This window comes from Hemiscyllium ocellatum, chromosome 22, assembly GCF_020745735.1.
Source record: "Hemiscyllium ocellatum isolate sHemOce1 chromosome 22, sHemOce1.pat.X.cur, whole genome shotgun sequence".
In the NCBI taxonomy this organism is placed as follows: Eukaryota; Metazoa; Chordata; class Chondrichthyes; order Orectolobiformes; family Hemiscylliidae; genus Hemiscyllium; species Hemiscyllium ocellatum.
In genome coordinates, this window is record NC_083422.1 from 57,433,651 (window position 1) to 57,673,402 (window position 239,752).

Sequence of the window (239,752 nt, forward strand, 5' to 3'; positions counted from 1 at the left end):
TTATCCTGGAGATTGCCTTGTTTAGGTCGTTCTTCTACAACGCGCATTTCGTTAATGCAAATTCACTGTAACACGATTCACGAATTGGGGACACTGTTTCTATTGCGCAAACTTTTCAAATCTGTATTGGTTATAATGTGATTCGGGCCCCATTAGTTCAAATGGTGCTGCTATTACACGATTTTCTTATAACGCGGAGTGGCACGAAAACGGAACTACCCCGTTACAGCAGAATTGCCTGCACCTGCTTCCTCAGCAGCAGAGAGAGATGGAGACTCTGTCGGATTTCTGACTCCTTTACCTTGCCTGGGTACAGGTGGAGAGTCTACCCTATACCCATCAGGGACGCAAGCACTGAGATAGAAACACAAAAAAAAGGAACGAGTGAAGGCCATTCCTCATGAGAACATTAACCTCTTTGTGTGTTTGTTGTTGAATTGGCTGAATTGTTCAACTGAGGCACTCAAGAGGGCATTACATGGATTCGTTTGAATAGAAACTGTCATATAGCATGGAAACAGACCCTTCAGCCCATCTTGTCCATGCCAACCCAATTTCCTAAACTGAACGAATCCAATTTCCCTGCAGTTGGCCTAAATCCCTCTAAACCTTCCTTATCCATTTACCTGTCCAAATGTCTTTTAAATACTGCAATTATACCAGCCTCTCCCACTTCCTCTGGCAGTTCATTCCATACACGCACCACCCTCTGCATGAAGACGTTGCCCCTCAGGTCCCTTTTAAATGTTCCCCTCTCACCTTAGACCTATGCCTTCTAGTTCTGGACTCCCCTACCCTGGGGAAAAGACTTTGTCTTCACACTCGATGTGACATTTCAAGTTCAGTGACTCTGAATATCTCTCCGCAGGTGCTACCAGACCTGCTGAGTTTCCCCAGCACTTTCTCCTTTTACTGCAGATTTCAAGCATCTGCAGGATTTTGTTTTTATTAGGAAAGTGCTCATTGTTTGTTAAAACTACCTGGATTCATAAAAGGATAGAATGGTTTGGCTTGAAAGAATTGTGGGAGTTTGGGTGTCAACTTCCAAGCACAAAGGTCACATGACACCAGGTTATAGTCAAACTGATTTATTATCGAGCTGGAGAGGGTTCAGAAGAGATTTATCAGGATGTTGCTCGGTATGAAAAGTTTGAGTTATAAAGAAATTTTTTCACTGAAGGAGGTTGAGCGGTGACCTGATAGAAGTTTATAGAATAATGAGGGGTACAGGTGGAGTTAATGGGAGCTGCCTTTACCCTAGGATGGGGAATTTCAAAACTAGGGGACGTGTTTTTAAGGTGAGAGGAGAAAGATTTTAAAAAGACATGTATTGAATTGTTTGTACATAGGGAGGTTTGCGTGTGGAATGTTTGTACAATTACAACCTTTAAAAGACATTTGCATAAGTGCACGAAGAGGAAAGGTTTGGAGAGATAATGGCCAGGAGCAGGCAGGTGGAATGAGTCTAGGATTGTGACTAGTTGGCCCAAAGGGTCTGTTTCTGTTCGATATGACTCTCTGAAATCACAAGCTTTCGGAGTGCTGCTCCTTCATCGGTGAAAGTGGTCCCGGTCCGTCCCAGTCTCACACCAGCACCTCCCACATTGCAACTTTCAAGGAGCTGGAGAAAGAAAGGACAGGTATTGAGCACATCACGGGGACTGGTTTCTCATTGAGTCAAGTCATTCAATTATTCAGCTCAAATCTCAGTGTCAGGCATGTGTCAGTCTCATCGCTGAGTCACAAAACGTTGACTTTGAGCTCCCTGCCAGAGACCTGAGACCATGAGGCATTTCAATCCAGTATAGAGCTGGCAGAGATGCCATCTTTCAATGGTACATTAAGCTGAGGCCCCCTGGAAGGACATGAGTAGAGACCTCCCTGTCCCCCTGTGCCCTGGTCAATGTGTATCCCTCACATCATCTCACTGGAGAGGTGATCTGATCAAAGCACAGAAAATAGGAGCTGAAGTAGGCCAATCGGCTGGTACAACAATAACATTTAAAAGGCATCTGGATGGATATATGAATAGGGAGGGTTTGGAGGGATATGGGCCAAGTGCTGGCAAATGGAACTACACTACACTACACTAATTTAGGATATCTGGATGAGTTGGACTGAGTCTGTGCACCTCTATGACTCTATGATTCTAGTGCACTCCGACAGGCTCCGTTGTATCCCTGGCAGAAATCAGTGACCACAACAAGAATGCAATCTCCTGTGAAAAAGTGTCAGATCCTTCACACAATGTAGCAAGTAAAATGAATAAATCAATCCTGGCGTTGGAACACAGAGTGCTGACTGCACCTTCCCCACCCCTCCTACTCCTCGTGTTAGCTTCATTGTCACTACACACCATGACAGGGGCTCAAGAATCTCCCCTCCCCCAAGTGACAACTCAAATCTTGTCCTTTCTATGAAAGCAAGTGTTTAGAACAGATAGGCCATTAATAAATATTCAAATAAATAATTCGCCACATGTTATAATTAACTGGCTTGTTGCATAATAAGTTCATTTTGTGTTCCAATGGTTTCTGAGGGTGGGGGGAGATCCCACAGAGCAGATTAACCCAGGAGGAAACAAAGACCTCTGTTAGAAGTGGATGTGTTTCTTCACTCGTTTCCAGACTTGCCAACTCTTATTGTCCCCATGGTGTGGTGCTGCCGGGGTGGACAAAGTCAGGGTGACTTCACCCAACAAAGGGACAGTGCACCGAAAGCTTGTGATTCCATAGAAGCCTGTTGGGCTAGAAGATGGTGTCATGTGACTTCTGAACTTGTCCGCCCCAGTCCAACACCAGCACCTCCACATAACAACCCTCCAAGCAGTCAATCTCCAGAGGTCACAAGTCAAGGTGTTGCCAATGTCCGGTATCTTCACGTCTTGTGTTGTTGTGGAGGAGTTCTGGATACCCAGGAAGTGTCCACTCAGTCGTCAGCTCACCCTAGAGCAGGTCTTTGAGTGCACAGTTGTCATTCAGATGAGCCAGCACAGATATCATTGACTGAGACAATGGACATAGGCAGATGTAACTCTTAGGCTCCTGTACCTCTTAGCTGGTGACCTTTTCTGTGAGGGGATACCTAGGACATGGCTGAGAGAATAAAGGAGGAAACTGTTCATTAAATTTCAGACCTGCTGAGTTTCTCCAGCATTCACAATGCATGTTTCAGAATTTTCTGCCAGATCTCCCTGCTGTTGAGAGCATATTGACTTGATAGGTCACTGCATGGTGTTCTTAGCTTTTGCAATGCTTGTGTTGACTTCAGCGTCAAGTGACAGATTGCCGGTGATTGTGGAGCTTAGATACGTGATATCAATAAACTCTAGTGTCACATTATCAACGCGGATAGTTAGTGGCATGGTGACATCCTGGGTCATCGTGTTTGTCTTCCTGATGTTGACTGTCAAAGTAATCTCTCTGTAGAGGACTTGACACACCTTTATCTTCAGTCTCAAGTTCACCTGAACAACTTTCCAGCACTTCTGGTATTTTTCTTTTTTATTCATTAACAGGACGTGGGAGTCACTGGCTGGGCCCAGCATTTATTGCCCTGTCCCTAGTTTCCCCTTGAGAAGGTGGGGGTGAGCTGCCTTCTTGAACCACTGCAGTCCATGACCCTGTAGGTTGACCCACAATGCCCTTAAGGAGGGAATACCAGGAATTTGTTCCAATGACAGTGAAGGAATGCCAACATATTTCCAAGTCAGGATGGTGAGTGGCTTGGAGGGGAACTTGCAGGGAGTTGTGTTTCCATGCACAGTATCTGCCGCCCTTGTCCTTCTGGATGGGAATGGCTGTGGATTTGGAAGGTCTGAAGAGGTTTGGTGAATCTGCAGTACATCTTGTAGATAGTATACACTGCTACTACTGAGCATTGGTGGTGGAGGGAATGGATGTTTGTGGGGATGTGGTGCCAATCAAGTGGACTCCATTGAGTTTCTTGAGTGTTGTTGGAGCTGCACCCATCCAGGCTAGTGGGAGTATTCCATCACACTCCTGACTTGTGCCTTGTAGATGGTGGACAGGCCGTGGGGAGTCAGGAGGTGAGTTACTCACTGTGGGGTTCCTAGCCTCTGACCTGCCCTTGCAGCCGGTGTGTTTATGTGGTGAGGCCAGTTGAGTTTCTGATCAATAGTAATGCCCAGGATGTTGATAGTGGAAATGGATGTAGATAATCTTTGTAGATGACCTGAAGTATTTGGTTAATGAGGTTATGACTGAGCCAAAGGTAGATTTCATTTCAGTATCAGGCACTATTTGACTGAATGAAGGAAGAGATTTGTGGAATTAATAGTCAACCTCCAATTTCCCCCACCTTGCCTTCAAACCTCCTCGAAACCCGCCCCTTTGACCAAATGTTCGGCCATTCCCCTTTTCACCTGATTCCGTGGGACTTGTCTGAGATGCCTCGGGAACTGAAGGCGCTGTATAAATGCAGGGAGACATTGTTGCTGTCCCTCTGCCCTGTGACATCACCTCCCAACCTTTTGCCCAGTGGGGATTTGAGAAGTGAAGACATTTTGGCTGCCATAAATAAATCCGATAATCTAATTCCCACCACCACCACCTCAGGGATAATTCCTGATCATTTCAGTTCAACATCTCGCCGCTGCGGGGAGAAGCAGACAGTTATGGGTCAGTCTGTTCGGGCCTTTTAGGGAAGAAGCTGAAATGAATTTGTTCACGAAAAGAGTTGTTGGAAAAGGTGAGCATCTGCTGTCAGACTTGCTGAACTTTTTCAGCAAATTCTGGACTTGTTTCTGACTTATAGCATCCGCATTCCTTTTGGGTTTTTTAAAAAAAAATGAAATGTATTTATTTATTGTTTGAAAAGAATTATGTAACTCCCACCTCCGTTTCACAACGCAGACAACAGTCTTTCTTTTTAAAATGTTTCCCAATGTGGGAATTCTTCAACGCTGAGGGGGCCCAGACTTAAAACTGAAACAGAGGATTCAACAACTGAGCCAAAGCAGAGCGGTTTTACCGATTTCAGGGCTCCAGCAGTTTTAAGGATACCCAGATTGCAGAGAAGTTTGAATTTCTCAAGGCAACAGCTGTTGGGTTTCTCCAAATATCCTTCCCCCTTCTAGAGAGGGTTGGACTTTGACAGAGAAATCCTGTTACTGACAGCTGCGAGAGGAACTTGTACGCGTTTATCCTCGGCCCCCCCCTTTTTTTCCCCGTCCCTCTGTGTGCAGAGATATATCTGTATCAAACAGGAATATACTGGGCTGGAGTTAAGTATACAGGGGTACAGAGAGGGGAACACGGCAGAGAGAGAGAGGAATTTCAGCTGATTCCCAGCTCCTCCTCGTATCGCAGCCCGAAGTGGGCGGGAGGGGGAGAGTGAGAACACAGACCGGTGAGTGTGGCTGAAGTCCGGGTCGATATTGCTTTTTGTTTTGTCTGTATTGTGAAACTGTGCAGCTCTCCCTCGAGGCCCTGAAATGTGTGTGTGAGAGACAGAGAGATTGACAATTATTCTGGACCTGGGAGGAACAGCTGTTTAACAAACCATGTGCATTAGTCAAACTTACTCATCTTGCTGGACAGACGTAGATTGCTCTCTCTCTGTGTGTGTGTAAAAGCTGAGTTTATTTCTGTCGGGATGGAGTCTGTAATTGCTGAGTGTGTAATCTGAGGGGCAGCTTTGCTTGTAGATCATACCTCAGGCCCCATGGTACATGGTGCTGCGTAGGTCCTTAACCTCAGAGAGAGAGGAATTTCCAGAGGTACGGAATAAACTCCTCGTTAGGTTGGTTTAAACAAAAAGGAAACATATTTTTCTCTCTGTCTGTCGGGAGTTTCTGCTGGGTTGGATTCAGCGGTTTTTATTCCAGCTACAAGTGTTTTGTTTTTGCTGGTCATCACTTAATATATAAAACACGAAGCCAGCGAGTAAATGGGATCTTCGTTATTAATGATGTTTGGCACGACCCAGGGGTAAAGGGAAAGGCCTTGCTTTACATTTCTGGGTGATGTTTCCTATAAAAGTGGACATGGACGGATCTGTTCTGATGTCAGTTTCGATAAAACGCCACCTTTTTATTGGCCTTTGGTCCGGGGGGTGGGAGAGCTGTATTTAAGGTGGTCTGACCCGCCCATTCTGACGGTTTGCAAACATTGTCAATTGCTGCATCCCTCCTTTAAGTCAGTGAGAGATTTGTTTATTGCTGAGATGTTTGCAGGTTGGGAGGTGCTGGTTAATATTCAACATATCCGCAGAGATCGGTTGGAGTTGACTGCCTCTCCTACACGTGTGTGCCTCAGCTGGGGCACAGTGGGTGACTCTCTCACTCCTGAGTCATGAAATTGTGGGTTCAAGTATCTCTGCAGGACGTCAACGTCGAAACCCAGGTGCCAAGGCACTGTCAGGGGGACCGACGTTTGCGTGAGACATATTGAACTGTATTACTGCCTGCCCTCCCAGACAGACTGGAGAAACTATGGCAGGTTTCAACAGGAACGAGGGAGTTTTCCCTAAAGTCCTGGTGATCAGATTATCTGGTCATTATCACATTGCCATTTGGGTGCAACGTTACCTCAATACAACAGTTAAAAATCACACAACACTGGGTCATAGTGGTTAAGGAGCAGCACTCTGAAAGCTAGTGCTTCCAAATAAACCTGTTGGACTATAACCTGGTGTTGTGATTTTTAACTTTGTCCATCTCAGTCCAACATCAGCTCCTCCACATCATCAATACAAGGGGAGTACTTAACTGCTCTCAGAATGCCCTTTGGTTATGAAAGGTGCTCTACAGGTGAAATATATATAAATAGCAGCCGACCACATGTGCCCGGAGTCTGTATGGCCAATAAGATACTTATAGAATGTCCACAACAACTCCACTTAGATATCTGTCCTGTGTCTGCCATGCCTCTTTACCCCTGAATGCACACATCCCAAAGTCTCTACCATTCAGCTGAGCATTCACAGCTTTTAGGTTCGAACCTGGGTGCCTGGTGTTATGATGCAGTAGTGCTAACCACTGAGCCATCGTCCCTCCCCTTTGGTGGGCCGAATGGCCTGCTTCCTTACTGTAGGGATTGTATGATTACATTCCAACCCCTATGCAGTGGAGGCACTTCTCTTAAAGCTTGTGATTTCAAATAAACCTGTTGTACTATGACCTGGTGTCATGTGACTTTGCCTTTAGTAATACATTCTAAAATTGTTCCTCCTCCTGATCTTGGGATGTCTGGACTGCAGTTCTCCATTTTCTGTCTTAATCCTTTCCTGTATTTTTGACATGCCCTAGTGTAATGGGGATGGGCTAATAGTTTAATTAGCAGTTAATCTAAACTGGGAATTTGGAAATAGTAATTCCTGAAAGCAAGCCTGCATGTTTCCGTGGTTCAGGCTGACATTAGTGATCCCAGAGCACCAATCAGAAAAGGAAAGTTTAATTCTTCCAACGTTCCTCATTAAAATATTGCTGCTGAAAGCGATTAACTGATCATTCAATGCATTGCTGCTTGTGGTTTCTTTGTGTAGAATAGCTACTATGCTTGTCTACATAATAATTGTTTTAAGATGTTTTGAGATGAGATCATGCATAATCAGTATAAGTACCTCCTCCTGGTGTTCAGTGTTATGTTGCTGTTAAAGTGTCCCTCTTTAAAGTGACAAAGTTTCCTTATCATTAAGTAATCACAGTCCTTACAGAAGGAAGTTTAACTGCACGTAGACACGTTGGCTCTGATTATGAGTTGGTTTATAAATACTTTTGAAGTTCAACACCAATTTTGAGTGTGACAGAACCGAAACAGGAGTAGACCTTTCAGTCCATTGTGCCAATTCTGTCAGTCAATTAGTTTATAGCTGAGCTGAATCATGTTGTCGAGAAAAGTTGATTTTATTTGTTCGTTAGAAATATACCAGTCTTGTCAGGTCTACACAGAGTTCGACTTTGTAGGAAGCGCCAGAAGCCTTTTCGGCTGAATGCTAAACACCGGCTGTATTTTCATATACTTGTCCACATTCCATGCCCAATTTTTTCATCAATTTGTTTCCTCTACTGAAGCCTGGGGAAAACAAAAGAACAAGACTTTTACCCATGGCTAACTCCATTTAGGATGTGGAGGTCCCGTGTTGGACTGGGGTGGACAAAGTTAAAAATCACACAGCACCAGGTTACAGTCCAAGTGCAAGCCTCCTGATGAAGGAGCAATACTCCAAAATCTTGGACTTCCACATAAACCTGTTGGATTGTAATCTGGTGTTGTATGATTTTTAATGTAACCCCATTTAGCCTGCAGACTACAGGACAATGTTTTCTAAGCTTGACTAATCCACCTAAACTCCACAACTCTGGATATTATGGGAAATTTAGCATGGCCAATCCACCTAACCTACATGTCTTTGGAATGTGGGAGGAAACCCACACAGACACAGGGAGAATGTACAAACCCCACACAGACAGTCACCCAAGGGTGGAATCAAACCCGGATCCCTGGCGTTATGAGACAGAAGTGCTAACCACTGTGCCACCCTGATGCCTATGCTTTGGAATATATGTCATCAGGCCTCATGGAGTTAATGGTAATTAAGAAGGAAATGATGGATGAAATGAACAAATATTTTGCTTCTGCCTTTCTGACAGAAGAAACCATTTTTAGTAATAGCTGTAAAACAGGAGCTGGGAGGGAGGGAAGAACTTGATGAAGTTACTGTCAATGAGGAAGTGGGGGCAATTTGGTGACAGAGACTTGATGGGCCAAAGAGTCTCTCCTGTCCAATATGTTCCTGTCTGAGTTATAAGGACAGGCTGGGACTATTTTTTTTCCCTGGAGTGTAGGAGGCTGAGAGGTGACCTTTTGTAGAGATTAATAAAATCATGAGGGACATGGATAGGGTAAATAGCCAAGGACTTTTCCCCTGGGTAGCGGAGTCCAAAACTAGAGGGCATAGGTTTAAGGTGAGAGGGGAAAGGCTGGTGCAATGACAACATTTAAAATATATTTGATAGTTACATGAATAATAAAGGTTTAGAAGGATATGGGTCAAATACAGGTAAATGGGACTAGTTCAGTTCAGGAAACTTGGTCAACTTGGAGGAGGTGGGCCAGTTTCCTGCTGTCTGACTCTATAAGCTCCACCAGCCCTGATTACTGATCGATTGGCGCAAGTCAGGAGTTTGATGGAATACTCCCCACTTGCCCGGATGGGTGCAGCTCCAACACTCAAAGTTTGACACCATCCCGGAGAAAGCAGCCCACTTGATTGGTGCCACATCCACTCCCTCCATCACCGATGCTCACCAGAATGGCAGGTCAGTCCATGCATGCACCACTCTCTGTGTAAAACAAAGTTGCCCCTAAGGTCCCTTTTAAAACTTTCCCCTCTCACCTTAAACCTATGCCTTCTAGTTTTGGACTCCTCTACCCTGGGGAAAAGCCCTTGTCTATTTACCCTATCCATGCCCCTCACGATTTTATAAACCTCTACAAAGGTGTGTACTATCTACAAGATGCACTGCAGAGATTCACCAAAGATCCTCAGACAGCACCTTCTAAACCCGTGGCTACTTCCACCTAGAAGGACAATGGCAGCAAATATAGAGGAAACCCACCCCCTGCAAGCTACTCACCATCCCAACTTGGAAATATATTGCCGTTCCTTCACTTGGGCCATCGCCCTGGAATTTCCTCCCTAAGGGCATTGTGGGTCAACGCACAGCACATGGACTGCAGCGGTTCAAGAAGGCAGCTCACCCCCCACCTTCCGAAGGGTTAACTAGGGTCCGCCAATAAATGCTGGGCCCAGCCAGAGACACCCATGTCCCATAAATGAATAAAAATTAAGAAACACGGTGCCATGTTATGGTGACGAGTGCTGCACATTGTCAATGGGGTTGCATTCATCACACACGTCTGGGATGGAGTGACGAGCGTTTCACACTCGAGCTGGGCATCACGTCTGGTAATGTCGGTAGGTACACGGGTTTTCTCTCTATTGAACAGGGCGTTTCATCCGATAATCTCTTGCAACCTCCTGCACAACCTGACCGATTCAGTGTGTTGGCAAGTAAACATTGAGGCGAATGAGCCTTTCAGACAATAAACTGCCCATGTTAAGAAAACAGCAGTGTTTTTATTGAATGTTTTGCCAAAGATTTGCAAGAGAATTTTATTTGACTTTCCCACACATTAAGAGATGATAAACCTGATACTTACAGATTAACATTGATCTGGCACTTGCTCAGTTGTTGCTCTCCCTTTTATAATCCCATCAACAGAAACACATGGCCAACATGTACAATTTTTTTTGCTGTTGCCAATTTTCTAGCCATGTACCATATTGCAGTGCCAGTAATTTGTGCTGTGGAGCTGGGTGGAACCACCTTGTTTGCCCACACATCAGGAACGCAAATGAGCCAGAGACCCTGCACGTGGAATCTTTGTTTGAAAGTGAATACAAGGATGGTGTTTGGTTTCCTCAATGCCCCGTGATTTACCAATGACGCTTCTACCCTGCAGTTCCCAGCTAGAGTTCAACCAATGGTTCACAAATTTAAATGAGGAAAGATGGGGGTGACATGGTGGCTCAGTGGTTAGCACTGCTGCCTCACAGTCCCAGGGACCCGGGTTCAATTCCCGCTTCGGGCAACTGACTGTGTGGAGTTTGCTTGTTCTCCCCGTGTCTGCGTGGGTTTCCTCTGGGTGCTCTGGTTTCCTCCCACAATCCAAAGATGTGCGGGTTAGGGTGGATTGGCCATGCTATGTCGCCCATAGTGTTCAGGGATATGTAGGTTAGGTGCATGACTCGGGGAATGGGTTTGGGTGAGATACTCTTTGGAGGGTTGGCATGGACTTGTTGGGCTGAAAGGCCTGTTTCCATACAGTAGGGATTCTAATTACTTGACTATATTGCTGGGAGACAGGAAGGACTGCAGATGCTGGAAGCCAAATTCAATAGACGTAGTTGCTCTTAACAATTAGCGATAGGCAGTAACCAGTGATACCCACATCCTGTGAATGAATTAATTAAAAAAAATTGGTCCCTGTACCTTCAGGTCTGAAACTCTGCAAGTCCCACCTGAAATCTCACTGCATCTCTTTTCTCTTCACTCTCTTTCTCCTCCTCCTTACGATCTATTGCTTTCACTGAGCAGTTGGTCACCTGTCCACATATCCCCTTGTGTGACCTGGTGTCAAAACTGTGAAACTCTCAGGGGACATTCTGTGATGTTAACAGTGCTGCATTTGGATATGTTGATTTGGATGTGTTTGCATGTGCGTTAACATGCAAATACAGAGATGGATACATAAAGAGGAGGCAAATCCTCCAGTTAGGGGATGGGGTTTGGTATTGAGATGGATTCAGACTTCGCAACACTCTGAGGTTGCTACCTTGCTGTCAAAACGTATAATTCACTTAGAGGAATCATAGAGTTATAGAGATGTACAGCATGGAAACAGACCCTTCAGTCCAACCTGTCCATGCCGATCAGATATCCCAACCCAATCTAGTCCCACCTGTCAGCACCTGGCCCATATCCCTCCAAATTCACTAGATTAGATTCCCTACAGTATGGAAACAGGCCCTTTGGCCCAACAAGTCCGCACTGACCCTCCAAAGAGTAACCCAGCCAGACTCATTCCCCTGCCCTGTATTTAACTCCAACTAATGCACCTAATACTATAGGCAATTTAGGATGGCTTATTCACCTGACCTGCACATCTTTGGATTGTGGGAGGAAACCAGAGCACCCGGAGGAAACCAACGCAGACACGGGGAGAATGTGCAAACTCCACACAGACAGTCACCCGAGTCTGGAATCGAACCTGGATCTCTGGCGCTGTGAGGCAGCAATGCTAACCACTGAGCCACCGTGCTGCCCACTTATACCCATCCCAATGCCTTTTGAATGTTGGAATTGTAGTAGCCTCCACCACTTCCTCTAGCAGCTCATCCCATCCTCTGCGTGAAAAAGCTGTCCATTAGGTCTCTTTTATATCTTTCCCCTCTCACCCTAAATCTATGCCCTCTAGTTCTGGACTCCCCGACCCCAGGGAAAATACTTTGTCTATTTACCCTATCCATGCCCCTCATGGTTTTATAAACCTCTATAAGGTCACCCCTCAGCCTCCGACGCTGCAGGGAACACAGCACTGGCCTGTTCAGCCTCTCCCTGTAGCTCAAATCCTCCAACCCTGGCAACATCCTTGTAAATCTTTTCTGAACCCTTTCAAGTTTCACAATATCTTTCCGATAGGAAGGAGACCAGAATTGCACGCAATATTCCAACAGTGGCCTAACCAATGTCCTGTACAGCCGCAACATGACCTCCCAACTCCTGTACTCAATACTCTGACCAATAAAGGAAAGCATACCAAACAACTTCTTAATACTTCTTTTCATAGAGTCATAGAGCACGGAAATAGACCCTTCGGCCCAACCAGTCCGTGCTGAACATAATCCCGAACTAAACTAGTCCCACCTGCCTGCACCTGGCCCATATTCCTCTAAATCTTTCCTATTGATGTATCAAGCCAATTGTATTTTAAACATTGTATTGTACCCACATCCACCAACTTCCTTGGGAAATTCATTCCTTCCGCGAACCACCCTCTGTGTAAAAACTTTGCCTCTTATGTGTGTTTTAAATCTCTCTCCTCCCACCTTTTAAAAATGTGCCCCCTACTCTCAAAATCCCCCTTCCTTGGGAAAAGACCACTACCATCAACGCTATCTACACCTCTCATTATTTTATAAACTTCTAACAAGTTGCCTCTCAGCCTCCTACACTCCAACGAAAACAGTCCCAACCTAACCAGCCTTTCTTTATAACTCAACCTTCCATACCCTGCAACATCCTGATAAGTCTCTTCTGAACCCTCTCCAGCATAATAATATCCTTCCTGTAACTGGGTGACCAGAACTGGACACAGTATTCCAGAAGAGGCCTCACCAATGTCCTGTACTACCTCAGTATGACGTCCCGACTCTTGTACTCAAAGGACTGAGCGTTTTATTTTATTTCACAAAAAGCAGAATGCTGCAAATGCCACTTTTAATGGATGATGGCAGAATGCCTGTTTGTTTTTGTTTTACAATTGAAATTATTGACTGGCAAAACTGCAGCAGTGAGTGGCTTTGGAATCCGCGATCGCAGACAATGTGATTTTGTTCTCCGGCTGTGAAAACAGACTTTCTACTCTTTTCCAAACGCAGGGGAAGTTGACCTTGCTGAATTATGATGAAGCATTACTTTATTTTCTGTAAGAACGGTGTGTGTTGACAATATGACAGATTCAGTAATAATATGTTTTTGAACAGGGACTGATGTATATTTGCAGGAAGAGTTTGCGGGATAGTGGAGGGAGGTGGTGAGGAAGGACGAGACTGTGGGAGAACTGTGTATTACTTTATCTGAGAGCTGGTACTGGTTTACTGAAGAAGTGATGAGGAGGGGTTTGTGAATTTGACTGTGGGGCAATGGGATCACAGTGACTATACCCAGGTTTGTGAACTGTCAAACTGTCTCCGCATTGAGTGGGCAAGAAGGAGGTATCACATCACAGGAAGTTAAATCCTAACATTTTATTTTAGCCAGCGTAGCAAGGTATTAATTTCTTCTGGTAAACATGGTTAACTTGACTAAGATAGTGCTGAAAATGTGTTGCTGGTCAAAGCACAGAAGGCCAGGCAGCATCTCAGGAATAGGGAATTCAACGGTTCGAGCATAAGCCCTTCATCAGGAAACGTCGAATTCCCTATTCCTGAGATGCTGCCTGGCCTGCTGTGCTTTGACCAGCAACACATTTTCAGCTGTGATCTCCAGCATCTGCAGACCTCATTTTTTACTTGACTAAGATAGTGCACAACAAAACCTGGTTCATGTTTTTGCATTTACATAGAACATAGAACATAGAAAAATACAGCGCAGTACAGGCCCTTCGGCCCTCGATGTTGCGCTGACCAAAGTCTACCTAATCTACACTAGCCCAATAACCTCCATATGCTTCTCCAATGCCCGCTTAAATGACCATAAAGAGGGAGAGTCCACCACTGCTACTGGCGGGGCATTCCATGAACTCACAACCCGCTGAGTAAAGAATCTACCCCTAACATCTGTCCTATACCTACCACCCCTTAATTTAAAACTGTGTCCCCTAGTAACAGCTGACTCCATTAACAGAAAATGGTTCTCAGTGTCTACCCTATCTAAACCCCTAATCATCTTGTACACCTCTATCAAATCTCCCCTAAACCTCCTTTTCTCCAATGAGAACAGCCCCAAGTGCCTCAGCCTTTCCTGTCATTTGTCAGGCAAAATGACAATCCCATTTTAAGAACATAGAAAATAGGAGGCCGTTCAGCCCTTTGAGCCTGTTCTCCCATTCAGTAGGATCATGGCTGATCTTCAAACTCAGTCTCCCGTTTCCTCCCAGGCCGTTTGATCTCTTTAGCGCTGAGAACTATATCTAACTCCTTCCGGAAAACATTCAATGTTTTGGTCTCAACCACTTTCTGTGACGGAGACTTCCACAGACTCCCTTCTCTCTGGGTGGAGACATTTCTTATCGTCCAGTCCTCAATGGCCTCTTCTGGCTCCTTAAACCAAACCCCTTGTTTCTGGACTCCCCAGTCAGTGGGAACATCTTTCTTGTGTTTATCTTGTCTGTTCTTGTTTCGTTACAATTGTTAACATTGAAAGACTTGGATAAATCACCTTTTATAGTTTTTATGGCAGCTGTTATCTTTGTTTGAAGTGTGTTACATTTGGTGACCTGATTCCACTCCAGGATAATTGTGAAGAGAGGGAAAGTAATTATCCAGATGATAACGGTGCTTCAATTCATTTGTGTCTCATTGTTAGTTCATGCAATCAGATCTGACACATCATTTGTAACGCTTCACTTTGAGACCAGCATGTTGGAGAGGTGTGACTGTGACCATTGGGCATTATCCCACCTCGTCCTTCTCTCGACACAATGATAGCCCTCTTCCCCATCCATTAGCCAAATACCTGGGCCTCTGTAAACTGGATTCACTCTTTGCTATCCAACTGTAGCAAGGGAATCTCCTGTAAGGCATTCTCTTTCCACTCCATACGCCATCTCCCCTCCCCCGGGACCCCCATGACTTTAACCCTTAACCCTCTTACTTCACAGGAGCTCCACTTTTTCGGCTGTGGAGAGAGAAAAACAGAACTCATGTTTTGAGTCCAGTGATTAGATTAGATTCCCTTCGGCCCAACAAGTCCACACTGACTCTCCGAAGAGTAACCCACCCAAACCCGTTTCTCTCTGACTAATGCACCGAACACTATGGGCAATTTAGCATGGCCAAATCACTTGACCTATGGACTGTGACAGGAAACCGGAGCACCGAGAGGAAACCCACGCAGACACAGGGAGAATGTGCAAACTCCACACGGATAGTCGTCTGAGGCTGGAGTCGAACCTGGGTCCCTGGTGCTGTGAGGCAGCAGTGCTAACCACTGAGCCACCGTGCAGCCATAATCTGCCATGATCCTTCCTTCAGAACTGCATTTGAATTTGAGAGTCCACCAATCACAAAAAGCTAGCATCCAAGTTAAGCAGCTAATAGAGAGAGCAAGTGGCCTTTATTTCAAAGGGACTGGTGTATTACAATAGAAAGGTTTCGCTGAAACTGTGCAAAGCTCTCATCAGAGCACAGCTGGAATACTGCGAACATCTTGGGTCCCATTATCTGAGGGAAGCTGTCCTGGTACGGGAAGCAATCCAGAGAAGGTTCACTCGGCAAATCCCTGGTATGGAGGGACCGTGTAAACGCTTATTGTGTTTAGCAGACTGGGTCCCACACTTGTTGGAGTACAGGAAAATAAGAAATGACCTTAAAACACACAAACTTCTTGGGGGTCAAAATCCTTGATGTGGTAAAGTTGGTTCCTGTTTAGGTCCAGAGTCTAGGACCAGAGGGTATCATCTCAGAATAAGAGTCACACATTGTAAGACAGGGGTGAGACATTTCTTCTCCACCCTCACAGCGCTAGGGACCCGGGTTCAATTCCAGCCTCGGGCCACTCCACTGTTTGTGTGGAGTTTGCACATTCTCCCCGTGTCTGCGTGGGTTTCCTCTCGGTGTTTCAGTTTTCTCCCAGAGTTGTGCAGATTAGGATGGATTGGTCATGGAAAATTTCCCCATTGTGTCTAAGGCTAGATGGATTAGCCATGGTAAATGCAGGATTATGGGGTGGGTCAGGGTGGGGTGCTTTTCAGAAGGTTGCTGTGGACGAAATGGGCCGAATGGCCTGCTTCCAATGGCAGGGATTCTGTGCTTCTATTTAGCAATGCTTGAAATTTGAACCCAATCAGCAATTTTCTTTAAAGCCGATAGTTGGCACTGGATTCATCTCAGGGATAAGGGGTACAAAAGAGAAACAAAACGAGATAAAAGGTTTGGAATTAGGAAAGGATATTCCAGGTAGTGGATGAAGGTACAGATCAGATATAACAGAACAGGTCTAAGGGGCAGAATGGCCTAGTCCCATTCCTTGAATAAATGGAAAACAGATCAGAGAGAAAGTAGCCTGGAAAATCTGAAACTGAGAAATTAAAGCCATAGTATTTAAAGTCACCATATTCCTTTCAGACCATAGTCCTCTTCCCTCATTACTGAGAGATGACCGGTGGTGGTTTAACCTGAGGGTCACCGTGCCTCAGGTGAGGGGAGATGTTGAAAAAGAGAGTCTTTCATGGTAACCTCAGCCGATGTGGGAATTGAACCCACGCTGTTGGCATCAGTCTGCACCACAAACCAGCCATCCAGCCAACTGATCTCTCTCCTCTCCACCTTAAAAATGTGCCCCCTAGTCTTGAAATCTCCCATCCTATGGAAAAAAACGACTCCTATTCACTCTATCTATCCCTCTCATTATTTTATAAACCTCAATCAAGTCACCTCTCCACCTCCTACGCACCAGAAATCCTCAACTGCACTCTCCTCCCTTTTCCCCTTAACCCTTGTTTCCCTAAAATGAAACAGAGAGCTGCAGACATTGGAAATCTGAAATAAATTGCTGGGGAAACTTAGCAGGTCCGGCGGTATCTGTGGAGAAAACAGAGCTAACGTTTCAAGTCCACAACTCTTCATCAGAACTGATAGCAGCAAGGAGGAAATGTGATCGCTTCCTTTACTGTATAAACATGTGCCTACCTCAACCTTCAATAACTTTAATGACCCAGCCCCAACAGCCCCCTGGTTTGCCCCTCCCCTCTGAGCCACCCTCAAACAAGAAGTTGAAGTTACTTGTCGCTGTATTCACCAGAACTTGTGCTAACTTAGAGGTTCCCTCTGTGCATCTTGTGCGATGACAGATAGAGGAAATCAGGATGGAGAGAATGGATTAATTTCCACAGCGTAATCCTCGTGGTTAGGTGCTGGACTCTTGGGGCTGCTGTGTAAAGACATCCCCTCCAACACTGTAGCACCGGCTTGGATTACGACATCTCTGTGGAGGGAGCTGAACTCCCAAACAGGAGTCTGAGCTACTCAGTTGGTGACAATTGCACTCAAACCCATGAGCTTGAGAAAGCTGGCACAGCTGTGAAGGGTTGAATGGCCTGCCGTGCCATATTGATTCTGTGGATTACTGGCAGAGTTCCACATGGCGTACATTGGCAGCCAATGCTCTTAATGCTGATTGAAACCACCAGTTATTAGACTCCAGAGGCCACTGTTTGGTTTAGACGATGGATTATTCAACTGCCAACTTTCCTTCGTTGATGTTGATTTTGTTTTTAAACAAAATACCCAGCTCCCCGAACCTGTTTGGCAGGGGCTGGGATATGATAAGCTGGCCCTCCCAGAGCTCTGTTGCCATGGTAACGATCAGTTTGTAGGAGGTGGCGAAAGCTGGTGTTTTGGGGCCACACTCTGACATTGTAAAGTGAGGCCGGGACAGGCTGCATTCAGGTGGCGCCCTCCTCCATAGCTCTGGAAACTTCCAGATATTTTCTAATCCATCCATTCAGAGAAATCATTGAATGCATTTATGGCAGCATGGGTGGCACAGTGGTTAGCACTGTTGCCTCACAGTGCTAGGGACCCAGGTTCGATTCCAGCCTCGGGTGACTGTCTGTGTGGAGTTTGCACGTTCTCCCAGTGTCTGCGTGGGTTACCTCTGGGTGCTCCCACAGTCTAAAGATGTGTAGTTCAGGTGAATTACCCATAGCGTTAGGTGCATCATTCGGGGGGGAAATGGGTCTGGGTGGGTTCTCTTCAGAGGGTTGGTGTGGACTTGTTGGGCCGAAGGGCCTGTTTCCATAATCTATATTTAAAAAAACTTCTGGAGCGGGTAGGTCTTGACCTCAGGCCTCCTGATTTCGAGGTAGGGACATTACTGCAGCACTACAAGATTCATTTTGCACTTTTTTTCGTTTGTTCTTTCCACTTACAAATTTTAAAATGTTCAAAACAAATGTCCTGATAAGGTCCTGCTGGAAATCTGAAGTGAGATTGAAAATGGTGGACCCATCATCGTCACCATCAGCGGTCCCTCATAGATGAGGATGACTCTCTTCCCCCTCGCAGGGTCAGTCTGTAGGATGCCAGACAGACCAATCGGGTTACCACAGGCTCTGTTACACTGGGGGCAGGGGGTGGTCACGGGAAGGGGGTGGGTGGTACATGCTGGACATATGAGGTCAATCAGCTTCTGGAAGGGGCTCACTCAATGAGAGAGGATAGGCTAGTCAGGCCACTGAGCTTTTATCCATCGGAGTGTAGAAAACTCCGAGGTGATTTTATTGAAACATACAAGATTCTGAGGGGAATACTAAATAAAAACTGAAAGAACTGTGGATACTGTAAATCAGAGACAAGAAGGTGCTGGATAAGCTCAGCAGGTCCGGCAGCACCTGTGGAGAGAAATCAGAGTTAACATTCTGGTGACCCTTCCTGAGGGGCCTTGAAGGGTTAGATGTTTATGGCATGTCACCCTTTTGTGAGAGGCATTAGAATTAGGTGACGAAGTCTCTATTGAATTGTATAACTGACCACATTCTGTCTGTTCTCCATTTTCCTTAGATTCTCTGACCCTCACAGCCTTGTCTTGTTTACTTTGCTCTGAGTAGAGAGTTCCCATTCTCACTATTTCACTCCTTAATTTACACCTATTTTATATTTCTTTATCTCTTTCACTATCATTAACAACTCGTTTATGTTTTACACTGGGCCTGTCCATGTGGACATCACTGAGGAGACCAACATTGCTTCCTAACTGCCGTATGTACAATCAATGCTGTGGGTCTGGAGTCACTCTCTACCATATACTGCCTTGCTCCTCCTTCACTGTTTCTGTCAAAAGTATATTTTAAAAAAATGATTTTTCAAACACCTTTCAGTTCTGTAGAGTTCTACTGCACTTGAAACGTTAACTCTGTTTCTTTCTGCACCGATGCCTTTGGACCTACTGAGTTTCTCCAGCACTTTGTGCGTTTGTTTTAGAATCCTTACAGTGTGGAAACAGGCCCTTCGGCCCAACAAGTCCACACCAACCCTCCGAAGCGTGACCCTCCCCTCCCCTATTACTCTACATTTACCCCTGACTAATGCACATAGCCTACACATCCCTGAACACGATGGACAATTTAGCATGGCCAATCCACCTAACCTGCACATCTTTTGATATTTGTTTTGGAATTAGGGGACGCAGTTTAAAAATAAGGGAGTCTTCCATTTCAGACAGCGATGGGGAGAAGTGTTCTCTGTCTCTCAAGGTTGAGAGTCTGTAGAACACGGGAGACAAGATCATTGGATCTAGTTAAGACTGAGGCAGGTAGATTCTTGACCAAGAAAGGAGGTGGAGGACATCAGCATGAGTGAAATAGATTTGAAGCCAGAATCGAACCGGCCATATCAAATGGTGAAACAGGATTGAGAAAGCAAATGGTCTATTTCTGCTCCTAGTATGCAGACTGGTAGCAGAAAAGACGAGTTAATGTCTTAAATTTAACCTGTCATCTAGCATTGCCTGTTAGGTTTAGAGCAAAAAATCAACTCATCTTTCAGTCAGGTGATACTTTTTACCAAAACCCTGCCTGCCCCGTCAGGTGTGTGGGAGAGGTTCCAGAGCACTGTTTGGGAAAGGGGTGGGGAGTGACCCGCCTCACTCAGTTTCAAAGAAATTCGTGATCTGATCAATGTCACATTGCTATCTGTGGGATTTAACTGGTCATAAACTGCAGCCACACTTCCTACACCACAACAACAAGTATGCAACTTATTTTTTACACATATGAGGGTGCTTTCAGAAGAACCAGGAGGTCTGAAAGGTGGACACGAAGAGCAATCGTTTGTTGTTCTTTAGCTGATATTTTTCCAACACTACTTCTATTTATAGCCATGATGTGGAGGAGCCGGTGTTGGACTGGGGTGAACAAAGTTACAAATCACACAACAGTAGGTTATAGTCCAACCGGTTTATTTGGAAGCACTAGCTTTTTGGAGCGCTACTCCTTTGTCAGGTAGTTACTGTTGGACGACGATAAACCTGTTGAACTATAACCTGGTGTTGTGTGATTTTTAACTTTGTACACTTCAAATTTCAAATCTCTTATACAGTCATAGAGTCATCCAGCACAGAAACAGACCCTTCGGTCCAACCAGTCCATGCCGAACATAATCCCAAGCTAAATCAGTCTCACCTGCCTGCTCCTGGCCCATATCCCACCAAACCTTTCCTATCCATGGATTTATCCAAATGTCTTTTAAATGATGTAATTGTACCTTCACCCCCCACTTTCTCTGGCAGTTCATTCCATACGAAAACCATTCTCTGTGTAAGAAATGAAGTTGCCCCTCATGGTCTTTTTAAATCTTTCTCCTGCTTAGTTGCTGCTTGGTGTTTTCCCCAGGGTAGGGGAGTTCAAAACTATGTCTATTTACCCCATCCATGCACCTCATGATTTTATGAACTTCCATAAGGTCACCCCTCGGCCTCCTATGCTCCAGTGACAAAGTCCCAACCTTTCCAGCCTATTTGTTTTGCTTCTATAACCAATAAGGTAGTATAACAGGAATGGACAATAGACAATAGGTACAGGAGTAGGCCATTTGGCCCTTCGAGCCAGCACAGCCGTTCATTGTGATCATGGCTGATCATCCTCAATCAGTATCCTGTTCCTACCTTATCCCCATAACCCTCGATTCCACTATCCTTAAGAGCTCTATCCATCTCTTTCTTGAAAGTATCCAGAGACTGGGCCTCCACTGCCCTCTGGGGCAGAGCATTCCATATATCCACCACTCTCTGGGTGAAGAAGGTTCTCCTCAACTCTGTTCTAAGTGGCCTTCCCCTTATTTTTAAACTGTGTCCTCTGGTTCTGGACTCACCTATCAGTGGAACCATGCTTCCTGCCTCCAGATTGTCCAATCCTTTCATAATCTTATATGTCTCAATCATATTCCCTCTCATTCTTCTAAACTCAAGGGTATACAAGCCCAGTCGCTCCAATCTTTCAACATATGGTAGTCCCGCCATTCCGGGAATTGACCTCGCGAACCTACGCTGCACTCCCTCAATAGCCAGAATATCCTTCTAATTGAGAAGCAGCAAGAGAAAGTTGATATTTATTATCATTTTATGACAAAGTTTGATGTTCTTAAACTGGTGTTAAGTTGCCCGGGTTCCAGCATACACTCCCTTCGTTGCCATCTCTGTCTTCAGCGGGCACAAGGCCTCATGAGTTTAGATAAAACATAATGCTGGAAATCTGAAATGTTCCAGAAAACTGTTCCGGAAAAACGCAGCAGGGTCTGGCACCATCTCTCGTGAGAGAAACAGAGGTAACATTTTGAATCTGGTATGACTCTTCTTCAGAATTGAGTTGAGACTCTGTCCTGGTCTTTCAGAGTCTTCGAGATGTTCAGCAGGGAATCAGACTCTTCGGTCCAATTCAACAGCTAACCAGATCTGCAAAATTAATCTAGCCCCATTTGCCAGCGTTCGGTCGCTATCTCTCTAAGCCCTTCATATTCATATACCCATCCAGATGCCTGATGCTGTAATTGTAACAACCTCCACCATTTCCTCTGGCAGCTCATTCCATACACGTACCACCCTCTGTGTGAAGAAGTTGCTCCTTAGGTCCCTTTTATATCTTTCCCCTCTCACCCTAAACCTATGCCCTCTAGTTCTGCACTCCCCCACTCTGGTGAAAAGACATTGTCTATCTATCCTATCCATGCCCCTCATGATTTTATGAACCTCTATAAAGTCACCCCTCAGCCTCCAATGCTTCAGAGAAAACAGCCCCAGCTTGTTCAGCCTCTCCCTGTAGCTCAAATCCTGGCAACATCCTTGTAACTCTTTTCTGAGCCCTTTCAAGGCTAGCAACATCCTTCCTGTAGCAGGGAGACCAGAAATGCACTCAATATTCCAACTGTGGCCTAACCAATGTCCTGTACAGCTGCAACATGACCTCCCAACTCCTGGACTCAACACTCTGACCAATAAAGGAAAGTGTTCCAAACATCTGCAGAAACAGTCTGTACTTCCAAAACAAAAACTGCAGATGCTGGAAATCAAACAAAATCAGACATTTCTGGGAAATCTCAGCAGCATCTGTGGAGAGAAAGCAGAGCTAACATTTCGGGTCCAGTGACTCTTGTTCAGAACAGTGCAACTGCTTTCTACTGAGACCCTATTAGTCTTAGAGTTGACTATTCTGATGGTCTGCTAACTGGTTGTGACCCTCCCCCCACTGTAACCTGGAGAATATTAAATACTGTAAGGTAGACCGAATTCTGTTTGCCATCATTTTGTATTCACTGACCTGCAGTGACTCAGGGTTCAAGTGTACCTCCACATGATCAACGCTGACTGTGTGACCCAGACCCACACGTTAAACACCAGAGGGTGTCTTACAAACGTGCACCTAGCAACAATGTGTCATGTATTCGAAATAAATCTCAACAAGGTCAGCAGGGCCAAGAGAAATATAATTTCTCTTGGCCCTGCTGGATGAACTGCGGATCATTCGGGAGGCAGAGGAGGTCATAGATCGGAGCTTTAGGCAAGTAGTTACTCCGAAAGTTCAAGATAGATGGGTGACAGTGAGGGGGAGTGGGAGGAGGAAGCCAGTGCAGGGACCCCCTGCGGTCATTCCCCTCAAGAACAAGTATACCGTTTTGGATACTTGTGGGGGGGATGACTTACCAGGGGCAAGCAACGAGGTTCAGGCCTCTGGCACGGAGCCTGGCCCCGTTGCTCAGAAGGGTAGGGTGGAGAAAGGTAGAGCAATTGTTCTTGGGGACTCAATAGTGAGGGGTACAGACAGACGGTTTTGTGGGGGCGACAGGGACTCACGTTTGGTATGTTGCCTCCCAGGTGCAAGGGTACGTGATGTCGCTGATCGTGTTTTCCGGGTCCTTAAGGGGGAGGGGGAGCAGCCCCAGATCGTGGTCCACGTTGGCACCAACGATATAGGTAGGAAGAAGGGTGAGGATGTCAGACAGGCTTTCAGGGAGCTAGGTTGGAAGCTCCGAGTTAGAACAAACAGAGTTGTAGTCTCTGGTTTGTTACCCGTGCCACGTGATAGAGAGTCGAGGAATAGGGAGAGAGAGCAGTTAAATGCGTGGCTACAGGGATGGTGCAGGAGGGAGGGATTCCGGTTTCTGGACAACTGGGGTCCTTTCTGGGGAAGGTGGGACCTCTATAAAAAGGATGGGCTACACCTGAACCTGAGGGGCACCAGTATCCTTGGGGGGAGGTTTGCTAGTGCTCTTTGGGAGGGTTTAAACTAACTCCGCGGGGGCATGGGAACCAGGACTGTAGCTTTAGGGTACAGGACCTTGAGTGTAGGGAGGTTAGGAATAATGCAGCGATCTCTAAGGAGGGTGCCTGTAACCAGAAAGGTGGATTGAAGTGTGTATACTTCAATGCCAGAAGTATAAGGAATAAGGTAGGTGAACTTGCAGCGTGGGTTGGTACCTGGGACTTCGATGTTGTGGCCATTACAGAGACGTGGGTAGAACAGGGACAAGAATGGCTGTTGCACGTTCCAGGGTTCAAATGTTTTAGTAGGATCAGACATGGGGGTAAAAAAGGGGGAGGCGTGGCATTACTTGTCAAAGACAGTATCACAGCAGTGGAATGGACGATGGAAGAGGACTTGCCATCTGAGGTAGTTTGGGCTGAGGTTAGAAATAGGAAAGGTGAGGTCACCCTGTTAGGTGTTTTCTACAGGCCTCCTAATAGTCCTAGAGAAGTAGAGGATAATATTGCGTGGATGATTCAGGAAAAGAGTGAAGGTAGCAGGGTGGTTGTTATGGGGGACTTTAACTTCCCAGATATTGACTGGGAGAGCTATAGCTCGAGTTCATTAGATGGGTCGGTGTTTGTACAATGTGTGCAGGAGGGTTTCCTGACACAATATGTCGACAGGCCAACAAGAGGGGAGGCTATATTGGATTTGGTTCTAGGTAATGAACCAGGCCAGGTGTTAGACTTGGAGGTAGGTGAGCACTTCGGGGACAGTGACCACAACTCGGTGACTTTTACTTTAGTGATGGAGAGGGATAATCGTGCGCCGCAGGGCAAGAGCTATAGCTGGGGGCAGGGAAATTATGATGCAGTGAGGCATGACTTAGGATGTGTGGATTGGAAAAACAGGCTTCAAGAGAAGAACACTAATGAGATGTGGGGATTGTTCAAGGAGCAGCTACTGCGTGTCCTCGATAGGTATGTACCAGTCAGGCATGGTGTAAAGGGCCTTGTGAGGCAGCCGTGGTTTAGTAAGGAATTGGAGTCCCTTGTGAAAGGGAAGAAGGCGGCATATGTAAAGATGAGGCGTGAAGGTTCAGTTGGGGCGATTGAGAGTTATAAGGTAGCCAGGAAGGAGCTAAAGAGGGAGCTAAGAGAAGCGAGAAGGGGACATGAAAAGTCTTTAGCTGGTAGGATTAGGGAAAACCCAAAGGCTTTCTATAGGTATGTCAAGAATAAAAGGATGACTAGGGTAGGTATCGGTCCAGTCAAGGATAGTAGTGGGAAGTTGTGTGTGGAGGCGGAGGAGATTGGAGAGACATTAAATCAGTACTTTTCATCAGTATTCACTCAGGAACAGGACACTGTTGCTGATGTGAATATGGAATCACAAATAATTAGAATGGATGCCCTGGAAATATGCAGGGAGGAGGTTTTGGGAATATTGGAAAGGATGAATATAGATAAGTCTCCTGGGCCTGATGGCATTTACCCCAGGATCCTATGGGAAGCTAGGGAGGAGATAGCAGAGCCATTGGCCTGGATTTTTATGTCGTCATTGTCTACGGGAATAGTACCAGAGGACTGGAGGATAGCGAATGTGGTCCCATTGTTCAAGAAAGGGAGTAGGGATAGCCCTAGTAACTATAGGCCAGTGAGTCTGACTTCAGTGGTGGGCAAAGTCTTAGAGAGAATGGTAAGGGATAAGATTTATGAACATCTGTGTAGGAACAACGTGATCAGGGATAGCCAGCATGGTTTTGTGAAGGGCAGGTCGTGCCTCACAAACCTTATTGAGTTCTTTGAGAAGGTGACTAAGGAAGTGGATGAGGGTAAAGCAGTAGATGTTGTGTATATGGATTTTAGTAAGGCGTTCGATAAGGTTCCCCATGGTAGGCTAATGCTAAAACTTCGGAGGTATGGCATTGAGGATACATTAGAGGTTTGGATTAGGAATTGGCTGGCTGGAAGGAGACAGAGGGTAGTAGTTGATGGATTATGTTCATCTTGGAGCGCAGTTACTAGCGGTGTACCACAAGGATCTGTTTTGGGACCATTGCTTTTTGTTATCTTTATAAATGATCTAGAGGAAGGACTTGAAAGCTGGGTGAGCAAGTTTGCGGATGACACAAAAGTCGGTGGAGTTGTGGATAGTGAGGAAGGAAGTGGTAGGTTACAGCGGGATATAGATAAGTTGCAGAGCTGGGCGGAAATGTGGCAAATGGAATTCAATGTAGCTAAGTGCGAAGTCGTTCACTTTGGTAGGAATAACAAGATGATGGATTACTGGGCTAATGGTAGGCTACTTGGTAGTGTGGATGAGCAGAGGGATCTTGGTGTCTATGTACACAGATCTCTGAAAGTTGCCACCCAGGTAAATAGTGCTGTGAGGAAGGCATATGGTGTACTGGGCTTTATTGGCAGAGGAATTGAGTTCCGGAGTCCTGAGGTCATGTTGCAGTTGTATAGGACTCTGGTGAGGCCTCATCTGGAGTATTGTGTGCAGTTTTGGTCGCCATACTATAGGAAGGATGTGGAAGCTTTAGAACGAGTGCAGAGGAGGTTTACCAGGATGTTGCCTGGAATGGTAGGAAAATCTTATGAGGAAAGGCTGAGGCACTTGGGGCTGTTCTCATTGGAGAAGAGAAGGTTTAGGGGAGATCTGATAGAAGTGTATAAGATGATTAGGGGTTTAGATAGGGTAGATACTAAGAACCTTTTACCGCTAATGGAGTCAGGTGTTACTAGGGGACATAGCTTTAAATTAAGGGGTGGTAGGTATAGGACAGATGTTAGGGGTAGATTCTTCACACAGCGGGTTGTGAGTTCATGGAATGCCCTGCCTGTATCAGTGGTGAACTCTCCTTCTTTATGGTCATTTAAGCGGGCATTGGATAGGCATTTGGAAGTTATTGGGCTAGTATAGGTTAGGTAGGATTCGGTCGGCGCAACATCGAGGGCCGAAGGGCCTGTACTGCGCTGTATCCTTCTATGTTCTATGTAATTGTATTTGAGAGGAGCCCCTTGACAGTTGCCTTCAAAGTGCTGACAGTGTTTGGAGTTTTGTACAAATCTCTGTCTCTCATGTTTTAATAAACTCTTTGTACTTTACTGTCCCTTGGCTGATTCTGATCTTTTCAGGATTGTCATAGAGATGTGTAGCACGGAAACAGACCCTTCGGTCCAACTCATCCATGCTGGCCAGATATCCCCAACCCAATCTAGTCCCATTTGCCAGCACCCCTCAAAACCCTTCCTGTCCATATACCCATCCACATGCCTTTTAAATGTAATTGTACCAGCCTCCACCATTTCCTCTGGCAACTCATTCCCTAACTTTCTGTCCCTCGTGTGTACACCCAATCTCAGCGCTGTCTTTTACAACTTTCTGGCAGAAGGCTATTTTTAGTCAAAATCTGCCTGACTACTCTAATTAGATTAGATTAGATTACTTACAGTATGGAAACAGGCCCTTCGGCCCAACAAGTCCACACCGACCCGCCGAAGCGCAACCCACCCATACCCCTACACTTACCCCTTACCTAACACTACGGGCAATTTAGCATGGCCAATTCACCTGACCCGCACATCTTTGGACTGTGGTAGGAGACCGGAGCACCCGGAGGAAACCCACGCAGACACGGGGAGAATGTGCAAACTCCACACAGACAGTCGCCTGAGTCGGGAATTGAACCCCGGTCTCTGGCGCTGTGAGGCAGCAGTGCTAACCACCGTGCCACCCACTAATAATGAACTGAGTCACCAGCTTTTCAGAAATGACAGCCTTTCTTTTCCTTTACTCATTCATGGGATGTGGGCATCACTGGCTGGGTCAGCATTTATTGTCCATCCCTAATTACCCAGAGGGCAGTTGAGAGTCAATCACATTGATGTGGGTCTGGAGTCACATGTAGCCAGACCAGGTGAGGATGACAGTTTCCTTCCCTGAAGGACATTAATGACCCAGATGGGATTTCCCCAACAATCAGCAATGGATTCATGGTCATCATTAGATTCTTAATTCTGGATTTTTATCGAATTCAAATTCCACCATCTGCCGTGGTGGGAATTGAACCCTGGTTCTCAGAATATTACTTGGGTCTCTGGATTAACACTCCCATGACAATACCACTAGGCTATTGCCTCCCCATAACTAAACATGTTAAGCAGCAAAGGCAGGGGTTTGTGGTTTGTAACTGTTTCAAGGTCCATCAAGAAGGGGTATAGGCTGTTGTTCACTAATTGCATTGCCCTGGGTAGGACTGCACGTGTTCAGATAAATCACGACATTGCCCTATGTCCTGCTGTGGGAGCACACTCTCTCCATTTTATTAATTCATTATCCGGTTTCCCAATCCTTCTCGAGTAGTTGAGTGGTTAGCATTGTTGCCTTAACAGTGCTAGGGAGCCAGGTTTGATTCCACCCTCGGGTGACTGGGCAAACACCACACAGACATTCTCTCCACCCCCCCACCCCCCCGCCACCGTCATGTCTACATGAGTGCTATAGTCCTCCCACAGTCCAAAGATGTGCAGGTTAAGGTGGATTGGCCAAGGGAAATTGCCCCATAGTATCCAGGGAGGTGCAGGGTGGATGGGTTAGCCATGGGAAATGCAGGGTCACAAGTGTAGGGCAGTGGGCTGGGTCTGAGTGGGGTGTTCTTTGGAGGGCTGGTGTGAACTCGATGGGCCCAATGGGCTGCTCCCACGCGGTCAGGATTTTCCAATCTCCTGCGACTCTGCACCTCTCCTCACCTGTCCATGGTGGCCAGCTGCTAGGTCCCTGAACTCTGACATCCCCTCCTTTTTTAAAAACCTCTCCATCTTTTTAAGACTTTTTTTAAAATCAGTAAACTCTTTTGACAAAACGTTTTATAAACTATCCACAAGTGGGCTGCTGTCAATTGTTGCCTCAGGAGGTTGTGTCAATCCGAGTGCACGCGATATTAATGTTGATTCAGCTCCATTGGCTCAATGATCAGGAGGGAGAGTAAAGCCATCTGTGTGGTCAAATCCCGTGCTGGCTGTGGGGGCTTCTGCAGGTAATGTCAATATTGTCTCATACAAGTAAGTGATGTCTTTGTTCTGTTTGTTGGATAGAGTCAGGTTCCGGTGCTTGCTTGCTTCACATGGAACTGTAATACAGAATGGAACTGTGTTAGTGACTCTGTATGTGTAGAAAGATATTTTTATCAATAAAGTATATGTTTGAAATGATGAAGTAGTTGCTGCCCCCCCACCTGAGCCCATGTTTGTGAAACAGTCTCTCTCAAACCACACAACCATTTCTGTCTGTCTGTCTCTCTCTCTCTCTCAATGGTCCTTTATGGACTCTGGTTCCTCATTACTATTCTGTAAATGCACTATGTAAATGTCAGGGGTCTACACTTACCATTTCATCCACTTTATGGGGTTAATAATTCTGGAAACGTGCAACATCCCACTTGCTGCTTTTAGCTGTGTTGGCTTTTGCTTCGACCAGAAGGTTGAGTCTTTTTTTCTGCAGCTCCCCCCGCCCCCCACCAGGTCCATGAGCTACGATAAAAGGGACTACATCTACAGTCTCTGCTGGTGATTTTTATTACTCCATTGACCTGGGGGCTATGTTAGTGTTTATCACCATTTGTTCGTTCAAACCACAGCACGTTCTGAGACTAGCCTCTGGGAACTCGAAGCTAAATATATTGGTTCACAGCTGCTGCTAATAATCCCACTTGGCCCAGACCCATTTGCTGGAGACCTTGTGGCACAGTGGTAGTGTCCCTACCTCAGAGTCTGGAGGCCTATCTGTTCCAGAGGCGTGTAGTAACATCTCTGAACAAGTTGATTAGAAACCATATAAGCACCTGCAATGAGGAGCTCTGGATAGTGTTACCATCCCTGAAGAGAACAGTAACCTTTAAAAATAAATTGTGCTGCAGTTAATAGTTGAAAGGATGGCAAGATTTGTGATTTGGGAACTTCTAATGATGCAGTCATAATGTCCCACATGCCTTTAAAATGTATAATTACATCTCTGAACAGGTTGATTAGAAAAATAGGTTAAATTTAAAAAGCACTAACCCATTTGCTGTTCGTCCTGACAATACAGGTTGGATTAAACACCGAGGGACCCAAGTTTAGGTTTGTTTTTATTGCTTCTTTAAGCACAAAGTCAGGATGATACTGGAAAATTGTTGTAGAAAAGGATAAGCAGCATCGTGCAGTGAGGATAATTTTTTTGGGGACAGCCAACTTCAGTGGGATAAGACTGGGACTGACGCTGGTAAATTAGAATCAAAGATTAGTGAAACTGTAACAGTTTTTAAGGAACAGAGAGTTCAAATACCAAGAACCAAGATATGTTCCCTCAAAAGGGAAAGAGGACAAACCGAGAGAGAGAGGGAAGCAAGCCTTGGATGAATTGGACCAAAGGGTTCCGCGCTGTGTCACTCTATGACCTGTTTGCGATGGATGGAATGATGGATAATCCAAATGAGAAGCAAGCTGAATAAAGATCGAGTTCAGAGGGAATTTGAGAAAAAGCAAATGATACAAGCAAAGGGAGTATGAAAGAGACTAGCAGCTAACATCAAAGAGAATCCAAAATCTGGGTGATAAGAGGAAGAAGCAGCTGATAAGCAGCCACAGAGTGAATTTGTACCTGAGTTTTAAGGACATGCCTTTGTAAACCTTTGTTTCTGCAGTTGTGGATTTTACTCTCAGGAATATATGTCCACATCTGCCCTCTCCCAAAACCGTCTGCCCTTCCTTTCATTCCTTGCTGTGTGCAATGCCACTGATTTGTTCCGGGATTTTTCAGTCAGCCCTCAGTGCCGAGACTTTGTTTCCTACCTGGGTGGACTGAATCAGATATGTCAGTCATCTGTGTTGTGCAGCCAAATTTGGAAAAAATAGTAAGGAGGCTTTGTTAAAACTCCACAAAGCACTGGCCACAGCACAGCCGGAATGCAACAAGGAGCAGGACAGCACAGGAACAGGCCATTCGGCCCTCTGTGCCCACACATGATTCCTTTCCAAACTAAAAACCTCTTCCCTCTATGCAGTCCGTATCGCTCTGTTTCCGGCCTATTCATATACATGTCACAATGCCTGTCAAATGTATGTCACTTACCACCCTCTCTGTCTTTCACGCCTCCTTTTAACTTATCCCCTTTTACCTTAAACCCATGTCCCCTGGTAACTAACATTTCTACCCTGGGTAAAAAGACTCTGACTATCCACTCTATCCATGCCTCTCAGCATTTTACAAACTTCTATCAGGTCGCTCCCCCTCATCCTTTGATGTTCAAGTGAAAACAAGCCAAGTTTGTCCAAACTCCCCTTGTAGCTAATACTTTCCAAACCAGGCAACATCTCGGTGAACTGTTTCTGTACCCTCTCCAAAGCCCCTACATCCTTCTGATAGTGTGGGGACCAGAACTGCGCACACTATTCCAAATGTGGCCTGACTAAAGTTCTATACAGCTGCAAAATGCCTTGCCAATTTTTATACTCTCTACCCTGATAAGTTTGCCATATGCCTTCTTGATCACTTTATCCACTTGCGTTTCCACTCTCAGGGAACTGTGGACCTGTACACCCAGATCCCTCTGTCGGTTGATGCTATTAAGAGTTCTGCCATTTACTGTATACTTCTCTCTTGTGTTAGATCTCCCAAAATGCATTTGACTGGATTAAACACCATCTGCCATTTCTCTGCCCAAGAATCTAGCCTATCCGACTGCATTCTCTGGCAATCCTCTTCATTATCAGCAGCTCCCCCAATTCTTGTGTCATCCGCAAACTTACTAACCAGCCCATCTCCATTCTACTCCAAATCGCTTATACTGTGAGCAGTTTTGAGCCCATTATCGAAGGAAAGAAATAGTGGCATTGAGGACAGTTCAGAGAAAGTTCTTTTGATTGATTCCGGGTATGGAGGGATTGTCTTCTGAGGAGAGGGTGAGTAGGCTGGGCCCATACTCATTACAGTGGAGAAGAATAAGAGGTGATCTTACTGAAATATACAAGGCTGTTGGAAGCCATGGAGTCATACAGTATGGAAGCAGACCCTTCGATCCAACTCATCCATGCTGACCAAGTTTCTCAAACTAAAGTATTCCACTTACCTGTGATTGGCCCATATCCCCCTAAAAGAAAGTGAGGACTGCAGATGCTGGAGATCAGAGCTGAAAATGTGTTGCTGGAAAAGCGCAGCAGGTCAGGCAGCATCCAAGGAGCAAAAGAATCGACGTTTCGGGCATGAGCCCTTCTTCAGGAATCATTTTCTGAAGAATTCCTGAAGAAGGGCTCATGCCCAGAACATCGATTCTCCTGCTCCTTGGATGCTGCCTGACCTGCTGCGCTTTTCCAGCAACACATTTTCAGCCCATATCCCTCTAACCCTTTCCTATTCACGTTCCTGTCCAAATGTCTTTTAAATGCTGTAACTGTATCTGCAACCACCACTTCCTCTGGAAGCTCATTCCACATGCAATCCATCCTTTGCGTGAAAAGGTTGCCCCTCAGTTCCCTTCTAAATCTTTCTCCTTATACTTTAAAGATAAGACCTCTAATTTTGAACTGCCCTACCCTGGAGAAAAGACCTTGCTGGTCACCTTATCAATGACAGAGAGTCATAGAGATGTACAGCACATAAACAGACACTTCAGTCCAACTCGTCCATCCCGATCAGATACCCCAACCCAATCTAGTCCCACCTGCCAGCACCCGGCCCATATCCCTCCAAACCCTTCCTATTCATATACCCAACCAAATGCCTTTTTAAATGTTGCAATTGTACCAGAATCCACCACATCCTCTGTCAGCTCATTCCATACACGTACCACCCTCTGTGTGAAAAGGTTGCCCCTTAGGTCTCTCTTATATCTTTCCCCTTTCACTCTAAACCTATGCCCTAATTCTGGACTCCCCCACCCAGGGAAGAGACTTTGTCTATTTATCTTATCCATGCCCCTCCAGATTTGATAAAACTCTATAAGGTCACCCCTCAGCCTCCCACACTCCAGGGAAAACAGCCCCAGCCTGTTCAGCCTCTCCCTGTAGCTCAAATCCTCCAACTCTGGCAACATCCTTGTAAATCTTTTCTGAACGCTTTCAAGTTTCACAACAAGGTCCCTCATGATTTTATGAACTTCTTTAAGATCACCCCTCAACATGCAACGCTCCAAGGACAAGCCTATCCAGCCTCTCCATTTTAACATAAACCCTCCATGCCTGGCAACATTTTGGTCAATCTTTTCTGGACCCTTTCCAGTTTAATTAGATGCCTCCTATAATGGGACGACCCAATCTGTACACTGTATTCCAGAAGAGGTCTCACCAACGTCCTGTACAACCTCAACATAGCATCCCAACTCCTGAACTCAATGGTCTGAGCAATGCCTTCTTAACTACCCTGAATACCTGTGACACAAATTTCCAAGAACTAGGTGCCTGAACTCCTCGGTCTTTCTGTTTGACAATAGTACCCAGGGCGATAGTCAGGACTGCAGCTGCTAGATAGTCAGGTTTGATAAAGTGTGGCGCTGGAAAAAACACAGTAGGTCAGGCAGCATCTGAGGAGCGAGAGAGTCGACGTGTTGAGCATAAGCCCTTCATTGGGGCTAGGGAGAGGGAAGGAGACTGAGAGATAAATAGTAGGGAGGGGGATGGTGATAGCTGGATGCACATGGGAGGTGATGGGGATAGGTCAGGGGGGAGGGTGGTGTGAATAGTTGGAAAGGAAGAAGGACAAGTAGGTCAGGTCAAGGGGGCCTGAGTTGGATGGTTGGACTGGGATGGGGAGAGGGTAGGGGAGGTTTGGAAGCTGGTGAATTCGATGATCATGCCGTGTGGTTATGGGCTCCCGAGGCAGAGGATGCGGTGTTCCTCCTTCAGTTTCTCAGCTCTCTTGTCCCCTCCCCAGTACTGATGAAATGTCCTGCCTGAAGTGTCAACTCTCCTGCTCCCCTGATACTGCCTGACCGTTAATACCATCCAGGGCCCTTTCATAAACTGTGTAAGTCCTGCCCTTATTCGATGTACCAAAATGCAATACCTCATTTATTATTTATTCTTTCATGGGATGTGGGTATCACTGGTTAGACAGTATTTATGACCCATCCCTAATTGCCCAGGGAGCAATTCAGAGTCAACCACATTGCTGTGGGTCTGGAGTCACATGTAGGCCAGACCAGGTAAGGATGGCAGTTTCCTTCCCTGAAGGACATTAGATGGGTTTTTCCAACAATCTACATTGGATTCATGGCCATCATTAGACTTTTAATTCCAAATTCCTTTTTTATTAAATTAATTTATCCAAGTTGGACTCCGTCTGACAGGGTGAATGTTGAAAGATTGTTTTCCCTTGTGGGAGAGTCTCAGACAAGAGGGCATCATCACAGAATAAGGGCTGACAGAGATGGGGAGAAATTTCCTCTCTCTGAGGAGAGAGAATCTGTGGGATTCTTTACCACAGAGGCCTGTCCAGATGGGTCAGCCAGTAGCTGCAAGACTCGGATAGTCAGAGTTTTCATCTGTAAGGGAATTCGGGTTTTGGGGAAAAGGCAACAAAATAAAATTGGGGATTATCACATCAGCTCTGATCTCACCGAATGACTTGATGGGCTGAATGGCCTACCCCTCCTCCTGTGTTTTACAGTTTTAAGCACACACTATCTTCATTGTGTTGTCTAACTTGGACTTTGGTCATCTGGTAAGAGATTAGTAGTGTGCTGGGAGCACCGTGTACCTGATTGACCAGCAACATCAACCCTCCAACCACAAGGTATGAATTCAGATTTCTCCAGCTTCCTCATTTCCCCTCCCCCCACCTTGTCTCAGTCGGTTCCCTCAACTCAGCACCGCCCTCCTAACCTGCAATCCTCTTCCTGACCTCTCCGCCCCCACCCCCACTCCAGCCTATCACCCTCACCTTGACCTCCTTCCACCTATCCCACCTCCATCGCCCCTCCCCCTAGTCCCTCCTCCCTACCTTTTATCTCAGCCGGCTTGGCTCTCTCTCTCTTATTCCTGATGAAGGGCTTATGCTCGAAACGTCGAATTCTCTATTCCTGAGATGCTGCCTAACCTGCTGTGCTTTGACCAGCAACACATTTGCAGCTGTGATCTCCAGCATCTGCAGACCTCATTTTTTACAGCAACATCAGTCACTGTGTTCTGCACTGTTAGTGCAGGGACACTCGGACTCCCCATCTCCAGTGATATTCTCTTTTATCACTCCCTCCCCCTACTCTTTGGGAAAGTTGGCCTGAACTAACATCAAACTGTCTGCCCTGATGTGTTCTGTTGTGTTCATTGTCGTTTAAAGCTGCAGCCTCGTGCTGCCAAGACCAGGGAATTAATTCTGATGAAGGGCTTTTGCCTGGAACATCGATTTTCCTGCTCCTTGGATGCTGTCTGAACTGCTGTACTTTTCTAGCACCAGTCTAATCCAGGGGATTATCACTCATCCACCATGGAAGCTCTCTCCCCGAACAGCTCTGTCCCCGTGGCCTCGGCAAACCGTCCCCCTAATCTGGGCATCCAACCCCGTGCTCCTGCAATACTCTGTTTCTGTGCTCACACTGACCTCACTGTCACTGTCTGTGTGGCCACTCGCAGAGGGTGAGTGATGGGCTATTCAACTGTGGAAGGCACCACACAGCTCCTCCTGCACATTTGGTGCATTTATGGTTTTATTCCAATTGTCTCTGGAATGACTTGATTGAGTCTCCCTCTCTGCCCCAGAAACCTGTGCTGTCTAGTTCTGGACTTCCCCCACCCTGGGGAAAAGACATTGGCTGTTCACCCTATCCTTTCCTTCATGATTTTATAAGCCTTTAAAAACCTCAACCTCCTACATTGCCGGGAAAAAAGTCACAGTCTATACACAGTCTCCTGGTAAATCTCTTCTGCACCCTTTCCAGTTTAATAACTAGAACATAGAACAGCACAGCACAGTACAGGCCCTTCAGCCCTTGGTGTTGTGCTGATCTTTTATCCTACTCTAAAATCAGACTAACTTTATCTTCCATGTGCTTATCCGAGTGTTGTTTAAATCTCCCTGATGCCTCTGACTCTGCTCCCACCACTGGCAGTGCATTCCCCCGCCCCCACCACTCTCTGGGTAAAGAACCTACCTCTGACATCTTCCCTAAAGTTTCCTCCAGTCACCTTAACATTATGCCCCTCGTGATAGACATTTCCGCCCTGGGAAAAAGTCTCTTGCTATCCACTCTATCTATGCCTCTCATCATCTTGTACACCTCTATCAAATCACCTCTCATCCCTCATCGCTCCAATGAAAAAAGCCCTAGCTCCCTCAACCTTTCTTCATAAGACACACCCTCTGGTCCTGGTAAATCCCCTCAGCACCCGCTCTAAAGCTTCCACGTCCTTCCTATAACATCCTTCCTATAGCAGGGGGACCAGCACTGTACACAGTACTGCAAAAGTAGCCTCACCTATGTCCTGTACAGCTGTAATAAAATCTTTGGGATGTCTCCCCCTGTGTGTTTGTTAATAATGGGGGGAGGTGTTTACTGTATTCTCTGCATTCTGCAAGAGGATTACTGATGGGGAACAAGTTGCTCCATTCACTGTGAACATCTGAAAAGTCAAGTGTCTCAACTCCAGAAATTTAGAACTCTTACACGTCCAACAAGCAAAGGGGAAAATAAAACATTTTGCTCAAATTTAAATAGAGACAAAGGTTTCTTTCTCTGCCTTGATGAGCTGTACTGACAGTTTCTCGGCTTCAGTGTAAAGAGCCATGATTTACTCTGCATGCTCAATTCCATTAATATGATAAATTGAAGGCACAGCAACAACCCAGAGCTCAGGGATCATTAACCACGGAGGTGTTTAGATCCCAAGGTGGGTGACATGTCCTTCACCCCTGCAGCAATGGATCTGATTAAAAACCAGTTCACGTGGCCCGCTGTCATAGTGGCCTATTTAAAACAATCAGCACAAACATTGCACGGAGTCCTGTGTCCACCTCAACGCTGCTCCACGTACTGAAATCTGGTTCAGCTCCTTCCCCTCAGTCCCTCCTGTCCCTGTTAGAGAACTCCCCGCTTGTGCTTTCCAACCCACTCATTCTCCCCCTCCGCTCCATATAAATAAAGTCACCATTGTCCCAGAAGACCATAGGCCTGCTCTCTCATGGGAGAGGGAGAGGGAGAGGGAGGACTGGTGGTGAGGTTGAGTTTTAGAACATAAGAGCAAGGGGTAAGTCATGGTAGAGTCACTGTGGTCTTGCCAAACCATCAGTCTAATAAGAGAGAAGAGTTGTGGTGGTTTAACCTGAGGGCCATTATTCCTCAGTTGAGGGGAGGAGTTCAGAAGGACACCCCTTCGTGGTAACCCCAGCCAGTGTGGGGAGTGAACCCACATTGTTGGCATTCTGATGCATTGCAGTTGTTGTGAAGAATATACTGTATGTGCATATGGGCGAGGTGGGGGGCTTGGGGAGAGGTGCGTGACTTGGAGGGGAACCTGATGGAGTGGGAACCCCGCCCCCCCCTCCCCCCCCACACCCTCCCCGCCATCACACTGAGCAGAAATGACCTCTTTGGTTTTCAGCGGAGTCTTCCTGACCGTGCCTGGTCTCTGGCTGTGGGTGCAGTAATGGAGTAGATATCACATGATGCATGTACACCTGACACACACACACACACACACACACACACACGCTGTACACACGTGACACACACACTTCACACACCATACATACGCAACACGCACCGCACACGCCATGTATGCACAATGCGCACCACACACGCTATGCGCACACAATACGCACCACACATGCCATATATGCACAACACGCACCGCACACGCCACAGAGCAGAATGGAGAACAGAACATGGAGCAGAACACTCCTGGGGCAGACAGTGTTCCGTACGGAGCAGTGTGAACACTCCTGGGGCAGACAGTGTTCCGTACGGAGCAGTGTGAACACTCCTGGGGCAGACAGTGTTCCGTACGGAGCTGTGTGAATGTGAACTATCCTCACTATTGGCTGATCCTCTGGTTCCCAGGCCTGAACAAACAGAGCTTCAAACACAGACTTGAACCAATGTCAGCCCAAACTCTGCCTGCGTGTGTACCCTTCACAAACACTCCCTGCTGCTTATTGCTTGAACAATTTTATTTGGAACTTCCAAACATTTTGAAAATTTGCATCCACTGGTTCGCCTCATGGACAGTGCAGTGGCCCACTTTCTCCGCAGTCGCCTTGTGTACTTTGGGAGGTCTCTTCGGCCCAGTTTTTATTACCCTCTCATCCATCCACACTCGGCTGCTTCTCGCTACGTCTCTGTATCTCTGGTTACCTTCCCGCCCGGGTTGCCAACTCCGTTTGGACATGATCCTGGAGAATTCAGTTTTTGCTTTCTCCATTCATCACTCGTTCCCATCCCCCTAGCTCATCCCAAAAGCCCAGAAGTAATACTGTTGGAAGAATCACAAGGAAATCACAGTTTGTTTTTGTCTTGTGATTATTTTTATTCCTCCCCACCACTTGCAAGCAGCAGTGTCAGCAGGGACTAACCTTCACTTCCTAGTCATTCCTGCAGAATTAGCAGCCCTTGGCCTGTCTCTGGGAAACCGTTCTGTCTACACAGAGGGATACAAATGGGTTCTTGTGTTGCTGTGATCTGGTTTCTGCATGAACTGCCTTTGTCTGTCTGTCTGTCTACCTCTCTCTCTGTCGGTCTCTCTCTCTCTCTCTCTGTCTCTCTGTCTGTCTCTCTCTCTCTCTCTGTCTGTGTCTCTCTCTCTCTCTCTCTTTCTCTAGCTGTCTTTCTCTCTTCCTGTCTGTCTGTCGATGTGTCTGTCTCTGTCTTTTTCTGTCTCTCTGGTGTCTCTCTCTCTGTGTATCGCTCTCTCTGTTTGTCTATCTGTCTCTTTTTCAGTGTCTGTCTCTCTCTGTGTCTCTCTCTCCGTCTCTCTCTCTCTCTCTCTGTGTCTATCTCTCTGTCGATCTCTGTCACTCTCTCTCTCTATGTATCTTTCTATCTGTTTCTTTTTCTCTCTCTGCGTCTCTCTCTCTGTCTAAATGTCTCTATCACTCTTTATCTCTCTCTCTCTCTCTCTCTCTCTCCTCTGTCTATCTATATCTCTGTCTGTCTCTGTCTATCTGTCTCTTTCTGTGTGTGTGTGTGTGTCTCTCTCTCTCTGTGTCTTGCTCACTGTGTGTCTCTCTCTCTCTCTCTCTCTCTCCAATTCCCTCCTCCCAAAGACTCCTCTGAAAGTGACTCCCAGTGAAGCAGAGACTCACAGTAATTGCTGAATCTTTCCCAATCAGAAGCAGAGGTCCCACCTCTCCCTGCCCCAACATGCCCCCAGGCCTCTTTCCTGGGATTTTCGGGTCTGGGATTACTCCTGTTTACACAGCAGCAGGTACTGCATACTGAGAGTACAGAGAGCAGCAAGTTTAAACAGTACAATGTGCGATACAGGGAGCTGCTGACCACCAACGTGGACTGGCTGTTGTGTATACAGCTTCTGCAATGTGTTCCCATCACACCGCACGTCCACTGTCACTACCTACCACTGTCTGTCCACTGTTATGAGACTCTCAGTGAGATAGACTGAGTCTTGGCCTGGGGTTCCTGGAGCAGTAATTTCATAGAATCAAACAGGCCCAACAAGTCCACACTGACCCACTGAAGAATATCCAACGCAAACCCACTCCCTTACCTGATCACTTCAGATTTCTCCTGAGTAATACACCTTAACCTACACATCCTGAACAGTAGGGGCAGTTTAATATGGCCGATCCACCACAACCTGCACATCTTTGGATTGTGGGAAGAAACCAGAGCACCGAGAGGAAACCCACGCAGACACGGGGAGAACATGCAAACATCCTGTGAAGCAGTTAGTCATGGGCCATTTACCCAATGACTGATTGTTCTCTTGAGTTGTCAGCACTTATCCAGCCTTATTTACGTTGTAGCCACTCCTCAGTTTTTCTGAGATTGTTGTCTGTGTCTGTGAATCAGTCCCTGCCTCAGCGCTGCTCTGGGAGATTGAGGGTAGAGGAACTGAGAAACTCTGCACTCTGGATGGACATAATGGGCCAAAGGGCCTTTTACTGTGCTGTGGATCTCTCTCTCTGATCTCCTCCGTAACTACTTCCCTATCACAATCCCGATTGGCCAATACCAACACAATTCTGTGGATGCTGGAGATCTGAAACAAAAACCGAGATTGCTGGAGAAACTCAGCAGGTTCTTTCTGTGGGGAAACAGAGGTCTGGTGACCCTTCCTCAGACCTGGGACTGTTAACTCTGTCTCTTCCTTCACAGATGCTGCCAGACCTGCTGAGCTTCTCATAGGGACAGGAGTGGGCCAGGTAAAAACAAGGACTGCAGATGCTGGAAACCAGATTCTGGAATAGAGTGGTGCTGGAAAAGCACAGCAGTTCAGGCAGCGTCCGAGGAGCAGGAAAATCTATGGTTCGGGCCAGATCCCTGCATCAGGATTGAGGCTGGGGGACCTCAGGGGTGGAGAGAGAAATGGGAGGGGGTGTGGCTGGAGAGAAGGTAGCTGAGAGTGCGATAGGTGGATGGAGGAATGGTTAAAGGTGATAGGTCAGAGAGGAGGGTGGAGTGGATAGGTGGGAAGGGAGGACAGGTCATGAGGATGGTGCTGAGCTGAAAGGTTGGAACTGGGGTAAAGTGGGGGGGAGGGCAAATGAGGAAACTGGTCAAGTTCACATTGATGCCCTGGGGGTGAAATGTTCTGAGGCAGAAGATGAAGCGTTCTTCCTTCAGGCGTCAGGTGGCAAGGGAGTGGTGATGGAGGAGGCCCAGGATCTGCCGGTCCTTGGCAGAGTGGGAGGGGGAGTTGAAATGTTCGGTCACAGGGCGGTGGGGATGATTGGTGCGAGTGTCCCGGGGATGTTCCCTAAAGGTGAGCCTGTTCCATCATTCAATGGGTTCATTGAGGGCAATACCCTAATCCCGCCCTCCCCTATACGGAGGAACCTTGGTTATCCAAAGGGCGTGGGAAGGGAGTATTTCATCCGGATTATCGAATGTTGGATAACATGGTTAGCCATGCATCGGGACTTTGCGATCTTGTCAGATAATCCGAAATTTGGTTAATCGAATGTCAGTCTCTCTTTCTTTCTTTCTCTCTTTCTTTCTCTCTCTCTCTCTCTCTCTCTCTCTCTCTCTCTCTCTCTCTCTCTCTCTCTCTCTCTCTCTCTCTCTCTCTCTCTCTCTGTCCCTCACATAGGAGCTATATTCACCTCCTCCTTGAAAACAGGATCTTTGGGTCTTTCTTTCACTAACTTTCTCAAACTCGGCTGATTGGACTAAAGTTGTGGTGTTGATTTTTACACTGTGTGAGGGTAATTAGCATCATTAATTAGTTGGGTCTCCAGGATTACTCAGTGGGATCTTGTATTCCTGCACCAAAACAGTTTTTGCTGTTTCATTACTGAGAGGATTATGGTTGCTGAGGTTTTAAAGGTCATGGCAATTATTTTGATGTAACACACCCCACATCAGGAAACTCCAGAGAAAAAAACATTCCTCTCACACACGCATGCGTACACATATACACACACACTCCCCTCTCTCTCTCTCTCTCTCTCTCTCTCTCTCTCTCTCTCTCTCTCTCTCACACATTCACTCATTCACTCACACTCTCGCATACATTCTCTCACATACACACTCTGTCCCACCCACCCACACACACACAGTCACACATACACTCTCTCACACACACTCTCTCTGTCTCTCTCTCTCTCACACACAGACTCTGTCACACACACATTCACACTCTCTTGCACATACACGCGCACACTCTCTCTGACACACACACACACTCACTTACACACACTTATTTTGATGTAACACACCCCACATCAGGAAACTCCAGAAAAAAAATTCTTCTCACACACGCATGCGTAGACACACTCTCTCTCTCTCTCTCTCTCTCTCTTTCCCCCCCCTCCCACATACACACACTCACACATACACACACTCACACATACACTCTCTCGCACGCACCCACACTCACACATACACTCTCTCGCACGCACCCACACCCAAAGATGTGCAGGTCAGGTGAATTGGCCATGCTAAATTGTCCGTAGTGTTAGGTAATAGGGGTATGGGTGGGTTGCGCTTCGGCGGGTCGGTGTGGACTTGTTGGGCCGAAGGGCCTGTTTCCACACTGTAAGTAATCTAAAAAAAAACACTCTCTCACACATACACACACACACTCTCTGTCCCACACACATACACTTCACACTCACACATACACTCTCTCTCTCACACGCACATTCACACTCTCTTGCACATACACACACTCACTCTCTCACGCGCACACACACTTGCACTTTCACACACTTTCACACACCAATGCAGACAGACACACATGCAGATACACACAGCAGACAGACATATGTATACACACACATGCAGATGCACACATACTCACATACACATGCAGACACGTGTACACACACATGTGCACATACACACACGCAGGTACACACACCTGTCCACAACATGTGCAGATACATATGTGCAAGACACATGCATGCAGATGTGCCCGCACATAGACACATGTGCACATACAGACACAAACACACAGACCTGGTCCATTTAGAGTAGATTCTCTGTGTGGCTAACACTAAGTTGGTTTATAAAATCATGAGTGTTATGGATAAGATAAATAGTCAAGGTCTTTTTTCTGGGGTGGGCAAGTTGAGAACTAGAGGGCATAGGTTCAGGGTGAGAGGGGAAAGATATAAAAGAGACCTCAGGGGGCAACGTTTTCACTGAGTGTGGTGTGTGTATGGAATGAGCTGCTACAACTACTGTATTTAAAAGGCATCTGGAATGGATATATGAATAGTAAGATTTCAGAGGGATGTGGGCTAAGTGCTGGCAAATGGGATTAGATTAGGTTAGGATATCTGGTTGGAGAAAGTGAGGACTGCAGATGCTGGAGACCAGAGTTGAAACATGTGGTGCTAGAAAAACACAGCAGGCCAGGCAGCATCCGAGGAGCAGGAGAATCGACGTTTCCGGCATAATCCCTTCTTATGCTTATGCCTGAAACGTCGATTCTCCTGCTCCTCGGATGCTGCCTGGCCTGCCGTGTTTTTCCAGCACCGCATTTTTCAACTAGGAATCTGGTTGGCATGGACGAGTTGGACCGAAGGGTCTGTTTCCGTGCTATACATCTCTATGACTCTAGTTCAGAGACTTGAGACAAGAGTTGGGCAATTGTTTTGAGGTGGTGTTACACTGTCACTCTGGGATAGGGGATCATTTGCACTGTTTCAGCTTCTGTACCTTCCATCTCCCAGAGCAACTCTCAGACACGAGCCAATTCACGGACACAGACACACGATAACCTCCGAAAAGCTGAAGAGTGGTTTCAATGTAAAAAAAACCCCGCCCCAATTGTCCTCACACATTGTAGAGCACAGTTTTGAATCAACCACATTCCGTTATGAAGACCACTACCGAAGCAGAGCGATAAATACAAAAAATTAAAAATAAGGTGGTGCTGCAGACAAACTAAATGGCTGGAATAACATGAGTCACACGCTGAGGGTCTTGCTAAAGTAATAAGTAATCCAAAACGGTACAAACTAAGGTAGAAAAATCATAATGAGATATCAAAGTGAGGGTGCCAAACCAGGGTAGTGAGGAAGATGTTACAGACACTAGACAGTGTGGTGGGCTCACATGTAGCGTGACATCAACCCAAGATCACTGTTGAGGCTGTCGTCATGGATACAGAACTTGGCTATCAGCTTCTGCTCAGCCCCAGGGTGAGTCAGTAAAGTGCAGCTAGGGTAAGATTTGAAGCCAGGTTCACCAGCGCATTAACCTGAACCTTAGAATAGTTGGACCCAACTTTCCCCGAAGTGGATAGCCTTATTGCTGCTTATAAAATCATAAGGTGAATGGCAGGTACCTTTTCTCCTGGGTGGGGAGGAATTTCAAAACCAGGCGGCATATTTTAAAATGAGAAGAGCAAAGATTTTAAAAAGACATGAGGGGCAACTTTTTTTCACATACAGTGGTTTGTGGAACGAACCTCCAGAGGAGGTGAAGGAGGTGGGTACAGTTAAGAGACATTTCGATAAGTACGTGAACAGGAAAGATTTGGAGGGATATGGACCGGGAGCAGGCAGGTGGGACTGGTTTATTTTGGGGACATGGTCAGTGTGGACTGGTCAGACCAAAGGGTCTGTTTCTATGCTGTTACACCTTGATGTCCTATTGCTTTCTGGGGTGGCTGTGAAAGATTATAAGGCAGAATTTGAAGGAGATCCGTGTCCTTCCTGATTATTTATATCAACCAGTCTCTGAAACCTGATTATCTGGTCAGTGTCACATTGTGGGAACCTGCTGTGTTTAAATTTGATATGCATTACAGCAATGACTGCGCTCAAACAGAAAGTATTTCATTGGCTGTCAAGCTATTTGGAAAATTCTGCAATCCCAAAAGGTGCTATACAAATGAACGTCCTTTTTTTGTTTGGCTCTGGCATTTGCGATCTGTTTTTTTTTAACTGGGGGATTTTTAGTTGTAACCTGTCAGAAAGTTATTGATTAAAGTCTGGAACCCATACCCTCGCAGTTTAATCTGTCAGCAAAAACATTTGTTCAATCTCCCCCTTCACTCGGTTAATGTGGAGAAAGAAGTTTTTTTTTGCAAAAAGTAACAAAAGAAGCACATGTTTTTTTTTCCTCTTTTTGTCCTTAAATTGTGAGGAGCTTTAAATTAGCCCGTGTCCCCTCCCCGAGCCTGTGGTGCAGTTAAGAAGGGGTTCCCAAAATGTGACTTCCCAAGATTTACTCTGAGGGGCAGAAGGTACAGGGTTGAATCTGACTGTGAGGATTTTTAAATTTGCAAATACTGGTTTCTGGTGCGAGAGAGAGAGAGAGAGAAAGAAAGAGAAAGAGAGAGGGGGAAAGAGAGAGTGTGTGTGTGTGAGAGAGAGAGAGACAGTGATTGAAGTGGACGCTGAGGGATCAGAGCTGTGCCTGTTGAATGCTGACCTCCCGGTATGTCCAGAAGCTGACAGGAGGTCTGTCACTCACAGGCCGATATAAAGTTCACCTATTTCTTCCCAGCTCCTGGTTTTCCCACTTTCCAGAAAGCTCTCCTCTCAGGCTATCTGACTGAGGTCAGGGGCTATAGTCTTGAGTCACCCTGCCTTGATTAACTGCCTGCATTCACTTGCTCGGCTGGGTAAATCATTTCCCCTAATTTTTTTTTCTTTTGAAGGTGGGCAGCCTGTGTCAATCTCCCCGCCCCCCCCCCCCCCCCCCCCCCCCCCCCCCCCCCACAGAACCGCACAGGGGTGTAAGGGAGGGGAAAGGGAGTCGGGGGTATGGGTAGGAAGGTTATTTGACATTGGAGCACTCAGTGGTGAATCCTCCAGGCTGTAGGCTGACCACATATTCCCCCTCCCGTGACCTCGAACTCCCTGAGACCGAGCGGTGTCCCTTAGTAAAGGGCTCACGTTCATGCCCCTCTGCTTCCACCTCAACAAAGTCCAAAACCCACCCCCCCCCCGCCCCCCCCACACCAAGGTGGAACTCTTCTTCCGCCATAGGCTCTGACTGGTCACCCAGGAGACTTAGTTGAGTCTCTAGGGATGGAGGTTCAAATCCCAACACAGCCTCTGGCAGAATTTTAATCACTTTAAAAATCTGGAACTAGAAACGAGTCCCCGTGATCGTCAATTGTACCAGAAACCCCTCTGGTTCACTAATGCCCCTTCAGGACAGGAAATGGACAGTCCTTCTGTTCTCTCACCTACATGTGACTCCAGACTGTAATTTAATTGCCCTGGAGAGCAGGGAAGTGTTAATAAACATCACCTCCTGTGATAGAATAATTTTCAAAAGTTGGGCCCATTTCTCCAGATTGTGCTGTTAAGACAGGATTTTGTGTAATTGCTTTGTTGTCACTAAGCCATTACTGTAAGAACTGTCACTGTGTTAACAATGTGAATGAAAATACTGGTCTGGTTTTCAGCTTATAGGTTTATGCAGGTGGTTTTGAAAGGGAGATATCGGGTATATTTTAAAGTCGAGCTCTGATTGCAGGGGCCTAGTGAGACATGATGAGCCTGACGATGCAGCCTGCGCTCCCCACCCCAGAGCAGAAAGCAACACACACACACTCAGGGCATGGACACACACGCCACAGACACACACTCAGGACACAAACAGACACTATAGACACAGACACACCGCAGACACGAGTTTTATTTTGCTCTGGCTGCTATTTTTAGTGCGCTATTGGAGAGTGTTCCCATTACATTCTTGTTTTCTTTGGAACAGAACTTGTTAAACTTGTTTATTACATTTCCAACATTGTGCAAAAACATTTCTGTGATGCATCACTCAAACTGAGATGTGATTCTCCGTCCTGTGTTAAACACCAGCATCTGTCTGGACACTAACTGCTCGGCCTTCTCTGGTAGACAGCTCCTTACTGGGGGGATGTTGGGGTGGGTGCGGGGGGGTGGGTGGGCAGTGGCTATAAGGAGCAAATTGGGAAACAGCTGCTAGCAAAGCTCCCACTCTGTCAGGTTCACTGGGTCCACGTGGTGAGTCTGTGTTTTACAAACATACAGGCCTACTCCAAGTAGAAATAGGCCATTCGGCCCCTCGGACCTGCTGTACCACTTGTTTCTGCTACTCAACTAACCTTAGTTTCTTGTTAGGCAAGGAATCAAACAATCTGTGCGTTAAAAATATTTCATGACACTGCCTTCAGTGCCTTCTGAGGCAGAATTGTGCAGTCATTCTCCATTTATGAGTGAACCTTGCCTTGTATGTTCCTCTTGACATCTCATCCGCCAGATTTTTGCTCAATTTATCTGTATCCATTTGCATCATCTTTTACATCCTCTTTATAAAATACTTTCCTAATTATCCTCACTGGTGTCTACAATTTAGCCATCATGCCTTGGCTCTCCCCATCAGAACAAAGGGACTAAGAGCAGGAGGAGGCCATTCAGCTCCTCAGGCCTCTTCCACCACTTGATACAATTGTGGCAGATCTGATCTCGGCCCCAATCCCACCTTCTTGCCCACTCTCTCCATAGCCCTTCACCCGGTTACTCTCTACAAACCTGACATTGACGTAAATGGTAAGAACCTGAGGCTGTTACGCTGTGGGACTCCACTGTTTTTACTGCAAGTTTGTTAATAACATTTTTTTTTAAAAAAGAGAGTCCAAATGGAAAGGTGAACTTAGTGTCTGTGGTATGGAATTTTCAAATAGAGTCATAGAGATGTGCAGCATGGAAACAGACCCTTCGGTCCAACCCGTCCATGCCGACCAGATATCCCAACCCAATCTAGTCCCACCTGCCAGCGCCCAACCCATATCCCTCCAAACCCTTCCTATTCATATACCCATCCAAATGCCTCTTAAATGTTGCAATTGTACCAGCCTCCATCACATCCTCTGACAGCTCATTCCATACACGTACCACCCTCTGTGTGAAAAGGTTGCCCCTCAGATCCCTTTTAAAACTTTTCCCTCTCCCCTTAAACCTATACCCTCTAGTTCTGAACTCCCCTACCCTGAGGAAAAGACCTTGACTATTCACCCTATCAATGCCCTTCACGATGTTATAAACCTCTCAAAGGTCACCCCTCAGACCGGGACCGGTCTCTGAACTTGCTGCTGTACGTGTTCAGGGATCTCGCTGTGCAATAACACCAGAGAATGCTGCTTTTTTTAGCCAGTGCGGCTGAAAGCTATCGAGTGTTCAAGGGATATAAGGCAGACCTGGAAAACCATGAGGGCTTTCTGAGAAACGGGACAGTGTTCCCTTTGTACGGGGAAATCAGACTCTTCATCTCGGATGGTCAGCCTGATTTGGGAACCTAAACTTCACTGATGCTCATGAGGAGAAAGTGAGGAGTGCGGATGCTGGAGATCAGAGTCGAGAGTGTGGTGCTGGAAAAGCACAGCAGGTCAGGCAGTATCCGAGGAACCTCATTTCTGATGAAGGGCTTATGCCTGAAAGGATGAATCTCCTGTTCCTTGAATACTGCCGAGCTGGTGTGCTTTTCCAGAACCACATTCTTCGACTCTAATGCTCATTAGATCCTGCTGGTGTGCACTATATTTTACGCCCCTGGGAAGCGGTTTTAAAGAGACAGATTAAAAAAATATAAATTCAGCCTTTTCACTGTGGGCTTCAATGATTGGGAGCTGTATCACATGGATTTGTTTTCAGATATGCCTTTTATTTTACCCCTACATAGAAATATTACGGTGCCAATCTCATCAGCCTCCCTCCCTTTTATCTTAGCCTGCTGGACACACTCTCCTCATTCCTGAAGAAGGGCTCATGCCCGAAACGTCGACTCTCCTGCTCCTTGGATGCTGCCTGACCTGCTGCCCTTTTCCAGCAACACACTTTCAGCTCATGGCTCAACAGTTGAGTCTGTGAATCATGTCCACGTAAAAAAAAATTAATGACTTTGAGAATGAAAACTTGCAGTTGGATTCCCCAGGACAAAGGGGTCTTTTTAAGAACTAATTAAGGTGCTAAAGCAAAGACAGGAGCTGTATTTTTGTTTAAAGTTAAGACCAGCAGGACCATTAATAGTGAGTCAATGTGAGGAGCCTGTGTTTGTTTAGTTTTAATTGAGTCCTGTTATTGATGAGTTGGGAACAGGTTAGCTACTTGCGCCGATCAGAGTGAGCTCATGGGCTGCCCTGAGACCTAACTCCGCAGACTTGTCCTTGCCTCCTATCCTGTTACAGCTTTTAGTTAGAAAGATCTGTCAGTCTCCAGCTTACAATTAACATTTGTTGTAGCTTAAAAAACACCTGAGGAAGGGAGCCTCAAACTTCAACCAGCTTTTGCCACTGACCACTCTGACTTGGACATATATCATCGTTCCTTCAGTGTCGCTGGGTCAAAAGCCTGCAATTCCCTCCCTAAGGGCATTGTGGGTCAACCCACAGCACATGGACTGCAGCGGTTCAGGAAGGCAGCTCACTCCCACTTTCTCAAGGGGCAATTAGGGACGGCAATTGACCCAACCAGCAACATCTGCAATCTATGAGTCAATGAACAATAATGTTTCCTTATTTTTCTGCAAACTTTATTGTGCTTTTATTTTCCATTGAAGGTTATAACACATACCTGTAGAAGAAGTCAGTGGCACTCTGACACTCCGCCTCGGGCGACTGTCCGTGTGGAGTTTGTACCTTCTCCCCCTGTCTGCGTGGGTTTCCTCCCATAGGTTAGCTGGATTAGGGTTATAGGAGGAAGTGAGGACTGCAGATGTTGGAGATCAGAGTCGAAGAGTGTGCAGCTGGAAAAGCACAGCAGGTCAGGCAGCATCCGAGGAGCAGGAGAATCGACATTTCGAGGAGAGAAGGGAGGTGGGTCTGGTTGGTGTTTTTTGGAGGTTGGGTGTGGACTTAATGGGCCGAATGGCCTGCTTCCCACTGTGGGGAATTCTAAAGACCTAGTTGTAGAAAAGAATCACAAGTTATTAAGATTGAACAGGGGAGTCTCCTGAAATTAAAACCGAAGCCAATTACATCACTAGCACTAAGTCAGAAATAAACACTTAAATTACCCTCAAGAATGTAAGTAAATATTTTTTCTGTTACGATTCCTATTAACTCCCTAATCCCGCCCCCTGCCCCTCCAGTCCTTCTGCAGAAGTGTCAGCCATTGTATCCTGGTAGAATATAATTCTTTAGCAGGTTTTCCAAATCACTGTGGTTTCTGCTCTCTCTCCATTGCCCAGGGTAAGGGAATGATCCAACAAGATCTGGATTTGAAAGTAAAACTATTTCATGACACTTAGACATCACCGGCTGGGCCAGCATTTATTACCCGTCCCTGAATCTGCAAACTTCATGACCACATGGGGCTGGGTCATTGATGTATATTCATGGCTACGGTAGACTGGTTTTACTTAGTAAGGGAATGGACGGTAATAGGGACAAGTCAGGAAAGTGGAGTTGAGGATTATCAGGTTGACTTGTTGAATGGTGAGACAGGCAAGATGGACTGAACGGCCTACTTTTGCTCATGGGGTCTTATGGCCACATATGGTTGCCTCAGTCAGTGGGGAGAAAGTGAGGACTGCAGACGCTGGAGAATCAGATTTGAGAGTGTGGTGCTGGGAAAGCACAGCCAGTCAGGCAGCGTCCGAGGGGCAGGAGAATTGACATTTTGAGCATAAGCCCTTCATCAGAAACGAAGGCCTGAAATGTCGATTCTCCTGCTCCTTGGATGCTGCCTGAATGGCTGTGCTTTTCCAGCACCACACTGTTTGATTCAGTCAGTGTGGGGTCTTGGCAGACACTGCTGGCTCAGGAAATGGCTCACTTTCCCCATCTTGGTGTTTGACATTAACTTGCTGCTCGCAGAGGTCTCAAAAAATTTACACTTTTCATCTCCTTCTAATCTATTTCTGTCAAGCACTTCCTCTTTTTATTACCATATATATGATTACGTAGTAGATATAAGTTAACGTTCAGGTTGGGTGGGCTCCCAAGCCCCTCTGCTAAACTTCAACACAGTGAAAACCCATTAATTTTAAATATTGATCAACAATTACATGGCACTTTACAGAGAAGGGCTGATGATTGAAGTGGGTTATTTGCGAGACTCATTTGTTCAAGGATGAAGTAATTGCAGGTCAAGCTTTTAACCTTCCTGTTCCTTCATTATACCTCATTTTCCACAGTTTGTGCCATCTCTTACACAAAGTAATTAATATCAGAATAAGCTCTGCATTAGACGCATAATGCCTTTCTGTGGTTTCGTATATTAGACTTGGGGGGGAGGGCGGAATGACTGTAGTGGCATTTTCATATGAATGTCTAATGTATTTAAATAATGTCTCCCTCTGGAATCCTTTCGACTTGCTTTCTTTTCAATAGATTGTGGGCTTCAGTTAAGTAGCTGAGAGGGAAAATTGCAGAGAGGTTCTGGTAGAAATTAACCTTTAAAATTTACTTCAAACCTCAGCAAAGGTAAAATAAAGCAAAACTGTCCATCGTCTTTCCTGACCTCAGTGTCGCAAAGCACTTTACACTTAATTAAGCATTTTTGAAACACACTTCGAACAAATTTTGTATGTAGCAAGCTCCCAAGTATCAATGTGAGAATAACTGGGTGATTTGAGTTTAGTGATGATGTTGGAGGGTAATATATCTGCCACAGTATTAAAGAGATCTTCCCTGCTCTATTGTGAGATAGTACCCTGGGATCTTCTTCATCCACCTGAGAGAGTGACATACTTATCTAGTGCAGAACTGAGGATATTTGGATAGGAAATTACCTGGCTCTACACTCATCCCTGGAAGAAGGGCTCATGCCCGAAACGTCGATTCTCCTGCTCCTTGGATGCTGCCTGACCTGATGCGCTTTTCCAGCAACACATTTTCAGCTCTGATCTCCAGCATCTGCAGTCCTCACTTATTCATCCCTGGAACACCTGGATAGCAAAGACACCTGCATCAGGCTCCCACTTATTGACTACAGTTTCGCCTTTAACAGTATAATGCCAAATAAACTCATCTTTAAACTCCAAGACCTAGGTCTCTGTTCCCCATTCTATAACTGGGTCCTTGACCTCCTGACCCACAGATCACAATCAGTAAGGACAGGCAACAACATCTTCTTCAGCATAATCCTCAACATCAGGGCCCCGCAAGGCTGTGTACTCAGCGCCTTACTATACTCCTTATATACTCAAGACCGTGTCACCAAATTTCTCCCCAACGCCATTTACAAATTTGCTGAATCACTGTTGTAGGTCACATCTCAAACAACGGTGAGACAATATACAGGGAAGAGATTGAGTGCTTAGCAGCACGGTGTAAATACAACACTCTCTCCATCCACGTTAGCAAAATGAAGGAGCTGGTCATTGACTTCAGGAAGCAGAGTGGACAGCACGCCCCTGTCTGTATCAATGGGGCTGAGGGGGAGAGGGTCGAGAGAGTCAGGGAGTGACGATCCCCAACAATCTGTCCTAGCCCACCCAAGTTGACACAATGGTCAAGAAAGCACTACAACATCTATACTTCCTCAGGAGGCTAAGGAAATTCAGCACGTCCACAAAGACTTTCACCAGTTATTCATTACAGCATGGTATGGAAACTGGTCTTCCCAAGACCGCAAGAAACTAGAGAGAGTCGTGAACACAGCCCAGTCCATCACATAAACCAGCCTTCCATTCACTGACTGCATCTATACTTCCCACTGCCTGGGGAATGCAACCAACATCATTAAAACCCCCTCCCACTCCGGTTAGACTCTTTCCACCCTCTTCCATCAGCTAGAAGATATAAAAGTCTGATCCACATACCAACAGATTCATGAACAGCTTCTTCCCCGCAGCTATCAGACTTCTGGACAAACCTCTCAAATGTTACTGCTGATCTCTCTCTCTCTCTCTGTGCACCTTCTCTGTGGCTCTAACACTGTATGCTGCACTCTGCTCTGCTACTCTGATGCACTTTGTATGGTACCATCTGCCTGTATACAAACAAAACAACACTTTTCATTGTATCTCAGTACATGGGACAACAGTAAATCAATCATATTAGTGTCTCGAGTCACAATTGTCCACTTTCTCTAACCCATGTCGGGTGTGTTTACGGCTGAAATAAGGCTTTTCTTTCACTTTCCTCCATTCTGTTCACCAAAATGTTATTGTTTTTATTGGAGTTAGCCTGATCTCCATACCCTTCTGGACAGTCCAATCCTTATGGGAGAGCGCAGACAACTTGTGAACAAGCTTGAGGTTGGGGTAGAGGAGATGGGAGTCTTGCACTTGCCTTATATCCTCCTATCAACGTGGGTCAGGGGGCTCCGGATTGATGTTTGACCCCACCTTTGGGTTGCTGGCAGTTGTTGAGGACAGATTAAGGCCCGAGGAGAGGTTACATAGGAACAGACGTCAAGAATGTGGAGAAACCGTAAGTTTGAGAGACAGAGAAACAGTTACCCAGAATGAGAACTATTCTAGAGAGGATTTATATTTGACTCGAAATGTTAATTCTGTTTCTCTCTCCACAGGTGCTGCCTGACCTGCTGAGTTTCTCCCAGCATTCTCTGTGTTTGTTTCAGATTTCTAGCATCAGCAGGATTTTATATTTATTCGAGGAGTTAGGCAGATTTGCTTTGTATTCATTGGAATTCAGAATACTGAGGGGGAACCTTATTATCAGGCCGCGTTTGGAATATTGTGAGCAGTTTTGAGCCCCGTAACTAACGAGGCGTATGCTGATCTTGTTAGGGATCCAGAGGAGGTTTACAAGATGATTCCGGGGATGGAGGGCTTGCCATGTGAGGAGTGGTTGAGGACTCTGGGTCTGTACTCGAAAGAGTTTAAAAGGATGAAGGGAGATCTGATTGAAACTTACAGAATGCCAAGAGGCCGGGATAGAATGGAAGTGGTGAAGATGTTTCCACTATTAGGAGAGAGTAGGACCCAAGGTCACAGCCTCAGAGATGGGGCAATCCTTTAGAACTGAGATGAGGAGGAATCGATGGGCTGAATGGCCTAATTCTGCCCCTGTGTCCCATATAAGATTCTTGGGGGACCTGACAAGGTAGATGTGGAAAGGGTTGTGGGACAGGATAGGACCAGAGGGCATCATTACAGAGGGTAGGGGTCACTCATTTAAGGCCTATATGAGGAGGAGTTTCTCTCTGTGGGGAGAGAATCTGTGGAACTCTTTACTGTAGAGGGATCTTGAGGCTGGGCCATTTGCATTATTGAGAGCTCAGGTAAGTTTTCAATCGTAAGAGAATCTAGGGTTATGAGGAAGAGTCAAGAAAGTGGAATTGAGGAAGATCAGAGCAGCGCCATGTCTCATTGAATGGTGGAACAGAGTCGATGGGCTGAATTACCTACTTCTGCTTCTGTCTTCTAAGAAACAGATGCCCTTTTTTAAACAGCTCTGTACTATCTCAATGGTCATTGTGATCATCACTTTAATTCCAACATGTTTCCCTTTCTACTTTTTAATCATTCACCCTTTTTGGTTGTTGCCTGTATTTTAACTGGTCATCTCCTGGGCGAATGCACTCTGGGCTGTTTGTGATGTGCCCTGTGCCCCAGGATAGCGGGTGACCTTGCTGCAGATTGAAATGCCTTTGGCATTAACCCGTGCACCACGGAATAGGTTGGTGGTCAAGCTGTTCCCCATGTCACATGCTGCAGTCTGCTACTGGCCACCAGGTGGCATTGGTACTCACCCCACCTCACACTGAACGAATCACCCATTTGCAAGTGGAACAGTTTCTCAATCGAAGGCATGTTCAAAATAGTATAGAGAATACAGCCACCCTGCAAAATGTTACAACATGGGGTAAACCCCTCTACTAATTTAAACCAGCAACTCAGAAAAGATTCATTCCGTGCTGTAATCTGTTAAAATTCCAGAGGTAACGAACTATCCCAGAGGTCACCATTAACAGTAAAAATTAACAACTTTGTTCTTTAAGTTCAACAGAGAATATTAAAACCAACAACTATTTACAAGTCCTTTCTCTTAAACTTATCTTTTACTGACAATACCAGTCCGATTAAAAAATCCCAATTAAAATTTACAAAAAGAAAATAATCACTTTTCAAAACTAGTCAGCTTTGCTGGTTCTCCTTTTGTAGATTCTCTCTAGGTCAGCCTCGATGTTCCCCACAGACAGGTACCTTTCAGAGAGTTCTTCAATTAGTGTCTACATTTGTTATGTCTTTGGCAGTTTTCTCCCTAATTGTTCAAAATGTCCAGTTTTATGCCCCAAAACATTGGATTGTTTCATTGGGTTTAATTTTATTAAAATACTAAATTCACATTTGATTGTATTGTGGCATCTCGGGGCATAATTTAAACTGATTGGCCAAATTTGAATTTGTTTTTATTTCATGGCAACCCATCTGTTGCTATTTGTTTTGACCAAGTGTTACATTGTTACCTTGTTCAGGACTCTGTGCTTTGTCAGTCCTTGCTAGCTTTTCAACTCTCTTAAAGGTACAGTACACCTCTACACCTTCATAGCAAGAACTAAGCTGCTCATTCTTGGGATCATTTGACCAGATCTCTCCTGAATCTGTCCTTGACGTTGCTGTCAAAATGTGGTGCCTTGTATTTGACAATGCACACCAGTGGTCAAATCAATGATTACAACTGTTTAGCACATCTTCCTCGCTTTTGTACCCTTTATCTGTTTTTCCTTCCAACTGCTATATCAATTTGTACCACTGCTGAGTAGAAAGCTGTTTACTTTATTACATTTTTTCAAAGACTTTGGATTCTATATTAGAGGCATGTGGATGTTGGTTTATATTTGTGAAGGAAATTAAGAATTAACTCAGCCGGTCCTTGTGGAACTATGATTTTAAATCATGTGTATCAGAACACAGGACTGCAAGGCCTCCTGGAGTGTTAATGGAAGTTTGGTTATGTTGTGAGGATTTATGATAGGTGAGAGAAAACATTAGAAGATGTTTGTTTGCTTTTGGATTTAGAATAATCGAGGACTGATTTTAACTTTGAAAGCCACAGAAACAGGTAAGGTTTTAGACAGCTCAAAGGAAACCTGACCTAAATCAGATTCCCATCATCCTCTCCAAGAAAAAGGCGATTGTTCAGAGCAGTTAAAATATTAAGTGAAATAAAGTGGGTGGCACAGTGGTTAGCATTGCTGCCTCACAGCGCCAGAGAACTGGGTTCAATTCCTGCCTCAAGCAACTGTCTGTGTGGAGTTTTCACTTTCTCCCTGTGCCTGCGTGGGTTTCCTTCGGGTGCTCCGGTTTCCTCCCACAGTCCAAAGATGTGCAGGTTAGGTGAATTGTCCATGCTAAGTTACCCATAGTGTTAGGTGAAGGGGTAAATGAATGGGTCTGGCTGGGTTGCTCTTCGGTGTGGACTTGTTGGGCCGAAGGGCCTGTTTCCACACTGTCGGTAATCTAATCTAATCTAACTGCACAGGACCAGTATCCTGTCACCAAGTCACCCTTTATTTACATGTGCACAGTACATTGGCCAGACAGCTCAGAGTGAATCCCTGAAGTCAGAAAATTCTGTATCCATCGGCTATATAGGTCAGCCAGGGCTCCCCTCACTCTCTCTAGGTTAACAGCCCCAGTCAAAGATCTCATAGTTAATAAGATCCACCTGGTTCCAATCACTACAATCAGTCCCCTAAGTGAAAGTGTTTAGTTTGTGAAACATCCAGTCCAGGAGTGTTTGGTTAGAAGTCTATTGAAAGTTATGAAAGTCTAAGAACTCAGGAAGTTGAGGATTTACTGTAAAGACATCACCCATTGACAGGGTAGGAAGTGAGGAAAATGCAGTGAACCAGAGTGCCTGACCATTACATCCAAAATATATGGCTGACTAGCTCTTTCTCTGACTAGCTTTGTCTCTCATCCCATGAGAGAATTAAAACATTAATCTTACAGATTTAATAATGAAGGAAATTCAGAGTGACCGGAAAGTGAGGACATTGGGGAGGAGATAGAAGTTTGTTCAATTGAAGCCTTTCAAACTGAGATATACTTGGAGAGCTTGGTTTGTTTTACTTTTATATCTTTTTTGTGTAATGCAGTCTGGTTTGTAATTAGACCCAAATCTGCCGTCTGGTCTGCTTCTGTTTCAGTGAAAGACTAACATGTTAAACTGAAAAACAAAACTTGATCAATCTAGTCAGCTTTTATGTTGGAGAAAGTGAGGACTGCAGATGCTGGAGATCAGAGCTTAAAAATGTGTTGCTGGAAAAGTGCAACAGGTCAGGCAGCATCAAAGGAGCAGGAGAATCGAAGTTTCGGGCATAAGCCCTTCTTCAGGAATGAGGAGGGTGTGCCAAGCAGGCTAATGTAAAAGGTAGGGAGGAGGGACTTGGGGGAAGGGCGTTGGGAATGCGATAGGTGGAAGGAGGTTAAGGTGAGGTTGATAGGCCGGAGTGGGGTGGGGGCGGAGAGGTCGGGAGGAAGATTTCAGGTCAAGAAGGCGGTGCTGAGTTCGAGGGTTGGGACTGAGAAAAGGTGGGGGGAGGGGAAATGAGGAAGCTGGAAAAATCTGCATTCATCCCTTGTGGTTGGAGGATTCCTAGGCGGAAGATGAGGCGCTCTTCCTCCAGGCGTTGTGTTGCCATGGTCTGGCGATGGAGGAGGCCAAGGATCTGCATGTCCTTGGTGGAGTGGGAGGGGGTAGTTAAAGTGTTGAGCCAGGGGGTGGTTGGGTTGGTTGGTGCGGGTGTCCCAGAGGTGTTCTCTGAAACGTTCCGCAAGTAGGCGGCCCGTCTCCCCAATGTATAGGAGGCCACATCGGATGCAGTAAATGATGTGTGTGGAGGTGCAGGTGAATTTCTGACGGATATGGAAGGATCCCTTGGGGCCTTGGAGGGAAGTGAGGGGGGAGGTGTTGCTCCTCATTCCTGAAGAAGGGCTTATGCCCGAAACGTCGATTCTCCTGCTCCTTTGATGCTGCCTGACCTGCTGCGCTTATAGATATTTACAGATTCACGAGGGGTGTAGATAGGATTAATGGTAGCTGTTTTTTTCCCAAGGATGGGGAATTTCAAAACTAGTGGGTATATTTTTAAGGTGAGAGGAGAGAGATTTAAAAAAGACACAAGAGGCAAATGTTTTTTACAGCGGGTGGTTTGCGTGTGGAACGAACGTCCTGAGGAAGTCGTGATCTGAGCACAATTAGTATGTTTTAAAGGTACTTAGATTTGTCCATGAATAGGAAAGGTTTGGAGTGATATGGGCCAGGAGCAGATAGGTGGGACTAGTTTAGTTTGGGATTAGAACATAGAATATTACAGCGCAGTATAGGCCCTTTGACCCTCAATTTTGTGCCATCCTGTGAAGCCAATCTGAAGCCCATCTAACCGACAGTATTCCATTCTCATCCATATGTCTATCCAATGACCATTAAAGTTGGCGAGTCTGCTACCATTGCAGGATTACAGTCGGCATGGACTGGTTAGACCGAGGGTCTGTGTCCATGCTGTGTGACTGTACAAAACTGGATAAAAACTAAAAGAACTGCAGATGCTGGAAATCAGAAATTGCAGGAAAAGCTCAGCAGGTCTGGCAGCATCTATGGAGAGAAATCAGAGTTAACAGAGGTGTCTGTGTGTGTGCGTGTGTGTGCGTGTGTGTGCGCGCGCGCGCTTGCTGCGTATGACACTGTTCGGTTCACTAATGTCCTACCCTGGTTAGTATCTGCCATCCGTACTGCCCTGACCTACATAGGATGTGACTGCTTCCTAGCTGGCTTCTAATTGTATGCAGATCACACAGGGACTGCAACGGCAGCTCACCCCCCAACTTCTCCAGGGTCATTGGCCCAGCCAGTGACCCATATCTCCCAAATAAATTAAAAACTTTGTTGTTGAGCTAATCACGTCAACTGAACAGAGATGAGCCAACTCCTCTCTCAGCTGGGGTATTGTGTCCAGTTCTGGGCCTCACATTGTAAGAAAGATGCGATTGTCTTGGAGAGAATGGGGGTTCCAGGAATGAGTGACAAGGGCTGATTGGGCAAGTTAGGACCGTTTTCCTCGGAGAGAGGAAGGTTGAGAGGGAGATTTGATGGAGGCTTTCCAAGTGAGAAGTGAGCTGGACAGAGGAGATAGAGAGAAGCTGTTCCCAGTTGTTACAGAAACAGGAATGAGAGAGCATTGATTTAAAGTGATCTTCGAAAGTGGCAAGGGTGATGTGAGAACCAGGCACTGTCTGGAAATGTGATTGAGGCATTTAAGAGGGGCATTGGCTGAATTTTTTTGGATAACCATAATGTGTAAGGGTATGGGGAGGGGGAAGCAGTAAATTGGCACAGGGTTATGATGCTCATTTGAGGAGCTGGTGCTGGTCTAGTGGGCCAAATGGCCTTCATTGGCTCTGGAACCCATCTGTGGTTCTCTAACTCAATGTAAATCGAGGTCAGAAGTGGGGCTTTTCTCCTTCCAGAGTAAAGGGGACCCGAGGATAGCACTGCTCCAACTGGGAGGCATTTGACTGGAAGTTTCTGTTCATGTTGAGCAGAGTGTGTCATCACTGGAGAATGTGATGAGGACTCCGTGTGGATGGAAGCTGCTTTTTAAATTGAATATGCACCACGTAGGCAGGATCAAAGCCTCTTTAATTGAAATATTAAGAAGAAAATTGGTGAAGGGCTTACACTGGGAGTAGTTAGTTCACATCACACCCTGTGAGCCAGTCCCTCCCAAGGTGAAATTGCAGTTTCTCACGGTGGTAGGTGTCTGTGTCTAGACTAATTACTTGTGTTGATAGGCAGGTTCGAACAGCCTGCTATATGACGTTTTGATTTTTCTTTGTACGTTTAAGCCTTTGGTTATGAACAGCTGATTGGAGTCGGTGCAGCTTCTGATGAGGATGGTGAGGTCATGTGGTTTTTGCCTTAATTGGGAAACTGCAGTCTCTCGTTCCCACCCAAATTACTGGTGAAGCACAAGAAAGAGGCCATTCAGCCATCCAGGATCTCCTAGCTTTTTCGAAAGAAATATCCAAAAACTCCTGCACCCCTTCTCCCTGTAACACCCCCAAGTCACTTTGGCCTGCATATTGATGTTCCTGCTAGAGTACACACCTTCGGAAGGATAGATCAGAGGGACCATAATGTAGGTTAGCAAGATTGATATCTGCATTTCAGGGGTTCGGTTTTGAGGATTGATGGTACAAACTAGGCCTGTTTTCTCCAGAGTTGGCAAGGTTGAGTTGTGACCCGATCAAAGCCTTCAAGATATGAACAGGAAAAGACAGGGAAGGTAAACTATTTTCACTGGTTGGTGATTCTAGAACTGGGGGCATTGTCTGAGAGTTAGGGCCAGACTGTTCAGGAGAGATGTTGGGAAGCACTTCCACACACACAGGGTGGGAGAGGTTTGGAACTCTCTACCACAAACAGCAGTGGATGCTGGATCAGTTGTGTATATTAAATCTGTGACCGAGATAAATTATTGTTCAGCAAAGTTATGAAGGGATTTGGGCCAAAGGCAGGTATATGGAGTTAGGTCACAGAGCAGCCAAGATCACATTGAAAGGTGGAACAAGCTGGAGGGGCTGAATGGCCTAACCCATGTCCAGTTGTGTTTGCAATCTCAAAACAATTTTATTTTATGCAGTTAGCAAAGTCGGATTTCATGGCAAAACCCTCTCTCTAGTCTCCATTGGGGATTTGCAAAATGAGGCCCTGGAGTTTGGGATCAGCAACCAGAAATAATGTCTTGAAGAGTTAACCTGCTCATTAAGATAGCCACTTCTCTCTGTCTGTCTCACCAGGCTGTGTCTCCAACATGTCATCTGGAAGGATTTGTTTTGGAGAAAGGGTGGGGGAAATGACAGCGGAGTGACCGATCTCAAATGGGAACAGGTAAGGTCCACTGAGAGTTTGATTTTAGTTGTCCCGTCTTTGTATGTATTAGTTATCCAGTCAATAGTAACACAATTAAAAACTTGAGATGCAAAAATTAAAAACTGCAGATGCTGAAACAAGAACAAAAAGTGCTGGAGAGACTCAGCAGGTCTGGCAGCATCTGTGGAGAGAGGAAACAGAGTTAAAGTGTCAAGCCCAGTGCCCTTTCTTCACAGAAACACAGAAAATAGGAGTGAGAGTAGGCCACTTGGCCCTTTGAGCCGACCCCGCTACTATCCCAACTCCACATCCCGATCCCTTCAGCCCCAGGAACCACATCCAGCCCCTCCCTGAAAACGTTCCATGTTTTGGCCTCAACTGCTCTCTGTACGAGAGAACTCCACCATTTTCTGGGTGAACCCATTTCTCTTCATTTTAATGTAATGAATAACGAAGGTATTCCAAGTTCACAGGAATCTGTGGTACCAGGCTGTGCACTCAGAGCAAGCACAGAGCAACTGGCAGAGGTCTTCTCAGACATCTTCAACCTCTCCCTGCAGCAGGCCACTGTCCCTGCCTGTTTCAGGAAGGCCAACATCATCCTTGTGCCTAAGAAGGCTCATGCAGCATTCTCAATGACTACCACCCAGTGGCCCTAACCTCGGTGATCATGAAGTGCTTTGAAAGGCTGATCATGGCATTAATCAACTCCAGCATCCCCACTACTCTTGACCCACTCCAATTTGCTATCAGACCAACAGATCCATGTCAGATGCCATATCACTTGCCCTTCATGCTCCCTTGAACATCTTGACACCAAGAACAGCTACATAAGAACCCTACTCATTGACTACAGTTCAGCCTTCAACACTGTTATCCCCTCGAGGCTGATTACTAAACTTACTGACCTCAGACTAAGCCCCACTCTCTGCAACTGGATCCTCAGTTTCTTGACCTACAGATCACAATCAGTGAAGATTAGGGACAATATTTCATCCTCATTAACACTCAACACTGGAGCCCCCCAGGGGTGTGTACTCAGCCCCCTACTGTACTCACTGTATACCCATGGCTGTGTCGCCAAATACCAGACTAATGCCATTTATAAGTTCACCGATGACACCACCATAATTGGTTGAATCTCAGATGGCAATGAAACAAGACTACAGACGGGAGGTGGAAAACCTGGAAAATGATGCACTGAGAACAACCTAGCTCTCAATGCCGGCAAAACCAAGGAACTCATTACTGACTTTCGGCAGGATGTTACTCATGCCCCCCTACACATTAACAGCACAGAGGTGGAATGAGTGGACACTGTCAAGCTCCTGGGAGTGGTCATCCACAACAAGCTTTCTTGGACTCTTCATATGGCTGCACTGGTTACAAAGGCCCAACAACGTCTCTTCTTCCTCAGGCAGCTGAGGAAGTTTGCCATGACGGCGAATACCCTTACCAACTTTTATAGGTGCGCCATCAAGAGCGTTCTGTCTGGGTGTATCACTACCTGGGATGGCAACTGTACCATTCAAGATCAGAGACACTTACAGAGAGTGGTGAACTCAGCCCGGACAATCACAAAGGACAACCTCCCATCGATAGAATCCATCTACCAGGCCCGCTGTCAAGGAAAGGCCGCCAGCATTCTGAAAAATACATCCCACCCTGGCAATGTTTTTCTACAACCTCTACCATTGGGGAGAAGGTACAGAAGCCTGAACACACACACCAGCCGGTTTCGTAACAGTTTCTACCCTAGTGTTGTTAGAATACTGAATGAACTCACAAACTCTTAACATTTGCCTGTACCTGTGTTTTTGTTTTTGCCGCTGTTTACCTATTATTTACTGTCTCTGCTACTTAACTCTGTGAGCTGCCTGTATTACTCACAAGACAAAGCTTTTTTACTGTGCCTAGGTACTCGTGACAATAAATTCAATTCAATTCAATCTGAAGTCTGGTTCCAGTGAAGCTCAGTTGAAACTGGAAGAACACCATCTCGTTTTCCGCTTGGGGGTCCTGCAGTCTCCAGGACTCAACATTGAGTTCAGTATCTTTAGAGCCTGAGCACCTCCTTCCCTGTCCTTTACCCACCTTGACACCCCAGCTCCTGCCCTATCATGGCTTATGTTCAGCACAGCTCAGTCATTTTCACCCACTCATTGTCCCCATGATAACTTCTCTAACTGCTCCTCCTCCCTGGCTTACTTTCTCTTCCCCCCCCTCTCTGTCTCTCTCTGGGTTCTCTCTCCTCCTGTCCATTCATTCCTTTATCCTCTCAGCTTTACCATCAGCAGAAATATCATCCTTTCCTTGCTACTGTCAATTCTGAAGAAAGATCACTGGACTCGAAACGTTAGCTCTCTCCACAGATGTTGCCGGACCTGCTAAGTTTCTCCAGCAATTTCTGGTTTTGTTTGTTTCTGGTTTTTGTTGTGTGTTTATTCTGATTCCTCTTTGTATTACTTTGTCAATGGGTGTTCCCTGGCATTGTGCAGGGGTTCGTAGATTAAAATGATCTCAACAATGAGGTTTTGCCTCATCCTTTCGGAAGGATGTGGATCTCGGAGAAGTTCACATTTTGGGAGATGGGGAGAGGCTGAACAGGCTGGGGCTATTTTCCCTGGAATGTCAGAGGCTGAGGGATGACTTTATAGAGGTTTATAAAATTATGAGGGGCATGGATCGGGTAAATAGACAAGATCTTTTCCCCAAGGTGGGGGTGTGGGAGGAAGAGAGGAGGGGTGCAAAGCTTTAAGGTTTAAGGTGACAGGGGAAATATTTAAAACAGACCTAAGGGGTAAGCTTTTCATGCAGAAGGTGGTGCGTGTATGGAATGAGCTGCCAGAGGAAGTGATGGAGGCTGGTACAATTGCAACATTTAAAAGGCATCTGGATGGGTATATGAATAGGAAGGGTTTAGAGGGATATGGGCCGGGTGCTGGCAGGTGGGACTAGATTAGGTTGGGATATCTGGTCGGCATGGACAAGATGGACCACAGGGTCTGTTTCTGTGCTGTACATCTATATGACTTAAGGCCTTTACAAATTAATTAAATATTCAACAAGAGTATTAACTGCCTGACCTCCTCTTTGCTCTTACACTGACTTCAAGGAATCTTTAATGAACCACTATCCTCACGTAGACAATACGGCTTCTCACAGCAATAGTATCAATGGAGGGGGAGACCAGCAGAGACTCTTAAACCACAGGGAAGTTGCCAACAATTTAATCTCTTCCACAGCTTCCACTCTGAGCAACGGCTCCCAGAACCTATTATGATTTTATTAATAACTAGAGAAGGTTGCAATTGTTATGGTTTAACCATCTCCAAATAAGAAATACTCCAGCCACTGTTGGAGATTTCTGACCCAAACTGTACTTTCCTGAAACTGACAGCAACTTCTGCACATGTGCAGTTTCTTATAGCCGTTAACCTCAGAGAGGTAAAAGGGGTGATGCTGTACAGGGTGATGGAGAATGCAGTCTCCCAGAAATCACTGCACTGATGGGAACTTCCACTCTCCCACTGTCAAAACTGCACAAGACAGAGAGTCATAAAGTGACACAACACAGAAGCAGGCCCTTCGGCCCATTGTATCTGTGCTGACTAACAAACACCAAGCTACACTCATCCCCTTTACCATACATTTGACCCACTGGTAACTTAAATATTTATCCAGATGCTTCCTAAATGTTGCAAGTGAAGTGTGATAGAGCTGTTAAAGTCTGATAACGTCAGAGTTACTGTTCAACAAACTCATTAATCTTGCAAGTATAATTTCACATTTTGTTGAATGCCACTTTTTTTCTCTTTTACAATGAGTAATTCGACAAGATTTTTAAAGAATGATTGATTCCCACATTTTAGGTCTATCTCAGTCCCATCTGGATGTTTCCCAATAACTTGACTTAAAGTTAAACGTAAATTGATTCTTATGACTTCTGTCTTCCCAGAGTTTGTGTCTATGAGAATGTTTCATTGTGATTGGCTGTAACAGATGACATTTTTAATTCTTGTGCAGGAATGATGTGAGTATTTCTGTAATTATTCCCTTTAATTGCCCTGGAATTGAGCGGCTGTTTCAGAGGACAGTTAAGAGTCAACCACTTTGCAATGGGTCTGGACTCGGGCCTAGGCCAGGCTGAGTACAGATGACAATAAAGGATGATCATGAACCAGACGAGATTTTCTGTCAACAAAATTCTGGTCTCCATCCTATTGGAAAGATGCTGTGAAAGTTGAAAGGGTGCAGAAACAATTTACAAGGATGTTGCCAGGATTGGAGAGGTTGAGCTATAGGGAGAGGCTGAATAGGCTGGGGCTGTTTTCCCTGGAGCTTTGAAGGCTGAGGGGTGACCTTATAGAGGTTTATAAAATCATGAGGTCTTTTCTGTGGGATTGTGGGGTCTAGATCTATAGGGTATAGATTTAGGGTGAGAGGGGAAAGATTTAAAAGGGACCTTAGGGGCAACTTTTTCATGCAGAGGGTCATACGTGTATGGAATGAGCTGTCAGAGGAAGTGGTGGAGGCTGGTACAATTGCAACATTTAAAAGGCATCTGGATGGGCATATGAATAGGAAGGGTTTGGAGGGATATGGCCGGTTGCTGACCAATGGGAGTAGATTGGGTTAGAATATCTGGTTGACATGGATGAGTTGGACCGAAGGGTCTGTTTCCATACTGTACATCTGTATGAATCTATGAACAAAGGTTACATAAATACAGGCCAAACACTGCAGATGCTGGGAGTCTGAAACATTCACAGAGGATGCTGGAGAAACACAGAAGGTCTGACAGCTTATGGGGAGAGAGAAAAACAGAGTTAATGTTTTGAATCTAGGATGACTTCGAGCTGATTAAACTCAACAACCAAGCTAGTGCGTCCAGTCTATAACCTGGTGTTGTGTGATTTTTTAAACTTGGTGCATCCAGTCTAATACCAGCATCTCCAAATCATGTCAAGCTGATTATAACTTCTTCAGAACCCTTCTTCAGCTCTAATGCTGCTGAGTTTCATCGAGAATAAAATTCCACAACAGCCATTCGACTAATTTTAATAAACAAATTATTGAATTCACATTTTGCCATCTGCCAGGACAGGTTTTGAGCTAATTTAACCAGGGACCAGTTCAGTGACTTACCTCTACATCACCATCTCCCCACACTGTGGGAGAACATCACTGCTGCTGGGTGGCTGTAGATCCACTTGAATCAGAGACAGATTTGCGCGATGTTCAGAAAGGGGAAAGCCCTACTGATTGCTCTGTGGTCAGATTCCCTCAAGGCTAGCGGTCGTAACTTTGCTGGTAACTGTCACAGCATGTCTTTCCCGGAGATCCTTCTTCCTTGTGTGATATTAATGATATCGACAGGGAATGAGATGTTGAGTGAGATTGGTTGTCTATGTTGAGATTTTGGTTTTCAGATCAGGCATGTGTTTGACCTCTCAAGAACTGCTCCTGGCTTGATATGTCTTCCTGCAAGGCAGAAGTGGGTACTGCAGATGCTGGAGGTCAGAGTCAAGATTAGAGTGGTGCTGGAAAAGCACAGCAAGTCAGGCAGCATCCGAGGAGCAGGAAAATTGACGTTTCGGGTAAAAGCCCTTCACTATGCCCCTCTAAAACTCATCACCCTGAGAGATTCGCTCCCTCTTTGGTTCCAACTCAGCTTTGGCTGTGAAAAGGAAGCTTTAAATGTCGTCGTTCTGAACTGAGCCTGATTTGTAAATGTTGTGGATAGAACAAAGTGTAGCTATTAGTCATCTTGGACAGTTAACCTGAAGCCTGTCACCGAATGTTTCTACTCTCTGTCTCCTGTAGAGCAGGGTGGACCCACTCTATGGTATGAGTGAGGACTGCAGATGCTGGAGATCAGAGCCAGATCCGAGTGGTGCTGGAAAAGCACAGCAGGTCAGGCAGCATCCGAGGAGCAGGAAAATCAATGTTTTGAGCAAAAGCCCTTCATCAGCCTCATTCCTGATGAAGGGCTTTTGCCCAAAACGTTGATTTTCCTGCTCCTCGGATGCTGCCTGACCTGCTGTGCTTTTCCAGCAATTTCTTCCTGCAAAACTGACATAGGATATACATGCCAGCTGGCCCTGTGAATAGTGATTAAATAAATGAAAAATAACAAAATGTGCAGCACATTAGGCAGCAGCTGTACATAGAAGATACAGATTACATTTTGGATATTTTGGGAGTTTTTAAGGTGGATTTTCCTCAACCTGTACCTGCCGTATTGGTGTGTCTTGAACTCTATGATATAGTTTTGCTTCTATCTCATCAGTTTGTGTGTGTTCCTGTCTTCAGGCCAATGGAGGAAAAAAGGTGAAAAGTAGTTTTTGCTTTCTCTCTCCATGTGTTGTACCTTTCCCAGTCACATAGAGTTTTGCACAGCCCTTCACAGCTGAGGAACTGCTTCTGAAATGGCCGGCTTTGATCTGAGGGAGGGAAATGAGCAGAACAGGACAATACACTGATGTGGAGGGCTAACCTGTCCCTGTTCAGGGCCAGTGACTTTCCAAACTGCTGAATATTTCCTGCTGCAATTTCAGTTTCTTATTTCATGTACCCCTCATCACCAACCGCCAACATTATGGAGAAACAAACACCGGGACCATCAGGCCATGTGATTGTCTCTGCTGTTAACAATCTACAAGCCTCATCTAGATTGAGCTCTGATTGGGAGCATTGTGTAAATACCCATTTTCGTCCCATCTCTCACTCACCACAAACTCGGCACTTTTTCATTTCTCTCGTGCTCTCTCAAACTCTGTTTTTCTCTATCTCATTTACTCACTCTCTTTAAATATATATCTTGCTTTATCTCTCTCTCTCTCTCTCTCTCTCTCTCTCTCTCGATATTTCTATTTCTCTATAGCTTTCTCTTTCTATATCTCTCTCTCTCTCTCTATACCTTTCCCCTCTCTATACTTTTTCTTTCTCTCTCTCTATACTTTTCGCTTTCTCTCTATACTTCTCTCTCTTGCTCTGTCTGTTATCTGTATCTCTCTCATCCCTAAATCAGAGGACTTTGGATTAATCTATGCTAACATTACCATACAGAGGGAGTGCTGTACAGTCAGAGATTCTCTCCTTTGGATGAGACACAGGTTGAGGGTCTGTAAACTCCACTGCCTCAAGTTCCTCTCTGAGCCACTCACCACCCTGATTTGGAAACACATCGCCATTCCTTCACTGTCACTGGGGTCAGAATCCTGGAAATCCCTCCCTAAGGGCATTGTGGGTCAACCCACAGTAGGTGGACTGCAGCGGTTCAAGAAGACAGCTCACCCCCACCTTCTCAAGGGGCAACCAGGGACGGGTAATAAATGCTGGGCCCAGCCAGTGACACCCACATCCCACGAGTGAATGAAACAAACCTCCCGTGCAGTGTTTTGAAGTCTCAGCAGCCCTCAGTAGTACGATACCTTGAAGTCTCATGGCTGTAGGTGCTGTCACATGAAGCAGATGATCTGGCCATCATTGGCCATGTCTTTGTATGGGATGGCTTGCTAATGAGCAAATTGGCTATTTCCTACATCACAATCAAATTGTGTTTCAAAACCCTTCACTGCTTAGGATCATGAGAGGAGCTGTATCAATTTTGCAGTCATTGCTGGCTAGACTAGTATGGGTCTGGAGTCACATGTAGGCCAGACCAGGTAACATTGGCAGATTCCCCTCCCCTGAAGGACATTAGTGAACCTGTTGGGTTTTGCATCAATAGTCAACATTGGCTTCATGGTCATTAAGCTCTTAATTCCAGACTTTTTATTGAATTCACATTCCACTATCTGCCATGGCAGGATTTGGACCTGGGTCTCCAGAATGTTACCTGGGTCTCCAGGTCAATAGATTGAGTAACAGTATCGATAGTCCATGGCCTCCCCACATCAAATCCTTCTTTCTTAGGTAGAGGGTAAGAAAGTGCATCAGTGTGTATTGTGTGATGATAGTGTTCTCTTGTTCACTTGTTCAGTTGCTATGGGTGGTTGTAATCTTGAGCCAAGAACAGAAATGGTAGAGGCTGTTCCCACATCAGGGTTGATCAGGAATCTCTCCCTCACCACTGGAAATGCATGCAGATTGATGACCAAGCTGCCTGGGCCACATTACAAATCCCTTCCTTGTTGAAATAGACCAGGCGGTGGGATGTGAACCCTGGACCTTAGGCCTGGAGGCTGGACCACACTTCCTACTGGCCTGTAAAAGCTTGGGAATGTTGGTACAGGGGAGAAACACAAAGCAGGGGAAGGAGTTCCCAATTTCGGAGAGGCTGTGTGACAGGACTTGAAGTGATGCGCAAACAAAGCAGGGTAATGTGTGAAAAATATTTTTGTCATCAGTGAGTAGCTAGATTCTAGAATGCACTGGCTGGAAGCATCGATCATGCAATCCCTACAGTGCAGGAAGAGGCTATTCAGCCCATCAAGTCTGCACCGACCCTCCAAAGAGCATCTCATTCAGACCCTACCCTATTCCTGTAACCCCACATTTCCAATCCACCCTAACCTGCCCATCTTTGGACTGTGGAAGGAAACCAGAGCACCCAGAGGAAACCAATGCAGACACAGGGAGAACGTGCAAACTCCACATAGACAGTTGCCTGAGGTGGGAATTGAACCCGTGTCCTGGGCGCTGTGAGGCAGCAGCGCTAACCACTGAGTCACCGTGTTGCCCACCTTCAAGATGTGCTTGATTGAGGCATTCAAAAGGGCATCAGACGGTTATTTGGATAGAAATGGTCTGCAGGGTCATCAGGGAAAAGGCTCTAGATTGGCTCAAGGTTTGGGAACCAGTCGCAGCAGGATGGGCCAAGTGGCTGCCTTCTAACAGATCTCACTGAGTGGTGGAACAGGCTAAATGATCCACTCCTGTCCCTGTAATTCTGTGATTCTTTGGGACTGGAAGGAGTTAAGAATAAGAACGCTGCACAGTGGGTCTTGATGGAGCTGTAACGTGCTCGTAAAAGTTGTGGACCTCTGTGAATTAGTCCTTAGAAACCCAGCTGAATCCCCACTGAAATACTGCGAATGGGAAATGACTAAGCTCTGCATTATTAGCACCATCTGCTACCCAGATGGGTGTTTTTCTCACCAGTTCGATCATTTAACTCTGAGGCATTGGGAAGGGTGTAGTCTGGGTCAGAAGAAAAGTACTGGCAGAGACCAGGCCAGGAACAACCAAGGTGCAGAACAAAAGAGTAAATGGTATGTTTTCACTTTTTACTTTTAAGCAATGTCACAGAAGTTTCTGTCTGTTTAGATTCCCAACAGTGCAGAAACAGGACATTTGTCCCAACCAGTCCACACTGACCCTCCAAAGAGTAACCCACCCAGACCCATTTCCCTCTGACTAATGCACCTATCCCAATGGGCAATTTAGCACGGCCAATTCACCCTGACCTGCACAGCTTTGGACTGCGTGAGGAAACTGGAGGAAACCCACACAGACACAGAGAATGTGCAAACTCCACACAGTCAGTCGCCTGAGGCTGGAATTGAACCTGGGTCCCTGGCGCTGTGAGGCAGCAGTGGCACAGTGGTTAGCACTGCTGCCTCACAGCGCCAGGGACCTGGGTTCAATTCCCACCTCAGGCGACTGACTGTGTGGAGTTTGCACGTTCTCCCCGTGTCTGCGTGGGTTTCCTCCGGGTGCTCCGGTTTCCTCCCACAGTCCAAAGATGTGCGGGTCAGGTGAATTGGCCATGCTAAATTGCCCGTAGTGTTAGGTAAGGGGTATATGTAGGGGTATGGGTGGGTTGCGCTTCGGCGGGTCAGTGTGGACTTGTTGGGCCGAAGGGCCTGTTTCCACACTGTAAGTAATCTAATCTAATCTAACCACTGAGTGACCATTTAAACTCTGTCAGCTTGCACACTAAAAAGCTGAACAATGAGATATTTGGTCATTCACGAATTTGTTTCCATAAAAATGTACAACAACACATTAGAACTAATTGCGATTAGTTAAGGCCTGCTTAACTCTCACATTTCCCCACAGAGTCAAAATTCCCATTCAAAGTAAATCCTTGCATTTGAAAGGCTGCAGGGGCTATGGTGAGATGTTTGCTTAAGGTGAGTTGTATGGGGTAGACCTGCAGAATTCTCTTCCTCTGCCCCACGGCCTGTTGTATAGTCGGGAGCTCTCAGCTGTGAGGCACTCTCACTACCTCTATCCATTCATTCAGAGAGCCTGGACATCACTGGCTGGGGCCAGTATGTATTGCCATCCCTTTTTGTTTGTTGAGAATGAATCACATTGTTGTGGGTTTGGAGTTACGTTTAGGCCAAACCAGGTCAGGGTGTCAGTTTTATTGAAAAAGATGGGTTTTTCTGACCATCAACAATGGATTCATAATCATCATTAAACCCTTAATTCCTGAGTCTTTATTGAATTCAAATTCCATCATCTGTCATGGTGAGATTTGAACCAAGACCCTGGAATGTTAGACAAAAACAGAAGTTGCTGGAAAAGTTCAGCAGGTCTGGCAGCATCTGTGAAGAGAGACCAGAGATCGGGCCCAGTGAACCATCTGAGGAAGGGTCACCGGACCCGAAATGTCAACTCTGATTTCTGTCTACACAGATGCTGCCAGACCTGCAGAGCTTTTCCAGCAACGTCTTTTTTTAAAATTTCTGATCTACAGCATCTGCAGTTCTTTTGGTTTTTATTCACCAGAACATTCGCTGAGTTTCTGGATTTTTGTCTAGTGATAACGCCAGTAGGCTATTCCCTCGGCCCCCATATCTGAGCTGTGCACCTCAAATAATTTAACAACCAGACTAGATTAGGATGATAACATTATCTTCACTAAAATACATTAGTGAACCTGAGGGGTTTTACTGAAGATGGTTTCAGGGTCATCATTAGACGCAGAACTCAAATTTTTATTGAATTGGAATTCTACTATCTGCTGTAGTGAGATTCAAATCCAGGTCCCCAGGACATTGCCTGGGTTTCCGGATTAATAGTCCAGCAATCATAACCACTCAGCTATCATCTCTGTCATACCTGGCAACACAAATATTGACTGAACTCATAACATGCATGGAGCTGTAGCTTTTTTCTTCTTGTTACCTCCTATTAATCCCTTATTCCAATCCTTCCCTGTCCCACAGACCCTGTGACTGTGTTAGTTATGTAACAACAAGCACATATGTTCACTACAACTATAAACACTGGATTTTTCTGCCAGTCTTAATGCTGAAAGGGAGAAACGTACCATAGGATGCTAAGCAGGAAAGAATGAAGAGGATTCTATGACTTGTAATCATAGTGTCATAAGAGATATACAGCATGGAAACAAACCCTTCGGTCCAACCCCTCCATGCCGACCAGATATCCCAACCCAATCTAGTCCCACCTGCCAGCACCCGGCCCATAAACCTCCAAACCCTTCCTATTCATATACCCATCCAAACGCCTCTTAAATGTTGCAATTGTACCAGCCTCCACCACTTTCTCTGGCAGCTCATTCCATACACGTACCACCCTCTGTGTGAAAACGCTGTCTATTAGGTCTCTTTTATATCTTTCCCCTCTCATCCTAAACCTATGCCCTCTAGTTCTGGACTCCCCGATCCCAGGGAAAAGACTTTGTCTATTTATCCTATCCATGCCCTTCATAATTTTGTAAACCTCTATAAGGTCACCCCTCAGCCTCCGATGCTCCAGGGAAAACAGCCCCAGCCTGTACAGCCTCTCCCTGTAGCTCAAATCCTCCAACCCTGGCAACATCCTTGTCAATCTTTTCTGAACCCTTTAAAATTTCATAACATCTTTCCGATAGGAAGGAGACCGGAATGGCATGCAATATTCCAACAGTGGCCTAACCAATGTCCTGTACAGCCGCAACATGACCTCCCAACTCCTGTATTCAATACACTGACCAATAAAGAAAAGCATAGCAAATACCGCCTTCACTATCTGTCACAGACATTTTTAGATTAGATTAGATTCCCTAGACTGTGGAAACAGGTCCTTCAGGTGAACCAGTCCACACTGACCCTCCAAAGAGTAACCCACCCAGACCCACTTCCCTCTGACTGATGCACCTAATACTACGGGCAATCTAGCATGGCCAATTCACCTGGCCTGCACATCTTTGTGACTGTGGGAGGAAACCGGAGCACCCGGAGGAAACCCATGCAGACACGGGGAGAATGTGCAAACTCCACACAGACAGTTGTCTGCATCTGGAATTGAACCTAGGACCCTGGTGCTGTGAGGCAGCAGTGCTAACCACTGAGCCACCGTGCCGCCCTGACAAATGGCCGCAGTGGGACCCGAACATACGCCTCCTTAGAGACTGTAGTCTCAATCCAGCGCCTTAGGCTGCTCGGCCACAATATCAGCTGACATTTTGCAAGAGGATTTGAGTTTTGAGGTAGGGACTGCAGTTATAAAGGGCCATGGTGAGATTGCACTTAGACTACTGTAGGAGAAAGTGAGGACTGCAGATGCTGGAGATCAGAGCTGAAAATGTGTTGCTGGAAAAGCGCAGCAAGTCAGACAGCATCCAAGGAGCAGGAGAAGCGACGTTTCGGGCATGAGCCCTTCTTCAGGAATTTCGGGCTCATGCCTGAAACGTCGATTCTCCTGCTCCTTGGATGCTGCCTGACCTGCTGCGCTTTTCCAGCAACACATTTTCAGCTTAGACTACTGTATCCAATTTGGTCTCCCTGTCTAAGACATGCCATAGAGAGAGTGCAGTGGAGGTTCACTTGGCTGATATTAGGGTTGGCAGGTCTGTCCTACAAAGAGTGATGGGTTTAAATTGCCCTGTATTCACTGGAATTTAGAAGGGTGAGGGGCGAACTGATTGACGTGTATAAAATTCTCAAAGACTAGATGTAGGGAGGATGTTTCCTCTGGTTGGCAAGCCTTGAACTGGGATTTGAGTTTCAGTACACAGGGGAGATCATTTAGGACCCAGGTAAGAAAATATTTCTTCACTCGAAGAGGAGTGAACCTGTGAAAATCTCAAACACAGAATGGTGTGGATGACAAGTCACTGAATATATTCAAGGAAGAGTTTGATTTTGTTTTCTTTTAGATTTTAAAGCCATCCAGGGGTAAAGGGAGAAAGTGAGAATTTGGCTTTTGAGACAGAGGATCAGCCATGATCATATTGGATGGTGTTGGAGAAAATGCGGATTGTAGATGATGGAGATCAGAGTCAAAAAGTGTGGTGTTGGAAAAACACAGCTAGTCGGCAGCATCTGAGGAGCAGAGAATCGATATTTCGGGCATACGTCCTTTATCAGGAATGTGATGGTACAGGCTGGAAGGGCTGAATGGCTTACTCCTGATCTTAGTTTCTGTGTTCCTGACAGAGCTGGATTTGAGTTCATATACCTGAGAGAAATAACTGCATGGAGGCTAGTATCCTGTCACCAAGTCACCCTTTATCTCCATGTGCACAACCAACTCAGAGTCAGGCCCTGAACTGAGGAGATTCTGAATCCCCTGTTTATATGATTAAAAATATTTTCAAATTAATCTTATTAAAGATGTTATTACCTCTGGTGCAGGTGGGACTTGAACACCGGCCTCCTGGCTCAAAGGTAAGGAAACTACCACTGTGCCACAAAATCCCTCTGTTCCTTGTTTATATCTGTCAGCCTGCGCTCCTTGATTGGCCCCAATCAAGGATCTGACAGTCAAGGAGATCCACCTGATTCCAATCACTGAACTGCACAAAATGAGGCACAAAGCATATTAATTCACAAACATGGATGTGATATGTTTGGAGTTTTCTTCCAGGGGGTGACGTTTTGCTGATGTGCCAGAAGGTGGTGCTAACAGGCCTGAGGAAATGTCCAGCCAGAGTGAACTCTACTCTCGGAATGACCCACAGCCCGTGGGAGTAAACTCAGAGTGGGACATTAACCTGCACACACAAGATTCCAAACACAACTAGTTTGACACTTAGTCGTCCTAGTCAAACTATTCAGGCATGCTGGGACTCAAGTCAGGTGCAGATGAGATTTGAACCCAGGCCTCCTGACCCAGAAAGAGGGACATTGCCACTACACCACTAATTTATTTACAAAGTGTATTCTTAATAATGCATTGAGCTGTCTCGAACCCCGACCGAACTGAGTGATCTACATGCTCACAATTTAATTGGAACCTACAGGTTTTGAATGCGTTGTGCATCCTAACAGTTTAATGTACGCTGTGGAATTGTACTGGTGAAATATTTAACAGGTGTTTCCCTTTTCCAAAGATCTTGAATGACAAATGCATTGTTATTTTTAAAACCAGATGATTTTTAGGATGTAGACATTGCTGACAAGTCTGATATGTGTTTCCGGTTCAAAGTATCTCTGGTGCTCCATGAATCACTGCTGTCTTTGCTGTGGTTTGTTGGGGCTGAATGGTCACAGTTATACTGTGGCAAAGAGGCCATTTGGCCCATCGAGTCTGCACTGAGAAAGCTGTTGCTAAATCGGCGCAAGTTCCACTTTCTCACACTGGTCCCACAGTCTTGAGCGTTCTGACACTTCGAGTGCTCAGGAGAAAGTGAGGTCTGCAGATGCTGGCGATCAGAGCTGAAAGTGTGTTGCTGGAAAAGCGCAGCAGGTCAGGCAGCATCCAAGAAGCAGGAGAGTCGACATTTCGGGCCTGAGCCCTTCTTCAAGTGCTCATCCAAGTACCTTTTGAAAGTGAGGATTCCGAGACCAATGCCTCTCCCAGGCTGTGCAGGCCAGACCCCCACCACCCTCTGAGAGAAAAAAATAACTTTCCGTAAATTTCCCCGCTAATCCTCCTGCCTTTCCCCTTTAACAGTGTGCCCCTTTGTGTTGACAATCCTCGGGCTGAGGGGGAATAGCTGCTTTGTATCCGTTCCCCCCAGTCCGTTCCTCTCGTAATTGTATCCAGCTCAATTAGGTGGTTTTGGGTTCCTTCACAAAACAGTTCCTAATCAATGTGGCTCATGTGGAACTGAAGCTGCTAGATTGCATACTGACCTTGGGTGTCAGAGTCTGCTTGATTCTGACATCCTCAGGGTCATTGATCTGGCAAGAGTTCAAATGTGTGAACTGTTAATGAGTTTGCATGCCAGAGGCACGGCTAACCCTCATTGATCCCTACTCTGTAAATATAACCACACTGGAACCATAACCAGGAGGTAAATACGGTAAAGGTCCCAGTGAATCAGGTCGCGGAGGAGCCGGTGTTGGACAGAGTTAAAAATCACACAACACCGGGTGATGAAGGAGCAGCGCTGCAAAAGCTAGCACTTTCAAATACACCTGTTGGACTATAACCTGGTGTTGTGTGACTTTAACTTTGTCCACTGAATCAAACCAGATGTTTTTCACTTCAGAGCACAGCTCATAGAGAGAGAAAACTCCAGCCGTGATTTTACCATCTGCAGTTTTGGTGTTGTTGTCAGTAATGCCCTCCTGTGTTTTGACACGAATGCTGTGTTGTAAAATCTGCTTCAATCATTGTTTATGTTAAACTAGTTCAGAATGCAGCTCCCTGGGGGGCTGAACCCAGCCAGATTCCAGATGTATCGGAGAGTGAAAGTTTGTTGAGGATTCGCTAAGGCTCAGGCTATGTTCCTTGTGGAGATTTCTCAACACTTTATCATAAATAAGACAGCATCCTATTTGTTTGTATGAAACTATGAACGAAAGGACAGTTAAGTCAGGCTGAGTAGATACACTCACAGGAGATAGTACCCAGTTTGTTAGCTCTGTGCTTTCTCTATGGGGGGCAAGAAACATATATTGACCTTGTATAACCTTTCCTCAGGGCAGAACAACATTAATTTGTCTTTTTTTTAAGCTTGGTCACAGGGTTATAAATAGTATAGATAATCAATAACGGCAAAAATTGAGGGAATCATCATAGTTAGAATCTGTTCAGTTGCCTTTGCTAATGTTCTGTTCCTGTTTTTTTCATTCATGGGATGAGGGAATCTCTGACCAGGCCAGCATTTATTGTCCATCCCTAATTGCCCAGAAGGCAGTTGAGAGTTGACCACATTGCTGTGGGTCTGGAGTCACATGTAGGCCAGACCAGGTAAGGATGGCAGATTTCTTTCCCTAAAGAACATGAATGAATCAGGTGGGTTTTCTGACAATGGTTTTGTGCTCGTCATTAAGATTCTTGATCCCAGATTTTTAAAAAAAAATTTAATTAAGTTCCAGCACCTGCCCTGGCAGGATTCAAACCCAGATCCCCACCAGGTCCCTGGATTAACAGTCCAGTGACAATACCACAAGGCCATCACTAGGCAGTGTATTGGATGCATTTTAATTGTATTAAAGCATTCCGTGACATACAGCAATGTTGAAATGTCTCTTTGTGGTTCTCTATTATTGGAATTAATTTTCCAGCGAGTTAAGTGATGGCAGTATGGAGTAAAAGATTCTGTGTTTTTTATAAACTGTGTTCTGCTCCATTTTAATGGAATTGAATGGACTGCAGGATTGTGCTGTCTGACAAGAATCAGGTTGTTTTTTGGAAATGAGATGACCACTGGGTTTAGACATTTCCATAGTAGACCGTTGGGGTATTCCTGTGTGGAGTGTTCAGTTGTTCTGTGTTTGACTGTAAGTGCCTGGTAACTGATCTGCACTCACTCTGCCCTGGGTGTGGGTTTGCTTGCTGAGATGTTACCTAGTATGGTGACGAAATGTCTAAAAACGAGCCTTCCCGCTCAGTGAGCAAACCTACACCCAGAATCTCAATCTGATCTACAGATCTTCTCAAAACTCGCTATCACTTTGCTCGACTGGTTAAACCTGGAGGTGAAAGTGAGGACTGCCTGATGAAGGGCTTATGCCCGAAAAGTTGCCTCTCCTGCTCCTCGCATGCTCTGCTGTGCTTTTCCAGCACTATGCTCTAAACTTGGGGGTGGACTGATTGGGGGAGGGATGGTGGAGAGAAAGAAAATAATCAAACAATTGACAGAACTGTACACTGCAGCTGAAACACAATTTGCATTATAATATCCAAGAACAGTGTTCCCCCGGCACTTTCACACAAGAGAGATTTTTAATCAGTAAGGGAGTCAGCGGTTAGAGGGGAAAAAGCAGGAGAGTGGATAATCAGATCAGGTGTGGTCTCATTAAATGGTGGAGCAGACCCAATGGGCTGAACGGCCTCTTCAGCTCCCATACCTTACGGTCTGTGACTCCACTTTGAGACTCCGATTGCTGCACCCTGTAAGTGGTAACAGTTGTTTGTAGCTGGTCAGAGCTTCCCAATGGCCCTTGCAATCTCGGAGTTTGTGAACCAATATTCTCACTGAGACTCGACTTGGGGGTCCTGATCCCCATCTGCCGAAGCCCTGACCTAAATAAAACCTGTTACACCCAGTTGAAAATATCGACTGCCGACATATCTGATTATGTTAAAAATCACACAACCCCAGGTTATAGTCCCAACAGGTTTAACTGGAAGCACTAACTTTCGGAGCGCTGCTCCTTCATCAGGTGGTTGCTCAGGAGCATCATCAGGAGCGACGTTCCGAAAGCTAGTGCTTCCAATTAAACCTGTTGGACTATAACCTGGTGCTGTGTGATTTTTGACTTGGTTCACCCCAGTCCAACACTGGCACCTTCACTAGCTTATGACATTCAGAGTTTATATTAAGGGGTGGATAGATGTCTGTTTTTGTTTTGATTTTCACATATTTTCTAAGTGTGCTAACCCCTACAAGACCCAATGGGAATCGCTAATTAATCACCTCATGGAACGTGTCGACTGTACGTTCAGCCTTTGTTTGTTTTATCAAAATGCAATGCCTCACATTTATCCTTCCCCGCTCTGACCTACATGTGACAGCAATGTGACTGACTCTTAACAGCACTCTGGATAATTGGAGATGAACAACAAACGCTGACCCAGTCCGTGACACCCACATCCTGTGAGTGAATATAATACAACTGAGTTCTGATGGAGGGGACTTTGCTGCTAAGTTGATGTCAAGTATTTCAGTTTTGGGCCTGTTTTATTTATCAATTCTCATTTGTCTCTGTGTGAGTTCGGGAAAGCTGATATTCTGCACAGTGCTGAGGGTCACGGTGTTTGAGAAATGCCTCAGAGATGTTTGATATACATTCAGGGAACCTAGCCATTTTTCTCCTAATTATAATCATACTGTACAGAAAAGGCCCTTCAGCCCATAGATTCTGTACTGTTAATGTTACGGGGGAGGTGCAAAATAACATGGTTATGGCTCAATTTAAATTCATAGAACATAGAACGTTACAGCGCAGTACAGGCCCTTCGGCCCTCCATGTTGCGCCGACCTGTCATACCAATCTGAAGCCCATCTAACCTACACTATCCCATGTACGTCCATATGCTTGTCCAATGACAACTTAAATGTACATAAAGTTGGCAAAACTACTAGTGTTGCAGGCAAAGCATTTCAAACCCTTACTACTCTCTGAGTAAAGAAACTACCTTTGATATCTGTCCTATATCTATCATCCCTCAATTTAAAGCTATGCCCCCTCGTGCTTGCTGTCACCATACTTGGAAAAAGGCTCTCCCTGTCCAGCCTATCCAACCCTCTGATTATCTTATATGTCTCTATTAAGTCACCTCTCAACCTTCTTCTCTCCAATGAAAACAGCTTCAAGTCCCTCAGCCTTTCCTCGTAAGACCTTCCCTCCATAAATACCACCCACTTATTGCCACCATTGGTCTCCTCTTGGTTTTATCTCATAGTCAGTCATACTCATAGAATCCCAACACTGAGGGCAGGTCGTTCAGCCCATCGAGTCCATACCCTCCACAGAGCATTGACCCAGACCCAACCCCCTCATTCTATCCCCATCACCCTGCATTTCCCATGGCTAACACACCCAGACTGCACATGCCCTGGACGCTATGGACAATTTAGCATGGGCAATCCACCCGAATCCTACACATCTTTGGATTGTGGGAGGAAACCCACGCAGACACGGGGAGAATGTGCAAACTCCACCCAGGCAGTTGCCCAAGGAGGGAATAAACCTGCGTCCCTGACGCTATGAGGCAGCAGTGCTAACCACTGAGCCACCGTGCTGCCCCTACTATCACTTGATCTTCTGCCACCTGGAGTATTTCTTTGGGTTGCCTGCTGGTGAATCACAAAGGAAAGTAAACTCTGAAAGCCAAAGATAAAACGCTGTGGTTTTTCTATTTTAACAAGTCGGGCACCTGGCCCTCACGTGGCTCCATGGTGGCAGAGGCTAGACTGGCTGTGAGCTAACTCCACACAGGCTGGTGTCCCATCACCAAGTTACCCTTTATTAACACATGGGAAGTCCTTGACACTGATCCATCTCCCTCAGAGCCAGCTCTCAGAGTGAACAGAACCTCTAACACTCCTGTCTTTTTCTTTTAAACCAGTGGTTAAACAAACTTTAATCTGAGTATTTCCAGCATCTTTGTACACTTGCCAGATCTACTGATTTAAACTTAATTCTTATCAAATGGCCAGGAATATATGTATACATGATGAACTGGAGCACAAAAGTGAGGTTTACAAAATTATGAGGGGCATGGATAGGATAAATAGACAAAGTCTTTTCCCTGGGGTCGGGGAGTCCAGAACTAGAGGGCATAGGTTTAGGGTGAGAGGGGAAAGATATAAAAGAGACCTAAGGGGCAACATTTTCACACATGTGTGTGGAATGAGCTGTCAGAGGAAGTGGTGAAGGCTGGTACAATTGCAACATTTAAGAGGAATTTGGATGGGGATATGAACAGGAAGGGTTTGGAGGGATATGGACCTAGTACTGGCAGGTGGGACTAGATTTGGTTGGGATATCTGGTTGGCATGGACGGGTTAGACTGAAGGGTCTGTTTCCGTGCTGTACATCTCTATGACTGTATGTCATCTCAAACTTTTAAAAAAAGACACTCGTGTTTATATGTCAGCCAGGGCTCCCTGATTGGGCCAGATTAGGGAATAAAATCATGAAGGACATGGACAGAATGAATGCAGACAGTCTTTTTCCCAGGATTGGGGAATAGAAAACTAGAGGGCATAGGTTTAAGGTGAGAGGGGGAAGATTTGAGAAGGAGCTGTGGGGCAACGTCTTCACCCAGTGAGTGGCTATGGAATGGGCTGCCAGAGGAAGTGGCTGATACAACAGCAACACTTAAAAACATTGGGATAGGTGGAAGGGTGGGAAGGGTTTAGAGGAATACGGACCAAATGTGGGCAATTGGAACTAGCTGAGTGGGCACCAGGGTCAGCATGGACCAGTTTGGGCCGAAGGGCTTGTTTCCCTGATGTATTACTCTATGAGTCTATAACTCATATTCTACAATATCCACCTGACTGACCTTGTTCCAGTCTCGACAGTTGCTGTTTGCCCGTGTTGGAACACTGATTGCTTAAAGCAGTTGGTGCTGAGCTCACTGACACTGGGGGTGGATGGAGCAAGTGGCTTTGGTTACACTGTGGGCATTGGCAGTGACCTACCTCGGAATGATCCAGGGCTTGTCTTCATTGGTCAGATGGTTGAGTAGAGGAGTTGGGACGTCATGTTTCAGCTGTACAGGACTTTGGTGAGGTCACATTTTGGAGTAGTGATCATCCTTGCTATAGGAAGGACATTATTCAACTGGAAAAGGTACAGAAATGATTTCCCAGATCTTACCCGGGCTGGAAGGTCTGAGTTATAAGGAGTGATGGATAACTGGGGTTGTTTTCCCTGGAGCATAGGGGGCTGAGGGGTGACCTTATAGAGATTTATAAAATCATAAAGGGCATAGATAAGGAGAGTAGCCAAGATATTTTTTCTGAGTTGGGGGAGGCCAGAAAGTGTGAAAATTTAGAAGAGACCTAAGGGGCAACTTTTTCCCCCAGAGGGTGGTACGTGTATGGAATGAGCTGCCAGAGGAAGTGGTGGAGGCTGGTACAATTGCAACATTTAAAAGGCATCTGGATGGGTATATGAACAGGAAGGATTTGGAGGGATATGGGCCAAGTGCTGGGAAATGGGACTAGTTTAGTTTAGGAAACATGGTTGGTGTGGATGAGTTGGACTGAATGGTCTGTTTCCGTGCTGTATGACTTTCAGGTTTGACAGGTGTTATAGAAATGCAAGACTTGCCTGGAGTCTCTGTGAGGCAGATATTCCCCACCTGCGGACTGCAGCGGATTTATTTCTGAGTTTGCGTTCGACTGATCACTGGGACGGAGCGGGAGATCTCAGCGTGAAGTAAAAACCAGCAGAAAGCAGCAAGAGCTGCTGTCCTCTGAAGTGTTAAAATCTATTGACAGGCCCTGGAGACAACTTGGAATATTCTCCTTTTGTTTCGTGCTCACATAACATTTTTCTTTCAACTGGTGGAAAATTGCGGTCTGGTGTCCAACACTTTATTGTCTTGATTGCATGTTATTAGGTTAACCACCAAAGGAATTACCTTCTGAGGGCAGAGAGAGAGAGAGAGAGCGAGCAAAATCCTGTTAATGGGAAGTGAAACCAGATCCCGAGGTTGACATCAAAGGCCATTCTGAGTGAATTCCTCTCTCTCGATCTTCAGAGGAAATGTTCTGTTTTGATTCTGTTCAGCAGGTGCTGGGTAATATGAGGATTAGTGGGGGCAGGGGGTGACATAGCCAGACCTGAGCCTCTGCACCTCCAACATGAGTCTCCGACAACTTCACAAAAACCAAAAAGCTACTTAACTATATTTCCCAGGTCAGAATTTTGGCTTGTTCTGACCCGAGTTGAAACGAAGTCTTTGTTGTTAAAAAAAAAGTTCTAGACCAAATGGTTTTTCACATAAGACAAGACGATAATTTAATGACACGCACACATGTGCGCACAAAGACATTGATATGCATGTATACACACACACACACACACACAGAGGTACAGAGACACTGGGGCTCTGGGCATGTGTATGTAGTAGGAGTATAATCTCAGAATGTGCAGTCAGATAGAGGCTTTTCTTTTAGATTAGAATCCCTACAGTGTGGAAACAGGCCCTTCGACCCAACAAGTCCACACCGATCCTCCAAATAGTAACCCACCCAGACTCATTCCCCAACCCTGTATTTATCCCTGACTAACGCACTGAACACTACGGGCAATTCAGCACAGCCAAATCACCTGACCTGCACATCCTTGGACTGTGGGAGGAAACTGGAGCACGTGGAGGAAACCCACACTGACACGGGGAGAATGTGCAAACTCCACACAGTCAGTCACCCGAGGCGGGAATCAAACCCGGATCTCTGGTGCTGTGAAACAGAGGGGAGTGAATCTCTAGAATTCTTCACCACAGAGAGCTGCTGAGGCTGGGTCATTAAACATCTCAAAGGCTGAGCAGACATGTTTTTAATCAGGATGAGAATTAAGGGTTATGGGAAAAAGGTAGGAAAGTGGAGTTGAGAGTTATCAGATTATCCATGATCTTGTTGAATGTGGAACAGATTTGATGGGCTGAGTGGCCTATTTCTGCATTATAATAATTCTCTGGTGCTGTGACCATGCAAGTTGTATGCCAGCTCAGAGCTGGAGCTCAATCTCCATTCTCTCATCAGTGGGACTCCCTCCCTGTAACAGCACAGCAGATTTCCTTACAGCACATAAACTATAGCAGTTCCACAAGGCAGCACACCACCACCTTCTCAAGGGCAGCTAGGGATGGAATAAACAACTGGCCCGGTCAGTGGCATCCACGTTCCATAAATGGGGCAACTGCTGCCTCACAGCGCCAGGGACCCGGGTTCAATTCCAGCCTCGGGCAACTGTGTGGAATTTGCATGTTCTCCCCATGTCTATGTGGGTTTCCTCCGGGTGCTCGATTTTTAAAAATTCATTCATGGGATGAGGGCATTCTGGATGGACCAGCATTTATTATCCATCCCTAATTACCCAGAGGGAAATTAAGAGTCAACCACATTGCTGTGGGTCTGGAGTCACATGGAGGCCAGACCAAGTAAGGATGGCAGTTTCCTTCCCTGAAGGACATTATTAACCCAGATGGGTTTTTCCAACAGTTGATAATGGATTCAGGGTCATCATTAAACCCTTAATTCCAAATTTCTTGCTGAATTAAAATTCCACCATCTGCTGTCGAAGGTTTCAAATTCAGGTCCCTGGAATATGGCTTGGGTCTCTGGATTAACAGTCCAGTGATGATACCACTAGGCTATTGCCTCCCCCTTGTCCCCTCCCACAGTCCAAAGGTGTGCAGATGAGGTGGATTGGTCGTGGGAATGCAGGGTTACAGGGTAAGGGTAGAGGGTGGATCTGGGTGGGATGCTCTTCGGGGGATTGGTATGGACTGAATAGGCCGAATGGCCTGTTTTCACACTATAAGGATTCTATGATTCCATAAACAATCAGAAAAATGGCATCTTGAAAGCCAATGATCCCACCGAGAGTGCGGTGGAACTGAATGTATTGTGAATTGAGCTACAGCCACACCCATTAGAGATGACAAATTGAGTTTGTTTTGTCCACATACAACCTTGTTCCCAAACCTGCACGTTAGGGAACCACTAAAACTGTGGATTCTGGAAGTCTGAAAGACTGAATACTGGAGAAACTCAGCAGATCAGGCAGCATCTGAGGAGAGAGAAAGCAGAATTAATAATTTGAGTCTGTTGACCAGTGTCCAGTGACCAATGTCCAGTGAGTTCTAAAGAAGAGTCACTGGATCCGTAACGTTAACTCTGCTTTCTATCTACACAGATGCTGCCAGACCTGCTGAGTTTCTCCAGTATTCAGTGTTTGTCAAATCACAATGGTGCATTGCAATAATAAAAGCGAAATATAAGGCTGCTGGAAATCTGAAGCAATGCAGAGAATTCTGGAGAAACTCAGCAGGTCAAGCGGCATCTGAGGAGAGAGAAGCAGAGGTGAGATTTAGTCTGTAAGATAACTGAATGTTTCCTCGTGTGGGGCAGTCTGGGATGAAAGGGCACCGTTTTAGGACCAGATTTAAAAGAGAAATGAGGAGAAATTACTTCTTTCAAAGGATCATGAACCTGTGTAATTCACGCCCCCAGAGTGTTCAGTGGGTGGTGGGGAATTGAGTAAATTTGAGGAGGAGGTAGACAGATTTTTAATGAGTAACAGGGTGAAGGGTTATGGGGAGTGGACAGCAAAGTGGACTGGAGGCTGAGATGAGATCAGCCATGATCGCATTAAATAGCAGAGCAGGGTCAAGGGGCTGAATGGCCTCCTCCCTGTCACAAGTTATTGTGTTCTTAAGGTTTCTCTTCAAAGTACATGGCCCCATCCACGATGCATGTTCCTGCATTTATATAGCACCCTTTGCACAAAAATTAAATGTAGCTTGCAAGGAACTTCACTGAGCAGTAGCAGCCAATATTGGGAAGAATAAACAGCGGTCTGATGAAAGAGTTGAGTTTTAAAAGTGGCCTTCAGAGAGGCAGCTGGAGGATAGAGAATTGTGGAGTGTTGTTATCAGGCCGATTTAAAGATTTAATCTCTGTTCAGGTGGATTGACACATGTCTGGCAAACTCTGAAGCTTCCAGGAAACAGACGTTGTTCTTGACCACCTGCTGTTTACATACGAGTGGTTATAAAGTGACACCAATATCAGATCGACCCAAATTGCCTTCAGCATGTGCTGTCCTTGGAACGTTTGGACTGATAACCTCACTGCAGAGAGCGGTGTGTACAAAGTTATTTTCCGGCCGTGACCTTGGCAATTGAAGCATTTCTTTTGTTATATCTCAGTTTTATTGGCAGCGATGTTACAACATCCCTCGGAGGAAAATGTTTGCGAATTGGCTAGAATTCATCCTAGGGTTGGGGAAACTGACAAGCAACACTGAGAAATTAACTTCTGCTATGACCAGGCAAAATTGGACATATAGTCATAGAGATGTACAGCATGGAAACAGACCCTTCGGTTCAACCTGTCCATGCCGACCAGATATCCCAACCCAATCTTGTCTCACCTGCCAGCACCCGGCCCATATCTCTCTAAACCCTTCCTATTCATATACCCATCCCGATGCCTTTTAAATGTTGTAATTGTACCAGTCTCCACCAAATCCTCTGGCAGCTCATTCCATACACGTACCACCCTCTGTGTGAAAAATTTGCCCCTTAGGTCCATTTTAAATTTTTCCTCTCTCACCTAAACCTATGTCCTCTAGTTCTGGACTCCCCCACCCTGGGGAAAAGATCTTGGCTATTTATAAATATATTGTACAAATATAAAATAAATCATCTTTTGACTCAATTTGATATAATTTCCTTTTGTTTTGTGTATGGACCAGGCCAGATCCCCTCAAAACATTTAAACAAGGTAGCCTAGACCCTAACCTTGTTTTAAAGGCAGATACTCCAGGTGTGATGCAGCTTGTCAAACCACTCGGTTTTAAGCAAAACAGAATCTATTTAAACACAACAGTTAAAACACAAACAAAATAAAATGTAATTTGGAGTCACTTAACGATTGGAAAACTGAACCAACCCGATACAGTAACTATTACTAATTAACTGTTCCAATACAGTAACATCCCATAAACATATCCCTTGGCAAAAAGGTAAACTCAAACACAGATTCTTATAGCCAGGAGGGAGCACATCAATAGAGAAAGATCTCAGAAGAAAGTCAGAGGAATTCTTTATTGACACTTGCAGCTCCCCTGGGCTCTCACATCTTGTGATAGCTACAGCTAAAACAAACTAGAAAAAACCTGAACTGGGAGAAATGGTCACTCTCCTTCCATTGTTAAACTGGCCACTCCCCTTCCATTGTTAAACCGACCACTCTCCTTCCATTGTTAAACTGGCCACTCGCCTTCCATTGTTAAACTGGCCACTCCCCTTCCATTGTTAAACCGACCACTCTCCTTCCATTGTTAAACTGACCACTCCCCTTCCATTGTTAAACTGGCCACTCCCCTTCCATTGTTAAACTGGCCACTCGCCTTCCATTGTTAAACTGGCCACTCCCCTTCCATTGTTAAACCGACCACTCTCCTTCCATTGTTAAACTGGCCACTCGCCTTCCATTGTTAAACTGGCCACTCCCCTTCCATTGTTAAACCGACCACTCTCCTTCCATTGTTAAACTGACCACTCCCCTTCCATTGTTAAACTGGCCACTCCCCTTCCATTGTTAAACCGACCACTCTCCTTCCATTGTTAAACTGACCACTCCCCTTCCATTGTTAAACTGGCCACTCCCCTTCCATTGTTAAACCGACCACACTCCTTCCATTGTTAAACTGACCACTCCCCTTCCATTGTTAAACTGGCCACTCCCCTTCCATTGTTAAACCAACCACTCTCCTTCCATTGTTAAACTGACCACTCCCCTTCCATTGTTAAACTGGCCACTCTCCTTCCATTGTTAAACCGGCCACTCGCCTTCCATTGTTAAACCGGCCACTCCCCTTCCATTGTTAAACCGACCACTCTCCTTCCATTGTTAAACTGACCACTCCCCTTCCATTGTTAAACTGGCCACTCACCTTCCATTGTTAAACCGGCCACTCCCCTTCCATTGTTAAACTGACCACTCCCCTTCCATTGTTAAACTGGCCACTCCCCTTCCAATGTTAAACTGGCCACTCTCCTTCCAATGTTAAACTGGCCACTCCCCTTCCATTGTTAAACTGACCACTCCCCTTCCATTGTTAAACTGGCCACTCCCCTTCCATTGTTAAACTGACCACTCCCCTTCCATTGTTAAACTGGCCACTCCCCTTCCAATGTTAAACTGGCCACTCCCCTTCCATTGTTAAACTGACCACTCCCCTTCCATTGTTAAACTGACCACTCCCCTTCCATTGTTAAACTAGATGACTTTGGTGCCTCTATCTTTACTACCTCTCTTCAAAAAAACCGCGGACAAAATAATCTTTTTAGAGTGACGACATTGTCACATTTGTGCTGCTATTAATATCTTTGTTAAAAGTCACTCCCTCATAAGGTTTGTTTTCCCTTGGTTGAAGATGCTGGAAACAAAGCAAGACTTTTGTTCTGATAATACACTTGCACAAGACCCTTGTTAGATCTCAGCTGGAGTAATGTGTACAGATTTGAACACCACATGATAGGGAAAGTGTGAACACACTGGAGGAAGTGAACACATTAGAGAGAGTGCAGAGTGAGAAACTTCAGTAAGGAGAATCAGCTAAGGACATTGGAACTGTTTACCTTGCAGAGGAGGAGCCTGAGAGTGATTATTTCCAAAGCATGGATCAAACAGATAAGGAGAAATCTTCCCACTCATAAAAGGATCAAAATAGAAAAGCTGTAGGTTTAAAATGATCTCAAAAGGAACAAGGATGATCTGAGGAAAAGCTTTTCTTAACACAGCCAGGCTCTGTTTGAAAATGTGGTGGACACAGGTTCAATTAAGGCATTTAAGAAGGGCATCAGGTGGTCATTTGGATGAGAATGGTGTGCAAGGGTATGGGGGAAAGGTGGGAGGTTGGCATGAGATAATACAATCAGTGCAAGCATGGCCTCCTTTGGTGCCGTATCAATTCAGCCTGAGCACGAGTCTCAATGGTTGACCATCGAGCATAGCTCTGGAGCCACCCAGAGTTTGCTAAGGCCTGTGGACCTATTGTTCTCTGACCTATTGACCTATGACCTGCTTTTAAAGAGCAATGGGAGGCTGCAGCTGATGCCTATTTACCCGAACAATATCACGGAAATACCAGTCATCTCTGCACTGTCGTCTGTGTGAGCTCACTCTGTGAAAGCCAACTGTCACTCTGCTTCAGAAACCACTTCATTGGCTGAGGTCCCAACAGGTGTTATATAAAGGCAATTCCTTCCTTAAACTAATAAGGGGAGATTGAGAGATCAGTTTTCTGCTCCTGAGTTGCTGAGACAGTGTAACGGCTCTGTACAGAAACCTGTCTGAGGGCCAGGAGGTGTGGAATTGAGCCAATGTACAGACAGACCCATCTCTACAATTAGAAATCTTCATCCCTGGATGGGCAGTATTCTGGGCAATCTCTTGGATGCTCTCCCATGGAAAATGCTTCCAAAGCATCCTTGGGGCAAAGTGGATGGACGATTTTTTTAAAAAATCCATTCACGGGATAAGACCGTCGCTGGCTGGCCAGCATTTATTGCCCATCCCTAATTGCCCAGAGGGTAGTTGAGAACCAACCCCATTGCTGTGGGTCTGGAGTCACATGTAGGCCAGACCAGGTAAGGATGGAGTTTCCTTCCTTAAAAGGCGTTAGTGAATCAGACACTGGGTTTGTGGTTGTTGTTAAATTCCAGATTTCTTTTTTATTGAACTCAATTTCCACCAACTGCCATGGCAGGATTTGAACATGGGTCTCTGCATTAACAGTCCAGTCATAGGCTGTCACCTCCCGGAGAAGGGCTGCTGCTGGGGAGGATTGTCAGCAAGAGAAAATGGTGGATGTTGGTCTGAAACACTTGTTGTTTGGCTTATGCCCCAGGTATTTACTCTCGTAGTAGTGGTCAGCATTCTGCTCTCCTTCCTATTCCATGCTTTTCCCTCCACCGGTGACATGTCCCTAAAAACCAGCCTGAGCAGGCTGTATGGTGGTGACCCTGTCACCAGACTAGGAACACAGAATTGCAGCAATTGTAACCACGTTAGCCAAGTGGACCTCATAGAATATGAGATCGCTGGTTGGGGCTGTTAATCTGGTCCAATCAGGGAGCCCTGGCTGACAGATATGAACAGGAGTGTCAGAGATTCTGTGCACTTTAGGTGATTTGGTGATGGGATACTGGCTTCAGTGGAGTGATTTCAAGAATCCCCGGTTAATACACTGAGGACATGACCTTGAATCTCACCATTGGGAAATGGTGAAATTTCGAATTCAATCAAAATCCGGAATAAAGAGCTATCCCAATAATGGCCATTGTCATAAAGACCCATCTGTTTCACTAATGTCCTTCAGGGAATTAATCAGCCATCCTGACCCACATGTAACTCCAGACCCGGCGTGTTATCTCTTAACTACCCTCTGACTGATTAGAGACAGGTCATAAATAAAAGTAGAAAGTGCAAGCAAAACTCAGCCAATCTGGCACAAACTGTGGAGAGAGAAACAGAGTTAACATCTCGAGTCCAGTCTGAAACAGAGAGAGAGAGAGACAGAGTTAACACCTCAAATCCAGTCTGACTTCTCTTGAGTCCCGCAGAAGTCATCTTGGACTCGAAATGTTAAGTCTGCTTTCTCTCCATGGAGGGCTGCCAGACCTGCTGAGTTTCCCCAACACTTCTCTCTCTTTATTTCAGGTTTCTGGCATTTCCACAGTAACTTGTTGTTAAATTGGCAAAGGATGCAGGCTAGCTGTATACCACCTCCCGCCCCCTCACCCCCCCCCCACACACACGCACACACACACGCATCACACATGCACAATCTCAGGCATACACATCTGTGCATATGCACACAATCACACACACACACACGCATCACACATGCACAATCTCAGACATACACATCTGTGCACATGCACACAATCACACACATGCACACACACACACCTCACACACACCACACATGCACAATCTCAGACATACACATCTGTGCACATGCACACAATCACACACATACACACACACGCGCATCACACACATACGCATCACACATGCACAATCTCAGACATACACATCTGTGCACATGCACACAATCACACACACACACACACACATTCTCTCAGACTCACACGCACTCTCTCACACACACACACACCTCACACGTACTCTTACACACACACCTCACATGCACACACACACACCTCACACACACATCACACTCACACCTCATAAATACACCACACACACACACACACCGCCTTCCCCTCCGACCCCATCCTCTCTCATTGACTCCTGCCTCTTGCTCTCTACCTGTATCCCCATAGTATCTAGTTGTGACAAGGTCCAGAAACATGATCCTTCTGAAATTTGGAATGTTGTGATCCCAGCCATGCAACTAATCTGCCTCCATAGCAACGGCCTATACAGAAAAATAAACAAGAATTTGAAGATAAAGGTGGGTGGCACTGAGTTTTAGTCGCTTTGACCTCCCAGTGAAGTTTTAAGCTGACGGGGTTCCATTAGGGAGGAGGCTGATGAGGTGTGCATTTGTAGTAACATATTCCAGCTGCTCAGTGAAGTGTTCAGTCCTCAGTTCCCTGGTAGCCTGCAGCCACACTTACAAAGCTGTTTAATTACAGTTTTAACTGTCTGCTACTTACATGAATCACATAACTCCATCTGATGACAATAGTCCTTCAAATGAAATACAATCATTTCCTGGGCATTAATGAAAGAGAGGGGTTCAAGAAGCTGAAAGGGGAGTTCTGCCATTATACTGCATCCAATTCCGCATTGAAATCCCTGAACAAAAGTGCTTTTCTCTGTTGGAATTTCTCTGTCAATTCTTGCTGAAGCAGTTCCGCTCTCTCCTTGGAAATCTCAAGTTACTGAAATCAGGGTTTAATTAACAGGAAGAAAGAGTGAAGGATTGCATGAGAGTGAGGAAGAGAGCTTTTAATTAAAATTATCTCTCTGATTGATCAACTCATCCTGTGAGCAGTCAGTCAGGCATGCTGGTATGTTAGTTCCCTTATCGGTTAAACCAAGCTTTGTGACTTGGCTAGCTGGAGTAGGTTGAGATAAACAAATTAACCTGATTGGTCATCTCAAAGTTGGCTTGTGGATTTGGTTCAGGGTTACTGTTACAGGGTGTAACCTCAATAATTCTCGTGGTAAATTTTGAGTTTAGCACAGCCCCTAATAGTGGGAGTGATTAGGGCTCACCATTCCAATGTCTGGAAATGAACCTTCCAGCTCAGTGAGCAAACCTACATCCCATCTTGTTGGAGAATAACTGGGCACCCTCCCCAGTGCCTTCTTCCCTGTCACGGTTTCCTTCTTTTACAAGTTATTTATTCATGGGATTTAAACATCGCTGAGCACTTATTACCCAGAGGGCAGTTGAGAGTTAACCACATGGCTGTGGGTCTGGAGTCACATGTAGGCCAGACCAGGGAAGGATGGCAGTTTCCTTCCCTGAAAAAACATTAGTGAACGAGATGGGGATTTTTTATTGAACAACTGTGGTTACATTAGACAAGCTTGTCTCCAGATTTTGTTTGTTGAATCCAAATGTCGCCATCTGCCATGATGGAATTCAAACCCATGTTCCCCAAGCATTTGGCTGGGGTTCTCAATTACCAGGCCGGTGATGTTACCACTGCACCACCACCTGCCCAGAAGGGAGGACTAGTGGGAGATATGAGCAAAAGGACAGTCCTTCTTCACAGGGAGTGAGGGCAGTGAATGGGCTAGACCTCTGGGGGTAGACAATTAGTAGAATGTCTTTCTCTCTCTCTCAATGTCTAATGTGCACTCTCTTTCTCACTCTCTCATTCTCTCCTGCATGGTCCCTCTTTCTCTCTCCCTAACTCTCTCTCTCCCTTGCTCTTTCCCTAAGCTTGTCTCTCTCTTGTATTCTCTTTTGCTTAGTCGTGCTCTCTTGCTCGCTCACTCACTATCTCTATCCCTTTTTATTGCTGTCTCTCCATCTCTTTCTGTCCATCTCTTCCTCCCTCTCTTTCTCACCCTCTCTCTTGTGCTCTCTCCCTCTCTTTCTCTCCCTCTCTTTTTCTCCCTCTCTTTTTCTCACTGCTTTTCTCTCCATCTCGCTCCCTCTCGTTCGCTCCCTCTTTTCATTTGGATGATAATTGTATTGTCAAAGGAGGTTCTGCAAAGGCAGGAGATGGCACACTGCCAGAAAAGTGCCCAATTGCCAGGCCGGATGCCATTGAAGTCACCACGGGTTAGGACACATTGTTATTTGTTACAAGCCTGGACTGGTTGCTGCTGTTTCCGACAGGAATACAAATGCTTGTACCAAACACTTCCTGACCCGACCACTTAAACAGGGACTGCTTCACTTATTCACATGTTGCTGACTCCTCATATTTGGAAGGTTTTGAGCTTATCCTGGAGCCTAGTCCTTGCTGCACATGTGTGCAGGCCCTGGACATATCACAATGCCATAGCCACGTTGGTCTGCTTTGCGAACGAGGGGACATTTACATTTAACATCCACAGATTGACACAGATCATTCTGAAGAACAGAAAGAGACTGTGTGTTGTTTTTGTGTTTAACACTGTTTAGTGAAACTGAAATGTCTGGTTGTGATTCCTGTGAGGCTGTTTTGAATGTGATCCCAGGCCGAGATCCATCCAGCTGTCTGAAAGGGATAGGGTTGAGAGTTGGTTGGGAGGGGTCTGGGACCTCTTTAAGTGCAGCGTTTATCCTGCCTGCCCATGACCTGTCTTCACGTTTTGGAGGGGGTGCTGGGTGAGGGGATTAGAGACTTTAGGTGCCCCCACTTCCTCAGACCCTGTCGATGACAAATACAGGGAGACCTCACTTTCCCTCAACTAGGACATGGCGGCACGGTGGCACAGTGGTTAGCACTGCTGCCTCACAGCGCCTGTAGACCCGAGTTCAATTCCCGACTCAGGCGACTGACTGTGTGGAGTTTGCACATTCTCCCCGTGTCTGCGTGGGTTTCCTCCGGGTGCTCCGGTTTCCTCCCACAGTCCAAAGATGTGCGGGTCAGGTGAATTGGCCAAGCTAAATTGCCCGTAGTGTTAGGTAAGGGGTAAATGTAGGGGTATGGGTGGGTTGCGCTTCGGCGGGTCGGTGTGGACTTGTTGGGCCGAAGGGCCTGTTTCCACACTGTAAGTCTAATCTAATCTAGAAGGGCAGGGACAGCCTGTTCATCTGGTTAGGCTGGTAGTTTTTATTCCAGATGAAGAGCTTATGCTCGAAATGCTGACTCTCCTGCTCCTCGGATGCTGTCTGGCCAGCTGTGCTTTTCCAGCATCACACTCTTTGACTCTGACCTCCAGCAGCTGCAGTCATCACCTTCTTCCCTCCAGGAGCTTTTATTGCCTATGTCTGGCATTGAGGGGTTGGTGGAGGGAGGGGAGCAAGAGGCCTCCAGTTAGGTCATCCCCTACTCACTGGAGGTTCCCCTCCCCACTTCAAGGTTGTGCCCTTCCCCAGGTCTTCAGCCCAACTCTCATCGAGCTCTTCAGAGGGCCTGCCAGACAGGCTTCCCTGGCTCCACTAGGCCGACACAGTCTTCAGCTGGTTCAGTTGCCTGGCAGTTCCCCAGGGTGGGCCTTCCACCCAGATTGGGTATGGGGGTGGGGGGGGGAAATGGGGTAGGGGCAAGTGGCTTCTTGCTGCAAGTCGGTGTGTATCTCACCGAGCAACTGGCTCTTCATTTATCTGGGTAGAGTCCTGATGGAACTGTGATTCTGAGACGGGAAAGAGAGTGGAGTGACCAGCATAGTTCCCCTCATGTTCCCTTAGACTGCAGTCCCAAGTCATTCTGAGTGATTCTTGATGCTGTAAACACCTCAAGAAATATTTTCGAGTTGTTCTATTTTCTGAGACTGGTTCGCATTTAATAAAAACCTCAATCAGGTATTTTTTACAAAAAATTCAGTCAGGGTACGTAGGCGTCACTGACTGGACCCAGCATTTATTGCCCGTCTCTAGATGCCCCTTGACAAGGTGGGGGTGAGCTGCCTTCTTGAACCGCTGCAGTTCACCTGCTGTAGGTTGACCCACAATGCCCTTAGGGAGGAAATTCCAGGATTCTGACCCACTGACAGTGAAGGAACGGCGATATATTTCCAAGTCAGGAAGGTGAGTGGCTAGGAGGAGAACTTTCAGGGGATGGTGTTCCCATGTATCTGCTGCCCTTGTCCTTCTAGATAGAAGTGGTCTTGGGTTTGGAAGGTGCTTTCTGAGGAGCTTTGATGAATTTCTGAAGGACATCTTGTCCACATTGTTGCTACTGAGCATTGGTGGTGGATGGAGTGGATGTTTGTGGATGTGGTGCCAATCAAGTGGGCTGCTTTGTCGCTGGATGGTGTTGAGCTTCTTGAGTGTTGTTGGAGCTGCCCCCATCCAGGCAAGTGGGGAGTATTCCATCACACTCTGGACTTGAGCCTTGTGGACCCTGGGCAGGCTTTAGGGAGTCAGGAGGTGAGTTACACACAGCAGAAGAGATTCAATAAGCTCAGTTGGCTGGATGGCTGGTTTGTAATGCAGACTACCATCAACAGCATGCATTCAATTCCCACACTGATGGAGGTTAACGTGAAGATCTCTCCTTATTAACCTCTCCCCTCAGGTTAACATGAAGCTCACCCTCTAGTGAGAGAGGAGCCTATGGTCCTCTGGGATTACAGTGACGTTGCTCATTACTGGACTCCTCGCCCTGAGACAGTTGACCAGGTATTTTGTACTTTTCCTGGGGGTGACCAGGAGACCGTGTAAACTGCAGTGGTCTGACTGAAAGGCGCTGAGTGATCTTCACCATCAATCTGAACACACACATTCACCGGCCTGAGTTTAAATTCCTCATTAGCAACAATCCCTCAGCTCTGCATGAGAGAAGTGGCGCACATTATGAGAAAGGTTTGTCTGCTAGCCTGATGTGATGATACTATGGCGTTAAGAAGTTTTTGATTTGATTTGATTTATTATTATACAGAGCGAGGAATACAATGTGGTATATTTTGTCGTGGTTATTTTTTAAGAAAAGTTTTAAAGGCAAGTTACCAACTGACTATTGAAATCCCATACAATAAATAGCTTGTGAGGCTATGGAGTTTTTTTTTTCTAAGGTTGAAACAATAGAAGCAGCCTGAATGGGTGGGTTCAAGCTCCCACAGAACCAGGATTTTTAGTTTTAGTTTTTCAACCCAGGTCTTGAAGCTGGGTTTGGAAGCTGCTGTAGATCTCTCCACGCTACTCTCTCTCTCTCAGAGATTTCTCTTGATATTTTTATCCTGAACTGGAGAAATGCATGAGAGACAACCTGTTTTACTAAACTTGCCTTTGCCAAAAGGATGTTTATGGGATGTTACTACATTGGAACTGTTACTGTTTAGTCTTTAAATAATCCATTATTCTGGTAGGTTTTCCAATAGAGTTAAACTATTCCAATTTCTATTTCCTCTTGTTGTATTTTTACCATGATGTATGAATAAAGCGTATTGCTTCAAAGCTGGTAGTTTGACAAATCAAACTGCACCTGGAATATAACATCTTACACTGTCTTTTACAATGAGACAATCTTCTGACTATATTTTGAGGTGGTTTACTCTGGTCCGTGACACCTGACTCAGAGAGACGAGAGCTTTTAAATCGATGTGTTTCCCACAACAGTTGGGACTTGATCTCTGAACCATGACTGTCTGATCGATTCAGACACCCAGGAAGTGGTTTTTGAGGGTGTTTTATATTGTGAAGAGATGCTTTTTAATTCATTCTCTCATGGGGTGTGGGAGTTGCTGGTAGGACCTGCATTTATGCCCATTCCCAATTACCCTTGAACTGAGTGGCTTGATTGGCCATTTTGGAGGGCAGTTAGGAGTCAACCACATTGCTGTGGGTCTGGAGTCACATGGAGGCCAGACCAGGTAAGGATGGCAGTTTCTTTCCCCAAAGTCATGGCAGGATTTGAACATACTTCTTCCAGGAGATTAGTCTGGGGCTCTAGACCAGTGAAATGATCACTACACCACCACCACCTGATAGGAGGAAATGTTGACCAGGTTGGGCTTGTCGCTGTTGGTGAGCTTAGTGAGTGGACCTGACAGGGTGGGTGCTGAGGGGATGCTTCCTCTTATGGGATAGACTAGAACCAGGGGAACAGTTTCAAAACGAGATGTTTCCCATTTAGGATGTATCTGAGGAGGAATTTTCTCTCCTAGGCTGGTAAGTCTGTGCAGCTTCCTTCCTCACAGCCGGGGGTCATTGCATATTTTTACGATGAGTGGATAGATTCTCAACTCGCGAGAGAGTCAATGACTCTTGGTTAGGGGTGGAGGAATGGGAACATGTGGTAGAATCAGCCACCATTTTATTGAATGGTTGGGGCGGGTCAGAGCGTTCAATAGTCTCACCCCTGCCCCTCATTGTCTGGTAACCAAGAGGAGCAAACTATAGATATTCTCACCTGGTAATAAATGACTAGTGATCTTCCTGTGTGGTGGAAACATTCTGGGTTGGTATAAAGGCTGGCATGGTGCCTCAATTGTTAGCACTGTTGCCTCACAGCGCCAAGGGCCCGGGTTCAATTCCACAATTGGACTACTGTGTGTGTAGAGATTGCACATTCTCCCAGTATTTGTGTGGGTTTCCTCCCACAGTCCAAAAGAAGACCTTGGAGTTCAGGTTCATAGCTCCTTAAAAGTAGAGTCACAGGTAGATAGGATCGTGAAGAAGGCATTTGGTATGCTTTCTTTTATTGGTCAGAGTATTGAGTACAGGAGTTCGGAGGTCATGTTGCAGCTGTACAGGACATTGGTTAGGCCACTTTTGGAATATGTGTGCAACTCTGGTCTCCTTCCTATCGGAAAGATGTTGTGAAACTTGAAAGGGTTCAGAAAGATTTACAAGGATGTTGCCAGGGTTGGAGGGTTTGAGCTACAGGGAGCAGTTGAATAGACTGAATAGGTTGTTTTCCCTGGAGCATCGGAGGCTGAGGGGTGACCTTATAGAGGTTTATAAGATCATGAGGGGCATGGATAGGGTAAATAGACAAGGTCTTTTACCTGGGGTGGGGAGTCCAGAACTAGAGGGCATAGGTTTAGGGTGAGAGGGGAAAGATATAAAAGAGACCTAAGGGACAACGTTTTCACACAGAGGGTGGTATGTGTATGGAATTAGTTGCCAGAGGAAGTGGTGGAGGCTGGTACAATTGCAACACTTAAAAGGCATCTGGATGGGTACGGTCAATAGGAAGGATGTGGATGGATATGGGCCGGGTGCTGGCAAGTGAGACTAGATTGAGTTGGGATATCTGGTCGGCATGGACGGGTTGGACTGAAGTGTCTGTTTCTGTGCTGTACATCTCTATGATTCTATGTGCAGATGGATTGGCAATGCGGGGTTTGGGGGTGTGGTGCAGGTCTGGGGAGGATGTTCTTTGGAGGGTCAGTGTAGACTCGATGGTCCCAATGGCCTGCTTCCACACTGTCAGGATGTTATGAGAAGAGGCAACTGGATAACCACGTGGCAGAGAAAAGCACAGAAGGAGCCAACGAGAGGGTCATCTGCAGCTTAGACTCTTCAGGAGAGTGACCTGTTTTGCTGGAGTAGAATGATGGATCACCATCTCCTTCTATGTCTAATACTCTCTCCTCCTTCATAAGCTCCCTACTTTTTTCCTTAAGTAAAAGGAAATTAATCAAAATTGGAAAGTCTACTCCCGGCGGATATTGCTTTTTGAATAAAAAAAGATGTAGCGATTTCGAAGCAAGGAAACTCTTTTCATCTGCAAGGCTTGGTAATGAGGAGAGCGGGGCAGCTCGGTTATTGCTGATCTTATCGCCCTCCTGTAGAATGAAGGACACGGCAGCAGTAAGTAACAAGGGGTTGGGCAGGAAGAAGATTAATTGGAGGCATCAGAGATCAATGTGGAAAATCAGGAGGAAATGAATGCCCTGAGTGTTAGGTTGAAATATTCCATAATTTTTGACAAAGGAAGACTATTTATTAGACTGAAGACCCCTACTGACCTCAATGAAGATCAAAGGTCCCGTGGAGCAGAGATTTTATTTATTTACTGTCTGTCATCTTTATTTGTCTTGCTTTCTCGTGTGAGCAGAATGTTTAAAGGCTGCCGTCGCTGTATATCGGCAAGGTTTTGGTTTGGGGTTATGAGCCCAAGTGCTTCCAGTTTAAGATTTTCTTATGCAGATCACACAGAGACTGTGTATTTGCAAACGCAGCCGAAGACAGTTGTACTCTTTCAGGTCAGTTGGTAGCCTTCCCATCTCTGAGTCTGACGGCAGTGGATTCAGGCCCTTGTCCAGCCTCATGACCGTGACTAAATGCATTGTGTAGTTCAGTCCTTGCAACTTTGCTGGGTGGATTAAAATGAGGCCAGCCCTTTACAATGGCTCCAGTGTTTTGGTGCAGCAATGCAGTGGGAGGTGTGACCGCATTCCCTTGTCTGAAACATAGAACAAAGGAGCAGGAGTAAGGCCATTTGGCCCTTCGAGTCTGCTCCGGTCCTAGCATCGATACTCCTGCAAAATGTTAAAGTCGTCCCTGAGGTGTTAGGCTGAGACCTACATCCCTCCGAGGGTAAAGAGCCTGATGCATTGTTTATTGATAAAGGAGATGTACTGACTAAGTGTAACCTGCACTGAAAGTGTTTTAAAAAATAACACCAATAACTTGGCTGTTGTTGCAATGCTCCTTGTGTGAGCTTGCTGCATACAAATTGGCTACTTCCCTGGACACTGCACCACTGGCTGTGAAATGCAGCCTCTCTGTATGTTCTTCCTCCTGGATTCTAGATCACAGAATCCTGACAGTGTAGAAGTAGGCCATTGGGCCCATCAAGTCTACACTAACCTCTGAAAAGCATCCCACCCTCTCCTTGAAACCCTGCATTCCCATTGGTCACCTACCTATCCTGCATATCCCTGGACACTGTGGGCAACCCAGCACAGTCGATCCATCGTAACCTGCACCTCTTTGGATTGTGGGAGGAAACCCACACAGACATGGGGAAAACATGCAAACTCCTCACAGATAGTCACCCGAGGCTGGAATCGAACCTGAGTCCCTGATGCTGTGAGGCAGCAGTGCTAACCACTGAGCCACCGTGCTGCATATTTTGGGATGTGATAGTGCTGGGGAAGGTGCACAGGAGACTATCCCAGGATGTGGCCTGAGCTGGACAGTTCTAATTATGAAGGGAGATTGGATATACTGTTTTTTTCCTCTTGGAGCAGTGGGGACTGAGAGGGGACATGATTGAGGTGTATAGAATCATGAGGGACACAGGCAGGGAGACAGGAAGAAACTTCTCCCCATGGTGACTGGGGTATTGGGGGTGGTTGGGGGGGGGGGGGTAGGTGGGGTCCCATGGGTGGGGGTTAGAGGAGTGATTTACAGTACGGAGCAGCAGATTTAGACTGAATGAGAGGAAATACATTTTCACAGCAGTGCTAACCATTGAGCCACGATGCTGCTGTAATGCTACATGACATGATTCAAGAGGTTGGTCCATCCCCTGCCTCTTTATTTTGGTTAAAGAGTTACCACATTGAGTCCTGCCCACTGTGAGAGACATGAAAGGTTCTGTCCCTCTGTGCTCGTTCACTGAACCCACCCACCCGACACAGTAATCTCTCCGCCACCACCCCTGGCCGTGTGAGGGAGTGCGGAGGGTGTCATTTGCTCATGATCTTCAGTCTTCATGACCCAGCGGTATCCTACATGGGTGGAAGGGATTGGGTTCCAATGTCATGATCCAAAGGTCACATCACCAGACATGGATCTGCATCTCGGTGTCTGTCTGTTTCTGGCCTTTTGACTCTCCTTGGTCCTCTTCGCTCCTGTGTTTATCAGCCCTGCATTCAGTCAACTGTACCCAAAGCTGTGGACATCTCTCTATGCCTAGCCCTTCCCCCTTCTTTTAAGTCTCCTGTAAAAGCTTTGACCAATCGTTTTGCTGAATTCCTCTAATGTTTCCTCCTTGCAACAAATTGTGTTTGATTCAGTTCCCACCATTGGATGCTGTACTATCTCAGCCGTGGCATGGAAGTGCAAGATTCGTGAAAGAAAATTTGGAATGAGCCAATAATTTAGCCCGTCAAACTGCTTCCTTTCACGCAGCCTGTGCACTGACATGAATCGCTAAAGGTTGATTTGAAGGTGCACCAGGTATTCAGGAAGGCAAGTGGAATATTGGCTTTCATTGTTAGAGGGATTGAATTTAAGAGCAGGGAGTTTCTGCTGCGATTGTACAAGGTGTTGGTGAGACCGCACCTGGAGTATTGTGCGCCGTTCTGGTCTCCTTACTTGAGGAAGGGTATACTGGCTTTGGAGGAGGTTCACCAAGTTGATTCCTGAGATGAGGGGGTTACCTTATGAGGAAATGTTGAGTGGCCTGGGACTGTACTCGCTAGAATGTAGAAGAATGAGAGGGGATCTAATAGGAACAAAAATAATTATGAAGGGGATAGATAGGGTAAAGGCAGGCAAGTTGTTTCCATAGGTGGGTGAGACTAGGACTAGGGAACATGGCCTCAAGATTAGGAGAGTCGAGAGACTGGTGCTGGAAAAGCACAGCCAGTCAGGCATTATCCGAGGAGCAGGAGAATCAATGTTTTGATTGTGAGTTCTTCATCAGGAATAAACCCCCACTTCACATTCCTGTTGTGGACCTTATGCTCAAAACATCAACTCTCCTGCTTCTCAGATGCTGCCTGACCTGCTGTGCTTTTCCAGCACCACACACATTGACTCCGATCTCCAGCATCAGCAGTCCTCACTTTCTCCTCAAGATTGGGGGGAGTAGATTTAGGACAGAGATGAGGAGGAACTGTTTTTCCCAGAGAGTAGTGAATCCATGGAATTCTCTGCCCAAGGAAGCAGTAGAGGCAGTTTCATTAAATATATTCAAGACCCAGTTGGATGGGATTTTGCATGGTAAGGGGAATAAGGATTACAGGGATAATGCAGGGAGGAGGAGGTGAAACGATGGATAGATCAGCCATGATCTTAATGAATGGCAGAGCAGGCTAGATGGGCCAAACGGCCTACTCCTGCTTCTATTACTATGAAATAGTATACCATATCCACCTACGTTTGAAATGTCAGGTAGAACTCACTAGAATTTAGAAGAATGAGAGGGGAGCTTATAGGAACATATAAAATTATGAAGGGGATAGATAGGATTAAGGCGGGCAAGTAGTTTCCGCTGGTGGGTGAGACTAGGACGAGGGAACATGGCCTCAAGGTTAGGTGGAGTTGAGAAGTGTGGTGCTGGAAAGGTTTCTGAGCTGAAAAGCCGCAGGTCTGAACCTTGTCAATGCTTGACAACCTAATTGAGGAGTAGTCAGGTACCAGACTCCAATTGCATGCATTGTGTTGTGCTGTTATAGAGTCTTAGAGTCATACAGCACAGAAACAGGCCCTTCAGCCCAACCCATTCATGCCGACCAGGTTTCCTCGACTGACCTAGTCCCATTCACCTTCATTAGAGTCATAGAGTCATAGAGAGATGTATAGCATGGAAACAGACCCTTCGGTCCAACCCATCCATGCTGACCAGATATCCCAACACAATCTAGTCCCACCTGCCAGCACCTGGCCCATATCCCTCCAACCCTTCCTATTCATATACCCATCCAAATGCCTCTTAAATGTTGCAATTGTACCAGCCTCCATCACTTCCTCTGGCAGCTCATTCCATACACGTTCCACCCTTTGTGTGAAAACGTTGCCCCTTAGGTCTCCTTTATATCATTCCCCTCTCACCCTAAACCTATGCCCTCTAGTTCTGGACTCCCTGACCCCAGGGAAAGGAATTTGTCTATTTACCCTATCCATGCCCCTCATAATTTTGTAAACCTCTATAAGGTTACCCCTCAGCCTCCCACGCTCCAGGGAAAACAGCCCCAGCCTGTTCAGCCTCTCCCTATAGTTCAAACCCTCCAACCCTGGCAACATCCTCTTAGACCTTTTCTGAACCCTTTCAAGTTTCACAACATCTTTCCGATAGGAAGGAGACCAGAATTGCACACAATATTCAAACAGTGGCCTAAGCTGTACAGCAGCAACATGACCTCCCAAACCCTGGACTCAATACTCTGACCAATTAAAGAACGCATACCAAACACCTTCTTCACTATCCTATCTACCTGCAACTCCACTTTCAAGGAGTTATGAACCTGCACTCCAAGGTCTCTTTGTTCAGCAACACTCCCTAGGACCTTGCCATTAAGTGTATAAGTCCTGCTAAGATTTGCTTTCCCAAAATGCAGCACCTCGCATTTATCTGAATTAAACTCCATCTGCCACTTCTCAGCCCATTGGCCCATCTGGTCAAGATCCTGTTGTAATCTGAGGTAACCCTCTTTGCTGTCCACAACACCTCCAATTTTGGTGTCATCAGCAAGCTAACTAACTGTACCTCTTATGCTCGCATCCAAATCATTTATGTAAATGACAAAAAGTAGTGGGCCCAGCACCAATCCTTGTGGCACTCCACTGGTCACAGGCCTCCAGTCTGAAAAACAACCCTCCACCATCATCCTCTGTCTTGAGCCAGTTCTGTATCCAAATGGCTGGTTCTCTCTATATTCCATGAGATCTAACTTTGCTAATCAGTCTCCCATGGGGAGTCTTGTTGAACACCTTAATGAAGCCCATATAGATCACATCTACTGCTCTGCCCTCATCAATCCTCTTTGTTACTTCTTCAAAAACTCAATCAAGTTTGTGAGACATGATTTCCCACTCACGAAGCCATGTTGACTATCCCTAAACAGTCCTGGCCTTCCCAAATACATGTATATCCTGTCCCTCAGGATTCCTCCAACAACTTGCCCACCATCAAGGTCAGGCTCACTAGTCTATAGTTCCCTGGCTTTTCCTTACCACCCTTCTTAAACAGTGGCACCACATTTGTCAACCTCCAGTCTTCCGGCACCTCACCTGTGACTGTCGATGATACAAATATCTCAGCAAGAGGCCCAGCAATCACTTCTCTAGCTTCCCACAGAGTTCTAGGGTACACCAGATCAGATCCTGGGGATTTATCCACCTTTACACATTTCAAGACATCCAGCTCTTCCTCCTCTGTAATCTGGACATTTTGCAAGATGTCACCATCTATTTCCCTACAGTCTATATCTTCCATATCCGTTTCCACAGTAAATACTGTTGCAAAATACTCATTTAGTATCTCTTCCATTTTCTGCGGCTCCACACAAAGGTTGCCTTGCTGATCTTTGAGGGGCCGTATTCTCTCCCTAGTTACCCTTTTGTCCTTAATGTATTTGTAAAAACTCTTTGAATTCTCCTTCATTGTATTTGCCAAAGCTATCTCATGTCCCTGTTTTGCCCTCCTGATTTCCCTCTTCAGTATACTCCTACTGCCTTTATACTCTTCTAAGGATTCACTCGATCTATCCTGTCTATACCTTACATATGCTTCCTTCTTTTTCTTAACCAAACCCTCAATTTCTTTAGTCATCCAACATTCCCTATACCTACCAGCCTTCCCTTTCACTCTGACAGGAATATACTTTCTCTGGATTCTCATTATCTCATTTCTGAAGGCTTCCCATTTTCCAGCCATCCCTTTCCCTGAGAACATCTGCCCCCAGTCAGCTTTTGAAAGTTCTTACCTAATACCATCAAAATTGGCCTTTCTTCAATTCAGAACTTCAACTTTTAGATCTGGTCTATTCTTTTCCATCATTATTTTAAATCGAATAGAATCGTTGGCCCCAAAGTGCTCCCCCACTGATACCCAGCCTTATTTCCTAAGAGTAGGTCAAGTTTTGCACTTTCTGTAGTAGGTACATCCACATACTGAATCAGAAAATTGTCTTATACATACTTACCAAATTCCTCTCCATCTAAACCGTTAACACTATTGCAGTCCCAGTCTATGTTTGGAACGTTAAAATCCCCTACCATAACCACCCTATTATTCTTACAAATAGCTGAGATCTCCTTACAAGTTTGTTTCTCAATTTCCCTCTGACTGTTAGGGGGTCTATAATACAATCCCAATAAGGTGATCATCCCTTTCTTATTTCTCAGTTCCACCCAAATAACTTCCCTGGATGTATGTCCAGGAATATCCTCCCTCAGCACAGCTGTAATGCTATCCCTTATCAAAAATGCCACTCCCCCTCCTCTCGTGCCTCCCTTTCTATCCTTCCTGTAGCATTTGTATCCTGGAACATTAAGCTGCCAGTCCTGCCCATCCCTGAGCCATGTTTCCGTAATTGCTATGATATCCCAGTCCCATGTTCCTAACCATGCCCTGAGTTCATCTGCCTTCTCTGTTAGGCCCCTTGCATTGAAATAAATGCAGTTTAATTTATTAGTCCTACCTTGTCCCTGCCTGCCCTGACTGTTTGACTCACTTCTGTTCTCAGCTGCACCAGTCTCAGATTTATCTCTTTCCTCGCTATCTCCCTGGGTCCCACCCCCCCACCCCCCACCTTACTAGTTTAAATCCTCCCGAGCAGTTCTAGCAAATTTCCCTGCCAGTATATTAGTCCCCTTCTAATTTAGGTGCAATCCGTCCTTCTTTTACAGGTCACTTCTACCCCAAAAGAGATTCCAATGATCCAAAAATGTGAATCCTTCTCCCATACACCAGCTCCTCAGCCATGCATTCATCTGCTCTATCCTCCTATTCCTGCCCTCACTAGCTCATAGCACTGGGAGCAATCCAGATACTACTACTCTCGAGGACCTCCTTTTTAAATTCCTGCCTAGCTCTCTGTAATCTCCCTTCAGAATCTCAACTTTTCCCTTCCTATGTCATTGTTTCCAATGTGGACAATAACCTCCTGGCCCCTCTCCCCCGTGAGAACATTCTGCACCCTCTCTGAGACATCCTTGATCCTGCTACCAGGGAAACAACACACCATTCTGCTTTTTCGCTGCTGGCCACAGAAACGTCTGTCTGTACCTCGGACTAGAGAGTCCCCTAACACAATTGATCTCTCGGAAGCTGACATACCCCTCGTTGCATTGGACCCAGTCTCAATAACAGAAACTTGTCTGTTCGTGCTACGTTCCCCTGAGAATCCATTACCCCCAATATTTTCCAAAGCAGCATACCTGTGTGATATGGGTATATCCACAAAAGACTCCTGCCCTAGGTGCCAACCTCTCTTACCTATCCTGGAGTTAAACCATCTTTGTGACTGTTACTGAGACTTTCCCCCCTTCGTATAACTGCCATCCATCACATACTGTTGCTGTTGCAAATTCTCCATCGCTTCTATCTGTCTCTCCAACCGATCCATTCGATCTGATAAGATTCGCAGCCAACAGCATTTATGGCAGATATAATCTGCAGTAACCTCTCTTTAAACTCCCACATCTGACAAGAAGTACACATCACTGCAAAGGCAACGTTTGCTCCTTCACAATCTACAGACCCAGAAAATAACACCGTCTTATTCCTCTACAAACTCTGTCCCATAAGTTTAATCAAGAGACATATCTCCAAAAACATATAATCAAGAATGAACCCACTCTACTCGCTATTGTAGCCTTTCTATTGGACACACTTAAAACAACGATTCACTTATCTGTTTCTGTGCTGTGAACTTCACGCAAACAGGTTCCTCCAAGATCAGTTGTGAAATTCGCTGTTTGTTAATTTTCCCAGACGCACTCCGGTGTCCAGCGATACATGAATTCAAACAGCAAAGCCAGTAACTGTGCAGGTTCTCTCTCTCTCTCTCCTGCACTGTCCTCACCATGTGCTTCCTTTGTCTGCTCTTCTCCCTTTTAAACTGATGTTGTTTTGACGTTTTTTTCCAAAGTTCCAAAATAATGCAACAGCATATAAAACAGTAATTGCTGCTCCTGGAATTCGAGGAAATCACCTCCAGCTCCTAAAGTACTGCAATCCTTTTGATCTTTGAATGGAGCCACTGTCTGTGAGCTACACCTGACGTTGAAGGTTCTCTCACAGGAGAGGGTCACCACATTGGCATATGGAATATAATGTGGAGAGACATGAAATTGGAAGATTAGAGGAGCTGAATATTATTTAAATGGAGAAAGACTGCAGCAAGCTGTGGTAACAGAGAATCCCTGTCCTTGAGCTAGTATCCAAGTTCACCAGATAACGGGGAAGGCAAGTAAAACATTGGCCTTTATTTCAACGGGAATGGATTATAAATGACAGAGAGCTTTAGCCAAAACTAAACAAGGCACTAATCAGACCACAGCTGGATCACTGTAAACACTTTTGGATCTGTTATCTGAGGAAAGCTATATTAGGAGCAGTCCAGAGGTGTTCACTACTCTGATCCTGGGCCTTGAGGGGCTGTCTAATGAGATGAAAGTGAGGACTGCAGATGCTGGATATTAGAGTCAAGAGTGTGGACCTGATGAAAGGCCCGAAACATCGATTTTCCTGCTTCTCAGATGCTGCCTGACCTGCTTTTCCAGCACCACACTCCGCTCTCTCTAATGAGAAGAGGGTGAATAGATTAGGCCTGTACTCGTTGGAATTGAGAAGAATGAGAGATGACTTTATTGAAACGTACAAGATTCTTAGAGAGATTGACAGGATAGGTATGGAAAGGCTGTTTCCCCTTGAGGGACGGTCTGGGACCAGCGGGCATAACGTCAGAGTGAGGGGCCATACATTGAAGAATGAGATGAGAAGGAATTTCTGCTCTGAGATAATTTTGTGTCTGTAGGATTCTTTACTGCAGAGGGTTGCTGAGGTCATTAAATGTATTAAGGTTGAGATAGACAGATTTTTAATCACAATGGAATCGAGGGTTATGGGGAAAAGGCAGGAAACTGTATTGAGGATGATCAGATCAGCCCCCTTCCCACTGAATGGTGCAGCAGACTTGATGGGCTGAATGGCCTACCTTAATCATCTGTGGATGCTAAAGATCTGAAAGAAAAACAGAAATTTCTGGAGAAACTCAGCAGGTCTGGCAGCATCTGTGGAGAGAGAAACAAAGTTAATTTTTCAAGTCTAACCCAAAAGGAAATAAATGTGGATATTGTTGGTATGATCTGAAATTATTTTGGGTATCTGCACTGCGGTTCTGACTCAGGTAATCTTAAATCCCAAAGAACATGTGCAGTGAGAGAAACAGCCTTAATGTTTCAGGTTGATGACTTTTTACCAGTATGATCTGAATGAGAGATTTAACAGTTTATAAGTGACTGTGGAGCCAGGGGAAAGCAGTGAGTGGGATTCGGGGATTGGGATGAGGAGCGTATACTCTGTGAAATCTCCAGCTTCTAAAGAAAGGTTATCGACCTGACACATTAGCTGTGATTCATTTCCCACAGATGCTGCCAGCCCTGCAGAGTGATTTACAGTGTTTATTTTTCCAAAAGGGGAATGGAAAGGTGATGTTGTTTTGATTAGCCACCGTGCAATTTGTGCATATGTCTCCTAACCCTCTTCCCGTTTGCTGTTAAGAGCAATGGACTTATCCTGAAACAGGATGTAATTGCTGCTGGTGCCCTGTGCACTCCTGAACAGAACATGAGAAGGTACAAGCTGCAGAGCTTTGACATTAAATCCACTGCGATGCTCAGCAAATTGCTAATTTTTCTTTTCAAGGGATTATATATGCAATGTGTTTTGATTCCTTCTCTTTGCTTGGCAGAATGTTATTTGAAACCATTTGCTTAAGGATCCCACCCCCTTTAAAGAGCAGGAGTATATGGGCAGTGGGGGAATCTGAATAGTAAAGAAAAAATTCTTCTGAAGAAATCCTTCAGAACTCTGCCTGAAATGCACTCTTCAATTCTAATTCCTGTCATGGTTTTGGCTCAGGGAGTACAGACCTTGCCTTTTGTCTGCAGGTGTGCTGTCTGCTTTCTTTTCTCTTGCCTCTCAGCGTTAACTTCGAGAGCTGCTCTCTTCCACCCCTCACCCAATGCTTGCAAACTCTTTGAGCTGTGAGCTTCTCTTTTGTTGTAGTGAAACTGAACTGAATCCGCTTCTTTGAGACATATACTCCCGTGAATACAGGGAAAAGTTTACAAGTCGCTACTTGCAACACCATCTTAGGTACAAAGACACCTAGGTGCAGATTTTTGAATACAAATTCTTAGGAAACACAAGTGTAGAACAGTAAAGAAATAAAATAGCATTTTAGACCTTCAAAAGTACAAAATCATAGTAATAAATTAGAAAAATAAAGAAGTAGTGAAATAAAAAGTTGAGAATAACAATCCTTCCATAATATAATGAGAAAAAAAAGAATTTAAGACAACGTCCACTTAGGCTCTGGACTCAAGGACCTGAACCTCCACCCCCCTCCACTGGAATCCCAGGCTGCACCCACCATGATGATGAAGACAATGCTGCTTGGAGTGATTTTGATCCTCACTCACAATCACGTTTTAGCTGGATCGTTTAAAGTGCTCTCTTCCCGTCAACTACACACCCAGGAAACCAACACAGAATCTGTCAGTTTTACGTCTTCTGGAGACCAAAGTACCTTGAATATGTATGTGAGAGTGGCAAGGCCAGAGAGAGAGAGCACTGGGGAAACGATTGTCCGTATGGAGCCTGTGATATTTAAACAGCATGGGGATTTGCAGTTGCATATCACTGAGCAGCAGCCTCAAACTGAAAGGGGCAAAGTTTAAAGGAGAGGGATAAATTAACCAGGAGTAACTTTGAATATCCTGTAAGGCAGGAATGCTGCCTTCCTTTGGGACATCAGAACAGGGACCTCATTTGGGTAGGTCAGAGGGGAGCAGTATGGCCAGTGCTTTGGGAATAGGGAGCTCATAGCTGACTACACTATCACAAAACAACTTCATTTTGTGCAGAAAGCATTTTCCCAATATCTGTGCAAACGCATTATTTTGTCTTTGAACAAGGCACATGATCACCTCATGTGGACTGATTTAACAGCACTGAGCTATAAACAGCTGAGAGAATTTAAGGATGAGGACTAGTGTTTGCCCCAACTAGACTCCTCCACAATTACATGCATGTGCTCCTGGAGTTAAGGAATTAGCAGAGGTTAGGTTCTCAGTGTCTCTCCCTGCCAGGTTAGTTGCAAATTAAAAACTCCCTCTGTATTATCCAAATCCTGGGAAAACTATTTGCTTTTCAAGATCATGTTCTCCTTTAACTGGGGTCATCTGGATGAACAGTGTTAACCATGAAATCTCTGCTTTATCAAACATTGACAAGGGAAAGTTACTGTAAACAAAAAAGTGCAGAGTGGGTCAGGCATCATCTGTGGAGAGAGGACAAGCTCATGTATCGAGTCTAGATGACGACTTCATCAGAACTCCTATTTGACAGTAGAGTCGCAGGTAGGTAGGATAGAGAAAAGGCATTCGGTATGCTTACCTTAATTGGTCAGAGTATTGAGTACAGGAGTTGGGAGGTCATGTTGCGGCTGGACAGGACATTGGTTAGGCCACTGTTGGAATACTGTGTGCAGTTCTGCTCTCCTTCCGATGTTGAGAAACTTAAAAGGGTTCAGAAAAGATTTACAAGGATGTTGTCAGGATTGGAGGATTTGAGCTATAGGGAGAGGCAGAATAGGCTGGGGCTGTTTTCCTTGGAGTGTCAGAGGCTGAGGGGTGACCTTATAAAAGTTTATAAAATCACAGTCTTAGATACTGTCTTAGATACAGTAAATAGACGAGGTATTTTCCCTGGGTTGGGGGAGTCCAGAACTAGAGGGCATAATTTTAGGGTGAGAGGGAAAGATGTGAAAGAGACCTAAGGGGCAACTTTTTCACACGGAGGGTGGTGTGTGTATGGAATGAGCTGCCAGAGGAAGTGGTGGAGGCTGGTGCAATTGCAACATTTAGAAGGCATTTGGATGGGTATATGAATAAGAAGTGTTTAGAAGGATATGGGCCAAGTGCTGACAAATGGACTAGATTAGATTAGGTTGGGATATCTGGTTGGCATGGATGAGTTGGACCAAAGGGTCTGTTTCCATGCTCTGTGAGTCTATGACCAGGCAGTGTAGGTCTCACCCACAGTTCTGTTGCCTGTTGTGTCAGACATTGGAAATCTGGCTGGAATTTGCTCGATCCAAACTGACTTCACCATGCATTACAGAATTAACAATCTTTGCAAAGACTGCCAAGAATTTAGGTGGCTATGTCACTTTTAATTGGCCCATTGTCATTCCAAAGTAGGTAGCCTTTTGAGTATGCTGGCATGTGATTTTCTGTGTACCCTTTGGCAAGTTCTCTACAGCAGAGCCAGCAGGCATAGAACAATGTCGCAACTGACTAAATCCATCCCATGCCGATCATCAGGAACCGTGAAAGTGTGAGGAGGTAGTCTTGATTACCAACTGGCAGCGAAGTGGCCAAGGGGAATGATGCAGGAATTCCTGCAACTCTCTGGCAGGCCTGGGGTTCTACACTTTACCTACAGCTCCCCCTTCCACCCACCCCCAGTCCTGAAGAAGGGTTACACCCGAAAGGTCAACTTCTGCACCACCTGGTGCTGCCTGGCTTGCTGTGTTCTTCCAGCCTCTTGCCTGTCTACCTTGTGTTAGAATTAGCAGGAAACGTGTGCTGGATCAGACCATCTCACCGCCCCACTTGCCGACTCCCAGAGTCAGTGCTGTGGAATCGGCCCTACTTGCAGTCACACAGGACGGTTTATGTTTTGCCAGTTGGTGCAGGGATGTTCCCCGTTATGCCACCTGACAGTGGCGTGACTCAAATCTTGCTGATTGGCAGCTTTCAAACAGGCTGGGACTGTAACTCAGTGCACCCCATCCCCACTCCCACCTGCTGGATTGGGTGTACCCTTATGGAATTCAATGTCGAGATTAGAGTGGTGCTGGAAAAGCACAGCAGGTCAGGCAGCATCCGAGGAGCAGGAAAATCGACGTTTCGGACACAAGCCCTTCATTGGGAATGTCCGAGGAGCAGGAAGATTGACATTTCAGGCAAAAGCCCTTCATCAGGAATCCTGATGAAGGGCTTTTGCCTGAAACATTGATTTTCCTGCTCCTCGGATGCTGCCTGACCAGCTGTGTTTTTCCAGCACCACTCTAATCTAGACTCTGCTTTCCAGCATCTGCAGTCCTCACTTTTGCCTATGTATAAATTCAATGTCAGTTCCATTCAGCACCCCATTCTCCCCAAGTATAACTTACTGTCTGACACAACAAAATCACATTGAACAGCATTTCCTGTGCCCTTTATGTTTGGTACAATATTTGCAAAGCAGTTTGTCACGGTGTAATCCCAAGATGGGTCTCCCTTCCCAATTATGTAGGTAGACTCTTGTTGGGAAACGATGCTGGAGCGCTCAGTGTCATTTAGACAGCTTAGCCCAGACACATCTTAGAGTTCAGTGTATTCAGGATGATCTCAGGGACTGAGAGATGTGCAAGGGATATTGATCCTGAAGAACAAGGGCTCTACCCCTGAAATGTTAGCTGGCTATGGCTACTCTGTGTGAAACAAACACAGGGTATGCTGGAGAAACTCAGCAGGTCTGGCAGCATTTGTGAAGAGAGATTACACTGACTTTCGAAAGAGCGTCCTGCCCAGTCCCTGCATTTCCCGTGGCCAATCCAGCCTGATCTGCACATCTTTGGATTGTGGGAGGAAACCCACATAGACAGGGAAAACGGGTGTGCAAACTCCACACAGCCAGTCGCTCTGGGGTGAAATTGAACCCGGGTCCCTGGCGCCTTGGGGCAGCTGTGCTAACCACTGAGCTGCACCTGTGAAAGGCAGATTTTTAACTCTACTATCTTCAGCTGGGAGACAGCATCTCTGACAGTGCAGCACTCACTTGGTACTGTGGTCAAAGAGCAGTATGGGTTATACAATCCCCATTCTCAAGAATTTGAACCTCATCCCTTGTAATTGGGAGGGATGATAGAATGTCAGGATTCTGGGCGGAGATTTCTTTTTGATTTCAGCCAAAATATCTGTATCTGGCTGGTGGGGGTGGAATGAATCACTGCTTTTCACAGTCCGGCGAACTCTGCTGTAATACATTCATACCCGAGAACATTGGGAGAAAACAGCATTGCTGTAGCCAGATACCACTGTGCAGCTCCGTGAGCTGGCAGTCTGAACAGAGAATAGGATCCATTGTACAGACCCCTCTAGTATGTCAGTGTAGATTGGGAATTGCTGTTTCCTCTCCTGACATAATGGAGAATGAGAGGGCACACGGATACAAGGTAATTAGCAAAGGAAACAGAAATGGGGAAAGCCTTTGTCCCTCACTCAAAACAAAAGGGAATGAACGGTCTAGAAATGTGGTGGAGGCAGGTCCACTTGAGGCATTCAATAGGGACATTGGATGGTTAATTTAAATAAAAGTGACACTCAGGATTGTGGGGAACGGGCTGGGGAATGGGCCCGAATTTTATTGCTCCTTCAAGGATCTAGTCCAGTCCCAATGGGCTCTTACTGCACTGAGCTGTTAGTGAGAGAGCAGCGAGGAGTTAATGTAATGCAAACTCCCTCGATTAAACTCTTCCCCATGTCGCTTTTCTTTCAAGTCTTCAGAGGACAGTGAGAAGGGGGCTATGTCAGCGCAGTGAGAGCGTGCTGACCAGTTCCCCTCCCACCTTGAAGTGTACCCTGAGGCAGGAGGAGGTGCCAGTGGGTTGGGCATTTCATGTGGAGGCGGGCAATGCAATGACAGCTGCAGTTGGACTGTGACTGTGGGCTGGAGAGAAGCAATCACTTTCCCAGCTTGCAAGGAGAGAGAGAGTGTGTGTGTATGAAGACGGCAGAGGGAGATTACAGACGGTGCTACCGCTGCCTGAGAATCACTGTGTGTACACTGGAGGCTTAATCTTCAGAGAAACCATGGAGGAGGACTGCAATGGTAAGCAGCTTTATCCAAGTTTAACGGGGGAGATCTGGGCCGCAAGGCAACTCGTAAAAACTCACTTCAGAAGGTTAAAATAAAGACTTAGGTTTTGACAATAAATTTGAACAGAATGCCCCTTGCATCTCTCAGTAGCTTGCTTGTAAAGCAGTGTTTATTTTAGAAATGTAGGTTAGATCTCTGCAAGTATCCTCTCTGGATTTTAATTTTCGACTGGCTTAAACTGATTTCGAGTCTTGAAAGTCACCTTTTATTTTACTTGTGCCTGCCGTTCCTGGCACAGGAGGAAAAGAAAAGCTGCTGTTAGTTGTGAATGTATTGAGCTGAAAGGGAACAGCGTGCAGGGAGAGTGTGAGGTTGGCTGGCTGAATGAGCTGAGGCTGTGCATTGTAATGTCTGAGCCTCCACCTCCCTTCCCTTCTCTTTCTCTCTCTCTCTCTCTCTTCACTTCATTTGTCTTGTTTGTTGAGCTGTTTCTGTAGAGTGTGGGGTTGGAACGCGCCCAGACTGTTCTCTGGTGCTGAGAGATCCGCAGCCCTTTCCCCGTGGGGTTCCTGATCTATCCACTGATTGTAATTAGTTCAGCTCCTGCCATCCCACTACACCAAGGAGTTAACCTTTAGGAGGCCTGTGAATTTTTGTTTTGTATGCAAGAAGCATCTTACATCTTTCCTATCAGCTTCAAATTAAGGACAGTGGAAAAATACCCACACAGATTTCATGTTGGCAAAATAAGATTTTTAAAAAATCCCTTGTGTTTAGCAGGAACTTGTTTGATGACTTTGGATGCTGGTCGTTAATATTCCTTCAGACTCCTGTATGTACCGAGTTTCCAGGGTCTGATAATGGGCTGTGAATGGGGCAGAAACTTAGTGTGGCAACATTGTGAGTCCCTTGCACACTTTGCACTTGTAATATGTCACAGACGGAGGGAGGTAATCTCAGTCAGCAAAGCAAAACAGAGGAGGCACTGAGCAAAATGGAGACCAGTCAGTACGGGATAGTGACTGTGTTAAACCACAGGGAACTGGAGCTTTGGCTCATGTCATTGCAGCGTAGCTTGCATTAAAATGGGTCTGAGGTCAGTGGAAAACGCAGGCTTGGTTGGAAAAGTAGCAATTATATGGACAGGTGTCAACAAAAAAATCATACACTATTCCAGAACAGTCTGTTGATGTTCTTGTGGAATTCTAGACGAATGGTCATAAAACCATAGAGATCTACAACACAGACAGAATGCCCTTTGGCCTATCATCTCTATACCGGTCAAAATCGCAACCACTCTAATCCCATCCTACAGCAGGGGGAACATTGGTCTGTCATTTCTCTGCAACTCAGCTGGTCCCAGTATTTCCTCCCAAACCAAAAGAGAAAAGGCTGGAAAATCTCAGCAGGTATGGCAGCATCTGTAAGGAGAGAAAAGAGCTGATGTTTCGAGTCTAACTGACCCTCTGTCAGCTTTGACAAAGGGTCAGTTAGACTCGAAACGTCAGCTCTTTTCTCTCCTTACAGATGCTGCCATACCTGCTGAGATTTTCCAGCCTTTTCTCTTTTGGTTTCAGATTCCGGCATCCGCAGGAATTTGCTTTTCCCCAGTATTTCCTCACTGTCCTGATTATCTTTTCAGACAAGCCGTTTCTTCAGGTTCTTATCCAGGTTCAGTTTAGACAGTCCGACCCCCCAAACAGGCAGGCCGCGTATTCCAGGTCATAGGCTTCTCATTGTATTGGAAAGACAAGTCTCCGATTGCATTTCAGCAATTATCGGAAATCAGCATCTTTTCAACTCTCCCAGTGAGAGCAGTTTCTGTATCAGATTGGAATGTAGGAACAGGGTAAGCCATTCAGCCCCTCCAGCCTGTCCCACCATTCAGGGAGATCATGGCTGATCTGTGGCCTAACTCCATAGACTTGCCTTTGGCCCATATCCCTTAATACCATTACTTAACAATAATTTATCTCTTTCAGATCCAACAAACACAACTTGATCCGTGATCCACTGCTGTTTGTGGTGGAGAGTTCCAAACCTCTCCCACCCTGTGTGTGTGTGGAAGCGCTTCCCAACATCTCTCCTGAACGGTCTGGCCCTGATTCTGACTATGCCCCTAGCTCTAAAATTGCTAACCACTGGAAATAGTAACTACCCTATCTTTTCCTGTTAGGTTTAAATAAATAATCATGATTAGATTCCCTACAGTGTGGAAACAGGCCCATCAACCCAGCCAGTCCACACCGACCCTCTAAAGAGTAATGCACCCAAACCCATTTCCCTCTGTGGGCAAATTGGCATGGTCAATTCACCTGACCTGCACATCTCTTGAAGACTTTGATCAAATCACCCCTTAACCTTCTCAGTTTTGGAGAAGACATACCTGATTTATATAATCTCTCATCATAACCTAACCTCTGAAGTCCCAAGTTTCATTCTTGTAAACTTGCTTTGTACTTACTACAAGGTGAATCTGTCCTTTCTGAGGTGTGGTGCACAGTTCTGTTCCAAGTGGGGACTAACTGAGGGGTTTGTATAACTGCATCATAACCTCTCCATCTCTGTAGTCCAATCCTCGCGATATAAGGGCCAGCATTCTGTTAGCTTTCATGATTATTTTCTGCACCTGGTCATGGCATTTAAAAGATTGATGCTCCTGAACTCCCAAATCTCTTTGGATATCTGCTGGGTTTAACTTCATTCCATCTAGAAAATACCCCGATCTGTCCTTTTTCCTTCCAGAATGGATAGCCGCCATAACTTGGGGTTCACATTGAAAACCATCTGTTATAGTTTTGCCCATTTACCCCTGTGTAATTTTATGCTGTTATCTACACTGTCTACAATGTCACCTAACTTTGCTTCATCAATGACGTTCCCTCCATCTTAAGGTCAGAAGTGGAGATGTTTGCTGATGATTGCACAATATCCAACAAGATCTGGACAATATCCAGCCTTGGGCTGACAAGTGACATGTACCCTTCATGCTGCACAAATACAAGGCAGTGACTATCTCCAACAAGAGACAATCTAATCACTGCCCCTTGATACTTAATGGTGTTCCTTAATCGCCCACTATCAACTCCTTGGGGTTACCATTGACTAGAATCTCAGTTGGTCTCACTGCATAAATATGGGTCAAAAGCTAGGAATAATGTGGTGAGTAACACATCTCTTTACTCCTCAAAGCCTGTCTACCATCTACAAGGCACAAGTCAGGAGTGTGATGGAATGCTCCCCACTTGCCGAGATGGCTGCTGCTCCAACAACACTCAAGAAGCTTAACACCATCCAGGACAAAGCAGCCGCAGCTTGACTGGTACCACACCCACAAGCACCCACTCCCTCCACCACCCACTCTCAGCAGCAGCAGTCTGTACTATTTAACAAGATACACTGCTGAAATTCACCAAATATTCTCAGGCAGCACCTTCCAAACCCATGACCACTTCCATTTAGATGGACAAGGGCAGCATGGGAACACCTCCCCCCTACAAGTTCCCCTTCAAACCACTCACCATCCTGACTTGGAAATATATCATCGTTCCTTTACTGTCGCTGGATCAAAATCCTGGAATTCCCTCCCTAAGGGCATTGGGGTTCTACCCATAGCACATGGACTGCGGTAATTCAAGAAGGCAGCTCATCCCCCACCTTCTCAAGGGGCAACTAGGGACGGGCAATAAATACTGGGCCCAGCCAGTGATGCCCATGCCCCATGAGCGATTATTTTAAAAAAGGCTGTTTAGATTAGATTACTTACAGTGTGGAAACAGGCCCTTCGGCCCAACAAGTCCACACCGACCCGCCGAAGCGCAACCCACCCATACCCCTACATTTACCCCTTACCTAACACTACGGGCAATTTAGCATGGCCAATTCACCTGACCCACACATCTTTGGACTGTGGGAGGAAACCCACGCAGACACAGGGAGAATGTGCAAACTCCACACAGTCAGTCGCCTGAGTCGGGAATTGAACCCGGGTCTCAGGCGCTGTGAGGCAGCAGTGCTAACCACTGTGCCACCCACAATGACCTCACCTATTCTAAGGTCATTAGATTGAATTTTACAGGGTATTAGGGTAGATTAGATTCCCTACAGTGTGGAAACAGGTCCTTCAGCCCAATAAGTCCACACCTATCCTCCGTAGTGCAACCCACCCAGACCCATTTACCCCTGACTAACGTACCTAACACTATGGGCAATTTAGCATGGCCAATTCACCTAACCTGCACATTTTTGGATTGTGGGAGGAAAACAGTGCCCCCGGACGAAACCCATGTAGAACGTGTAAATTCCACACAGACAGTCACCCAAGGTGGGAATCGAACCCGGGCCTCTGGCACTGTGAGGCAGCAGTGCTAACCACTGAGCCACTGTGCCATTAGGGTTTCTGTTATTTATAAACCATGTAATTTGTAAACCTCAATGAGGTAATGAGCAGACACATCAGTTTAAAGATCAGATCAATGTTTTGAGGAAAGGTCACTTGACCTAAAACATTAACTCTGATTTCTCTCTGCAGACGCTGCCAGACCTGCTGAGTTTTTACAGCAATTTCTGCCTTGGTTTGTGATTTACAGCATCCACAGTTCTTTTGATTTTTACCAGGGAGAGCTGCCCTGTTTGCAGAATTGTCACGGTGTAGAAGGAGGCCATTTGGCCCATTGTGTCTGTTCCTTGCACCAATGCTGTGGGAATCTTTTATGTTGACTTGAGAGAGTAGGCAGGGCTTCAGTTTGGCAGCTCCTCCACAGGGCAGCCCCTCCTAAATTGCAGCAACCTCTTAGTTCTTGACAGGTCCACCTACCTGGGAAATGGGCTAGATTGTCCCAGCATGCAATGTGAGCCTTTAACATTCTGATGGAGAAGTGAGATGGCTAGCCATGGTCAATACCTTTGTCGTGGGGTGAATGAAGAATCATATCCTTGCAGAGGCGAATCTTGTCTTTATACCGAGTTAAAAAGTTCAGGATCCTTGTAGGAGGCAAACTTCCATAGCTGCTGTCAGTCGATGTGGAGCTGGAAAAGTACAGCAGGTCAGACAGCATCCGAGGAGCAGGAAAGTCAATGGTTATGTCCGAAATGTGCTATTTTTTTCAGTTACACATCTACTGATTCTAGCTTCTGCAGTCCTTGCTGTCTCCAATAGCTGCTGCCTCAGCTCTGCTATCCTGACCAACCCTGCAGCACTGGAAGTGGTTATAATAAGACCATAAGGAATAGGAGTGGAAGTAAGGCCATTCGGCCCATCGAGTCCACTCCACCATTCAATCATGGCTGATGGGCATTTCAACTCCACTTACCTGCATTCTCCCCTTAGCCCTTAATTCCTCGTGACATCAAGAATCTATCAATCTCTGCCTTGAAGACATTTAGCGTCCCGGCCTCCACTGCACTCTGTGGCAATGAATTCCACAGGCCCACCACTCTCTGGCTGAAGAAATGTCTCAGCATTTCTATTCTGAATTTACCCCCTCTAATTCTAAGGCTGTGTCCACGGGTCCTAGTCTCCTCGTCTAACGGAAACAATTTCCTAGTATCCATCCTTTCCAAGGCATATATTATCTTGTAAGTTTCTATTAGATCTCCCCTCAATCTTCTAAACTCCAATGAATACATCCCAGGATCCTCAGCCTTTCCTCGTATGTTAGACCTACCATTCCAGGGATCATCCGTGTGAATCTCCGCTGGACACGTTCCAGTGCCAGTATGTCCTTCCTGAGGCATGGGGACCAAAACTGGACACAGTACTCCAAATGGGGCCTAGCCTGAGCTTTATAAAGTCTCAGTAGCACAACGGTGCTTTTATATTCCAACCCTCTTGAGATAAATGTCAACATTGCATTCGCTTTCTTAATCACGGACTCAACCTTCATGTTTACCTTTAGAGAATCCTCGACTAGCACTCCCAGATCCCTTTGTAATTTGGCTTTACGAATTTTCTCACCATTTAGAAAGTAGTGTATGCTTTTATTCTTTTTTCCAGACTACAAGACCTCGCATTTGCTCACATTGAATTTCATCAGCCATTTCCTGGACCACTCTCCCAAACTGTCTAGATCCTTCTGCAGCCTCCCCACTTCCTCAGCACTACCTGCCTGTCCACCTAACTTCGTATCATCGGCGAACTTCGCTAGTATGCCCCAGTCCCTTCATCCAGATCATTAATATATAACGTGAACAGCTGCGGCCCCAACACTGAACCCTGCGGGACACCGCTTGTCACCGGCTGCCATTCTGAAAAAGAACCTTTTATCCCAACTCTCAGAGAGCCAATCCTCAATCCATGCCAGTAGCTCACCTCGAATACCATGGGCCCTCACCTTACTCAGCAGCCTCCCATGTGGCACCTTATCAAAGGCCTTTTGGAAGATAGACCACATCCACTGGGTTTCCCTGGTCTAACCTACTTGTCACCTCTTCAAAGAATTCTAGCAGGTTTGTCAGGCATGACCTCCCCTTACTAAATCCATGTTGACTTGTTTGAATCCGACTCTACTCTTCCAAGAATTTAGAAACCTCATCCTTAATGATGAATTCTAGAATTTTACCAACAACCGAGGTTAGGCTAATTGGCCTATAATTTTCCATCTTTTGTCTTGATCCTTTCTTGAACAAGAGGGTTACAACAGCGATCTTCCAATCATCCAGGACTTTCCCTGACTCCAGTGACTTTTGAAAGATCTCAACCAACGCCTCCGCTATTTCCTCAGCCACCTCCCTCAGAACTCTAGGATGTAGCCCATCGGGGCCAGGAGATTTGTCAATTTTAAGACCTTTTAGCTTTTCTAGCACTATCTCTTTTGTAATGGCAACCATACTCAACTCAGCCCCCTGACTCCCTTTAATTGTTGGGCTATTACTCATGTCTTCCACTGTGAAGACTGACGCAAAGTACTTATTAAGTTCTCCAGCTATTTCCTTTTCTCCCATCACTAGGCTTCCAGCATCAGTTTGAAGTGGCCCAATGTCTACTTTTGCCTGTCGTTTGTTTCTTACGTATTGAAAGAAACTTTTACTATCATTTCTAATATTACTGGCTTGCCTACCTTCATATTTGATCCTCTCCTTCCTTATTTCTCTCTTTGTTATCCTCTGTTTGTTTTTGTAGCCTTCCCAATCTTCTGATTTCCCACTGCTCTTGGCCACTTTATAGGATCTCTCGTTTTCTTTAATACATTTCCTGACTTCCTTTGTCAGCCATGGCTGTCTAATCCCTCCCCGGATAATCTTTCTTTTCTTGGGGATGAACCTCTGTACAGTGTCCTCAATTATACCCACAAACTCCTGCCATTTTTGCTCTAGTGTCTTCCCTGCTAGGCTCTGCTTCCAGTCTATTTTTGTCAGTTCCTCGCTCATGCCCTCATAATTACCTTTATTTAACTGTAACACCATTACATCTGATTTTGCCTTCTCTCTTTCAAACTGCAGACTGAACTCTACCATATTATGATCGCTGCTTCCTAAGGGTTCCCTTACTTTAAGATTTTTTATAAAGTCTGGTTCTTTACATAGCACTAGGTCCAGAATAGCCTGCTCCCTTGTGGGCTCTGTGACAAGCTGTTCCAAAAAGCCATCCTGTAAGCATTCCATGAATTCCCTTTCTTTGGATCCACTGGCAACATTATTTACCCAGTCCACCTGCATATTGAAGTCTCCCATGATCACCGTGACCTTGCCTTTCTGACATATGCTTCTTTAATCTTTGGTAAAAGTGCACTATCTCTCCCTGAATCATCAGCAGTGTGCTTTGGCTCCGCAGCTACGTTCTCACCTTTTTTTGTAGACATGTATTCCTTAGGTTATTAATCGCCCTTTAATTACAGACACGCCAACCAGACAAATGCATTTGCCAACTCGGATTAACAAGACTCGCTTTCCTGTTTATTCTTTGAGAAAGTTTGTTCCTGGTTTGTTTGCAGTCAGACAGTCCTCCCACCCTGCAGGGTTGGGCAGTGAGCTCTACAATGAAATGTTAGACTGGGCTGGGTTGGGTGAATTCCCATTGTGTTTTTTGGTCATTGTCCCTCCTCTCTTGGAAGTAGGGAGGGGGGTGGGTCACAGAGATCGACAGCACTGAGGATGGCCTTTTGGCCCATCGACTATGTGTTGGTCATAGACAATCACCTAACTATCCTAATTCCAATTTCTGTTGCTTCGTGAATGTTCTGAGGGTTTCTGTCTCAACAACCCTTCCAGGCACGGAGTTCCAGGTTCAGACCTAAAGGTAACGTCACCATGACCATACCAGACCATAGTCCTGCCCTTTCATTAGAGCGCACGAAAGATATGACTGGTGGTAGTTTAACGTGAGGGTCACTACACCTCAGACAAGGGTGGAGAACCAAAAGGACAGTCCTTCATGATAGCCTCAGCTGGTTCAGGATTTGAACCTAGGCTGTTGGTGTCACTCTGTTTCAGTAGCCAGCCATCCAGCCAACTGAGCTAACCAGGCCCACCACCCTCTGGGTGAAAGCATATTTCCTCACGTTCCTTCTAAACCTGCTGCCCCTTACCATAAATCTGTGAACCCCTTCCCCACGCCACTGATGCCTGCACCATGGGGAAAAGTTTCTTCCCGACTCCCCTGCCTGTGCCCCTCATAATTCTGTACAAGTCCCCTCTCAGTCTGCACTGCTCTGAGGAAAACAAAACCCAGTGTATCCAATTTCTCTTCATAATTAAAACTTTCCAGCTCAGGTCGTTTCCAGGTATAGTCAGTCCATCCAGAATGCGACGGCTGTGTTCTCCTGCACCCGTGATTTGTAAAAAATCATGCTTTAGAAACAGTGTGTAAAGTGTTGGCGATGTAATCACGTTACAGCCAACACACGCCTTAAAATTATACACTTTACCAGCAGCATCCCAATTCGTCAATCATGTTACAACAAATTCGCATTGAGGAAACACGCATTAAAGCAGATCAACCTGTCTAACCTCCTGTGCATCCTCTCCACTGCGATCATATCATTAACCGGGTGGCACAGTGGCTCAGTGGTTAACACTGCTGCCTCACGGTGCTCAGGACCCAGATTTAATTCCAGCCTTGGGTGACTGTCTGTGTGAAGTTTGCACATTCTCCCTGTGTCTGTGTGAGTCTCCTCCCACTGTCCAAGCATATGCAGGTTAGGGTGGATTGGCCATCCTAAGTTGCCCAAACTTTTCAGGGATGTGCATGGGAAAAACAGAGATGGGGTGGTTCTGGTTGGGAGACTCTTTAGAGGGTCAGTGTGGGCTGATTGGCCTGCTTTCACACTGTGGGGTTCAATGATTCTAAATCAGGAGAGCTTAAAAATATACGCTGAGGTCCTCCTGTGTGTGCGCTCCACACGTCATTGGATGGGCCAGAGATTCAAGAAAACAGTTTGCTTGTTAGTGCCTGTTTATATTCTCCTTGAGAACAGTAGTGGTGGACTTTCTTGAATATAGATGAATGTGTGTAAAAAAAATAACGTAACAGGAAACTAATAGCGTGCAACCCTTTAGGTCTGTTCTGTTGTTGGATCATTTGCAAATGTCACTTTGACATATTGACTCCACCTGGCCTTGTCGAGTCCCCTTGGCTCACTTTATTGATCTCCCAGCCCGTGGGCCAACAGTCCATGGAGTCTAGCTTCAGTCCATGGTTAAATATAGAGTCGATGTGGATGTTCCAGACAGGCCAGCCTGCACTCCCGTGGGCTGGATGCTGAGTGGGAGGCATTTATTGCAGCAGTTGGCACCTTGTTGTGGGAACACTCGCTGTTAAAGGTGTCAAACTCAGGAATGCTGGGATTTTGACCCATGACTCCTGGAGAAAACCAGGTTTGACTGTCCCGACCCCAAGGATATCCAGAAACTTCAGCCCCCCCATCCCGCTACCCTACACCACACCACCTGTTCTGTTTGCATTGTATACCCTTCTTATTTAATTGGTTACACTATTTGCAGTTACTGTCAGACCCTGTGAAGTGGTGGGGAATGGAAATGAGCTGATGGTGTTTCCCACTGTATCACCATTGCTTGGGAGCCCGGAGTGTCCATAGTGACGACCGTTACCAGCTGGTAGGTATTGCTGGTGCAGAAGGGCCAACAAAACGTTCAGATCCAGTTTAATATCTTTGCTTTACACCACGTTCGTTCCGGTCAGTGATGGCAGGGTTAGGGAACACGAAGGTCAATAAAAAAATCTGGTTTATGGCTTCATTCCTTTTGGTCCCTGCTACAGATGTATGAGAGGAGGTGAACCATATGAACTTTGTGTGGAACATAGCATTGGGTGTGAGGCTGTGTGACTGAGGCAGAACTTCACCCCTGATCTTTAATCAGGAGAAATGGTTCCTCATAATTAGTCTCAGATTTATATTGACGGTTTTGCCTTCCACACTCCAAATCACTGTACCTCCTTGTTTTGTCCTATATATTCACTAACCACCCTGTTCAGAGACACTTCTGAGACCTGAACTTTGGTCTCCTGGCTTAGATTCGAGAGTGTGGTGCTGGAAAAGTGCGGCAGGTCAGGCAGCATCCCAGAAGCAGGAGAATCGACATTTCAGGCATAAGCCCTTCATCAGGAATCATTTTGCCTGAAACGATGATTTTCCTGCTCCTCGGATGCTGCCTGACCTGCTGTACTTTTCCAGCACCACACTGTCGATTCTAATCTCCAGCATCTGCAGTTCTCACTTTCTTCTCCTGGCTCAGCGGTAGGGACACTACCAATCTGCCAGCAATGCCAGCAAAGCCATTGAAGGTGAGGGTGGGGCAGGGAGAGCGGGAAGGGGTTAAATCAAAATGGAGTGGGGGGGGTTGGAAAGCACTGTGGGGCCCACCTCTCTGTCTAAAAGTGTTGAGAGCGTTGCTGGGCACCCCTCTCTCTCCAATGACACCAGGCTCAGATGTAACTGTGGAAAAGGGGCGGGCAGTTGGCAGAGATGACCCCCCTCCTTGGCCTGCTGCCTGGACCATATCCACCTTGGCCAGGCCCAGATGCAGACCCGTGAGGAGATCCTCCAGTCTGGCTACACCCCTCCGCACAGGGTGCCCAAAGATCAGGAACTGAAGTGCAAACAAAAAACACAACAAAAGATCTTTCAAGTAACGACAATGGGTCTGTGCTCCTTTAAGATTTTGCTTGTAACCTGGCTCACCTGTACTAATGTCAGATTCTCTCTCCTGTGAAGTGCTCTGGGATTTTTTTTGCTTTAAAGGATGCTACAGAAATGCCCGATGTTACGCTGCCACAGTTCAGTTGGGTGTGTTTATTAGATGTGAGGGGGTGCCTGGTCGCAGTATGGACTAGAGCTGTTTAGACTTGGCCCTGTGAATTCAGTACCTCACTGTTGACTCAGCTGCCTGCTATTACCGGGCTGTTGTTGGACTGTTGCTGAGGATCGAGTGACATGGCAAACCCGCCAACCACATCGCAGCACTCTGCAAAGTAATTAGTTTCTGTCATTCATCAGTTTTTAAAAAATCCATCTGATGTACTTCTTTCAGCAATGAAAGCTTTGCTTGTTCCTGATTCATTGAGAAGATGTTTGTGTGGAGAGTGGTGTGGCTTGTGCTGTGTAGTGTATTGATGAATGGGCTGTGCAGTGAGGTGTCACTGAGGGCTCCAGCCTGTGCTTACTGGGCAGCTGGAAGTGGGTATACCTGGAGCATATCTGGAGTTGCGGTGGAGGCCCTTCCCAAAGGAACAGACTGTGCTATCCAAGGATTTTACTCAGGGTCCAGCTGGCAGTGGGATCCTCTGATTGGATCTGAAACCCATTGGCTGGGTACAAGCAAGATCAGCTATTCAATTGTTAACCAGTGTGTGTTACTGACACATGCGTGTACATACATATGTGTGTGTACGTGTGTGTTTACGTGTGCGTGTGTGTGTGCATGTGTGTGCAGCATGCCTACATGTGAGCACAGCAGGTGTGTTTATGCCATATGAGTCCATGTTTGTGTGCAGTGCATGTTTACATGTGCACGTATGTATTTGTGTGCAGCAAGTCTGTGTACACGTGTTTGTGTGATGCACACATGTATGTGTGATGCACACATGTATGTGAATATATTTGTGTGCAGCGTGCATGCAAGTATGAACACGTTTATGTGTGGATATAAGTTTATACATGGCGGGCACACGTGCGTGGACACATGTTTGTGTGAAGTACGTGTGTGTACATTGCTTTGCTCATTGTAGATAGACTATCGGTATGCATTTGGATGGCACTTGTCTCTGGAACATTGAGCTTCCACATCCCTAATGACCCAATGTAGAGTCTGATAGGTTTCCAGTTAGGAATGAGATGAAGGAATTGGAAGATCACAAAGGAAAATGACATTTGAGCCCGATGATTTGCATTGATCTTGAATGGCAGAGTAGGTTAGATGGGTTGAATGGCTTGCTCCTATGTTCCCACGACAGGATCAGATTCAACTCACTTCCCCAGAGTCCCAGGGAAGCAGTTCAGGCTCACTCCAATACACTATGCCCTGCTGGTAACATCCCAGCACCGCTTACTGAAGCAGCGTGTATTGAGCGTGTGTTAGCATCGCCGTGATGATAGATTGGTTTCCCACCTCATCATTGCCCCAGGCTGTCTCCAGTCACTTTACAGCCAATGGCCTTGTATTAAAGGGGAGTCTCATTCAGCTACAGCAATGAGATAAATGATCTTTAGATTATTTTTAATCAAGTTGTTTAATCAAGCTCAGAATCAATGTGAACTCCCTGATTGGGGCTGTTAATCTGGTCTAATCAGGGAGCCCTGGCTGACAGATATAAACAGGAGTGTCAGAGGTTCTGTTCACTCTGAGAGCTGGCTCTGAGGGACCTGCATCACTGTCAAGTGCTATGTACATGGAAATAAAAGGGGACTTGGTAATGGGATACCAGCCTTCATGGAGTTATCTCACTGTTCGTACATGTTATGGCACACCTCTATGATGGGAGCTATTGCGTTGCTGTGGTAATGTCCCTAACTCTGAGACAGGAGACCTGGGTTCAGGTGATACCTATTCCAGAGATGTGTAATACCATCCCTGAGCAGGTTAATTAAAGATATTGGCACCTCTGTGAAAACTGGGACTTGAACTTGGACCTTTTGGCCCAGAGATAGACCCAACAAACAAAAAGGCACTGATGAGATTTACCAGCTGCAGTGCAGTGCCAAAACGTGAAATGAAGGCCTTTTATTGGTTTGAGCAACTCCTTCTATAATGCCGTGGACCCATTAACAGAGAAGAGCAGACCGAGGTTTAAGATCTAACATGAAAAATAGCACCTCTGACTGTTCGAGGGAGCGATGGCCTAGTGGTGTTATCGCTAGACTATTAATCCAGAGAGGTAAAAACAATGACTGTAGATGCTGGAAACCAAATTCTGGATCAGTGGTGCTGGAAGAGCACAGCAGTTCAGGCAGCATCCAACGAGCAGCGAAATCGACGTTTCGGGCAAAAGCCCTTCATCAGGAATAAAGGCAGTGAGCTGGAAGCATGGAGTGATAAATGTTCTGGGAGCTGGCTTCAAATCCCACCATGGCAGATGGAATTTGAATTCAACAATAATCTGGAGACAAGAGTCTAATGATTACCATGAATCGGGAAGAATCCATCTTGTTCACGAATGAAACATCAGTCCTTCCCTGGTCTGATCTACATGTGACTCCAGACCCACAGCAATGTGGTTGACTCGCAACTGCCCTCTGGGTAATTAGAGATGCGCAATCAATGCTTGCCCAGCCAGCGATACCCACATCCTGTGAATAAAAAAGCTCCACTCCCTGATTACCAGCCTGGGGATTTGAACTCCAATTCTTGGGAGTGGGATTTGACCCCATACCCTTCTGAGTGGGATACTACCCACTGAGTTAGAGGTAAGACTGGGAAAGAGGAAAGGAGTTATGTCTGAAGGCCCTGCTGCTCTGAGAAGCTGAACAGCTCAGTCGGATCTTGCGTTCTGGTCTTGTTGTGTGAACTGGGCCCTGTTTATTTGTCACCCATTATGAACAGGCAGCTGGAGCACCGATTGCCCACCGGATAGCCACTGGCAGGAGTTTGGAGAGATCAGCTTTGGATTCCCTCTCCAAGGAACTGGGAGCAAGTGAGGCCTGATCCTAGGGAGTGAAAGCAGAGCGTGACAAAGCTGCGAGACAGGGCACGGATTAACGGGAGACTGGTCCCAACTCAATGCTGCCGAGAGTGGTGTTTCCAAGCTGCTGTCTTTCACTGACATCTTATAGACATTTTCTAATCAGAGATTAAACCACAGACTGAAATAAACCAAGTGTTCAGAAGATACCAGACCAGTTTGATCAAGCAGTTGAGCTAAGCCAGCTGAGATATTCAGGGATGTCGGAAATATAATGATCTGGATTCCCAATCAGGAGCAACTTCTATGCAAGATGGTCTTTGTTGACCATGAGTATACAATCCAGTTGCAACTCTTATGTTTTGGAGATTTATTCAATATAGAGTTAGCTCAGTTGCAGTTGTGTGAAGTAACCTGTTTACTAATGAACTAAGCTGATCCAATCCCGTTCCACACTGAACAGCCTGTATTCACGTAGCATCTTTTAACATAGAAAACATGTAAGGCACTTCACACAGATTACTTCAGACAGGCTGCTACCATTATGACATTTAAAAGACAGCTGGATGTAGGTGTGTGAATGGGAAGGGTTTAGAGAGATATGGGTCAAATGCTGGCAAATGAGACTAGGTCAGACTGGGGTGTCTGGTCAGCATGGACGAGTTGGGCTGAAGGGTCTGTTTCCATGTTGTATGACTCTGTGAACCTGAATAGGACCTGGAGGAGGCCAATGGACTCCTCCAACCTGCTTCCCCATTCAGTAGGATTGTGGCTGATCTGACATTCCACATGTTCACTTTCCTACCCTTGCTCGGTAGTCCTCGATCCTCCAGCCTATCAGGAATCCATCACAGCCTGAAATATACACAAAGACTGTGTCCCCACAGCTCTCTATAGCAAGGAGTTCCAAAGACACTCATCCATCTGAAAGAAGAAATTCCTCCTCACCTCTGTCTTCAATGTCAGGGATTAATTGCACACATTGGAGCAGGTGAGACTTGAATCCAGGATTCCTGGCTCAGAGGCAAGGACAATACCACTATACCACAAGCATCCTGTTAGCTCTCTGTACACCACAGTGAGAAAACTTATTCCCTTCCTTTCTCATTGTCTAACACTATCATTTCCAAATTCACTTTGTTGAAAGAAAACACAAAGATGTGCAGGTCGGGTGAATTGGCCATGCTAAATTGCCCATAGTGTTCGGTGCATTAGTCAGAGGGAAATGGGTCTGCGTGGGTTACTCTTCGGAGGGTCAGTGTGGACTTGTTGGGCCGAAGGGCCTGTTTCCACACTGTAGGGAATCTAATCTAATCTAAAATTTTTAAAAATTGTGAATGAACTTTGTGAAGAAGGAAGTGAAGGAAGAGGAAAGGTAATTAAAAGAGAACATAGATGAAAGACAATTGACGGAACGATGAGAAACATTTTGTCTTGCACACCGAGTTGTTTGTATCTGTACCAGGAAGGGATGGTAGGAGCAAATTCAACAATAACTTTCAGAATGGGAATTGTAGACATCATCAAAGAGGGAATATTTTTGGGGATATCAGGAGTGGGGAGAGCTGACTGGAATAGCTCTTATGATGATCCAGCACAGACCAATGGACTGAAAGGCAGCCTCCTGATCTGCTTCATTCCTTGAATAGTGAAGAGATGAAATTGTCACTGCATCAGCAAATGGGAATTCTTTACCTAGCCTTTATGGCATTCAATGTAAGTTGATCCAGCAAAGGTTAATCGAGCACAGGGGAGTCCACCTGTTAGTGGGCCTAAGAGGAAACTCCAACAACCTTTGTTCAATTGGCATATTTATACTTCATTTTAGTGTGACATTCTCCTCCTCAACTAGCTTCACTCAGTTCTCCTCATCAGCTTCTTACCTTAGACTCATAGTTAAAAAGCATGGAAATGTTCCCAAACTAAACCAGTCCCACCTGCCTGCATTCGGCCCATATCCCCAAAACTTTCCTGTTCATGAACTTATCCAAATATCTAAAACATTGTAACTGCACATGCATCCACCACTTCTTCTGGCTGTTCATTCCACACATGAAGCACTTTTTATGAATTAGAATTCCTACAGTTGGAAACAGACCCTTCGGCCTAACAAGTCCACACCGACCCTCCGAAGAATAACCCACCCAGACCCATTTCCCAACCCTATTATGTTACATTTACCCCTGACTAATGCACCTAGCCTACACATCCGTACACTAAGGGCAATTCTACATGGCCAATTCATCCTAACCTACACACCTTTGGACTGTGGGAGGAAACCAATGCAGAAATGGGGAGAATGTGCAAACTCAACACAGGCAGTCACCCGAGGTTGGAATCGAACCTGAGTCCCTGTTGATTTGAGGCAGCAGTGCTAACCACTGAACCACCGTGCCACTCTTGGTATAAGAAAAAAAAATCCCCTCTTGTTCTTCTTAAATCATTCTCTTCTCATCTTAAAAATATGCCCAATAGTTTTGAAATCCTCCACTTAGTGAAAGTACCCTTGTCTATTTACCCTATCCATGCCCCTCATGATTTTGTAAACCTCAATAAGGTCACCCCTCAACCTCCTACACTCCAGTGAGAAAAATCCCAGCCTTTCCAGCCTATTTTTAGGTCTCAAACTCTCAAACAAGGGCACGGCTTTTATAATTAAAGGTGGGGCCTTGGGTCGAGGTGTAGAACAGAGGGAGGTAGGGGTTCAGGTACATAATGCTTTGAAATTTGTGTCAGAGGTAGACAGGGGGGTTAAGGAAGTGTTTAGTACACTTGCCTTCATTGCTCAGACCTTTGAGTATAGGAGTCGGGACATCATGTTGAGGTTGTACAGGACATTGGCGAGGCCTCTTCTGGAATATTTTGTCCAGTTCTGATTGCCCTGGTAGAGGAAGGACATTAAACTGGAGAGGGTTCAGAAAAGATTTACCAGGATGTTGTTGAGAATGGAGGGTTTATCATACAACTTTCTGACTCCCCACTTTACGGTCCACATCAGTTCATCTACCAACTGGCCCAATACCATGGTCTTGTAATTCATTGGCTGGCTGTCTCTGATCCTTCCCCTAAAGATGTCTCCTCTTCTGTGTATCTTTTCACCTGACCCTCCGTCTCACAGGCGGTTTGCAAGGAAGGCAGTCCTCCAGTTTTGGTAGCTTTTAGCTTTCTGCTGAGTATCCTGCAGCTCTCTATATTTATTTAAAGTGATGTACAAAAAAGACAAGGATGATGTGAGGAAAATCTTTCTCACCCAGCGCATAGTTAGAATGCGGAGTGCAATGCCTGGAAACATGGTGGAGGCAGGTTCAATTGAGGCGTTGGATGGTTATTTGGATATAAATGATGTGTAGGGATAGAGGGGAAAATACAAAATGGGCATGAGGGGATAGAACTGGTACTGGCATGGTGGGCCGAATGGAAGGTGGCGAACAGGTGGAGAGAGCTTATCCTGCCCTTGGCTTTGTTATTAGGGACAAGGAGAAAGTGAGGTCTGCAGATGCTGGAGATCAGAGCTGAAAAATATGTTGCTGTAAAAGCGCAGCAGGTCAGGCAGCATCCAAGGAGCAGGAGACACGACGTTTCGGGCATAAGCCCTTCTTCAGGCTAGAGTACAAGAGCAAGGAGGTGGTGTTGGTCAGGACACTTGGTGGACTTGGGCTGGAGTATTGTGTCCAATGTGTGGATGCCACATTGTCGGAAAGATGTGAAAGTGCAGAAGCAATTTATACGAATGTTTCCGGGAATGAGTAACTTCGGTGATGAGGAGCGATTGAAGAAGTTGGAGCTGAGAGCAGAAGGTGGAGAGGAGATTTACAGAGGCTTTCAAAATCATGAGTGGGCCAGGTGGAGTAAATGGAGAGAGACAGTTCCAGTGTGTGAAAGGGTCAAGAATGAGAGGATCATGGATTTAAAATGATGTGCAAACGAAGCAAGGCTGATGTGGGGAAAGCGATGTTTTCACTCAGTGAGTTGTTTAGGGTATGGAATGCACTGCCTAGAAACATGGTGGAGGCAGCTTCAATTAAAGAGAGCATTGGATGGTCATCTGGATAGAAATGGTGCAAGGGAAATGGGGGGGGAGGAAGGCAGGGACTGTTGCTGGCCTGACGGGCTGAATGGCCTCTTCCTGCACTGTCATAGTTCTGAAATTCATTAATGAGAACAATTAAATTTATTAGGAAATGTAATTAACACCAGGTTTCCTTGGAGAAAATTGCACGTTCGATTAGACCCCCTATCCAGTGGATTGTTCCATTGGGGAGGTGATGACCTAGTGGTATTGTCACTTGACTGTTAACCCAGAGACCTAGGTAATGTTCTGGGGACCCAGATTCGAATCCTGCCAAGGCAGATGGTGGAATTTGAGCTTTAAAGAAATATCTAGAATTAAGAATCTAATGATGAACATAGATCCATTGCTGGAAAAACTCATCTGGTTCACAAATGTCCTTTAGGGACCTCACCTGGTCTGGCTGACATGCGACTCCAGACCCACAGCAATGTGGTTGACTCTTAACTGCCCTCTGGGCAATTAGGGATGGACAATAAATGCTGGTGTCTAGCTAGAGACATCTCTATCCTGTGAATGAATTTAAAATAAAACTGGGTAACTTGTGTAGGTCACTGGGAATAGGTGGTAAAGGTGCAGCGGGGTTGCTGTAGTGCCCTGCGCTGGTGATGGGTTCAGGGTCTCCTTGTATGCCGTCACCTCCTAACGCAGTTGACATGCTCTGGGTCCCCACTGACGATGGTGCTGTAAGGTTGGATTAACAATGCTCAATGTTTGTTGTTTGGTTAATCTCACACTGAACCTTCCTTCACACATCTCTGTAAAGGCAGCAGTAAAAATTCCTGTCCACAGCTTCACAGGGTTATCTCCCCTGAGTCTCCCTTTCACAATGACAGTCCAGCTTCTCAAAACATTTGGGAAAAACAAATGTTTTATTTGAGGCAGCCAAATGTGCTTATTTTCCTAACGGAGAGTTGAGGGGGGAGGGGTGCGATGCTGGAGGGTAAAGGAACATGTGTTCTTCTGGTTTGTTTTCGTGGTCTGTTAGTCAGTTTAACCAAGATCGAGAAAATAAAGAGCATCTCTCTGTGTTTACATTGAGCAACATAAAGCGGATGGTAGAGGAACTCCCACACTCTCTTTCCCAGGCTTAGTTCTCCCAAAAGGCCATCGCCTGCTGATCAAGCCTTCGTTTCCAGAATGTTCCAGGTGGTCATGTGTGTTGGCAGGGGGCCAATGAGTGGGACTCCTAGATGATTGCTTTCCAAGATCAGAAGTCACATGATACCAGGTTATAATCCAACAGGTTTATCTGAAATCTGAATCACAAGCTTTCAGAACGCTGCGCCTTCTCGGGTGAAGTCCACTTTTTAAATAAACTTGTTGGACTGTAACCTGGTGTCATGTGACTTCTGACCTTGTCCACCCCAGTCCAAAACCATCACCTCCACTCGATAGCTTTCCAAGGCCCTCTGAGGTTGAGGAGAGATTCACAAATCTGGATCTGTGCCACTTTAAGTTGCACTGGATGGTCCGCTCTCTCTGAAGACTTGAGTCTGGCTCAGTTGGTGAAAATGTTTCAAGCAGAAGGTGAGACTGGACACAATGACCGCAGTTGCCACTTGGCCCGCCCGTTCTTCTGGACAGATGGGCCAGCTTTTCCCATGGAACATTTCCCAAGAGTCTGATAGTCGCCCCTTCCTCTGAACGATTCTGTCTTAAAATTCCCACCTTTCTGCATGTTCCCCTCCCCCATGCCTCCAGGGCAATTAAGGATGGACAGTAATTGCTGGTGTAGCCAGTGATGGTCAGATCCCATGCTGGAATAATAAAAACCCTGACCAGGTGAGAGCTGAATGTCTCCCCATTCTGCTTGGGCCCCTGGGTGACATAAAACTGGGAAATCTGGATCTCAGGAAGGTCGCTTCTGCACCACCGAGACAGTTGGTTAGAGCGTAGGAGACTGAGGGGGGATCTTATAGAAGTGTACAAGATCATGAGAGGCATGGATAGGGTGAATGCACTCAGACTTCTTCTCAGGATTGAGAAATCGAGGACTAGAGGGCATCAGTTTAAGGTTAAAGGGGAAAGAATAAAAGGGAACTTGAGGGGCAACTTTTTTTTACACAGAAGGTAGTACGTATATGGAATGAGCTGTGGTTGAGGTGGATTCATTAACAATATTTAAAAGGCATTTGGACTAATACATGGATAGGAATGGTTTAGAAGGATATGGGCCTAGTGCAGGGAAATGGGGTTAGCATGGATGGACATTTTGGTCGGCATGGACCAGTGTGGGCCAAAAGGCCTGTATCCGTGTGCTATGACTCTAACACCGAGATCGTCACTCACATGGTAAATGGTAAAAGCAGCTGCTCTGGGCGTGCAATGGAAATATTTTCAGAGATTTAGTGGGTCGGAGGGAGATTGGAGTGAGGGTTCTCCAGTGACCAGGGCAAACGAACAAAAACAATCAAAAGAGAAGTACAGCGCAGGACCAGGCCCTTCAGCCCTCCAAGCCTGTGCCGAACACCATGCCCGAACTAAACTAAAAAACAAGCCTTTTGCCCTTATTCAGTCCATATCCCTCTATTCCCTCCCTGTTCATGTAACCATCCAGATACCTCAGAAATGTCTGCAACATCCCTGCTTCCACCCCATCTTCTGCCAGTGCGTTCCAGGCTCCAACACTCTCTGTGTGAAAAACATCCCTCGCACATTTTCCTGAAACTTCCCCCTCTCTCTCTACATGAACCCGTGCCCCCATTTAATTGAAACTTCAACCCTGGGAAATAGCCTCTGACTATCCACCCTATCTATGTCCCTCATGATTTTTTAGACCTCTATTAGGTCTCCTCTCAGCTGCCATCTTCCCAATCTTTTTAATCCCGGACTTTTTAATCCCAGTCTTTTTAACCTTTCCTCATAGCCAATGCCCTCGAGACCGGGCAACATCCTGGTGAACTTTCTCTGCACTCCAGGTGCCCCACAGACCCTCCTTTTGGTTCTTGGCTCTCTGCTGACCTTCTGATGTGTTGCAGGACACTGTAGAGTTCTTGGTTCAGTGCAGAAGAAAGCACGACCTGAGATTCCCAGTTCCCTGAAGGACCACTTTCTAGTCATCAGTCACATTGTGTCACTAGCACCCACTGGATTCACATCACCCTGGGTGTTACAGCTAATGAACTGACACTGCACCGGGTAAGAGAGCTGTAACTAGCTGGGTTAATCCTGCAGTCTTCCCAAAGTCTGGTGCACCTTCGTTATTTACACTCAATCTTAGAACAGAAGGCTGCAAATTCTGGAACTGAACTAAGGAACTTTAACCACAGCAAGAGTTTTTTTTTAATGGTTGTAGTAGATTTCTCTACAAACAGGACGGTCTTCACTTGAACCAGAGGGGTACTAATATCCTGGGTGGGAAATGTGCTGGTGCTATTCAGGTGGGTTTAAACTAGCTCAGCAGGGGGATGGGAACCTGAGGTGTAGTTCCAGTGCACAGGAGGATAAGAGTAGGGAGGACATGGACAAGATTTCACAGTCACAGGAATGTGCTGACAGACAGCAAGCTGGTTTGAAATGTGTCTACTTCAACACCAGGAGTATCCAGAATAAGGTAGGTGAGCTTGCAGCATGGATAGGTACCTGGGGCTTCGATGTTGTGGTCATTTTGGAGACACGGATAAAGCAGGGTCAGGATTGGATGTTGCAGTTTCCAGGGTTTAGATCTTTCATTAAGATCAGGGAAGTGGTAAAAGGGGGAGGGGTGTGTGGCTTTGTTAGTCAAGGACAATGTAACGCTGGCTGAAAGAACTCTTGACGAGGACTTGTCTACTGAGGTGGTATGGGCTGAGGTTAGAAACAGGAGAGGAGAGGTCACACTGCTGAGCGATTTTTATAGGCCTCCGCAGAGTTCCAGGGAGGTGGAGGAGAGGATTGTCAAAATGATTCTGGTTAGGAGTGAAAGGAACAGGGTGGTCATTATGGGAGACTTTAACTTCCCCAACATTGACCGGAAATGCTATAATTCTAGTGCGTCGGATAGATCAGTTTTTGTCCAATGTGTGCAGGAGGGTTTCCTGACCCAGTATATCGAAGGGCCAACAAGAGGGGAGGCCACACTGGATCTGGTGCTTGGTAATGAACCAGGCCAGGTGTTTGATTTAGTGGTAATTGACATTTTGGTCGGCATGGAGAGAGTGACCATAATTCGGTAATGTTTAGTTTAGCGATGGAAAGGGATAGGTACAGGCCACAGGGTAAGAGTTCTAGATGGGGGGGAAGGGCAATTGTAATGCAATTAGGCAAGACTTAGGATGCACAGAATGGGGTAGAAAAATGCAGGGGATGGAGGCAATTGAAATGTGGAGCTGGTTTAAGGAACAGATATTGCGTGTCCTTGATAGGTATGTCCCTGTCAGGCAGGGAGGAAGTGATAAGGTAAGGGAACCGTGGTTTACAACAGAAATTACATCCCTTGTTGCGAAGAAGAAGGAGGCTTATGTGTTGATGAGGCAAGATGGTTCAGATGAGGCAATGGATAGTTACAGATCAGCTAGGAAGGATTTAAAGAGAGTGTTAAGAAGAGCAAAGAGAGGACACAAGCAGTCGTTAGCAAATAGAATAAAGGAGAACCCTATAGCTTTCTATAGGTATGTGAAGAATAAAAGGATGACTCGGGTAGGAATAGGTCCAGTCAAAGACAGAAGTGGGAAGTTGAGTGTGGACCCTGTGGAGATTGGAGAGTTGCCAAACGAACATTTCTCCTCGGTTTTCACTCAGGAAAAGGAGAATATTGTAGAGGAGAAGACTGAGATATGGGCTTTTAGACGAGAAAGGATTGAGGTTGATAAGGAGGAGGTGTTATCAATACTAGAAGGTGTGAAAGTAGACAGGTCCCCTGGGCTGGATGGAATTTTTCCCAGGATTCTCTGGGAAGTTAGGGAGGAGATGGCGGAGCCTTTGACCTTGATCTTTGAGTCATTATTGTATACAGGTTTGGTACCAGAGGACTTGAGGATGCAAATATTGTGCCCTTGTTCAAGAAGGGCAGTAGAGATGACTCAGGTAATTATAGACCAGTGAGCCTTACTTCTGTAAAAGGAAATGTTTTGGAAAGGATTGTAAGAGAGAGGATTTATAATCGTCTAGCAAGCAACAGTTTGATTGCAGATAGTCAACATGGTTTTGTCAAGGGCAGATTGTGTCTCACAAACCTCATTGAGTTTTTTGAGAAGGTGACCAAGCATGTAGATGAGGGTAGGGTAGTTGACATGGTGTACATGGACTTCAGTAAAGCCTTTGATAAGATTCCACATGGTAGGCTGTTGGAGAAGATGCGGAGGCATGGAACTGAGGGTAACTTAGCAATTTGGATTAGAAACTAACTCTCTGTAAGAAGGCAGCAAGTAGTGGTTGATGGAAAATATTTAGCCTGGAGTCCAGTTACTAGTGGTATGCCACAATGATCTGTTCTGGGATCACTGCTGTTTATCGTTTTTATAAATGACTTGGGTGCAGGCATAGGTAGATGGGCTAGTAAGTTTGCAGATGACACTAAAGTCGTTGGCGTAGTGGACAGTGTGGAAGAATGCTGCAGGGGAACTTAGATAAACTGCAGAATTCGGTTGAGAGGTGGCAAATGGAGTTCAATGCAGCTAAATGTGAGGTAATTCACTTTGGGAAGAATAACAGGAAGGCAGAGTACTGGGTCAATGGAAAGATTCTTGGTAGTCTGGATGTGCAGAGGGATCTTGGTGTCCATGTACATAAATCCCTGAAAATTGCCACCCAGGTTGATAGTGCTGTTAAGATGGCATACGGTGTGTTAGGTTTTATTGGTAGAGGGATTGAGTTTCAGAGCCGTGATGTCATCTTGCAACTATACAAAACGCTAGTGCAGCTTCACTTGGAATATTGTGTACAGTTCTGGTCACCCCATTACTGGGAGGACGTAGAAGCATCGGAAAAGGTGCAGAGGAGATTTACCAGGATGTTGAGAGTGTGGTGCTGGAAAGACACAGCAGGTCAGGCAGCATCCGAGGAGCAGGAAAATTGAAGTTATGGGCAAAAGCCCTTCATCAGGAATGACTCTTGACTCTAATCTCCAGCATCTGCAAACCTCACTTTTGTCTTACCAGGATGTTGCCTGGTCTGGAGGGAAGGTCTTATGAGGAAAGGCTGAGAGACTTGAGTCTGTTCTCATTGGAGAGAAGGCTAAGAGGGCATTTAGTAGAGATATACACGATGATCAGAGGATTGGATAGGGTGGACAGTGAGAGTCTTTTTCCTTGGATGGTGATGTCAGCTTGTACGAGGGACCATAGCTGCAAATTGTGGGATGATAGATTTAAGACAGATGTCAGAGGCAGGTCCTTTACCTAGAGAGTGGTAAGGGCGTGGAATGCCCTGCCTGCTAATTTAGTTAGGTCAGTCACATTCAGGGCATTTAAACAGTCCATGGATAAGCATATGGATGATGATGGATAATGTAGGGGATGGGCTTAGATTAGTTCACAGTTAGGCGCAACATCGAGGGCCGAAGGATCTGTTCTGCATTGTATTCTATGACCTATGTTCATTCTAACACCTCATCAATTTCAATCCCCCTCTCTCCCCAGCATATGGACAGCATCAAGTTAGCCTGGACGGTGATGTCAGTTCACGGGGATGACATAGTCACTGTGCCCTGTTCATCAATTTCAGTTTGTTTTCTTTGTAACAACTAAACAGTGAGATGGGTTTTGGAAAATTGAGCAGCTCATTGTAGACATTAGTGGGTCTTTATCAAAAGATAGCCACATCCGTGCTTTCAGTGTTTGTGTTTGTTTTATGTTTGAGTGTTTGTTGTGTGTTTAATGTGTGTTTTTACAATGTACACACAAAAACAAAAGAATTAGCCAGTGATCTTTCGGGTGAAGAAGGAGTCAGATGGTATTTCTGATTTCCTGTTTGTATGTGGTTCCTGATTTGACTAATGTGAGCCTGACTCTGTGTGTTGGCACAACAGGGCACTGATCTCATTTCTTTTCTCTTATTTGGCCCCTTTCTCAAACTCTTGTCTCACGGCTCTCTTTTCCAATAGGATAGGGACCTTAAAGCAGTAAATGGAACTCAGGTACATATCAGTGAGAATCAACTTGAACAGCAGAGGGGCTGAGTGGCCTCCTCCTGTTACTAAGTTCCTACAATTCTTCTTCCATCACCACAACCCGTGTAGCTATGGAATCTTTAAGTGGCCTTTTAAATTTCTTTCATGACAGGACTTGGACACTCTGATGGTAAGCTACCCCAGAATTCACAGCAGTAGAGAGGTTTACATTAAATTAGAATTCCACATTATAGATTTAATGTTGGGCCTTTAGTCCCATTCTTTTGTGAAAGAGAGCAAGACGAATGCAGGCAAAGTTCACCTGTGTGGACAATCTTAATTCAGGTGGTGGAAACATGTCGTTTAACTTCAAGTGTTCCTACAAAGCAGGAAGCAAATCGAACGCTGCTGGAAAAATATTGGGACACTCGCCTTCAAAACCAATCCTCAATTTCTAAAACGGTGAATCTTTTTGGGAATGGAATGAACTGAAGATTTTTTGGCTTTAGTCAGTCATGCCAGTGAAAGAGAGGCAATGGGGAAAGTGAGGACTGCACATGCTGGAGGTCAGAGTCAAAGAGTTTGGTGCTGGAAAAGCACAGCCGGGCAGGCAGCATCCGAAGAGCAGGAGAATTTATGTTTTGGGCAAAAGCTCTTCATCACATTCGAAATGTTGACTCTCCTGCTCTTCGGACTGTACTTTCCCAGCACCAAACGTTTTGAAATGGACGCAATGGCCTCATGGCATTATCACGTGACTATTACTCCAGAGACCCCATGTAATATTCTTGGGACCTGGGTTTGAATCTCGCCACGGCAGATGACAGAATTTGAATTCAATAAAATCTGGAATTAAGGGTCTAAGGATGACCCTGAATCTGTTGTTCATTGTTGGAAAAACCCATCTGGTTCACTAATGTCCTTGAGGGAAGGAATCTGCCATTCTTATCTGGTCTGGCCTGAGGTCCCGCCTCAGGCAACTGACTGTGTGGAGTTTGCACATTCTCCCCGTGTCTGCGTGGGTTTCCTGCGGGTGCTCCAGTTTCCTCCCACACTCCAAAGATGTGCAGGTTAGGTGAATTGGCCATGCTAAATTGCCCGTAGTGTTAGGTGAAGGGGTAAATTTAGGGGAATAGTTCTGGGTGGGTTGCTCTTTGGATGGTCGGTGTGGACTTGTTGGGCCAAAGGGCCTGTTTCCACACTGTAAGTAATGTAATCTAAAACATGTGACTCCAGACCCACAGCAATGGGGTTGACTTTTAACAATTAGGGATGGGCAATAAATGCTAGTCCAGCTAGTGACATCCTCATCCTGTGGATGAATTAAAAAAACACCCAAGCATACTGACTCAAGAGGTCCCCCTCCAAGGGGAGAACATTCAGGGTCCACCTTGTAAAGGATAAGGTCCACTAACGTTTACATTAACGAGTCTTGTTAATGCAATGATGGCCTCATTCCTGATGAAGGGCTTTTGCCCGAACCATTGATTTTCCTGCTCCTCGGATGCTGCCTGACCTGCTGTGCTTTTCCAGCACCACTCTAGTCTGGACTCTGATCTCCAGCATCTGCAGTCCTCACTTTCGCAAAGTCAGAATTAACCCCAGTAACGTGTCCTATCAACACTTCCACAGTCTCCTAAACATCACATCATAACGTGGAGAAAGGGTGTCAAGAGATAGCAAGCTTAGTTCGGCAGTTCGAGCTGAAATGACACATAGCCATTAAATAACGGAACGTGCCGTGGGACAGAATAGTTTTTCCTGCCATATTGCACAGTGTTCTATAGCAAGTACGGCTTCATTGTCGACAGTAGGTTCTACCTTGATAAACACTTCAAACAATCTCACACCCTGTCATGTCAAAGGACAGGTATTCCAGGAACCTTGTCAGGCACTGCTTCCAGTTAATAGTAATTATGACACAAACATGCCAATGAGCTGAGCTGGGCTGATAATTTATTAGTGGCACAAATTCCAGAGACAGGGCGCAGAGGAAAATGTGAATGGAAAGCCTGAAATATATCCTCCGCTGAAGTAAAGCTGACATTTTAGCTTGGCTTCTGCGAGCGATACTCTTCCCCCCCCGTGGGTCTCCAGTGGCTTTGCTTCCAGGGTCACGATGGCTGCCTGGTTCAATCTGGATCAAGCAGTTAATTGGAGAGTATCGCAGTGTTCAGTGCATGCCCACAGGCTTTCCTGAGTGAGGAGAGAACAACATCTTCATAACTGCCGCAGACATGGAATGAGCAAACATAAAAGCCACTCACTTCCACTCCAATAGCATCTTCCGGATGTTGATCCTTTCTGGCCAAATGTTTTTATTTTGTTCCGTCGAGGGCAAAGAAAAGTGCCCACGGAGAAAGAGACTGTGAACACTTAATGGGAATAGTTATTGCAATACATGGTAACGAGACCAAGTCTGAGAGATCACCAAGGAATATTCCAGAGGAATCTATCACAGTCAATCAAGTCACAACGACCAAAATAGCACCACCTTAATGTGGGACCTAATGATTGCTGCAGGCTCGTAGCATCAGAGAGATTCATAGAGTCATAGAGATGTACAGTACGGAAACAGATCCTTCAGTCCAACTCGTCCATGCCGACCAGATATCCCAACCCAATCCCATCTCCCAAAACTTGGCCCATATCCCTTCCTAATCATATACCCATCCAGATGTCTTTTAAATGTTGGAATTGTACCAGCCTCCACCACTTCCTCTGGCAGCTCATTCCATACGCATATCACTCTCTGTGTGAAAACGTTGTCCCTTAGGTCCCTTTTATATCTTTCCCCTCTCACCCTAAACCTATGCCGTCTAGTTCTGGGCTCCCCCCACACCAGGGAAAAGACTTTACCTATTTGCCCTATCCATGCCCCTCATGATTTTGTAAACCCCTATAAGGTCATCCCTCAGTCTCCGACACTCCAGGGAAAACAGCCTTAGCGTATTCAGCCTCTCCCTATAACTCAAATCCTCCAATACTGGCAACATCCTTGTAAATCTATTCTGAACCCTTTCAAGTTTCACAACATCTTTCCAATAGGAAGGAGATCAAAACTGCACACAATATTCCAACAGTGGCCTAATCAATGTCCTGTACAGCTGCAACATGACCTCCCAACTCCTGTACTCAATACCCTGACTTCACTATCCTATCTACCTGCGACTCTAGGATGTGATAACATCCCAAGCTTCGCCATAGCAACACGAATGGTGGGTTTCCACCTGCTAAATTCAAGCATATCCAAGCGAAGGGATTTGGACCGGGAGCGGGGTTGGGAGAAAGGAGTTCTTTCACCGGGAGGGTGGGTGGGAATCTGGACCTCTCTGCCTATAAGGGTGGTGGAAGCAGAAATTGCTGGAAAAGCTCAGCAGATCTGGCAGCATCTGGAGGGAAATCAGCCTTAATATTTCGGCTGCAGTGACCCTTCCTCGTGAAACATTAATTCTGATTTCTCTCCACAGATGCTGCCAGACCTGCTGAGCTTTTCCAGCAATTACTGTTTTTGTTTCTGATTTTTAGCATCCACGAATCGTTTGGGTTTTCTTTGGTAGAGGCAGGAACCCAGATAACACTGAAGAATTATTTAGACGTGCACTTGGAATACCAAGGCTTACAGGGCTCTGAGTCAAAAGCTGGGAAATGAGATTAGAATAGTAAGGAGGTTGTTTTTGAGTGACACAGGCTGGATGGCAGACAGGCCTTTTTCTGTGCTGTGGATCTCTGTGTTCCTATGACAGCTTTTTGTGTTGTTAAGATAGACCCTGGGTCAGGAGCATTAAGCACAGAGAAGAGGCCATTTATTGGAACGTAAGTTCAGGAGTTATACATCGCTATATAGGTGGAGCTGAACTGAGCCAATCCTCTGAATATGCATCTCAGCTCCTTCCTCCACTCAGAGTGCACACACGGAACCATGGAAATCCCAGGAATCTCCAGATTCATAAAGGAAAAATACAAATAACAAGGGAGGGGAATTAGTTGGTGGTTTTCCTTCCTCTCTCTGTAGAACCTTGTTCACCAATTCACTCAGAATGGGTGACAGAGAGATAGAGATATATTTTAGATATAGATATATAGATAGATGTAGAGAGAAAGAGAGAGAGAGAAAGCGTGTGGGTGACACAGAGAGAGAAAATGGGATACAAAGAGAGAGATTGGGCAACAGAGAGAGAGAGTGTGACAGTGTGAGTGACGATGTCAGAGTGAGAGTGTGGATGGAGAGCAGGAGAGTTATCAGAAAGACAGTGAGTGAAAGTGAGAGCATGTGGGTGAGTGAGAGTCTGTGAGCGTGTCTGTGTGTGCGTACGCGCATGTCCTTGTCCGTGTGTGAATGTGTAACTCAAATCTGTGGTAAAATGAGGAAGAGGGTAAAAGCATTGTGCTGTGATTGGCGGTGGGGTCAGCTGGAGGTCAGAATCTGAGGTTCCTTCTCCCAATTGCTGGGGTCAGAATTGATCAGACTTAATGGTCACCTTCAGTCCCCACTCCTCCCTGTGACCCCCACCCCCCAGCATTCTGATGTGAACTTGGGCGTAGGAATTATGGAGCCCTGCCTTCATTCCTGATGAAGGGTTTTTGCCCAAAACGGCAATTTTCCTGCTCCTCGGATGCTGCCTGACCTGCTGTGCTTTTCCAGCACCACACTAATCTGGAGTCTGATTTCTAGCATCTGCAGTCCTCACTTTTGCCTTTTTGAAATTGGTGACTGTCTGTGATTCCACTAATGTTGCTGTGAGCCAGGGACACATATCTGATTTGGAAACCAGGCACACTTGAACATTCAAGTGGGGGTGATGGCCGAGTGATATTATCACTTGACAATAAATTCAGAGACCCAGGTAATGTTCTGGGACCTGCATTCAAATCCTGTTGTGGCAGACAGTGGGGGGAATTTGAAGAGAACAAATAATAAACAAAAGAGAAATACAGCATAGGACCAGGCCCTTTGGCCCTCCAAGCCTGTGCCAATCACCATGCCTGAACTAAACTAAAAAACAAACCTTCTGCCCTTATTCAGTCCATATCCCTCTATTCCCTCCCTGTTCATGTAGCCATCCAGCTGCCTCTGAAATGTAGCCAATGTGCCTGCTCCCACCACCTCTTTTGGCAATGCATTCCAGGCTCCAATACTCTCTGCATGAAAGTCTTGCCTCGCACATCTCCCTTAAAGCTTTCCCCTCTAACCTTGAACCCGTACCCCTTGTGATTGAAACTTCAAAGCTCTGACTACCCATCCTATCTATGCCTCTAATAATTTTGTAGACCTCCATCAGGTCTCCTCTCAGCTGCTGACTGAGAATCCAGTGGAGATCTGGAATTAGAGACCGATGAAATTGTTGGGGGAAAATCCCATCTAGTTCACTAATGTCCTTCAGGGAAGGGAAATCTGTCATCCTTACCTGATCTACATGTGACTCCACATCCAGAGCAATGTGGTTGACTCTTAACTGCCCTCTGAGTAATTAGGGATGGGCAATAAATGCTGGCCTGGCCACATGAGCCTTCATATCAACATGGATAGAGACATAGTAGAGTAGGGACAGGAATGATTGTTGCAGGTTCTAGGTTTTTGATGTTTGTTTCCAGCATCTGCAGTCATTGTTTTTACCTATTTAGATGTTTCAGTAAGAACAGAGACGATGGTAAAAGAGGGGAAGGTGTAGCATTGTTAGTCAAGGACAGTATTACAGTAGCAGAAAGGATGTTTGAGGACTCATCTACTGAGGTAGTTTGGGCTGAGGCTAGAGACAGGAAAGGAGAGGTCACCCTGTTGGGAGTTTTCTGTGGGCCTCCAAATAGTTCTCGAGATGTAGAGGAAAGGATTGCAAAGATAATACTGGACAGAAGCAGGAGTGACAGGGTAGTTGTTATAGGGTCTTTAACTTTCCAAATATTGACTGGGAATACTATAGTTCAAGTTCTTTAGATGGGTCAGTTTTTGTCCAATGTGTGTAGGAGGGTTTCCTGACATAGTATGTAGACAGGCCAACAATGGATGAGGCCACATTGGATTTGGTACTGGGCACCGAGCCCAGCCAGGTATTAGATTTGGAGGAAGGTGAGCACTTTGGTGACAGTGACTGCAATTCAGTTATGTTTACTTTAGACGTGGAAAGGTATTGACATATACTGCAGGGCAAGAGTTATAACTGGGGGAAAGGCAGTTACGGTGTGATTAGGTAAGATTTAAGATGCAGACGATGGGGATGGAAACTGCAGGGGATGGGCACAATTGAAACGTGGAGCTTATTAAAGGGCAAGCTACTGTGTGTCCTTGATAAGTATGTACCTGTCAGGCAGGGAGGAAATTGTTGAGCGCGGGAACTATGATTTACTAAATGTAAAACTCTTGTCAAGAGAAAGAAAAAGGCTTCGGTTAGGATGAGACGTGAAGGCTTAGTTAGGGCACTTGAGAGTTACAAGTTAGCCAGGAAAGACCTAAAGAGAGAGCTAGGAAGAGCCAGGAGGGGACATGAGAAGTTGTTGGCAGATAGGATCAAGGAAAGCTCTAAGGCTTTCAAGAGGTGTATCAGGAATAAAACAATGACTAGAGAGAGTCATAGAGATGTACAGCACGAAAACAGACCCTTCAGTCCAACCCGTCCATGCTGACCAGATATCCCAACCCAATCTAGTCCCAGCTACCAGCACCCGGCCCATATCCCTCCAAACCCTTCCTATTCATATACCCATAAAACTGCAGTTGTTTTGACTTTTTTTAACCCAAAGTTCCAAAACAGTGCAACAGCATATAAAACAGTAAATGCTGCTCCAGGAATTCAAAGAAAGGTTAGGGTCAATTAAGGACAGTAGTGGGAAGTTGTGCGTGGAGTTCAAGGAGATAGGAGAAGCCATATTCTTCATTGTCTTTTTCCAGTGTGAATACTAATGTTGTCAAGGACAATACTGAGATACAAGTTACTACACTAGATGGGATTGAGCATCATCAGGAGGAGGTGTTAGCAATCCTGGAAAGTGAAAATCAATAAGTTCTTGGACCAGATGGGATTTATCCATGGAATCTCTGGGAAGCCAGGGAGGTGATTACCGAGCCTTTGGATTTGATCTTTATGTTGTCATTTTCTACAGGAATAGTGCCAGAGGACTGGGGGATAATAAATGTCCTCTTGTTCAAGAAGGGGAGTAGAGACAACCCTGGTAATTATAGACCAGTGAGCCTTAATTTGGTTGTGGGTAAAGTGTTGGAAAGGGTTAAAAGAGATAGGGTTTATAATCATTTTGAGAGGAATAAGTTGATTTGGGATAGTCAACATGGTTTTGTGAAGGATAAGCCTTGCCTCACAAACCATATTGAGTTCTTTGAGATGGTGTCCCAACAGGTGGATGAGGATAAAGCAGTTGATGTGGTGTATATGGATTTCAGTCAGGCGTTTGATAAGGTTCCCCACAGTAGGCTATTGCGTAAAATATGGAGGCATGGGATTTAGTGGTTTGGATCAGAAAGTGACTAGCTGAAAGAAGACAGAGGGTGGTGGTTGATGGGAAATATTCATCCTGGAGTTCAGTTACTATTTTGGGTCCACTGCTGTTTGTCATTTTTATAAACCTGGATGAGGACATAGAAGGATAGGTTAGTGAATTTGCAGATGACATTAAGGTTGGTGGAATTGTGAATTGTGCTGAAGGATGTTGCAGGTTACAGAGGGACATAGATAAGTTGCAGAGCTGGGCGGAGAGGTGGCAAATGGAGTTTAATGCGGGAAAGTGTGAAGTGATTCACTTTGGAAGGAGCAACAGAAATAAAGAATACTGGGCTAATAGTAAGATTCTTGGTAGTGTAGATGAGTAGAGAAAGTTGCCACCCACGTTGATAGGGTTGTGAAGAAGGCGTACAGTTTTTTTAGCTTTTATTGATAGAGAGATTCAGTTTCGGAGCCACAAGGTCATGCTGCAACTGTACAAAACTCTGGTGCGGCCGAACTTGAAGTATTGTGTACAGTTCTGGTCACCGCATTATAGGAAGGATGTGGAAGCTTTGGAAAGGGTTCAAAGGAGATTTACTAGGATGTTGCCTGGTATGGAGGGAAGGTCTTATGAGGAAAGGCTGAGGGACTTGAGGCTGTTTTCGTTAGAGAGAAGAAGGTTGAGAGGTGATTTAATTGAGACATACAAGATAATCAGAGGGTTAGATAGGGTGGAGATGGAGAGCCTTTTTCCTCAGATGGTGATGTCTAGCATGAGGTTATATAGTTTTAAATTGAGGGGAGATAGATATAGGACCGATGTCAGAGATAGTTTCTTTACTCAGAGAGTAGTAGGGGCGCGGAATACACAACCTGCAACAGTAGTGGATTTGTCAACGTTAAGGGCATTTAAATGGTCATTGGATAAATGTATGGATGAGAATGGAATAGTGTAGGTTAGATGGGCTTCAGATTGGTTCCACAGGTTGGCGCAACATCGAGGGCCGAAGGGTCTGTACCAAGCTGTAATGTTCTATGTTCTAACACTGATACATTAAATCATCTCAGTCCACTGCAGTTTATATTGAAGCGAGATGGCCTCTTTTAAGGGAAGTTCACACTGACACATTAACCCTCTTTAAAAAAGATGCTAAAGTGTCTTCAGATACTTGTCTCCTGCCTGGCCAGTGTAGGGTCGGGCCATTAATGGTGGTAATCTGAAGCCATGAAGGTTCCAAATTATTGTAGCCTTTTGTAGGTCATTGCTCAGATGCTCTCAGTATCTCCCTCCTGGTCCTGTCAATGTGACATTCTATACCAGCTTAAAAACAAACCGAGGAAGTGTTGTGGCAGCATCACAGAGACACCCACGAGGCTTTCCCCACAGTTTAGAAAAACATGAACAAAGGGAGGGGAGAATGAGGAAGCTGCTGGAGTTGGAGGATGATGATGGAGGGATCTGAAGACCAGTGTGCATTATTCATGCAGTGCAGGATGGTACAGGGTAATGGGGAGACTGGGATGGGTGTGGGATGAGAGTGTCTGCAGCAGAGCTTTGGATGGGTTGAAGGACATGGAGTGTGTGGCTTGGGAATGCTGTTGGCTGACTTTGCAATATTGGAGCCTGGTGATACGAAAAGCATTTTTCAGTGGCGAAAAGATTGAAGGATCTACTAATTCACCTCACTGAGGAGATACGTTGGGATAAATGCCAATGAGATATCGACATGCGTGGACTAAAATCAGGCTCAGGAAATTTGCACTTCTACAAGTCACCAAGCAAAGAACTGGAGTGTCTTTTGTTATTCTCTCTCCCACTTTCCTACTTTGTCCCCTCTCAAAGGCAGCAGCTTTTACTGAGCTCAGCTGATGTGGGAACTGGTTTACTCTCGGAGTCATTCACAGAGGCTTCACCCAGTGTCCATTGATGGCCGCCCTTTGCCACTGCAGTGAATGAGTGACAGTGAACAGTCAGGACCCTGTCTCATTCTCAACTCTGGGGTGAACGTTTGCATCTGTTCCTGTCATTCTGACTCAGGTCAGCCCTGGAGGGCCGGGGGATATCTGGCTTGGGTAGAGTGTTTTGCATTTCCAAATGCACTCCCAATCAGAGCTTCCACATTCTCCTTTCTCATAGAGTCCTAGCATGGAAACAGTTCCTGCAGTCCAATGCGTCCAGCAGCCGCAGATTTTATTTTGTTGAACTTTCTTCATTCTTCCCCACCAACTCCACACCCAATTTTTTCCTTTATGCTGTGGAGGTGTCGGTGTTGGACTGGGGTGGGCAAAGTTTAAAAATCACACAACACCAGGTTATAGTCCAACAGGTTTATTTGGAAGCACTAGCTTTCGGAGCACTGCTTCAGAGTACAACCACCTGATGAAGGAGCAGTGCTCTGAAAGCTAATGCTTCCAAATAAACCTGTTGGACTGTAACCTGGCATTATGTCATTTTTAACTTTTTTTTAAGAAAGCTTTCCCGTCCTTGTCATAGAAATCCTACAGACCCTTTGGCCCAATAAGTCCACACCAACCCTCAGAAAAATATCCTATTCAAACCCATTCCCCTATTACTCTACATTTACCCTGACTAATGCACCTAACCTACACATCCCTGAACACTATAATTTGGTGACACGGGTGTTGGACTGGTTATCCAATCACCTGATGAAGGAGCAGCGCTCTGAAAGCTAGTGCTTCCAAATAAACCTGTTGGATTATAACCTGGTGTTGTCTGAACACTATAGTCAATATAGCATGGCCAATTCACTCTGAACTGCACATCTTTGGATTGTGGGGGGAAACTGGAGAAAACCCACACAGACACAGGGAGAACGTGCAAACTCCACACAGACAGTCAATGAACGGAGCTTTGTTTTCAGGTTTCCTTTATCTAATCTTTGGTGAAGTGATTATATAAAGCAGCTTCCAGCTCGTGGAAGCTCAGCGGTCAGATCTTTTTCCTCCTTTAAGAGCAGAGAATGTAAACACAGCACAGTGAAAAAAAAATCAAGGGTGAGGGTTAAGGCTAATGTGGGAAGATCAATGGTACGTCGCATAAGCACATTCCTATTCAAAGGTCCCTGGACTCTATCACATCACTCAACACACTGACAGACCCAGGGGTATAAAAAGTGTTGGAAACTCTCAAGCAGATCAGCCTATGACTGCTGCCCTCTGAGTGAACTGTTCAAACTTGAAAGCTCAGTCAAAAACAAGACCGTCTGCCCTTTACATTCTGCCAGCTCTGTCATTCGAGAATGTGTCTACCTTTCCTTGAGGGTCCTTTGGCAGGTTCAAAGGGGGCTGGGGTGAGGGGGTTGGAGGTGGAGCCGGCGTGAGTTTGGGGGGGGAGTGGGGGTTGCAGAGGAAAACTGAAGTGAACACATGGTTTTCGCAAAAATAAAACCTCCTTGTTTTAAAACGAAGCCTTCACTCTGAGTCTGGCCCTGCCTGTCCTGGGAACTGATGATTCAAATTGCAGCCAGCACTCGTGAATCACTCAATGATTTTTGAAAACAAATCAAAGAACTGTGAATGCTGGAACTCTGAAGGAAGGGTCCCGAAACGTTAACTCAGGTTTTCTCTCCCCGCAGATGTTGCCAGACCCGCTGAGTTTCTCCAGCAATTTCTGATTTTGCTTCTAAATCATTCGCAAGTTACACAACTTCATCATTTGTGATTGAACACTAGAAAGTTAAGCAACCATTTGGAAGTACTGTGTACCATTCTGGTCACCCTGTTGTGGGAAGGATATTATTCAATTGGAAAGAGTATAGAAAAGATTTAGACTCAAAGTGTAGAAACTGGCCATTCAACCCAACAAGTCCATACCGACCCTCTGAAGAGTAACCCACCCAGACCCATTCCCCATTTTCCCCTGACTAATGCACCATCCTATACATCCCTGAACACTATGGGCAATTTAGCATGACCAATCCACCCACCCTGCACATCTTTGGACTGTGGGAGGAAACTGGAGCACTTGGAGGAAACTCAGAAGACACTGGGGAGAATGTGCAAACTCCACACAGACAGTCACCCGCTGGTGGGATCGAACCTGGTTCTCTGGTCCTGTGAGGCAGCAGTGCTAACCACTGAGCCAGTATGTTGCCAGGACTGAAGGATTTGAGTTATAAGGAGAGGCTGGGACTTTTTCCCCCTGAAGTGTAGGAGGTCGAGGGGTGACCTTTTAGAGGCTTATAAGATCATGAAGGGTGTACATTTAAATTGAGGGATGAAAGCCTAGGTCTTTTCCCCAGGATAAGAGAGCTCAAAGCTAGAGGGCATAGGTTTAAGCTGACGTGGGAAAGATTTAAAAGGGACCTGAGGGGCAGCTTTTTCACACACAGAGATCTGTGTGTATCGAGTGAGCTGCCAGAGGAAGTGGTGGCTGCAGGTACAATTACAACATTTAAAAGGCATTTGGACAGTTACATGAATAGAAAAGGGTTAGAGGGATAGGGGCCAAATAGAAGAGGGTTAGAGGGATAGGGGCCAAATAGAAGAGGGTTAGAGGGATAGGGGCCAAATGCAGGCAAGTGGGACTACATTAATTTAGGATATCTAGACCGAAGGGTCTGTTTCTGTGCTGCACCGCTCTGCGATTCTAAAAGCTCAGCAGGTTTGGCATCATTTGTAGAGGGAGAAACAGAGTTAATGTTTTGAGTTCTCTGACCCTTCTTCAGAATTAACCGGTACCTTGGTTTAACATTGTCGGACCACTAAAAACACAACACTCCCTCAGTCCTGCTGGGTTCATGCCATTCCCTGTGGGAAGTCTTGCATCTGAATTCTTTCGTCTTCCTTTGAGACTGATCCTGAAAGAAAGTTGTTGATTTATTTCGTCGTTTTTATGTCCTTATGATGTCCTAAAGCCCTTTACAACCAATTAAATGCTATTTTTTGAACTGTAAGACTATTGTCACGTGGGAAACACAGCAACCTCTGACAAGCTGCAATGTTCTCTGCTTGTACGGAGCTTGGTTATTACTGAGAGAAGGCTTTGATGAAGCTTTTCATTTTGTACTCATCAGGGCAATTTGCAAGAAATACCAAAGGAAAGGGAAAACCATACTTTTACTGTGTGAGAGGGGAGTGTTATAGACTGGTGAGGCAAAACGCGGGCAGGGTGATTGCTTTGCTGTTTGTAAAAATGTTCTGCCTGTAAAAATGATGCTGAGCTTCCTATTGCCTGCCACTTCAACAGGCCACCCCGTTCCCTGGCCAACACCTCAGTCTCAGGCTTGCTGCAATGCTCCAGTGAGATTCAGCTCAGGGTGGAAGAACAGCACCTCATTTTCTGTTTGGGGACCATGCAGCCTTCAGGACTCAATATCCAGTTCAGTAATTATAGGATCTGACCATCTCCTTCCCTGTTGTCTACCCACCCACACACCCTAATATGGGTTACGTTCAGCACAGCCTACTCATAGTCCCCATGATCACCTCTCTAACTGCTCCTCTTCCCTGGCTGCTTATCAACAAACCCTTTGTCTGCCAAACCTCTCTCTCTCTCGCTTTCTTTCTTTGGCTCTACCTTCCCCTATCTGTTTACTCCTCCCCCCCACACCCTGTCACCAACATAAATAACACTTTTTTCCCCCAAGTACTATCAGTTCTGAAGAAGGGTCACTGGGACTTCTAACATTAGCTCTGTCTGTCTCTGTACAAATACTGCCAGACCTGCTGAGTTTCTCCAGAACTTTCCATTTTTATTTCAGATCTCCAGCAGTTCTTTATTTGTTTGGATTTGTAGAGGTATTGGCATGGAAGATGCACCAGTTAATGACAGTTGGTAGTTAACTGCCAAACTTTGTTTGAATCTTAAACCAGGGATGTTGGTCAAAGCAATGCCCTTGGAAATGGACCAGAGAATGGCTGTAAGCTATTATAAAACAGGTGCAGTTTGTATAAATACTCCTCCTTTTTTGAACTCTGACCCCAATAATTAGTTGCACGTTGGATTCCTGGAGTCCTACTGGCTTTAGGTCTGCCACAGCAGCTCCTTATCAGGATAGGATTCATCTGCCTTCTCCTCTATCCCTAAATGATCAAATGCTCGAAGCTAAATGACCTTCTCTCGGACTACCTCTGTAAAACTGCTAACGCTCAGTTATTGAGGAGCTCTGAGTGGCCTATTAACAACCTTGCAACTAGCCCTGCCCCTAATCTTAAGCCAAATTACAGGTAACTAATATTTTGGAAAAGCCGAATACACAACTTGCTGGAACCTACGTGTGCTCTGAATGTTACGTTCTCTCAGAGTGCTGACTTTTGCAGCACATAAAGGGTTGCAAACAGGATTGAATAAAAAACACTGTTTGCGGCCGCTTGAGAGGTATTCCAATGCAACTGGAGAATGTTGTCTCTACTCTCCAGAAGTTATGTTCAGCACCAAGAACCAAAGAGGTCAGAACAGCTTCAAATACGTGGGTTCTTTACAAATGCAATACCAGTTGTCGAAAAGTCCTGTTAAGCAGAACTAACATTTCAGCATTCCAGGGAGAAGAGTGCCATAGATCCAAGTGCTGTTGGAATTCCAGTCGGCATTCAACTCTGTTAGATGCAAGTTTTAAACCAAGCATAGTATTCAATTGTGATATTCCCTGTCAGCTGTAATAATGATCGGGTTGCCTACCCCCACACTGAGCATTATTAATCAACTGCATCCCTTGCCACATCTGACTGACTGGCTGACTGACCCACCTACTGGTATATTCTGAGGATCACAGGAGTTCTACCATTCCAGAAAAACATCACAAGCTTTGACCAAACAGTCTTTACATTTATTTCTCAGTATTTTCATGGGGCTCTCCCATCAAACTGGGTGTCAGTCATTCAGAGGGATCATCGCATGGAAATTCACCACGTTCTCTCACCTTTCACCTCATGAGACAGCAGTTAGTCAACCTTCATTTAGAAGTTACTTGAAACGTATTTCCTCTGCCCGTGGATCTTGCTCCATCACTCCCATCGGTAACGTTACCTCCCAGGCAGAAAGATTGTCACTGGAAGAAATACTGTGTGGATAGAATTCAAGTCGACCTATGTTCTTCCTAAGTGCCCATGCTGTCTCTGTACCACTCGCACAACCTTCTTGCCAATGTTGATTTGTTTCAAAGAGAACAAAATACTCGCCCTTTCAACATTTCTTGACATTCTGTAAAATCCATCTCCGTGGAACACTGCTCCCAGATTTAAGAAGGCTCCAGCTCTGTAGCTCAAGCTGTCATCTCGGAGTCAGAAGATTTCAGGTTGAATACTCATTTCAGCCTCATCCATGATGAAGGACTTATACCCAAAACATCAATTCTCTTGCTCCTCGGATGCTGCCTGACTTGCTGTTCTTTTCCAGCACCACACCCTTGACTATTTATTTCAGACATTGAGCACTAAGAGATTGTCCAATGCTGCAGTGTGGTACGGAGGAGGTCTGTCTTAGCAAAGGTGCTGTGTTTTTAAGATTGTGGCAATTCACATAAGCTGCCTCACAATGCCAGGGACCCAGGTTCGATCCCAGCCTCGGGCGACTGTCTGTGTGGAGTTTGCACATTCTCCTTGTGTCTGTGTGAGTTTCCTCCTGCAGCACAAAGATGTGCCGGTTAGGGTGGATTGGCCATGCTAAATTGCCCATAGCATTCAGGAATATGTAGGTTAGGTGCATTAGGTGCAGGGCTTACAGGGTCAGGGTGGGATGTTGTTTGGAGGGGCGGTGTTGGGCCGAATGGTCTGTTTGCACACTGTGGGGATTCTATGATGAAAAATTATATGAATGGAGACCAACAAGAAGGATATAAATAACACTGGAGGCTCACTGATGATGAGGTGCTGGGCCTCCTCCACTGCCATTCCCTCACCACCAGACGCCTGGAGGAAGAACACCTCATCTTCTGCCTCGGAACACTTCAACCCCAGGGCATCAATGTGGACGTCACCAGTTTCCTCATTTCCCGTTACCCCACCTCACCCCAGTTCCAACCTTCCAGCTCAGCACTATCCTCATGACCTGTCCTATCTGCCAATCTCCCTTCCCACCTATCCACTCCACCCTCCTCTCTGACCTATCACCCCCATCCACCTATTGTACTCTTTGCTACCTTCTCCCCAGCTCCCCCCCTCCCCCCCCACTCCCCCCATTTATCTCTCCACCCTGGAGGCTCCCTGCCTCCATTCCTGAAGAAGGCCATTTGCCCGAAACGTTGATTTTCCTGCTCCTCGGATGCTGCCTGACCAGCTGTGCTTTTCCAGCACCACTCTGATCTAATCACTGATGGTGTTACCTAGTGTGGTGGTGAAATGTCTGAAAGCAAACCTACATCTGGAACCTCAACCTGAGCTACAAATCTTCTCCAAACTTGATATAAATGATCTTTTCTCCCTCCTATCTTGCACTCGCTGGCCCCAGCGCAGAAGTCAGCTTTGGCTTCAAGTCTCTCTCTTTGCCTCTCTTCCTGTGCTCATGCTCGCAATGCTTTGCTCCAGTTTAGTGCATTTCACAATTGGAAGCGTTCCAAAGAGCGTATCCCCTGAAATAACAGCACAGAAAAAGCAGGAGGACTCCAGTAGTTCCACTGTCCAGAGGAGTCCTCCCAACTTCATCTTGTCCTGTTAATCTGAATACCTCATGTCCCTCCTACTGTCCCAAACCTCTGACTTGTCACCCAGTCTCGTAGTTTGACCTTCTTCTTTGTAGGGATCTCAGAATGGGCAGAATTCCTTTCCTTCCTCAGGTTTTCCCATCCTTTCACAGAATCACAGGATTTGTACAGTGCAGAAAGAGGCCATTCAGTCTATCCTATCTCTACCAGCTCCCTGAATGCATTTTTCCCTTAATGCCATTCTCTCAGCTTCTCCTCGTTCCTTTACCTATAGCATTGTTTGACCCTGCCCCCACCACACTCTCCAGCAGTGCACTTATTCCAGACTTGAACTACTCACTGTGTGAGACATGTCTTCACCTCATGTCAATTTGCTTCTTTGCTTCAAATCTGAAACAAACAAGATCAAAAATTGCTGGAGAAACTCAGCAGAACTGGCAGTATCTGTGGAGAGAGAGTTCAGAAAGTCACGAGACATTGACTCTGTTTCTCTCTTCACAGATGCTGCCAGACCTGCTGAGTTTCTGCAGTATGTTTTTGTTTTTTGCTAGTTTCCGATCTCCTACATTTGTAGTTTTTTGTTTCACTTTAAATCTGTGTCCTCTTGGTTTGATTTCTTTCCTGATTGGGAAATTTCTGCAGCTTTTTCAATATGTTCTCATCTTTCCTAAAGATACAGCCATCCAAAACTGGACACAATTCTTCAGCTAAGACTGAACTCGTCTCTTATATAAATTCAACAGCACCTCCTTGCTCCTTATACTCTATATTCCTGTTATTAAAGTCTAGGGTACAGCATGCTTTATTGATTCATGATCTTAAGGTTTTTAAAACCAAACAGGTTAGGAATTCTATGGTGAGTAACTCACCTCCTGACTCCCCAAGACCTGTCCACCATCTACAAGGCATAAGTCAGGAGTGTGATGGAATACTCCTCACTTGCCTGGATGGGTGCAGCCCCAACAACACTCAAGAAGCTCAATACCATCCAGGGCAAAGCAGGTCACTTGATGGGCATCATATCCACAAACACCCACTCCCTCCACCACTGACCCTCAGTAGCAGCAGTGTATACTATCTGCAAGATACACAGCAGAAATTCACCAAAGATCCTCAGACAGCACCTTCCAAACCTACTACCACTTCCATCTAGAAGGACAAGGGCAGCAGATACATGGGAACACCACCCCCTGCAAATTCCCCTCCAAGCCACTCACCATCCTGACTTGGAAATATATCGCTGTTCCTTTTCTGTCACTGGGCCAGAATCCTGGAATTGCCTCCCTAAGGGCATTGTGGGTCAACCCACAGCACATGGACTGCAGCGGTTCAAAAGGCAGCTCACCCCCACCTTCTCAAGGGGTAACTACAGACGGGCAATACATGCTTGTCCCACAAGTGAATTAAAAAAGAATCACTAAAAAAGCATTTGCAACCTTGATGATGAGTTGCAACTTGAGACAGGCTTGTTGACTTTGATTTCTCAATAATACACAGTGACATATAGGCTCAAGAATTCAGCCCACAACTATCTGACTGCAATATTCTCATTCCAGTTGGTACGCTGTTACTGTCTCTCCCAGGCCCTGTCTGTGTTACGTTCTTGTTTCGCCAGTCCAGCTCCCTCCTGAAGTTACATCCCGTTGTAGGTGAGTACAGTCTAGTTGGTAAAAATTGGAGGGTGGTTTCAGGACTTGGGGCTGTGTTGGCACGTGGACTGCAAACTCTGAGCGAGCCACCTTGACGAATTGTCGGCCGGACAGGTTTGAGACTGTGAACCAGCTCTGAGAGATTAAGGGGAAGGGATTATAAAAGCAAAGGGAAAAGCCGTGACCTCTCTATGATGTGGTAACTTTGGAGATGTGTATAAATAGGAGAACAGAGGATTGATTCAACACTAGGGAAACTGTGGAGGCTGGTAAGCAGATGGATTGCTACACTGATAATGGGGTACAGATGTTCTGCCCCTGGCTTTTGGTACTGTGCACAGTACAACTGAATGAAATACCAATCTTGGCACTGTGTTCGATTATACTCTCTCTCCCCTACTGAGGTATACCAACTCTTTTAATTCAGTAAATGTTGTGATGGCTATTGAGAGTATATAAAGTGCAAATTAGGAGCAGGAGTGGGCCATTCAGCCCGTCAAACCTGCTCCTCTCAATCTGTAAGATGGTGGTCAATCTGATTCCATTTTGGATTCCACTTTCCCATCTATTCTCTGAAAACCTCCAATCCCCTTGCTTAACAAGAATTAGTGAGTAAATATCCAAGGACCTGAGTTCAAATCCCGCCAAGGCAGATGGTTGGAATGTGAATGAATAAAAATGGGCAATTAAGAGTCTAATGATGACCACGATTCCATTGTCGATTGTCAGGAAAAACCCATCTTTTTCACTCACGCCCTTTAAGGAAGGAAACTGCCATCCTTACCTGGTCTGGCCTACATGTAATCCAGATCCACAGCAATGTGGTTGGCTCTTAACTGCCCACTGGGCAGCTAGGGATGGGCAATAAATGCTGGGCTAGCCAATGATGCCCTCATCCCAAGAATGAATTAAAAAGAATGGTTTGCTTTGCCCATGGATAGTTCCATATTTTTGGGGTGGTGAAGCCTAAAGCTGTCTATCTCAAGTACTGACTGAATAAGGTTTTGAAAGAGATGCAGAAATATGCAGCGTGTGGAGTCAGGGGTAAAGATTAGGATTGACTGTCAAGAGGTGATACTTTTACAAGTGGGTCTTTACAGAACATCATCAGTTAAAAGGTCATGTAAAAAGTCTTACCCTCAAAATGCTTACTCTTTGGTCAATGTCCCCAAAACAGGTGGTCTGCTTGTTATCATTGTGCTGTTTGTGGGATCTTGCTGTGCACAAATTGCTGCATTCCAGAAGTGACTTCACTTCAGAAATATTTCTTTGGCTGATAAGTCATTTGGGAAGGCCAGAGGTTCAGGAAGGTGCTATACAAATTCTTCTCCCATTTAAGGGGATGAAGAGGCTGGGAAGTGATGAGTCATGTTGCAGATTCTCCATATTGCTTGAAAGAAGCTTTGCCTTGAAGTGAAACCTTGGTCATATATTCATCATGGAGCCGTAGAGAGACTATCCCTCATCCCTTCCAATGGTGATACTATCCAGTTTGTTGCATCAATCACAGATGAAGCCATATCCAATTACTTACATGTTTTGTTCTCCACGTTCCAATCGTAGTTCTCTTTGTATTCTGCTCCTGGGACTGAACAATCTCACCTACTCACTCTCAAAATCTCAACTGTCAAAGCATTTATAGAGTAATATCGTAGGGGAACAGACCCTTTGGTTCAACAAGTCCATGTTGACCATGTTCCGAAACCAACCTAGTTCCAATTCCCTGTGCCTGGCTCATATCCCTCCAAATCTTTCCTATTCACGAACTTATCCGAATGTTCTCTTAAACGTTGTAACTGTATCTGCATCTACCACTTTAAAAATATGCCCCCTAGTTTTGAGCTCTCCTACCTGAGAGAAAGGACCTTTGCTTTTCACCTTATCTATGCCCCTTATGATTGTATAAACCTCTATAAGGTTACCCTCATCCTCCTATACTTCTGTGAAAAATGCCCCAGCCTTTCAGTCTATTTTTATAACAGACACCCCCATTCCCAACAACATATCTTAAGGATAGTGGAATCAAGGGTTATGGGGATAAGGCAGGAACAGGATACTGATTAAGGATGATCAGCCATGATCATAATGAATGGTGATGCTGGCTCGAAGGACAGAATGGCCTACTCCTGCACCTATTGTCTATTGTCTAACATTCTGATAAAGCTTTATTTGAACCCTGTCCAGTTTATTGATATCTTTCTGTTTAAAAGACGTTTGGATTAGTACATGAATGGGGAAGATTTGGAAGGATATGGGCCAGGAGCAAGCAGGTGGGACTAGTTTTGTTTGGGATTATGGACTGTTTGGACCGAAGGGTCTGTTTCTGTGCTGTCTGACTCTATGACATATGCTGTATGACATCACCACAAGAAATGACATCACCAACCCAAGGAAACCCAAACATTTAAATAGAAAAAGTGAGCGACACTACCAGTGCTTCATCCGGAGGATCACTGAAGATATTACCTAGTGTGGTGATGAAACGTCTGAAAACGAACTTTTCAGCTCAGTGAGCAAACTTATATCCAAACTCGCTGTATAACTCTATGATTATGACTCAATAACAGGGTGACCAGAACTGCATACAGTATTCCAGAAGAGGCCTCACCAACATCCTGTACAACCTCAACACATAGTCCCACCTTCTAGACTCAAAGGTCTGAGCAATGAAGGCAAGCGTGCTAAACACCTTCTTAACTCCCCTATCTACCTGTGGTCTGATTAGATTAGATTACTTACAGTGTGGAAACAGGCCCTTCGGCCCAACAAGTCCACACCGACCCGCCGAAGCACAACCCACCCATACCCGTACATTTACCCCTTTACCTAACACTAGGGGCAATTTAGCATGGCCAATTCACCTGACCTGCACATCTTTGGACTGTGGGAGGAAACCGGAGCACCCGGAGGAAACCCACGCAGACACGGGGAGAACGTGCAAACTCCACACAGTCGCCTGAGTTGGGAATTGAACCCGGGTCTCTGGCGCTGTGAGGCAGCAGTGCTAACCACTGTGCCACCATGCCGCCCACAAGAAATCATCATTTCTGTAGGGAATGATCTGTTCAACCACACTCTTGTCCCTATCTTTGTTACCCTAGTCCTCAATATCTATAATTAATCCCACTCTCAGACACAAAAATAGAAATTGCTGGAAAAGCTCAACAGATCTACCCAAAATGTTAACTTTGTTTCTTTCTCCACAGATGCTGCCAGACCTGTTGAGCTTTTCCAGCAATTTCTGTTTTGTCTCTGATTTATAGTGTCCATGGATCTTTCAATTTCCATTAATCTCATGTGACTACTTGCCCCCTTTCATCCAACAGACCCAGACTTGAAAAGATCTGGTGGGCAAATCATTTAAGTTACTCCCCCCACCCCAGATTCGGCTTGATCATGTCCTGCTCACATTCCCTAAACCTATCTAATCCGAGATTGGACACAGCCTCACAATCACCCCGGAATGCAGAAATAATCTACCTGGTCTGCTCTCTCTTCCAAATCATTCCCTGGCTATAAATGTCTTTACAGTTAGTCCGATTTTGGTGTGTGTTCTCTGGCACCTGAACTGATCAACAGTCACTTTACTTTAGCCTGACCCATTGTAAACATCTGAGAGGATTTTGTATACAAGAGGTGTGAGAAGGAAACAGATCAGGAAGTCCCTGTCCTGTGGTTTGCAGGGAGACGGATTTTATCTCATTAGTTTCCAGAATAGATTGCGTAGCAAATGAATTGTGAAACTTTGAATAATTAATTTGCAGGGTCTTAAAAGAAACTACATCAGCTTGTGGTGCAGAATGTCTTTAATAGAGTGCAAATAAGGACAGTACCAGGCTCTGCAAAACAGCTCCCTGTGGCTTCTGTGTTTATTAGTGTCTCGAGTAGATTGCCTGGAAGATGAAACGTGAATGTTTCTGAATAATTGATGTCCAGTTTGGAAAGTCAGTCAGTCAGGGGCATGCCCGAGACACTGACAATGAGGAGCAATGTACTTGATATGTGCTAATTGTTTTACCAGGTGACATCCAATATATATTCCACAGTGATTTTAAATATTTTGGTTCCAATTAGAAGTGTGAATTAGCTCCTTCTGTAATCTGTTATGCTGCTGAATTTTAAATGAGCATGTAAACACACAACAGGGAATATTTGCTCCATCTGCATATTTGCCTTATCAAAGCTAATAGCCTTGAATAAATAAATAGATTCTGACAAGAGCTGGAAGATCAGGTGTCCTCTGTTCCCATCAATGCCTCACGAGTTTAATGTCAATTAGCCATTCGATTCTGGTTGATATGTTTGTCAACCCCAACTCTCCTGCCTTCTCCCCGTAACCCCTGATGCCCTTACCAATCAAGAGCCTGTCTGTCTCTGTCTTGAACACACACACTCAATGACTAGGCCTCTACAACTATCTGTGTTAATGAGTGCCACAGATTCACCACACCCTAGCTGAAGAAATCCCTTCTTATCTCAGTTCTAGAGGGTCATCTCTTCACTCTGAGGTTGTGCCGTTTGATCCTAGTCTCTCCTAGGAGTGGAAACATCATTTTCATGTCCACTCTGTCCGGGCTTGTAAGTGCCAGATCCCTCCTCATCCTTCCCAACTCCATCGAGTACAGACCAAGAGTCCTCAACCACTCCTCATATGACAAGCCCTTTATCCCAGGGACAATTCTTGTCAACCCCTGTGGACCCTCTCCCATGCCAGCACATCCTTCCTTAGATTTGGAGCCCAACTGCTCACAATATTTCAAATGCGTCTGACCAGAATCTCATACACCCTCAGCAGTACATCCTTGCTCTTCTATTCAAACTGTCTCAAAATGAATGCCAACATTAGATATCCCTTCCTAACTGCCAACTGAACCTGTGTTAACCTTAGATTTCCCAAGTCCCTTTGTACTTCAGATTTCTGAAGCCTTTCCCCATTTAGAAAATAATCTATAGCTCCATTCTTTTGACCACAGTGCAGAACCTCACCCTTTTCCATCTGCCACCTCTTTGCCCACTCACCTGGCCTGTCTAAGTCCTTCTGCAGCCTCTGCACTTCCTCAACACTACCTGTCCCTCCACCTATCTTTACGTTACTGCAAACAGTACCTTCAGTTCCTTTGTCTTTATTGTTAATATGTAATGTAGATCATGGTGGTCCCAGCACAAGGTTATAGAGCCAGGAGGTAAGAAGATCAGAAGTGGATTGAGAGCAAAACTAAGGATTTTAAAGTGTGAAACTTTCAGACATAAAGTAATAATGTAATACCCTGACATTGTTCCATCATCCCGACTGATAGGATCAATGAAAAAGGCAATAAATTGGATTAAATTCAATTTGGATCAGTGCTGATTTCTGAAATAGTGGGGTGTTTTATGCGTTGAACATGGTTTTCACTTCATGAAAACAGAAGTAGTGTTCATTAACCGTGTACAATAGGCGTCACTGTGACTTTATACTCCCCCTCTGGTCATTAGGTTCTTTATTGCTGCCCCTTTGCAGTGCTTGACATTTTGGATGAAAGCAGGGTTGTCTGTGCTCTGCCTTGGGCAGCTGGGCTGGCTCCGTGGTGAAAGCCCAAGTCTGCACTGGAATGCTCTGCTTCACACTTTGTAGAGATGAAAGCTACTGCACTGACCAGATGTGGTTTGTTTGTTGCTGAAGGAAATGAAACCATACTGAAGAAACCTCGATTCTAGTTGGGAAAGTGCAGTGGAAGTGCATTCAATATTAACCCTTCAGATAGAGAACTGGACAAACAGGGGAGGGGGAAAGGATTGTAGGATCTCCTGGGACCAGCAAGGTTGTGCAACTAATTGGAAAGTACTTTCAAAGGGTCAGCACATGCACACACTGGACCAAAAGCCCTTATTAGTGATACAGTATTGTAAATATGTATTGAGTGGGTGCAGGAACAGAGGGACCTGGGTGTGTATGTGCACAGATCATTGAAGGTGATAGAATAGATAGAGAGAGCAGCTGGTAAAGCAAACAGTGTCCTTGACTTTACTAATAGAGGCATAGAGTACAAGAGCAAGGGGGTGATGATGTTGGAAGTGTACAAGACATTTGTTCAAATGAGTATAGGTAGTTCTTGGATCATGCACGTTCCAGCAGCACGATTTGCTTATAATGTTACTGAGGAATTAAGGAGCGGTATTTGCATGAACGCTTACTTCCACTCACAATAGTGCAATTCCAGCAGTGATCGTTTTGTGTGCTTCACTCTGTGTACACACTGACATTAGCTGCTGACAGAGCAGCTTTCTGAGAGAGATACATTGAGCAGCTTCCTCTGGAAGGTACACTACTCCTAGATCACCCTTTTTTAAAAACAAAGTAGGAGTATAGTGACAAGAATGCAAGCAGCGTCCTGGTGATAAAATTGTGAGTGGTGAACACAAAAGAAAGACAAAATATTGGAAGAGGAGCTGGATATTACAAAGCATTTTGAGCGTAAGGAGAGAATATGTGATACAGCTCTCTTAACAGCAATGAGGGAGTCTATCTTAGGCACCATGATGACCCTCTGTCCCTGCAATAACAATTTTTTTTAAACGTACTGTGTTAAATTTACTTTTGTTTCATTGGTAAATATGATTTCAACCTTCACTCAGGTTGTGCTATACTTTGTGTTAGACTTTTGGGTGATTTTTGAGCGATTGTAAGTGATATTTTCTGCTGATCTGCCCCACACCCCACATTTCCCATAGGCCTCATTATTTCTATTCAGCAATTTTCTGTTAAGTGAGGTTAACAGCAATGGGGTTATAGGAGAACTACCTGTACAGTGAAAAGTTTTTAAGTCACCATTGACACTGCCATCTTAGGAGGAAATATACCAAGGTCCAATCCTTAGTTATAGTGTCATCGAGATGTACAGCATAGAAACATCCAACCCGTCCATGCCGACCAGATATCCCAACCCAATCTAGTCCCAGCTGCCACCACCTGGCCCATATCCCTCCAAACTCTTCCTATTCAAATACTCATCCAGATGCCTTTTAAATGTTGCAATTGTATCAGCGTTCACAACTTCCTCTGACAGCCCATTCCATACATGTACCACCCTCTGTGTGATAAAGTTGCACCTTAGGTCTCTTTTATATCTTTCTCCTCTCACCCTAAACCTATGCCCTCTAGTTCTAAACTCTCCGACCCCAGGGAAAAGACTTTGCCTAGTTACCCAATCCATGCCCCTCATAATTTTTTAAACCCCTCAGCCTCCGACGCTCCAGGGAAAACAGCCCCAGCCTGTTCAGCCTCTCCCTGTAGCTCAAATCCTCCAACCCTGGCAACATCCTTGTAAATCTTTTCTGAACCCTTTCAAGTTTCACAACATCTTTCCGATAGGAAGGAGACCAGAATTGCACACAATATTCCAGTAGAGAAATGAAAAAAATGTTGCATTACAGATATAGATATTATAGCCATAGGTCAGAAAAACAAGAGACAATGAAAAATAACCAAACATCACAGTCTCGCCCCAAGGATAGACATGATTTGGAGATGCCGGTGTTGGACTAGGGTGTTCAAAGGTGATCAATCACCTGATGAAGGAGCGATGCTTCAAAAGCTGGTGCTTCCAAATAAACCTGTTGGACTATAACCTGGTGTTGTGTGATTTCTAACTCTCTCCAAGGACTGTGTGCGTTGTGTCCAGTTGTGGGTGCTACATTATGGGAAAGCTGTCAATGTGTTGGAGAAATTGCAGAACTGATCCATCAGAATGGTTCCAGGAATGAGGAATGTCAGTGAGAAGGATAGATTGCGGAAGTTGGGATTGTCACCCTGGGAGAGAAAAAGGATAAGAGAAGATTTAGTAAGAGATTTCCAGAACTCCTGAGCAGGATGGAGAGTGTAGCTAGGGAGAAGCTACTTGTAAAAGATGCAGAAATGAAGAGGCACATTAAAGTGAAGTACAAATGAAGCAAAGGTGATGTGAGAGAACACTTTTGTCACCCAGCGAGTAGCTAGGATGCAGAATGTGCTGCCTGAAAATGTTGTGGAAGCAGGTTCCATTGAGGCTTAGAAATGATATGTTGGGATATGGGGGAAAGGCAGGAGATTAGCATGACGGGATAGAACTGGCGCTGGCACAATGGGCTGAATGGCCTACTTTTGCTCTGTAGAAATTCAGTGATTCCCACAGGTTTGACTCTTCTTCCCCCCCCCGATGCTCAGTCTGTCTGCTTTACTTCTGAAGTTGTACGCATTTAACATTTGAGCAATGAAACATAAAGGCACAGTGAAGATTTTGCGTGGGACCCAAACCATGTCCTAGCTTGGTTTGTTGTTTGTTGCAGGGAAATGCCATCGTCAGTCCCTGCTGGGACTTGGACAAAAGCTGGGATACAAACAGATGGATTGGGACAGGGTTAGGGGCACCACTAAGAAAAGGGCTCAGCAGATAGTTTCTCAAAGGCTGTTCCGTACATAATGCCACCAACGGCAATTGGTGTTGAATGCCACCCCTTTACCTATCAGTGGGTCCACTGAGCAATCCAGCCAACAACCATGAGGACTCCATTAAGCTCCAGGGTGTGGGTATGGAATGAGCTGCTAGAAGAAGTGGCGGAGGCTGATACAATTACAGCATTTAAGGCTGGCACGGTGGCTCAGTGGTTAGCACTGCTGCCTCACAGCACTAGGGACCCAGGTTTGATTCCAGCCTCGGACAAATGTCTGTGTGGAGTTTGTACATTCTCCCCGTGTCTGCATGGGTTTCCTCCGGGTGCTCCGGTTTCCTCCCACAGTCCAAAGATGTGCGGGTCAGGTGAGTTGGCCATGCTAAATTACCCGTAGTGTTAGGTGCATTAGTCAGAGGGAAACGGGACTGGGTGGGTTACTCTTTGGCGGGTCGGTGTGGACTCGATGGGCTGAAGGGCCTGTTTCCACACTGTAGGGAATCTAATCTAATCAAGCCTCACCTGCCAACACCCGGCCCATATCCCTCCAAACTCTTCCTATTCATATACCCATCCAAATGCCTCTTAAAAGTTGCAATTGTACCAGCCTCCACCACTTCCTCTGGCAGCTCATTCCATACACGTACCACCCTCTGCGTGAAAATGTTGCCCCTTAGGTCTCTTTTATATCTTTCTCTTCTCACCCTCTAGTTCTCCACTCCCCCAATCCAGGGAAAAGACTTTGTCTATTTATCCTAACCATGCCCCTCATAATTTTGTAAACCTCTATAAGGTCACCCCTCAGCTCCAGGGAAAACAGCCCCAGCCTGTTCAGCCTCTCCCTGTAGCTCAAATCCTCCAACCCTGTCAATATCCTTGTAAATCTTTTCTGAACATTTTCAAGTTTCACAACATCTTTCCAATAGGAAGGAGACCAGAATTGCACACAATATTCCGACAGTGGCCTAACCAATGTCCTGTACAGCCACAACATGACCTTCCAACTCCTGTACTCAATACTCTGACCAATAAAGGAAAGCATACCAAATGCCTTCTTCATTGTCCTATCTACCTGCGACTCCACTTTCAAGGAGCTATGAACCTGCACTCCAAGGTGTCTTTGTTCAGCAACACTCCCTAGGACCTTACCATTAAGTGTATAAGTCCTGCTAAGATTTGCTTTCCCAAATTGCAGCACTTTGCATTTATCTAAATTAAGCTCCATCTGCCACTTCTCAGCCCATTGGCCCATCTGGTCCAGATCCTGTTGTAATCTGAGGTAACCCTCTTCGCTGTCCACTACACCTCCAATTTTTTTGTCATCTGCAAACTTACTAACTTTACCTCTCATGCTCACATCCAAATCATTTATATAAATGACGAAAAGTAGAGGGCCCAGCACCGATCCTTGTGGCACTCCACTGGTCACAGGCCTCCAGTCCGAAAAGCAACCCTGCACCACTACCTTTGTCTTCTACCTTTGAGCCAGTTCTGTATCCAAATGGCTAGTTCTCTCTGTATTCCATGAGATCTAACCTTGCTAACCAGTCTCCCAAAGGGAATCTTGTTGAACACCTTGCTGAAATCCATATTGATCACATCTACTGTTCTGCCCTCATCAATCCTCCTTGTTACTTCTTCAAAAAACTCAAACAAGTTTGTGAGACATTATTTCCCACCCACAAAGCCATGTTGACTCTCCCTAATCAGTCCTTGCCTTTCCAAATACATGTATATCCTGTCCCTCAGGATTCCCTCCAACAACTAGCCCACCACCGAGGTCAGGCTCACCGGTCTATAGTTCCCTGGCTTGTCTTTACCGCCCTTCTTAAACAGTGGCACCACATTAGCCAACCTCCAGTCTTCCAGCACCTCACCTGTGACTATCGATGATACAAATATCTCAGCAAGGGGCCCAGCAATCACTTCTCTAGCTTCCCACAGAGTTATAGGGTACACCTGAAGATTTATCCACTTTTATGTGTTTCAAGACATCCAGCACTTCCTCCTCTGTAATCTGAACATGTTTCAAGATATCACCATCTATTTCCCTACATTCTATATCTTTCATATCCTTTTCCACAGTAAATACCGATGCAAAATACTCGTTTAATATCTCCCCCATTTTCTGGGGCTCCACACAAAGGCGGCCTTGCTGATCTTTGAGGGGCCCTATTCTCTCCCTAGTTACCCTTAATATATTTGTGAAAACCCTTTGGATTCTCCTTAATTCTAATTGCCAAAGCTATCTCATGTCCCCGTTTTGCCCTCCTAATTTCCCTCTTCAGTATACTCCTACTTTCTTTATACTCTTCTAAGGATTCACTCGATCTATCCTGTCTGTACCTGACATATGCTTCCTTCTTTTTCTTAACCAAACCCTCAATTTCTTTAGTCATCCAGCATTCCCTATACCTACCAGCCTTCCCTTTCACCCTGACAGGAATATACTATCTCTGGATTCTCGTTATCTCATTTCTGAAGGCTTCCCATTTTCCAGCCATCCCTTTACATCTGGCCCCAGTCAGCTTTTGAAAGTTCTTGCCTAATACTGTCCAAATAGGCCTTTCTGAAAATGTGTTGCTGGTTAAAGCACAGCAGGTCAGGCAGCATCCAAGGAACAGGAAATTCGACGTTTCGGGCCAGAGCCCTTCATCAGGAATGAGGAGAGGGTGCCAGGCAGGCTCAGATAAAAGGTAGGGGGGAGGGACTTGGGGGAGGGGCGATGGAGATGTGATAGGTGGAAGGAGGTCAAGGTGAGGGTGATAGGCCGGAGTGGGGGTGGGGGCGGAGAGGTCAGGAAGAGGATTGCAGGTTAGGAGGGCGGTGCTGAGTTCAAGGGAATCAACTGAGACAAGGTGGGGGGAGGGGAAATGAGGAAACTGGAGAAATCAGCAACACATTTTCAGCTCTGATCTCCAGCATCTGCAGACCTCACTTTTTATACAAATAGGCCTTTCTCCAATTTAGAACTTCAACTTTTAGATCTGGTCTATCCATTTCCATCATTATTTAAAATCTAATAGAATTATGGTCACAGGCCCCAAAGTGCTCCCCCACTGACACCTCAGTCACCTGCCCTGCCTTATTTCCCAAGAGTAGGTCAGGTTTTGCACCTTCTCCAGTAGGTACATCCACATACTGAATCAGAAAATTGTCTTGTACACACTTACCAAATTCCTCTCCATCTAAACCCTTAACACTATGGCAGTCCCAGTCTATGTTTGGAACGTTAAAATCCCCTCCCATAACCACTCTATTATTCTTACAAATCTTACAGATCTCTTTACAAATTTTTTTCTCAATTTCCCTCTGACTATTAGGGGGGTCTATAATACAATCCCAATAAGGTGATCATCCCTTTCTTACTTCTCAGTTCCAACCAAATAACTTCCCTGGATGTTTTTCTGGGAATATCCTCCCTCAGTACAGCTGTAATGCTATCCCTTATCGAAAATGCCACTCCCCCTCCTCTCTTGTCTCCCTTTCTGTCCTTCCTGTAGCATTTGTATCCTGGAACATTAAGCTGCCAGTCCTGCCCATCCCTGAGCCATGTTTCTATAATTGCTATGATATCCCAGTCCCATGTTCCTAAACATACCCTGAGTTCATCTGCCTTCCCTGTTAGGTCCCTTGCATTGAAATAAATGCAGTTTAATTTATTAGTCCTACCTTGTCCCTCCTGCCCTGACTGTTTGACTCACTTCTGTTCTCAGCTGTACCCGTCTCAGATCGATCTCTTTCCTCGCTATCTCCCTGGGTCCCACCCCCCACTTTAATAGTTTAAATCCTCCCAAGCAGCTCTAGTAAATTTCCCTGCCAGTATATTAGTCCCCTTCTAATTTAGGTGCAATCCATCCTTTTTGTACAGGTCACTTCTACCCCAAAAGAGATTCCAATGATCCAAAAATGTGAATCCTTCTCCCATACACCAGATCCTCAGCCATGCATTCATCTGCTCTATCCTCCTATTCCTGCCCTCACTAGCTCATAACACTGGGAGTAATCCCGATATTACTACTCTTAAGGACCTCCTTTTTAAATTTCTGCCTAACTCTCTGTATTTTCCCTTCTGAATCTCAATCTTTTCCCTTCCAATGTTGTTGGTTCCAATGTGGACAATAACCTCCTGCTGGCCCCTCTCCCCCATGAGAACATTCTGCACCCTCTCAGAGACATCCTTGATCCTGGCACCAGGGAAACAACACACCATTCTGCTTTTTCGCTGCTGTCCACAGAAACGTCTGTCTGTACCTCGGACTAGAGAGTCCCCTAACACAATTGATCTCTTGGAACCTGATGTACCCCTCATTGTATTAGAGCCAGTCTCAATACCACAAACTTGGCTGTTCATGCTATGTTCCCCTGAGAATCCATCACCCCCTACATTTTCCCAAACAGTCTACTTGTTTGAAATGGGTATAGCCACAGACGACTCCTGCCCTAGCTGCCTACCTCTCTTACCTTTCCTGGAGTTAACCCATCTATGTGACTGTATCTGAGACTCCCCTCCCCCCCCCCCACTTCCTATAACTGCCATCCATCACATACTGTTGCTCTTGCAAATTCCTCATCGCTTCTAACTGTCTCTCCAACCGATCCATTCGATTTGATAAGATTTGCAACCAACAGCATTTATTGCAGATATAATCCACAGTAACCCGCAAACTCTCCTAAAGCCCCCACATCTGACAAGAAGCACATATCACTCTACAGAAGGCAATTTTTGCTCCTTCTCAATCTACAGACCCAGAAAATAACACCGTCTTATTCCTCTACAAGACACTGCCCCAGGTTAAAACTATTCACTTATTTGATTCTGTGCTGTGAACTTCACCTAAACAGGTTCCTCTAAGATTAGTTGGGAAATTTGCTGTTTGTTAATTTTCCCAGATGCACTCCGATGTCCAGCGATACATGAATTCAAAACAGCAAAGCCAGTAACTGCGCAGGTTTTTTTTCTCTCTCTCTCCTGCAATGACCTCTCCATGTGCTTCCTTTATCTGTACCTCTCTCTTTTTAAAACTGCTGTTGTTTTGACCTTTTTTTCAAAGTTCCAAAGCAATGCAACAGCATATAAAACAGTAATTGCTGCTCCTGGAAATTCGAGGAAATCGCCTCCAACACCTAAAATACCTCAAAAAAAGGAGCAGCTGTTACAGCCAGAAATTTTTCCCGACCTCCATCTTGGATTACCCAGAATCTTTGAGAGAGAGACAGGAGCATCACAATGTGTCTGAGCTCCAACACCCTCGACAGCACACAGTTACCCAGTTGCATGACTGTAATGTTAAAAGCCACACAACACCAGATTATAGTCAAACAGGTTCATTTGAAATCACGAATAAACCTGTTGAACTATAATCTGGTGTTGTGTGACTTATGACCTTGTCTACTCCAGTCTAACACCAGCACCTCCACATCATGTCTGCAGTGGTTAGATCTCTATGCCCCCACTTCCAGTTCTTGAAGGATCAGCATATGCAGTAATGTTAATCAGAATGGAATTCTAAGTTACCATTATTTAACAATAACTGAAGTGTGATGTGAGCAAAAAACTAGGGAGATTTGCAGGCTGGATACATAGTCCTGGTGCATATTAAAATGGAATGAGATCTTCATGAAGAGAGAGCCGCTCGCTTGCTCACTTTATTACACAGTAATTGCTATCTGCAAAATAACGCCAGATGCTGCCTCTGATGTAATCTTTTGTTGAATGTACCCAGAAATGAATGGCTTTATTAAAGTTTTATATGAGCATCTGTCCCACTGACCTACCCTGACACTTTGATCCTGAGGGAGACAGAGAGCAAAGCAATGAACAGTTCCCATTTGAACGTTTAGAAGGTAAATATAATCCAAATCTAACAGAAGGATCAGGAGCTGTACAGGATGTGGAGAAGGGAAAGCCACATGACATCAGGGAAGTTATTTAAGAGGAATCGTCAGTGAGTCTGATGTTACTGACACACACACACACACTCAAACATACACATCCAAATACACACACACACACTCTGTCTTTCTTCCTTCACTTACTGTCTCGCTTTCACCCCTCTCTCTCACTTTGTTTATCTCTCTCTCTCTTCCCCCTTTCTCACTGTCTCTCTCTCGCTCTCTCTCTCTTCCCTCTTTTCACACACACTCTCTCTCACTCTCTCATTTTCTCTCTCTCCCTCTTGCTCTTTCTCTCTCGCTGTCTCCCTCCCTCTCTCTCACACTCTCTCTCACTTTCTCTCTCGCTCTCTCTATTGATCTCTCTCTCACTTTCTCTCGCTCTGTCTCTTCCCCCTTTCTCTCTCTTCCCCTCAATCTCTCTCACTTTCTCTGTCTCTCATCCCCTTTCTCACACTGTCTCACTCTCTCTTTCTCTCTTGCCTTCTCTTCCACTGTCTCTCTTTCTCTCTCGCGCGCACTCTCTCGAACCTGCTCCACCCTTCATGACTGATCCAACATTCACATCCATTTCCTTCGTTTTCCCGTAACCTTTGATTCTCTGAATGATCAAAAATCTATATCTATATGTATGTAATAATGATCTATATGGACTTCAGTAAGGCATTCAACAAGGTTCCCCGTGGGAGACTGATTAGCAAGGTTAGATCTCATGGAACACAGGGAGAACTAGCCATTTGGATACAGAACTGGCTCAAAGGTAGAAGACAAAGGGTGGAGGTGGAGGGTTGTTTTTCAGACTGGAGGCCTGTGACCAGTGGAGTGCCACAAGGATCGGTGCTGGGTCCACTGTTTTCATCATTTACATAAACGATTTGGGTGTGAGCATCAAAGGTATAGTTAGTAAGTTTGCAGATGACACCAAAATTGGAGGAGTAGTGGATAGCGGAGAAGGTTACCTCATTACAACAGGAGGGTAAATGCTGAGAGGATGTTTCCTCTCATGGAAGAGTCTGTGACTAAAGGGCATAGTCTCAGAATTAAGAGGGCATTAATTTAATCCTGATATTTGAAGGAAATCTTTCTCTCAGAGGTTGAGAGTCTTTGGAACGCCCTGCGACAGAGAGCTGTGAGGGCAAAGTCTTTGTGTGTATTTAAGACTGAGATGGAGTCATCGAGATGTACAGCACAGAAACAGATCCTTCAGTCCAACTTGTCCATACTGACAAGATATCCCAAACTAATCTAGTCCCACTTGCCAACACCCGGCCCATATCCCTCTAAACCCTTCCTATTCATATACCCATCCAGATGCGTTTAAATGCTGTAATTGTACCAGCCTCCACCACTTCCTTTGGCAGCTCATTCCATACGCACACCACCCTTTGAGTGAAAAAGTTGCCCCGTAGGTCTCTTTTATATCTTTCCCCTCTCACCCTAAACCTATGCCCTCTAGTTCTGGACTTCCCCACCCCAGGGAAAAGACTTTGTCTATTTACCCTATCCATGCCCCTCATAATTTTGTAAACCTCTATAAGGTTACCCTTCAGCTGCTGACACACCAGAGAAAACAGCCCCAGCCTATTCGACCTCTCCCTATAGCTCAAATCCTCCAACCCTGGCAACATCCTTGTAAATCTTTTCTGAACCCTTTCAAATTTCACAACATCCTTCTGCTAGGAAGGAGATTGCAATTGCATACAATATTCCAAAAGTCTTGTACAGCTGCAACATGACCGCCCAACTCCTGTACTCAATACACTGACCACTAAAGGCAAGCAAACCAAACACCTTCTTCACTATCCTATCTACCTGCGACTCCACTTTCAAGGAGCTATGAACCTCACTCCAAGGTTTCTTTGTTCACCAACACTCCCCAGGACCTTACCATTAAGTGTGTAAGTCCTGCCCTGATTTGCTTTCTCAAAATGCAGCACCTCGCATTTATCTGAATTAAACTCCACCTGCCACTTCTCAGCCCATTGGCCCATCTGATCACGATCCCATTGTACTCACATCAAAATCAGTGAGAATGGGCGGGGTTATTTCAGGATTACTCAAGTGCAGTTCAAGATGACAGATTAGGTCAGATATGCTGGAAGAAACTGTTGTAGCATTTGAAGATCTTGTACAATCTGTAGAAGAATGTGTGAAACATCAACAAACAAAAAATTGGCATGTCCATGTTTTCAAATTTGTGCATAGAATATCTCTAGGAAGAAATGCTACTCTCTCTGATTTATGTATGTGACCTGGAATCAGCAACTCCAAGCAAATAGATCACACCATATGTGAAAGGCGAGACGTAGCTCTGAAATCACAGAATGGTTGAGTATTGACAAAGGCAAATTACTGCAGGCAAGTGTTGTACATTGGGAAAGAACAGTAAAAGATTTGTGTCCAATGTGTAAATCAGATGAAGGTCAAAGACTTGACATAAAATATGCATAACTCAACCTTTGAAGCCTTCAAAAATTCCCCAAATGTAAAAGTGAATGACTGGTATAGGATTAGATGATCATCCTTTGGTATCTGATGTAATTAGTCAGTATTAAACCCCCTGTCCATTTTCACACTCTAGCCTCTAGTACCTGTTTTACCCATTTAAACTCAGCTCTAAGGGACCTGTTACTGAAACATACAGATGAACCAGGAGCAGGAGTAGGCCATCTGGCCCCTCGGGCCTGCTCCACCGTTCAATAAGATCATGGCTGATCTTTTCCTATCCTCGTCTCCATTTACCCACCCTCTCACTGTAATCCTTAATTCCTTTACTGTGCAAAACAAAAATCTATCCTAGCTTTAAAAACATTCAATGAGGAAGCCTCAGCTACTTCACTGGGCAGGGAATTCACAACCCTCTGGGTGAAGAAGTTCCTTCTTAATTCAGCCCTAAAATTGTGGCTACGGGGTGAAAACCCCAGACTATTTATGAGAGTCATAGACTCATACAGTACAGAAGAGACCCTTTGGTCCATCAAGTCTGTACTGGCAAAAATACACTATTACCCACACTAGCCCCATTGCTGGCATTCGGCCCATTGTTTTGAATTTTTTAACATTGCAAGTTCTCATCCAAGTTTGATGATTCTCAACTCCCCTCGTGGGCAGTGCATTCCAAACCCTCATCCAAAACCCAAATGGTTTTCCTTAAATCCCCTCCAAATCTCCTGCCTTTTCCTTTAAAATGATGCCTCTTTGTTACTGATCCTTCAAGTAGGCAACAGCTGCTTACTATCCACCTTGTCCTTGCCCCTCATAATCTTACACACCTCCCTCAGGTCCCCCCTCAACCTTTTCTGCTCCAAAGAAAATAATCAGAGCTTATCCAGCCTCTTTTCATAGTTAAAGTGCTAGAAATGTGAGGTTACATGCTGAATATTTGCAAAGTTATGATTTGTGGGTTGGAAAAATGGGAGTGATTTATACCCCATGGATTTACAGTAAGTGGTTGTTTCAGATTGATATCCAGAATGCAGGAGTGGTCAATAAATGGAATGAAGATTAGATACGGTTATGAAATTAAAAAAAAGATTTAAGGAACAATTGAACATGACAACGTTGAGACATTAAGATCCTTGCAGATGGAAAAGGTAAATGGGCTGAATGGCTTTCTACCTCTGTGATTATCCTGGAATTCAATAATGGTTAATGCAAGGAGGGGTCTGGACGTGTTCAGTAGATAGACTTTGAATTGGTTAGTGCTCATTAGGGTATTTGAAAACCCTAGTATTGCTGTAGTCAGGTTTTGAACATGACTCTTTGTGTGGGATGGGGGGGTCAGAATGAAATTGTTCTTTCATTCATTCACAAGTTGCTCAACTCGGCTGAGCAGAATCGAGTCTGAGTGCAGACTGAGGCAGAATTTGGGTGGACAGTGGTGAGGTTATAGAGTCATAGAGATGTACAGCACAGAAACAGACCCTTCGGTTCAACTTGCCCATACTGACCAGATATCCTAAATTAATCTAGTCCCATTTGCCAGCACTTGGCCCATATCCCTCTAAACCCTTCCTATTCATATACCCATCCAGATGCCTTTTAAATGGGCCGGGTGCTGGCAGGTGGGACGAGATTGGGTTGGGATATCTGGTCAGCATGGACAGGTTGGACCGAAGGGTCTGTTTCCATGCTGTACATCTCTATGACTCTATATTAGCTTCTCTCATTTTCAAAGAGTTTTTGCTGGTTAAACAATCCCTCCTCAATGAGCAGGTTAAAAAGGCACAGCTTGCTTCTCATTGGAAGTTTCAAACACTTGCTGGAGTTTAGAAGAATGAGAGGCATTCTCATTGAAACGTATAGCATTCTTTAGGGGCTTGACAAATACAGAGTGTATGTCCCCCCAGCCTCCCATGGGAGAGTGTGGGAGCAGAAGGCAATGTCAGAATAAAAGGGCATCAGTTTCAGCTGGGGAGCACTTTTCATTTCCTGAGGAGATCCCGGGGGTATAACCAGCCACTGAGCTGACGGGGAATCGAGGACCTGTGGCCAAACTCCTGGTTGAAGTGGCAGGGTTTAAGAAACCATTCTGCCTCACTCCATCTTTACCCATCATAAGATACAGGAGTGAGGGTAGTCCATTCAGCCCATCCACTCTGGCATTCATTAAGATCTTGATGGGCTTAGCCTGATGTTCTCTGGCCTGTCCCTCCCTTAACCCTGGACTCTGTTACCACTAAAAAGCACACGGGAAGAATTCCGGAATTTAGGATTTAGGCAGCTGCTGGCAGGATAACCAGCAGCAGAGTAATGAAAAGCAAGGAGTTTGCAGCTAAGGTGGGAGGTGTGCAGAGCTGTTGGAGAGCTGGAGGGACAAGGCCATGGAGGGAGACGGATACAAAGCGGACGATTCAGGAATCTAACCCAGGAGACATTGTGGGTCAGCAAGCATGGGGGGAGGGTGACTGAGTGGGATTGGCATGGGCAGCAAGTTCCTGTTGTTAAACAGAGGGCAGGAGCACCTTGCATGTGTTGGTTTCCCACAGTGGTTCCTCAAAGCTGATCTGAGTGTGAAAATATCAGGGGGGAGGTGGGGGTGTGGGAGTCGGTCGGCCAGTAAGGATACGAGCCTCTCAATCCGAAACCACTTCATCCAGGCATACCTAATGTCTCCTTGTTCATGAGAAAAGTGGTCAGTGGATTTTTCCAGGTGATAAATCTCATAGTTGCCAGAGCCTGGGCTTGTGGAATGCCAGTGGTACGACAGGGAAATGATTGTTCCAAGTGGGTTTCTATAGTGTTCTAACACAGTGCTGTAAAACAATAGACAGGTGCAATATCGCTGTACTGGAATTCAGATAGTTGAGCAAGATCTGGAGCTAACATTGGATATGAATCAAGATTTTCTATAGCACAGGAAAAGGCCCTTTGGCCCATCGACTCTGCGCCAACCAAAAACAGCTCCCTAACCATTGTAATCCCATTTTCCAGCACTTGGCTCACAGCTGTTTGCTCTGGCATCACGAGTGCACGCCGAAATCCTTCTTCAGTGTGATAAGGGTTTCTCCCACCCTAACAGGCAGTGAGTCTCACATTCCCACCTCCCTCTGGGTGAAAATGATTTTCCTCACATCCCCTCGAAACCTCCTGTTCCTTGGAGGAGGGAAGTGTACAGTCAATAGTAGAACCCTTAGTAGCATCAACCAGCAGAGAGATCTGGGTATATAGGTCCATAGTTCCTTGCGAGGGATAGCATGAGTGGATAAGGTGGTCAAATAGGCATATGGCATGCATGCCTTCATCAGTCAGGGCATGGAGTGTAAAATATGGCAAGGCATGTTGCAGCTGTGTAGAACTTTAATGGGCCACATTTGGATATTGTGTGCAGTTCTGGTCACCACACTGTTAGAAAGATGTTAACACTTTGGAGAGGGTACAGATAAGGTTTAACAGGATGTTGCCAGGTTTGGAGGCTATTAGTTATGAGGAGAGATTATACAAACTTGGTTTGTTTTCACTTGAACATTGCAAGATGAAAGGGCAACCTGATAGAAGTTTATAAAATGGTGAGCAGCGATAGAGTGGATAGTCAGAGTCTTTTTACCCAGGGTAGAAATGCCAATTACCAGGGGACATGGGTTAAAGGTAAAAGGCAGGTAAGTTTAACGGAGATGTGAGAGGCAAGTTTTTACACAGAGGGTGGTAAGTGCCTGGAATGTGCTGCCAGAGGGAGTGGTGGAGATCGATATAACAGTAAGATTTAAGAGGTATTTTGATAGATGCATGAATAGGCAGAGAATAGGGGGACATGGACTGCATAGAGGCTAAAGGTCTTTAGTTTAGAAAAGAGTCTTGTGTTGACAGTGTTGGTATGCTGAAGGGCCTGTCCCTGTCTGTATTGTTCTATGTTCTTTACTTTAAATCTACGCTCATGGTCATCGGTCCCTGTATCAAGGAGAAATGTTTCTTCCTATCTACCCTAGGTATGCCCCATGATTTAAAACATCTTGAACTGCAGTTGGTTCCAAATCAAGCCATGGATTGACAAATATATAAGAATCATAAAGGTAAAGAAAGTAAAACACAGTTAAGGCATTGGGGCGTTTACTTGACACGGTGATTTTTCAGTGGAGTGGTAAGTGTGAGAAGCTGTGAGCTCAATCAGGACAGGAATTGAACCTGTGCCTGATGACGTTGTGAGCCAGCCACCCTGCCACATGAGCTAACTGTAGGGAAGCAGGTACATGATGCTGTGCTCTATGTATCGCAGTTGTGGGGCTAAGACAGGGAGCTCTCGATGCAGATTGTGTTTGGAGCAGAACCCCATGCATGTCCTGTTACCTTGTGGCACAGTGTGCTTGCCCTGGGATCGATGGGACTGAATCATTGCAGAGTTCTGATCACTACCTTCTGGAAAATGACTGGAGACTGACTGGAGTCACAAACTTGCAGAGACCATGACGCGATAATGGTCAGTACATTTTCCAAACAGATCTCCTGCCCTGAATCCTCTTTGCGTGTAGATAGACAGTTCAGGGGAGATTGAATTGAGATATTTAATGTGATGAAGAGATTCAGAAATGTAGATGCTAATCATTACTTTCTTAGGATCATCTAATCCTAACAGGGTATGGAAAGAAGCCATTTGTGTATCAACTCTCCAAAGAGCATCCTACCCAGACCCAGACCCATCCCCAGCCAGGGGGCACCACAGTCACTCAATGGTTAGCGCTGCTGCCTCACAGTGCCAGGCTTGGCCTGTTCCACTGCAGGGATTTTTTGACTGTATCTCCTGATTCCTGATGCTCCAGTCAAAGGATACATCCTTCCTGCTTCTATTTTCAAGAAAAACAAACCTTTAAAAAAAACTGCCCCAATGATTTTCCTTCTGAAGATTAGCGTTTCATTTCTGATCAATTCTGAAGAATTCTGGAGCATCTCTAACTGTCCTGCTCCTTTCCCAGTTCTGCAATGCCCCTCAATCATCCCCTTCTACTTAAAGTTGGGCAACACTTAAATCCTAAAATTGTCTGTCTCCTAATGAAACCTTGTTCCCTGCTCGCTTTCTATCAGAACCCTTCACTGTAGTCCTGGGTCTTCAGTCAGTCTCTTCAAGGGGAGGTTATAGTTCAACAGGTTTATTTGGAAGCACTAGCTTTCAGAGCGCTGCTCCTTCATCGGGTAGCTGTCTGATGTTGTCACAACCACCTGATGAAGAAGCAACGCTCCGAAAGCTAGTGCTTTCAAATAAACCTGTTGGACTATAACCTGGTGTTGTGTGACTTTAACTTTATACACCTCAGTCTGATACCGACGTCTACAAATCTTCAAGGGGAAACAGTCAAAGAGCAAACAAACTGACCCAAGTGTGGGTTCTTATGAGGCCCTTGATTTGCTCAGAGTGGAGCTGCAGACTGCAGCTAATGACACTGTACCTCTACATGTAGCCAATGAGCCAGTCACATGCAACTTGTCTCTGTTCACGTGTTGTCACTGTTATTACACAATAGTGCAGCAAGATCCCATAATCTCCTCCCGAGGTGAGCAGCCAGTTCAATCAGTTTACTTTGTTAGCGATAGTTAAAGCAACAATGACGTCCTGATTGTCCCCACCCTGGTCTCTGACCCAATGGTCACGCATCATTCAGTTTTCAAAGTCTGAAACTGGAAAGAGTAAATTTGGAGAGATATGAAACTATAGACAGTGGGTTCCACAGGTTGGGAGTTTACTTGGTAGAGTTTAGAGGCCTGAGAGGTGATCTCATTGAAACGTAAAGGATTCTCAAGGGGCTTGACAGGGTAAGTACTGAGAGAGGTCAATAACGAGAGGTCATATTTACAAGGTGAGAGGTGGAAAGTTTAAGGGGGGTACATGCGGCAAGTGCTTTACACAGAGGGTGGTAGTCGTTTGGAATGCGTTACCAGCAGAGGTGGTAGAGGCAGGCACGGTATATTCATTGAAGATGCGTCTAGACAGATGCATGAGTAGGTGGGGAGCAGAGGGTTACAAATGATTAGGAATTGACCAACAGGTTTAGACAATACATTTGGATCAGCTCAGGCTTGTAGGGCTGAAGGGCCTGTTCCTGGGCTGTAAATGTCCTTTGTTCTTTGTTCTTAGAATGGTTTCCCCCCCATGGGAGAGTCTGGGACCAGAGGGCACAGTCTCAGAATAAGGGGACACCAATTTAAGACTGAGATGAGGAAGAATTTCTTCTCAGAAGGTTCAGAGTCTCTGGAACTCTTTGTGACAGGGAGGTGTGTGTGTGTGTGTGTGTGTGTGTGTGTGTGTGTGGTGGGGGGGGTTGTTGGGGGGGGGGGAGGGGTGGGGGGGGGTGGTTGGGGGGGGGGGGGGGGGGGCGGCAGAGTCCTTGTGTATATTTAAGGCTGACGCAGCGAGAAGCTTAATCAGTTGGGGAATCAAGGGTTACAGGGAAAAAGCAGGAAAGTGGGGGTAAGAAATGTTGGGTCAGCCATAACCATTTTGAATGGCACAGCAGGCTTGAGGGGCTGAATGGCCTACACCTGTTCCAATTTCTTACAGCCTTATGGTATAGGATTGTATTCTCTTCAGAGACAGGACCTTTGGGAGCGGAGGGACAGTGTGAACAGTGACAAAACTGTTAGTTACTTTGTACTCTCCACAGTGATTAGCATAGCGTGTACACTCAGAATGCACAGCAGAGTTTAGTCTTTTCTTTGTTCTCCTCACTCCTTCAGACATGAACCTGGAGTTTTCAAAGGGCTGCATTTGACCTCTGCCATCGGGGGAATTCAGTAACATGAGAAAAAAAGCAATTTCCAGCTCGTGTGCGGAAATGAAAAGGTTGGGACTTGGATCAGTGAGTGTTATGAACAACCCCAAGGTCAAGGGTCAGCAGTGATCGTGTGTGTGTGTGTGTGTGTGTGTGTGTGTGTGAGAGAGAAATGGGAGAGAGAGTGAATGAGTGAGAGTGTGCGTGTGTCTGTATGTGTATATGTGTGTGTGTGGATGTATATGTGTGTGTGTATATGCGTGTGTGTGTATATGCGTGTGTGTATATATATGTGTGTGTGTGTGTATATGCGTGTGTGTGTGTATATGCGTGCGTACGTGTGTGTGTATATGCGTGTGTGTATATGCGTGTGTGTGTGTGTATATGCGTGTATGTGTGTGTATATGCGCGTGTGTGTGTGGATTATATGTGTGTGTGGATTATATGTGTATGTGTCTGTGTGTATATGTGTATATATGTGTGTGTGTCTGTGTGGATGTATATATGTATATGTGTATATGCGTGTGTGTGTATATCTGTGTATGTGTGTGTGTGTATATATGTGTGTGTGAGAGAGAGAGCGTGCGCGTGTGTGTGTGTATGTGTGTGTGTGTGTGTGTGTGTGTCTGTGTGCATGTATATGTGTATAAAAGTGTGTGTGTCTGTGTGGATGTATATATATGTATGTGTATATGCGTGTGTGTCTGTGTGGATGTGTGTGTATGTGTATATCTGTGTATGTGTGTGTGTGTGTCCGCGTATATGTATGTGTGTGTGTCTGTGTGTCTCTGTGTGTGTATATGTGTGTCTGTGTCTGTGTGGATGTATATATATGTATGTGTATATGCTTGTGTGTCTGTGTGGATGTATCTGTGTGGATGTGTATATCTGTGGGGGTGTGTGTGTATGTGTATATCTGTGTGTGTGTGTGTCTGTGAGTGTGAGAGAGAGAGAGAGAGAGTGAATAAAAAGGGCTGGGTAGAATAACAGGAACATCGAAAGTCAGCTTTGATGAGCAAGCCTCGTAATGGGATTCCCGCTGCTTGGCCGATAACAGAGCTGCAGCTGACAGGATCCTGAGACATGGATGCAGAAAGACACACTCAGTTTATCTATAATGAGCTCAGCAGGAGAAGGTTTCACTGATCTCCCTCAACCTCAGCCTTCCTCATTTCACACTGACAATGAAGATAAAACTGCTGAGCCCTGGGAATTATTTCACAGCCCGCAGGGAAGGGAAAGGTCAACGGAACAACAGTCAGCCATTCGGCCCCTCAAACCTGTTCCATGGGATTATCAAACTCAAAGTTTCACATTCTCCCCGTGTCTGTGTGGGTTTCCTTCGGATGCTCCGGTTTCCTCCTACAGTCCAAAAATGTGCAGGTTAGGCTGGATTGTCCTAGTCAATGTGGGGTTACTGGGATAGAATCATCGAGTCCCTACAGAATGGGAGCAGGCCATTCGGCCCATCAAGTTCACACTGACCCTGTGAAGGCCATCCCACCCAGACTGACCCCTGAGGGCCCGGTTCCTGTAACCCTGCATTTCCCATGTCTACCCAATGAGCCTGCACATCCCTGCACAGTTTGGATAGTTTAACATGGCCAATCCACCCTGACCTGCACATCTATAGATTGTGGGAGGAAACTGGAGCACCCAGAGGAAACCCGCACAGACACGGGGAGAACATGCAAACTCCACACAGACAGTCGCCCAAGGCTGGAATCAAACCCCGGTTCTTGGCACTGTGAGGCAGCAGTGCTAACCACTGAGCCACCGTGCCACCCCTTGGTATAGGATAGGGATGAAAGACAAGTAATGTAAGGTTGAGAAGAGGAAGAATGCCTTCACTCAGACATTTTGGAATTTTCTGCCTTGGGAGTGTGGACGCGAAGCTCAGTCACTGAGTGAGCTCAAGTTAGAGATTGATAGATATCTAGTTACTAATGAGCTCAATGCCATGTTCCCGCAATTAGGTAGGTGACCAACCATGGTCTAGAATGGCAGGGGTAAGCTTGAGGGACTGAATGGCCTGGTCTTGTTCCAAGGTTTCTAGGAACCCTGTTGTTTATTAGTTATAGAGTCATTGGAGGTGGCAGCTAGCAATTAGGAATGAAGAACTTGGGACGTAGATCTGGTGATAAAATCTCCAGGAGACACTCAATTAGATTTGGCAGCGCTTGGAAACTGTGAGCTAAGAGCAGGAGGAGGAGAGACAGAAGAGCAATTCTGAGAAATTGACAATTTGGAAGAACATAATTATACAGCAAGATGAAACTAATTATAGTTGAAAATTCCTGTGCCTCAAGTTACCGATCATTTAATTGAATAGATTGGACATTCCTATTATACAGCAATTACTAACTACGTGTAGCAAAAATCAAAAGTTAATCTCTTTTGTTTTCATGAGGAGCAGTGGGTTGTTCCTCTCTGATCAATAGATCCTGATACCAATCACATAGCACTTCAGGACTCGTTTATACCCTTGATTAAACTCATGTGGGAGGGTTTCTTGGAAGGTAATGCTGCAAGTGAGGATTGGTTCTGGCATTGCAATCTATTTCTGTAAAGAATTACAATTGATTTTAAGTTAAGAATTTCAACAACCCCCCCAACTTCCAATCAAAGACGATAAAGCAAAGAATGCTGCTTTTGCTGCTGTGTTAGGCTCGCCTGAAAGCTGTTGACCTTCCAGACTAAAATTCCTGACCCTTCGTCACACTAAGCTTCTAACAATGCAGTGGACAAATATCAATGCATCTCCTAAAATCCCTTTTCCAATTTCTGAAAGGCAGTTGTCAGTTGTACAGTAATGAAGTACTGGATGGTGATCAGTTGGTGAACATTAATTAAGACCATAAGATGAGGGGTAGAATCAGTCAGTTTAGTCCATTGAGTCGGCTGTGCCAATCATTGAAATCAGAACCTGATAGTCCTCAACTCCACTTGTCTGCCTTTTTCCCATAACCTGTGATTCCTTTCCTGACTAAAAATCTGCTTAGATCATCCTTGAATGTACTTAATGACTTCAACAGCCTTCTGTGTGAAAAGGTGACATGGTGGCTCAGTGGTTAGGACTGCTGCCTTATAGCACCAGCGACCGGGGTTCAATTCTCGCCTTGGAGCGACTGTGTATGTGGAGTTTACACATTCTCCCCGTGTCTGTATGGATTCCCTCCGGGTGCTTCAGTTTCCTCCCACAGTCCAAAGATGTACAGGTGAGATGAATTGGCCATGCTAAATTACCCATAGTGTCCAAGGATGTATAGGTTAGGTGCAAATAGTTATGGGATTACATGAATAGAGTAGGGTGAGGTGGTTCTGGGTGGGATGCTGTTTGGAGGGTTGGTGTGGACTTGTTGGGCTGAATAGTCTGTTTCCACACTCTGGGGATTCTATTAAAAAAAGTCCACAGATTAATTTCTCAATTGGGGATTTGTTTGTGCTCCTCGATATTGGAATGGACGGAAACTATGGTATTTTGAGGATTAGGGTGAATGTTTCTGAAATGCATCTCTAAGGTATAAATGGGTGTGAAGATTGGCTCCAGTTTGATCCCAAGGGTGTGGCCTTGTGGTATAGAAGCCCAAGGATCACTGATGGGAAATCTTTTGCTAGTAAATCCAGCCCAGATGGACAGCAATAAGGAAATTGCAGAGTTATGGGTGAGAATTTCAATAGAAGTCAACTTTTTGCTGAGATTCTGACACATGGTTTAGGGCGACATGGGAATAGAGTGCCATCATCTCTTATCCTAGAAAGTGGTTTCACAATGAGGGCTTGCTTTTCTTCTTCTCTTATAGAATTACATTTGAATCAGTTTGTTTAAGATATATCTCACAGTTAGTATGCAATATATCTTGAAAAGACATCCTCATGACATCACTGTATCACAACATGCGACCTGGAAGAGTAAAAGTCTCAGACTCCGTCATTACTGAGCCCACTGGAAGCATGGCATGCTGGCTGGACTTGTGCTAATCTTTGTAACCGATAAAGTTAACAATAACCCAGACACTGACGTACCTGAGAGTGCATAAGGAGCTGTAATAAATGTCTGTTGAACTGTTCAATACTACATTGGCAATGTCTAGGTCTTGTGGTATGGGAGCTGTTGTAAGCATTGCCTTAACAAGTACATATCCTTTCCTGCAGGCAAAAGCCACACCACAGTGGACTTAATTAGGAAAAAGTGAGCGTCAGCAACTTAGTTATAAAATATCCACATGAAGATTTGAATCTGTGGGAGATAAATCCTTATTAAAGCATAATAGCCAAATAAATCTGCATGGATTATTGTGAAAATTTAGATCTGCTTTCTGAGTTGTAGCTTACCTTAAATGGTGTGTTTTGAGAAGTTTGCCGACCACTGTTACTCCATGTAGACCTTACTGAATCTTACGCCACAGTCTGAAGTCAGCTGCTTTGAGTAATTTGACATCAGCGATCTTTTTCGTTCTGGTGAATGTGAAGGTGTATTTATTTACACAGCATGCCTGGGGAGTGGTACACTGTCTGCTGGCTGTGTGAATGCATGGGTTAAATGGTAGCTTTCTCATCCCCTGAACCAAAATTCAGGGTGGTTAAGTGGTCTAATGTGGCAAAGTGGATCCGGAGACCTCAGTTTGGCTCAGTTGGCTGGTTTGCAATCCAGAGTGAGGCCAACAGTACTGAGGTGACCATGAAAAATTCTCCTTCTCAACCTCTCCCCTTGCCTGAGGCGTGGTGACCTTCAGATTAAATCACCACCAATCATATCTCTCTCTAATGAGAGAGCTGTCCCAAGGTCTGGTAAGACTATAGTGATGTTACCTTTCATAGGAATGAAAATCTTTCTCTCAAACATCATGCATTGTAAAGCCAACACTAATATTACAAAGAATAAAGAAAATTCGAGCGCAGGAACAGGCCCTTCGGCCCTCCAAGCCTGAGCTGATCCAGACCCTCTATCTAAACCTGTCGCCTATTTTCTAAAGATCTGTATCCCTCTGCTCCCTGCCCATTCATGTATCTGTCTAGATACATCTTAAATGATGCTATCATGCCCGCCTCTACCATCTCCACTGGCAACACATTCCAGGCCCCCACTACCCTCTGCGTAAAGAACTTTCCACGCATGTCTCCCTGAAACTGTTCCCATCTCACCTTAAACACGTGACCCCTAGCAATTGAGTCCCCCACTCTGGGGAAAAGCTTGTTGCTGTCCACCCTGTCTATACTTCTGATGATTTTGTAGACCTCAATCAGGTCCCCCTCAACCTTCATCTTTCTAATGAAAATAATCCTAATCTACTCAAACTCTGTTGATAGCGAGCGTCCTCCATACCAGGCAACATCCTGACGAGCCTCCTCGGCACCCTCTCCAAAGCATCCACACCCTGCAAGGTTTGTGAAGGTTTATAGCTCAGGTTGAGGTTTAGGGTATAGGTTTGTTCACTGAACTGTAGGTTTGATATCCAGACGTTTCATTACCTGGCTAGGTAACATCATCAGTGGCGACCTCCAAGTGAAGTGAAGCTGTTGTCTGCTGCTTTCTATTTATATCTTTCTCCTGGATGGGGTTCCTGGGGTTTGTGGTGATGTAATTTCCTGTTTGTTTTCTGAGGGGTTGATAGATGGTATCTAGATCTATGTGTTTGTTTATGGCGTTGTGGTTGGAGTGCCAGGCCTCTAGGAATTCTCTGGCATGTCTTTGCTTAGCCTGTCCCAGGATAGATGTGTTGTCCCAGTCGAAATGGTGTTTTTTTTCATCCGTGTGTAGGGCTACGAGGGACAGAGGGTCGTGTCTTTTTGTGGCTAGCTGGTGTTTGTGTATCCTGGTGGCTAACTTTCTTCCTGTTTGTCCTACGTAGTGTTTGTGGCAGTCCTTGTATGGAATTTTGTAGATGATGTTGGTGATTTTGATTGTGATTTTGATCTTTCTCTGTGCATTTTTAATTGTTTTTTTTGTTTACTTGGTCTAATTTTATTCAGGTTACATTCACCATTCTTCTTAAGGGTCTGTATGAGATGCTTGTAAATAAGAACATAAGAAATAGGAACAGGAGTAGGCCATTCGGCCCCTTGAGCTATTCAACAGGATCATGGCTGATCCAGCATTCCTCACACTCATTTTCTTACCTTTCCCCATTACCCTTGATTTCCTGACTGATCAAGAATCCATCGATCTCAGCCTTATTTATCCAGTTCTTGTGTATAAATGCGAAGTGATGCATTTTGGAAGGTCAACTTGAATGCTGAATATAAGATTAAAGACAGGATTCTTGGCAGTGTGGAGGAACAGAGGGATCTTGGTGTTCAAATTCCTCAAAGTTGCCACCCAAGTGGATAGGGTTGTTAAGAAAGCATATGATGTATTGGCTTTCATTAACAGGGAGATTGAGTTTAAGAGCCGCGAGGTTTTGCTACTGCTCTACAAGACCTTAGTGAGACCACACTTGGAATATTGTGTCCAGTTCTGGTTGCCCTACTACAGGAAAGATACGGAGGCTTTGGAGAGGGTGCAAAGAAGGTTTACCAGGATGCTGCCTGGACTGGAGGGCTTGTCTTACAAAGAGATGTTGACTAATCCCAGACTTTACTCTCTGAAGAGAAGGAGGAAGAGCGGTGACCAGATTGAGGTATACAGAGTAATGAGAGACATGGGTAGAGTCAATAGCCAGAGACCTTTCCCCAGGGCAGGACTGACTGGCACATGGGGTCATAGTTTTAAGATATTAGGAGGAAGGTATAGAGGAGATGTCAGAGGTAGATTCTTTACACAGAGAGTTGTGAATGCATGGAATGCGTTGCCAGCGGCGGTGGTGGAAGCAGAGTCACTGGGGACATTTGAGTGATTGCTGGACATGCACATGGCCAGCAGTGAATTGGTGGGTCCGTAGGTTAGGTTATTTTATTTTAGATTAGGAATAATCCTCGGCACAGCATCGTGGGCCGAAGAGCCTGTTCTGTGCTGTATGTTTTTATGTTTTATGTTCTATAATTCTGGCAAGGAGTTCCGAAGACTCTCAATCCTCTGAGAGAAGGAATTCTTCCTCATCTCAGTCTTAAATTGACCCCCTTTCATTCTAAGATAAATGAGCGCAATATTTTTGTCTAATATTCCAAATCTTGTCCTAACAAAGGACTTAACTCAATTACTTTGAGCTAATATTTATGTTAAAATAGCATTGAGCAATCTTCACTGACAGCATTGAGTGTTTATTATACAACAGGCTCTTAATGTTCAGAATTCTACGATCCTGCCTTCCACTTTTGAACCCATGAATTAGTCTGTTCTTCAAAACTAAAAACTGGTAAGAATATCTAACAATGTGTTGTGAAGCCAATGGAATGGCAAGGACCTAAAGACAGTTGTCTTGCTTCAGCCACACAATCACCATCCCTATCTCTAAGCCAGGAGGCTTGGGTTCAAATCCTACCTGCTCCAGAGGTGTTTCTGAGCATAGTTAGAAATACAGAGACACTATCCAGATCAATTTTGGTGCCTTTTTGCTTCCCAAGCTATCCATCAGCAGGTAGACCAAACTGTAATGACTTGGGGGGGGGGGTCAGGTAATTAAAAGCTGAGTTTCTCCAGCATTTGTTTCAGGTTTCCAGCATCCTCAGTATTTAATTAAGAGCATGGTTTTTGCTTGAAATGAATTCATACGAATTCCCTCCTGTGTAGTGTCCGTTCCTTTTATTCAGTCGGCCTCTCCTGTGGAAGGTTGGATCATTCCTTTGTTGCCCCCCCTCAAGGTCAAGCAAACGTCCACTACCAAATCCAGTGTGATTGACCAATCCATCTCTGTTGCCATCACAGTAGGTTTTCGAGGGAGGTTACCAGCATCAACAGAAATTTCTAGAAGCTATGTTGGTAAGGTGGCCTCACATTAACCAAATGTTAGTGGAGAAGTTTAACACGCAGTCATCTTTCTCCAGAATTAGTTGTTATGTGACATCTTACATCACCAATGATGTATGCTGACTATTTCCATATTTACCATTGACCCTTTACACTACACCACATGCCCAGTGAACAGAGAATTTTCCTTCACTCAGAATAATGGATCTTGATTGACTCCCTTGGAAAACAGTGAGTCTGGCAGGAAGTTTGGAGTTTGGCTTGGAGATCCTGAGTGTTAAATATTGCCTGGGTAGATCAAACCCAGAACGTAACTCAGTGATGGGGGTGGGTGTGTCTGTTTCTAATGTGTATTTCTCCCCTACAAAATTTCCTTTTAATTACCCTGCCCAGCCCAGAGATTCCTCTCCCCTAATGCTCGCTACAGAGGGGTGGGGTTGACAGTGATGTTATCACTGGACTAAACACCCAGGCTGGGGAGATGGATATGAAACCACCATGGTAGAAACTAAATTTGAATTCAATTAATAAATCTGGAATTTAAACGGATAGTAATGAGGAAACCCTTGTCAATTGTTCAATAAGGTCAGAGTGTTCACTAACGTCCTTTGAGGAAGGTACCACCTATCCTGACCTGGTCTGGCCTATGTGTGAGTCCATACCCGCAGCAATGGGGTTGAGTCTTAACCACCCTCTGAAACAATCGAGCAACTGACTCATTCGAGGCAAGAAAGTGTTAAGGAATCGCGGGAAAACCAGGAAAGAGGAACTGTGGATTATCAGATCAGCCATTTTCTCATTGACTAGCAGAGCAGTCTCAATGGGCTGAAGGACCAATGCTGGCCATTGACAAAGACACCCATCTCCCATGGTTTAAGGGTGGCCTGGTTAGGGAGGGGTGTACCTCAGCTTTGGGTGACCCTGCAGGACCTTACCCAGGGCCTGTCTGTCTTGACAGAATCCACAGTCAGTCTTGGCAATATGTTCAGTCATAGGAACAGTCATAGCCGAAATCAGTCCTTCTCTCGTTGATTGGCAGAAGCTTGGTCACTCCATCAGGACTACTTCACTGTGAGACCTGGCAATTCTCCCCAGTCCCATTTCCCTGTAAATCTGCTCCCAGATACTATCCCCATGCTGACAGGCTGAGGCCTGTTCAGTATCTCTGGGAATGTCTGACATCCATCCCTGATCTTGATTAAATTTTTAATCCAGCCTCTGGGTCCTCTCTAATCTTCTAAATAAAATTAAAATAAATTGTCAAGTGGAACCTAATCTGTTCCCTTCCAGACCTTGGTTAGATCATATCCATGTCTCCATTCTCTAAAGCACAAAGTCTTTCTGACCTATCTTGATAACTGGGATGGTCCAAAGTTAAAAATCACACAACACCAGGTTATAGTCCAATAGGTTTAATTGGAAGCACTAACTTTCGGAGCGCTGCTCCTTCATCAGGTAGTTGTGTGGAACACGATTGTAAGACAGAGAATTTATAGCAAAAGTTTACAGTGTGATGTAACTGAAATTATACATTGAAAAATAACTTGATTGTTTGTTAAATCTCTCATGTGTTAGAATTACCATGATAGTTTCATTTCTGTCATATATAAGTCACAAAACTCTTTTCAAACGTTACATTCTCAGGTTAACTGTAACAATTGGTGTCAGTGCATTTGAGATGTTGAAGGTGTTAGCCCCTGTGTGCTGCTGTCTGTGCCATAATGTTTCGACTGATTCTAATCTAAAAATGAATTAACAGAATCTTACATGGATTCATGCAGTTTTTGAGCAAAATACAATGTAATTCTGCAAATACAAATTCATCCCACAAACATATAAGTGTATATGTGCGTGTGGGTTTTTGTGTGTGTGTGTGTGTGTGTGTGTGGGGTGGGGGTGGGGTGGTAGGGGGTTGTGAGTGTCTGTGAGAGAGAGTGTATATATGTGTGTGAGTGTAAAGGGGTCTAAGTCTGTGAGAGGGTGCAAGTGTGTGTGTCTGCAGGAGTGCATGTGTGTGCACGCGATAGGATCTGTGTGCTAGTGAGTTACTGTATGTGAGTTTGTGTGTGTGTGTGTGTATGAATGCAATAGGATCTGTGTGTGTGTGTGTCTGTGCTAGAGAGCCATTATACGTGTTTGTGCATATCTGTGTGTGTGTGTGTGTGTGTGTGTGCATGCAATAGTGTGTGTGTGCTAGAGAGCCATTATACGTGTTTGTGCATATCTGTGTGTGTGTGTGCGCGTATGGGGCTGGGATGTGGGGACTACAGTGATGAGACAGTTGAATGTTGTTTATTCTGTGTTTGCTTGTGACGAGCTTGTCAGACTGCCTCAGATGAGATTGCCTAATAGTTATAATGAGATTCTGAGCCGAGTCTAAGGGTTGCAGCATGTCTTTGGCAGAGACGACTTTTGCCTTAAGAACAATCTTCCCTTGGTGAAGCAGTTTCAAAACACTTTGTAAACATGACTTTTGGATTGTAGTGTATTATCTGTAGCTGCAACAAACCAGTTATTTAAAATGCCTTATCTGCGTAATGAAATGATTCATCTCGTCATTGCGATGAGGCATGGGCGAGAGGCATCATTGTTCAACAAAGCGAAGTCAGGAGCTCTGGATCCTAGCTTAGTAATTTGCCGGGCAAGGAAGAGGGAAGTCTTAAAATTAGAGCAGCGTACTTATAATCATCGCTTTGTTGATGAGGTTCAAGTCAACAAATAATGTATTAACAAATCTCTGTGTGTTGTATCCCAATGAGAAGACAGTGTGGTTTTTCTTTATCTGCACCTGAGCTTGTTTGGACAGAGGGGAATCCAGGAATGGAACTTGTGCCTATTTTCCATCCAAATAAACTAATGGGGATTCAGGCCTGTTCTTGTCCAGGCATTTGATTTATCATGGACGATTGAGTACAATTCAATCCCGAAAATGTGCTGCTGGTTAAAGCACAGCAGGTTAGGCAGCATCCAAGGAATAGGAAATTCGACGTTTCGGGCATAAGCCCTTCATCAGGAATGAGAAGAGTGTGCCAAGCAGGCTAAGATAAAAGGTAGGGAGGAGGCACTTGGGGGAGGGGCGATGGAGATGTGATAGGTGGAAGGAGGTCAAGGTGAGGGTGATAGGCCGGAGTGGGGTGGGGGCGGAGAGGTCAGGAAGAACAATTCAATCCCTCCAACATCCGATACAACAGGAACTGAGGAGTCTGTGCAGGCATCCCGACCACATCAAATAGACACCAATGTCCTGGGATTAACACCAGAGACTGTTCCATGCAGCAAGAGGGATTGAACAAGTGAATGAAGCAATGTCACCACCAGCAAACTGCTTCATCCCAGGCCATTGTTTTCGATTTAATTTCGAACAAATGAGAATTAGAAGGAAAAGATTGATGTGTTAATCGATTGGCAGTGTTTTCTGTCAAAGAGGTGAGGCATCCTGATGGAGTGTGGGAATACTTTATCCCGAGAGTTTTATCCACAAGCAATTCCAAACATTAGCACTAATCCAATCGAAATCCTGCTTTGGAAGTGATGTGGTTTTGGTACTAGATATTATCGGGAATGTAACGTCATTATTTGCTTTGTTGCACCCTTTGCTTGTGAAAATAAACGCTGCCCTTTCACGTTAGGTTAGATGAAGGTCTGAGTTAATTCAGGAACCCTTGCCTTTTCTGAGTGCCTTCTCTAATAGAGCAGGAAGTTATTCAAACACACCCTCCAGGATTGTTCCTAATCTGCTCGGAGTAGAGATTACTCTCCATGGCCTTACTATGGGCAGTCCTACAGAAAAATCAGAGGAAATGATAAAAAATTTCTGAACGTTTTTTAAATAATTGAATTCTGGGGCTGTATTCTGCTTCAAGGCAGAGATGGATAGATTCTTGTTCAGCAAAGGGTAGTGGGCCCAGATGGAACTGGGGACTGGAGGTTACAATCAGGCCAGCCATGATCTTGTTAAAAGGTAGAGCAGGCTCAAAGGGGCTGAATGGCCTGCTCCTGGTTTGTTTGTACGTTGTCCACCCAGATGGTGTCAATACTTCAACCACAAGTGCTTCGTGAGTTATAATGTGCTTTGGACATCCTGAGGTTGTCAGAGTCACTGTATAAATACTGTCCTTTTCTTCGTCTTTGACTTGTGAAAGGTAATGTAGTGGTTTCCAGTCACTGTTGGGTGGTTAGCTACTTCAGGGCTATTGGTGAAGACTGAGCTGGGGTGGGGGATCATGGGCTGTGATGCTGATCCTGAGATAGCCTCCGCCCTCCCTATGAGCACATTTCCCGTACACCCCCCCCAATTCTTCCCACCCACCACTAACCCCGTCCCGACTGCTATGGGTCCTCAGGCCCCAGTCACCAGGCTATCATGTAACCCCAGTCCCAGGCCTTTGAGAAAGACAGGCCGAAGTTTCTCCTATATGTCTGATAGACTTTATCATCTCCTTATCAGTTATTCCTCAGATAGTTCAAATAATCACATTGTTTTGGCTTTCAACTGCCAATCCTTCTCTGAGTTAAATGTCTAGACACTAATCTCCTCCTTAACTTTCTTATCTGCTGATATATAATATGAGCTGGTGCTGTCTGCTGAACAATGCTCAAGGAATTTGCAACAACACGTTGTTTACCCGTTGAGTGTACTTGGCTGGATAATCTGTTTGTTAAATCCTAACTCCTTCCCATTCTTCACATTATTGTTTTTTAAGCATCTCTCTCTCTCTCTCCCTGTTCAATGACCCTGTGGATGTAGCAGCCATGATCTTGTGGATCAGTGCAGCCCACGTCCTAGTTTGATAACACTTTCCTGGGATTTACATGTTAAACTGTGTAACTTTGCATTTTTGAGATTTGTGGGCCAACCCTCTGAAAGTGAGCCTGTGACAGAAAGCTTTGTCCACTGTCCACCTCGTGAGGGTGATGGTGGTGCCAACGTTTTCCCATCCACTGACAGATTTGTCTATGGTCGGCACTCAGGCATTGCAATTGGAATTTCGTCAGATGTGTGGTTGGTCTGACAAGTTCTGTTTTGGAAAACCAGTCTATGGGAATTAGGAATTGATCCTTATCTTGCTGTCCCTTAGGTTATTGTAATGGTTTGGTCAGACCCCTCAACCAGCTTAACTTGACGGGAGTTAGGTACAGACCCCCTAACATTGTCAGGCTGTGGGAAAGAAATTAAATCAGGAGATAGAGTAGGATTATAAGAAAGAAACTATTACAATAATCATAGGGGAGTTTGATATGCAGGTGGACTGGGAAAATCAGGTTGGTGGCAGATCTCACGGAATTTGTGGAATGTCTATGAGATGGTTTTTTTGGAACAGCTTGTGGTGGATCTGTATCTGGATTTGGTGATGTGTACTGAGGTAGACTTGATGAAGGAGCTTAACGTGAAGGAACCCCAGGGACAGTGACCATAATATGATAGGATTCACCCTGCAGTTTGAGAGGGAGAATCTGGAATCAGATGTAAATGGTGTTACAGTTGAGCTAAGGTAACAATAGTCAGTTCTTTGATAATTGTGTTGTGTTCTTGTATAACCCACGTTATATAAACATTGCGCTTTAGAGACAGTGTTTAAAGTGTTGGTGAGGTAATTGCATTACAGCAACACACGCTTTAAAAGTTTGCACTTTAGAAACAGTGTCCCCAATTTGTCAATCACGTTATAGTGAATTTGCATTGACAAAACACGCGTTATAAAAGCACAACCTGTACAAAGACATGAGAGCGTGAACTGGCCAGAGTTGATTGGAAGGGGAGCCGAGCCAGGAGGATGCTAGGGCAGCAATGGCAGAGGTTTCTGGGAGTAATTCGGGAAATACAGCAGAACGTCATCTCAAGGAAGAAGAATCATACTAAGGGGAGGCTGAAGCAGCTTTGGCTGTCCACGGGAGTCAGGGACAGCATAAATGCAAAAGAAAAAGTATACAATCTGGTGAAGATTAATGGAAGCCTAGATGATTGGGAAGTTTTTAAAAACCAGCAAAGGATAACTAAAAAAGCAATGAGTGGTGAAAGGAGATGAAACATGAGAGTAAACTAGCTAAAAATATCAAAGAAGTGGCACGGTGGCACAGTGGTTAGCACTGCTGCCTCACAGCGCCAGGGACCCGGCTTCAATTCCTGCCTCAGGCAGCTGTCTGTGTGGAGTTTGCACATTCTCCCCGTGTCTGTGTGGGTTTCCTCCGGGTCCAAAGATGTGCGGGTTAGGTGAGTTGGCCTAAGTTGCTGGTAGTGTTAGGTGTCGGGGAATGGGTCTGGGTGGGTTGCTCTTCGGAGAGTCAGCTTGGACTTGTTGGGCTGAAGGGTCTGTTTCCACACTGTAGAGAATCTAAGATTGCAAGAGTCTTTTTAGATGTAGGAGAGAGGCAAAAGTGAACATTAGACTACTGGGAAATGAGGCAGGAGAAGTAGGAATGGGGAACAAAGAAATGGTGGAGGAACTAAGCAGTTACTTTGCATCAGCCTTCCTAATGGAAGATGCCAGTAGCATACCAGAACTTCGAGAGTCAGGAGCCATAGGTAAGTCTAGTAGCTACCACTAACGAGAACCTGCTGGGCAAGCCAAAAGATCTGAAGATGGATAAATCAGCCAGATTAGATGGATTGTGCCAGGAGATAGCCGAGAAGATTGTAAAAGCATTGATGGAAATCTTTCAGGAATCACTGGAGTCAAGGAGTGACCCAGAGGACTGGAAAATGGCTTTGGAACACCTTTGTTTAAAAGTGAGAGAGGCAAAAGATGGGAAGCTATAGGCCGGTTAGCCTAACCTCAGTCATTGGTGAGATTTTAGAGTCCATTGTTAAAGATGAGATTACAGAATACTTGGAAGTGCCTGGTAAAATAGGGCAGAGCCAGCAAGGGCTCATCAAGGGGCGGTCATACCTGACAAATCTGTTAGAATTTTTTGAGGAGGTAAAGAGCAAGTTAGACAAAGGAGAGCCAGTGGATAAGATCTATTTGGATTTCCAGAAAGCTTTTGACAAGGTGCCACACAGGAGGCTGCTCAATAAGGTAAGAGTCCATGGTGTTATGGGCAAGGTACTGGCATAGACAGAGGATTGGCTGACTGGTAGAAGGCGGACAGTGGGTATAAATAAGTCTTTTTCAGGATGGCAGCCGGTGACTAGTGGCACTCCATGGGGGTCAGTATTGGGACCACAACTGTTCATGTTACATATTAACGATCTGAACAACGGAATTTCAGGCATTGTTGCTAACTTTGCAGATGACACAAAGATAGGTAGAAGGACAGGTAGTGTTGAGGAAGCAGCGAGGCTGCGGAAGGAAAGTTAGGAGAATGAACAAAGAACTGGCAGATGGAGTACAGTGTGGGAAACTGTGAGGTTATGCACTTTGATCTGAAGGATAGAGGCATAGACAATCTAAACGGGGAAAGGCTTTGGAACTATGAAGCACAAAGGGACCTGGGAGTCACAGTTCAGGGTTCTTTAAGATTAGTACATAGGTTCAGTTAGGAAGGAAAATGCAATGTTACATTCATTTCAAGAGGGCTAGAGTACAAGAGCAGGGATGTACTGCTGAGAATGAATAACATTTTGGTCAGACATTTGGAATATTGTGAATAGTTTTGAGCCCCCTATCTAAGGAAGGATGTGTTGGCATTGGAGAGAATCCAAAGGAGGTTAACAAGAATGATCCTGGATAGGAAAGGCTTGTCATATGTGGAGTGGTTGAGGACTCTGGGTCTGTACTCAGTGGAGTTTAGAAGGATGGGGGCAGGGATCTGTTTGAAACTTACAGAATACTGAGTGGCCTAGATAGAGTGGGTGAGTAGAAGGTGTTTCCATTAATAGGACAGATTGGGACTGAAGGACACAGCCTCAGAATGAAGGGATAACTCTTTAGAACGGAGATGAAGAGGAATTTCTTCAACCAAAGGGTGGGGAAACCTATGGAACTCATTGCTGCAGAGGGCTGTGGAGACCAAGTCACTGAGTGTATTTAAGAAGAGATAGAGAGGTTCTTGTTTGGTAAGGGGATCAAGGGTTATGGGAAGAAGGATGGGAATGGGGTTGGCAAATATATCAGTCATGATTGAATGATTAAGTAGATGTGATGGGCTAATTCTGCTCATATACTTTGTAGTGTGATCATTTTAACATGGAAGCAAGGGTCCAACAACATTACCTTCACCACAATGGACTGCAGTCGTTCTAGAGGTCAGCGTATACCACAAGCTTCTCAGAAAGGGTCATCAATAAATGATGACCTTAGCAATGACCTCTCAGACATGCCCAGAATGACAAAGTATACATAGCTTTGATGAGATTCCCTACAGTGTGGAAACAGGCCCTTCAGCCCAACAAGTCCACACTGACCCTCCGAAGAGTAACCCACCCTGATCCTATATTTACCCCTGATAAATGCACCTAACGCTACGGGCAATTTAGCATGGCCAATTCACCTAACCTGTACATCTTTGGACTGTGGGAGGAAACCGAAACACCCGGAGGAAACCCACGCAGACACGGGGAGAATGTACAAGCTCCACACAGACAGTCGTCTGAGGCAGGAATTGAACCTGGGTCCCTGGCACGATGAGGCAGCAGTGCTAACCACTGAGCCACCGTGCCACCCCTCTCTTGTATGAGATATCCATGGGCAATATAAGACCATTAGACCAAAAGGCGTTATGGTCATATAATGTAGGAGCAGAAGTGGGCCATTCAGCCCGTTGTGTCTGCTGTGCCATTCAATGAGATCATGGTTGATCTGATCATCCTAAACCCCATCTTTCTGCCTTTTCTCCACAACCCTTGATTCCTTTACTGCTTACAAATTTATGTTGTCAACCAGAAAGTTTTTATAATTTGTCAGTTAAATGTTGCACTTTCGCTGAATAATGCACGTGAAACCTCCCTCCAATAGATTGCTGTACAAATATAGAACATAATATATAAATAGTAGTATGTACATCAAAGGGATTGTATTCTAATTACTGCCATTGGATGCAGTCATCAACTTGAAAAGGAAGAAAACAAGATGTTGTTTGAAGACATCTTTGAAAAACACTGAAATGCTGACCAGAAAAATTGATTTTCTTCTGTGACTTGTGTTTCTTTGATTGGAGGTCAGGGCTGGAGATGTAGTCCAGATTTAGTCTGTTCTGTGTTCATGCTAATTGTTAATACATTCAACAGCAATCTCCTGATTCTTTCACCCTGAGGTGCAGTGACACTCAGATGGTGGAATTAATGGGGTGAAATGTTCCTCCCTGTTGCTATGAGATATGGGTGTCACTGGATAAGCAACTGTTATTGCCCAGAGAGTCTACCCCATGGGTCAGGAGTTACATATGGGCCAGACCAAGTAAGGACAGCAGGCTTCCTTCACTGAAGGACATTAGTGAATCAGATGTCGTTCACTCTTGCCTGCCATTAGTGATGGGCAGGAACTGCTGGCTTAGCCAGCAACACCTACATTTTGTAAATGAATGAAAATAAAGAACAGTAGTTTTGGATCACTAATCCAGTGACATTGCAACTACACCAGCTCCTCACCAATAGTCTTCTGTTAATTACGCAGTCCTGTTATTTCCCATCCGTTGCCCTGGTGATTGTTAAAAGAGGAAGAACAAAGAACATTACCAGAAAGCTTCAGATACAGTTTCAAACTATATCAATGCACAGACAGTTACTAAAGGGTGCCTCAGCCTTCTGTCATCATGACGTGTCATTGATGAGTTGTGAAAAATGCCAGTGTCACACAATAGACAGTGTAATTTGATTGCATCATTCATGTGTGTGATGTCACTACCTGCCATCTTCAAGTGGATATGTTTCCTAGTCAACGTCTGTCTCTAGCTGTAAAGTATTTTGGTTTTTTTTTGAAAGCATGCTCTTTCTAGTCTCTTCTTGTGTCTGTGGAGGTCAGAGATGTCAGCACTCAGAAGTGAACTGCTTCTCAACTTTGAGTACTCCAGGTCAGGTATAGAACAGCGACTTATGGAACACTGCTTGTTCTATTCTGCCTCAGACTCACAAGTGAAGAGATACGTTGCTGTCTCAACAGCAGTTTGTAATAACCTGTTCCAGCCACTCTTGTGATTGTCTGGATTAATTGGTCCAATTTGTGGACATGAAGTGCCATCCTGCCCTGTTCTCTGTGAGGTGGTGACAATTAAGAAATCGTTCAGTGCCATTCTATTTTCCTTCGATAAGCATGTTTTCCAACAAGAGTAATTAAACAGCAAATTCGAATCAACTCATTTTCCTTCACCCCCTTTTCACAGTCTGTGGAAAATTAATCCCAATAATGATTGGACCAACTTGGACGAAACAATTCTAACAGGGTTGACCAGAGTAAATGCAGGGAGGATATTCTCAATGACCAGGGAGTTCAGAACCAAGGCCCAGCGTCTCAAGATACAGAGTACACCATTGAGGACTGAGATGAGGAGAAATGTCTTCACCCAGAGAGTGGGGAGCCTGTGGAATGTTTGGCCACTGAAAGCAATTGAGCCCAAAGCATTGAATGTTTTCAAGAAGGATAGATCTAGTTCTCAGTGCTAGAGGGATCAAAGAGTGTGGGGAGAGAGTGGGAACAGGGCACTGAGTTGGACGATCAGCCGTGACTATATTGAGTGATGAGGCAGGCTGAACGGGCTGGATGGCCTATTCCTGCTCGATGTTTTGGATTGGATTGAAGTGGTAAAATTGCAATGTGCTAGTGCGTCACGCAGCGTGATCTCTTGGAGATACTTTTCCTGTGAATGTAAATGTTGAAATGTCTATTTTTTCCAGCATTGCATTTCACTAATAGTTTTTGTCTTTGTCATATCTGATTGCCAGGGAGCCCAAATACTGCGGACATTGTGACAATTCATCGCCATGGCAATGATTCAGGCAATGCCCGTAGCTTCTGAGCATCAGAATTCTGAGAGTGAGCACAAACTGCAAACATCTGCAGCATCGCCGATCTTGCAGAGCACCATGGGAAGTGTTGGCAGTCTCGTATCAGGACGCAACTATCATGACAAACACTGCAGGGCTACGGAGTACAACAGCAAATGTCGCAAGACCGGCCAAATGCCGAACATTTTCAGGCAACAGGGTGGGCACCTCAAAAACGGCTACTCTCAGGACTGTATTGGTGGAGTAGCTTCCAAGAGGCAATGTTCAGCAGTTGGAAAAAGTGGGACTTATGCTTACTTAACCGAAGACCACCGCAATGGAGTCTGGAGCATGACAGAATCGCCCAGCAGCCCTTGCAGCAATCCTGAAGATTTCCGCGAAGCCAGGTCGACCAGTGGAAATATCCAAGGGCCCCCTCCAAAAATAATTCCGGTCTCAGGCAAACTCGAGAAGGTGAGTCACGATTGGCACCTTTTCATGGTCAATGCGATAGCCTACTGACATACCAGTGAGTTGTGCTGTCACATCATCACAACAGTGTGCCCTCCTGTTATAGATCAGTCCTGAGGAAGGGTTACACCTGAAACGTTGGCTTCTCCACCTGCTGATGCTGCCTGGCTTGCTGTGTTCTTCCAGCCTGTTGCACCTCCTGTTGTAGATTAGCAGACAAGCTCCTGGGGAAACGTAGAAAAGAGAAGCAAGAGTAGGCCGTTCAGCCCCTTCGAGTCTGTCCTGCAACTCCATATGATCATTGTTGATCATCCAGCTCAGTCCCCTGGTCCTGCTGCAGAACATAATTGCCTTGAATTAATTACATCCCAGGCTGATCATACAGCACAAATAGGAGACTGTGAGGACTGCAGATGCTGGAGATCAGAGTTGAGACTGTGTTGCTGGAAAAGCACAGCAGATCAGGCAGCATCCGAGGAGCAGGAGAATCAATGCTTCAGGCATAAGCCCTTCATCCGGAATTTCGTATGCCTGAAACGTCGATTTTCCTGCTCCTGGGATGCTGCCTGACCTGCTTTTCCAAAAACACACTCTCAATACTGCACATATAGTTAACCTACTGTGTGTTGAATCTATTTGTTCTCAGCGGATTAAACATGTGCATTTAATAAAATGCACAAAGCAATTTTAAAAGCACCTCTGAATGGTTTGTTCACTAATGTCCACCCCGCACAGTCAGAGTAATGTTGAAAAATGTGATGCTGGAAAAGCACAGCAGGTTAGGCAACATCCAAGGAGCAGGAGGATCGATGTTTCAGGCATAAGCCTTTCTTCAGGAATTCTGATGACAACCAATCAATCTCATGAAGGGATTATGCCCGAAATGTCGATTCTCCTGCTCCTCGGATGCTGCCTGACCAGTTGTGCTTTTCCAACGCCACACTTTTTGATTCTAACTTTCCAGCATCTGCAGCCCTCAGTTTCTCCCAGTCAGTGCAGTTGTGTGTGGATCCAGTGCCCCATTTCATAAGCAGGATGTGAAGACATTGGAGAAGGTACAGAAAAGATTCACAAGAATATAACCACAACCAAGAACTCTTCAGGAAAGGCTGGGGGTGGTGGTGGGGGAAACTTCAGAGAAGTTTTTAAGACATTAAGAGTTTTTTTTAGGGTGGGTGTAGAGATTGATCACTGTAAGGAGAGTAAGACTAAAAGTCACCAAGATAAGATAACCTCTTACATCCAATACCAAATTCAGGAGGAACCTCTTCTCTCAAATTTGTTTTGATTGCTCAATGTATTTTTTTCAAGGCTGGCACGGTGGCTCAGTGGTTAGCACTGCTGCCTCACAGCGCCAGGGATCTGGGTTCGATTCCAGCCTCGGGTGACTGTGTGGAGTTTGCACATTCTCCCCGTGTCTGCGTGGGTTTCCTCCGGGTGCTCCGGTTTCCTCCCACAGTCCAAAGATGTGCAGGTCAGGGTGGATTGGCCATGAGAAATGCAGGGTTGCATAGGGTCAGGGCAGGGGGCATGAATCTGGGTGGGATGTCCTCAGGAGGGTCGGTGTGGACTCGATGGGCTGAATGGCCTTCTTCCATGCTGTAGGGATTTAATGAATTTAATGATTCAGAGGCAATGAAGGATAGGATAGAGAATCGAATAGAAGGATCTGCTAATGGGGTGGGTTCAGAGGGAGCATTAGGAGCAGACTTCAGTTAGGCCAAATCATTTGCGCGTCCTAGACTCCAGTTTAACTATGACACATCTTCCACACACATCCTTAGCAAGGTCGAGACAATTTAAAAAACTGGTTCAGAGGGAGATTAGAGAATGGACAAGGACCTCCTCTGTTTCTAGTGTTCTGCTGACGGGATAAAAGTTGTTCGGAGGAAGGTGCTGGGTTTTACACAAGGCATGCTCTTGTTGTGTAACATTTGTTCAGAAAGAGTCCAGGGTCCTTGCACACTCAGTGCTGCTGCACACTTTTCCCAGGATGGAATACAAAAGAGGAAATGATTTTATTTTGTTTTGTTTGTTAGCAGCTGGCAAGGCAAGCATTGAGAGTCAGGGAGGCCCACAGCATGGAAACAGGCCCTTCAGCCCAACTCGTCCATGCCACCCAGTTTTCACCATTAATTTAGTCCCATTTGCCTGCATATGGTCTCTATCCCTCCACACATATCCCATCCATGTCCCTCTCTAAATGTTTCTTAAAGGACAAAATTGTATCAGCCTCCAGCAGCCCAGTCCACACACTCGTCACCCTCTGTGTGAAAAAATTGCCCCTCTGGAACCGTTTTGTACATCTTTGTTCTCACCTTAAACCTATAGTTTTAGACTGCCCTACCCTGGGGAAAAGCTGTTGGCTATCTACCTTACATATGCTTCTCATGATTTTATGGATCTTGGAGGGATATGGGCCGGGTACTGGCAGGTGGGATGAGGTTGGGTTGGGATATCTGGTTGGCATGGATGAGTTGGACCGAAGAGTCTGTTTCTGTGCTGTACATCTCTATGACTCGATAAGGTCAGCCTTCAGTTTCCTCCCTTCCAAAGAAAAGGGCCCCAGTCTCTGCAACTCTCCCTATAACTCAAACCTTCCAGCCCAGGTAGCATCCTAGTAGATTTTTTTCTAGGTTATTTCCCACTTTGAACTGTCTCATGGTAAGACACCTCTTGCTGTATGGGGTTTGCTTGGATATTGCAGAGGGCTGTGGATCAGGAGTTATGGTGTAGGTCAGACCGAGTAAGAATGGCAGGTTTCCGTCCCCAAGTTAATGAATGGGTTTTCACATCAATCTGCTACATTTATCATTATTTACTGAGATTAAGCACCTTTTAATTCCGAGTATATTAATTGAGTAAATTTACAATCCACCCTCCTCTCACCATTACCCAGATTGAACCTACGTCTCAGACTAGTACAGGGACGTGGTTGGGGGAGTGGTTTTGGCACTCGATGGGTAATCGCGATACCAGCTTCGTGCACTGGAGGATGTGAATTCAGAATTCATTTTGGCTGGTGGTGAAATGTGAATTGAAGTCTGGAATTTAAAGTCAGTCCTAATTGTGACCATCATCATAAAACTCGGAGAAGGAAATCTACCATCCTTACCCAGTATACTTTAAACAAGACATTTCTAAACTTACAAATATTGCTCAAAAGGAGAAATGTCTTTCCCCAGAGAGTGGGCGGCCTGTGGAATTCTCTGCCACAGAACGCGTTTGAGGCCAAAATAGTGAATGTTTTCAAGAAGGAGTTGGATATAGTTCTCAAAGGGATCAAAGAGTGTGGGGGAGAAAGAGGGAACAGCTTACAGAGTTGGATGGTCATTTTGGATGGCCAGATCACGGGCAGGGGGCTGAATGGCCTCCTTCTGCTCCTAGTTTATGAGAAATGGAATGAAATTGTTGAGGCTCACTGACTTCACACAACTATTTGGAAGGTGAATGCAACTTTGGGACCCGGGGTCTGGAAGGATAGGCCTATCAAGAGTGCTATGATTGTAGCATTGTAACTCCGACACATCTTAAATGCTGTTAGGACTTCATGGGACTTTGGAGCAATAGGAGACCATTCGGCCCTTCAAGCCTGCTCAACCATTCAGTAATGACCTGGCTGGGTGGTCTCAGCTCCACTTTCTCAGTTTTGGCCCACACCTGAGATGTGGAGACCCTTGGGTTAAACCCACCACCGGCTCTCTCTCTCTGTCTCTGTATCACTCTGACCCTCTCTCTCTGTCTCTCTCTCTCTCTCTCTATATATACATATATATATATATATATATATATCTCTGTGTCTTTGTCTCTCTTTCTCTTTCTGTCTCCATCTCTTTGTCTCTTTCTCTCTCTCTCTATCTCTCTCTCTCCCTGTCTCTCTGTCTCCATCTCTTTCTCCACTTCTCCATCTCTGTCTCTCTCTCTGTATCTGTCTCTCTTGATCTCTCTCACTCTCTCTCTTCCTGTCTCTCTCTGTGTCTCTGTCTCTCTCTATCTCTCTGTCTCTGTCTCTCTCTCTCTGTCTCTTTCTCCCTGTCTGTCTCTGTGTATCTGTCTTTCTCTCGCTCTCTCTCTCTCTTTGTGCCTCTCTATGATGAGAGAGCAGCCTATAGTGTTCTGTGATGGTGGCTGTAACGTCATTTTGTTAAAAATCTATCAGACTCACCTTGCATTGATCTAAAGAGTTGCCCACATCCACTACCGTCCAGGGAAGAGAATACCACAGTCTAACCGCCTTTCGAGAGAAATCAGTTCTCTTCATCTTTGCCCCAAAAGTTCTTAAATGCAGTCCCTTTTGTTTTAGTCTCCGTACAAATGGAAGTACACCCTGGTGTCTGCTCTGTCCACCCCCCTCAGGATTGTGAGTGATTTAATGAAGTTTCTTCCAAAGCCCACCATGTTTCAGCCTGGCCTGTTCACCTTCATAAAGCTGCTCTTTCATTCCCAGGAATGAGTTGAGTGAATCTTCTCCAAACTGTTTCTAATGTATTCAAACAAGGAAATCAAAATTGCAAACAGTACTCCAGTATTGCACACCCCCTGCTTTCCACCTCCTTATTATCTTTGTAGACATTCTTTGCTGTTTCTTAAAACCTGCCCAATCCTCAGGCCCATTGCTAAACTTTCTGGATTCACATGGCATTTGTTGCAGTTTAACGTGATCTGTCATTTTACTGTTTCGGAGAAAGTGAGGAGTGCAGATGCTGGAGAGTCCGTGTCAAAAAGTGTGGTGCTGGAAGAACACAGCAGGTCAGGCAGCATCCGAGGAGCAGGAGAGTCGACATTTCGGGTATTAGTACTTCATCAGGCTTCTGTCTGAAGTGCTGATTCTCCTGCTCCTTGGATGCTACCTGACCTGCTGTGCTTTTCCAGCACCACACTTTTCGACCCTTGTTTGTTTAGCCACAGATGATGCAGACTTCTCAAAATCAAAGAGTTACTCAATGTTTCCTTGAAGTTACCCAGCACTGCAACTTTACAATCGAGGAGAGCAAATCTAACAGCATTGTGATGCTGTGGAGGTGGGGGTGGGGAGGGGGAATGGGTATCCCAGTCCATTCTGGCTAATACATTGGCATCTCATCACTTACTGCTTCTGATTTAACCGATGGCTTCCAGCTGAGCTGGGTTTAAAATTATCTGCTCACTTTCACTCCCCATTCGCTTTTTTTGTTAAATAAAAAGAAACTCGGGTCTAGTTTATGAGAGCTTTCTGTGCACCAGTTCCATCTGTGTGCAAACTGTTTTTACAATGGTGTCGACATTCTGAAATGTACTTGATTGTCTGACACTCATGTTGGGGAACATCTTAAGGCAGTGAGCTCTGTTCGATGAATGCCCATCTTTGTTCACTGTTTTAATGAATGATTGATTGGTCATGTGGTGGACCATGTAACTGGAACATCAGGAGCACACTCTCCAACAATGACCTGCATTTATAAAGCACCTTTTAATGCAGCAAAAGAACTCCAAACCACTTCACAGGAATGTGGGCAAGCACACTGGTGATCTTGAGCTTCACAAGACTAGATTGGAACAGGCACCTGGTCACATAGTCAAAGAGTTTAAAGATTTAAGGAGGGTGTGGAGAGATTTAGGTGTGTAATTCCAGACGTTAGGGTGCAGGCAGCTCAATGGTGAAGCAGTGGAATTGGGGGCAGTGCAAGGTGGCCGGAATTGGAGGAGCCCGAAGAAATTTGGAGTGTTGGAGGACAGGAGTAATGTAGAGACATCAATAACTTTAGCTTCAACCTCTTACCCTTTGAGGAAGATAACTTGAATTTAGAAAAGAATCATTGACACGATGTAATCCTCCCCAGTTGCCTGGATAAGTGCATCTTCAACAACATTTGAGAAGCTTGGCACCATCCAGGACCTCCTCCAGACGGATATTTACTACAAACCCACAGACTCCCATAACTACCTGGACTACACCTCCTCCCTCGCAGTATCCTGCAAGAACTCCATCCTGTTCTCCCAATTCCTTCGCCTCCACTGCATCTGCTTGGACAAGGAGACAGTCCATTCCCAAGCATCCCAGATATTCATCTATTTGGAACAACATGCTTTTCCTCCCTCTATCAACCAAGCAGTTCTCCATCGCACTACCCCCATTCCTATTCCACTGCTCTAAACCCCCCTTCCAAACACAATAAAGACAGAGTCTCCCTTGTCCTCACCTACCACTCCACCAGTCTCTGCATCCAACACATCATCCTTAAATACTTCCATAACTCCAGCTAGACCCCACCACCAAGAACATCATCTTTTCAACACTCCTCTCTGCCTTCCACAAGGACCGTTCCCTTCGACAGTCCTTGGTTCACGCCACTCTTTGCACTAACATCCCGCACCACCCAAGCCCCCCAGGTACCTTCCCCTCCAACCGGAAATGATGTAAAACCTGCTGGTTCACCTCCATCCAGGGCCCCAAACAGTCGTTCCAGGTGAGACAGTGGTTCACCTGCCTCTCCTCCAACCTCGTTCACTGCATCAGGTGCTCTCGATGTGGTCTTCTCTACATCGGGGAGACCAAATATAAACGGAGGGAACGGTTCACCAAACATCGCAGTCGGGCCCGCAGAGGCCGAGCAGACCTCTCAGTCACCACCATTTTAGTTCACCGTCCCACTCCCTCTCCGACATGACCATCCTTGGCCTCTTCCATTGTCACAACAAACCAAAGTGCAAATTGGAAGAATAACACCTCATCTTCCACCTGGGTAGCCTACAGCCCGAAGGACTCAACACTGAGTTCTCCGATTTCAAATAACCTCTCTTTCCATCCACCGACTCCCTTCCAAGCCCCTTCCCCATCCCTTCCACTGCTCCCTGCCACCAAGCGAATTCATTCCTCCCATTGAGGGCAGCACGGTGGCACAGTGGTTAGCACTGCTGCCTCACAACGCCAGAGAGTTCAATTCCCGCCTCAGGTGACTGTCTGTGTGGAGTTTGCACATTCTCCCCGTGACTGCGTGGGTTTCCTCCGGGTGCTCCGGTTTCCTCCCACAGTCCAAAACTGTGCAGGTTAGATGACTTGGCCACACTAAATTGCCCATAGTATTAGGTCTAGGGGTAAATGTAGGGGAATGGGTCTGGGTGGGTGCGCTTCGGAGGGTCGGTGTGGACTTGTTGGGCCGAAGGGCTTGTTTCCACACTGTAAGGAATCTAATCTAATCTAATCTTGACCAACCAGGTTGTACCCTCTACCTGTCTTCAACTATCCCCACTTCACCACCCTGCACCCGTCACCCCCTTTATCTGCAGCTCCCCCTACACACACCCCCAGTCCTGAAGAAGGGTTATGCCAGAAAAATCAACTTCTCCATCTCCTGATGCTGCCTGGCTTGCTGTGTTCTTCCAGCCTCCTGCCTGTCTACTACCATCCAGGACAAAGCAGCCCATTTGATTGGCACCACATTCACAAGCACTCACTCTCTCCACCACCAACGCTCAGTAGCAGCAGTGTGTATTATCAGTGTGTATTACCAAGACAGCACTTTCCAAACCCACAACCACTTCCATCTAGATGGGCAAGGGCAGCAGATACATGGGAACACCACCCCCTGCAAATTCCCCTCTGAGTCACTCACCATCCTGGTTAGGGAATATATCACCGTTCCTTCACTGTCAATGTGTCAGAATCCGGAATTCCCTCCCTAAGGGCATTGTGGGTCAATGTGTATTGCAGGAGTTCAAGAAGGCAGACTTTCTGTCAATCAATGTAGGTTAGGTACACCCGCCATGTTATTTTTCAGCTGATCTACACAAATACCCATCCTCATTCAGGAAGCTGATAAAAGTTAACAGCTTGCTCAAGTCTAGCAGGAACTGGGCACAGGGAATGATCCTTGCATGGAGGGGTTAATCCTGAGGCACACCCAATACAGCACCTTGGTCCTCTGTCTGATTTTGGGTATCTCTGAGACAGCTCTCTGGGAAATGCCCACGAGATTTTGGAAATGACGGATCACAAGGAGAGATAGGTTCCAGACTACAGCAGGATGATCAGTGTTGGGAGGGGAGGGGTGCTTTCTGGAAATGACTGGTGGTCCTCTCGGGGTGAAGGGGTGGTGGGAAGATATAGAGGAAGGAAGTGATTGGTTGGTTTTCAGATCTCCACTAAATATGATACATTGCTTTTATCTTCAGAGATTGCTGGAGAAACTCAACAGGAATGGTTGCATTTGCAGAGATAAGCGATGCAATGTTTAAAGTTCAGCATGACCCTTCTTTGGAATAGAAGGGATTGTTGATTGATCGAGATGGGAAAGCAATTAGGAGAGAGAGGGCCACATGGAGCTCTGTAATGTTCACTGGCAGCTCTGATGTTTTGTTGAGTGTTTGCAAACCTTCCACTTTGATGACAATTGCAGCAGTTAGTTAGTACTCAGGAAACAGCTCCCATTTTCTTGGAGACAGCCAGCATTGAACCAGCAACATTCACTGTCAGTTAATATTAGCAATGGGATATCAAGCAGTGAACAGGCAAAAGGTGCCAGGGTGTAATTCAGCAGGAGCATGTGATATTGATTCTTATACCTATATTAATAAAGCCCGTGACATTTGAGAGTGCAGTGTATACACTCACGCTACCATTATGTTTAATATTTTGTTGTCTGGCTCATACCTGGAAAATCAGCCATTCCAAACTATTTCTGGTTGACATGTTTCAGTCAGCAACTTCAGGAATCAGACAAAGGTGTACTGCCCCAACTGAGATAGTGGCTTCTCCAGCTTAGAACACACATTCCAACTGGAAAATTCTCCTCTGGTCACTCCATCCAGCAGAACAATTACCTTTAATTCTCTCATGGGATGTGGGTGTCACTGGCTGGGCCCAGCATTTATTGCCCGTCCCTAGTTGTCCCTTGAGAAGGTGGGGATGAGCTGCCTTCTTGAAACGCTGCAGTCCATGTGCTGTGGGTAGACCCACAATGCCCTTAGGGAGGGAATTCCAGGATTCTGACCCAGTGACAGTGAAGGAATGGCGATATATTTCCAAGTCAGGATGGTGAGTGGTTTGGAGGGGGACTTGCCGGGGGTGGTGTTCCCATCTGTCTGCTGTTCTTGTCCTTCTAGATGGAAGTGGTCATGGGTTTGGAAGGTGCTGTCTGAGGATCTTTGGTGAATTTCTGTAGTGTGTCCTGTAGATAGTACATAGTACACACTGCTGCTACTGAGCGCCGGTGGTGGAGGGAGTGGATGTTTGTGGATGTGGTGCCAAATTTTGATACAGGCCTAAGTGTAGATTTTGGTGCCAAAACAATGGAGGCCATGTTAATACCTGTTGACTTATATGCTATTATCCAGGGCAAATAGTTCTAATGATTGAGAATGGAATGTTAATATGAAGTGTAGAAGTATCAGCTGATCATGTACAATTCCATGTATTTAGTGTTTACATGAATTAAACCCAGTTAATGCATAATATAAAGTATCTACTCATGATGTCCTGATAATGAAATGGTAATCATCTTGAAACAGAACCACCATAATCGCTAATGTGAAGATTAGTGTGGGTACTGTTACATTACTGTACATTGGGTCTCTGTATACCGGCCTGTGTGTGTGTGTATTGTCTGAGCCAATGAAGGACAGTATCACTGTCTCTCTCTCAGTGCACAGCATGAAGATGCAGTTTTTCACCTAATGTAGTCTTTCAGACTGTAATCTCAGCCTGTCACATCCCACTGTGATGACTTATGATGCATCATAGTCCTTGCACCACCCTACCCTCTCCCCCTCCCCCTCAAGACAGCTGACATCAAAATCCTGGGGAAGTGTTTGGCTGTGCTTTCTGCAAACCCAGAGTGGGGAAGAGGGCTTTTCCCTGGCAGTCCATAGCCAGGGCTAAGACTTCTTGTCTACAGGCTAACACCTCCATCAGAGTGGCAGCCAAATCTCAGAAAGGTTTGATGTAATAACACTGGGCCCTGTGCACTCCCAGGATCTGTGTGAGTTTGTCAGCATTGGTTGGGTTTGTTTGGGGTGGGGGTGGTGGGGTGGGGGTGGGGGGGGGGGGGGGGGGGGGGGGAGTGCAGTGATTAGCAAACAGCAACAGCTCCATTTAAAAGGCTCTGCTTCAAACACGACTTTGGTTCCTGGAGGGCTTTCTAACGTTCCGTAAAAGCAATCTTAGCTTTGAATTATTTATTTCCTCCAAAGTGCACTATGGAACTGTGAAAGTGAATAAACAACAGTAATTTAATCAAGTGCAGATGGGATCTGAAACTATGGGAGTGAGGCTCCAATCGTGGTTTATCAACATCAGCGAAAACCTGTGATTGGATCAAGATTTCTCTCTCTGTCTCTTTCTTTGTTATTTCATCTCAGTTTCTCTCTCTGTGTCTCTATCTCTCTCTGTCCTATCTCTTTGTTCTTCTCTCTGTCCCTGGCTGTCTGTCTTTTTCTGTTTCTCTCTTTCTCTGTCTTTCTCTCGCTTAGTGCCTCTCAATTTTTCTTTCTCTGTGTTTCTTTCTCTTTCTGTCCCTCTCAGTCCCCCTCTCTTTCTCTGTCTTTTTCTCTTAGTCTCTCTCTTTCTTTGTTCCTCTCTCTCAATCCCTCTCTCTCCCCCTCAGAATACCCCCACCTACTTTATCCCGAAACAGCGACTCTCCTCTTCCTTGGATGCTGCTGGACCTGCTGTGCTTTTCCAGTGCCACGCTTTTGACTCTGACCTCTTTCTCTCTGTCTGCCTATCACTCTCTCTCTCAGTTCCTCTCTGTCTCTCTTTCTCATTCTCTCCCCCTACATCCTGCCTCTGCCACACTCCCAGGCTTTGCGCTCTTGACTCTAACCACTCGCTGTGTGAGAACATCTTTTTCTTATCTCACACTTGCTTCTTTTGCAACTTATCCACATCTGTGCCCTCTGTTCTCAATCCTCTAAAGAGTGGGATAATTTCTCCGTCTCCTCTTTGTCCCAGTCTCTCCTGATTTTGAAAACTTCTATCAAATCTCATCATAACTTTCTCCTCTCTAGGGTAAACTCTTACAGCTTATCCAATCCAATCCTCAAAAGTGAATTTTTCCATTATAGGAAGCATTCTCATCAATCTCTTCTGCACGCTCTGAAATGTGTTCACATCTTTCCAAAGTGTACTGCCTAGAGCTGTTCTCAGTATTCCTGCTGAGGTCGAACTGAGGTCAGGTACAAGTTTAACAGAAGCTACTTACTCCTGCGCTCTATGTTCCATTATTAAAGTCGAGAATATTGTCTGCTTTATTCACTGCTCTGTCCACTCGTCCTACTACGTTTAATAACTTATGCATCTCTTTGCTCCCATACACCATATAGATCGTAACCTTTCTTTTGTAATTGCTGTCCATGTTCTTTATGTCAAAATGGACCACCTCACCTTCCTCTGTATTGAATTTCACTTGTCACATGTCCACCCACTGCATCAACTTCCATTTGAAGTTCTAGCCTCTCCTCACAGGTTGTGAAGGTCTTGTTTTGATCTGTTTCCCCGATAAAAGAGTGTGTGAGGTCCCCTGTAGCTCCAGTAAACATCCTCATGACCAGCTCTGAATGTTCGATTATTACCTGGCCAGAGAGTTTGGTGTTTTTTAAATTTTAACTTATGTTTTTAGTCCATTTCTAATTATAGAGGTTTATAAAATCATGAGGGGCATGGATAGGATAAACAGACAAAGTCTTTTCCCTGGGGCCGGGGAGTCCAGAACTAGAGGTCGTAGGTTTTGGGTGAAAGGGGAAAGATATAAAAGAGACCTAAGGGGCATCTTTTTCACACAGAGGGTGGTGCGTGTATGGAATGAGCTGCTAGAGGAAGTGGTGGAGGCTGGTACAATTGTAACATTTAAAAAGCATCTGGATGGGGACATGAATAGGAAGGGTTTGGAGTAGAGGTGGGGAACCTTTTCATGTTGGAAAGGTCGCATTATGTTCGTTGTAATCTAATAACGCCACATCCAAGAAACCTCAATTATTTATTTTAATTGTGGCGGTCAGTCTGTGAGGATTATTTTGTTGAATTTTCTTTTACTCTCTGGTATTTTAAATACATTCATTTTAAGATGAAAATAAAAATAATAAAGGACAAGAAAAAACATATTAATAAAAGATTTGTTCCGCAATCCTTGGATTCATTCAAAAGGCCACACACAATGTCCTTAAGGCCGCAGGTTCCCCACCCCTGGTTTAGATGGATGTAGGCCAAGTGCTGGCAAATGGGACTAGGTTAATTTAAGATATTGGTTGGGATGGGCGGGTTGGACTGAAGGATCTGTTTGCGTGCTGTAGGACTCTACATAATCTGTTCAGCGATGTTTTATATGCCTTTGGAGCAGATGGGACTTGAACCCAGGCCTCCCAGTCCAGGAGTATGGACATGACCTCTGCTCCCACAAAAGGGCCTTGAGTGACTGACTTGGCTCTGCAGGACAGGACTGTAGAGGGGAGTTAAAGGGACCTGACAAAAGGTTACAGCTTCCCCGGTGGTCAGGAGCCAGAAATGGTAAGGCCAAGGAAACTGTTGGTCCAGCAATACCTTCCGTTTATTAAACAGTGAAGCGTTATTGCTCCTTCAGCCTACTTTCAATAAAACGAAACCATCACCCACTCCTTTTAAAACACCATGATGCGGAGGAGCCGGTGTTGGACTGGGGTGGACAAAGTTAAAAATCACATGACGCCAGGTTATAATCCAACAGGTTTATTTGGAAGCACTAGCTTTCGGAGCGCTGTTCCTTCATCAGGTAGTTGTGGAGCACTCCAAAAGCTAGCTGGACTAGTTGGTCTATAACCTGGTGTTGTGTGATTTTTAACTTTATAAACAACATTGTTGAAATGACCGATCTCTTATTTTTCTCCCTCTATCTGTGGGATTGTTTGTTTTATCATTAATGTTTATTGGTGTTTCAGAACATCGAGAAGAACTTAATCAGACCAACAGCGTTCAAGCCGGTACTGACCAAGAACAGGAGCTCGGTGCAGTACCTTGTCCCTCGTCCGGCTAACGGGGGGCTGTCCGACAGTCAGGGCAGTCTCAACATCTTGTTCAATGGGGGCTCAGTGAGCTCAGTGAACTCTGTGGAAAAGCCCAGCTCCTTGCAGGCGTACAACTGCAGGAGCAGCGTGCACTCGGGAACGATGTCGGACTCTGGGAGGAACTCCCTGTCCAGCCTCCCGACGTACAGCACAGGCTGTGGGCCACACCTCGAGGGGGGAGCCACGGAGGCTGGAGGGCAGCAGCAGCAGCAGCACATGTTCCATGAGAGGGGCGTGCCGGGGGGACTGTCGAACTCCGACAGCGGCCGCTCCTCGTCCAGCAAGAGCACGGCGTCGCTGACCAGCCGCGGGCCCCTACTGTCTGATGGCGGCTCCTGCGACCGCTCGCCGGTCTCCGCCCAAGAGCTGCTGGTCCGTGAGCTGGAGGACAAGCTGAGGGAACGCGACGCCGAGCTGCAGCAGCTGCGCCTGGGCCTGGATGAGAGCGAGTCCGCCCTGTGCCGGCTGTATGAGGCGAAGCGGTGCCGCTGCGAGCAGGAGATGGAGGAGCTGAGGCAGAGCTGCACTAATAAGCTCAAGCAGAACGCCCAGAAGGCCCAGAGGGTGCAGCAGGTCCTGCAGCTGCAGCTCTTCCAACTCCAGCAGGAGAAGAAGAAACTCCAGGAGGACTTTGCCCAGTTGCTGCAGGAACGCGAACTCCTGGAGAAGAAGTGTGCGACCATCGAGAAAGAGCAAACCGAGCTCGGGCCCAGACTGGAGGAAACCAAATGGGAGGTAGGTCTCTGCAGGATTGGCTTCCTTTCTGCAGGCACTTTGGGTATGAGGTTAGCAAAGCAGGCACTCGGGGGTTTCTGGGGTTTAAATCCTTCTGGTGGAATTTGTATTTAATTTCTGAAGTCTAAAATTGGAAGCTCGCCTCAGTTTCCAGGTCACAGTCACTATTTTGGATTGTTGTGAAAGCCCGCCTGGTGTCTCAGGCCCTACTGAGCTGATCTGGTCTACGTGTGACTCCAGACCCAGAGTAACATGGTTGAGTCTCGACTCCCTAAGAAGCTGCTTAATGAGTGAAGGAAACTCTTCCGAACTTCTCCAGTCTATCAGCATAACTGGAATTCCTGACACCTGGAACTGGTGTCCTTAATTTTCCTTTTATAATGATGTCAGCTTTTCTTGAAGTCTGTTAATATGCCCCATTGGGATGTCATAGGTCATAGAGCTGTACAGACAGAAACAGACCCTTCGGTCCCACTCGCCCATGCCAACCAGATATCCGAAACTAATCTAGTCCCATTTGCCAGCACTTGGCCTATATCCCTCTAAGGAGACAGTGAAGTCCGCAGATGCTGATAGGTTCCTGATGAAGGGCTCTGGCCCGAAACGTCGATTTTCTTGCTCCTTGGATGCTGCCTGACCTGCTGTGCTTTTCCAGCAACACCATATCCCTATCCCTCTAAACCCTTCCTAATCATATACCCATTCAGATGCCTTTTAAATATTGTAATTGTACCAGCCTCCACCACTTCCTTTGGCAGCTCATTCCATACACATAACACTCTCTGAAAAAGTTGGCCCTTATGTCCCTTTTATATCTTTCCTCTCTGACCCTAAACCTATAGCTCTCCCAAACCAGGGAAAATATCTATCCATGCCCTTCATGATTTTATAAACCTGCATGACGTAAATATGTAAGTTAGTTTACTGAGTTGGAAGGTTTGTTTTCAGATGTTTTGTCACCATGCTAGATCATATTATCAGTGTAAGTCCCCAGTGCTCCACCCAGAACTCTAGTATGGTGATGAAACATCTGAAAACAAACTTTCCAGCTCAGTGAGCTAACTTACATATTTATCATCAACCTGAGCTACAAATCTTCTTAAAAATCGTTAAGGTCACCCCTCAGCCTCCAACGCTCCAGGGAAAACAGCCTCAGTCTATTCAGCCTCTCCCTGTAGCTCAAATTCTCCAACCCTGGCAACTTCCTTGTCAATCTTTTCTGAACCCTTTCAAGATTCACAGTCTTCTCATGTGTCTCCCTCATGTCAGGTGTTTAATTAATCTCCCTTTATTTATAATTAGTTCTCTCTCTCTCTCTCTCTCTCTCGTTGTTCACCTTCCCTCTTCCTCTCTACCCACAACTGTTCCACATCCCTGTATCCTACAATAAAATGAAGAACCTGCAGATGCTGGAGATCTGAAACAAACACAGGCAGAGGAGTGCTGGAGAAACTCAGCAGGTCTGGGAGAGAGAAACAGGTTAACATTTCAGGTCTAATCTGAAGTCGGGTTACTAGACCTGAGACGTTAACTCTGTTTCTCTCTCCACAGATGTTGCCAAGACTTGCTGAGTTTCTCCAGCAATATTTGCAGTTATATGTTCCTTTTATCCTTCAATTCTCTGACACTAATCTAATCCTTATTCTGTAGCTCTTACTCTTTCTACAGTGTACTGGAAACTATGTTTGACTTTATTGTTTTATTCCCCTTTTCCCAGAACCCTAGACCTGAGCTCTTTACTCTCATTTCCACATTTGAAGAATAAATAAGATGAGAACGATTTGGAACTAAGTGCAGTGGATTGACAGGAGACCTTTGCTGAACAAACATCTTATTTCTGTTCATTGCTTTCCTCCCTTTAGGTTTGCCAGAAGTCTGGAGAGATTTCTCTGCTGAAGCAGCAGCTGAAGGACTCACAAGCTGAGCTCTCTCTGAAGGGCAATGAAATCATCTCCTTGAAGGCTCAACTCCGGGAGATACGAGCTGAACTCCAAGATCATGAGGATGAGATTCACGAGTTCCGGGATTCTGTCCACACAAAGACCCTGGAGCTGGAGGTCTGTGAGAATGAGCTGCAACGGAAGAAGAACGAGGCCGAGTTTCTGAGGGAGAAGGTGGGAAAACTGGAGGAGGAGACAGTGGGCCTGAGGGAAGCCCTGGGCCACACGAGACACATGAACCAGGAGCAAGAAGACCCTGCCCTGGTCTACGAGAGTGACGAAGCCAAGGTGCAGCGGCAAAACACGGACAGCCATCAGACCCTGAGGCAGCAGGTGGAGAAACTGAGGGCTGAGCTCATGTACGAGCGCAAGAGGTGTGAGAACCAGCTGGAGAACTTCGAGGTGGAGCGGCGCACCTGGCAAGGCGAGAAAGAGAAGGTGATTCGGTACCAGAAGCAACTGCAACACAACTATATTCAAATGTACAGGAGGAATCGAGAGCTGGAAAGAGAAATGAGGCAACTCACTTTGGAACTGGAGTCCAGGGAAATAGGTGGGATTGAAGTTCAAAACAAAGAGATTCGATTTGAGGAAATCACTGCGACAGAAATCTAACTTAAAGAGACTTTAGTGACGAACAAAAGCACCCATGCCAAATCTTGTGTTGGATAAGTTTAATACCGACAGAATGGACAATCATTTTAAGTCTTTAACCTGTTCAAGTTTATTCAGATGTTCACAATAAAAGGACATTTAACGGCTTTCGATAACCTGATACATTCTCCCTGCAGGTGCGTTTGGGCACCTCAATCCTTTGCTTTCCTGGAGGTAGCTTATTGTCTTCCTTTTTCTATTACATGCTGTCCTATGTCATGCCATATGAGTTGAGGGAGGAAATAAAATGAAATAAAGCAGTCAGTATTCACGTGTAACTACTGTTTATACTGTTAACAGCCCAATGTTGTCGAAATGGTGGCCCTGTTAGCAGCCCCTAGCACTGCCAAGCAACTATGTTTACAGTTTCCTAGTACGGGGATGTTGGTGTTGTCTTTGAGTCAGTCTGCTTTTCTCGTTCTTAGAACAATTGGCAAATCTTCCTCCTGGTCACTCATTCACCATCACAAGACTAATGGCTGAAAAAGCCTTTCATCACTAAGGAAGAAAAGCAATAATGACAAAGATTAACTGTGACAAATCTTATAGACATGAAAATACATAAAATAAAAACCTAAATATCCTCCTGGAAAGGTAAAATGAATTACAAAATGGCATGAAATGATGAAATTGATTTCCTTTCTTGTTCAAGTAGAAATGAGCCTGAATGTTGTGCCATTTGTATATTTGAAGGTGCCCACCATTAACCACATTGTCTTGGGCTATTTGTTTGTAATGTTGGTTATACATTTTAATCACATTTCAATAACACATTGCCTACCCATTATGCTGACATGGAATGTTCCAAATTCACGCAGAACAATGACGCAAAGGTGAGGTTTGGAAATGGGATCCCATGGGCGACATGTGGTTTCTGAAATTGGACGTGGATGTGTCCATGCTAAGTTTTTGTAATAAGAGCAAAACACTGTGGAGGCTGGAAATGTGAAACACACATGGGGGACCACTGGAGAAACTCAGCAGGTCTGGCAGCACCTGTGGACAGAGAGAGAAACAGATTAGATTCTCTACGGTGTGGAAACAGGCCCTTCAGCCCAACAAGTCCTCACTGACCCTCTGAAGACTAAACCACCCAGACCAGTTCCTCTCTGACTGAAACAGAATTAACGCTTCAAGTCTTATAGGACTCCTCATCACATTATTTCTGAGCTGGTTGTTTTGGAGAAGGATAGGGATGAGATTAATCGTTCCCAGTCTTTGAGCATTGCCATTGATGTCAGGAGAAGGGACCCAGGCCAGGGCAGTCCAGTGGGAATTCCAGCAATTAGTTGATGGTGAGGACTGCAGCTGCTGGAGAATTAAGAGTCGATAGAGTGTGGCACTGGAAAAGCACACCAGGTCAGGCAGCATCCGAGGAACAGGAAAATTGACGTTTCAGGCAGGCCCCTTCTTCAGGAATACCCACCACCTCTTGTCCTGTAGTCACTATGTGTGTGTACAGAGCAAGTACTCAGTACTGCACAGGGACAGCAGTGGACACATATTTCCTTCAGGCAGGTGCTCACTAAGCATTAGAATGTCTAAGAAATGCTGAGCTGCTTGGCAATGTGCTCACTCTCCTATTCCCACAGGCTTTCAGCTAATCCTGGGACCTGAAGAAGGGTTCCACCCAAAACATCGACTTCTCCACCTCCTGGTGCTGCCTGGCTTTCTGTGTTCTTCCAGCCTCCTGCCTGTCTCCTGACATTCTAGCATCTGCAGGTTCTTTTGCCTGTAATCTTGGGACCTAGTTGGCTGGAAAAGATTCCATCTCTCTCCTTTCCACCTCCCCCGCCAGTGACCCCATGCAGCGGGTGCCCCCAGTACGCTGCGCCTGTGTGGGTGCCAACCCTTCTCATTCTCCTTGATCTGGGAATACCTATCGAGTCACTGGCTGGCCAACAAAACTGGGGTCCTGGCTGCTTTGGACAAGGGAAAGCAGGGAGATCAAACTGCAGTTTTTAAAAAAAAACATCAAACTCAGCGCTGAGAAAGATACTGAGGAGAGGCAGAGAGCTTCAAGTGGAACAAAATCTGCCAGAGCTGATCATTTTCTTCACTGCAACAACATAACTGTAAATGATCTGTTTATGATGTTTATCATTTTGTAGAAAGTTTGAGAAAAGGTATTTGCTATAATTGTGTTCCTCCCTATCTCAATGACTTTGCTTAATTAAGTAATAGAGTTGAGAGGGTGGTGCTGGAAAAGCACAGCAGGTCAGGCAACATCTGAGGAACAGGAGAATCAATGTTTCGAAGGACTGATGAAGGGCTTTTGCCAGAAATTTCGATTTTCCTGCTTCTCGGATGCTGCCTGACCTGCTGTGCTTTTCCAGCACCACCCTCTTCACTCTAATCTCCAGTATCTGCCATCCTCACTTTCACTTAATTAAGTGATATGCATTCAGTCTGATAAGAAATTTTAACCAGATGAAAATGATGATGAAAGTATTTCAAAACAGCCAGCCACATATCCCCACCGGGTATCTTGGGGCCTCTGCACTGCAAGCAAGGAGGACTCCATAACCCTGTTGCTGTGTCGAGAGAGATGGAGTGATGTTAACTACCCATAGTAAATCTCAGAAGGTCTGAAACCCATTAGTTCAGCACCTGATCACTGTCACTGTTATTGGTTACTCCAATGGTTAAGACGTGATTACCCGCCTCAAGATTGTCTCGATGGAGCAGGGAAGGAGGTTCTCCAGTTGGAAGGGTGGCTGTATCTGTGGTGAGCTGAGAGATGGCCATTCCTTACCAGTGTAAGAAATCAGACACTGTTCCATATCCTCAACACCCCTTGTTTGTTTGAGTTATAAGGAGAGGCTGGATGGGCTGGGACATTTTTCCGTAGACCATAGGAGGCTGAGGGGTAATCTGATAGAGGTTTATACAATGATAAGAGGCATAGATAAGGTAGATATCCAACAACTTTCCCCCAGGGTGGAGGGGGAGTCTAAGACTAGAAGCATAGGTTTATGGTGAGAGCGGAGAGATACAAAAGGGTCCAAAGGGACAATGTTTTCACACAGAGGCTGGAGAGTCTCGGGGATGGGCTACCAGAGGTAGTGGTGGAGGCAAATACAATTTTGTCCTTTAAGAAACATTTGGACAGCTACGTGGATGGGATAGGTATGGAGGGATATGGATCAAACACAGACAAATGGGACCAGACTAATGGTGAAAACTGGGCGACATGGATAGGTTGGGCCGAAGGGCCTGTTTCCAGGCTGTCGACCTCCATGATTCCATGAACTGAAAAGGGCAACCGCTAGCAGGAGTTGCTCTTTTGCTTCTGGCCATTGCTGTTTTCAGCTCGATTCATTGGCTGTGATAGACGCAGACCCTGTCGCTCCCCAGTAAAGATTGGGGTATTCTTGGTTTTCTCTCTACCATCACAATACAGACAAGATGCCAAGGGCTCGACCCGTGGATTGGATTAAACCTGTTCATGCTCCACCTTTACCTTCTCCAATATTTTAATTTGTGATCAATAAAGACTGCCCTACATTAGGTTTTGTTCTGGAACGCAGTCTTGTTGCCGTTTCTTTACTTGTTTCATTTCCTTGGCTCCTGGGATTGGGAAGATGCGCTCCTGCTTAGTTTCTTATGATCAGATTTCTCAAGTTGCATTATCTGAGAAAATGCTCGATTTTTGCACAATACCGAATTAAGCTTTCCCCTAGTTCACATTTTAACCAGATGTCATCATTAATGGCCATGGTAGGCCATTTATATTTTGGCACGTGCAATATATCAGCTCTGTCCATACTACTGAGATATAACTGCTTCTCAGGATAAGCCAATGATTTCTTTTGTCGCATTCTATGACTGTGGCCATTTGGTGACTGAAGGTGCTTTTTTTGGAAAGTGTCTCTCCAACCCACTCAGACATAGCGGCTGAGCATTGACTTTGATTTCAAATTTTCTTCTGTTCCCCATCTCTGTAATCTGCACCCCCACCCCATCCTGATTATCCCAAATCTGTCTGCACGCATCCATTCCTGGCCTTGGGCATTCCTGGTTTCCTTCCACTCAGCGTTGGCTACCAGGTCCACAGCTGCTTGGACCCAAAGTTTTGGAATTCCAAGTAGAGTTAAGAGGTGCTCCATAAAATCTATTGCTTACCTCTTCCTAATGTCTCCACGTGACTCAAATTTGCATCTTATCTGGTTATATTCCAGTGAAGGGTTTTGGGAAATTTACAACATTCAAAGTTGTTATGACACAGCGGTGGACCTTCTGCTAATTAAACCAATCTCACAGAACAGCTCACCTCGCCTCGTAATCTGTTAAAGTATGAGTGACAGAGAATCACCAAATTCCACTATCTAAAGAAAAATATCAATTTTATTCTTTAACTCTAAAAGTGAACATTTATCAACAATTATTTACAAGTCTAAGCCTCCTTTCTCTTAAAGATTGTCTACCTCAAACTCTATTACAATTTCCTTATAAAATAAAAGCCCCACTTAAAACTACCTCAAATTAATTTTCAAAACCAGACCGCAGCTATCATCATCAGCGTCTGGATCATCTTTTGTTGCAAAGCTGTTTCATATGAAGAAGGTACCTTTGATCGAGAGCGTTTTGATTAGCAGTCTCTCCCTCGAGATGGCAGTTTGTTGCTCTCTCTCTCTGGCTAACTCTCAAAATGCTACAGTATACCCAAAACATCAGATCGTCTCATTGGGTCGATGTCAAAACTGTAAAATTCAAATTTGATTGGGTTTTATTATCCTGGGGCATAATTTAAACTGATTGAGTCAAATGGTGGTCAAAACGACTGAGGTATCTAGTTTACAGCCAAATGTTACATTTTTCAATTTTCCAGTACACTCTGAGACTGCTAGTCAGTCACATGACAGTTGCCTGCAAACTCTCACTGCCAAAACAGCCTTCACTCTCTCTTAAAGGTACAGTAAACACCTTCAACTTCATAACAAAGTGCTATATAAATGCAAGGTGTTGTTGTCTCATTTTTTAAAACAGCAGCAAATATATATTAGAAGTGACTCAGCAGGGCCCTTGGAGTTGGGGCTTGGCAAAAGGTTTGGGCGATGGAGTAAGTTGTAAGATTTTTATTTATTTTCAAATTGTTTGTGATTTCCATAAATTTCAGATTTGTAATCTCCTATGCAAGGTGTGATCCGCTGATTTCAGTCTCCACTTGCAGTGTAGCCCAGCTTTATTTAGGTCAATTTCCAATGGAAGATACGCTGAAGTTCTGGTTGACTGATCCCACAGGAAGGTCTCTCCGTGCAGTGAGGGGGTGGGGGTGTAATACCCCAATCTCTAAACCACAATCACTAGCTTCCATGGCCCTCCCCCAGTGTTCTACGGTCTAGGGGAGTGTGCTGATGACCTGCAAAATCTTCTATCACCCAGGTAGTATGGATAGGAGAGAATCTTGGTCAGTGAGATACAGCATATCCTTGTAACTACTGAGATTTTATAAAGCTCTGGTTAGGCCCCATTTGGAGTACTGTGTCCAGTTTTGGTCCCCACACCTCAGGAAGGACATACTGGCACTGGAACGTGTCCAGCGGAGATTCACACGGATGATCCCTGGAATGGAAGGTCTAACATACGAGGAACGGCTGAGAATCCTGGGATTGTATTCATTGGAGTTTAGAAGATTGAGGGGAGACGTAATAGAAACTTTCAAGATGATACATGGCTTGGAAAGGGTGGACGCTAGGAATTTTTTTCCGTTAGGCGAGGAGACTAGGACCCGTGGACACAGCCTTAAAATTAGAGGGGGTCAATTCAGAACAGAAATGCGGTGACATTTCTTCAGCCAGAGAGTGGTGGGCCTGTGGAATTCATTGCCGCAGAGTGCAGTGGAGACCGGGATGCTAAATGTCTTCAAGGCAGAGATTGATAAATTCTTGATGTCTCAAGGTTTGTGGGCGGCACGGTGGCGCAGTGGTTAGCACTGCTGCCTCACAGCGCCTGAGACCTGGGTTCAATTCCCAACTCAGGCGACTGACTGTGTGGAGTTTGCACATTCTCCCCGTGTCTGCGTGGGTTTCCTCCGGGTGCTCCGGTTTCCTCCCACAGTCCAAAGATGTGCGGGTCAGGTGAATTGGCCATGCTAAATTGCCCTTAGTGTTAGGTAATGGGTAATGTAGGGGTATGGGTGGGTTGTGCTTCGGCGGGTCGGTGTGGACTTGTTGGGCCGAAGGGCCTGTCTCCACACTGTAAGTAATCTAATCTAAAAAAAAAGAATTAAGGGCTACGGGGAGAATGCGGGTAAGTGGAGTTGAAATGCCCATCAGCCATGATTGAATGGCGGAGTGGACTCGATGGGCCGAATGGCCTTACTTCCACTCCTCTGTCTTATGGTCTTAACTGCAGGCTGCACCAACAGGGAAAAGGATGTGTTGCTGCCAACATTCCCTCTAATTCTCCGACCGGTGACACCAACCTATGACTCCTGCCATTATTTTTTGACATGTAAAAGGTAAAGTCGCCATAGTTCTAACGGACCATAGGACTGCTCACTCAGAGAGAGAGAGAGAGATGGACGACTGATGGTGAGTTTAACCTGAGGGTCACCGCCCGTCAGACCAGAGGAGAGTTTGAGAAGGAGAGTCCTTCATGGTAATCTCAGCTGGTGTGGGAATTGTTTTGGTATCTCTCTGTCTGTATCCCAAACCGGCCGTGCATCAAACTGAGCTAAATGCACCCTTCTTGAGACACACAATCTGACAATTCCAGACCAAGCTGACTACAATCCATGTGGTACAATTATAGATCTTTGACGTGCAGTTTATGAATTTTAATTCTGTTGAATGATTACATGGACGTGACAAGAAGTATGGGTCTTTCTGAAGAATGTTTAACCTCGTATCGTTGTCAAAATTGTCACTCTATAAAATCTCGACATGGTCTTGGCACTCCCAAATTCCATGAATTCTAAATTAATAAGATTTGTGCTGGGTGCAGTTTGAACTCTTTGCTCCCATTGTCTGAACCTTGGGTGAACTTTGCCAAGCAGCTGGGACCCATGATAACACGATGCTTGGGATCTTTGTTCCAACATGTTTGGGCCAGCCTGGTTCCCACGGCCTGTCCCTGCTGGAATGAGCAGATAGAGCGGATTGGCCGAGGCGAACTGAGTGAGGAGGGAAACGTTTGTTGCAGCTGCTCACATTCCTGCCCCGATCTCGATCAGTGGATTGCTCCACGCACTGATGCGGTCTCCCAAAGTAGAGAACAACGAGGAACTTTGATCTTCCGTTTGTCTGACTGACATAAGACACTAGTCAGCAGCCTGTTTTACGTGTCTTCTCCACCCCCCTGCCCCCGTCAGTTAGAACATAATTGGAAATAGTAAATGAGAATGATGTGAAACAATGCTCTTACCACGCTGAGATTCCAGCTAAGACTTTGTTGCTAACTTTAATTTTGACAACCTTAGAAAGAGCTAACCTTTCAATCCCACATGGCCCAGATGTATTTGGAGTGTTTACCACAGCAAGTTTGATGTCTTCCCTCCTCTCACCGATTTATGTGAGAATTCCTCTGTGTGTGTACTGTTCAGAACACCAGCACCTCACAGAACTATCAAGTAGAGACATGGGAACAGGAGGCGGCCACTCAGCCCCTCCAGCCTGTTCCAACATGCAATGAGATCATGGCTGATCTGTGGCCTTACTCCATATCCCTACCTTTGGCCCATATCCCTTAATATCTAAACAAAACTGTATCTCTCAGATTTAAAATTAACTAATTCCTGATCCACTATTGTTTGTGGAAAAGCGTTCCAAACCTCTCCTACCCTTTGTGTGTGGAAGTGTTTCCGAACATCTCTCCTGAACAGTCTGGCCCTAATTCTCAGACTATCCTAGTTCTATAATCCCCAGCCAGTGGAGATAGGTTATCTTTATCTACTCTGTCTTATCCTGTTAATGTCTTGAAGACTTTGATCAGACTATCACTTAACCTTCTCAATTCTAGGGAAAACAGGCCTAATTTGTAGAACCTCTCCTCATAACTTAACCCCTGAATTCCTGGTATCATTTTTGTAAACCCTCCAATTTGCTCCAAATGGGGTCGAACCAGAGTTCTGTATTAGGAACACTGAGACAGTAAGCCTGGCTGTTAGAGCATTGAACATCCTTCCCATCATTGAAGGAGGGCAGATATCTATCCTATCCTTCCCATCACCAGATACCCACACACTCACTTCAATACAATCAGAGTGTGGAACTGAGAAAACGGAAGGGTTGGTGGGGGCGAAGGGGCTTGAAATATGCTTGAGTGCCGAGACTAACTACAGCAGCTTTATTGCTGTCCTGGAATATTTTAAATCAGGTTTATCCAAGTCTTTACTACTCTAGAAAAAGTAACTTGCCCACTGCAGCCTCGTTTACCAACTGCAGCCCCCAGTATGGCAGGAGTTGCATGTGGCAGGGGTATGTGAAGTTCCAAAGACCACCACAGTGCCAGAGGAAGGGCATTTAGGATTGAGTTGAGGAGAGATTTCTTCACTCAGAGGCTTGTGAAACCTGGGAATCCCTTATCCCCAGAGGGCTGTCATAAGACCATAAGACATAGGAGTGGAAGTAAGGCCATTCAGTCCATCGAGTCCACTCCGCCATTTAATCATGGCTGATGGGCATTTCAACTCCACTTACCCGCATTCTCCCCGTAGCCCTTAATTCCTTGTGACATCAAGAATCTATCAATCTCTGCCTTGAAGCTATTTAGCGTCCCGGCCTCCACTGCACTCTGCGGCAATGAATTCCACAGGCCCACCACTCTCTGGCTGAAGAAATGTCTCCGCATTTCTGTTCTGAATTGACCCCCTCTAATTCTAAGGCTGTGCCCATGGGTCCTAGTCTCCTCGACTAACGGAAACAATTTCTTAGCATCCACCCTTTCCAAGCCATGTATTATCTTGTATGTTTATATTAGATCTCCCCTTAACCTTCTAAACTCCAATGAATACAATCCCAGGATCCTCAGCCGTTCCTCGTATGTTAGACCTACCATTCCAAGGATCATCCGTGTGAATCTCCACTGGACTCGTTCCAGTGCCAGTATGTCCTTCCTGAGGTGTGGGGACCAAAACTGGACACAGTACTCCAAATGGGGCCTAACCAGAGCTTTATAAAGTCTCAGGAGCACAACGGTGCTTTTATATTCCAACCCTCTTGAGATAAACGACAAATTGCATTCGCTTTCTTAATCAGAGATTCAACCTGCATGTTTATCTTTAGAGAATCCTCGACTACCACTCCCAGATCCCTTTGTACTTTGGCTTTATGAATTTTCTCACTGTTTAGAAAGTAGTCCATGCTTGTATTCTTTTTTCCAAAGTGAAAGACCTCACATTTGCTCACGTTGAATTTCATCAGCCATTTCCTGGACCACTCTCCCAAACTGTCTAGATCCTTCTGCAGCCTCCCCACTTCCTCAGTACTACCTGCCTGTCCACCTAACTTCGTATCATCGGCAAACTTCACTAGAATGCCCCCAGTCCCTTCATCCAGATCATTAATATACAACGTGAACAGCTGCGGCCCCAACACTGAACCCTGTGGGACACCGCTTGCCACCGGCTGCCATTCCGAAAAAGAACCTTTTATCCCAACTCTCAGAGAGCCAATCCTCAATCCATGCCAGTAGCTCACCTCGAACACCATGGGCCCTCACCTTACTCAGCAGCCTCCCATGTGGCACCTTATCAAAGGCCTTTTGGAAGTCTAGATAGACCACATCCACTGGGTGTCCCTGGTCTAACCTACTTGTCACCTCTTCAAAAAATTCCAACAGGTTTGTCAGGCACGACCTCCCCTTACTAAATCCATGTTGACTTGTACTAATCCGACCCTGCTCTTCCAAGAATTTAGCAACCTCATCCTTAACGATGGATTCTAGAATTTTACCAACAACCGAGGTTAGACTAATTGGCCTATAATTTTCCATCTTTTGTCTTGATCCTTTCTTGAACAATGGGGTTACAACAGCGATCTTCCAATCATCCGGGACTTTCCCTGACTCCAGTGACTTTTGAAAGATCTCAACCAACACCTCTGCTATTTCCTCAGCCACCTCCCTCAGAACTCTAGGATGTAGCCCATCGGGGCCAGGAGATTTGTCAATTTTAAGACCTTTTAGCTTTTCTAGCACTTTCTCTTTTGTAATGGCAACCATACTCAACTCAGCCCCGGGACTCCCTTTAATTGATGGGCTATTACTCATGTCTTCCACTGTGAAGACTGACGCAAAGTACTTATTAAGTTCTCCAGCCATTTCCTTATCTCCCATCACTAGCCTTCCAGCATCAGTTTGAAGTGGCCTAATGTCTACTTTTGCCTGTCGTTTGTTTCTTATGTATTGAAAGAAACTTTTACTATTATTTCTAATATTACTGGCTAGCCTACCTTCATATTTGATCCTCTCCTTCCTTATTTCTCTCTTTGTTATCCTCTGTTTGTTTTTGTAGCCTTCCCAATCTTCTGATTTCCCACTGCTCTTGGCCACTTTATAGGATCTCTCTTTTTCTTTGATACATTTCCTGACTTCCTTTGTCAGCCATGGCTGTCTAATCCCTCCCCGGATAATCTTTCTTTTCTTGGGGATGAACCTCTGTACAGTGTCCTCAATTATACCCACAAACTCCTGCCATTTTTGCTCTACTGTCTTCCCTGCTAGGCTCTGCTTCCAATCGATTTTCGACTGTTCCTCTCTCATGCCCTCATAATTACCTTTATTTAACTGTAACACCATTACATCCGATTTTGCCTTCTCTCTTTCATACTGCAGACTGAACTCTACCATATTATGATCGTTGTTTCCTAAGTTTTCCCTTACTTTAAGATCTTTTATAAAGTCTGGTTCATTACATAGCACTAGGTCCAGAATAGCCTGCTCCCTTGTGGGCTCCATGACGAGCTGTTCCAAAAAGCCATCCTGTAAGCAGTCCAAGAATTCCCTTTCTTTGGATCCACTGGCAACATTATTTACCCAGTCCACCTACATATTGAAGTCTCCCATGATCACCATGACCTTGCCTTTCTGACATGCCTTCTCTATTTCCCAGGACATGTTGCGTCCCTGGTCCTGACCACTGTTAGGAGGTCTGTACATAACTCCCATTATGGTTTTTTTTGCCTTTGTGGTTCCTCAATCCCACACAGACTCCACATCATCTGCGCTATGTCATTCAGTGCCATAGATTTAATTTTGTTCTTAACTAACAAGGCCACCCCGCCCCCTCTGCCCACCTCCCTGTCTTTTCGATAAGTTGTAAATCCTTGGATGTTTAACTGCCAGTCCTGAACCCCCTGCAACCGTGTCTCTGTGATGCCTACCACATCATAATCATTCACGATGATCTGTGTCGTTAGTTCACCTATTTTGTTATGAATGCTACGAGCATTCAGGTAAAGTGCCCTTAATACTAACTTTCTTATCATTAGAGATATTGGAAGTCATAAGATGTCCTGAGTTATCCTTCCTTTTTGCTGCATTCCTAATCTGCCTCAAGGTTAAACCCACCTGCATACATACTATCCTCCTGCTTATATTTCCATTTAACTCCATACTCCCTGTCGCTTTCACTTTCCCTTCCCCCCAACTCAGAAGTTTAAAGTCCTACTGACCACCCTATTTATCCTCTTCACTAGAACATTGGTTATAGATCAGTTCAGGTGGAGACCGTCCCAACAGTACAAATCCCCCCGGTTCCAAAACTGATGCCAATGCCCCATGAAATGGAATCCCTGTTTCCCACACCAATCCCTCAGCCACGTGTTTACTTCCCTAATTGATGTGCAGGTCAGGTGAATTGGTTGTGCTAAATTGCCCGTAATGTTAGGTAAGGGGTATGGGTGGGTTGCGCTTCGGCGGGTCGGTGTGGACTTGTTGGGCCGAAGGGCCTGTTTCCACACTGTAATCTAATCTAATCTAATCTAATTTTCTTATCCCTATGCCAATTGGCACGTGGCTCGGGCAGTAATCAGGAGATTCTGACCCTTGAGGACCTGTACTTCAATTTCCTTCCTAGTGCTTGATAATCCCCAAACAGGTCCTCCACCCTAGCCTTGCCTATGTTGTTAGTCCCAACGTGGAACACAACAACTGGATCCTCCCCCTCCCGCTCCAATATCCTTTCAAGCTGGTCGGAGATGTTGAGTATATTCAATAGGTTTTTCAGCATTGAAAATATTGTGGGATATGAGGATATGTGGGAATAATGGCATTGAAGTAGCTCACCATTTAAGACCTTATTGAATGACAGCAGGATCAAGGAGCTGAATGGTCAACTCCTTCCCCTATTTGCTATGCCCCATTCTCAATGTAATGTCCAATTGCTGACTTAGTGAAGGTGGTCCACCAGTCTCAATAGCATCAATCTGATCTTCAGCTCGTTGAACAGAAGTTGGGCAGTTGTTTGAAAGATGTTCGGCAGGTTACCACTCAGGCATAACATGACAAATTACAGCCGCAATCTCTCCCTGTTTCTGCTAATATATATAATTCTGAAATAAAAGCCTTAACAATTCTGCACTTTTTATAAGGTAATAGCAGGGTCAACAATCTGTGTCACTGCAGTTCCGAGTCTTGTCAATTATTGACAAACACAGTGGGCATGCTGCAGTGGGGTGGGGGCATGACTGCTATACTGGTTTCAATATTATTGTAGAAAATTGGGAGCAGAATTTGGCTATATAGTCCTTCATCCCTGCTCCACTAACCAATACGATCATAACTGATCATCCAACTCAGTAACATTTTCCTAGTTTTCCCCTTTGATCCCTTCAGCCCTAAGAATTATCTTTATCGATCGCTCTCAAAAATGTTTATTGGCCACAATTGCTTTCTGTGGCGGAGAGTTCCACAGGCTCCCCACCCTCTGGGTGAAGGCATTCCTCATCTCACTCTTAAATGGACTAGCTTCAAAGCTTAGACCTAATCTAAGGAGAGGTGATGGCTTAGTGATTGCATTTTTGAGATTTTTAATCTAGAAACTCAGTGTTCTGAGGACCTGGGTTCAAATCCTGCAATTCATTAAATCATTATTGATTGTCAAAAAAAACTATCTGGTTCACTAATGTCCTTCAGGGAAGGAAACTGCCATCCTTACCTGGTCTGGCCTACATGTGACTCCAGACCCACGGCAAAGTAGTTGACTATTAACTGCCCTCTGGACAATAAATGCTAGCCCAGCCAGTGACGTCCTCATGAATAAAAAATGTCTTGACTGTAGAAGGGCTTATGCCCGAAACGTCAAATTTCCTGTTCCTTGGATGCTGCCTGACCTGCTGCGCTTTTCCAGCAACACATTTTCAGCTCTGATCTCCAGCATCTGCAGACCTCACTTTCTCCTTGACTGGTTCAAGCCAAGCAGGGTTTTTAAAAAAAAATGTTCTTATCTCAGTTCTTTCTTTGTCCCTTTTTGAGAAAGGAGTGAACTACAGATAGTGACCTTGATCAGTTGAAATTGCAAAGGAACTCTTTGGGTCATGTGGTAAATAATGCAGCTTTGCGGAACCCAGTGGATCTAGTAACAAGATGATGCAGCAAAGAGTTAAAATTCCAAACTCAATTAAACATGAGCAATGGAGGGAGGATGAGGGGACTGCTGGCTGTGTAGTTATGTAAATCTACCTGTTCAGCGATGCTATCACATCCCCTCTGGATCAAATGGAGCATTGAACTCGGGCTCCTGGCTAAGAGATGAGGATACTACCAGTGTGCCACAAGAGGACCCCCTCCCCTCCTGCTGCTGGCTGTTGAGAGTCACTAATCCTCTAGATTGGTCTGGAATTTCTGGCAATTAAAGATTAATCTCCTGAGTAGTGCTTTGACCACCTCCTGGAGAAAGACAATAGAGACATTGATAAGATGTTATTTTTTAAAAATGTTCTTTGAACACTTGCATTTTTTGTAGCGACAAGAATATTGAAGGTGGTGAAAAGGTGATATTTGGCTGGGCGGAGCTGTTGTTGCTATGAAACCTCTTGGATTTCAGCCAATGAGAGTTGCCAACTCTGTGACTGGAAAAGTTAGCAGGTTGAGAAATGACAGGAGATGATTTTAATTAAAAAACTGGCATTTTCTTACATTAGATAAGGGTTCATCCTTCAGACCTTTCTTCCCACCTTGATCTTTTGTACCAGCAGTCCTTCCATCCAAAGAATAGGCCTTTGATAATGACCTTCAAAATAGTCTACTGTATATAGACAACATGTGAGAGTGGCCTGTAACAATCTGCCTGAGTTTCTCTGTAAATAACTCCTGGGGATACTGGAGTATATCCAGTTGGGGGTGGATTTGGCCTCCATTTTGACTCTGCTAACCATGTACAACAGCAATTAATTTAAAGCTGCCAGAATTCTCTTTGTTTTAAAAATACTGTACAGAAAGCTGTTCTACCTGATCTGAACCAGACATGAACAAATTCTAGAGAATACAAGAAGTACCTTTCCAAGATTTTAAGCAATCATTGTGAATTACAATAAACAGCAGTTAGGACAACGCTACCTTGAACATTTAAAGTGAGGTATTCTGACTGGAAATCTGATCCATGATTTACAGGACAGTATGTATCCCCCAATAATTCTATACCAATGGCTGTTTGTCAGTTCTAAAAATGATAATTTATAATATTATTATACTTCAGCTCTTCCAGGCAATAAGATTGTAAAATTGATTCCTGTGTGTGTCTTATGTTGGAGTTTACTGAACTAAAACATGTGTATCTCCAGATACTAAAACATCTGTGAAGCTGATGTAAATAATGAAGGGGTCAATGCAGCACCATTGGTGGTTCTGTGGTCACTGTTGAGCGAGATATTTAAATGATGATTTTGTGACTCGATTCAGATGGAACAACTTATGGTAATTCTTTTGTTTACTTTTGAACAGTCTTTGCTTTTCCTTCCTGTCTGACGTCTGTAGAATCCATCTCCAGATTACTTATTTTTTCACACCGTACATTTAATAAATAAACCTGATTACAGATCATTCTGTTTTTTAATGAAACAAAATGTCTGTGGCGAATAATTAGTGACAATATTACTGACAAGGGCAAATGATCAGAAGTGTTTGTGGTGGAATTATGTCGTGCGTTTGCATCAAATGCCACAGGCAGAAATTTTAACAAAGATGTGACCCTGTACGTTAATTCACTTCCTTGCTACTTTCTCGAGCTGCATTCCCTGCAGTTTGTGTGATGCTCCATAACTGGTCCCTTGTCTGGCCCCATGTGATCTTTGCTTTGCTGTGCTCTGCCTTTGGTACTGTCTCTCAGCTGTCTCCACCCTAAGGTCTCAGCTGCCCACACTAAGTGTCTTTGTCTCCATCAATGATAGTGTCATAGAGTCATAGAGATGTACAGCATGGAAACAGACCCTTCTGTTCAACTCGTCCAAGCCAAGATATCCCAACCCAATCCAGTCTCACTGCCAGCACCCGGCCCATATCCCTCCAAACCCTTCCTATTCATATACCCATCCAGATGCCTTTTAAATGTTACAATTGTACCAGCCTCCACCACTACCTCTGGCAGCTCATTCCATACATGTACCACCCTTAGGTCTCTTTTATATCTTTCCCCTCTCATCCTAAACCTATGCCCTCTAGTTCTGGACTCCCCGACCCCAGGGAAAAGACCTTGTCTATTTACCTTATCCATGTCCCTCATAGTTTTATGAACCTCTATGAGGTCACCCCTCAGCCTCTGATGCTCCAGGGGAAACAGCCCCAGCCTGTTCAGCCTCTTCCTGTAGCTCAAATCCTCCAACCCTGGCAACATCCTTATAAACCTTTTCTGAATCCTTTCAAGTTTCACACCATCCTTCCGATGGAGACTGGAATTACACGCAATGGAGATGTTCAGCAGCATTCCAAAAGCTAGTGCTTCCAAATAAACCTTTTGGACTATAACCTGGTGTTGTGTGTGATTTTTAATTTTGTACACCCCAGTCCACCACCAGCATCTCCAAATCATGACTACCATCGACACCACTAACCGCCGGCTCAAAGTAGATAGGGGTCTCCAAGAAGATCACACATATCGACACGGACATCAAGTTCTACAGAAATGCAGGCAAGCAGGAAAGATCCCAAAAGGATTATGGATCACGAACCTGCTCAAGTCAACCTACAAACGATCCAGGTCTTTTTCAATATATAATTTCAGTTACACCACACTGTAAACTTTTGCTATAAATTCTGTGTCCTACGATCTTATACTCCACAACTACTGATGAAGGAGCAGGGCTCGGAAAGCTAGTGCTTCTAAATAAACCTGTTGGACTATAACCTGGTGTTGTGTGATTTTTAACTTTGTCCTCCCCAGTCCAACACCAGTTCCTCCAAATCAGGATATTTTAAACAACTTCTTCGTCACATCACTGGCCAGGCCACTATTGGTCCATCCCTAGTTGTCCAGAGGGCAGTTAAATGTCACTCACATTGCTCTGGGTCAGGAGTCCCATATAGGCCAGACTAAGTAAGTGGTAGATTGCCTTCCTGAAAAGACATTAATGAACCTCATGATTTTTCAGATAGTTAAGAGTGGTCAGCATTAGGCCAGTTGCTTAGCAAATCTAAGATGTTACACATGCTGTGGTGGGATTTGAACCATGACTTAGTAAATTGCAAGTCCCATGACTTTACCACTGCAGCACTGCCTTCCCATTGCTGCTGCTGGCTTCCTTACATCAGCTAAAACAAGTCAGAAGACATAAACTATGAGCAACGTGACCCTTAACAAATGACTTGCCATTATTTTACTGCCTTTGGAGTATCTCCATATATACCCACTGCCCTATGTGTAGAAAATATGAGCAGACTATCTCTATATAAATATATCCAGAAAGATTTCATCTCCAATTGTTACCCACATTGGGTTTTGTGGCTGGGGATCTGATTCATACTGAGGTTGGTAACTTTATTGGTGGACAGAGGGAGGTGGAGTCCTGGACTGACTCCCAAATGTCATCCTATTTCCCTATAAACCAATCTTGTTTTTTCAAACTATATGTGAGCCTGGAGGGGTTTGAGGTGGCTTCCCCTGGCAGTTTAGCCCCACAACAGGGGTGAAGTGAGGGTGGGGGAATGCCACCTTGTGGTACACTCATCTCAGTGCCTGATACTGCCTTCCGACAACTTGCATTGTGTTAACTAACGGAGGAGGAATAACATTTCTATTCCGATGCCCATCACTTCAACAGCAACACTGCCTCAAAGGTGGCTGATTGGATGTTCCAGGTTGTGAAATGTGCTATATAAATGTAAGTACCTTCCTTTTCCCTAGACTTTAGAGCATGACGTTGTTCTCTGCTTTCCCCAGTATTTTTATTCAGTAGCAGCTTCCACACACGTTGCCTGTCAATGCTTATTATGTAATGTTGTAAGTGTCACTGCAATAAATCGAGAATTGTCTACCATCTTTCTAACCATTTATACTCATCAGTAAATGCATTTCTGGGATGTTTTCCTCCCTTAAAATTTACATTAAAATTGGTGATTTGTAATGTCAATTTTCTGCATTTGACTCTCATTTTCTCTCCCCCCACCTTACCCCAGTTCCAATCTTCCAGCTCAGCACCATCCTCATGACCTGTCCTACTTGCCAAACTCCCTTCCCACCTATCCGCCCCACCCTCCTCTCTGACCTATCACCTCCATTCCTACCCCCATCCCTGGAGGCTCCCAGCATTATTCCTGATGAACGGCTTTTGCCCAAAATGTCGATTTTCCTGCTCCTTGGATGCTGCCTGACCTGCTGTGCTTTTCCAGCACCACTCGAATCTAGACAGCTGCTTCTCACCTCAGAGTCAGCGTCCCTTTCCAGTGTCTGAGTCTAGGTTGGGACTGAACTGCAGTAATTAGGGAATGCCCCACTGTCAGAGGTGATATCTTTTTTGAATAAGACATTAAACCCGTCACTGGTGATTGCTGAAGATCAGAGGCAACTAGGGACTGGTAATAAATGCTGGCTCTGCCAACGTTGCCCATGACACGCGTAAAAAAAACACTCAAGCTCTTTGTAGTATAAAATGAAATTTTTTTGTTCCTGGCCAGTGTTTATTCCTCAATGAATATCACAGAAACACGTTAGCTGATCATGTATTTAATTCCTGCTTGTTGGACATTGGCTACTACTAAGTACATTTCAGGAAAGTAGTGAATGACTTCCTTCGGATACAGGCTAGAGGGAATGGAGGTGAACTCACAGAGGCCCTAAGGCAGCAACTCAGCTGCTGTAGCACCAGTCTGTGTTCATTCAGCTGGTCTATCCCCTCAAGGAGGTAGAAGTTGGATGGCAGCTGATTTCCCTGTACATTATCCTTACAAGTATATTAAGCAGTAATGTGGAGTTTACTACTGGGAAACAAACACAACATACAGAGGAAAACACAGTCTCGCTTTAATTGGCCAAAATCATAAACTCTGGGATTCTCTAACCCTTTTCACTTCTCCCTGCCTCTTTAAGACATTCGGCTACCTATATCGAGTCATACAGCACAGAAACAGACCCTTCGGTCCAATCAGTCCATGCTGAGCATAATTCCAAACTAATCTCATCTCAGTTGTCTGCGCTTGGTCCATATCCCTCCAAACATTTCTTATTCATGTGCTTAGCTCAATGCCTTTTACTATAAATGCATCAAAATAACAATCTTACACTTACTGGAATGTAATAACTATAAGACATCTAGAAATAAGCTTATAATCTCAGCAGCAGCTGCAAGATCCACGTTACTCTCAGTCCATCATTTCTTTGTTACATCTTTTTGTCAGTTTCTATTCATCAATCCTAATTGTTCCTGATGCAGCTTGGTGTCAGATTCTGACTGATGGGTGTCCCGTGAAGTGATTTGAGACGCTTTACAATGTTAACGGTGCTAAATAAAACAAGCTGTTGTTCATATATAAAACTCTACAAGATGGATGCAAAGGATGCTTTTTTCCATAACACACAGCAATATAAAACATTATCACTGCAGTTTAATGCACTCGCATCAATCACAAAAATTTACCATCTGTTGCCTTTGTCAAAACACCTGCCACCAGTGAATGTTATTAGTGAAAACAAAATAACACGCTCCCATTGCCTCTGCAGGTCAGGCAGCATCCGGGGAGCAGGGGAATCGATGTTTCCGGCATAAGCCCTTCGTTGATTCCGGATGAAGGGCTTACACCCGAAACGTCGACTCTCCTGCTCCTCGGATGCTGCCTGACCTGCTGTGTTTTTCCAGCACTACACTCTCCACTCTGACTCTCCAGCATCTGCAGCCCTCACTTTCTCCCATCGCCTCTGCCAAGATTTATCTTATTGAATAATACAGGTGCAGTGTACATGCCTAGGCTAACTTTGTGAAAACACTCAGGCTTATGGGTTATAATATCACATTGATCCCAAGACATGCCAATTCTATACAATATCTAAAAATGGTTTTTAATTGCACTGCGTTTCAGTATGAAAGAAAAATCATTTAAATCTCTTTCTGGCTCCTGCTAGGAGGTCACAGATAGAGATGACTTTTCCAATACAAGTTATTGAGAACAATACGTAGCAGTGAGGTACAATTACCAGACTTGAAACCCATTACCTTGATGAGGGCCTTAACTATTATCATGTGACTTCACAAATTAGGCTATAGCCCAAAGGTAACTTGGTTTATCTGAACATCTAGGTCATATCAGCCACAGTCATTAGCAAGCACTCTCACCTCCAAGCAAGGAGGTTGAGAGTTCAGGTCCCATTCCAGAGGCTAATACACACAATCTAGGCTGTGACTTCAGTATAATGTTGAGATGTTTCCTACATTATGTGGAGGACTGGGGTGAACAAGGTCAGAAGTCACTTGTCACCAGGTTACAGTCCAACAGATTTATTTGAAATCACAAGCTTTCAGAGCGCTGCTCCTTCGTCACCTGACTTCTGACTTTTCCTACATTACAATAATGGTCACCAATGTTCCTTCTCACTGGCGTGGCAGTCCAGACGTCAATGTGCAGACAGACCATGCATACACTCACCTTTTCATAGATGTTTCACAGTCATGTGAAAAAATGTAAAGGTCCCACACACTTAAGCAAATAGGTCTCTCACATAAAAAGAAAATTAAGAGGGACATTGGTAACAAACAATTAATTGGCAGTAAAGTGTTTTGAGGTGTTTGGAGGTTGTGAAAGGTGCAATGTAACTGCATGTTTTTTTCTTTATGCTGTGTAACCTATGGGCTGGTTTTCACAGAATCATAGAAGAAACAAAGCGTTGGACAGCGTTGAACGATCGTCCAATTCAGTCTTGACCTTCTACTCTATACTCTTTGAACCCTTTAGCTGTAAGAACTCTACCCTTCTTGATAACATTCAATGTTTTGGCCTCAATTGCTTTCTGTGTCAGAATTTCCTCAGGCTCACCACCAGATGGAGAAATTTCTCCCCAGGCATTTGGCCCATTGTGTTGATTTTCGTTTTAAATCACGCAGCACCAGGTTATAGTCCAACAGGTTTATTTGGAAGCACTAGCTTTTGAAGCACTGCTATAAATTCTGTGTCTTACCATTTTATTCTCCACAACCACCTGATGAAGGAGTGGTGTCCGAAAGCTAGCGTGCTTCCAATTAAACCTGGTGTTGTGTGATTTTTAACTTTGTACACCCCAGTCCAACACTGGCATCGCCAAATCGTATTGATTTTATTTTGTTTTCCTGTTTAACTGGCCTGTAGCTGGGACTTGGTGAACACAAGGCACAAAATCTGTCACTCCCTTGGATTTGCAGTGCATGGAAATATAGTGGGTGATAGTGTGCATTGAATGGGTGAGTGAGAATGTCATGTTGCACGGGACCTGGAGGATGCCCAAGCCATTGGGAAAAGAGGATTGGACTGTTTACTGGTGAGTAGCTTTGGGGAGGAGGGTGAAAAAAAGGTAAAAGCCCACTGTGGGACATAGCATCGGCATTACCTTGAAGGGGTCTGATTTTAGGACAACTGAGTACAGGATCTGCCCCAAACCCAAAGGAGCAGCACAGTATCTCAGTAGTTAGCACTGCTGCCTCATAGCCAGGGACACGGGTTCGATCCCACCCTCTGGCAACTGTCTGTGTGGTGTTTGCACATTCTCCCACAATCCAAAGATGTGCAGTTTAGGGAGGATTGGCCATGCTAAATTGCCCGTAGTGTCTGAGGATATGTAGGTTAGAGAGGTTAGCCATGGGAAATGTAGGGTTATAGGGATAAGGTAGAGATATGGGTCTGGGTGTGATGCTCTTTGGAAAGTTGGTGTGGACTTGATGGGCTGAATGGCCGGCTTCCGGACTGTACTGATTCTATTATGAGAACAATCCAGAAAAAGTGACCAAGATATAAATTGGGCCCAGTTTTGAATCCTTGCTCACCATCCTTCCTCTGTTACCAAATGGGATCCTGAACCACTGACTCTATCCACTTAGATAGGGTGTTGGCTCAGTTGTTAGCACTGCTGCCTCACAGGGTCAGGGACCCAAGGTTCAATTCCAGCGTTGAACGATTGTCTGTGTGGGGTTTGCACATTCTCCTTGCGTCTGCGTGGACTTCCTCCCACAGTCCAAAGATGTGCAGGTCAGGTGAATTAGCCGTGCTAAATTGCCCATAGTGCTAGGTGCATTCGTCGGAGGGGAAATGTGCCTGGGTGGGTTACTCTTTGGAGGGTCAGTGTGGACTTATTGGGCCAAAGGGCCTGTTTCCATACTGTAGGGAATCTAATATAATCATAGTTTTCCTATCTCTGTGACTCGGTATCCTCTCTACTCACTCATCTGCAAACTGTTCCTCTTCTCTTTGTCTGTTCTCTCATCACTTGGCCTTCATTCTGTCCTTCCCTACCTCCCCCAGAACCCACTGCCTTTCCCCCTGTCTGGATAGTCAACAATACTCTGCATCCTGCTAGCAATGAATGGTACATTTGGTTGCTCTGTATGTTGTGCTACACATAGTTGATTGATGTAGAACACAGCCCTCAATGAGAAACCAACAGTTCCATGTTTGTTTTTTTCCTGGGAATGATGAGTAAGGGTAGCTCTTGCCAGATTTACTTTGACAGGAGACAGATGTTATTGGTATCTTTATATCATGAAACAGCTGACACATAAACGTGAGACAATATGGTGACACATTGAATTATCTCTCTTCAACAATGTCATTCAGTAAGATGCAGGGCTAGGGCTATGTGCCAAGCCTCTCATTGTAACCAATGTACCATGGAAGACCAAGGGTTTCTGCACAGGGATGGAAAACTGGAGGAGGAGATGCTTCACATCTGCTTTTGCACTTCTGCTCGCCAGCTCAAGTGGTGTTGGCACAGACCCAGAATCCCATGGCTGGCTTTCTGTTTTCCTTCGGCTAAGTCGTGTTAAATGAGATAAGGCATAGCAAAAAAATAGTTAAGTAGGTACATGAGAGGGGAAGAAATTGACCACATAACATAACAAAAATACATCATGTAGAGGTGCCGGTTTTGGACTGGAATGGACAAAGTCAGACGTCACTTGACACCAGGTAATAGTCCAACAGGTTTATTTGAAAATACAAGCTTTGAGAGCACTGATCCTTTGTCAGGGAGCTAGTCTACCCAACAAAGGACCAGCATACCGAAAGCTTGTATTTTCAAACAAAAATACATAAGAGTGGCCTCAATGGAGGAAAATGTAGAGAGTTGTAAGGGTTAGTAGTAATCAAAAGTGGACTATAGAACCATTCATTTCAATTTGAATTTTATCTTGTAAACTATCCTTGCATAATTTAGGGAATGATTCCCCAATGGAATTCAATATATTTTACTGAATTTATGCAGCAGGTGCAGCTGTTCCTGGAAGTGTTCAGGGGCTGTTATCTATCTTTGTAAATGTTACAGAAATCTGACAGTGTTATTAAAGAGAGTGCACAGAGAATACATGTTGTTCACTCCTCCTGTCAGCAGCAATATAGTGCTCAGGGCTCTCCATTGCCTCACCTTTAATAGATCTTCTGGGTCTACACATTTTTATGCACATTCTTCATGTTTTATTTGCATTTAGGCATGCTGTTTGATGTTCCCCATAGCACAGACTTAGTTACAGCAGATGCACTTCTTTTCCAAAGACTGCATTACATCAGGGAAAAACATACTTATTTCTTCGGCTGTTACTTTATTTCAGTGAATACAATTAAATTATTTTTTAAAGACACAATTATTTCAAATTAACTGTTTATTATTTAGTTCAGGGAGGTGATGGTGTAGTGGTAATATCACAGGGCTTTTAATGGGTCTATTAATCTAGAATCCCGACTAACATTCTGAGACATGGGTTTGAATTATGGTGGATGGTGAAACTTAAGGGTGGCATGATGGTTAGCGCTGCTGCCTCATAGCGCCAGTGACCTGGGTTCAATTCCAGCCTTGGGCGACTATCTGTGTGAAGTTTCCACTGGGTGCTCCGGTTTCCTCCCACAGTCAAACATGTGTAGGTTAGGTGGATTAGCCATGGGAAATGCAGGATTACAGGGATAGGTAGGTACTGGGTCTGGATGGAATGCTCTTCAGAGGGTCAGTGTGAACTTGATGGGCCAAATGGCCTGCTTCCACACGGCAGGGATTCTATGATTCTAAGTCAATAAAAAACTAATTTAATGGTAACCGCTGTCATTTGTTGTAAAAACCCATCCACTTCACTAATGTCCTTTCAGGAAGGAAATCTGCCATTGTTATCTGCTCTGGCCAGACCCACATCAATGTGGTTCACTCTTGGCAATTAGCAATGGACAATGAATGCTGGCTTGACAGTGAAGCCCACATCCCACGGGTATATAATTTTAAAAAAAGTTCAAACTTGGCGTACTTATATTAAAGATGGTAGGTAGGGCACTAAATGTGTACTGAGGGTGTACTCACTGTCTGTTGCTCAAATCTGTTTGAATTTTACAAGTATTAGCGTTTGGATGTTTTGAAGCCAATATCAATAAACTTTAGGATTCGTTAAGCTTGGATCTGTTCCATAATTCTGACCCAGTGGACAATGATGGAACAGTAATATATTACCAAGTCTGGATAGTAGATGGCTTGGATTGATATTTGCAGATGGTGGTATTCCCATGTATCGATATGTATTTAACTTACGTAGAGTTAATGGTGGAGGGGAATGGGTAGAAGGGAATGAGGAAAGATGTTGCAGGCAATAGTGAGAGTGGTAGAACATGGGACTTGATCAGTGATGTGTGCAAGTAGCAGAGATAGAGACAGAGAGAGTGTGAGTTAGCAGAAAGAAGATGGTAGCATTTATCCTGAAGGAGTGGAAAATGTCACTGACCTTCTTCCTACAGTACTGGCTGTTCCTTCAGATGTCTGAGACAGCAACTTTCAATCAGACTGGCAGAATTTGATGTTGTAGTCTACTCTGCCAGTCCTGTGCACCATACATCCAGCAGGAACTGCAGGTCTCTGTACACAAAGGTGGTGCCAATTCCCCTTTCTCTCCAATATGAGGACACAAGTCATGAATCTGAAGGGCAACTTCAAACTGACAATGCTTGACCAGCATACACCAGCCTTTTCAAGATGACACCTGTGCCAAGGACCCTGGAATATCCCAAGAAATAAATGTAACATCTCAAAAACTTGCACAAAGCTGAGTGGAAAGATAAGCTGGAGAGGAGGATGCAGAGATGTTGCAGTTTGATTTGGACAGACTGAATGAGTGGGCAAATGCATAGCAGATGCAGGATAATATTGATTAAATATGAGATTATCCACTTTGGTAGCAAAAGCAGGAAGACAGATTATTGTTTGAATGGCTGCAAGCTGAGAGAGGGGAATGTTCAGTGAGGATGTCTTCATGCATCAGTTGCTGATAGTGCACAGGTACAGGAGGCAGAAAGGAAGGGAAACTGTATGTTGGCCTTCATAGCAAGAGGATTCAAGTCCAGGTACATGGATGTTTTGTTGCAATTATCAAGATATTGGTGATGCCACGCCTGGAATATTGTGTGCAGATCCCTGAGGAAGGATGTTCTTGCTATCAAGGGAGTGCAATGAAAACTTACCAAATTGATTCCTGGGATGTCAGGAATGACCTATGAGGAGAGATCGAGGCAGTTAGGATCATAATTAAATTAGATTAGATTCCCTACAGTGTGGAAACAGGCCCTTTGACCCAACAAGTCCACACCGACCCTCCGAAGAGTGACCCACCCAGACCCATTTACCTCTGACTAATGCACCTAACACTATGGGGCAATTTAGCATGGCCAATTCACCTGGCCTGCACATCTTCGGACTGTGGGAGGAAACCCACACAGACAGGTGCCCGAGGCTGGAATTGAACCAGGGTCCCTGGTGCTGTGAGGCAGCAGTGCTAACCACTGAGCCACCGTGCCACCCCGAGTTTGGAAGAATGAGGGAGATCCTATAAGAAATCTATAAAATTTGGGGAAGTGACC

General features: G+C 45.3%; 1 protein-coding gene across 6 annotated transcripts; it reads left to right on the forward strand.

Moving 5' to 3' along the window:
- The first annotated feature begins 4,561 nt into the window (after positions 1–4,561).
- On the forward strand, positions 4,562–217,846 carry lzts2a (leucine zipper, putative tumor suppressor 2a). 6 transcript variants are annotated; one of them, XM_060842261.1, is made up of 6 exons: positions 5,165–5,370; positions 60,019–60,109; positions 155,216–155,308; positions 197,469–197,984; positions 210,867–211,727; positions 213,590–217,846. In XM_060842261.1, the coding sequence occupies exons 4-6, from the start codon at positions 197,508–197,510 to the stop codon at positions 214,280–214,282; spliced, it is 2,031 nt and encodes a 676-aa protein (XP_060698244.1). In that variant the 5' UTR covers positions 5,165–5,370; positions 60,019–60,109; positions 155,216–155,308; positions 197,469–197,507; the 3' UTR covers positions 214,283–217,846. The 6 variants fall into 6 exon arrangements, with proteins under 6 accessions (XP_060698246.1, XP_060698244.1, XP_060698242.1 ...); XM_060842263.1 differs by lacking the exons at positions 5,165–5,370; positions 155,216–155,308 and adding an exon at positions 4,562–4,710; XM_060842259.1 differs by lacking the exon at positions 155,216–155,308.
- The last annotated feature ends 21,906 nt before the right edge of the window (positions 217,847–239,752 follow it).

Coding starts and splice junctions, on each gene's coding strand:
- lzts2a (XM_060842263.1), top strand. CDS start 197,508: ATGGCAATGATTCAGGCAATGCCCGTAGCTTCTGAGCATCAGAATTCT. Junction 197,985..210,866: donor TCTCAGGCAAACTCGAGAAG/GTGAGTCACGAT, acceptor TTGGTGTTTCAG/AACATCGAGAAGAACTTAAT. Junction 211,728..213,589: donor TGGAGGAAACCAAATGGGAG/GTAGGTCTCTGC, acceptor TCCTCCCTTTAG/GTTTGCCAGAAGTCTGGAGA.